Consider the following 288,358-nt stretch of genomic DNA (forward strand, 5'->3'; position numbering starts at 1 on the left):
ATGTACAACTGTCAGCAGCTTTAAGGACACAACAACCGCCCCCCCTTTTAATACAAGTACAGTCCTGTTATCTGTCCTGAATACAAGAGCCACTTACTCTACAGTGGAAAGGAGGCTCCTCACTAGCCTAGTGGTCTGAAGGTGGTTTGGCTCCTGACAGGAAAGGGAATCTCCAGCTGATTCATTTCCCCTCTCTTCCCCACTGGCCAGTCTTTTTTGGATCCTGGTCTAGTGCTCATTACTGCAGATTAACGGAGAAGAAAGACAATCTGGGAAACAAAACTCCCTCCTCCCGCATGGCCCAGAGTTCTTGAAGGGTTTAGGGGGCCTGTCTCCCAGCTCAGTTAATATGTGGAGACTTGTCCTATAGAAAACATGTCCATTGTGCCCACTGCTTTGTGACTAGTTTTCTATTACCTTCCTTTCCACCTACCTCAAGCCCTCCCCAACACACACAGTGACTGACAGTGAATACATTAATTCACGTACCCAGGTTTAAAAGTACATGCAGACAGATAGTGGCTTGGCCCCCTGCAGTATCCTACATCAGAGCTCTGCTAAGGGGTTATCTCCTATGTCCCAGTCCATATGATATACACCAGCTCGGGTCCCCGCATAGTAACAAGACAAACAATGACAGACAAAAATAATTAACGTCGGCAACTTATTGGCAGTCTCTTCTGATGCCTGATGTACAACAAGTTTCTCCTTTCATAAAGCTCCGTGAAGTCAGGCGTCCCCAATCAGCGCTGTCTGAGATACCAGGAAGGACCCTGGTATTCAGTCCTTGGGCTCCTCGAGATCCACGGGCCCACTGATCCAGGTCATCAGCTAATTAATCCTTTTCACAGAGCTGTATTTTCTTTCTGAATGACTTCTGGATGTTGTAGCCCATTCATAGCTTTTGAACAGTACTGATAACCTACAGCCACTCGGGTTCTTTTTACTTCAACTGTCCTTAGACTGACCAATAGCAGTACAAGCCTTGCATTCCTTTTGATAAGGTTAATTTTAACTTCGCCACAGGGCCTTACTACTTCAAGGTTTTGCTAAATTTACTAGGCCTTACTTTATACAAGGCCTTACTACATCTTAAACTTCAATTAGGCTCTTAGCAACAACATATAGCTTAATATCTAAACAAATACAGAAAAACACTTGGTCTAATCTTCACAGAGCCTTCAGCAAGCACTTTTATCACACAGGCATAATGTTCAGCTGTCATAGGAGGTTATTGGGCTCAAACAAGCTCAACAAGGTGCTTATCCAACCTCCTCTTGAGCACCTCTAAGGATAGCGTCTTAAGCACCACTGCTGCAGATTCTAGTTACCTTTATGGAAAAGAAGTTTTTTCTTATGTCCAGCTTAAATTTTCCCTCTATTAGCTTGTGCTCCCTTGAGGTACCTTCCTGAAGAGTTGCTCCCCTAGATCTTGGTGCTCACCCCGATGTACTTGTAGGAGTCTATCAAGTCACCTCTCAGTCTTCTCTTACTCAGACTGAACAGGCCCAGTTCCTGGAGTCTCTCCTCATAGGGCCTGAGGGCCTATATATGCAGGGCCTGTCCAGATGGATCTGTTCCATGTCCTTCTTCCCCTGCAGCTTCCAGTGGTCAGAAGCCTAGGGAGTCCTAATTTGTAGGTTGGACCCCCAGAATGAGATTGATCCCCTTGCTGTATATATTCCCAGTGTTAAACCCTTCTGAGAAGGCTGATGCATGGGATTAATAGAACTTGTTCATTGGAAAAGGTGTAGGCAGGGTAAAATGACTTACACTTTCTTGGGAAGCAATAAAAGACTAGATGATCTTAGAAATTGTTCCAGAGAAAGCATAAGGTCTCAAGAGCAACCAATTATTTTGAAGATGAGTAAACCATCATTAGTTTAGAATTATCCTCCAGGTAAAAAGGCAGATGAGTTACATTTGGAGTCAATTGTTATAACAATTTTTACAAGCCAGTCTAAATTTAATTAGATTTTATCTGTTTTATTCCTCAATAAATTATTACCCATTACTGGAAATTGGAGTGTGTCATCAGCGGTAGTCCTCATCAGAATGCTGCATGGAAACCATTTTACAATAAATGCCTGATTATTATAGTTTAAAATTTTCTGTTGCAATTATTTACCTGAAATTAGTCACCATACAGGTTAACTGTACTAGAGGAGCAGCCTTAGGACAGTCTCAAGGCTTTCATGGCTGATGTCACACCGGGGACACATCATGGGGATGCAGAGTTATTAGTGTGTGAGTCTTCACTGACCTGTACATTGTACCATCATTTACATTTGTCCCAAAAGGCTCTAAGAGGCTCTTTCATACACCATTTCTGGTAGCTAGAGCTGGTGTGTGAATACTGCCTACCCAAGATGCAAGAGAGAGGAGAATGCCCCCCCAGGGTTGTGCTTTGTTTCTATATTATGAATATACTTTTCTTTTGCTGTTAACCATGCATCTTTTTTTACCATTAACAACTGCACTTACCAAGTATATTATAACACCTTTCATTTTTAGGTCTCATAATGCTCCATAAAGCAGGGTATCATTATCTCCATTTAAATAGGCATGAAAGATGAAGTGTCCCCTGGGTTATGATGCAGTCTCAAACTAGAGTTGGGTGAACACTTGCAAAGGTGTTTTGTGACTTTCTGATCTGTTATTTTTAATGAATTGGTTCCACGTTGGCACATGTGCCCTTTATATTCACTTCTGCGCAGTCCATTTTTATTGTCACTGAGTTTTACAGAAAAGGAATGAAGAAGACTTGTGAGGGCACATTCAAGGAAATCAAACTAAATGCATATTCTGCCAGAAGTGCTTGCTTTTACATTCAGATAGAATCCTGGAAACTATACCATAAGATTTATCTGACAGATCCCAGATAACCAGCACAGCTTGCACAGTAAGTCCTTGATGATGGTCAAGCTTTTTAGAAATGCACTCAACAATTTTGACTATTCCCTGGCTGTTCCTGGGTATTCTGAACAACAGAGAGGGGGTAAATTCATTAACTAACATGTTTATTAGCAGCTGCTCATTCAACTGTAATAGCAACCAGTGTATTTAAACATCATTGGTACTAATAGGGGACTACTGCAGTCTCCCTGTGGAGTTTGTTTTGCTCAGGTACTGAGCACTTACTTTTTCTTTATATAATAATCAAGGGCTCAGAGTTTCAATTCGCATAGAGGATTTAAACTAGCAATTCCCATTTAAATAAACAGGTTTTTAATGTCTGCATATCCTAGTTCCTTGTGAGAAAAACAAATTTCAGCCCATATCTTTCTCTCTCCCTCAAGGGGCAAAATGTTCCCTTCACCTTCATCAAAGTAAGCCCTTTGTTTTGCAATTTTTTCACCAAGAAATGCTTCACAGTCATTCCTGAAGTAGGCCACTTGGCACCCCTGGCAGACTGGGATATAATATCCTCATTTAGTTCTCGCTCAGTGAGATGCTGACATGCAGACATTTGCCACCTCCCGAGTCATTCATGGTAGCTGAAACTAAATGAGAAGTCAATGCACAGGTTCCAGCACTTTTCATTTCCTTCCAGAGCCTGTGTCCCAGCCCCCCACAGAGCAACGTCCCAGTAAGCTGTTGATGCCAATATAAGGCCATAATGTTTGCCTTCAAAGCACTCAACAGATCCAGCCCTGCTATGTGAAAGCTTGAATTTTGACCTGTGAACCACTGCGACAGCCACGTTCCTCTACAAAGAACTTGAAGCTCAGGTTGAGTCATGTGAGAGCAGGAGACAAAGCGTTCTCTGTTGTCTCAGGGAGAATTCAGAGTCCAGCTGCCTTTTGCAAGCACGGCCTCCTCCAGAAAGCCTTATGACAAAAAAGAAAAAAAATAACCACACACATACACTGACACCCTTCTGGCCAAACGCCATTTCTCAGTAAAAACAACTAGTACTCCAGAACAGGCTGGTAGAGCACAGACTTGTGACTACCTTGGGGATGGTTTTTATGCTCGAAGGGGAGATGTGCCAAAGACCCCTTGATGTCCAGTAGGGTCTTTGCTGTTGCTGTCAGTTTTACATGAAAAGTGCAACAGTGAGCATTGTGATGGGCAGAATGGGACCTTAAGAAGGAAGAAGAGAGAGGTTTTTACTGTTGTGCTAGAGGCCTGGAAAGCCTCTGCCACTTGTTCAAGGTCAGACAATAGAGTCATTAATGCTTTCAGGCGAATGCGTTCTGTCTCCTGATTCCACTCCTAGGTTTTAAGTTTATCTTTTCTCTCTAAAATGAAATAAGACATTGTCCCCTTGGCGTTCTTAAGAAAAATGGAGGGTTACATGCATTTCAACATATTTTGGGCACTCATCTTCAGGGCCATGTTACTTGCCTGAGGAATCTTTTTTGCAGTGGGGTAGGTGGCTTTGTCACCCTCTATGAATCCGTTGGCCTCAAGACAGCCCATTAGTGGGGGTCCTTAAGTCTTGACATTCAACCTGCCTGCATCAAGATGCTGTCCAGGTGGGAGTTAATTATTCTGATGGGGAATTAGCTGAGATAATGACAGATGATTACATTGTGAAGACACTGCCATTCTGGACTGAGTCTATCAAATTCTGTTCAGTTAACAAAGGACTGAAGATTAACTGGGAGAAAGAAAGAAGGAAAGAGAATACCTCATTTAAAAACATTCAACTTAGCAAGGGCTGAATTTCTTGCACAGGGACTTTCACTTTTAGTTTGCTGGTTTGAAGGTACAGATTGAAAGTCCTTACCCTCCGGGGGCAGGTTGACTTAAGTTCAATAGTTTCAGTCAGGCTCCTAGCGGACAGACATCTACATCACATTGTTTATAGCTTCGCTGGCCTGCTCAGAAGAATACCTACTTCATCAGAGTTGTGAGCTGCACTGTTGTTGCCTACATCCCTGGGTAAAGAAGAGCTTTCCGTTCTTATGAAGTGCAAATCTTATGTAAGTCGTTGCACTTTTTTGGGGTCAAGATTCTCCAACATAACTGCTGAGTTTGGGGGCCTCGATTTTTTTGGTGTTCAACCCAAGATACTAGAAGGGTCCTGGGGTTTATCAGGCATTTCTGAGAATGAGGCCCTTTCAGGTAGTTTCAAAATGGACACCCAAAATCATTATTGCTCTGTACAATCATGGTCTAAATCTAGAGCTCCATGCCTGGGGCAACAGTGCCAACTACTAGGATGCTGATCATGGGGTGCAGCACCACAAAGATGGTACCTAGGGCTGCTGCCCTGGTCACTCCCCCTCAGTTACAGTACTGCTTAAATCTACAAATCCACCTGGGAGATCAGTCATCATGTGGTAAAAAAAAAAAAATCTTATTTTGTTTTAAAGAATATTTGCAAAAGCCCATTTTCAAGTACTGGAAGATCCTGGAGAGACCTGAAATCCTATTTCTTTTCAGGAATGAACAATAAGATATAGCTAGGTGTCAGCCTCTGAAAAAAATGGCTATTTTTCATATGAGGCAACAATTTTTGTGAGTGATATCTTTTACTAGACCAGCTACGTGGTTGGGATAGATTTAGACAAGCCTGCAAATGTAAAAACTATGCATTGCATTTGAAAGCTTAAGTCTATGCCAACCATACAGTTGGTCTAATAAAAGACATCACCTACAAAAATCCTTGCTTCTTGCAAATTTCTTGAACCATCATGGTTCAGCATCATTCCAACCCTGTTCTTCTTACATATTTTCCCCCAAAATGTCACCAGAATTTTGATGATATGTAGTAGGTAACTGTCAATCCTTCTGGATCACAGTGTATGCATGATAGCTCACCATGACCTTTGATATGTATGTCTAGGCAGGAGTATGGAGGAGTTGAGGCTGCCCAGACCTTCCACCCCCTGCTTTAGACCATTGAGACAGTATCCAAAGGCCAGACTCAGTCTAGACATTTGGTGCCTCAGTGGCTATAGTTAATGCATGTCCAGGAATCAAACTCAGACCTCCTGTGGGGTAGATAAGGAGTCTACCACCGAACCACAACAGCAGCTTTGACAAAATGATACACTTACTTAAACAACACCCTATTCATCTGTCGGTTCCTGAAAAGTATCTGCTGAGTTTGGCTTTAAACCCAGAGGATTCCCAGGCTATTAAGAGGGTACACCAGTACTACTCTATCTCTTTGAGGAATAGTGCTGCCCGGAGGGTTGTTACTGTGTTCTGTGTGCTAGGCCTGGGTGAGTCGGCAGCGATCCAATCCGGCTTTGGATCCAGCCACTTCAGGTGGCTATGGTCTGATCCAGAGCTCTGGACTGGGTTTCTACCTTGATCCAGCTGAAGCAGCTCCGAAGCTGCAGAGCCACCTCGGGGATCTGGCCAAAGGGTATAATGGGGAATCAAAGGAAGATCTATAATTTTGGTTTTTATCCAATTTGAATGAAACTTGCAGGGATGATAGCCCCTGTTGAGAGCATGAAACCTGCCAAGTTTCAGGAAGATTGGTACAGGGGTGTGGGGGGAACTGTACCCCAAATTCTTGAAAGCCAAACTCATGTCATGGCTATGTGTAACACCACAGGGGAGTCAAAACTGCAGGGATGGTAGCTCTTACTGAGGCCACAAAGCTTGCCAAGTTTCAATGAGATCGGTGCAGGGGCTTGGGGGGAACTGCACCCCAAGCTGCAGACAAGCAAAACTCATGCCATGGGTGACACTGCATGTGCTAAGGCGCAGCGGGGTGACAGCTGCAGGGATGGTGGCCCCTGCTGCAGCCATGACACCTGCCAGCTCTCGAGGAGATCGGTGCAGGGGGGTTCTGGGGCCCTGCACCCCTGGCTGCTGACAGACAAAACTCGCGCCAAGACTGTGTCTGTTTTGGGGCAGTTGACTGTCTCTGTTGATTCTTTCCTCTCCTTAGCCTGGTTTTGTAGGTGCTAATTGATGCTCATTAAGTCGTTATGTAGTAGCTAGGTCCTGTGTATTGAGCTGGTCCCTGAGTCCCTGGTCCCCAAGTGAATCATGATTGATTGATTGGTAACTGGGAACATAGCAGCTTAGCAGCCAGGCCTGCAGCAGTGTTTCTCCTCCCTGCCCCAAGACAGACAGTCAGTCCCACAATCACCCATGGCACGAGTTTTGCTTGCCTGCAGCTTGAGGGGCAGTTCCCCCCAAACTCCTGCACTGATTTTCTTGAAACTTGGCAGGCTTTGTGGCCTCAGTAAGATCTACCAGCCCTGCAGTTTTCACCCACTATGTTGTAACGCCTAGACGTGACATGAGTTTTGCTTTCAAGAATTTGGGGTGCCGTTTCCCCCAAGCCCCTGCTCCAATCTTCTTGAAGCTTGGCAGGCTTCATCCTCTCAGCAGAGTCTACCATCCCTGAAACTTTCATCCAAATCAGACAAAAACCAAAAAAGTTATAGATATTTTATTTTTCCCCATGATACCCTATGGCTGGATCTCCAAGGTGGCCCTGAGGCGGCTCTGAAGCTCTTTGGAAGCTCTGAACCACTTCGGGAAGCTAAACGAGGCCAGCACTTTGACCCAGATGTGCTGCTTCAGACCCCGAAGCACCTGAAGCTTCTCCTGATCCAAAGCTCTGTCCGAAGCCTTGCACAGCCCTACTGTGTGCTGGTTTGCAGTTTGCAAGTGATGATATGGGATTGCTAATAACATTTGCATTTCCAAAGTGTTTGAGAAATGTCCTTGAGGCAAGTTCTGGTTAGTACTGAGAAACAGGAATCCATTCTTGCTCCTGTTTAGCTCTTAAGAAGCTTTATGCTTGACCACGCTAAGAGGAGAGTTGGGCCTGAATTTCCTGACACCCTAAGCTACTATTGTTTACAGTAATGTAAGATGAAGCCCTTATGCTGTCCTAGTAATTAAACATGACGTTTTCATTTGATTACTTCAAGTAATGCAGGTAGCATTTCCAGGAATCAGGCAAACTATCACTGCAAGGGAGAGGCACCGTTATCAAACTTCACCATTGTGCAAACATGCATCCTGAGCCTTTTTTGAGCCTTATAAGCCAAAGTGCACATGTGATGAGGTGCAAGGTATTTTTGTGGTGATTAGATACATAACGCCTCTGGCACAATAAGCCTGTCCTTTTTTGCTTCCCATGTTATTGTGAGGGTTGTCTGCATGCCAAGGAAGCAGCTGTTTTTCATGTGAATAATTTAAAAAACAGAACAAAACAAAATTTCTCTTGAATTTACAGCCCATCACTTGGGCTGCAGTTATAGGCAGTCCTGAGCTCATCTGCTGTCTTGTCAAAGGGAACACAGACATCCTTGAAACACCTGGCAGGTTTCTCAGAGTATTGAGTAATTAAAGATTTTTTTTAAAGATTTTCCCCCTAATGTTAAAGATTCCTAATGCACATGGTTTCAACACAGCAGATCTAATTCTGCTGCCACTGAAAATAGCAGTGCCCTCCTTCCCCCCTACTGACTTCACTAGTCACCAATACACATGGGATTCAGGCAGCATTAGCCCATCAACAAATTACAATTTCTAGTGGATGTCAGAATGATGAGAGTCCAATCCTTTCCTCCCCACACCCCCTCCCCGCCACTCCTTTAATTTTTCTCATTGGCTCTGGAAGGCAACAATGGCCCTGAAGAATGAAACATGCTGGCCTCCTATGCTCTGAGTGCTGCCACAAACTAAAAGGGTCCGTGTTCATCCACATAAAATTTTTTCTCAGCATCCCTGCTCATTTCTGTCTGAAACTCCCTCTCCCCTCTATCCTGTTCCAGGAGCAGATGGTCTTCCATTAATGCAGTCTTAATAGACAGCGTGGGAGCTGTTTTCATTGCCTATTGATTTAAATTGCTCTTTATTTTTTGAGCCAAAACATGTAAACACAAAAAGGCAGCAGGTTAGAGCAAGTGCTCTCCCTAGCCCTGTAATTAGCTGAGACACAGAGCTGTGGATCACAGGGGAGCAGCATGCTGGAGACATTTCCAGCTGAACCAGAAGGACTGTGCTTGTCAATGCAAAGGGCTCTGAAAGGGATTGGGCGCAAAGGAAAAGACAGAGAGGCTAAGAATGGGAAAATGCTATTAAAAATGCTTTGAAAGGAAGGATTCTAGCCCTGAAAGCTAACTCGGACTCAGGTGGCCAGTTCTGGTTCTGTACTCAGAGGACCAAGGGATGCTGGTAACATGGAAGGGAAAAAAGCCATATATATAAACCACCCCTCTCCCCACTTCTTTGGGACTTCCTGGAGCCCCTCCTCACCTCACAGGTGGTCTGTGTGGAATTGGGTTCATGGGGTTTTAATCAGTAGTGTAACTACGGATGGACAAACAGGGCACCAGCCCCAAGCACCAACTTAGAGGTGGAACTAGATGTAAAGCTGCTGTCCAGGGGGTACAAATGGCTTATTAAGCCTCAGCTGGGTCTCGTGGTGGGGTCAAGCGTGTAGCATCAGCGGAGTAGTCGGGGTCCATAGAATCAGCTGCATCAAACCCATGTTAAACTCCTACTAAACCCCTTAGTGGTATTCCTGGATGGCTTTGGGAGCTCATCTAATGGCAGCATAGTTCTAGCAAAGGAACAGTAAAAGCATGATCAGCAGAGCAGTGCAAGTAAGTCATTTTTCTCTGCAAAGCTCTCTCAAAATTTCACCCTGCTCCTCCAGGCTCTGATGGTTGCATCCCATCCTCACTCTGTGCTCCAGAGATTCCCCTCTCCCATCCTGAAGTGACACCTGCAAGTTCATCCTTGCTGAGTTTGCTGAGCTGCTGCCTTGCATCAGAGTTGTACTATGACCAGGAACAATCTCTCCCTTGATTGCAAGACACCACAGTTTAGCAGTTATGGCAATAGCAAGGGAGGTGTATCTGTCCTTGCTGCTACACACAGCTGTGCTACATGCATGAGTACATTGAAAAGCACTTTGCTGGTCATTTGCTTATGTTAGGCTGTTTTGCAAAAGTTGATAATTACTACATCCTGGTCACAGTGATGGGAAAACTGAAGAACACGGAGGGTTATGTGACTTGCCTATACTTGTGTAACAAATTAGTGTCAAAGTTTGCCATTCCTAGCTGGACCCCAGCCCTAATTCACTAGATTATATTGCAAAATTAAATAAATGTTGGCATGCATTTTTTTCAGGGAACAAACCATCACTTTTCCAGGGAAGGACTGTCTGTGTTTCACATAGAGAAAGCACAATTAAGTTGTGCTGTGCTCAGGGCTGACATCAATAGTATCAGCCTCAACACTTTCAGGCTACAGGGGAATGAACATGCATGGTTTTAGAACTCAAAAGTGACCAGGCAGTGTTGAGGGAGGAAGGTAGGCATGTAGCTGGAGCACCAGGACTCATCAGACTCTGTCATGGCCTTACTGAGAGACTCTGGGCAAGTCTCATTTGCCACAACTTCCGTGTGTATAAAATGAGCATGAGGCCCATCCTGAGCATGGAAGCTGAACTGTGTGAGGTTGAGACCTGCAAGGGAAGGGGTGATAGGAGGGCAAAACTCTATTGCAATCAATGCCTTTCTCCTCCAGTTAACAGAACCTTTGCGTTTATGCTCACCTTGCCACGTGGCTTCACCAGTGCATTCTGGGAAACATTGGCAGGATTTTCATGGTACCTTGGCAGGAGATGCACACAAAGATACAGGTGCCCCAGTAGCTCCATCTGGGTACTGTTATTGTGTACAGAGTTAGACCAGGTATACAGACACAATCAGGGGGTCCTGTCCACAAGCTGTTTATAATAAGAAAGCCATGGCTTCTGGTAAAGTTGAAAAATGGCATGCATTCGCGATGCATAGGGGTGTATGTGGGTACGTGTGCACCCCCTGAGCGTGGCATTGCACCGCCTACGAAAAGGCGCCACCAACACTGCTGACAGTGCCTGGAGGCAGGTGTCACTTTCTCCCCCCTCTCCTGCCACCGGCGGACAGTCCGCAATTGCCGCTGGCTGCTGCCAATACTCCCAGCAGCATCTGCAGGTGGTTGCCAACCGCTGGTTGGCACTTGCCACCTGCTGCCAACAGTGCTGTGGCTACCTGTGGCAGCTCCACACTTACTGCCACCATGCTCCCACTGCCAACTGCGCCACTGCGTGCCAGAGCTTGTCGTGCTCCCCCAACCGCAGGGGGCATGCGGTGTTCATGTTGGCATGTAACCAAAGTGTCTAACTCAGGTTCCATTTGCGTATCCGGCTGGGCATGCACAGAAGTAAAAGAGCTGGGAGGAGCACCTTTCCATTGCTGGACTGTGTGCCACTGGCAGGCTGCTGCTTACACTGCTCCTGCCACACCGGAGGAGCAGCGGGTAGAGGGCAAATGCAGCCTGGTCTCTAGATCACCCACAATGCAATGGCTGTTGCAGCTGAGCCAGCATAGATGAGTAAGTAATCAGTGCTGGGGAAAAGGGCAGCAGTAGCTCACTTCCCTATGGAGCAGGAGGGAGACAGGGATCAAGCATCGTCTCTCAGAACAGTCACAGTTTGGCCCCTGCTCTGCTCGGGGGTCAGTGCCTGCAGGCCTCCAGTGCCCCCAGCTGAAGCTCAATTGCAAAGTTCCAATCCAGCCCTGGCTATGAGCCCTGGTGGGTACCTTCACTGAAAGAAGGGAAGAGACCCTCCCTTCCAGCATGGGAGCTTTAAAGGAAGACTCCTGGGAGTGGAAGAGACTGGGAAAAAGGCTCTTTTGGAAAAAGAAAAAGAGCTGTGATATGAGGGCTTTTTCCTACCTGCTGCCATTGAAGTCAAGGCAAAACTCCTAGGGACCCCTGTGAGAGAAGGTTCAGGCCCTCAGGGGAACATTTTGCCAAAGACAAAAAGGGCATTTGTAAACCCTTCATCTCTCTGCACAGAGAGAACTTGCACAATTGGTACTCATGCTGCTCAGAGTGCCCTGTTGCAGCCATCCCAGGGGGCCTGCTCTGCAATTTAGAGGCTTTAGGTAGCTAAGACAGCTGCCATGGAGATTCATGCTACACAGGTGCTCACAGATTAAAGTGAAGGTGGCTGACTTAGACCTGGAGGTTGATGCAAGAGACTATAACTGCAGCTGAGGTGCTCAGAAGGGACTGGTTGAAAATAGCAAACGCAAATACACCACCAGGCATTTTTTACCTAAGAGGAACCCAGCAGAATCCCTCCCTATGCCAGCTTCCCACAGCTTGCATTTGACAAACAGGCCTCTCCTAGCTAGTTAATCAAAGCAGAGTCCTCACTTCTGCACATGTGTGCCCTCACTCACAGAGGGGTCAGTAACAAAGCAGAAGGCTAGATCCCCATAGCCAGGCCCAGGATTCAGTGTATGATCTCCCCCTGCTGTGCCAGGTGGGAAGGGTCAGTGTAAGGGGAATTAGGAAACCTATGATGCATCCTAGCTAGGACAGTGATCAATAAGAAAGAAAATTGAGCTTTCTGGGGAATTGGGATATTTTTAGCCCACAGCTCCATTACTTCCAAAGGACAAGGCAGTGGAGCACGAGCAAGGAACTTGGTGGAAGCTTTTCAGTTTGTCCTAGACAGGGAGCTGACCTGTGGCTTTGGGATGACTGCAGTGGCATGAAGAGGCTCTGCAAAAGGGCAAAAAAGCTGCATGCAATCTGTGAGCCTGTATCTGGCCTCTCACCAATTCACCAGCTTCCAGCGGGGTTAGTCCCGGTGTCCCATCTTTGGTGTAATCAATGATGCCAGCTGATCAGCAGGCGGCTTTCTATTTTAAGTCATGTGGTGCATCTGATTCCCCACATGGGTCTTTCCCTTAAAGATAAGTGGGTTTGGATTGAGCCTGGGTTAAGTTTAGGCCTGGAGGCCCAAGATAACAACATCTTATATATTTATCAGCTGAAATTGTATCCCCAGGTGGTGGGAATCTTGTGAGAGCAGCCATTGTCATGAGATTTCCACCATGTGCAAGCTGGGGAAAAAAGCCACAGCTCCCAGCATGATAGGCTCAGGTGCTGTTGATGGAACTAGAATCCAAAGGGCTGGAAAGGACTTCAGTTGACATCTAGCCCAACCCTTGCACACATGCCGGGTGTGCTCTTCCTAGACCATCCCAGACAGATGCTTATTTGTTGTGAGTGAATGAGTAGAAGGCAGGGTAGATTTGTACCTTACAGACTAACCAAAAGTGTGTGTGTGTCCTGTTACGTGCTATGTATATAGCACTCTCTCATGAGATATAAAGGGCCATGGTAATACTGTGCTTAGTCACCATGGAAATCAGGACAGATGAATGCTAAAGTTCATGGTAAAGCATCACTGTCATTTTGGTTGTATGCACCATTAATGCTGCAAGTCTACAGAAGTCTCTATGTTTCTTATGCATCTGTCTATTTGCTGCTCCACACCCCTTTTCTTTGGATCACCCAAGTATGTTCATGGCCTCAGCTCCTGTTCTGCTCAGGTTCTCCACATCCTCTCTGACAGCCATCTGGGCTAAGGAAAGTCTCTAGCAGCTGTGGCAGTACATCCTCACTCATGTGGCTGTAGAGGTACAGGAGGTCCCAGCTTAAGCTGATGGCTAAAAGCAGCCTGGTTTAGTTCTGGGCCTCACAGTCTCTTTGCTCATTCTCTAAACTTTGGGCTGGTGCTGTTTTCTCTCCTGTCCCCCTACAACTAGACGTCATTTACCTACACTGTGGGCATGTCTACACGGGACATTTATTGCGGAGTTGCTTAATTAGTTCCATAGTAAACATCTTGGTGTATACTCACCACAGGGAACTAATAAACTCCACAGCAGGTTAGTACTTGGAAATAGAAGTACAATCCAAGGAGCCAAGTTAGACCTAGAATTCTCGAGACAGCTCTCAGAGGCAGTACGCTCAAAGGACCTAGTGGTCATGGGTGACCTAAGTTTCCCAGACACCTGCTGGGAGGAGCAGTCGGCCAGGCCTGCCCGTTTATGTAAGTTTCTAACCTGCTTACAGGACCTACACCTAACACAGGAGGTAAACGTTCCAACTGTGGGAAATGCCGTACTTGACTTGGTGCTGGCCCTGGGGGATGACCTGGTGGGGGATTTGCAGGTACAGGGTAACCTAGGGGATAGTGACCACCTATTGATAGAGTTCACTCTCTGGAACAAGGTGGGAAAGATAACTATTCCAGCTGAAATGCTAGACTTCAGGAAGGTCAACTTTAACAACTTCAGGAGATTAGTTAGGGAGGGACTGATGGGCAAAAGCATCGGAGAGATGGGAGTCCAGGAAGGGTGGGTGTTTCTCAAGGGGCTAATCCTGCAAGCACAGAAAGGGACCATCCCAGTACACATGGAAGGGGGCAAAAGAGCAAAGAAACCCTCTTGCTTGAGCAGGGAAATCCAGGAGAGCTGAGAGGGGAAAAGAGAGGCCTATAGGCTGTGGAGACAGGGGACAGTTGCAAAGGAGGTGTATAACTTATAAAGAAAGCGCAGGGTAACAGGGCCCCTTCAAGATAGACTAGGGCAACTAGTAACAGATAGGATGGCCAAAGCAGACCTCCTAAATGATTTCTTTGCATCTGTGTTCCTGGACATGGATACAAGCATGCATCCCATTTGAAATTTAGGTAAGCATGAAACAGATACCAACCCACCAACTATTAAAAGGGGCACTTGGAGGGGTTGGATGTATTTAAGTTGGCAGGCCCTGATGATCTTCACCCTAGGGTACTTAGGGAATTAGCTGGAGTCATAGGAGAACCACCAGTGTGACTGTTTGAGCACTTGTGGTGCTCAGAACAGGTCCCGGAGGACTGGAAAAGGGCCAGTGTGGTTCCTATTTTCAAGAAGGGGAGGAAGGAGGAACCAGGTAACTATAGGCCAGTTAGCTTCACCTCTATCCTTGGCAAGACCTTTGAGAAAATTGTTACGAATCACATTTGTGGGGGACCAGCGGGTAAAATAACGTTAAGGGACAATCAGCATGGGTTCATAGCAAGCAGATCCTGCCTGACTAACCTGGTTTCTTTTTACAACTGGATCACAAAATCTTTTGATGAAGGAACAGAGGTAGATGTTATTTACTTAGATTTCTAAAAGTCTTTGACACAGTGTCTCACCTAATTCTTATAAATAAACTAAACAGTTGCAATGTAGATTATTACACAGTCCAGTGGGTGGAAAATTGGCTTATGGGACGCACCCAGAGAGTGGTGGTGGATGGGTCAGTTTCTACCTGGAGAAATGTGGGCAGCAGAGCCCCCCAAGGCTCTGTCCTGGGACTGGTACTGTTCAATATCTTCATTAGTGACTTGGATGAGGGAGTAGAAAGCACTCTTTCCAAATTTGCAGATGACATCAAACTATGGGGGGGGAGGTAAACAAACTAGAGGGCAGGGAACGAATCCAGGCTGATTTGGACAGGCTGGAGAAGTAGGCGGAACAGAATAGGATGCAGTTTAACAAAGATAAGTGCCATGTGTTGCCCCTAGGGCAGAAGAATCATCAACACACCTATAGCCTGGGAGGGACCATTCTAAGTAGCACAACTGCGGAAAGGGATCTTGGAGTCATAGTCGACTCCAAAATGAACATGAGTCACCAATGTGATGAAGTAATAAGTAAAGTTAACTGCACTCTTTCTTGCATAAGCAGGTGCATCACAAACAGGTCCAGGGAGGTGATACCTCCTCTCTATGTGGCACTGGTTAGGCTGCAGCTGGAGTACTGCATCCAGTTTTGGGCGCTGCACTTCAGGAGGGATGTAGATAACCTGGAAAGAGTTCAGAGGAGGGCTACCCACCTGGTTAAAGGCCTACAGGAAAAACCCTATGAGGACCGATTGAGGGGCCTGAATCTCTTCAGCCTCCACAAGAGAAGGCTGAGAGGTGATCTTGTGGCTGTCTACAAATTCATTGTGGGGGACAGCAGGAAATAGGGGATATGATGTTTATCAGGGCACCCATCGGGGTAACTAAAAACAATGGCCACAAACTGAAGGAGACCAAATTTAGATTGGACATCAGGAAAAAATTCTTTACAGTGAGGGTTGCCAAAATATGAAATACGCTTCTGTATGGAAGTCTATTCTGGCCTGTAGAAAAAGTAGCAAAAGGGCTGGGAGACCCCCTTGGCTCAATAGGGAGCTTATGGACCTCCTGAATCTGAAAAGAGAAGCTTATAAGGGTTAGAAGTCAGGAACTACGACTAAGGAGGATTATGCAGCATTGGCCTTCACCTGGAGTGAGCAGACCAGAAAAGCCAAGGTGAAAACTGAACTCAAATTGGCTATGGGAATCAAGGACAATAAAAAGTCCTTCTTCAAATACGTGGAAAGTTGGGGAAAAAAACAAGGGCAACATCAGACCCTTGCTGAACCAAATAGGGCAGCTGACAACTGACACCCAGGAAAAAGCTAATCTCCTAACAATTACTTTGCACCAGTTTTCTACCAACCCAAGTCCTGCCTGCAATCCTGAATCTGTAGTTGAATAAGACCAGCCTCTTCACTCTTCTAGTTTAACGAAAAAACCCTGAAAAGCCTACATACAAAATGTTCCTTTACTATTTAATGCCCCCCACCCCCATTCTGTGGCTTGACAGCCATGTGGCACTTAGACTTGAAGAAATCCTGGGAAATCCCCTCCACAGATGTGCTCTCGGACAAAAGTACCTCTGCCACCCTTCTGGGAAACTTTAGTTTCTTTCCCCATGTGGCCAATTATATTGCACAGAAATGCAGCCAGCTTCCCGCAACTCATGACCCATGCCTAAGGTCACCATTAGCTAACCATTTTTTGTGCATGACATGATTATTTTTAGTGCTGGTTGGGGATTGTCCCTGGAGGGTATTTCTTCTGCATGGCAAACACTGTAGTGTCATGCCAGGCCCTGCCCATAAACACAGAACCAGGTGCTCCAAAAAGTCTTAGAAATGTTTGATAACATTTCTTTTTGTAACCGTCATGCAAAACCATTTTTCTCCTGGAATATGTCTTCCTCAGATCGTGACAGGTTACTGTCTCAGATGGCCGGAGCCGACTTGAGGAGGATTGCTGATTACTCGGCTGTCAGGCGGGCTGGTGGATGGAGAGGCAGGACACAGCGTATTGGTTGCAAAATAACTTTAACTTTACTTATGCTGCTGGTGGCCGCGACGCAGGTGGTAAGGTTGCTTACGTAGTTACAGGTAACGAGTTGCTTGCGTAGTTACAGGTAACTGGCAACAAAACGAGCCGGCGAGTTTGTAGACAGAAACGAGCATGCAGGATGAAGGATACGTCGGGAACAGACGGTGACGGGAAGATGTTGCAGGATGGCCAGTCCGCCAGCTTTTCTCTGCCACGTGGCAAAGTTCTCCGTACTCTACCACGTGCTCAGAGCTCTCTGACTTGGGCGGAAGCTGCACGGATTTTTATACATTTAGAGTAGCCAATAACAGACTGCCAGGTGGGAATAGCTAATGAGGCAGAACGTACCAAATTTGTGGTTATTCAGGGCAGTTCTATTGTGACAGGGGCACTCAACTCATTTGGTTATGACAGTTACATGCAAAGCTTTGGGGCCTTTTGAGTCCCAGGCCTATAGAATGCAGGACAAATGTGTGTTTCATTTTAATCAAACATGCAGGAATTTAAGAACATTCAGGGGGTTAATTTTTGTAACTGATTTCCACTTAAGATGTTACTTGAGGAACAGACAGATTGGTTTAAACCCTTTACTGCATCCTGAATTTTTACCCCACAACACTTATGCTTCAGTGCTCAATTGGGAGGAGAAGCAGAACAGTTTCAGATGCTGTGTAGTCCTGCCCAGCAGGTATTTCAGACGTGCGCATACATAGAAAGGGGAAATATTTAAAAATAGCTCATGGGATAAGGACTTACAGTATACTTCTATAGCCAATAGCAGACCCTTCTCTGCCAACATAGAATACCTGTCATGAAGGCTGCTTTACTTTTGGGTTGGGATTTTCAGTAGTGAGGGTATCAATTTCTGTTGAAATTCACTGATTGTTGGGTCACCTAACTGTTTAAAGCTGCCCTGAAAGCCTGACTGCTCTTTCTGTCACTAGCTAGCAGTTAGGAATATATACTATTATTTTCCTTTCCAAACAGAATCTCTTTAACATGTTAATTATAGTCTCACTTCTTATTAAACCTAAACTTGCTTAGCTCTATCAAAAGGCTTAAGTTAAAATCCTGGTTCTGAACAGCCGTGAAACCTGGAAAAGTTTAGATCCCATTATGGACCTCAGTGTGCTCAGTGGAATCATTATAATGATCAATCTGAAGCAAAAACCCCAAGCCTGATGAGGAAACTCTAACTTAACTGAGAAAATTCTAATCCCATCCTGGATCACAACCAAAATTTGGGGTCCACACTAGGAAAAGCCAGACAATGTATTAGTCCACTTAGTTTACTTCTTCCGTTTAATCTGTACCTATCTTAAACCTCTAATGGGTGACCTCATTACAGCTACAGGGAGATAGATGCTGCTCCTACTCCTTGTGCTCTGCAGAAGAATCACCCTTAAGTAGATGATACTTTCTAGAGGGTCAGGAGTCAAGGTAATCTAAGCTACCAATACAGAGGCAGATTGTCAAAATTCTTCTATTTCCACTGGTGTTAAATCATCTTTCCTTTATTACATGGAAACAGTCAAGAAGTACTCAGACTTCGCTGAGTGTGGAGAATCAAAACATCCATTTGTTTTCATCCCCCTGACAAGACAAATTACCCTGCCTCACCAAGCCAGTTTTAAAATAGCTCAACTAATGGATGTCCAACATTCCCTGTGAGAGTCAATTCCCCAGATCCCATCAACAGAAGATATACCCTGCTAAAAATTGGAAGATCTCTTCCGCTTAGTTTCATCCTGTTTTTCTTAGCTATATCCCAAGTGAAGCATCCTAAATTATTATCTTTCTTGGAGTTTGCAGTTGTCAAGTATCATATTTCTAACCAACAGTCAGAGCTGCATACCCCTTTTCTTTGCCTGCTTACATATTAAATCAAAAAATGTAAAGCACATATAAGTGGTGAAGTCAAGCTTGCAAAGGCTAGAATTAAGGAGCAGACGTAATTCCCCCCCTTCCCTTTGTGCAAGTGCAATAGGATACACTCTAATTACGTGATTGCTCACTGCTTTTTCCAGCAAAATTCCTGCTGATGTTTAATCTTTCCTTATCATGTTTCTACTCATTTAATCTTTTCTTAGAACTCAGTCTGTGCAGACCTCTAACCATTTCTGCTACTCCTCTCTGAATTTAGTTCAACTTTATCAACTTATTTCTTATACTAAAGTGCAAAGAAGTAACCTCAGCATTATCTCATCCAGGGTGTCAAGTGAAGAGCTCTTACTTCTCTGACACGATTCCATGCTTCTCCCCTAGCAGAGATGCGTTTTCCCGTCCTGTTGCATTCCATGTTAACACCTCAGCCTCTACCGGCATTACAGCTTTCTGGATATGAAATCTGATCCCTGATGAAGGCAAGATTTCAGCTTAAGTGTTTTCAGCTGCTAGATTTAATCTCAAATTCTATCTTCTTAAGACTCCTTTATATTACTTTTTTTCACTAGTGCTTGCAACACCTCCCAGTTTAATGAACTCTGCCGCTAGTTATGTTGTTTGCCTCTTTTGCAAAATCATTAATGAAAACCAAACCAAATGCCTCTCCCATTGCCACTTGACTAGCTGCCTCACAGTGACTCAGCATGGCAGTTACGAGTTCTCAGTGAAGTGGCACTGCACTGCTAGGCATTTTGCAGCCCTCTTGGCTAGGAACAGATTGAATTTTATTAGTAGATGTTTAGAATTATGAATTAAAAAAGATGACAAAGCCAGTAGGGAAATACAGATCGCCTGAGTGAGGGACTAACATAAGAGGGATGGGGGTGAGGAGGCGAACGCAACTAGGTTACAGAAAATAACAATGTTAGCCAACTAAGCCTGGGGGTGTGGGGGAAGGGGAGGGAGGGTGTTCGTGACGCTGAGAGAGAAAGAAGATAGATGCACACAAACCCGTACAATGGTCCATGATGGTGGAGGAAGTAGGTTGACGAAAGTTTCTCAGTCCATATAGACTCATTGTGGGGGTCCTCTTTGGGCAGTGTGGGGTGGTCCGTTGTTGAAGCTTCTTCTCAAAGTGAAGTCCATCAGGTGCAGAGGGGAGTTCAGACAGTCCCCTCTGGGTCCATTCCAGCGGCAGTTGGTCTGGTGGGGTTGGTGTACTGGTGGTGGCCCATGATGTGCTTCCATGTAGATGTCAGGGGATCGGTGGATTGTGTTGGACACCATGAGGCAGCGCATCAGCTTGGCATAGCGGCGGCATGCAGGATGCTCTCGTGGCTGGGGTCCCAGGCTCCGAGCGTTACACATAAACCGGTTTAAGTGATCAGAAACTGTTTTAAATCTGTAACAGAACATAAGTTCAGTGCACATAAACCAGTTTCAAAATGGCTGAAACTGGTTTAAGATAAACCTGGTTGAATGTAGTATCAGACTTAACTGATCCGAGTCAAACCGGTTTATGCAATGTCTGTCCCAGACTCCTTCCTGGTTTAAGTTAAACCAGAGTCTCCCAGAATCCCAGATGCTTTGCAGCAGTGGGCTAGGCTGGGCTGTCTGCTGGAGCAGAGCAGGGTTGGCCCCACCCCTCTCCTTCCTAGCCAGAGCATTGTCACTGCTCAAGCTGCCTGAAGAACTACAGCAGCTGCCAGGCTTTCCCCCAGTCCCTCTACCGCCCTGGCTGCTCAAGAAGGGATCCCCCCTCCCATCCCTCTCCCATGGCAGGGATCCCAGCGCAGGGACCTGACATCTGGCCATGTCCATCCCCCCACCCCATGCTAGCTACTGCCAAGAGGTGTCTGTGTGGGTCTCCAATTTCAGTGGAAAAAAGGGCAGACAGCTAGTGGCTTGTAAATGCAAATGTACCCTGGAGATAAGAAGAGCTTGAAACTAATGGGAGAGATCTTTTCTTTTGTAGGTTGTGATGGGATGATAAACTTTTTTTCTGACAAGCAACCAACTTGTTGCAATCGGTCAGTCTTCAAGAGGGATCAGAGAAAGGTGTTAGAAATGACCTGGTTTGCATGCAGTCTGAAGAAGCAGGGGGAGGAAATTGAAAAGCTCAGTATCATCAACAGCTGCAGGATCTAGCACAGTGATTCCCAACCTTTTTATGATGCGACCCTAAATTGGCCACCAACAGGACCTCCCAACCTGGCACTGTGGGGGCTGCTGGGAGTGGAGTGCAGTGGTGGCGGCAGGCCGAGGTTCGGGGAGCTGCCATTGCCCCCTTCATGCACAGCGGCCCGGCCATGCCTGCCTGCTTGCCGCTCCCAGGCTGCGTGCAAGTGTGCATGTGCATATGTGCGGGCCCTTCACTACCCTGCTGAGGACCCCTTGTGATCCTGATTGGGGTCGTGCCCCGAAGTTAGGAACCAATGATCTAGCAACAGTCTCTGCCCCTTGAGCAGCAAGTGGGGAAAAGCCTGGGACTGTAGGCAGGGTGAGAGGTTTACACCCCTCCCTAATCAGATCATTCTGCCAGGGCCTGGCCATACCCCACCTCAGCTCAGCCCTGTAGAAGGGAAGGGAGGGCTGCTCTAGTGCCCCTCAGCTTCTAGCCTGATCCACTGCAGGCATGTGCCTGCATTTCTGGAATGAAAAGGGAATGTCTATCTACCTCCAAATCAGTTCAAGTTTTGCAGGTTAGACTAACATGCAAAGATTGAATCAATTCAGGCTCAGACTTTTTGAATGTCTGTTCTTAGCCCTTGGGAACAGACATTTGTTCTATTTGGGGAAGGGGAGAGAAAGGAGGGGGAGGGGTGTGGAGATGCCCTTTGTTAAGCTTTATATTGGGTCATGACAGCTGCCCTAGGTCAGACGAACAGAGGCAGGCCTCTATCTGCCACCACAGTGCTCTTGCAAAGGATATTTGTTATGCAGTTGCCTATATTGCTGGAGCACAGGAAGGAATGACTAGTCCTGCCAACAGCACTTGGTGTTGTGCCCAGAGGCAAGGCTAGGCACAGCTTGCCCCTCCCTGATTATTATTTAGGTGCCAGGCTACTATAGGGGGAACATCCCTTACACCTGTTTTACAGGTTTTGCAACTGCTGGTGGGAAGCAGGTTGTAACCTAGGAGTTCACTCAACCCCAGGGTCTGCTGCAAGACACCTCCCTTCAGTATTGTTTAGGGATTTAGGGCCATGCCCTCTTCTCTCCAGTCCCTGCCCAGTCCAGCTCCTCTCCAAGGCAGTGAACCCTGTTGGTTTAGTGCAGTTATTCCTGTGGTGACTGTTTTTCCCTTTGCAGATGAAGGGTGCAGTGAATTCACACCCGATTCATTTGAAATCCTGCTTTTCTGGCTCAGATATGAAAGGCCACCTGGCCCAGCCTCCCTGGCCCTGCTGCGAGCATTCCCACCATTACTGCATCCCAGCACTGGGTGCATGTGCCTCTTTAGGAATCATTCATGCATTCATGCGTGTTTGTGAGTGCATGACTGATGCTGCGTACACTCTCCTGAGGTACTTGAAGGAGAAGAAATGGCTGCTTTCTACCAGCATGGCTTCATTATCTTGGCTGTCCTCAGGAAATGCAGCAAGTACAGAAAGATGCTGCACTACAAGCCCATTTTCATGGCCGTTAAGTCAGACACAGGTGAAAAGAATTCAGGCCTGTTCCCTTTGCTCATTGAGGGAGCGGCTAAGAAGCCACCTGTCTGAGGAGGACTTCCAGCTGAAATGACCCCCCTTCTGCTAGCTGCAGTGCTTGTTTTTGCCTTGCCTAATGTCTTTCTATGCTTCTCCCTTAGGGGCACCTCAGGAAGAGAGTGGATAAGTTGTTAGGGTCTTGAGCTGGAAAGCCTCTGCATCTCTTACTGTTCCATAAAAATAGTGACTGGAATTAATCCCCATCATTGCAATTAATATTAAATAGCCTTTTAAAATTCACTCATTCATTTCCTTTTTTAAGCATTAGATAAAAGTCTGAGTTATACCAGGAAAACTACAGCAGGTGAATGGGATTGTCTTCTCCTAGGCAACATACATGCACAGAGCTAGGTTCTCAGCTACTGTGAGTTAGTGCATCTCCCCTGACATCACCAGAGCTATGCTGATTTCCACCAGCTGGGAATCTGGCCCACAGTGGAGGCACTGTGCCAGAAACACCTGCAATGTCTGTGAGCTGGGCAGGAAAGTGACTCCTAACAAAACTATGATTCCAGGGGAGATCTTCATAAAATCAGGGGGTTGCATAAACAGTGGGTCTGCACAGTGCAGTGCAGACAGATGATTCCAACTAGCTGTAAATTTAGAGGAAATCTATGCCCTGAAGAGCTGAAGTTTTGCTCTGTGGTCTCTGTCCTGTGCATGTGTGAGCATGTTGCTATAGTTAATAATTAATTTCCATTTAAACTGATTTGCTGCTTAGGGCAAGGCTGCTCAGACACCACAGTGATGGGCAAAGAGTGAAAATGTAAACATTTGGCCGCATTCATTCTCAGTTAACCATCCTGTAAAGTGAGGCTTAAAAGAAAGACCAGCTGATGGGCTTACTGTGAAAAAGCACAGGATGGAGCATGGTTTAATGGACAGAGCACTGGGTGGGAACACAGGACCTCTGAATTCCACTCTTGGCTCAGTCACTGGTCTCTTGGGAAACACTGGATATGTCCCATCACACCTCTGTGCCCCAGTTTCTCCATCTATAAAACAGGGCTGATGATACCTTGTGCTGGGAAACTCTAGATAAGAACTCAGTGGTATTACATATTTGCAGCCAAAAATGTTAGGACTAGGAATGCTTCCCCATGATCAGCTGATGTGCTACATACAATTAGGCATTAGCGGTATTGCTGCAGCTCACACAGCCACGGCCTCTGCTGCATGAAAAAAGCTGCAAGTAAAAAAGTAGGCTCCTAGCTTGCACATTTGCAAATGAAAACTTGAAAACATGAGCTGTGTTAACTGATGTGGTCTGAGCCTACAGACAGCCTGAAGCACTGGGTGAGAGGGTGACCTGCCTCCCCCATCCCCTCTCCCCCCGTGTTTCTCTAGGGGGTAAGTCCATGGGTTTCCCCACTTGCACTGCTGTGAATGAAGGACAGTGAGCTAGCCCAGCTACTGCCCCTCTGCAGATACCTCCCAGCTGTTGGGATTGGGGGCTGAGGGGAGTCCCTTGACATTCCAGGGGGACAGAAGATTGCTGCTGTTCCTGGCATTGGAAGAAGACGACAGCCCCCTGCTACCTCCTGGAAGGGGATTCCTGCCATGACTACTCCAAGGGATGACTCAGAGTGCCTTAGACCAACCTTTACGGGGAATAAAATCCTAGCCTGTGATAAGAGATCAGGTATGTACTTCAGGGCCTATTCCTGCTCCTGATGAAGGTAACAGCAGCTGGAGCAGGCCCTCCAGGGCTTATCTCAGGTGGCACTTCACTATGGACACATGAACAAGCAAGTGGGGCACTGACCAAAGAACAAGGAACTGCAGTAAGAACACCCAGTACAAAAGAGCACATCTACTTTGTATTAGAAGTTGGTAAAGGGGATGGTGCCTCCAGCACATGGTAGAGGAAGTGCCAGAGGAAAATGGCAGTGCAATGAGTGAGTAGATGTCTTGGATGCACGAGCGTGAAAAATAAATGGGACAGCATAGAAGCTTGTCTAAGAGGCAGTGATTTACTTTTACATACATATTGTGGACAAGCAAGACACAGGAAAGAACCATGTTCCAGAGAGAAAGTTATGAAAGAGTTAAAATACTGGGTGGGGAAAAGCCACCATTGAGGACAGAATCCATCTCTGGGACCCAGAGCAGAAATGGTGACCCCCTCTCCCTCCACTTCAATGTGGAAATGCGGTGTGTAGGTCTCTGGGGGGAGCGCAGTCATACCATTCAGTAATAACAATACATAACTCCTGTCTCTCCATTTCTAGCTCTAGAGTTCAAGGCCCCTTACAGAAGAAGATAAGGAATGAGTCCTGGAGACATAAAGAGGTGATGTGGTATGCCTAGTGTCACTCAAGAAGCTGGTGGCACAGGCAGGAATAGACTCCTCTGGCCTAGGGTTTGGGGCCCCATCAGGAGACTGCACCTCAACCCTTACAGAAAACCAGAGAGCAGAAAAATATGCTTCAAAGCTTCATGTACACACAAAATGTTGAAACTGCACCCCGCTACCCCCCAAATCCAGGGAAACTGAGCATGTGGTCAGTACTGAGTGGGTGGGGCAGGGGAGATTTCCTATAAAGAAAAAGTAACGTTTATAGGATTGCTTCAAGAGTCACTTCACCGTCTACTCCTGGAGATGCAGAACACAGAGTATTGCTTGCAACAAGCCCAGGCAGTTCTAATGAAAAATAAGTCTCCAGTGCCTGGCACAGACTACAGCAGGGGGAAAGAGCAAGAGAGTGAATGGAAGATGAGAGGATAATGGAAATGCAGCCCTGAGTCTCAGGAGAGATGACAACCTATAAACATTGCAGTAAATCAGATAAGAAAGGAACAAAATACTCAGCTGAATGAGGAGAGAGAGAGACAATTGGAAATAATTAACAGTGATGCTGCCTGTACCTTATCCAGAATGCTGTAGCCATGGCTGTCTGAGGGATCTTGGTGCTGGAAAAGCACTGTATGTTACTTCTAGCAGAAAAGCAGCCTCAGAACAGAAAAATGACAAGTTTGGTGACAATCTGACCCACTCAGAGACAAACCTGTAGTGGAGACTGTATCCTCATGCTCAGCTAACACCAAACAGCCTCCATTCTAAATGCAACTGGATAACAATATGGTAACAATATGACATTCCTAAAACTAATGACTCGTGATGGTGGTAATAATCCCTGGCATGCCTGAAAAGTACCTTGAGTTGCCAAAAGATCAAGGATCCAACTTTGACTCCAATTTCTGCTTTATTTCAAGGAAAGGGGTGGCTGAGACATGAGGTAAAACTACCTGGAAGAGCTGAACTCGCTTTTTTGTTTTTCTTATGTGGCCTGTAAAGAGACTCATACCAAGTGAAGCTTTTGGCTCTAACCACTTCCTTTGGTAGGCTGTGCCCAATTTTTCTCATAGCACATGCACAGGCAGCATCTGTGGGTACTACAAAAAATACCTTCCCTTCTTGGGAAGGAAGTAGGTTTATTGTTTGTTTGTTTTTCTACAGGCAAGGTCAATTTTGTCCATCAAATGTCATGTGGATAATCACCTCCTAAGTCCTTGCTGAGTGCTATGGGTCATATACCCTTTCAATGAGTAATATGATTTTCAAAGGCTCAAGGGGGTCCAACTGCCTTTTATGTCTTTAAAAATCTCCACTTAGAATGGAGTTTGCACTGAAAGTTTTTACATTGCTGATTTCAACAGCAGTAAATAATCCCAGTTGGTTATGTGACTATTCAGTGAGGTCCTGCACATGATGGAAGGATCTGACACAAAGTAAAGACACATTTGTATATCCATGCCTAGGTATTATGCTGTCATTGTCCTGAAATTCAAGGGGTTGAAAGCACTGCTGAGAAAAATACCACATTGCTGCTCTTCTCAGTGGTCATGCCGGTTGCTAAGGATAGGGTTACAGTGCATTTTTCATTATGGACTGGGATTTATAAAACAGTGGAAGAGACCTTAGGTTCCCAATGCCATTTGAATGGGGTTCTGAATGCCTTTGAAAAGTTCAGCCTTGACACGCAGTAAAAGCAGACAGGATAAACATTTGGGCCATAAACTAGACCTGCCACAGGCAGTGCATGAGTAAATGTTGACTTTGATATATACTTTGCCCTCCATAAAGCAGTCAGTGACATACATTGGCTTTTTTTCTCTACAGCAGTCTCTCATCCTGATGGCTTTGACCATGGCAATCTAGTTATTCATGACTCCTTAAGTTGGGTAAGTGTAATGCTTGGCACCTAGGTTTTGAACTGCAAACCTTCTGGGAATGTCCAGACCAGTCCACATGTGCCTATTGTGGTGTCTCAAAGCAGTTTGAGATGCCGCAAGTGGCACGCTAAGAATTCTAATATAATAAAAGCCTTAGTCTGTCCATCTGTAATGCTCCGGGCCAATTGCACATGCACCCCTGAGAGAGCACAAACTGATTGGCTGTGAGGCCCCGGAGCGTTATGGACAGAGGGGGTGAAAGCCACTACGCTGCCTCCGGCCCCGCCAACAACAGCCAGCAGGGAGGGGGAAGCAGCAGGGAAGGGTGGAGGGAGGAAGGGAGGGAGGGGAGCAGGAAGGGGAAGCGGGGATTTACAGTGGCAGTGCCTCTCTGCTGTTGCTGCACCCCTTGCCACTGCCATGCCCCACCCCATTGCCCGGCCCCAAAAACAGCCAGCAGAGAGGAGGAGAAGAGGAAGCAGGGAGGATAATGCCTGCCACTGGGTGTTGGTGATTGCCGCCTTGTGCAAGCTCCCCTCCCCTCCTTCCTGGGAACCAGCAGCAGTGCAAGGTGGAGTGGCAGGGAGGTGCATGGGGCTGGACGGGGGGCATTTACCATGAAAGCGGGAGGCTGCCACAATCTTGGGGGCCCCCACTAGCTGAGCCAGGTTTCAAAATGCAGGTTCTCCTGCTTGGGCACTTGACATTTCACCCTGTGCCTGTGAGTGAGTGCTGGACACGTGGCCCTACCACCTGAGCTGGAAGGGTGGAGGGTCCAGGCCCTGCAGTGGAGGGTCCAGGCCCTGCAGCTGTGGGTTGCCCTGCAGTCACCTATGCATAGCTGCAATTTCCCTGCTGGGACACTGCATTGGTGGGGCTAGGGCCAGGGCCAGGCTGAGTGGGTGTGCTGGTTGGTGTGGCACACCTGGTCCCCTCTGGCACTGGTAATCTAGGCTTGGGGGCCAGGCCCTTGCCCTTCCCACCCCCAGCTGTGGAGGAGGCTGAAGAGGAGCCCTTCCTACTGCCCTTGCCCTTGGTCCCTGATGGTGGGGAAGGGGGCTTGGGAACCCCCCCCCCGGGAGGGGCCTGGCCAAGGGAGACCTCCCTGGCCCTGCTGGCTCCCTGCCAGTCTCTCCTGCCCCTGCAGCAGAGGTCTGAGGCTTCTCCACCCCTGGAGGAGGTTGTTTGGACTCTGCCTCCAGGGTGGGAGCTGCAGGGACGTGCATCCCCTTGGGGGCTTGGCTGGGATCCAACCCCATAGTGGGGGCTGCAGGAAGCTCTGTAGGGGCATCTACCCCCACCCCCAGAATGTTCCTGCCCTGCTATTGCTTCACATGAGGGAAATGAAGATAACCAAAATATACAGTGGCCTGGTGAATCTAATAGGGGCAAGCTGAAGTTGTGAGGGAAATGGGTGGGAGGGGAAAGGGGGCTGAAGCTCAGAGCTACAGCCCCACAGGAAAAAAAACCTGGGAGGACTATGCTTGGGGAATGGTGGGGGACCCACACACAAGGGCTGGGGAGACTGGAGCTGGCTTAGCCACACAACAAACACCAGGGCAGGGGGAGTGGACCACAGGACTTACCACACAAGGGCTAAAACACGCAGGGAAGGCTGCTGAGGCAGATGTAAAAGATGGCTGGAGCAATGGAGGGGCTTTGTTTGTTGAAGATCAGTCCAGGACCCCCTCAGGCCTCCCGCCAGGCACTCAGCAGCAGAACAATAGGCAGGAAAAACAAAGCAGGATCAGATGCAGTGAGGCAGCTGTGGGGGAGTGCAGGAGCAATCAGTCAGTTAGGGAGTAATCCAGTGCGGGTGTGGTGTTGAGTGGTGCAAAGTGGTGCGGCAGGCAATCTGCCTCTTTCCTGAGAGGGGGCGGCAGCAGAACAGACAGCAGCAGTAGCAGCAACAGCAGCAGCTGTGGTAGCAACCATCCAGTTCAGCCACTCAGGTGGTGCTTCAGGTGGAAGTGGAGGTGAAGGCAGGGTGGCCTGCCAAGGCAGCTGTGGTGGGTAGGCACCTTTAGGCTCTGGCAGTGATGTTGGAAAAGGGCTCCAGAGGCAGTGCAGGCTCCCTCCCCAGGCTGTCCCCCAACCATGACTTGGCAGTGGGCTGGAACAGGGTGCAGAAGCTGGGGTGTGGTAGTGGGGTGTGATGCAGTACAGTGGACCCCTCTCTGAGAGGGGGGGGGGGGGCGCAGTGGTGTGCAGCAGAGGACCCCCGCCATGGGGTGGGCAGCAACAGCAGCCCAAGGCAGGAGGGGGGCATGGCCAACTTCGTCCCAGAGGTTCCTCTCCCAGAAGCTCCTGAGTGCACATAGCCCTGAGCTGCTGGCCAGGGCAGCTGTTAATACTGCTAGGGCCAGCACAGGTGCTTGCCCCAGCCTTCAACTCCCTCTGGCTGGAGATCCAGGAGGAGCTGGGCAGGGTCAGTTTGCCCCAAGTAGCACACCAAAGTTCATGATCAGGCACACGTGCTGAGGCACAAATCTCCAGCACAGATTTGTACCACTGCTATTTGAGTTGCTGCAAGCACACATGCCTGCATGTGTGGACATGCCCTCTGGATCTGAATGTGGCCCATTCATGTGTAATGTAAGCCCAACACAAAGAGGATTTTAAAAAGAGCTGCTGATTGCATCTTTAGCTTAGGTTGGATTTATCTAATGCATCCTTTGTGAGTGATTATCAATTATTTAATCTTTTCCTTCCTTGAGTGGAGATACACTTATTGTCCCAGACTTGTGCATCGAATCAGAAAGTGCATGGAGACACAAAAGGAACCAGAACCTGTAGTAGAGGTGATATAATTTATTAGACCAACTAGATTTTTGCAAAAAAAAAAAAAATTTAATTGTAAGCACTTTTCTTCAGGCATAGGAGAAAAGAATGCAAGTTCTCCCAGATAGAAATGAAAGTTCGTATTTCATAGAAGAGTTAAATGTGTGGTAAAATCTCCTGTTTGGCACCGTTCATTTTATGCAGGTTAGGCTCAGAGAAAAGTTGGAATAGTCTTTTTACCTCGAAGTTGTTTGGTGGTGAGCAGGATGTAGTTACATTTCCTTCTGGTTATGACGTTTCATATTTCACAGAAGAGTAAAAAGTTAGAATGCTCTTCTGGGCAGAAAATTCTTATGTGTTGAGGAATTTCTGGGCAGGAATTTCTATGTTCCATCATTTTACTTTTCTGTGAAATATGAAACATCATAACGAGGAGAGACTAGAGAACCTGGACCTTTTCAGCCTCCGCAAGAGAAGGCTGAGAGGCGACCCTGTGGCTGCCTATAAGTTCATCACGGGGGCACAGAAGGGAACTGGTGAGGTTTTATTCACCGAGGCGCCCCCGGGGGTTACAAGAAACAATGGCCACAAGCTAGCAGAGAGCAGATTTAGATTGGACATTAGGAAGAGCTTCTTCACAGTTCGAGTGGCCAAGGTCTGGAACGGGCTCCCAAGGGAGGTGGTGCTCTCCCCTACCCTGGGGGTCTTCAAGAGGAGGTTGGATATGCATCTAGCTGGGGTCATCTAGACCCAGCACTCTTTCCTGCTTATGCAGGGGGTCGGACTCGATGATCTATTGAGGTCCCTTCCGACCCTAACATCTATGAATCTATGAATAACCAGAAGGAAATATGACTACATTCTGCTTGCCACCAAACAATTTCAAGGTAAATTGACTATTCCAACTTTTCTCTAGCCTAATCTGCATAAAATGAACTGTGCCAAACAGGAGATTTTATCACACCTTTAACTTTCCTATGAAATAAGAACTTTCATTTCTACCTGGGAGAACTTTTACAGTCTTTTCTCCTATGCCTGAAGAAGGGTGCTTGTGCCCAAACGCTTGCAATTAAAGACATTTTTTTGCAAAAATCTAGTTGGTCTAATAAAAGATACCACTTCTACCATGAGTTCTGATTCCTTTTGCCTCTAGACCAATACGGCTACAACCTGGATACCTAGAGACACAAAAAGCTTTTGAGCAGACATTAAGAAATGCATACAGTTCCACTTACAGGTGCAACTTTATTTACAGTGTAAAGTGCATCACACAGAAGATGTCTGAAATTCACAACAAGCAGTGACATAAATACAATACAATATTTGCAAAAAAAGGTTGCTCCTTTCTGACTACAATACTGTTTATATCAAAATATCATTAACAGCATTAACTAGAACAGCCTCTACTTTCAGCCACTCTGCCCTGCCAGCAGCTCTGCTTATCAAATGGTTTGTCTGGGCTGGTCCTTGAAGCTCATTTATTTGTTCTCCCATGTCAATCTGGAAGTGCATGAACTTCTAGAGCCAAAAGCAGGCCATGTGGCTGTAATGCTCTTTTTGAACAGTCTCCTGCCAACTCAAAGTGCCTTCCTAAGTACCACTGTTCTGCTCCAAAGAGAGTGCAAGGGCAAGACAGAGTCATGGCATCACAAGGAAAGAAAGTGAACACACTATATAAGCACAGTAGAAAAGGTACTGTTTGGTTTTAAGAGACAAGAACAATATATATATATTTATATTTATATATCTATAAGATGGTTTTGTTTTCTCTACCAACCCATCCCAGAACCTGAAAAGTTTCTGGGGAGCTTACTGCAAATGGGTGTTATGGAACATTAAGCCCTCATTTATGTATTGTGCGCAATAGCATAGACTATGGGGAATGTAACACCTATAGAGGGTAGTGTTTAATCCTAGTAAAATATATTGCTCGTGGAGAGCTGCTTCCCACTATCTAGTGAGAACAACTCACAGATTCAGGTTGCTGTACTGTTGTTTGACGACTACAGTTTAGTATAGTTTTAGTTCTGAAGTATCTGATAAATGATTAAATCAATGTTGTGAATGAGACCGATTGTCATAGGGTGGGCAGTCACAGTGCAGTTTTCACAGCCTAGCTAAGCTTGATCGTAGAAGACATTTTTTTAATTCTTCTGATTTCTTTTCACTGCATACAGCTTGCTACAATCTCAATGGAAATCTCTCACATGGCTGCTGCATGTGCGTGCTGAAGGTTCTGAGCAAGGCTACGATGTGCATTAAAATCAAAATTGGAAACATTGATTCCATTTTAGAAAAATGTCCTCCTGTACTTGCCCTGTTATTATATTTTCTAATTGATAGCTTGTACTTTTACAGGCTCCAACCATTATTTCTCCCTCTATAGTTGGCACCACAGTAATTAGATAATATTCAATATTTACTTTTCACTGGTACCTAGGATAGAAGCATGTATATGATTATCATCTCCTGAACATTTTTTATTTTGTTCCCCTGGGCATGCTCATGACAGGAACTTAAACAGAAAGGATGAGAAGGGTGCAAAGTGCCCACAGAGGGCTCAAAGGGTAAATAAGCACTAAGGTTGCAAGAGATAAACTACTGGCACCATCTTCAGTCCTAATGCTGACTCCTAATCATTTTATATCATTACATGAGTCTTTTGAGCCTGGAGAGGTGGCCTTTCAAGGACAGAGCATGAAGTCTCTAATGAAACTCTTATGTAGCAAATCCTTTCATACTTCAGACTTTTTCTAAGTAATGCTAACAGCAAACATTTTCACCCATGCACACATACAACTGTCCGTGTTTATTAGTTTACTACGACTTAATAGGGCCACACATGTAAACACAGACTTTACTGCAGAGCTAATTAGGCAAGTCTGCAGTAAAAGTCTCGTGTAGATGCACCCAGTGTGTTGGGTCCTCATCAGTTGCCAGGGGGACGATTACTGACACTGCCTGTCTCCTTCATTCTGAGCTACACCATGTTCTTTCACCTACCTTATGCTTTATACCATTTTCACCAGTGAACCTATGGTAAAATTAACAACTATACTCCCCCGTTAAAACATTTTCAAAGAAAGTGAATTCCAGGTGGTAAGAATTACAGGACCTGACCCTCTCCTTGCACATGACATGAGTCTGACACTGACATAACTCCAATGATTTTAGTGGAATTACTCCTTGTTTACATCAATGTGAGCAAGATCAGAATTAGGCCCAAAGGGATTATTATATTATGCTTCACAGCTCAGTTAGCTCATGGTAACTATTTTTTCCACTCTAATCTATGAATTACAGTACGGCTTTGGCAAATAGTACCTAGAACTGTAACATCCTCTTTACTCTTGATTAGAAGTGTATTTTCATTAACAATTTGTATTCAAGAAATTGGGATGCCCAAATTGTACGCAAGCCATTTCTGCAGTGGACAGAAGACGCTGTACTTATTGGGGGCGGGGCTTTATGTGTGTGTAGCAGCATATAAGTTTATATACTTTGGGATATGAAAAAATAAAAATGGTTTCTTAAAAAAATGGAAATGCATAAGAAAAATATATCACAAAATAAAATATAAAACGGGGAGACAAAGGAAGCACTGGATTTGATTTACAATGCATTGTGTTCCAAGGTCTAGTGGCTCTGGTGAAGACATTTTCTTCATGTAAATCAGCTGCTCTGCTGTTAAAAGGAATAGAATCCACCTTTTCTTTTCCTGTGGTGACAGAAAAACAAAATAAAATCAGGGCTGCATAATATAAAGGGGGAGCCCAACAGCATGAGGCATATCAAAAAGACCTCTGAAAGCAGATGCGATTAGAATTAGGTGGTGTGGCAGAAGCACATTGGGGACTGACATCTGGCACCAGGATGCAAATTGTAGCTTGTTGGTAAGTGGCTTGAAGAAAAATCCTGATAGTCCTGAACCCTGATAAAAGCTTCTGGGCCTGCCTGCACGTCCCTTTAGAATCACTGTTCCCAGCTGCCTTGCCACTACTAACCTCCTCTCCATTGCTTTCTACTCCTGCTTGCACATCTGACCACAGCCTTTTAAAACTTAACCAATGGTCCTGATCCTGCTATGAGCTACACAGTGGGCACATCTACACATGCATTAAGGCACTTTTCCTAATGTGCATTAAATTTAGTACCTCCAGTGTAATGTACTAAATAAATTTGCATTAGGCTGCCCTAATATGCAGTAGTGAAAGTGCATCCCTTTTTGGTGGCGCTTAATGTGCTGTAGCCTATTTTACTGAGCATTGGTGTAATACACAGGTTATTATGTGATGCTTAAATGCATAGTAAAATAGGCTACTGCATATTAAAGTGCACGTGTAGACACCCCCAGTGATGAACATGTGCATCTGCATGGAGCACAAGGCAGGGTAGAGGCCAAATTCTGGGACTAATGAGATGAGAGTCAAATAAAACAAATCCTGTTAAACTTTCCTCGTGCCTTTGTCTGTGATTATCACTTGTTGGGCTATATCTAATTAAAAACAAGTCTTTGTGCATAGAGCTCATGCTAGCATTGATGGAAGTTCCATGCACAAGTTCTGGAAGGCCTGGGCTATTAAGGCTATATAAGCTCACTGGGCCATGACCCTGTCTTCTCTGAAAGTGTTTGTAACCCTCAATAAATAAGAAGAGCAGTTCAGTTTGGTGACAAGTGAACCTTAAAAGGGTTAAAGTTCTGATCTGGCTCAGATAAATTCCACCATGTTTGTCCGTGAAAGCAAAGCTTATCCTTAATTTCTTTGGTTCTGCAAAACCAAGCTGAAACTATTGTGAGAAAATTGTGTCTTGGGATTTGTTTTGACTTTTCTGTTTCATGTCTTGAGTAGAAATGGGTCACAAGATCAGCCTCTTGTGAGGGTTTAGAATTTACAGCTCCGGACTGAGAAAGAAGCTGAGTGCAAAGGTGGGCGAAAACAGGGAATCGACACGAGAGAGAAAGGACAGCTAGTAATTCAATCATTTAAGACCTTCCAAAATGAGTCAAACGTGGTCATGATTCTAAAACAGCTATTTCTTGGAGGTGCACCAATATTTATGTTAGCTGAAGATTTGGCCTGGTATGTCCATGTTGGGAATAAAAACCTTTAACCTTGATCAATATACTTCTGGGGCTAACACCTTGGATGGAATTGGAGTGCATCTCCAAGACCAACAGTGATCGTTGCACAAGGATTTCCAGAGAGGACAGTCCTTAGCCATTTGTTGAGGGCAGGGGAGATGCTCATGTAATGGCAAAAGACTTACCATTTCTGGGAAAAATAGCCACTGATATACATTTTTAAAAATGGTTTAATTATTTACTGAAATAGTACAGTTTTATAATCGGGGGTTGGCAACGTTTTTGGTCTGTGTCAAAAACACCTGCAACCTTAATTTTGTAAGATGATGGCGTGCCATGTGCAGACAGTGGGGGAGCCATGAGGGGCTTGATCCTTGTTTTGTCAGTGTAGCTCCAGCCCCTTCCCCAAGCTGTGTGCGCCAAGCAGAATGCCTTCATGTGCCACACTGTGGCACCCATGCCAGGGTTTGCCTACCCCTGTTCTATATTTTGCCAACATACAGAATGAATATGAATCTGTTTATTAGGGGCCTGTATGGGCTCCAGTCTTGACATTTCTTCTATTTATGTTTTTTAATGGGCTTTGTTTATATTTCAAGAAACCATACATGAGAACACATGCAATGCATTTTCTCATGGGATTTTACTGCATGGACGATGACAATATCATCTGAAATCCAGCTAACATCTTGCTGCAGGCCCATAAATGGCTCTTTGATGGTAATGAGAAATAAAAATACCCTTGCCAAAATATTGGATTTTCTCCAACAGAATCCAAATGCACAGCTTCATTATTTATCTTTGAAGTGCCACACAGATATCTTACAGGGAACTGTGATGAAACTCCCTGATATGAAACTTTACACCATACTAAACGAGGCAGTGATCAGAACAAAAACAGTGCTAAAACCAGCCCTGGCAGCATGCTGTGCTGGTCCCTGAGAAAGTGGGCATAGGCATAACATCTGGTTCCATGGCCTCTGGGCTGATGGAAGTCAGCACCATGGTAGATCTGACACAAGCACCCCATTGTCACAGGATTCAAACACTAGGGACATTGGAACCAGCACAGGCTGTGTGCTGTGGATATACGTAAAAATACTGTTACTGTTATTATTTCAAATGCATAGCACCTCAGAGCCCAAATCATGAACCTGGATCCCACTGTGATATGCACTATTTAAATACAGAACAAAGCGATGGTTCTGGCTCCAGAAAAGCTTACAATCTAAACAAAATAGGCATTAAAGCCAGCCCAGAAAATGAAGAGGAGCAAATCCAAGCAACAGCCTTCATGTCAAATCTCGTGCCATGAACCCTGATTCTCCAACCCCTCTACATGACTCAGGATGGTGCTTTCTAACAACCTCAGGTTGGTGGAGAACATGCTGTTCACAGGTCTTGACTGACCTGACACCAAAAATGGGAAGGTTTTCATCTCAGAGAGGATCCTGATGTAGCTTCCCTTTCCATGTAGTGATTATTCCCTTTCCATTTATATAAACTGTAACTTGAGAGCCAAGCCTGGCATGGAGGACAGCTGAGCAGCACTTACCTGGAGCAGTCATGTCCAGTCCAGGATGAGGGGCAATGGCACCGGTTTGGTCGTATACATTTCCCACCATTCAAACATGGAAACTGGCAAATAGCTGCATTCAAATATACACATGTTGTTACTAATGGACCCATGATTCTCCAAGAAGATTACAACAGATTTCAGCTGGAAAATGAAGCTGTATTTGGATGAACCTGCATTTAGCCTTAGTTGTTTTTAAGCTCTGCCTGTATCATTTCCTTAAATTTCCTCTTCCCAAAACCACAACGTTAAAAAAAGCCAGATCTGAAAAAGGTTTCTACATATGGCAGCTGGGACAAAGTAAGCTCAGAAGCAGGTCTTTGCAAAATGGGAATCATGCTGTTTTACTATTTTGTTACCTAAGGAGGTGCAAGCAGCATGAATCATTGAATGCAATATTTCAGGTTGGCTTGGAAATCATGTGCTACTACTCCATGCTGTGGGAAGTGAAGTGGAATGCAAACAGAAGCAGTAGGAGGACTTAAAAGTAGAACATCCAGGAAATGAATACAAGGCCTCATCTTCTGAAAGAAATCCCACATGTCTGTTTGTGAGGAATGGCAAGCAAACAGTATCTGTACTGAGTTTAGAAATGCAGAGACCTGGTATCAGTGGAAGACTGGAAAAACAGATGAAAAGGAGAAAGCTAAGGCACAAGAAAGTATTTAGTAGCTCCCAGATGACAAGAAGCGATACTGGATAAAGCAGCCACTGAACACAGAGACTGAGAGGAAACTGAATGACAAGAACTCCTTGAAAAGCTCTGAGCAGCAAAACTGGATTACCTAGGGTAGGAATGACCAGCCTGCAGCACATGTGCTAGAAGTGGCATGTGCACTGTGTGTGTAGCATGTGGTAGACCAGGGTGGGGATAGACAGTACAGTTGCAGATAGAGCAGCAGACTTGGCAAGGGAAGGGGATCAGAACAGCATAACACTTGGGATGGTGCAGGGCTAATTTGTGGCACACCTGCCAAAAAGTTGGCCCTCAGTGACACTGGGTATTTCAAACAGCAAACCCCCCCCTAGTCTTGTTGGTAAAGAAGCAAAGGGACAGCACAAAACAGCTCTACTTGCTCTCCTGTGTCAGTCAAATAGACCTGAGGCATCCAAAGACAAAAAGAGACAGAGGCCCAAATCTTCCTGTCAGCACTGAGTGAGATACAATAAGGACAGTCTGGGAGACAAAACCCTATAAACTCTAACGAGCTTCATCAATTTGATGGCATAGGGCAGCTAAAAAATTGACATCTCCCAATCAGGCGATGCAGTCTCAAAAAGGAAAATTACCTCACAACAAACCAGATACCTGGTCATACTAATACACTGAGAGCATATGGTACTCATAACAGGTTATAAAGTCGAACTGCAAGAAATGCAAAGGGTAGCAGTTGGCAGGAATGGGAAAAAGTAGTTGGATGTGAACTTCTATGGCTCCTTTCCAAAGTTCAGGGATAGTTTGGGGCTGCTCCCAAACCATCTATTCTGCCTAACTGCCAGTCTCTGGTGAGTGGGTAAAGCTTATCTTGTTGGCAATGGCCCAGGGGAACCCAGAGAAAGGAGGTCTTAAAAATATTTTTAAACAATGAATTTGTGTAACAGTACACAATATGTACACACCGTTCTGAAAAATGAGCAAAATAAAAATAAAACCAGAAATACAATGGCCCACATTTACACAAATGTCTCAAAGCATTGGTCTACACAGTAAAAGGAAAGAGTAACTGTAGCAGGAGCTAGCATGCCTGCGCAAACTTAATCTTGCTAGCCTGGGTAATGATAGTGGTGACGATGGAGCAGCATGGAGTTCCTGCAGGGTTTGTACTCTGCTTGCGAGGGAATGCTAAAGCCCTTGTTCCTGCGTTTCCATATCAGTCATTTCTTGTGACAGCTAAACTACAACTTTGAGAGGTGTGCCCGTATGTACTCCTCTTCCCTCTTTATTCTAGAGTTGGGACATCCCCAAAGATAAAGATGCCGTGCCTTGGTGCTGTGAGGTGTGGAGCACTTCCAACTGCCTTTGAATTCAGGGTGACTTGTGGGTGCTTGGTAGCTCTTCATGTTGGGATGTGGATGAGATACATTCTCTCTGCCCCTCTACTGGAAGGGTGTTCTCTCTGAAAATCCTCTCTGCTGCCTACAGCTCCCTTGATTATGCTAATAATACTTTCAGGGGAGCAGGCTGCTTTGAAGACTGTAAGACTCATCAAGAGCAATAAGGCTGTTCTGAAAACAGCTTGCAGCAGGGCTAAGCAAACCCTCCAGCAATATTATTATGAAGTGGGTTTTTTTTCTGTATAATACAGTGGTTTCCATAGAGCCCTCTGTGATGTACCTGCAGGGCCTTTATTAGATGCTGATGAAAATAAGCCATGGAACATACAATATAGGAAGGTATAAGGAGTGTTACCTGTGTGACAGCGTGATCCGGTCCATCCAGCTGGGCAGTCACACTGATAAGGGGCCATGCAGCGACCTCCATTTAGACAGGGCAGGATGCATATTGCTAAGAAAAAATAGGGGAGGGGGAATATGGGACAAATAAGAAAACACATTAGCACTGTGGAAGCAAGTAATAAGTCTGGAAAAGACTAAAGCCTGTGCTTAACCAGGAGCTCAGCCCAAAAAAGTGTTTTGTGTGCACTATTACAAATGTTCTCTTAACCAGGACTCCCTATAGTTAAACTCCCTATAGATACTCTGTCTTTGACCTAACTTTGGGGAGTAAATGATCTGAGTCTAGAACATATCAGGTCTATGCATGCATTCCTTACCTCTCCCTGATGCAGGTTTCATTTATGTGATGTATATGGCAGCCCCAGCAACTATAATAGGATGCAGGGGGAAGATCAGAGAGAGATGGCACAGGCAAAAAAGGGGAAGGAAAAATACAATTACAGGTAGACAGGCCCAAGCAAGAGATAGAGAATCCTCCATGGAAAACCCCACGACCAGGAAAGCCCAAGTCTGCAGCTATGTGCCACAGTGACTAGAGAGAGAGAGAGAGAGAGAGAGATAGATAGATAGATAGATAGATAGAGAGAAAGAAAAGATGTGATGCATCTATCTATCTATCTATCTATCTATCTATCTATCTATCTATCTATCTATCTATCTATCTATCTATCCTTTATGTCTTCAAAGGAAATTGCTGAAAGTCAGCTGCTCTTGTAACTGTATCCATCTTAATAGGACACTCACAACACCCCTCTCCTTCCACTCTCCAGTGCACTCAGCTGACAGTGGGCATGCTGGGGATGGTAAGGGAGGAAGATGTTGAGTGTCCTTTTTGGAATCTTTGGAAATATGGTCACCCTACTTAAAGAAATCCAGTTTGGTCCAACAGGAGTTTCCTGAAACAGCTATTTTAAATTGTTTTCTTGCTGATAACAGGAGGGTCAATGATAGCTGAAGCAATGCAGGGTTGTAAATTTTAGGTATAACCTATAACATCTTTGTTGTTGTTTTGTAATTACAGTAACAAAGCATGATGCAGTTTGACAACCAGCCACCCCCATTTTGTGTGTGCATTAATGATACTGTAACAGACCTCTTGGCACCACTGGTCCCAGCAAGACTGCCATGGCACCTGTGGGCACCATGTTGGGAACTGCTGCTCTAGAGCATACAGGCATGTTAGCATGTGTATCTGGTTCGCGGGGTTGTCATGGGGAAAAGGAGAATCATGGGGATTGTGAAAGAAAAACCACGTAGATATGCAGACATCTGGAGTTTGTAAGACCAGAGAAGGCCAAATATCATTTTGCAGTGTTTTCTTCTTCTCACTCCTGCTGTTACTGCAAAAAAGCCTGTGTGCTGGAGCTGTATCACACTGAACTAGCAAGTAATTCAGTGCGGCACAGATGGAGCAGCTGCAGAAGCAAGTGGGTTTAATGGGCCATGTTTAAACACAGTGCACATGTCAAGGACAATGATAATAATACTGCAGCTGAAATCTCCTTTGTTAAACTTAAACGCTTTTGCCATTCTTTTCAACGGGTCTCCACTTACTGTGAGGTACCGTGGTAATGCAATCACCAGAGAGGGTCTTGAACAGCAAAACTCAGATCCTGATTTCAAAGTCACGGAGTTCAAAGTTGTTTGGACTGCTTCAGACCTTTCTCTAGTAATAACTATTGAAGGAGATATTTGCCTTCCTACCCATCTAGCTCTCTCTCTATATTCACATGTGCTATGGCAATACCAGCTTTAACTGATTTATCCTGTGAGGTAGGTAAGTGCTGTTATTACCATTTGACAGATAGGGAATTGAAAAGCAGAGTAGCTTGCCCTGACTCCTGAAGGCAGTCCCAAGATCCAAACCCAAGGTCTCCCCTGCCCCAGTTCTAGTCCATAATCACAAGAGCCTCTGTATGTGATGAAGAACACTGAGCCCCAGCTCCTACGTGCACAGAGCGCCCCACCACCCAAGTCACAGGCTGATGAAGATGGGGCAGATGCCAGAGGGATGTGGTTGACACTCACTGATTTATTACCTGAGCAATAGTATACACCAGCCTTGGCCAGCCACATCATTATAAAAGGAAAACAGATGTAAACACAACCAGCAGCCGCCCTTCAGTCTTTTACTACTGTAACTCTTGTTCTTCCCATGCCATACCCAGCACTCGTCACATTTACTGTCAGCCCCACGCTGGGTCATGTCAGAATTAGACTGGAAGCTCCGTGGGGCTGTGATCTGCCTGTTTTGTCCCTGCCGGAACCTTTGGCTACTAGCCCTGGCCCACCTCTGGGCCAGTCAGGACCCCAGGCACACAGCTCTTGGGCGTTCCTTGCGCTGGGCCCCCGGCCCTTCGACCCTTCTGGTCCTGACCCCAGCATGGGCCAGTCAGGGGAAGTCTGGACAGGCCCAAGTCCATGGCCCTTTTCTTTCTCTCCGAGGGTCCACCCTCCAGGCCCTCCAAACAAGGTGTAACCCACTCGGTCGTGGGGGCTAGGGGTTAAGGCACCCCAACTCGCCTTTCACCGGGGTGGTTACTGGTCTGGCATTTCCTGGGGGCTCCCGCGTCACTGGGAGCCCCACCAGGCCACCCACTCCCGGCAGGGTGCAGTTTTAGGTCGTACCCAGGACCAGGAGCCTCCTTACCATCCCCTACAGCTCCTCCCTTACCTCCAGATGACACCCGCAGCCCCCTGGCCAGGCGGTATTGTTGCCTGGCCTCCAGCAGCAGAACGGCCCTGTTTATATGGGCAGCCCTAGGCTCAAAATGATCGCCCTCATCAGGCACCTGCCAGCTGCCAGCTCCAGGCCCTTCAAGTGGCAGGCACCCGCAGTGCCCTGCCACAGTGGGGATGTCTTTTTAAGAGAGAAGGCATGCTTAACTGCTGGCTTTCTTTCAAGTAGCATCAGATTTGGATTGCCTATTGCAGAAAGAAAAATGGGCCCAACTCTCCACTGCCTTGCATATGTGTTGCCATTTATACCTGTGGAGAGTCCATACAAGCTGGGTTTAACCACAACCAAATCAGAATGGCCTTGGTTTACACTCCATATGAGACTACTATATCCACTGCAAAACAACTCAAGCAATAGGTCTGACACTTCTTCCAATGGGAATAAAATATCATGACATACGGTTTGAAACTGACTGCTGCTGAGCCCCTACGACATCCAAGGAGGTATGATGCAGTTGCGGAGCCCAGCATCATTCTGTATTGGGCATTATCTGCATGGAGAATTCCAGTGGCTTAACGCGAGTTGTGATTGGTACAAAGGTAGTTTGAGGTCACTCTTACGTTGGTTTGTTCTGGGTTAATTTCTTTTAGTTTAAATTAATTAGGAACAGATTTAAGCAATCCTGGAACCAGCCAATTTTAACTAATAGAAGACTGTCCCCATAGAAGTTTCACTGGCAAGTATTAAACAGGTGTGTATTTGACACAGGCTCTGAACCTCTCAGCTCCAGGTACTTTTCTCTCTGCAACACTAACCCTGCACCACTGAGCAAGGTAATTTTTGTTTCTATTGCAGCCCAGGTCTAGTTTGTTAAACAGTGAAACCCCTGCCTTTTCAGGCTCCTAAATGTGTAATTCTCCCAGCACATTCGTTACAGTATCCTTTAAATGAGCATATCTTATCTACAGCTTATTGTTAGATGATGTACGTACGTTCTTCACACAGACGTCCCATCCAGCCTTCTGGACAAGAGCATGCATTTGGTCGTTCGCAAACTCCACCATTCTGACAGGGGAATCGACAAACAGCTGGAGAATAACAACATCATTATGTTAAAACAGAAGTCAGTTAAGGACCTGGGATGGCACAGTTATCTGTATCTTGTATGTATTCTTGGCATTGTAAGATTTCAAGTAAGAAATATTAATGAAGTAGGAACAGTTATGTAATGCTTTGAGTATGTATGTATGTGTGTGAGACTGAGTATGAGTGTGCCTGTGAGACAGTGTAGGCAGGAGAGGGCAGACTGATCTGTTTAATTTATTCCAGAAAACTGAAGGGCTTAGATCAAAGAGCAGAATTTTACTCACTCATTTGTCTTGGGCTAATACGATTTTCACTATTTTTTCACTGCTTCATCATAAGTGTGGGTGAGTACAGTTTTTGTCTAATCTAGTAATTTACAATCAACCAACCAGGTCGAATCTCCTCAGTCCCCCAGATAATAAAAATATTAAATTCAAGAAAAGGATAAAAGATAAGATTAAGTTTCCTTTTCTTCAAGGTAAAGTTCCCAGGCGTAATCTACTCTCTGCCATTAACATAAGACACAACAGTAGAGCAGCCCCCCAAGAAGTGGTTTTTATTGCATTATTCTGATGAAAAAGAATGTATTGTGTCAATATCTGTGTGCCATGCACCTACTAACATACCTACACAAAACTACACACTCACTACAAAACTGTGATAAATTGATGTGAATTATTTCAATTGTACTATTTCTGGAGCAGAAATTGCCCTTGTCTTGGGTGTATATGGGACATACTAGAGATTTTATCAGACAGAGGCTTCTAATTCTCCCAGAGTACAAAAATAACTATAGTAAGGTCTAATTAGTTAAGAACAAAAGGTAACATTAGGAAACACACCAAACTGTTATATTTAGCCCATCTTCAATAATTATGTTGAATAAAATGCAGTTTTAGGGTTTAGAGACCTCAACATTTTATTCACTTTTAGGACTAAATATAAACACCCATTTTATATACTACAATACTGCCCAACTATTCTGAATTGAATCCAGAATTTCCGCAGGAACAGCTAAAAGTTTAATGAAGTCTTGTGATCAAACCACGCAAAGCTATAAATTTTATATAGTTCCTGCTTGAAATCAGAAACTGAATTCCCTTGAAATTGGCCAATTTTTGCTTAAAACTTTTTCAAGCCTTATGACAAACCTGAAGCTTGTGAAGAAACTTGAAACACCTTGAAAGTTTTTCATAGTTTGGGTTCATATAACAAACATTTTATACAGCTCTGGTTAGAGAGGAGTTAACAGCAACATGGGTCATTTATCACCACATGTACATCACTGTGAAATAATGGGCAACTTCAATTTTCCATGCACTGGTAAAATTTCAATGAGGAAGCTCATAAAATACAATTTAAAATAAAGATTCCTTTAGCGGGTCTAATATGTAAATCTGTGGAACTTCCTGTGATCCACACAACACCTGGGTGATATCCTACATTAACATTATGTACGCAGGTAAGTAAAATGGGATGGTATAAACAAAGCTGGTTTAATGAAATTTGAAGTCCCAAATTTCTAATAAGAATGGGCTCTGATATCTGCTCCTGTTAATTCTGTTGCTGAAGAAAGAAATAAAGTTGTTTGTACTACTACAGAGTTGTCACAGCTCTGTAATTCAGGGTCCCAAGTAAAGGCTTGCTTTCTCTTGAGTTTGTAGCCTGCACCGGTTCTGACATTTTGTATGAAAAAGATAGTATTATCCCTGTGTGCACATGTTATATATTCCACTAGGCTACTAAGTTAAAAGGTGGGGAGTTCCTCATCCTTCAGTATCAAACAAATGCTGGTTGTGGTTTTAATCCTGACCTGCCTCCTAACATGCCAGAGTGCAGCACAGGGTGAGAGTCTCTTATGTGAGAAAAAATGGAATCCGAAAGCTTCACAAGTGCCAAAAACTGTAGATAAATGATGATATAAGTCCCACTGTGTCATGTAAGGGTCAAACACGGTGTCTCTGTGCATCTCTGCTATGGACAGTACTCATGAGAGCAAGCAAGAGGAGAGAGAGGGGGGTATCTGTCCTGTTGAATAGCCTGCTGGTCTCTGAAAGGGCAGCTGCATATAATCAGACTTCCATTCTTATGCAGGTCATTCCCTAGGCTGTAGGTGTGCTGGACATTTTTCCTCCCTAGGTGCAGCACTTTGCATTTCTCCTTGTTGAATTGCATTCTGTTGTTTTCTGCCCACTTGTCCAATCTGTTCAGGTCTGCTTGCATGTCCACTTCTCCCCATAGCTTTGTGTCATCTGCAAACTTGGACAGAGTACATTTCACTCCCTCGTCCAAGTCGCTGATGAAGACATTAAAGAGTATCGGTCCAAGGACCGAGCCCTGCGGGATCCCACTGCCCACACCCTTCCAGGTCGAAACCGACCCATCCACCACGACTCTCTGGGTGCGACCCTCTAGCCAATTCGCCACCCACCGGACTGTGTAGTCATCCAAGTCACAGCCTCTTAACTTGTTCACCAGTATGGGGTGGGATACCGTATCGAAGGCCTTCCTGAAGTCTAAGTATATGACATCCACCCCTCCTCCTGTGTCCAGGCGTTTCGTAACCTGGTCATAAAAAGAGACTAGATTAGTCAGGCACGATCTGCCTGCCACAAACCCGTGCTGGTTTCCCCTCAGCATAATTTGTCCTGCTGGGCTCTCGCAAATGTGAGCCTTGATAATTTTTTCAAAGATTTTGCCAAGGATGGAGGTGAGACTGACTGGCCTATAGTTGCCCGGGTCCTCCTTCCTCCCCTTCTTGAAGATGGGGACCACATTGGCCCTTTTCCAGTCCTCCGGGACTTGGCCCGTGCGCCACGAGCGTTCAAATATTCCCGCCAGTGGCTCTGCAATGACGTCGGCCAGTGCCTTCAGCACCCTCGGATGGAGCTCATCCGGGCCTGCCGCCTTAAATGCATCCAGTTCTTCCAAGTGACTCTGCACCATCTCAGGGTCTACGCATGGAAGTCTGGTGCCTTGCTGCTGCCTCCCTACAACCCCAGTCAGAGACTTGTCGTGCCCCTCTCTTAGGAACACTGAGGCAAAGAACTCGTTGAGGAGTTCAGCCTTGTCCCCCCTGTCCATCACCAGTTGTTTCTGCCCATTTAGCAGGGGTCCTATTCTTCCCTGGGCCTTCCTTTTACTCCCTATATATCTAAAAAACAATTTCTTGTTGTCCTTTACTTGGGATGCCATCCGCAGCTCCATGGTAGCTTTGGCCTCTCTAACTGCCTCCCTACAAGCGCGAGCAGAGGGGGTATACTCCTCTTTGGTGATCTCTCCCTGTTTCCACTTTTTATGTGCTCCCCTTTTGGCCCGTAGGCTGCCCTGGATTTCTCTGGTCAGCCAAGGAAGCCTCCTGGCCCCTTTCCTTCTTCTTCCTCGCATCGGGATCGTCTCGCTTTGTGCCCGAAGGATCATTTCCTTAAGGCACAGCCACCCTTCTTGGGCTCCCATCACTTCAAAACTCCTACTCTGCAGTGCGTCCTTGACTAATCGACTGAGTTCATTGAAATCAGCTTTCCTAAAGTCTAGCACTTTCACCCTACTAGTTACCTTACCCACTCGATGTCTTATGGTGAATTCTATTATTAGGTGATCACTGTCCCCCAGATGGCTACCGATCTGTAGGTCCCCTACCATGTCATCCCCCGTTGCCAATACCAGATCCAGTATGGCATTCCCCCTAGTGGGACCGTGTACCTCCTGTGTCAGGTGGAGGTCAGCTTAGTTTCCTGGTTCCTAACTTGCCTGTTTCCTGCCTTCTGTTTGTTGACTTCCTGGCATCATCCTTTTTTGCTGGTTTCTGTCCATGTAAGAGCAGAATCTAAAACTAACTGCTCAGGCAGCCAGTTAAGCAAACCTACTGAAACTATTTGTAGCAATGCCATCTGGTGACTGTTAGTAACACTGCAATCTGTCAAGTGGGATAAATGCTGACCAGCAAAGCATAAGTTACAAACTGCTCATTTTGTATTCAGGAATTTCAAACGATGCCATTTCAAACATCTTGCACTGTTTTCCTTATGCCTCTCTGACTAGCTCTTTGTTTTCCACTTAGAATCATAGAAAATGAGGGTTGGAAGGGACCTCAGGAGGTCATCTTGTCAACCCTCTGCCCAAAGCAGGACAATTTCCCAACTAGATCATTCCAGCCAAGGCTTTGTCTATCTGGGTCTTAAAAACCTCTCTGGGTAATTTCTCTGGGTAACCTGTTTCACTGCTTTACTATCCTCTTTGTGAGAAAGTTCTTCCTAATATCCAACCTAAATTTCCTTTGCTGCAACTTGAGATCATTGCTCTTTGTTCTGCCATCGGTCACCACTGAGAACAGTCTAGCTCCATCCTAACCATCCTTATAAGCCCAGGTCCCTCAGCCTCTTCTCATAAATCACGTGCCCCAGCCCCCTCACCATTTTCGTTGCCTTCCTCTGGACTCTCCAATTTCTATATTTCTTTGGAGATGTTGGTGGCTGTGAACCAACTTGCTGGTTGGCAGGTTGTGAACTACAAAGATACTGGCCTGGTTCCCCAAATGAGAGCCTCACTCTGCTCTCACTCACTAGTTTTATACTGGTTTAATTCCACTGTGCTAAAAGGAGTTACCCGAGACTATCACTAAGATCGGAATCACGCACATAATCTTCAACTAGGAACAGTTCAGGCAAGTAACGATGTGGATTATCTCACTCCCAATCCCAAACAAAGACTGGGTTTTTTAATTAGATCCTTCAGATTAACTAACCTGTATAATTGGATTAGAACATCTCATGCAGGGTTGGGAGCCTAATGACTAACCAGAGGTGCCAACAGCAACACATGCCATGTGAGTCATTATGTAGGTTGCTTTCATGTTGTGTCTGATGTTGATCAAAACCTCAGACACTGTAGGCCTTTTGTTAGGCAAATATCCTGCATAATTTATACAGGCATTCTGAAAAATCACTTTGAAATGCATCTGGAAAACACTGGCCTTTTCTCTCACAACATCTATGGACCTTTTTAGTTTCTTCCTTTTACGTGGAAGGAGGAGGGAAACTATTATTATGTTGTATTAATTTGTTTAGGATTACTATGTGTAGACTATTATGTAATGGGACAGGAATTCACCCCTTCACCTCTCAAACATCATATACTTGGGGAAGGGAAGTATAGGGACAGAGGATTGTTAATCAGTATGCAGCAAACTTTTGGTTTTGTCAGGCTGTTTAAAATGTTAAAATGTGTATGTGCATTGACATATACATACACACACACACACTTCAAAACATAAAGCTAAGTGAAGGCGGAATCATGCCACTAACAAGATGCATGTCAACCAGCCACCTTTTTGTTTTTTTAAATTATCACACCCTTTCCATCTGTCTCTCATGCTCAAGTAAAGTTCAGCTCTTAAGTGCTAAAGCTGCCCTTAGAAATGAGTTTTAGGCTTCTTAGTCATAGAATCATAGAAAATGAGGGTTGGAAAGGACCTCAGGAGGTCATCTTGTCCAACCCCCTGCTCAAAGCAGAACCATCCCCAGTTAGATCATCCCAGCCAGGGCTTCGTGAAGCTGGGCCTTAAAAACCTCCACGGATGGAGGTTCCATCACCTCTCTAGGTAACCTGTTCCAGTGCTTCACCACCCTTCTAGTGAGAAAGTTTTTCCTAATATTCAACCTAAACCTCCCTTGCTGCAACTTGAGACCATTGCTCCTTGTTCTGTCATCTGCCACCACTGAGAAAAGTCTAGCTCCATTCTCTTAGGAACCCCCCTTCAGGGAGTTAAAGGATGCTATCAAATCCCCTCTCAGTCTTCTGTTCTGCAGACTAAATAAGCCCAGTTCTCTCAGCCTCTCCTCAGAAGTCCTGTGCCCCAGCCCCCGAAACCATTTTTGCTGCTCTTCTAGACTCGCTCCAACTTATCCACATCTTTTCTATAGAGGCGGGGCCCAAACTGGACACAGTACTCCAGATGTGGCTTCACCAGTGCAGAATAGAGGGGGATAATTACTTCTCTCAATCTGCTGTCAATGTTCCTACTAATGCAGCCCAGTATGCTAGTAGCTTTCTTGGCAACAAGGGCACACGGCTAATTCATATCTATCTTACTGTCTACTTTAACCCTCAGGTCCTTTTCTGCAGAGCTCCTGCTTAGTCAGTCAATCCTCAGGCTTTTGTGGTGCTTGGGATTCTTCTGTGCTAAGCACAGGACTTTGCACTTGTCCTTGTTGAACCTCATGAGATTTCTTTTTGGCCCAATCCTCCAATTTGTCTAGGTCACTCTGAATCCTAGCCCTACCCCACAGCATATCTACTACACCCCCTTGCTTGGTATCATCTGCAAACTACCTGAAGATATAATCCATCCCATCTATCAGATTGTTAATGAAGGTATTGAACAAAGTCATTTGGGCTTTGTAATTTTACCCTGCTTATTTATTACTATGAACAACTCCAGTGCCTGTAATGGAAATGCTTGTGGCAAGAAGTACCTCAGCCTGATTTAAATCTGTTGAGGCCAATGGAAATGCCTCCTGCTGACTTTAGTGGTCTTCTGGTCACTCCATGCTTTAGACAGTTAATCCTTGCAAGTGAGACCCGTGGACCGTAAAGCACTCTGTTGTTCTCCTATGCAGCACCGAGCCTACTTTGTGGCTGTCATTAAATAAATAGTATATAAGAATAAAAAGTGATAGTAACTTGCAGCACCACACTCTAATCAGCATGGTAAAGACAATGGAGACAGAATCTAAATCTTTTATCAGCTAAAACAAATTAGCTCCACAGATTAACACAAATGTCAGACTGATCCTAGGAATCATACAACATCACACCAAGGTAATTTTTAAAGCCTTGTGCCTATGACTTAGATGGTGTTCACATTCAGAAAGTGGGTAAAATTTTCAGAAATGTCTCAGTGACACTTAGACTAGTTTAAACGAAGTTTAAACCTGCAGCAGACACACATACAAGTTTGGAATGCTTCAAAATGTACTTGGAAAACATCAAGTACTCTTTTGAACCATTTCAGTGTGATCCAGTCCAATATTCCAAGTGGACATGAAGAATTCTGTGACTGTCCTTCAAGCATTCCACACTGCACTGCTCCTCACCCCCTGCTTTCCCCACTGCTGCAACTGGCCACTCTGGTACATGGTCAGAACTTTACTGTCCGCCCACCCCCAATCTCTTTTTTGTTGGTACAATGAGCTCCCATATACTACTTATCTAACAAAAGCTGTCTTTCCAACAACCAACTACATCCTTACTCCCTGCTTGACCCAGGTCCCTTTACTGTGGCCCATGAGTCCCTGGAACCACAAAAACTTGAGTCCAAGTTCTCTCCCATTCCTGGGTTCATGTTTAGGAAAGAAGGAAAAGCTGACCAGCCACAGATCACCAATCCCCTGGACCACCTAAGTGTGGGTGTAAGCATTCCCCCAACTTGCCTACTGCGAGGCATGCTGGGCTAGGTGCTCACTTCCATCTCCTGGTGTTGGAACCATAGCACACCTCAATGCCTAAAAGGTGACCGTTCTTCCTGGAATTCTAGGGTACTGCCCACGTGGACACTTGTGGCCTGCAATGAGTGCAAACTGGTTCTCAATCAGTGATATTTAAAAACAATTCAGTTGTTATGCGTGTCCACACTCTTAGGCGTTTAAATCTTTTAATGGCAATAGGTTCCTAGGTCACATAGGCACTTTAAAATAATTACCTATACTTTCCTTTGCTGCTGGGACCTCCACTCCACCTTTTCTGCATTTTGATAATGCTCCTTTGCAATCCCAAGGCAATAGTATGAAAGATGTGGAATCCCTGGTTTTCAGGAGTAACTTTTCCATTTGTGAAACATTCCTAAATTGCACACTCTTCTTTTAGCTGTGGACACCATCAAAACAACCCACTGCTTTCTAACCTAAAGGGTGGACTGCTGTCAACCACTGAATCTGAGGTTACTAAAGCAAACCTCCCTCAGAGTGCAGGTCTTGCAGCTGGACAACCTAACTTTACAAGGGATTTTGTTCAGAAAGTTCATTATCACTTGCAGAAGTATTTGTATGATAGAAGTGCACCAAATGGGAATTATTAGAGAGAGCCAAAAGAACTGAGGCCATTTTTGCTTAGTAGAACCTCTATCCCAAGGAGTTAACAATCTAAAGACAGGGTGGGGAGGAAGGAAGCATTATGTTCCACTTTCCAAATAGGGAACTGAGACCCAGAGAAGGGAATCGAGTTATTTATGGGAAGAGCTGGCAACTGAGCCCACAACTCTGGTCTCCAACACCAATACAGTAGCAACAAGCCTATCCTGCTTTGGACACAGCAGCTCTTGTGTCTCAAGAGCTTTGTCTGAGTGACAGCGGGCGTGCCTCAGGATTTCTGCTTTCAGTCTACACTTTCATAAATAACATGGCACTAGTTTATTTTAGGGAGGACATGTTGCTCTTAATGATCTGGGACAGGTGGGATTGGACTTTCTAACTGTCATGATAAGGGGACTGGTGTTAGGTCTCAGATATACTGGTGCATATCAGGAGCAACTGCATGGAAAGAAGCTGAGCTACCTTATTGTACAGCTGGGGGAAATTAGATTGCAATCAGGTCCAAAGACTGGAAACAGCCAGATGACTTGGGCTTGCTCTTTTTCAGGAGGTTCTACATTTCTGGAGATCACTGCTACCTCTCATTTTTGCATTCCTTAAATTACCACTAAAGATGTTTTTCTTTTATTTTAAATTATTTAATTTCTTGCTGCTTTTACCTTTTGTAGGTGTTCCCCTCCCCTTTCTGTTACAGATTTTTAGGTTTTTATTTGGGATTTTTTTTTCTGTGTTAATAATATCATAATATGGTACACATGGAAGCTTCTGAATAGGTGGTACTCCAAACCCACAAATGAACGCTATTTTGATGCACAGAACGTCAAGGATGCAGATGGTATGCTGCACTTGATGTACTGTATGAAATGCAAGGTAAACAACGCATATCAGATTTTCAGATTGACATTTGGAGTGCTGGCTTCCTGTGAGTCAGCAGGGGAGAAACAACAGCTGGAAGTTTTCTGGGGAGAGGAGTCAAGCCCTGAGAGCAAGAGTCCATTATGTCATGGGGCAGTGCTCTTGAGGGCTGCAGACAGAAGGGCTATATTTTCAAAATCTGGCACACTGATTGGTGTTCCAACTAATAAACCTGTACACACAGATAAATGCCTATTCCAGCTACGGGCAAATATATATATGAGTCCTTGTCTTGCCTTGCAGCTACCAGTTTGGGTGCATGGATGAGGTTGTGTACAAACAGATTTTGCAAATCAACTTGGGTACAAAGATTTGAAAAATCAGTCTTATCCATCAAGCAAAAATTATTTTGATCAAAACACCGTACCTTGCAGAAGTACATCATCATCTGTACCACTGCATCATCATATACACACAAAGAAAGATACACATTTAGAAAAGAAGATTGGAAGAGGCCTCCTGGGCCATCAGTTCCAGTCCCCTATGTACATGTACACATAACCACAGTGATACTAATGAAAAGGCATACCTTTTCTACAAGTCATCAATTTTTTTCTTATTCTACTGAAAGGGAAGAATTGTGACATCTTGCATACCACATTTTAGTAACTGTTGGTAAAAACTGAATACTCAGTGAAGAAATACTTTTTAATGCATGGTATACAGTATATACACATATCTAGCTATTGTAGGCACATATGTACACACAAATATGTATTTGCTGACAAAACTTCCAGGTGATAGCTCTTGGAGTGGACAGTTATGTCTTCATCTTCAAGAACATCATTTCTCAAATCTTTTGGACACATCAATTCTAGATTCCTATGCAAATATGCAACTTTGCAAGCAAACACGGGTATGGTCAATTACTGCTAATATAGTATAAATGGGAATGCGGGTATCTAACTACTGAATGCATGCAAGTACCTTACTTTACTATTTGCTACTATGTGGGTATTCTGGCACATAAGTGCACACACGAGAACACACACATTTGCCATGAAAGACTTGGCCTTAGCAAAAAGTCACCTGGTTCTTATACTTTTGTTTTTATACTGCTTGACATGATGTGACTAATGCTGTGATGATTCCTCAGTGCTCAGTGCATATTTTTTCTGTAAGTTGTATCAGTTTGTCCCTTCATGGCTCCCTGAAGACAGTATTCATAAACACTCAGAGCTCAGTAACAATGACAGAATAGGCACTATTTGAATCTGCCACCTTCCTTTTAAAGATGAAAAGCTAATTTTTCTGTAGGTGTAGTAATGTCACAGGCTGGCAGTGTTTGTCTGAAGAGCCCCACTCTTAGCAGGTGACTTCTCCCCTCTCTTGATTATAACAGAAGTGTATTTTACTCTTGGTGGAGAGGGAATCTAGTAATTGACTTGAGAGACAGAGGATACAGAATCACTGAGTAAAGAACTCCAGGAGGAACAACCAAGGCTGGAGAAAAGAACTTTTTTCCTAGGAAAGCAAAGCAGTACTCTAGAAAAGGGGTGAGTTTGCACTTATTACTGTGGGTGAATTTAGTGCACATTGAACCCAGTGAGGGTTTTGCTTTTGGCTTCTTGAAGTCAGGTTTTTTTCTGGGTAGCAAGAGATGGTCTGCACGCTCTGTAGCAACCTCTCTCTCTCCCCTTTTAAAGCAGCTAAACATTTTTGTTTGTCCATAGCCTACAGACTTGGACTGCAGTTCAAGACTGCCATGGCTGGGCACAGCTAATTAAAGAAATTTACCTTTGCAAGCAGGTGGTGTTGTCCAGGTTCCATTTTCTAAACAAACACTCCTCAGCGATCCCTCCAGCATATAGCCACTGTAGCATGAGTAGGTGATCATGTCTCCATACTGATAAAAAGTCCCAAGTGACAGTGCATTTTCTATGTGAGCAGGGGGGCCACAAGAAATCCCTAAAGAGAGATCATAAGTCACAACAGACAGAGGAGCTGTGATGTCTTTGAAATAGTTGCCAATACAGTGCCCAACATCCCCATTTAGTTAGGGTTCATGCTTGCAGTCAGCTCCAGGCTGCCAAGGGGAACACGGTGAGCAAAACTCAGCACCTGTGGAGCTAGGGTTCTGCCTGGTGTGGAAGATGTGCATGCAGTGCTCAGCAGTGCGAACAGACCTCTGCTCTTGCACCAGACAGAGCACTGGACATAGGAAACACAAAGAAGGTATAGCTAGGGGCTAGGGGTTCAGTAGCACCTAGTAGCAAACACAAAAGTTAAAGTATATAATGAGCACTGCAGCCATACCTCAGTGCTGTTTATCTGTCCCCAATAGTCAAACCAGCTTAAAAGCTGCCATTAGAAAATATATAAAATACTGGGCTTTGCCATCTGGGCTACCCACCAGCACAGGACTAAGTCAAAGGGTACTTAGGGAACAGTGCCTCAGCCCGGTCTTTATCAGACACTTACTTTCACATTTAGCTTTTGTTGGTGTCCAGGTCTCATCTGGGTTACAGGTGATCACAGCTTGTCCTCTAAGTTGGTAGCCCTCCCTGCATCTGATAGATACTTTCTGACCAACATAAAAATCCACCTCAGACAGGAGGGCATTCTCAGGGATTATGAAAGGTACAGGGCAAGGATTTGCTGTTCAAGTGGGAAAATAAAAATACATTTTTAAAGCATTTCTGCTTTAAAAAGTCAGCACAAGTATACTCTTTGCTCACATTTCATTTTATACAGCTATAAATTTAGGAGAGTTGTGAATTACTGCTAAAGGGCTCCATTCTCCATTATGATAACATCAGTTTATACCACACCTGAGTTGCTGGAAGAACTACCTTCAATTTGAATAGGGTAAGGATTTTACCTAGGCCATTATAAAGGATTCTACACTGCCAGAACAACATGCATGGGCCTTTGTATCAATGAAAACCAAATCGTTGTATTTTGTGGCACTGGAATAGTGCAAAGCATAGGACTGCAATAGTGAATCTGTCCTTTACTGTCTGTAAATGAAATATATACATATTCAAGACTTTGTTGTTCACCTGCAGTTCCCCTGTGTTTAATTTTTGGCTTATCTCTGCTAGCCTTCCACATAGGAGAAGGCCCACTCACCTCCAACAGGGCAACTCACAAGGAAGAACTGGTGTGTTATTTACAGCAGAGGCTGTTGCCTCTTCCATGAAACTTGTCACACTGGTCTTTTGTTAAAGACCAATGAAGTGACCCAGCCAGTGTCCTGCAAATACAGGAGATCTAAGACAAAGTATAGCCAGATGAGTTTATATGGAAGTCAGGCTGTCGGGGTGGATATCTTAAACCATTTAAAGCAGGAAGGCTCAACCTCCAGCCATGTCATCCAGCCTGCAGGGCTTGTCAAGGGTTGAAATTTGTCATTCTTTCATTTTCACAGGAACACTTGCAGGAGAATGCCAGTATTTTAACATGCATCAGAACTATTCAATTTCTCATCAAGGATGTTGGGATGCCCCCAAAAGACACGAGAAAGTACGTAGCTTGAGACATGCAAAATTTCACAGAAAACCATGCCGTACAATTTTTAACTTATAGGGACAAATTCTGCTCATGGCCCCATGAGAGTAATTCCAGGTGAACTTCCCTGACTTTAAGGGATTTATTTCTAGTTAGCATTGGGTTGAACGAAGAATTGAAACATGCTTAAATATAAGACAGAATCATCATTCTAAAACAAACACACACGTTTGCACAGAGGTATGGGATGACTCCAACTTCCATCCCCTGTGCACTCTGCCCTTGGCTCCCCTTCCAAGTTGAATCCTCTGTTGCAGTGATAAGCCACTGTGCTGCCCACAGTATTGTTTTCATACAAGGCCTTCCCATTTGCCAAGGAAACTGGTGCTTCACATCTGGTTTCTGGAAGGAAGCAAATTCATTATTATATTCTGATATCAGGCCTGAACTTTATTCATCAGTTACTCTGATACCATGCTCACGCTAGCAACTGCAAATTGTTAACAAGTGTTCACAGCAAAATCAACAGCGCTGGAAAGAAACTGGGTTGTGTTGGTGTATCTGCTCTTCCTATTGTGGAAAAGGCCCAGGATCAAATCCTATTTCACCTTTGCACTCCAAACTGGCACTCACATAGCCACATGGGGCACTGGTACAAATTCCTCAGTACGACCCCATTTTCTTTCTATGGTGTTGACAACCACACTCCACACACCTTCCTCCCCTGCTATAAGACAAACAAGCCATGATTGTAACTTTTTCTGGTTTGTTACAAGAATAAGAGGAGCACTCAAATGGACTAATGTGCAGAAAGGTATAGAGAGAGAAGTAATGTGTTTGCATATTAAAGTATGAACTCCTGGGACAGTTATTTTGAAACAAAAACAAACAACCTAGCCAACTCTTCAACAGGACCTTCTCAGTCCCTGGGAGAAAATTAATTTGTTCTCCCACAGGTTTTTTTAATGATCTGATTCAATGATATGCTAAAAACTTTCATCTTTCACTGGCATTTATATACTGTCTAACTACTATTTTGGCTTGATATTGGTTCTCTACACTGGGGCTGTTTGCTGCAATACATTTCACTAACTGCATGCCATATACATAATAATAAAAATATAATGAGTACAATTGATTTCTCCAAGGAAGAGCCTTTCCAGAAAGAGACTTGATTCCCAAGCAGCACAATGCCCACGTTAGCTTTCCAGTAAGAATGGCTTTTCTAGCACACAGAACGTAATGGTTACCTTCACAAGAAGGGAGTGGTTTACTCCAAGTTCCATTGGCAAGGCATGTGATATTCTGAGGCCCAACTAGATGGTATCCAAAATTGCACATAAAAGTTATGTTACTTCTGTATACACTTCCCGAGGAGACAGACAATGCATTTTCTACAGATGGATGTGGCTCACAAGTTATCCCTAGAACAGAAGAGAACTCTGATCTTACACAATCCTCAGCTTTTATATAAAGTCAATTGTTTTCAATGCTTTTCTGTACTGTTTCACATCCTGCTTCCCATAATAATTTATTAGGAAGAAATGCAGAAGATACAGGTTGAAAAAATTATAAAAGAGAAATGACACAATGTTTCCACAGGACAGATGTGGCAGCATAAAAAATGGACACTCACTTCCCCTGTTGTACAGAAATGAGGAAGAAATAGGATCAAGAAATTGGCCCAAACTAAGAGCAGAATGGGGGGTAAGGGAGTTTGAAATCAAAGAGGAAGGGTGAAGAGAGTTTGTTGGCAGAGGCTATAAAACCTTAATAATATAGTCATGGGCTGTGCATAGCATATATATAGGCCTGTCCCTGTAAATAACTCATATTCCATTGCTGTGGTATCAGAAATTCAGAGATATGGACTCAAGACATTAGAACAGCCAGGCTGTGTCAGTACTGACGCCGTGTAGACATCACTGCATTGTGATCGGCAAGACTCCATATCCCCAGTGCAATACATAGCACACATTACTGGCCAAGTTCTCTTCTCTTTATTCTGGTGGAATCCCACGCCATGGTGCAACCAAGAGGAGAGCTAGCCCAGCAGCTTTCAGAGCAAAGCCTTTCTGAGGGCCAAATTTTCCCATTGCTGCCCTATTGCTGGTGCATCTCTATCAAGACAGCGCTACTATATACCAAAGATGGCATTTTACCATTATGTAGTCTTTACCTGCTTTAGAAAGGCATTCATCTTACTCTGACATGTACTTACTCACACACGAAGGGACAGGGGGATTCCACTTTTTGTTAACATGGCAAATCCTTCGGGTTGGTCCCTGCAGTTCAAAGCCTGGATTACAGCCATAGAGAACATCGTCTTCAAATAGGAACGCCTTCCCTTGAACGAACCCGTTCTCAATTGGTTCTGGTGGCCCACAGGACATCTCTACACCAGAGAAAACATGTTTTAATCAGTTCCTTTTTACAAAAAGCCTCCCTAAAACCCAGCTCCTTCTGACTCTTGTTTCTGTGAAACAAGAAAGACCAGTGAAAATGGAAGAAATATAATTTGCATGTATACTGTATATGAGCCAATATCCCTAGGTTATTCAACTTGTCAACAAAAGAGGTGGTATAATAGCTGATAAGAGAGTAAGGCCTGGCACCTGTCAGGTACCTCTGAAAGACAAAATCTGATATAGGCTGCTTTTATTATTTATTAATTTTAGATTTATACTACATCCTACCCAAAAGACTCAGAGTGGCTTTTGGCAGAAGGCACCAGGAAAATCCTTCCAGGATCAGATGAATGATGATAAATGTGAAAAAAGAAAAAACAAATGCAAACTGTAGATTAGGGACTTAGCCAGTCAGGGTGTTAAACACCAATGACTCCAACTGCTTTAGAGGTCATTACCAGTCCAAAAAGCCTACCCCATAAAAGAAACAAGCAAGCAAATAAAAGTTTGTGAATCCTGGGTGTTCCCTTTAAAATCTGAAAAGTTTCTTGTTCTACCAGTACCACATGCATTGTGCAAGAACTCTGGCTTTCCTATTTATCATGGGAGTGTTTTCTCAGAATTGTAGAAAGGGATAATTATAAAAATAAAGGAAAGATGAAATTGTTTTAGTGTTACCAAAAAGACACACCCGTGTTGCACATACTAAACTGCTAAGAGGAAGCACTGAAGAACAATATGGTCCAATTCCTCAAACCATCCTATTTTGGTGACCAAAGCAGGGCACCTAGAAATTGAGGTTCTTAAAAACTCTGGTTACTGGTCATGTCTACACATGGGCATTTGATGTGCATGAGCCCAATTTAAGGAGCATTAAGGGCATGTGTCTACATGTGTGCTCCCTTATTGCACCTTAAAAAATGGCAATTTTAAGGTAATCGCACCTAAATTTGATACCTCCATAAAGCAAGTATCAAATTTAGGAGCCATTAGTTAAAGCACATTAATGCACATGTAGACGCATTAATGCAGGATCTTTAGTGCTGGGTCTGCCTAGCCACTAGGAAGCTGGCCAAAGCCAGCACCACAGCTCCTGGCTGGCTGCCTCTCCTCCAGAGCTGGGCTGCTCTCTGGCAGCCCCTAGTTGCAGGCTATAAAGGCCTCCAGCCATTTTGCGCCTTGAGGAACACAGCGCAGGGAGCCTAAAGGAGCCAGTGCACTCTGCAGGAGCTCATGAAGCCCCGTGTGCCCCTTGAACAGGAACCAGGCAGGCTCTGCCTGTCCTGTTCCCTAGCCAGAGGTGCTCCTTGGCCACAGGTGAGTGTTGCAAAGGGCTGCAGCCTGCTGTATCCCTTGCCCAACCCTGAAATTTCCCCCAGGGCTGCTGGCCCTGCTCTCTATGCCAGCAGGGCCAATACCTATTCCCTGCTGCTCCTCACCCCCAGTTTTGTTTCTCTGCAGGCACTATGATGAAGTGTCTCTGCCATGCGGCTCACAGTCCTGGGCCGTGCCCATGTCTTGGGTGCTGCTAGCAGCTCTCCAGAGCCAGCATCACAGGGACAGCCATATGGGGGCCCAGAGAGCTGGCGTGGGAAGCATGTCCAGCACATCACCCCTGTCGAGCCCTGGCTCCACCTGCATGCCCATGCTCATCTCAAGAACCCAGGCCCCCAACTGGACCTGCAAGGCGGCTCATGACCTTATGGCTCTCTGGGGTGAGGTGAGGCTGACATTCAGAGGCAAGGTGGGTGGGTGCTTGAGTGCCCACATTTATGAGGCTATTTCAATGAGGATGTGTGTACAAAACCACTCCTGGAAGGTGCAGAGTGCTGCCTGAAAGCCAAGCATTTGCGGACACAGTGGGTGGGTGTGACTGGCTTCAATTGTTGGTCCGGTCATGCCCAGAAGCCCATGCCCTTCCTTGGAGGTGTTCGAGATGAAGCTGGATAAATACCTTGCTGAGTTTCTTTTCAACCTGGAAAAATGCGGGTAGTGGCATTCCCCAGGGTTTGGTCTTTAGACCAGCACTATTCAATATCTTCATTGATGAGTTGGATGAGGCCATGGAAAGCACTCTGTCCAAATTTGCAGATGACACCAAATGATAAGGCAAAGTAAACATGATAGAGGGCAGGGAGCAGATTCAGGCAGATTTGGACAGGTTGGGAATGTAGGCAGAACAGAATAGGATGCATTTTAACAAGGATAAGTGTGAAGTGCTACATCTAGGGAGAACGAATCACCAACACACCTACAGGTGGGGAGGTGATTTTCTAAGCAGCACAGCAGCAGCTTATCATGGTCCCTGGGTACCTGTACATGGGCGACCTCCAATCTGAGGCCAGCCAGCTCAGGGCCCCTGGTGCAGAGCATCTATGTCTACAATTTTGCAAACTTGCACAAAAGGCTTCTGTGTCTTGCCTCTGCTGTGCCCTGCAGGAGTGCTGCATCAGGATTGCTGTCAGCTGCTGCTGGAGCCACCCGGATGTGCTGGCTGTGCCAGCAGTACACCACGGACTGGAACCTCCTGCTCCAGCAGCTGGTGGTGGTGGAGAACTGGGTAGTGCAGGACCAGGCATGGCAGCAGGTGCAGGAGGCAAGTGAGCTGGCCTGGTGGAAAATACTGCCCAAGAGAATGCCCGGGAGGAGGCACAGGACTGTGCACAGCAGGAGCACTGGGCCCGGTTGGATGCCCTGGAGCAGTGCCATGTGGAGCTGCTTCAGCATCAACTGGGCAGCCAGGGCCAGGCAGTGGAGCCCACATCCAGGTCCCCCCATGCCAGGCCCTGGCAGACATGGGGATTTTTATATATGCAAGTGCCGCAGTGCCAGGCACTTTGAAAAGCGCCCAGTGTTGTGATGCATGCAGTTGTATAAGTGACACAATGCGAGTCAGTGCAGAGAAAATGGCAGCAGTGAGCTTTTGAACTAAAACACATCAGAGGTGCTTTAGTTCAAAAGTGCACTGCCACCATTTTCTGTACGCTGATGTACATTTCAGAGCTTATACAACTACACACAGCACAGCTCAGTTCGCCTCAGCTTGTGTGTGGAGCAGACTCAATTAAGTGAGTCTGCTCAGAAGTGGTGGATCTCCAGTGCACTGTGGAACAAAAATGTATGTGTATAAACGCTCTTTTGTGTCCGGAGGCTGGAGCTTTTCCAGGTGGCCACAGAGGCACATGGCAGGGCTGAAGTGACTTGAGACTAAAGTTAGTCCAAGTCTCACCACATGTAGACACCTGCCAAAAAAGCTTAATGCGCATTGGCTTAATGTGCATTAAATTTAAGCACGCTTAAATTCACATGTAGACATGCCCACTTCGGAAAATCTTTGTGTAAAAGTGTTGTTTAAAAAAAAAAATGCATTTCTGTTTAGGTAATAATATTATCTTTGGATGCCAGCAGTTCTATAACTTTTCAAGGATATTTTCAATACAATCTTGGGCAGATGGTGATGATAGTATGAGTTACAGACAAAGCAAGTAAATGTTAGAATTTATCTGGCATAGAGAGCACTGCCAAACTGAACTTGCTGTATGATTAAGCTCAATGAGCACTTACTTCTGCACATAGGTGTTGCTCCACTCCACAGCTTGTTTCCTTGGCAGATCCGTTCAATGTCACCCTATCAGACAAAAGAAAAGGCTCACAAAACAGCATGAAATTATAGATTCATAGATGTTAGGGTCGGAAGGGACCTCAATAGATCATCGACTCCGACCCCCTGCATAGGCAGGAAAGAGTGTTGGGTCTAGATGACCCCAGCTAGATGCTTATCTAACCTCCTCTTGAAGACCCCCAGAGAGACCAACTGGCGGCTTTGGCAGTGGTGTCTTGAGGCAGGCTTCGGCTTCCTGGACAACGACCCGCACATTACGACGAGGGACATGCTCAGTTGGGATGGGCTTCACCTGTCCCCCAAAGGTAAGCGTGTGTTTTCTTCTAGGTTGGCGGATCTCCTCCGGCGGGCTTTAAACTAGGCTCGTTGGGGGGAGGGGAAGATGAGGGCGGGGGAAGCTGTGGACCACCAAACCATGTGGCACCCACAAGGACAGCCCAGCCTGAAGAAGGAGAACATTGGGAACCTGCAAGCCATGGGGCGGCCAGCACTACAGCACAGGTAAGCAATGAGAAGGTAAGAAATAAGGGGCCCCTTGGGACTCGGAGCGGGGGAGCAGCAAAGGCACCAGTCGCAGGGCTCAAGTGCCTATATACTAATGCTAGGAGCATGGGGAACAAGCAGGATGAACTAGCGCTCCTGCTTGCACAAAACACCTATGACTTAGTAGGGCTAACGGAAACCTGGTGGGATTCGTCCCACGACTGGGCGGTACATATTGAGGGTTATAGATTGTACAGAAAGGACAGGGTGGGGAAAAAAGGGGGAGGTGATTGCGCTCTATGTCACTGAGCAATATACATCGACCCTCATCAAGACGGAATCGAAGGATGAGGAAGTAGAAGGATTGTGGGTCAGGCTACATGGGGGGTAAGGAGAAAGGGATTTGGTGGTAGGGGTCTGCTACAGACCCCCACACCAAAGGGAAGAAATAGATTTGGGGCTCCTGAGGCAGCTCTCGGAGACCATAATAGCTAAAGAGGCGGAAGTTATGGGGGACCTAAACTACCCAGACATCTGCTGGGAGACGCAGACGGCAAAGTCCCACCGTTCACGCAGGTTTCTAACCTGTGTACAGGACCTCCACCTGACACAGGAGGTACACGGTCCCACTAGGGGGAATGCCATACTGGATCTGGTATTGGCAATGGGGGATGACATGGTAGGGGACCTACAGATCGGTAGCCATCTGGGGGACAGTGATCACCTAATAATAGAATTCACCATAAGACGTCGAGTGAGTAAGGTAACTAGTAGGGTGAAAATGCTAGACTTTAGGAAAGCTGATTTCAATGAACTCAGGCGATTAGTCAAGGACACACTGCAGAGTAGGAGTTTTGAAGTGATGGGAGCCCAAGAAGGGTGGCTGTGCCTTAAGGAAATGATCCTTCGGGCACAAAGCGAGACGATCCCGATGCGAGGAAAAAGAAGGAAAGGGGCCAGGAGGCTTCCTTGGCTGACCAGAGAAATCCAGGGCAGCCTACGGGCCAAAAGGGGAGCACATAAAAAGTGGAAACAGGGAGAGATCACCAAAGAGGAGTATACCCCCTCTGCTCGCGCTTGTAGGGAGGCAGTTAGAGAGGCCAAAGCTACCATGGAGCTGCGGATGGCATCCCAAGTAAAGGACAACAAGAAATTGTTTTTTAGATATATAGGGAGTAAAAGGAAGGCCCAGGGAGGAATAGGACCCCTGCTAAATGGGCAGAAACAACTGGTGACGGACAGGGGGGACAAGGCTGAACTCCTCAACGAGTTCTTTGCCTCAGTGTTCCTATGCGAGGGGCACGACAAGTCTCTCACTGGGGTTGTAGGGAGGCAGCAGCAAGGCACCAGACTACCATGTGTAGACCCTGAGATGGTGCAGAGTCACTTGGAAGAACTGGATGCCTTTAAATCGGCAGGCCCGGATGAGTTCCATCCAAGGGTGCTGAAGGCACTGGCCGACATCATTGCAGAGCCACTGGCCGGAATATTTGAATGCCCGTGGCGCACGGGCCAAGTCCCGGAGGACTGGAAAAGGGCCAATGTGGTCCCCATCTTCAAGAAGGGGAGGAAGGAGGACCTGGGCAACTATAGGCCAGTCTCACCTCCATCCTTGGCAAAATCTTTGAAAAAATTATCAAGGCTCACATTTGTGAGAGCCCAGCAGGACAAATTATGCTGAGGGGAAACCAGCACGGGTTCATGGCAGGCAGATCGCGCCTGACTAATCTAGTCTCTTTTTATGACCAGGTTACGAAACGCCTGGACACAGGAGGAGGGGTGGATGTCATATACTTAGACTTCAGGAAGGCCTTCGATACGGTATCCCACCCCATACTGGTGAACAAGTTAAGAGGCTGTGACTTGGATGACTACACAGTCCGGTGGGTGGCGAATTGGCTGGAGGGTCACACCCAGAGAGTCGTGGTGGATGGGTTGGTTTCGACCTGGAAGGGTGTGGGCAGTGGGGTCCCGCAGGGCTCGGTCCTTGGACCGATACTCTTTAATGTCTTCATCAGCGACTTGGACGAGGGAGTGAAATGTACTCTGTCCAAGTTTGCAGATGACACAAAGCTATGGGGGGAAGTAGACACGCTGGAGGGCAGGGAACAGCTGCAAGCAAACCTGAACAGGTTGGACAAGTGGGCAGAAAACAACAGAATGCAGTTCAACAAGGAGAAATGCAAAGTGCTGCACCTAGGGAGGAAAAATGTCCAGCACACCTACAGCCTAGGAAATGACCTGCTGGGTGGCACGGAAGTGGAAAGGGACCTTGGAGTCCTAGTGGACTCCAAGATGAACGTGAGTCAGCAGTGTGACGAAGCCATCAGAAAAGCCAATGGCACTTTATCGTGCATCAGCAGATGCATGACGAATAGATCCAAGGAGGTGATACTTCCCCTCTATAGGGCGCTGGGCAGACCGCAGTTGGAGTACTGCGTGCAATTCTGGGCGCCGCACTTCAAGAGGGATGCGGATAACCTGAAGAGAGTCTAGAGAAGTGCCACTCGTATGGTTAAGGGCCTGCAGACCAAGCCCTACGAGGAGAGACTAGAGAAACTGGACCTTTTCAGCCTCCGCAAGAGAAGGTTGAGAGGCGACCTTGTGGCTGCCTGTAAGTTCATCACGGGGGCACAGAAGGGAATTGGTGAGGTTTTATTCACCAAGGCGCCCCCGGGGGTTACAAGAAATAATGGCCACAAGCTAGCAGAGAGCAGATTTAGACTGGACATTAGGAAGAACTTCTTCACAGTTAGAGTGGCCAAGGTCTGGATCGGGCTCCCAAGGGAGGTGGTGCTCTAACACTACTGTGGAAGAGATTCAGAGCTGGTTTTATTTTTGCATGACTGATACAGAATCATAGAAAATTAGGGATGGAAAGGACCTCAGGAGGTCATCTAGTTCAACCCCCTGCTCAGAGCAGGACCATACTGACTCCAGTATTTTGGTCTCGTTGTTCATTTTCCCTCTGACTAAAATCTATGCAAGGAGGCAAGTGGAATGTTGAGATTAGGATCCACCAGGCACGTCTCAGTCAAATTCTTCCAGCTGTTCAGAAAAAAACACCTGAGGTAAATATAAGGGCTTGTGGGACATTCAGGAGAGGCACTGGGTGGGGAGAAAAGCAGCCTCTCTGAATATTGGTGGCTTTGCTTTAGTTTGTCTGGGCCCCCCGTGGGAGAAAATGAGTTAAAAGGGATGTGTGGAGACCTCTAATTAATACTGTGGTCAAGTACACATAAGAAGGAGCAGGTTAAATCCAAAAACAGAGGCATCCCTGGCATGTGCATGGGTTACACCTTGGTAAGTGAGAAGGAATAATATAAGGAGGAATAGAGATTTAGGTTTCTTAATGTCGCAGAAACTGCCTACTGATTGCAAAATTATACTTGTCACTTTAAATACACCACTGCTTTCAGATTATTTTAAAACTGTTGGCCAATTAGAAATAGGACAGCAAAATTAATGGTCAAGCTAGTGGCCCCGTTTCTCCTTTCATACTCAGCAATTTAACATTGCCACTACTGCCCAGCTGCCAAATTCCCAGACCCATAGAAATCCCTGCAGGCTGTCTTGGTCCTCCCTGCTTTAGAATATACTTGTATTTATGGTATCCTACCCCTGCTGTGCACTGCAGCGGAGTAGAAGGGACTTCTATTTTAGCTGCCAAGAGGCAGGCCTGTAGGTGGCGCAGATGGAATAATTTCTAAGTGAAATACCATTGTCTTGCCTTTTATATTGGTCCAGATTACAGTGTAACTGGCTCAAGAAGGGGTAGTAATCTTTTGAAGTGTTTTGCTAAACCTCATCATGCTTGCAGCATTCAATAAGTAACAACAGTAATAAAAGAGAAGTATAAAAGTTCAACAGGAAAACTAATAATAAGGAAGAATAGTTCATTCTAATAAACTTGGAAAACAGTACAATGGATAATGCAAAGGTTAATTTTAATGGCACTAGTAGGTATGAGGTGGAATCAGTTTACTTACCTGTAGTTCATAGCCAGCATTACATTTGTAATGGACTGCATCCCTGTAGCTGTATCCTGTTCCAAGCACAACCCCATGTTTTGGAGTTTCTGGTTTCCCACAAGACACAGGGACACAGATCTCATCTGAAAACAGTGGCACCCAGCTGCCATTGTCCTAAAAAATAAACATTCAAGATAACTAAAGCTTGTCTAATGTATCTCCCTACTACATAGCTGGCTCAATCAAGGATCTTACCAAAACGCCTGCATCAAGGAGAACTAAAAGAATTCATCTTCATAAATATATGAGAAATAAATATTAAATGAGAAAATTAAAAAAGCCACTGGGAGAGCCCTGACTACCAATATAGAGACAGGGAGTCATTTGCTGTAATTTGTATTGCAAGCTTCAACCCAGACTGGAGCCCAGCTGAGTTAGATACTGACCACTGGCATGGTGAGATGGAGAGATCCTTGGCTTGGGGATTATGGTCTAAAGAGAAAAGACAGGTAAAGGGCAAGAGTCCGATTTCTGAGTGACATGCAGGCTGTGCTGCATGCACTCCTTTCCGGTACCACCTCAGTGCCCACAGGCCCTGTATGTCATGCTTTGTGTATGTGGGTCCCTCCTGCTACACAGTGCAGCAGCTACCTTGCTGTACCAGGTTGGTGCCTTGTGCTGTGCAACATGGGGTTCCTGGGTCCTCCTGAGCTACCCAGCTGCAGAACCTCTCTGCCCTGACACCAGGGGTGGGTTCAGGAAGCAGAAGCTGGAAAAAGGAGGAAAAGCCTTGAGACTGGTGGTAGCAGCTACTGGAATGGTGGGGGGAGTTGTACTGTGACTGGAAGCCTGGTGGGGGAAGGCCACATGCTAACCCCTTTGGGGCCATAAGCAGTCTGCGGGCCATCAGGGCTATATTTTGGATAGCCCTGGTCCAAAATATCCCATTAAGAATAGGTCTGGGTGAATTAAAAGAACATTTGGTGAGTTACAGTGCAGTATTCTTTTGAAGAAGTAAGAGGAAACAGTTATTTCCCAAACCTGGAGGCCTTTGTATATACTGTTTGAGAAGTACTCACTTTTCTTTCAAAAAGGAGGAGTGCATTATTTTTAATTTATAGTGCCTTATCCCTGTACTGTGGACAATCAGGCTTATTTAATCAGCAATGAATGCATGCATTGTTTATTTCAACAGGAGAGGCATGTCAGCATCTTGGTACAGAATGGTGAGCTGACTGGTACTTTTGAAAAAAGAAAAGGAAGCAATCTTTACCTGGCACATTGATGTGCTTGCCCCCGTCAAAGTGTAGCCTTCTGCACATGACAATGTTACATTCTTATTCACAGTCAGTTCATCACCAGAAACAATTACATTGGTTAGATTTGTTGGCAGGGGACATTTTTTGAGGAAACAGGAAATACTTGTAGGAGACCACTGTCCATCCTCCTGACAAACGCACATATCTGCTTCTGTCTCCATCACGTAGCCCTCCAGGCACCTGCAATATATCACAAACATCTGACCACTGAATTGTGTCTGTGTATGATGTTTTACTCCTCAAGGTACAAAACTTTCAGTGTGGCTGGTTACTCAGTATTTGCTGTACCTTACTGGAGTCTATAGATTTCTCCATCTTTTCAGGGCAGATTCCTCTGACAAAGAAAGGTGAGTGTATATTTTTGTGGTATTTCCATGTCACCTGTAGCAAGAGTTCCAGCATTCTGGAGCTGCCTCTGCAGCATCCTCTGCCTGCTTTCTACTGCTGCAGCAGTGCAAAAGCAGTACAAATCTTTTGGATCTTGGCCCTTTCAGCTTCTTACTGCTCAGAAGAGACTCAGGTGATAGAACGCCCCAGCAGCAGCTCCTACATCAACTACTGTTTGGGCATCTGCCATATGACCCAGATTAAGGAGGTATGGGAAAGATGTCCTTATTTACTTGAGGATTCCCTGCTGCTTGATTGGTTTGTTTCAGGCAAGGGCAGCTCTTAAACTGATCTCATTTGCATCAGAGATGGGACAAATCTTGAGCTGGCACCAAGTTTAGGCATCAGTAAGTGACTTAAAGCAAGATATGCTGTACCCCATACAAGTCCAACACCAAGTACAATCCAAGTGGATGGGGAAAAATTTGGTGCTCTGTGGGTTTGTCAATATAAGCACACATATATATGCATGTACACACACTACCTCCCCTCCCTATTCCTTGCAGTTAAGAGAGCTTAAGTGAAAATCCATGCATGTAAACCCTTAAAGTCATGAAGTTCAGGTACTTTCATTCACAAGCTGTCCCTTTCATGCTTCACATTAACCACTCTCATTGCCTTTTCATTATGCCTCTGCCAAGAAATTCACTCTCCCATCACAGAAACACAGTCACAAAGCGAAAACATTCTGGAAACTGCCACATTAAACCTGGACCTGCACCTTAGTAAGTTTAACATGAGTGCATATCTATTCACTGTTTCAGTGCATGGTGCGCTATGTGCTTGCAGCATTAAGGCCATAAAGACATGCCACCCTTGGAGCAAGATCAGCTGTGCCAGGATGGGTCTGCATATGCGGGAGCCCCTGAAGCCCCAGGAGCACCTGCCCAGGTTCCTTTACTTTCAGAGGTGTGTCCTGGGAATCCCTTGGCAGGGGATTCCTCAGGCACATGTATTGTGCTGCTGTGCCCCAACTCAAGGCACGCCTTTGCAAATGGGGGAACCTCTGTAAATGGGGGAATACACCTTTTGTCGTGGCCACATGATAAGGAGCATGAATATTTGTTTCCTTGGATTTTGTGCTGCCATAAAAATGTTTATAGCAGCACAAAGGCCACATCTGTTTCTGGTCTAAAGTCTTCCACTACAGTGGAAGAAGAGGGTCACAAGAAGGCTATATGTGTCGTGTGTCAATGACTGTGAAGTTTTCTCCATCACTTTTCTATGTATTTTAAAAACTGTTTGTTAAACTATGTATATATTTGCTTTATATATACCATTTTTGTCCTCCAGTTATTAGATGGAAATATAATTTCAGCTTCATACCTGTATTGGACTTTGCTTCCATAGGTGTGTGCCTCTCCAACAGCTACAGCATTTGGAATGGATGGCGGGGGTCCACATGTCAGTAGCTCACACTGAGGATGCGGCTCTCTCCAAACACCATCCTCGGTACAAGTCAGCTCTGGATTCCCTTGCATGGTAAAGCCAGGTACACAGTTATAGGTGACTGTGTTCTCATGCGTAGAGCTGCTCCCATTGATGTAAGCATTGGGGATGGTGGGTGGGGAGCCACATGTGATCTGCCCACAGCGTGGAAAACCCGAGCTCCATTTGTCAGCTGCCTTGCAGGAGATCTCAGAAGGCCCAAGCAGCTTGAAGCCCTCTAGACACTGGAACTGTGCACTTTTCCCACAGCTGAAGTCTTTCCCAATAACAATCCCGTTCTGGATCTGTGGCATTGGGCATACACAGAGCTGGCAAGAAGGGAGGCTCCCACTCCAAGAGCCATTGGACAAACACTGCCGCTGTGAATCTCCATGTAACTGGTAACCTTTGAAGCACACATACTGTATGAATTCCCCATAGCTAAAGTCTGACCCATTCAGAAAGCCATGAGAGAGGTCCTCTGGAGGGCCGCAGTTGACTGGCTCACAGAATGGAGCCTCCCCATCCCAGGTGCCATCCAGTTGACAGGTGAAGATGGATGCTCCATGCAATATGTAGCCTTCATTGCAGTGATAATGAACCTCCTTCCCAAAGGCATATTCTGATCCAGTAATTGTCCCATTGGGAAGAGGTGGAGGCAGTGCACACCTGATAGCTTTACAAACTGGAGTAATTCCACTCCAGCTACCATTTGCAAGGCAAACTCTACTTCTGTCCCCATCCAGCAGGAACCCTTTGTGACACAGGTACTCAGTTCGCTTTTGAAATGTGTATTCTTCTCCAGTCACTCTGCCATTCTCTAAAGCTGGTGGCTGGCCACAGGAAATGGGAACACAAATAGGCTCATTCCCATCCCATGTCTGGTTTTCCTGGCATGTTCTTTTGGCTGAGCCGCTTAACTGGTATCCAGAATTGCATTCATAATGCACGGTGTGCCCATAAGTGTAGTTCTCTCCTTTTATACTTCCATTCATGAGTTTGTTAGGCATGCTACATGATATCGCTTCGCAAAATGGAGGAGCACTACTCCACCGTCTATTAGGCAAACACAGCCTTGTGTTGGAGCCAATAAGTTTATACCCTGGGTTACAGGTATAGTGCACTGTACTACCGAGCGTATTCTCTGTAAAATGCAAAAAGCCATTCTCTGGAGGGGACAGCAAGTGGCACTCTATGGATATGCACATTGGGGCAGTTCCATTCCAGGTCCCATCCTCCTGGCAAGTGAGAATGGAGTTTCCCAACAGCTCATAACCAGAGTAGCATGTGTACAAAATCATGGTTCCATATAAAAAGTTTGACGACTGTACTGAATTAGTTTCCTTCTGAGACATTCTTCTATTCTTCCAGGCACCTGCAGCTAATGTGTGGGCTAGAGGAGGGCTCTCAGTAAGGAGCATGTCTTCTTGGTTAAAATGTCTCTCCTTACTTCTAATCTGTGCATATTCCCCAAAGTCAATGTGGGGAGGTAGGCCGCAGTCTGTTGGCAGGCATGCCGGAGTAAAGCTAGACCATCCTGTCTCTTCACAGGTCTGCATGGCAAGACCAGCCAGCTGGAATCCTGGGATGCAGCTATAGATTACCATGGCACCATAGCTGTAATCTGCACCTTCCACAAAGCCATTCTCGATGGGCTGAGGGGGATGGCAGTTTATAGCTTTACAGGAAGGAATGTCAGCATCCCACTCTCCTGTCTCTAAACAGTGTAGTGCATTCGGCCCTTTGAGCTGGAATCCTCTGTCACACGAGTACGTAACAGTTTCCCCATAATGAAAGTTTGTGTATGAATACTTGCCATGGAATATCTCCTTAGGTGCTGGGCATTCAATAGGGTTGCAAGAAGGCTTTCCACCTAACCAACGACCATCTTCTCCACAGAGAATAGTTGTGTTTCCCAGTAGTTCAAAGCCTGGTTTACAAGTATACAGTGCTGTACTAAGATATGTAAGACCCTGCACATCCACAATGCCATTCTGGATTTCTTCAGGTTGGGGGCATTCCACTGGGATACATTCCGGGAATGGCATGCTCCAGGAGCCATTAGCTTGGCATCTGACTGTAGCTTCTCCTTTCAATAAAAAGCCATCTGTGCAGACATACTTCACAGTGCTACCAAAATGAAGGGGCGATGCCAAAGGTTCACCAAAGGGAATGTATGGAGGCCTACGGCATAGCACAACTTTGCAGACAGGAAACGAATCATTCCATTGTTGTGACTGCAAACATTTCAGCACAGAGGAACCATGCAGTTCATAGCCCTCCCTACAGGAAAACTGTACAACCCCTACTTGGTTAACCATCTCTTTCAAGACCAGCTGGTTTTCAAGCAATGGTGGTTCTGGACACTTTGCCAGCATGCACTTTGGGTTTTGCTTTTTGCTCCATTTCCCAGACTTCTGGCATGTCCAGGAGGTATCTCCAGACAGTTTGTAGCCCTCATCACAGAAAAACTCAACCTTGGATCCCACATCAAAACTTTCTCCGTTGGTGTGTCCATGCTGGATCGGTGGGGGTTTCCCACAACTAAGAGTAACGCAGGAAGGAAGTGATTCACTATACCACTGGCGATTGGATTGGCAGACAGCCACTGAGCTTCCAACTAACTTGTAGCCAGCATGGCACTGATAATTCACTTGATTTTCAAAGACATATCCAGTTGTGTCCTGCAAAACAGATGAGGCAAAGATACACGACAGAGATTTACAACCTTGGCATAACCCATTTGATTTTATTATTTTTGTCTCTGTATCTTATACTTGGTCAGATACAAGACAGACTGATGGATTCCAAAGAAATTAATGCCTGCTTTGGAAATATGTGAGCAAACTCTGCCTTTACTTGTACTCTGAAATCAGGCAGAAGGCACGGTAAAGTTACACCTTATAGATTAATTAATTTAGAGAGGCATAAGCTTTTATGAGCAACTGCTCACTTTGATAGATGCTATTATATTACAGTACATTACATCTGATGAAATAATTTGTAGCTCAAAAAAACTTTTGGATCTCTGAATTAGAGATATAATTCTACCCTGCCTTCTGCCTGGCTTCAGACTAGGACAGCTGACTACCTCTCTTTGAAGTCAGTGAATTTGTATTGAATGCAATGGTAAAACATTCAGTTCTAAAAAGTGTAAAGCTAGAAAATATTTTCCCTACTTTCCTCTCCCCATTCCACATAAATGAAAAAAGATCTGTACACAAGAAGAAAAAAGAGCAGCAAGAAGCTAGGAGTAGCTAGAGCAGGGGTGGCGACCAGTATACCAGAAATGGCACAGGCAGCCTCTTTTTGTGTGACTAGGCAGACTGGGGAAGGGACAGGCAGCACAGCAGCAGATAGGGCAGGGAGCAGAAACCTGAAAAGCAGACTAAGCAGGAAACACAAGGCAGGAAAGAGAAAGCAGAACAACAGACCAGGCAGGGGAAGGTGATCAGAGAAGTACTTGGATAGGGTGTGGGGCCAATTTGTGGCACACCTGCCAAAAAGATTGGCCTCCACTGTGCTACAGAACAGCTTGCAACTGATGTGGCTCTTTAGCTTAAAGCTTTATCTTGCACTAACATGAGATTGCAAGAAAGGACTACTTGGAGAATTTTATAAATAATGCCACTCTTACTTATATATTACTGTTTTTCAGTATGATGATAGTAACAGAACGAAAATGAAATGAGAGGTCACTAGAGAAAGAATTGAGTATTTTCAGCCCATTTAGCTGTCCCCTGCAGCAGGCTTGAAAACAACCAAGCATTTGTTACCTTTAGAGAAGCAGTTAAAATGGTTCTAGATACAATGTGTTCCCTGTCCTGTTCATAACAGAACTGTCTTGCCATTGTCAGACCAGTTTTTTCCATACATAAGTGTATAGTCCTGAGCACTGTTTTTATGATCTCTACATGATGGTTACTAAGCTACAGGGAAAGTAACACTGCAACCAGCATTTTCAGGTTGTGAGATTTTACTCTTGGAGTTTTGATGCATCCTTCCCACTCTTCCTGTAGCTAATTACTGAAGCCTCAACTGTGAAGAGAGATTTGTTCCCACTCCAGCCTAATTTCCATCCGTTTCAACAGATTTACAGAGATAAAAAATCATTTGCAGCACTTGTGTGTATTCTTCATATGTGTGTTTGCAAACTCCTCATCTGAGCAGATAAAAGACTATTTGTTATGCAGAAGTAGTACATGTACATGCAGCAACATGATGAATGCCATCACCCCTTTTTTCTGCTTCCTTAACTACTCTGGATGTACATTTACAGGTTCTTTGCTGCATTTGGGGCCCATGCAGATTTTGCAGGGTCAGCAACAACTTATGCATTGGAAAATGGGTCTCTAAATGGGAAAAAGTGTAAAAAGAGCAATATAAGCTGAAGACATCAGAGTAGTGCACAGATTGTGGGATATCTTTGCGTAGGATTCGTAGCACAAAAAGTTTATGTTACTGTTGGCAATTCCTGTAAGAATTAAGATGCAGTTAAAAATAATTCACAGCAGACAGAGTAATATGTAGTGAGAAATCTAGGAGGATGAGAAATCCTATACTCTCAAACAGTTCAGAGGAAAAAAAAACTTAAAAACAAATTTAAATCTTTACAGTAAAGATGAAGATTTTATCATGAAAGCAGTGCTGTACATCAGAGTACAACCGTACAATAAGCTGAGTACAGAGTATAATGACTATGTAAGGCAGTCATCATGCCTTTTGGCTGCGACGGTGATGTTAGGGTCTGGTGGCATCTTTTGTTTTAACTTAAAATTTAACTTAAAGGGCAAACTCAGCTCTCACTAGGAAACTGCATGTGCCTCTGTTCTCACTAGGAAACTGTGTGCACCTCCAGAAGGGTAATATTTTCTTGTTATAATTTATTGATTTAAAATCAGATCATTTTAGTAGCAGGCACAGAAACATCAAGGTATGTGAGCTAGCTCCAGCAGTTGATAAAGTACTAGGCAGCAGCAGGAAGCTGCTCATCTGCTGAGGAAAAGAAATGTTTGGCAAGACATTCAGGAAATCACAGAAGATGCTATGACAAGCAGTTATCAAACCCTTCTTCCTAAACAGAATCTCAATTAATCTGTTCCTCCTTCTAAGCAGCCTGATGTTGTTGCAAGGCTGTCTACTCCCACCCCATCTTGCTGCCTGGTGACCCTGGTTACATCCTTATTTAACTTTAATAGGATGGGGGTGGGGGGAACACTGGGTATCATTAAGACAGGTAAACCTTGCTCATGCAGAATGCGACTGGGAAAGCTCTTACTGTACCTTAATAAATCCGTTTTCAAGGTTGGGTGGTTCTCCACAAGATACCGGGTGGCAGGTGGGCAAGCTGCCGCTCCAGCTGCCTGTGGCTTCACATGTCCTTTTCTTCTCTCCTTTGATATAAAATCCTTTGTTGCAACTGTAAGCCACTACTGCCCCAAAACTGTAGTTGGTTCCACTTGCGTAGCCATTGCTAATGCCTGGTGGTTCTCCACAGCGAACCGGGATGCACTGGATACTCAAAGGAGAAGGATTCCACTGGCCACCTCGAATGCACTCGATCTTGGCAGAAGTGTTTAAGACAAAGCCTTCCATGCATTTGAAGCTCACGACTGAGCCAGCAGCAAATTTTGCTTTGTTAATGGATTCCAGGATGCTGTATGACACTGCAGGTGGCTTCTCACAAAAATCAGCTATGCAGTGAGGCATCTCCATGCCATCAGGTGGCACCCACTTCCCCTGTGCATTGCAAAGCAGCTGGGAATTGGCTGCCAAGCTGTAGCCATCTGCACAGTAGTAATAAGCGATATCTCCAAACAACCGGTGAGCACTTTCGGGTGAAGCGTGTTCCACATGGGGAGGTTCATCACAGGAAACAGCCAAACACTGTTGGTGACTCATGTTCCACTCACCGCTGGCTAAACATTCTACAGTTTCAGGGCCAACTAACGTGTAACTGTGGATCAGACAAAGGCCAACAATGTTCATAGTTAAGCTGATAACCAAAGTGTTAAAACACTAGAAATACAACTTCCCAGAACCCAGGGAAAGCAAGGGATAGAATCCTTAATAGAATCCATGCTAAGCACAGCCATGAAAATTAATGTGCTTGTTCATGGTTTAGATACTGCTGCATTTTGGGAGGAAATACAGCATCCTGAATAGTGGTTATCTATTGACAGATAGGTTAGATAATATGGCCATCAGCTCACATTGGCAGATCTCTCACTTTGGTGACACTTTCCACTACAAGCCAAATAACACTTCCACCAAAAATCACTCTTTCCTAGCTCCAAAAATAGAAGTCAACCAAACAAACAATCTCTACTGCCAAGCAGAGATTCTTATGCCTGGGGAAGGAAGGAGAACTGAAAACTCCACACAGACCCCTAGAGTTCTTATACTAATCACACTGATGTATGAATATGCCAGATATTATGGAAACGGGTACCAGTACAGACTCCTACATTAGTTAACTGGAAATACCAGTGTGGTTAATGGGCATTTGGTAATGCCTTCTCTCTAAGAAAATGCCAGTACCTATAAAATTAAATGTATTAACAAATACGAGTGAAATGTATTTCTAAACCTTCACAAACACACAAGCTTAATGTGTGGCAAGTGAACAGTATTACAGTTACATATAGCTAAGCAGTCTCTGGGATTTACTCACAACCAATAGTCCTGACGCCAACTGGCTCATTAAACCTCCAGCTGTTTAAATATATAACATGTTGTCCATGTTTTTATGTTTGTTTAAAAGTCTTAGTTTTTCTGTGGTGTGCTCATACAGAAAGAGGATAAAAATTCACCACTGGAATAGTCTCCAGTGAACCCTTGCAACTGTGGACTTGAAACTGAGTGTGCTGGCCACATCTGTAAAAGTACTTTCATTGATCTGTGGTATTTATTTTCAGAGGCTGTCGTTTGGGATTCCAGGAAAGCAGCATAAAAATTGCCAATCTGTAATATAGTCTCTCATTACCATACAGGTAGAGTATGATTTCTACTGACCTATTTAGAAGGCTTGCATACATTTCAGAAACAGGATTAAATTGAATCAGGTTACATGTAATGTTGAAGATTCCAGCTTGGACTGTTTATTTATTTAATTCTTTCCAATAAGTAGATAAATGCAGTGATTTGTAAACTTTGGCTCACAACTTGCAAAGACTTATATGCATGCTTAACTATATATGCACAAGATATCACTATTGTTTTGGTGGAACTGCTTGCAGTGTGCAAAGTTAAACATGTGCAAACACCTTTGTAGAATTGGGGTCTGGATAGGATCCACACTAGACTCCAATGAAGTGCAACCTGCTTTGTGTTGAAATGTAGTATAGAAACACACCACATTATTACCTAACAGTTTTAAGCCAGAAAGATGAGAGAATGTTTAATTAAACTACAGAAACACATTAAGGCAGGCAGAATCTAACACACTCATATTTGAATTTGGCCATTTTCATATGAGGATGAAAAGTGCTTTCAGGACCTTAACCTTGGCTCTATCACATGGCACCTTCAGCAGCATCCTGTGGTCCAACTCTCGCTTTACAGCAGTGGCTCTCAACCCTTTTAGACTCAAGGCACCCCTGGGCAAATGACAGCTTTTAGTTTTCTTTTTTTTTTTTTAAATTTTTTTTACAAGAATTACTAGAACAATTCTTCTGTTGCAAAGAACTCAGGAAGACCAAAGCAGATCTGAATGTTCTTAATGCTATGGTTTCCTATTTGAAATCTGAGTTTATCATGTTCATAGTGTTTGGATCAGCACCCTGATTGAAAATCACTGCTCTATAGTGACCCGTGTGGCATAGCACAACCATTCAGTACACGATATACCTGAAAACTGATGGCATATTAGCTATCTCAGAGACACATGGGGGACTTTATGCTCTCTGTTAGGTATGTTTATTGGCACACACCCAGTGCTGTTCTAAGGTGGCTATGGCCACGTATGGATATTTATTGCTACAGATAGTCCTGGGAAGGTTCCAAGCCTGTGAAATGCACCTACATCCTACCAATCCAGCTGACTGGTGGGATGGGCGGCGGGAAGGAAGGGGGACATTCTCCCACCTTGGGAACCTTCCCAATTTCTGCCACAAGAGAACAGCCCCTGCTCCTTACACTCCTCTGGGCTGACTTGGAGGAGTGTGGGCAGAGGGGAGAGCACTCAGCTGCATGGCAGTCTGCTTCAATCTGCACTGCTCCAGGCTGATCCAGGTCAGCCTGGACTGGTATGGGGTGAGGCAGGGGCATTCTGCCACAGCAGGAACCCATTCTGGAAGGGTTCCCCCTACAGAATTCCTCCCCTGTTGCCAATCAGCTAACTGGTGACAGAGAGAAGCCATTCTCCAGCCAGAGGAACCAAATCTCCCCTTGCAGGAGATTCCCTCTCTCCCACCACTTAACTGATGAGTGAGAGGTGGGGGTAATTTTTTCAGGGCAGGGTTCCCACAGGTTCCATGACAGATCACCCTAGGACAGGCCATCAAGGGGCCAGATGATTCTGGGATATTAGATGTCCTCCTCAACCAAGAGAAATGTACAGCAGTTCAGTTTATATTGGGAGGAGGAGAACCTTCCATATAGTTACCCCATCTAACTTCTTGCACAAGAGCCAGTTCCCTTCCATAAGAAATCTCTTGAATATTTGTACAGCTCTTTGTTTGTGCCAGGAAAAAGCCTTTTCCCCTGACAAATGGAATGCCTTTCCCCCTGGCCTATATTACACTCAATTCTAGGTTAGCGTGGGTGGGGTGAAAATGGCATGCTCCACCATGGAGGTCCCTAAAATGGTCTGCAAGCCATGGAGACATGCCCTCAGAGCAACAGTGTCTCCTGCTAAATCACCAATGTCCCTGTGTTCAGCAGCCTGCGGTTAATGGTAACTCTCCCATTCAAGTTCAGAGTCAGTCAAGATAACTCTAGGCCAGTTGTGGCATCTAACAAGAGTGCTGCCTGAATAAAAGGGGCTGGTTGTGCTATGTACACTTTTGCTAGTTCACAACAACCAACCATTACATTTAATTTCCAAAGAGTTACAAAGGAATCAACAGCTGATTAATAAGTGTTCATAAAACTGAGTCCATAAGAACTTACGTTCTTAAAAAGCAGGTGATACCAGCATGCAGCATCTGGGCAAACAACCTTACGAGTGAGAAAACTACTAGCCCCTGCTTAGCTTGACAACTTATCAGGGTATTGCTCTGGAAATGTTAATCTACATACCCTTCCTTACACGTATATGTGACTCTGTTGCCAAAAGTTAAGTTATTCCCATTGATGGTGGCATCTTTAATGGAAGGAGGGGATCTACAAGAGATGATATTGCAGATGGGAGGTGTGCTGTTCCAGCGCCCTGAAGCTTCACACACAAGTACTGAGGGACCCTGCAGACTAAGAAAAATGAAGGAAATTAGTAGGCTATAACTTTACCATGGATGTTGGCAAGCAGAAGCAAGGTGCTCTTTGCAGTTACTTTCTGTGTGAAATCCTGAACCCAGAGAAGTCAAGGGAAGTTTAGGGTATAAACAGATTTTCTTAAATGAAGCAAATCAGCTATGCTGGCATGTGTCCTGCCACTGCTGATCGGCTTTATTGGGCAAAACACAAGTTGCCTGTTGTCCTGCCCATTGATCCTATGAAACAATGGGCGACATGTTCCCTACTTACAGACACATCCTTGGGAATCTCTGGGGCGCGTCTCTGCAAGTGGGGAAAGCCAGCTCCAGTGCAGTCCCAAAACCACATCCCAGTGTTGAACCCCAGGGCTGGGAGACCAGGGCTGAGACCATCAGTCAGCTGATCATCGACTGCAATCCTTGAACTACACTGTAGCCTGGAACTGGCTCTGGGGCAGTCCTGGGGCTGAGACTGACAATGGATCCTGCAGCTGATCAGTAGTCCTTGCTGCAGGATTATGCTAGAGTGTCAGTGGGTACCTGGGAAATCCTAAATGGGGGAACTTGGGCAGGTACCCTTAGGGCTTGAGGAGCCCAATCCTGTGAGTCGGTGTAGGGGTGTGTAGGATCAGGCCCTTGAAGCCTAGAATTGCCTGCTCAGGGCAGCTGGAGAGAGTGGGCAGCTCTGGTATGACCATGTTCTCCTGCTATAAACCAAATAGACAACTGCTGCAGTTAAGTGGAATTTTGGGAATTTGGGTTTGTTTGCTTGGCCTTTGTGCCACTGTAAACATTTTCATAGCAGTGCAAAGCAACATTGTTTCCACCCTTAGCCAGTAACTTCAGCTAGGCCAGAATTCCACTTTTCTATTCACAAAAAACACTGCTAAACCCTACCAGCAATAAGGGGCAATCAGAAATATTTCAGGAGAAGCTTGACAGAATACATTTACTGTACCAAGGGATCTGTTTTGTAGCCATGTTGGTCTGAGACAAGAGGAATACAAAACTTTAAAACTTTTGGTTCAGAGGTGATACCTTTTATTAGACCAACTAGAAAACAGCAATTTTTAAAATTTCTTTGCAAGCTTTTGAGCACATGCGCCCTTCTTTTGGGTGAGGAGAAATCAAAGATTGTAAAAGTCCCCTTGGGTAGAAAATAAACTTCATTTTGCACAGGGAAAACTGAAGATGGACGTGTATTTCCCTGGGTCCCTGAGAGTTCCTTTGTGTAAGTTGCTCTTTGATATGCAGATAAAAGGTATAACCTCTCAACCAAGAGTTTTAGAGTTTTGTATTCCTTTTGTCTCAGATTAACATGGCAATGAAACAGATCCCTGAAACATGGAAGATACTGTATTTTAGCTGATTTGGGGGGAAAAAAACTTCATAATGGATTACTGGCTTGAGTGGTGGCCAGACAAGAGGATGGTGGATTTTACCTCTCAAACACCTAGTTTAGGCTTTATATAAAAATAATTAATTCCCCTACTCTACAAAAGCACCTTCAAAATACTTCCATGGTACCCATTTAAAATTGAACTGGCCTTTGTAACTGTAATGGCCTTTTTCATGGAATGGATTCTGTGTATGAGAGACACCACAATCTACACAACCTGTTTGGCCTGACTAAGCAGTCATAGACAAAACTTCCATTCACCCCAGTGAGGTTTATGTGTAACTTAGGAGTGGAAGACCAAACCTTTACTGTATGTGTATGGCATGGTTCTACCCTGCCCTGTAGCTTCACATTAAATGTGAACAGAAAGCTGTATTTAAGCTCTATCATCTTACACCACTGATGTCACTTGCACCTATTTGCACATATTTTACAAGATGTAAATGACTGCACCAGGGGGAACTGTGTAAGGGGAAAATCAGCCCTGAGTATCTATGTATGTAAGTGTACATGATATTTTGCATATGACTACAATAGACAGATATTAAGGATTGGAAATTATGCTTATGGCTATTTCTTTTTTTTCTATTTATTAATTTTAACTGATTCCCAAATATTCATTTATGCCATGCTTGAGCAATATAGTCAAGGAAAATAAAAACATCAGATGAGTCTTTACTGCACAGCTTTGTTCATTTATTAAAATGGCTTTGTAGGACACTTTAAGCCAGAGGTGACCAATTATGGCACATGTGCCACAAGTAGCACAGGCAGTCTGTGTGGCACGTGGCAGATCAGAGTGGGAACAGGCAACATGGTGCAGCTAGGGAAGGAAGCAGAAAGCAGAGCAGAAATGGGAAGGGCATCAGAATGGCACTCAGAGAGGATGTAGGCCTAATTTATAGCACTGCTGTCAAAAAGGTTGACCCCCACAATGCTTTAAATTATAGAAGCTCCTTCTGTCAGCAGCTTAAGAGCACAACAAAGATAATCTTGTGTGAGCAGTGAAATGTAATTAAGGACACAGCAACCAGTAAGGGTAAATAAAAACTCTGGGTCAATATCCATATGTCAGAAAAATGTGTTAGAGCTTGCTTATAGAGAGAACATAATAAATATTAATGAAACACCTGAGAAGTCTTTTCCAGACTGTTGGGATTTTGTATAAAACATGGAAAGTATCTCAAATCCTTAAGTATTTTGCTTTATTGAGAATTCATAAATTTCATCCCACATGTGATTTTGCAGTAACAATTTGTGTTTAACACACTCTCCTTTCTTAGAGTATAACTTGGTTATTTTGCCACTTTTACCTGTATCCACTGTGACATGTGTAGGATACAGTAGAAAGGTATGCTGTGCCAGCCAGCACGTATTTTCCATTGTTTATGTCCTGTGGACTGGGGCACGTTACTATTTTACAAGAGGGAGGAGAACGATTCCAAGCGCCGTGAGCCAGGCACAATGTTTCTTTTTCACCCACTAGATTATATCCTACATTACATCTGTAAGAAAAGAACAAAAAATCACTAACACATGCATACATTTTATTTGCTTAGGACTCTGCTTTACTAACCCTTTCCTTGCTCCATTGCCCACCCCCTGGCACTGAAAAATTCATAGGGGATAGAACTTTATTGGTCAAGAGTCAAATTTTCATCAGTTTTATGCAAACCAAAATGTATGGCTCCAACTTCAACTTTCTCAGAAATGTAAGGTGGAGTTCGTAGGCCCACGATTTGTTTATGCTGTAAGTACAGTAACTTCCCCATACTCCAGTGAACATCTAGATGGCTCCCTATGAGCCCCTTCTTAATACATTTTTAAAACTTAGACAGTTGGGAGTCAAAGTGACATAGATACTTAGGAGCCTCTTATTGAAAAACGAAGTCACTTTTGTAAAAGGGATTCAGGAGCTTATTTAATTTAGATACTTCTGAAAATTTTACCCCTTGTAGGCATTTTTCTGAATGACATGCAAAGGAAAAGAACACAGGGAAACCTAATGGCTTCAGCCTTTTAACTAGTGCGTTCTTTGCATATGTCCTCAAAACCCCACACCACTGATAGGATAGAATTATACCCTTATAGGCAGTAGGGACATAACAGTTCTTAACCTAATATGGTGATTTTCATTTGGTATTGCACAATGACCAACAAGAAGCATTCGTTGAAAAAATAACCCCATTGTGTCACTGGGAAAATGGAACACTTTACATTGACTCTAATTCAGACATTTTTCACAATTTGACAATATCTTCAGTTTTGGTACCCAAATCTACATGATTAGCATCCTGATTTTACAGTAGTAAGGTAGACACCCTTAACCATGCAGCATTTCCCACTTTACAGTGATTTCTGTATTATGATACCTTTTATTTTGTGAATTTGAATTCTTTTTCAAACTCCGTTTTTCCAGCGATGCCTATAAAATAGTTGGAAATCACTGGGCAGCTGATGCATTGAGACTGCTGCCTAACCTACTAACATATATGGTCTCCTTGTTTCTTGCGAGCTCCCTTTCTATGCTTGTCCATATCTCTCTCTTGCGTGTTGCCTTACATTATAAAGCTTTTGGGGCAGTGAACTTTCATATGCTGTATCTATAAACCATCCAGCAAAGTGAAATCCTGGTGTGGGAATAGGTTTACAAGACACTGACACATATAACTAAATAAATAAACATGAGGAAGACACTGAAACAACTTTATGTTGCTGAGATGTTGAGTATACAGCTTCTACACAGACCATGACAGTGCAATACCCATTTCCTAACTTTCATATTATTAAAAAAATGTGTTATTGAACACTTTTGTGAAATCCACAAAAGTGTGAATGGGAGAGTTTGTGAGTAGAGTCCGCTCTTTGTTCCTTTATTTTTTTCCCAACAGTGCAGTTCAATTTTTCTCCTATTCAATCCAGTTTTAAATCCAGTTTCTATTTTTTTCTCAATTATACTTTTTTCCATTATTTTTTTCTCATTTGCTGCGAGACTGCTAATTATTAGTGTATTGCTCCAAACACAGTTAAGTCTACCTACCTGTATAGAACTTTACTTCCATAAGTAAAATTTGAGCCCTCAATAGTACCATTCTTTGGAATAATGGGTCTCCCACAGGATATGGCTTGAAAGAGATAAAATCAAAGATATGTGTTTAGAGAGCACATCAAGGACCTTTTCAGACAAAAACATCCAATTTGCCACAAAAAATGGGCACACACATGTGTAGGTGCTTTCACTGAGGTCAGAGAAGGTTCTTGCCTGGGTAAAGAGAGTGCAAATTTCCTTTCAGTGGCAACTGACTTTGCTGTAGTGCTACTCATAAATTCTTGGACATATCATATTTTCTTTCAAGTTATGTCTTTATTGTAATATAAGAATCAATATATATGCATACATATAGATGCATACTCGCACAAGTGTGTGTACGTGCACACACATTTATATTTGGCATCAAATTTAATTGGTCAGTATCCTTTCAAATAAAAGCATTTCCAAACAATATTTAAAAAACGCTTAGCCTTAGGAGATGTTGAAGCAGAGGAGGACAAGGTTGCAGATACTTCCTGTCACTCAAGAGATGCCTTAGGTCATGGTGAAACACTGATAGAAAAACCTTGTACTGGAAGGCCACTGGGCCATAGAATTATCAGGGGTGCTATGGGGGCTTGGGTCAAAACAGGTGAAAAAGTGCTCAGGGCTCCGTTTTGGATAAGAAGGTCGATGCAGCTTTTCTGGGGACATGGGCCACTTTCAGCGCATCAAGAGTTTTGATTATTTTGAGGTGGACAACTGGGATTGTACTGCAATCCCTGGGCCTGGTGTGGAGGGGACTCCTCCCATAGTTAATCCTTCTCTATAAAGAAAACCATTTAGATCTCTTCTTTGCCTCCGCTATATTGTAATACCTATTGTCCAATTTGCTTTTTATATCTGGTGGGTATAATGATGCACACCACAATAAACATACAGCAGAAGGACACTACCTTCACAAGAGGGTATCATATGGCTCCACACTCCAGTTGCCAAACACCTGACTCTACTTAGTCCTCTCAGTTGGAAACCTTCCTCACAGGAGAAAGTAACTTCACCCCCAACACTGTAATCTTCTCCATAAGAATGACCATTTTCAGGATTTCCTGGATTCTTGCATTTTACTGGCTCTGAAGAGGCAGACATGAATTAATAGCAGGTTTCATGGCTTCACTGTCCATTAGTGCAGGAGTGTCAAACTGGTTTGGCCCCCTGGGCTAGATCTGAACTATTGGGCTTCTTGTGGGCTGGATCCAGATTGTAGGACTTCACAGCTGGATCCAGACTTATCTCTAGTGATGGGACAAATGGTGTCACCTCACTCATTCCACCACTGAAATGCGTCCCCAACAGGGTTCCATACCCCAGATTTTTTGGCAGTGGGCTCCACCCCAAATTCCTATCCCTTCTAGGAGCCCTGTAGGCCACATGTTTGACACCCCTGAGATCATGCTTACGAAGTTGTGTGTCATTTGTTCAGACATTTTGTGAAAATAGGAAAATAGGAAAGTGTGGGAAACATGCATCAGTATTTTAAGCCCCTCCTCAGTCATCTTTTTCTACTTTTGGTGAAGTGCTGAAGTGGTATCTCCTGCCAACTGCTGTGACTGAACTAAATTCAGTGCAGTTGGGTCTCTTAGAGTGGGGCTGCATTCATATTCTCTGCCAACTCCAAACACATTTTTCACTTGAGAGGCAGCAGTATAGTCCAGTATGTAAGGCAAGGGACTGCAAGTCAGGTGAGCTATTTCCAGCTCTGACAAAGTCTTACCATTTGTGCATGCATGTGTTAGGTCAAAATTTGGAAATTCAGCAAAGATTAGTTGTCTACACTGTCAGGTGCCTACATTGAAGTATTTTTTCTATGGACATTTCAAAGTGCAGTTCTTCTACCCTGAAGAACGATATTGTAAAAATAACAATGAGGGTTTTCAAGTTCCAGAGTCAATACACTCAACTGCGAGAAAAAGGGATCTCTTCCAACTGTCCTCACTGCATCCAAAGGAAGTGCTTATTCCTCAAAAAGCAAGTACATCTTGTTTCCCATCTCCAAGTAGATTAAAAGCTTATTCCCTTACCTTTGCACTTTTTACCATCTCCTGTATAGGGAGGGATGCAAGTACACACATAGGAGCCATTTGTATTAAGGCAAGAAGCATGCTCATCACAGTCTGAGCCAACAGCACATTCATCGACATCTGGAAAAATAAATGTTTCTACAATAAATAACTTCAATAAACATCGGCTCTAAATTTACATTGCTCTAAATATCTGGCCAAATCATTTAAAATGATATCAGTAAAAGCCTACCATTAGTGCTTCTTTGACAAACTATAACAACCAAGATAAACATAGAACAAAAAAAAAATGTAAGGCCTGTGGTTCAGAGCAAAATATTTTATTTAATATAAAATAAACTATAGTAAGTATGCTGGGAAAATAGAAAAGGTCCTTTACTCCATATGCAGCACATGCTCTGATCAGTCTTTTTATGCCAGTCATTTTGATTTCAGGAGGGCAAATGAACTGGAAATGTAATACATGCTGAGAAAGAAGAGTTTTGTAATAGTTCGGGCAAAGACTTTCCCTTTGTCTGGAAAGCTCCTTCTGTCTTAGCTGTCCTGTCTATCACAAGGATAGGACAGCTTAGCCTGGAGGGCAAAGTACAGAAAGTTACTACATTACAAGCTGGCTGAGATGTGTAGAGTTGTTACAGATTCGAATGAGATCAAAAGGCAATATTGAGGGTAATTATTTGTATGATGATAGTGGCTATGACCCTCAATCAGTGATCAAGACCCCACTGTGAGAGGTGTTGTACTAACACATATAGAGAAAAAAAAAAAGACAGTGCCTTGTCCAGCTTATTTCATTTCAAATTTTGGCTTTCTGCACTAGAGCAGGGGTTGTCAACCAGGGGTACGCATACCCATAGGGGTACTTGGAAAGGTGATAGGGGGTACACACAAGCAGGCAGAGATGGAGCAAGGCGGTGGGGGGGCAAGGGCAGTGGCATCCCTCTGTGGATGGATGTGGGGTGGGGAGGCTCACAAGCGGCAGCCAACAATGCCACCCACCACCCCATGGTGTCATCTACCACCCTATGCCACCACCACCAAGGAGCAGGGCGAGGGGAGCAAAGTCAGCAGCGCCCCTCTGCAGGCTATACAGGTGTTGCCCAGCCGGCGGTTCCATGGGCTGCTGCCGGGTGACACGCAATTGGCCGGGCATGAGGCCCATCAGCAGCCCGTGAAGCCGCAGTGCAACTAGCCATGGGAAAGTGGGGTCTGGTGGTGGTGCAGGGTGGTGGGTGGCAGTGGTAGCACGGGGTAGTGGGTGGCGGAGGCGGCAGCCACATGCGAGCCCCACCCCCCTGCATCCAGCTGCCACCACCAGAAGGGGAACACTTGTTAAAAAAGGTTGAAAACTCCTGCACTCGAGAAATGTGCTTGGGATGCAAAGGGAGTCCTAAGCTTTGGGAGGCAATTTGAGAAACCATCTCATTGAAAAATTCCCAGTATCAGGGATTATTCCTTATACATGCCAGATGGTCATAAGGCAGAACAATTCTTCATTAAAAACCCCATCAAATTGGGCAGATGTTGCAGGGAATCCAAGAAATGTGAACATGCAGCTAGGGGTTATTGTAAACAAAACACTTATCAATTGCTGTGCAAACAACGCAATGAAACAGGAGTATCTCAACAACAAACAAAAACAAATCCAGCCAATGAGTAGAGAGTTTCAACTGTTTAAACAGTCCACCGCAAAAAATAGTTCTAAAACGAAAGAAATTTCATACTGATACCCACAGAAGAGAAACATAGATAAAATAAACAAGGGCTCTGACTCTCCTATGTCTTGCACGCTATGCAGCCACTTAAATTTTCACAGATTTAAAACAGTACTAAATCATAAAGCCAGCACTGATTTTCCATTGCTCTGAAGTCATTTACATTAGGTCAGAGAGCACATAAAACATAATACCTATGACTGGGCTCACATTTTACAACCACTTTGTATTTTCTTTAAATTGGTACAAATGCCTGCACAGGTCACAGGGAAATCGGGCATGTAGTGTTTCCCATGCAACTTACAGATTCATTTTACACAGGTGAAAAAGTACAAAGCAGTGGAGGATTAGATCCCCTGTCCCTCTGGTGTGGAATTACAGGTCTTGAGATAGGTCAGGAAGGATACATGTTAGAGTATTGGGTATTGTCTGAGATAATTTCAGAGCTATTGGCTATTATTTTTCAGGGCTTGTTGATGTCAGGTAGAGTCTTAGATGATTGGAAAAGGGGAAATTCAGTGTTCAATTTTAAGAAAGGGAAGAAAGATCCAGGAAACTACAGAAAGGTCATGATTTGACTTTGATACTTAGAAGATCAGGGAGCAAAAGATTAGGAAGAAATTTCTGACTTTGACGGTGCTTAAGTCCTGGAGCAGCATTGGAATCTAGGAAGTTTGTGGAGTTTCCACCCTTAAACCCTTGGCTGGCATGGTTTTGTCAAGGTGTGTGTCGTGTTCCACCCCCCCGCAGCGGGGGGTAGAGGATTAGACTAGATCAGGGGTCGGCAACATTATGGCTCGTGGGCCAGATTTGGCTCACAGAACCACTGGATTCAGTCTGCTGAGCCCAAGGGCACCTGTGCTGGAACTGGGCAAGGAGGAGCTGCATCAAAGCTGAGCAGTTGGAAGCCACACCTGGGCTACTACTTTTCTCCCCTGCTTCCCCTCCTCCTGGTGGCAGCATGGGTGCAGGTTCCGACAGACAGAGAGCTGTGTCCAGGTCAGGAAGCTGGAAGCTGCACTTGTGCTGCATCTGGGAAGTAGGAAGAGAAGGCAGGGGAGCAGGAAGCAGCAGCAATGGCAGCACAGATGCAGCTCCCAGCTTTCTTGCCCCGGTGCAGGCAAAGCCACTTTCCTGTGTCAGAACAGAGCAGGGTTGTTCTGGCCTACAGCTTGAAAAGGTTCCTGACCTCCTGAGGTCCCTTCCAGCCCTGCTTTTCTATGATTTTATGACTTAGACAAGGGGTAGGCAATTATTTGGGCCTGACGGCCACATGGGGAGTTTTGATGAGCTGTCAAAGGCTAGGTCAGAGCACACCACCCCCACCCCTACAACAACTCATCGAAACTTCCTAAGGGGGTGTGGGTGGGCGGGGAGCAGTGTTTAGAAGTGGGAGGAATGGGTGAGGCTGGAATCAAGGGACCCAGTCATGGGACAGTGACAGCTCCAGGCCTGGGGTTTGGGCCTTCAGCTGGGCTTGCTCCCTACATGCCCTTACCCTCTGCAGGGGGTGGAGGGGGGAAGAGGATTGTGGAGGGGCACGTGCATGTGCATGTGTGTGTGAGAGAGGAGGGGGAGCTGCCCGGGCACTAGGTCCCAGGAGCCTGCTATAGGTAAAGGGTGGGGACAGGGAACATATGGAGGAGAGCTACCCTGGGCAGTGTGGTCCGTGTTCTCCCCACAGCACTCCTCATGGGGCTGATCCCCACCTTCTCCTGCAGAGGCAGAGGCCACACCACACTCCCACTGGTGCCCACCACCAGGCCAGGTGCTGCTGTGCTCCCCCTGCCTCCAGGGGCAGCTCCTGTTCCTGATGTTGCCCCTGCTGGACTGCGCCGTGCCAGGCAGGCAGGCAGCTTCAGCTGGGCGGCTCCTGCCCCAGTGTGCAGGGCTCTGGCTCCAACTCCTGGGAAGGCGGCCAGGAGCTGAAGCCAGAGCCCCATGTGCTGGGGCAGGAGCTTCCTGGCTGAAGCTACTCATCCGGAGCAGTGCAGTGCAGCGCAGCATGGGCAAGTTCAGGAGCAGGAGGCAGTGCTTGAGGTCGGGGGCAAAGAGCAACATCCAGCTGCACCCACACTGGTAACAGCCCGGCAAAAGCTGAGCATGCTGGTCGGGGCCAGGCTGTGGGCACCAGTGGGAGCCCAGTGCTGGCCGCCCTGATGCAAGTGGGTGGATTGGCCCCATGAAGAGCACTGCAGGGACAGCTGCAGACCAGTCCAGTCACCTGGTGGGTCAAGATCTGGACCGCAGGCCACATTTTGCCTATCCCTGACTTAGATCATGAGTCCTTGAGGAGCTGTGAGACAGTCCATATTCTTGAGAACTTGCCAAAAATGTACCTGTTACCCCAAGCTTTCTCTGTGAGGGAGGTGGTGGTGAGGGGAGAATTCGATATAGGGTGAATGCAGTTTTGAGGCTATGAAGGAGGCTGTGTTGTGCCAGAGAAATCCTACTGTAAAGGGAACTTTTGCTGGAATGAAAGATTTTCAGCTTGTTTTTAATACCTACTTCATTTTTTATAACAAGACCAGAGTGTGAGAAGAGCACTATGAAAACTTCAATAAAACAAACACTTCAGTTGCCCCAAAGTGGGGCCATATCTTGCAAGTCATTCCAACCTCCCATAAAGTTAGTGGGAGTTCTGAGAGAGGAAGAGCAGCAGGATTTAGCCCACAGCCATGAACAATACAACCACCTAGATGACATATCTCACCAAGACAAGATGGCGAAATGCCATTCCAACTTCCACTGTCAGTGCAGAACATCCTGGAATCTCCCAGTAAATAATATCCATTATTGCACTGGTAGGTAACTGTGCTGCCAGCAAAGAAGTCCTCAGAGGAATAAAATCCATGTTCTAAAGGTGGAGGCACTCCACAGCTGATCCCTGAAAGACAGGTGAGGAAGAAGGGCATGAATATGCTGGCCCATCAGACATTCCATGAAACACCTCTTAGTGCCAGAGCAACTAGCACAAGATTCAACTTCAGGAGAAATGTCAATGCCTGAAATCAAAGGAGCTACACCAGGGTGAACTTGGAGTGCAGACAGAAGTGCAGCTCCCTGCTGTAACTCACAGCGCTTTGCAGGAAGTGTTCTGAGTTACAACGATCCCGGGGGAGAGGAACGCTGGTTCCTGGGGGAGGGGAACCTAGCTGCTGGCTGGGAGCCTGCAGACAGTTTCCCCTAGGAATGGCCCCTCCTCCCTGCCAGTCCACACTGTTTTCAGAATGGGAGGGGGGAAAGGAAACAGAGGGAGTTAAACCTAGGGTTTTTTCAGCCCCCGCTGAACGGTGGGGCAGGTAAATTGAATTCACCCACCTCACCCTCTGGTGCCAGCTGGGGAACCCCTAGAACAAGCTCTTTCCCCCACTTCCATTCTGAAAAGGGCTCGTAAGCTGGCAGGCAGCGCAGACACAAATTACAGAAGACAGTTTGTTTTGAAACATCTTCATCTGAACCCTCATGCAATGAGGGGTCACATTTTCACCCGATTGGCCATTTTTGAAGTGGTCTGCAGCCATGCACTTGTGTTTGGTCACAGCTATAGCCCACTTTCTGTGGCCAGATTGGATGAAAATGGTCACTTCTTTCTGTGCCCTTGATTTGTGAGCTTTAGCTTTTACTGCCCCACTCAGGAAAGAACAAAAGAGAAACTGGAAAATAAACAAATTAAAGTAAGACTATCTGGGCTCTTGTGTGCACACATGTGTGTTGGAGATTGTACTATCAGCAAGCAGCAAGTTTCTAATTATGGCCTGGGAATAAAAAATGCACACTAAAGACTGGGGTGCAACAGCCTGTTGGGATTAATTCACTTTCTCCTCATCTGAAAATGTCAGTGTGTAAATAAAATACTCAAAAAAAAAAATCACACATCTACCAGCCATCAAGATTGAAAACTTCTGTTTCTCAACAGAACTACAACATTAATAGCATCAAAACAAGTGTTTCTGTACAGCCATGGCAAGTGTGTTTTAACTGTGATATAATGGGTTACTTCTCAAAGTAAGTTGGTAAATGAATAGCTTGCTCTTGCCACCGGCAATAAGTTAAGCTGGGGCTCTGCAGACCCACATGAAGCCTCCCAGCTGCTTACCACAGCTGGCTCGGGACCCTGCTGCAGCTGCTTGTGCATGGCCTGAAACTGTGGCTTAATTACCCCGATTAAACCCAAGGAAGTCATTAATCCATGCTTAATAAAGTGTGGATTAATGGCTTCCCCAGACTTAATCAGGGTAATTGAGCTGCAGTTTCAGGCCATCTAGGAATCTGTAGGGAGGGGTGGGATTGCTGCGGCTACTTGGCCAATCAGAGGCTTGGGGGGACTCCACCATGCTCAGCCTGTGAAAATGGCTGCCAGTCCTAGGATCTGCCCAAGAAATTGGCCAGTCACATCGAGTTCAATAGACCCTTATCTATATGGCACAATGCCAAGCAGAAATACCTGATCTAGCTCTTTCAGAACAGTTATCTTCCAAATGAAACTATTTGTAATAGTTCAGAGAATAGCTAAACTTCATTTTTCAGTGAATTTTTCCCAGTTCAAAGACACATGTATAATGTGCCTAACTCTTAGCCTATGAATAGTTGCAATTATAGCAATGTGAAATAACAAAGGCAAAAAGGAGCCTGGAGTTGGGAAAATGGGAACCAGAAGAGACAGACAGGGCACATTATGTTTTAACGGGTCTGATCTTTTAACAGAAGATCATTTAGGTACCTTCTGTGGCATTACTTTTATTCACATATAACCATTTCAATGTCATGACTCAGATGTAAAAGCAATCTGTTTCAGTGATATTTAAACATAATGCAGATGCTGTAGCTTTTCCTCAGAAGAGCTTATGTTCAGAAGCCTCCACTGAGTGGAGGTGTTCAGAATATGATGGCTTATGATGTACTAATTTCTGTCAGACTTGGCTATCAACAAACCTACCTTTCAATCTTTAAAAGGAAAAGGGGAGCTGCTGCTTCAGAGTATAAGCTAAGTGCTATGTCTGCAAGACCCTGTAGCAAGTTACTTAAATCACTTCAACTCTGAACCTAAATGAAACAGGGTTAATGATGCAATGGTTGTGCTACCCTTGTATTGCTACAGAATAATTTGACATATATACACAACTGTTACATCTGGCTACAATATCAGTCATCATTTTTAGGAATAAAGGGCAGCAGAATGAGGCTGTAGGTCATTATGAACCTGATAGAGTAAAATATTTAAGCATAAGCTTATCTTTAACAAGGTATGTACATATTTTAATAAGAATGGGCTTAAGCTTGTGCTTAACTTTTTTGCTGAATGAGGGCTGCTAAGACCCACACAGAGGCCAACATTTTTGAAGCCTGGTTTGTGACCGATGCTTTAACCTGCTATGCCTACAGTATGCTACGATGAACTACTTACTTTCACAGCGTGGAAGAGGTTGAGTCCACTGTCCCAAGTTTAGACAGTGCTGGACAGAGTTCCCCACTATCTGGAAGCCCGGGTCACAGAAAAGGCTCACTTTTGACCCTGGCTTTAAATCAGTTGATAAGGTCCGCAGATGAGGTATGGATCCTTCTAAGGATTGGCAGTCTGAGGAAAAAGATGCATGCATGCAGAGCTACTGATGTTGCCTTGAATAAAAACTTTTTACTCTTTGAACACTGGATACTGTGCGAGCTTATGTAGTGATGAAGAGTGGTATATTTAATATGCTATCTCGTACTCAGATTCAGAGGGCTTCACAGTACCTCAACACTTTAGAACTGAATACATTTCTGAGCAAAAGGAAGAGAAATCAGATACTAGAACAGATTCCAATTGCTTTTAGTATGAATGGCCAGAACAATCTTCTATCTGATTCACTATCAATTTTCACTCTTTCAACATCCCAATACAGGAAGCCATAAATCTCTGTATGAGATTCCAATGACCTTTTGTTACAAAACACTGGAATTTTAGGAATGAAGACTGGATGTTCCAGGCATTAAATTATCAAAATAAATCATTCCAGGACAGCAGGGCAGGGGTCACTATATAACACATTTAACCTTATAAACAGAATCATTACAATATTACATTGAACAAAAACAGTTCTAAGAGATAAAGTTCTAACCAGCACAAAATATACTGTTGTAATCTATCTTCACTCTTCCAACAACCCCAGGCAGGAAGTCGGGCCAAGCAAATACATTTCCTTTTTGGAGTTCCTCTGGACAGGAAGTAGCCAAGGATTTTACCTAAGGTTCAAAACAAGTGGTTAGATATAGCTGGCCAACTAATCAGCAAGCTTGGCAGGAAAAGAATTAAAGAAAAATTTTCCTCTTGTATCTGCATGGCAGTCCTGAACCTAGAGTTTTGATCCTAAGCCTGTTGAGCTGAAGAGAATCTTTTCATTGATTTGAGTAGGCTCATGGGTATTCTGCTTCATTTACATGTCTGCATTTTTTACCATCATCAATGCAAAGGTAGAATAGTGAAGTCATGTGCTGCTGGGTGGATCTATGTACTGTCCTAACATTTAAAAATAATACCTATTCCTTTTAAATGCAGCTGTCTATTTGGAAGAACAGCATATTTTCCTCACTAACAGGCAGATAAGGGGAAAAAAATCAGAATAGATGATCTCAAATATTTGAAGAAGAAAAATCTAACAATAAGAGGAAGCAGGAGCTGAATTTAGAAGAGCTACAGTCCTGAAATGCTTGTATTTCTTTACATCTAGTTTAAGGACAAGAAACATGACATGAGTTTTCTGAAATTCCTAACTAAAGCAACACTATGTGTTATGTGTGACTAAAGCAATCACTTGTGTGACACCACTGGTTAGACAGACAGACACATTCTAAAATAAATGGAAATCTTAACACTATTGTCAATAGGAGAACTAGATCCCATGTAACCAAGAACTGGATATAAAACTGGAGTGCCAGGAAAATGGCAAGAAGGCCATGTAGCAAAAGGAATGCCTCTGTTCCTAGAACAAACAGAGGTGTTTGCAAATATTATGACAGAACAGTCTTCCATTAAAAATGCATTTTGGCCAACCTACAAGAGGAATAGGACAACTTCAATAGGAAAGAGTTTTACTGAAGTATTAAAACTTTTTTGCTTCAATACCATAATGTCAAACTGTTCCTTTTTATCATGTAGTAAACTATTAATGTGCCAACATGCTGACTGCATAATCTTGGGGAAGGGGCTAGTTTTTGTTATATGTGCAGGAGGATTTTGTAAATCTTGAACCGAATGAGGAACTTGGTAAGAGAAGTGGCTCCCTGAATTAGTTTGCATTGCATTCACTCTTTCCACTGCAATTCGCAAGTTAAGGAATGAAATGGAATCTTTCAGTGGCAGTGCACAGTATAAGAGGTGTTATTATTTAGTGTAACAGCATAACTTTGCTGTAAAGGCACCATGCAGAATATCATAGCACTCCCTGGATGGCCTCCAGCAGAAACATTACTCTTAGCCAAGCAGCTGTTTAAAATGATGCATGATCTAAAGAAGACAAATATGCAGTAAAATTATAACTAGAGGCTTCCCGCCTTTCAATAAATATATTAAAGAGGTAAGTGCCTGCCTGCGAGAAGATGGTTATTTAATGAACAGAACGTGTTAATAATTGAACTACTGTGTCTGCTTCACATTCTGTGTTTGAGCAGAAGAGTGGTGGAGGAACGGTTCTGATCGCCATTCTAAAGAACAGATAAGAATTGTGAAGAATAGAAAGAGGAAACCACAGGGTAGGTGTGGCTTAACATATATAAATTTCATAGATTTTCATAGACATTAGGGCTGGAAGGGACCTCGGAAGATCATCGAGTCCAGCCCCCCGCCCAAAGGGCAGGAAGTCAGCTGGGGTCATAGGATCCCAGCAAGGTAAGCATCCAGTTTCATCTTGAAGGTGTTCGATGAAGGCGCTTGAACAACCTCCGGTGGCAGGCTGTTCCAGACCTCGGGGGCTCGGACAGTAAAGAAATTCTTCCTTATGTCCAGCCTGAAACGATCTTGTAGTAGTTTGTGACCATTCGACCTCGTCATCCCTTCGGGCGCTCTGGTGAACAAACGTTCCCCCAGATACTGTTGGTCACCCCTGATAAACTTGTAGGTGGCCATCAGATCACCCCTGAGCCTGCGCTTTTCCAGGCTAAAGAGCCCCAGGGCTCTCAGCCCGTCATCGTAGGGTCTGCTTCCCTGACCTCTGATCGTGCGCGTGGCTCTTCTCTGGACTCTCTCAAGCTTCTCCACATCCTTTTTGAATTGTGGAGCCCAAAACTGGACGCAGTACTCCAGCTGCGGCCTCACTAAGGCCGAGTACAGGGGGAGAATGACGTCCCGGGATTTGCTTGAGAAGCATCTATGGATGCAAGCCAGCGTTTTGGTCGCTTTACTAGCCGCAGCATCGCACTGCAGGCTCATGTTCATCTTGTGGTCAACGATGACCCCCAAGTCTCTTTCTTCCATAGTGCTAGCCAACATAGCACTGCCGAGCCTATAAGGATGCTGCAGGTTTTTCTTCCCAAGGTGGAGAACCTTGCATTTATCGGCATTGAACACCATCAGATTCTCGTCCGCCCACTTGCTGAGCCTGTCCAGGTCAGCCTGGATCATCCGCCTGTCTTCTGGTGTGGATGCTTTGCCCCAAAGTTTGGTGTCCTCTGCGAACTTGGCCAGTCTGCTTCTGACTGCAGTGTCCACATCATTAATGAAGATGTTGAACAGTATGGGTCCAAGGACAGAGCCCTGGGGGACCCCACTGGTCACAGGACACCACGATGAGTGACTTCCATCAATTACTACCCTCTGGGTCCGACCCCGGAGCCAATTTTCCAGCCAGTGGGTCGTGGAAGACCCAAGGCGACAATTGGCCAGTTTCTCCAAGAGACAATCATGGGACACCAGATCGAAGGCTTTTTTGAAGTCAAGATATATGACATCAATCTCATCTCCCTTGTCCAGGTGATAGGTCACCTGGTCGTAGAAGGAAATGAGATTGGTCAAGCAAGACCTACCCGCAACAAACCTGTGCTGGCTATCCCTTAAGACGTTGGCGTCGGCCAGTCCATTAAGGATGGCCTCTTTAATAAACTTTTCTAAGATCTTCCCCAGGATAGAAGTCAGGCAGATGGGCCTATAGTTAGCCAGATCCACTTTCCTCCCTTTCTTGAAGATAGGCACCACATTGGCCTTCTTCCAGTCTTCAGGCACTACACCAGAGTGCCAAGAGTTTTCAAAGATCCGCGCTAGAGGCTGGGCTATGATGGTCGCCAGCTCCTTGAGTACACTGGGGTGAAGATTGTCAGGGCCGGCTGACTTGAAGGTATCCAGCTTCTCAAGATGTTCCTTCACGAAGTCAGCATTAATGGAGGGCAGGGGATCACCCTCACCTGGACTTCCCGGCCCTGTAGCGGGCATGGGCGTCCCATGGGGCTGATGAAAGACCGACGCAAAGTACCTATTTAATAGGTTGGCTTTTTCCTGGGTGTCAGTTGTCAGTTGCCCCATCTGGTTCAGCAGGGGTCCAACATTGCCCCTGCTTTTCCTCCGGCTCCCCACGTATCTGAAAAAGGACTTTTTATTGTCCTTGATGCTCAAAGCTAGCTGGAGTTCAGTTGCAGCCTTGGCTTTCCTGGTCAGCTCCCTACAGGACCGGACCAGTGCAGAATAATCCTCCTTGGAGGTGACTCCCATCCTCCATCCTTTGTATGCCTTTCTTTTTAGCCTCAGGAGACAACACAACCACTCATCAGGGATAGCTGTAGGTCTGAAGTGGTTAGAAGAACAGGCATGCAGGCCCAGTGGCTTGCATGAAATAGGTGCCTGGCCTCATCCTGTTTCTGATGAATAAGGATACATAAAGATGTAAATGAAATTTTACCCTACAGTCAGACTAGTACAAACTGTGGGTTTTTTTGCCTTCCTCTGTAGTGGGGAGTGTGGCCCTCTCTCCTCACAGCAGCAGGACACAGTCTATGTTTATCCCTCTACTTTATCTGTTGCAGGTTATGTAGTGCAAACGGGTTCATTGTGTAGTTTTAGTAGCAGGCTAGAAAAGGATTTGTATAGGGTGGTTTGAATAGGGATAATCCTGCCTCAGGCAGGAAGTTGGACTAGATGACCTCCAGAGGTCCCTTCCAATCCTACTTTTCTATAATTTTATGCCTTAAACTCTAGCATACAAAATAACTGTGATATAAACAGAGACAGGGAAGATGATTTACTATTTGAAGCTCTAATAACAAAAAGAGGTAAAAAGTTTATGGGAAGTTTACTCAGCAAATTTCCCTGTCTTCATCTTACATCTGTCTTTTATCATTAAGACCCTGGATTTCTGTGCATACCCCAGTGAAGGATGAGATTTTTCAAAAGCACTCTTCACTGACCCCCCCTCTCTGTTTCTGCTCAACTCTATGGCCGTGTCCATATAAGCACGGGCATGTGGTTTGTGGCACCACAAACCTCTTTGTGGTGCTACAAACTGCACACGGCGAATGTTTAAATGTGCCCCACACTGCAAATTTGCAGCACGCAGCCAAAAGGAAAAAATTCCCCATTTGCTACTAGGAAATCCTGGTAGTATAACAAAGCACAGGGAAAAAATACAGTGCAGCACACGTGACGGGAACATGTGCCTGAAAACATGGAGGCATAATCCTCCAGGGAGACTAAGGAGTGTCTTCACTTCCAGTTGTGCCCTGGCTTCTCCAGCATGCTGGGAGCTGGGCATGGGTAGTTTGCCCAAAGCGGGACAATTTGTCCCTCCATAAAGCGCATGTACAGGTACATGTGGTACAGCAAAAAGTAGCAGCACAAATTTGTGCCGCTACTATTTTTGCCACTCTACGCGCATGCCCCTGCACATCTGGACTATAACACTCAGCAGAACACAAACTGGGGCAGAAATTCTGGGTTATTCTGAATGCCAGAAGGGTATAAACAGCAGAGGTGTAGTCAAATGGCAAAATTAAAGCTCTTTCCTTTTTTTCATTTCCTGTAACTATTAATAAATCCCCCAACAAATGGACTGATCTGATTCCCATCAACTTCTGCAGGAGTTGAATGTGACACTATAAGATACCAAAGCATTAACATTGATTTGTTCCTTTGCCCTCAGCTAGCCAAAATTCTGAACAAGCATTCACCTCCTCCGGGGACAGGACATGGTCCCAGATGTTGAGCTGGCTAATAGAGCCCACAAAAGACTCAGCTGGATTAAATCCTTCTCCTCTCTGGTCTTGATCCTGGCCAAGCACAAGTGCACCACCACCTAAAAAGGAAGAAAAATGGTCCTGAGAAGAAGTTGCTGTTGTTTAAAGGTGAAAAGTATTTTAAAGAAAAAGCTGTCTTGTACACAGGGACACCACAGCAGCTGATAATCAAGTTGCAAAGCAATCTTTATTAACTAAACCGTGTTGTCAACTGGAGATACTTTAAATAGATGTTTCAGAAGTGCATTTCCTTTTGAAAATTAATCTAGGATTTATCACAAAGCATGTGACAGTACAGCTAATAATGTAATTAGGAATTATTAACTGGCTTAACATAGTTCATGGTATCTAGGTATTTTATAATTTTCCTTACCAATGTATTAAAACTGTTAAAAGCCTTAAAAATATCACACAAAGTGAGGCAACCATATGTAAAGTACTATGCAAGTTAATTTACTTTTACCTCATTTAACCGGAGCACAGCAAACGGGAACATTTGGTGTCTATGGCCACGTGCATGATGGTATAAGTGTGTGCTCATTCTTTAGAATAACCACAATGCATTCGGAAATAAAAGGACAGGACAGAACTGCATACAAGGGCTATGATTAGACATGTGGCCCTACTTTTAAGAAGAGTTTTCTTAAATTCTGAAACACTGCACGATTCCTGCAGTTCATGAAGTTAAAGCATTTTAAATTATCAATTCTCTTCTCTGGACCAAAATGGATTTTTTGCTACTCTTTGGCTACTCTCTGAGATGATGTGTTGCATGTCCCCTTGTGACAGTTTACAACTGCAGCTGTTTTGAATGGTGCATTCTGCAATCATTGTATGCTTCACGGACTGTTAGCATCTTTAGTTTATATAAACAGGTGGTCGAGGGGTTTATCACCCTCCCCATTAAATCATTAGAAATTCCTCAAGGTCCTAAATGAACTGGCAAAATAATAATTTCTTTCCCTAGCACAGGAAATAATGAAAGAAGTGGACATAAGAATTCTGCCATTCATATTTAGGCTAACACACCAAAGTTTCCAAAACTGTCAGGACAAGATACTGTTGCAATTAAATTCTAAGGACAGTCATACAAATGATGGGGAAATATAATATGTTTATTGCTAATTATGTTTTTAAACCAAACTGATGATTGAGTTTAACACTGGCATCCAATTGTGAAATTTGTTTTCATTAAAATGTCCCAGGTCAGTTCAGCATGTTTCTTAAAAATATCTATGGGCAAGATTCTGGCACCCCTATTCAGGCCATGTGAGGTATTCCTTTGCAAATATGCACCTTGGTTACAGTGAAACTACATGTAGAATGAAGACTAGTCCCCCTGAAGAAGGATGCTATACCTGAATCCAACGTGGGATAAACAAATGCCAGCTCTGAAACACCACAAACGTGATGATATTAAGAATGAGGCAAAGGAATGAAGAAATGTGAAGTAAATATACCAGGGATTTTTGAACCAACTGAGAGACCACTGCCTCCATCAGATAACTTCCCATCAATATACACTTTCCAGGTTCCATCTGTGCATGTCCAGGTGACTGCAATGTGATGCCACTTGCCATCATTCATAGAAGGGCAATCTGTGATCTTTTCCTTCCCATTCACATAAAGAACCCACCTGCATGACGAAAAGACAGAAGGGGCATGTCACACATGTCTACTACTGCATATAATACCAGAAAGGGCTATTCACACCATACTTTTTAGAGAGGATCCTTAAAGTTAAGTTGTACATAGCATCTCAAAGACCATTGGTCATTCAGGGGGTCACAGCCAGTACTGGAACTAAAGTGGGGTAGGGAGGGGGGAAGACAATCAGGACAGTAGCCCTCAGCACGTACTTGTGGGGCGTGGGGAAGGGCTGCAAAAATAGCAGCCACTGAAGCTGTTGGGTGGCTACATGGCCATTACTGGCAGCCACTGCTGCCCTGCATGCTCCCATTGTACAGGATGCAGAGCTCCCTTGTTATAGCTCTGGTCACAGCAATAAATAGGTCCAATAGTAAGCTGCTTATTTTTGTAAATATTACTTTAAATATTTCTTTTATCCTCTGCAAAAATAGCCCATGGAGAAATATTTTACCTTCTGCATATTACCTTTTTCTTCTTACATCATTCTCTTTTATTAGCAAACAACTGGCAAAAAGTAGTTTTGCAATTCAGGTCAGGGAGAAATATCATTCAGAAGGACCAGCTACAAAGTTTTCACTTAGATGCATTTATGAACTTATCCAGGGAAAGGCACTGTTTGAGGATCCTCTCTATAAATAATTATAAACATTTATGATTTTGAAAGGTGACAGTACTACTACAGTTTTATTTACCCATTGTAATCTGTTAACAGAAATGCGTTGTCACTTCCATTCTCTACTGCATAAGAAATTGGAGTCCCATAATTAGTAGTGTCAGTGGATCTCATCCAGAAGGCACAGGTGATATTACCAAGTGATGGGAAAATATTGTCAAGTATGACATACCCGTAGATACCAGAAACTTCGAAATCCAGATTAAAACCAGAGGACTGTTCTGCAACAAACAAGTAGCATTTTCAGATCTGCAGTCTTACAAACAAAGGAACAAATTAAACTAAACCTTATCAAATGCAATAAAACTAAACCTCAACCAGTCTGCAAAATACTTGCTTTCCACTTCACTGAACTAGAAATTATATATTCTATTCTGAGGCCACTGTATTTTCCTCTTCTTAAAAAAGCACCAGTAGACACCTTGAGCCCTCAACAGCTACATAACATGCCAGATTCAAAGAAGCACAGTTAAAAAAAATATGTAGGTTTCTTGTAGATAATGATAATGAATCTTTCATAATCTTTTGCACGGCTTTCAGCCCTCTGCCAAACAACTAAGGTGCCAGTCTGCCAATTCTCTATTATTCCCCTCTATTCAGTACTGGTGAGGCCATATCTGGAGTACTGTGTTCAGTTTTGGGTCCCACACTACAGAAAGGATGTGGACAAATTGGAGAGAGGCTAGCAGAGGGCGACAAAAATGGTGAGGGGGCTGGGGGACATGACTTATGAGGAAAGAATGAGGGAACTGGGCTTATTTAGTCTACAGAAGAGAAGACAAAAAGGGGATTTAATAGCAGCCCTCAACTACCTGAAGTGGGGTTCAAAAGAGGATGGAGCTAGATTATTCTCAGTGGTGACAGATGACAGAACAAGGAGCAACAGTCTCAAGTTGCAGCAAGGGAAGTTTAGGTTAGATATTAGGGAAAATGTTCTCATTGGGAGGAACAGGTTAAACAGGTAAAACTGGAACAGGTTACTCAGAGAAGTGGTGGAATCTCCATCCTTGAAGGTTATTAAGACCTGGCTAGACAAAGCCTTGGCTGGGATGATATAGTTGGTGATGGTCCTGCTTTGAGCATGGGGTTGGACTAGAAGACCTCTTGAGGTCCCTTCCAACCCTAATTTTCTATGATTCTATATCCAGAAGTCCCAAGGCACATCCCCACAAGCAGGAATGCTTGTTTCACTGGGGACAAGTAGCAGCAGCACACCTTGTGCTGCTACTACTTATCCCTGGGGAACACCCAGGCCATGAATGCTCCGACGCGCAGCATGTTACCCCGGGTAGGGTAGGGCCAACTGTGCTGGCTCCAGCAGCTTTACCTGGGGGCCTCAGAGCTGCAGCCATGGGGCTCCTGCAGCAGGGAGCCTGGCAGGCAGCTGGAGTGTGGCTCCGACCCTCTAAGTTCCAGTTTTGGGCAGTGTGCCCTGCTGCCATGTACACCACCCTGCTTTTTTAGGTGTGGGTTTTTTGACCTTGGGATCTGCTGGGGTTTGTGAGAGAGGTTTGGTGGTGGTTTGTTTTGTTATTTCTGGTTCCCTAAAGTACATGGCATTGCTATGGAATAGCTCTATTCAAAGTATTGAAAAGTGCTCTAAGGTGATATTATGAGCAAAAGCAGTAACTATTATTCACTCATACATCAGTAGTACTCACAAAGTTTTTGGTTGGATAGAGGAGATGAAGGATATATGACTAGATGACTAGTACATCTCCTTCTCTTTTGTAAAATTGCCAGGGGCCCTTTTACTTTCATCTTAAGATCCACAACATACACATAAAATATCATCATTTTAAGGGCTTGTATAAAAGACAAAAGTTACCAAGCCAAACTGATCTCAGGTGTAACTCCAATGACATCAAAGAAGTTACTGCAGCTTTAAACCTGGACTATTATCTTTAAGCCTTGATGGTAGAAACTATGTTCTTTGCTACAACATCATCTCGGTTTCTGATACAGAGCACTACAAGCAATATATGAACTATAAAGAGCTAAGGGACAGATCCTCAAAAGGGATTAGGTGCTTAAAATGAGTTATATAACTAAATACTATGGACAATACTTTGGACAAATACTGGGCTTAAATAGCTGGGACATGTGAAGTAAATCCAAAAACTGAGCACACTGGGCTAGCTGCTGCATAGTAAGAGTCATATGGTATCAAGTGAGCCAGCATAATTCTTATCCAGAGGCTCTGTCAAGCCACCGTTTGCTGACACTTTAGTCCTGTGTACCTGTTTCACACCTGCTGCCTGTAAAGCCAGGGGGACATTTACAAACGTACGAGTTCAAGGCATCCACACAGGTTGCTTGGTTTAAGCAGGGGTTGGATTCACACTCATTGATGTTCACTTCACAATGCTGTCCCATGTACCCCGTCACACACAGACACCTGAGGAGGAAACCAAAATACTTTTCTATTTTGGCTGCTTTGATTACAGAAACACTGTCCTTAATATGAGGTTATGTTTGTTCAGAGACATCCTACCCAGTGCTTGTCATCCTTATATATATATATATATATATATATATATATATATATTACTTCTCTCATTGTAATAACACTAGACCTGATTCTGAAAAGTGCTGTATACTCTCAGCTCTCTCTTTAGAGAGAATCCCAATAAGCTCATTGTTTGCAGCTGTCTTCCATTACAGCCTAGGTCTGACATCAGCATACACAATTCTCACTGAAGTCAACAAGAGCTCAGACTGTGCTCCCAGGATCTGAGCCAGTATAGATAATTAAGCTGTTTTTCACTAAAAAGGAAAGACAAAAGCAATTCTGATGTCACATCTGATCATCTACTTTCTTCAGTTTGACACTGGCCATAATCTTTTTTCATACCAAAATATAGGAAGGCCCCACCAATGCCCATATCTGCTGCTGCCCTACAACCCCAGAAAACTTAATACAGGGTCTACACAAAATAATCTTCATTGTACAATGCTCTTGTGGAAGTCAATCATCAAGCTCCCTTGTTGGTAAAAAGAACCTGGAGGAAAACCAAGTATTTTCAGTAAAAGAGCATACTGAAATTCTGACCTACTCTAATGGGTGGAATCCCAACTACCCTTTCGTCTTCAACCTCCATGGATTCTCTTTACTACTTTTCATGCACTTTTACCAAAGTTTACCCCATCACATTTTCCGAAAATGCACACTTAGGGATGCACACTGATGATATATTTGGTGTATCAGCCCAACATGCTAACATCTTTGGAGAACATGCAGTAGATCTGGCTTTGCACATTACAGGAAATCAGTTACTGGTTCTTCACCTGAAGCTGTTGATACCATCTTTGCATGTAGCCCCATTCTTACATGGTCTGCTGAGACACTCATCAATGTTTTTTTCACACAAGGCACCGGTAAACCCAGAAGGGCACTTGCAATGAAAACTCCCAATCCTATCTTCACAAATAGCTTTGTTACGACATGGGTTTGAAAGGCATTCGTTCACTTCTGTTTCACAGTGAGAACCTGTGTAGAAAGAGGAAAGCCTACAGCTTTATTTTTAAGTAACAACATTACAAACTCTTATTAGGAAGAGCTATTATGCAGTTTTCAGTTTTTGGTGCCTCTGACAAATCCCAAGACAATAAAAATGACAAAGAATCCTTTGGAAAACAGCAAACAACAAATAGAAAACTACTGTGCTTTTTCCCTCATCTGGTTATACATATACCATCTGGTTATATATATCATCTGGTTGTTTGGGTGTATCTGTCAATGCGATTCCATGTACCTTCATTACATTTTGGAAATATAAGGATATATAACATACCTAGGTGCTATCAACTATTTAAGTTGGACACTTCCAATAATATTTAAAAATACTGTGATCCAATGAGATCACTGGTATCATGTTGCAAATGGCAAAATAACAGATGACACTACAAGGTAAGAATCTGACTGTTCGCTGTCCGAAACCCCATGAATCTATGCTATGCATTCCCAGGAGGGAGCCACTAAATGCATCTTAAAATAACATCAGTCAGGATCTGAGAGACTTTGAACAACTGATGAGCAATAAGGAGTTGGGAAACCTCCTACAGTAGAAGTTAAGTTGGATCCTTTTCATTAAAATGAAGTTGGAATAGGGGGCAGAGGGGAACCCTACATGACTATCCAGAAGTTGAGTTGTGCATAGAGTTCCAAGTTGATACTCAAGGCTGAAGCAACTGTAAAATGTCAAATCTTAGCTCTGCAGCCATCTGGCCTATCCAATAAAAATAGAGAAGCTCTGGAAAAAACATTCTTTTATTTGACAGAAAGCAAAAAGTACTTGCAGAGATGAATGGGATGGGAGTGGGGTTCATTTTAACAAAGAAAGGGACAATTTGGCCCACAGAGCTACTGTAAGGGATAAGTAACAGCAATACAGCTTAACACTTAGAGAACCACTCATATTTCTTTACCCCTTTGCTCCAAGTCATGCAGTAATTTAAATAGCAAACATGGGAAGAGAAACTAAAACTCCTGAGTCCTGCACCTGAAGCCCTTAAACCTCAATGTCTCATAGACAGTACAAATGTCCAAACCAATGTTTAAGCATATGAAGACATCCCTGACTTGCACTGTCAATTTCAGTGAGTGTAAAGTCTTTAGCTAGCATTAGCAAAGGCTGAACCAATCAAGAAACGCGGCTGACCTGTGTATCCTTTTGTACATGTGCAGCGATAAGCATTGATGTCATCAACACAAAGTGCTCCATTCTGGCAAGGGTTGGAGCTGCATTCGTTCACATCTTCTTCACACAGTGATCCTTCAAACAGTAATGGTTAAAAGACATGGTATATAGACTTTTGACAAATGAATGGGATGCACTCTGTGGTGCCTAGTTTCAAAACCTCAGAGGCAAAATATCACTCGTGTCATAAACTACTGAGATCAGGAGAAAAAATTGTACCTAACTGCCTCTTTGAGAACACCTGCAGAAACTTTCCATAGCCCTCACCGATGAGCCCTGGGAAACTGACCAGAGTTTTTCCCTGTATCATTTTAAACACATTAAGGATTTTTACTTAATTTTGATTTAAAAAGCTTAGAGGCATCATATGATGAGGGGAAGGAACTGCTCTGGTGGGAAGTATTACTGTGTTTACCCAAATGCAAGATGACTTATAGTTTAAGACAACCCCCTCCCCAATAATTAAATTCTATACAAGGAAAATTATAAATTTGTTATAATTTTCCATGTGTAAAATCTAATTAGCTGAAGGTCATCTTCAATTTGTCCCCCACACAGCTGTGGCAGGGAAAGCAATGGTGGGGGGTAAGGGACCAAACCCCTGCCCTTTGCCCCCCTGCTGCGCTTGTGCCTGCCCCCCTGCTGCCTGTCCTCCCTGCCATGTACAGTGCCTGCCCCCTGCCTTCTCATGTCTTGTCCCTCACATGCCTGTGCCTTCTCCCTTGCTGCCTGTCACCCCACTTTACCTGCCCTCCACCCCCTGGTGTCTGTTTCCGTCCTCCCCTGCCCCCCTTCACCTGCCAATTATCTTTGTATGGCTCTAGCACCAGCCCCAGCTCCAGGGGAGACATCAGTGACAGCCCTCATTTTGGTTCAGGCTGGCTAAGCAGAAATAGTGACAGCAGCTCCAGGCCTGGCTAGGTAAGGGCTGGAGCCACAGCCAGAGCTGGAGCTCCCAAGGCCGGGGGCAGGTAGGCTGCATGGTCTCTCCTGTGCACTCCCCACCTCACCATGGATCTCCCCCAAGCTTCCCCCACTGTGCACCCCTTTCCTCATCACATAAGCCACCCCAGCCCAGAGCAGGCAGTATATCAGCTGCTAACCAGTACTTCCCTGGCCCAGTACTCAAATCTAAGACAAGGCTTTTTTACCCCTGTGTTCATTGGGGAAAAAAAAACTTCCTTATCTTGGATTTGAGTAAATATGGTAGGTCTTTTTATACCTGCTTACAAGGCTTGGATGATAACATGTTCTCTATTTGATTATTCACTTTATCTTCAAAAATTGCTAATTAAAGCCACAACCTGACAAGGTGTGTAAACAGGTTTCAGCCCTGAAGCATGTGGGTAACCTCTCTGATTTCAGTGTTCGTGTATGTGGGAATTCAGCAGCAACACTTTTCTGAAAAAAGAATAAAGGTGAAAGAAATATTAAGCATCTAGTCCTAGGCTGAAAATTAGGTACCTGCCAACATACCTTGCTTATCAGCAGCCTTGTATTAGGCATTCTCCTCACAAGTACCTAGTTAATATTTCTTTCAGCTTCATTTTGTTTTCAGAATGGAAATATTACAGGATACCAACTAAAACATTTCATGCTTCTTGAATATTAATCCTTCTGTTTTACAAACTATTCACATACACCCAAGATTTTCTCTGCCTAATGGGCCTAATTCATCACTGCTACAATTCTACAGTCAGTGAAGAAATAAACATCAACTTAAGAGGTCTGTTTTACTTGTGCAACACAGAACTGATGCCCTTTTAAAGAGGTTTTACAAAGTAGTTAAATCATTCCAGTCACCTGTGTAGCCTGGCTGGCACTGGCAAATGAAGGCTGCAATGCCATCTTTGCAAACTCCGTTGTTGAGACAGGGAGAGGATTTGCACTCATCAATTTCTAGTTCACACTTTAAGCCTAAAATGGAAACAAGGTATGACTACATCTAAATCATAGGAGCAAAGAAATGGAATTAAATCACTGAAACACAGAGGTTGAGATTATTTAATGAGAAAAATACATCAGATTCATTAATAGTCTGGAAAACCAGACATTTCAGCCCATACGCTTTTCTATCCAATATAATGTTCCAAATGAACAAGTGAGAAAATGCTATCAGAAAGGTCGAGAACAGATCAGGCAGCATAATATTGCAGTATGATCAGCTCCACTACCTTAGTACTTCATATGTTATCACAGATAGCTGAAACAAGGATTCTTTTGATGATAGTGGAGTGACATAAAATATCTAGCTGCTTTGGAGATTCTGCCCCATGTTGCGACTGACCCTCTTCCTTCCCCCAATCCACTACATAATTTACCTGTATATCCAGATGGACAGATGCATATGTAACCACTTCCAAGCTGTTTACAAGTTCCATTATTATGACACGGTTCCAGGAAACACTCATGAAAAACCTGTCAAAGTACAGAAAAAAACTCATAAAAAACAATATGGCAAACAATGAGTCTAACGTACAAACATACACACTAAATAGGCCAGTATGTATCCCACTGACAAATAGAAGGCTATTTAATTATATCTAACAAGCTTCATGCAGCAATCTAGAACACTGACATCAATTTTCATCTCTCCATATCTCTTACTTTACTTGTCTTCATTCACTGACTTGTCTGTTACTGTCTCTATATAGAGTATGCATCTGTTTAATTTTCCATGATAATTCGTTAACATAAAACCTAAGTGACAGGCAGAACTGCAAGATGATCATTAGTTACAATCGTCCATATCATTATTGCAGCACTAGCTTTCTTCATGCTGACTCCTTTGTTAACAGCAATTGTTCTTTGCTCCAGAAGGGGAGAATAAGTCATATGCCCATGCAGCTGAAGTTGTACATCCAGTATTTTTTGAATGCTCTATTTAACATATATTCAATAGATGTTTGCAGTACTTCCTCTATAGCTCTTTATATCAATGATAGTCATGTGGTGGCACTTAAATAAGGTCTTCCTATCACAGTTCTTTACCAGTTCTATTTCAATCTTCCCCTTTCCACACAGACTAATCCTATCATCAGTCAATTGCAGTGAATGGCAGAGATGAGCTGGGGGGATTCTGTGGACTTCATGTGTCCTATAGATGCATTTTAGCCTCCTCTATTGACCACAGCAAACAAGACACAGGTGTTTAATGAACTGAGAAGGACTTTCAGAGTCAAGGACTTTTTTGATGGTATCTTTTATTGGACCAACTGTATAGCTGGGAGAGATTATTTTTAGATGTTGACATTCTAATTATTATTATACTATGATAAAAGGCTTTAATTCTGCAAAGCTGTTGAGCTTTTAACTTTAAGAAAAACAGTGTTGCAATTAAATTTAGTGTGCTTGCTGAATCAGGTGTTAGTTGTCTATCTACATATACTTTAGGTTAATGGCTCAGACCCAGCTTATCATTAATTATTCTTGTTCATGGGACATGGCATCTCACAATCAAATCATAAAAGACTGCTACGCTTGCAGCAATGAGGCTCTTTCCTCAAAACACATCCTCACGGGAGTTGTCTCTACTCACATAAGTAGTTCCATGCATTTCAGAGAGGCTAATCACAAGAAAAAGGGTTTGAAGAATTGGTTCTATAAGTCTCTTCTTATACCTCTTCTTAAATTTGTGTGCATAGAAATACATAAATAAAAAGAAATGCTTCACAATCAGGACCCTAGAACCTAATGGACTATTGTGAAAGATGGTGTTACAAAACAGATCAAATCAAAAGACCAACATGCTGACTGCTATCATAAGAGCTATATTTCAAATGTGGGGCAAGAAACTGGGTCCTTTTGTCTTAAAGTAATGGCTTGGTGACATTCTTTATGACAAGCTAAGATTGCCTTTGGCTACATCAAGTCCCTTTCTGCCCAAATCATTCTGTGATAGCAAAAGAGTTTGAAAGAATGCTGTAGAAAGCACTATTAAGTTACCATTTGGTACAAAAGGTTACTAGAAAATACAAATACAGTTTTTGTGAAGGAAGCCATTACTCAGGAATAAAACATATATCCTGCAAATTTTGCTAGCTAGTGAGTTGTACCTCACATTGCTTTAATCAAATAAAAGGGGGGCTCTCACAATAATTATTTCAGCGTGCTTCAGGAAATACACTCAGCAGCACAATTACGTTACAGAAATGCATTAGCCATTTAATATTTGTAGAAGATAGTATGTTTCTTCAGTTAAAGCCAACATTATTAAAAAATGTTGTGCTTGCCTGACTGCTGACTTTATACTGTTTGCTGATATTTTCTGGAGGGACTGGTACCATTACACTCTCCTCAGCTGCTGAGAAGGTAGAGCCAAAACCTGAACAGGGTATAAAGGAAAGCAACTGTTAATGCAATATTACAGGATCCTCACTGCATTGTAGTGATGTATTTAAAAATGCTATGGGGAAAGTGGATTTATGGGAATAAATCCCAAAACTTACAGTAACAACTTATTCAATTAAGCAACATCAGAATCAATAATAAATGAGGAGAACCAGGCACTGTAGCAAAGTCTTTTGTAAGATGCGTTTCCCAGACAGTCCTGATTTACAGCTTAGCTCATGAAATTAATCACTTTAGTTTCCACAGATCTACAGTAAAATTTTCACTGATTTCAAAGAAACTGGAATCTAGGCTCTGTTAGGGAGCCTAATGCATAGTACACGGTCCCCCATTTCTGATAACCCAGAAGTAACTCTGGAGATTCACAGAAGTTTAGGGTTGAAAGGGACCTCGTGAGATCATCGAGTCCAGCCCCCCTGCTCTGGGCAGGAATCAAAAGCAAGAGTGCAGCAGGCCAGGAGAAAATTACTTTGGAAGACGAGTGCAGTGAATGTTGCCAAAAGAGGTAGCTTATTCTTCCTTTGGATGGCTCCCAAACACATTAAGAGTCAGATCTGGCCACCTTTATGTCACATTCTTTGGAGAAAATGACTCAACTTACTTGAACAGTCTGTGATAGATCTGGCACCTATGATGGTAGTTGTTCCATAAAAGGGACAAGACAGGCAGTAGGACTTCCCTGGGTCTGGCTGGTAATAGTCTCTGGGGCAGGGGTGGCAAGGAAGTAAACCGCTGCGAGAGAATTCTCCTGCTGGACAAGGTACTGCAAAGAGCAAAACAAAGCTCTGATGATGACTGGTTTCCAGTTACTGCTTACTTTCCCCACAGATAGGCACCAATAAACCACAAGACATTTTCAACCAGAAGTTGTGCTTATTTCAACAAACGTTAGCAAGTTAAGCATGGCTCTTGAAAACAGCTGCCACACACTCCCTGAAGGCCGTGTAAGGCACAAACACAATAACACAGTGATGGGTGGGCAAGTGGAGTATAAGTCCCAGGCACTGCCTAAGGGAGTTGCCAGAATGGTGCTAGGAGGTACCTTACACTAACACCCCCCATCCATTCTCCTGCACTCTGCACCTTCCTTGTAGTGGCTCTGGCTCTAGCAGTACAGATGGCAGAGGAATGGCAACAGTGCACAGTTCAGGAGCCACCTGTAGTTTGCTGCTTCATGAGGAAATGTCACCTTTTCATTACCACCAAAAACACAGTATTTTTTTGGCCACTGACATTAGCAGAAAAAGAAAGTGATACCTCCCCCAGAAGCAGTTAACTTTTTGCCGCTGCGTCTGCAGCACGTCACTACCACCCAGAGTGCAGTTAGACTGCTGCATAAAAGTGTATTCAACAAGACCTAGGGACTACACTCACTTTGGCAACAAGAGTCTCTTCCTTCTTGCTACTGGACATGGACAAACGCTCACTGGAGCCTTTTCAACAAGGAAAGGTGAGCTGTACACAGGAATGTACAATAACTGTATGCTTTAATTACTCTGTGTGCATGGGCCTGTACAGGTGAGCTAAATCACCCCAAATTTAACCCTGGATGAAGAAGGGCTGAAGCTGAAGCCTTTTTAGAACATTTATATCACTATAGGCCTGGGAAAGATAGCAGTTCAAGCATAACAGGTGCTGCATGCTCCGGACTAGCAGCTCCCCTTCCCTTTTTGAAATGGCTCCCAGTGAACATTTGTGTATACCAGTGATTCTCAACCAAGATCTTTTTAAGGGTGATGTGAAGTTTAAGGAGACAAATGCAGTGTTAGGAAATAAGCAGATCAACTAAGCAGATAAGTGCTGGCTAAGGCTTGTCTGTCTGGACAAACACCCATCCCCACTATCAGGCACGTCTGCAAAGAAGTAAGCACTAATCTACAAATACGTTTTTGGAACTGGGTGCCACTCAATTCACAGAACTTATGTTCAGGTGCCTCAGATCCAATGAGGGGTGCCTTGATCCCAAAAAGGTTGAGTACCATTAGTCTATACCCTCTGTTGGTGCATCCAGACGAGCGCGCTTGTGCCTCTTGCCCCGTCTCAAACCCCTTTGAGATGGGGCAAGAGGCATGAGGGAACAAAAAAATGCTCCCCGCACTGCAAGTATGCAGTGTGGAGAGAAAATTAGACCCCTGGATACCGGGCTCAAAAAAACAAAACAAAAACAAAACAAAAACAAAACAAAAAAAATACTCCACAGAAGAGCAGAGCAAGGCACGGTCCCAGACCATGTCTGGAGCCAGCAGGGAGTCAGTCCTCCACAAGAGTTTGGTTTTGGCCAGAGCGTCTCTTTGGTGCTCCTGCTGCCCCCGGCCCCCGGCACTGTCCATGGTAAGTGAGGGAATGGGGGTAAGCGGGGTGTGAGGGATGGCAGGGGGATGTGGTGGGGTTTGGGGAGTGGCAGGGCTGCAGGGGGTGAGGACCTAGCCCAGACTGGTGCAGCTTGCTAGTCTGGCTTTGCACTGGAGTGGGTCACATGGCTCTGGGAGGCATGCACAGTAGCCATGCCTCCTGGAGCTGTGTGACCCGCTCCAGTGCAAAGCCGGACTAGTGAGCCAAACGGGGCTGGGCCAGGTCCCACCGTGGGCTACCTCCCTGCAGGCACAGTGGAGCAGAGGTGGGACCCAGTGCAGCACACGGGGACCACGTGCCGGGCCCAGCTGGGTCCTGCCAGCCCTGGGGCTGCTCGTGCTGCCTGGCCAGGCTGGTCCTGTGGCGCGCCGCCACAAGACCAGCTCAGCCAGACGGCAGAGGGGCCCCAGGGCCGGCAGGACCCGGCTGCGCTTGGCACGCGGTCCCTGAAATCTGGAAGCTGGTAGCAGCAGGCTCAGAGTGCCCCACTCCCGCTTCTGCGGCAGAAGCTAAATTATGGACCCGGGGGGGGGCGCGTGCTGTGGCCCTTCAGGGGAGAGCTAAGGCCCTGCAGAGGGGGGGCATTCCATGTGCTGTGGGGCGGGGGCTGCACCCACTCCTCCTGAGCAGCCCCCACACAAGGTCCCCCACACCCACATCCCCCCATCACACACCCATCATGTGTGAAGAAAACCAAAAGTACAAATCTATACATATAGATATTTAGAATTTATTTTAGCTTGATGCTAGAGAAACTGGTAGGCTTCCAAAATGCTTTATCATTGTACATATACCAATAAAGCATTGCCCAACTAATTGATCCCTCTCTCTCTATAGGGGGTGGGTGTGTGTGGGGGTGTGTGTGTAGAGTGGTTTTTTGTTTTAATTGTGCAAGAACATGGATTTTAGGGTATTTTTAAAAATGGATTTGGGATGCTGCTGCAGCAGTCTAGCTGGCACAAGGGGTAGTGTCCCCAGATACCAACTGGCCGGGCCCCAGGAGCTCCTGAGAGCGAGTAGCCCTGAGCTGCTTGCCAGGGCAGCTTTTTGTACTGCTGGGGACAGCACAGGTGCTGGCTCCAGGCTCTAGCTCCCCGTGGATGTAGATCCAAGAGGATCCAGGCAGGGTTATTTTGCCCCAAGTGGCACAATTTGCTCCACAACAAAGGGCATGTCTGAGCACATGCGCTGAGGCAAAATGCCCTGGCTCAAATTTGCACCACTTCTATCTGAGCTGCTGCAAGTGCATGTGCTTGCATGTGTGGATGCGCCCTGTGGGTCACTTCCCTTGCGTGTCTTTGGGAATAGAGCTGCACCAAAGAGAAGGCTCAGACAGGACCCACTGATGGTTTTTCTCCCTGCAAAAGGGCATGGCAGTGACTGATAAAAGATCTGAGTTTTGCCCCACAAGAATACTGCAGTTGCTTGGAGAATTGTTACAAAACATCTATTTCATGCTCCCCACTGAAAAAAAAGTGGAAAGACTTTATTTTCACGTAACTGTCTATATATTTGACCCAGGCCTTATTTTGTAATTCTATGAATCTGTACACAGCCTAATCTCTGAAATCTTTCAGGAAGTTTAGATAAGCAGAGTAGCAAAATATGATCAGCCCACTATCGTGCAACACAAATAACCTGCTCTTAGCCAAGAATGACAGTAAAATCTGAGGTTAGATATGGGGGGTTATAGTAGATGATATTTAGCAACACTTTGTTTTCAGGCATTTCACTGCCTTTGTTCTTACAAACCTCCACAGGCTAAAACATCCACAGCTCCTCTTTTTACGGTCGACATGTTTTCTGGGCAAGAGAGACAATTCTTAGATCCAATTACTGGCTGATATGTGCCAAAAGGACACGATTCACAGGTCTCAAGACCATTAGAAGAGTAGGTTCCCTGCTTGCACTGAGCTAAAAGGCCAAAAAATACACAAATGTTAAGTAATAACTAACATGGAATACATGTTTTAGCAAGTAATGATTTATTAGTTCATTGAGCAATGACACTTGAAACACAGTATTATGAGCACACTTTTAAATCCAGAGGATAGCAATTAGTGCAATGTTTTGCAAAGTCAACCAGGCACAGAGCATCAGCTCCCTCTGCACACACATTCATTTTATTCTGGAAATTTATTTCATTATGCGGGAGTAAAAAAAATGCAATTCTGCAATTGCTCATGAACAGTAAATTACTGAGAGCATGTTTACAAACTAAACTAGCTTACTACATTCCACTCTGCTGCACAGATTCCTTGTTGTTAGCATTTCAAATTTCAACCACTGAAGCCAGTTAAATTCACACGGGGGGAAAACAGTTCTTACTTCACAAGTTGCAAAGTGAAAACTCTGTTCTGCCTTGGAGAGCTTAATTCATGGAAGGTGGGACACAGCAGTGACAGTGTCCAAGGGTATTTGTCCATGAGAAAGGTGGAGGATGGTGGTAGAAGGAAGTGTTGAGATGTGGTACATAATGTACACCTCTCCTAATAGCAATGTGTGCTATCTCAGCACCAGACAATGGATATCAGTTAGGGAAAAAAGGCCCCTCATTCTCAACCTGTTTCACTATACCATGCACTTCTTGCCTTAATGGCCAGTTCCTCTTACCCTCAAACAAGCACACATATTGACACACTGAATACCTTCTGCATGCATGCCCATGTGAAATGGAAAATGCTTATGTATTCTCAGGTATCATCTATTCCTCAGTGTACCCACACAAGGACAGCCAGGATCTGACCAAGAGCCTTAAAATAACCTGATGATACATTTACATTTTGGGGGCAGTATTCTAATCTCATTTAAACATACAGTATTTCCAAACATTAGAAAGTAAAATGTAGCCATTACTAATTCAAAAGTGACTGTTGTGTGGATGCTGAGTTCCCACCTTTACATTCAGAGATACTCCTGGAATGAAGGTATTCAGTGTAGCTACCAGATGGACAACTTTTGCATTCCAACTGCCCTTCCTCATCCTGATATGACCCAGTCCAGCAGCTTTCACAGGTATGATGCTCCAGAGAGTAATAGGTGCCCAAAGGACAGTTAACTGATTACAAAGGAGAAAAAATAAGGTGTAGATTAATCATGGAATACCTGATACCATAGAATACCCACCACTGCAAATGTATATAGCCAAACACAATGCACTGGAATCCAAGCTCTGGGCTTGATGACTTCTGTACAGTCTCATTAGGAATGTCTAAATTGTGGTGACAGGGTACTCAGCTCTGCTGAAACAATAAACACCACCCACTGTTTTCACCCCATGGACATCAATGTCAGGAAGGAGGAGTGAGGATATCCTGGGGATGTCCTTGGCAGTGGAGTCATAACGTGGGTACCTGGCATACTCCAGAGTCATGGTTCTGGGTGCACCCAGACATCATTTCCAGAGATGATGCACATAGTAATAAAGATTGTGATTTCATGATGCCTGTGAAACGGCCCTACCCTACATAACATACCTCCCTAAAACATTAAAATCATAAATACAGGAGATGAGCACAAGGAGGCAATAAGCATTTGGCTTACCACACATTCGACCTCTCAGCACTGAACCTGGTCTGCAGAAGAGAAAGGCTTTCTCCGTTTCCAGAGAGTTGCTGTCAGCAACAACCAGTTCAGATGCAAACTGAAAAGAATACATGGGTTCCTTATTGAGAGTCCTTTTCAGCCTGTTTGTGATAGTCTCTAGAGTTTTAAGAAGTCGTTGCTGGTTTTCCCATTCCAGGGTATCGTTCCTTTCATCAGGCAATGGCACACTAGCTGGGGTTTAAAAAGAACACACATGCACACAAATTGTGTTACAGATTTTACTGTTGTATGTTCCAGCATACTTTGTAAGTGTGGACCCCAAAAAATGTAATGCTGCAGAACACAGGTGTTTTGCTGGTTGAAGGTTTGTGAAGGAACTGGTGCAATACACAGCAACAGTAAACCTCTGAGGAGCTCCAGTTGTTTACTACAGCTATAATTTCAAAGGGTGCCCCTTCTCACTCAGCTGTGCAGGACTGCTGATGAGCTCTAGTTGACTGGAGAAGCAGCACTTTTTAATGTGAAATCTTCAGCAAAGAGCTGAGTAGTTCATACTTTATTTCACAACCCACTGAGACCTTAAGAGGTCGTGAACCACGGGGGGGGTTTACTAATCTAGATTCTCCTGTACTCAAGAGGTCTAACGTCCATAGGCAGGGCCTAGTCAAACCCAATGTACCAAAATACAGAGGGTAAAATATAAAGTACTGCCCAAGGCAACCATGCTGTCAGGTGCTACAAAGAAGTAAGCTGGTGAGACAACACGGTAGCAAGATTAATTAGAAACCTGTGGTCTGCATTTCCTACTGGTTTCATGAACTGAAGACAGTGCTTCATTTTGTTATTGGTAGATTCTTAAACAGAAGAGGAAGGGGATGTTTTTTCCTCACCAGTAATGTTAAATATTAACTTAATTTTATGGTCTGTCATTGGAATGTTGAGTTTTTTGTGTCTTTTGACCCGGGAAGGTCTCGATTTCACAGTGTCAGAGCGTTGGTTGCGTAGTGGTTCTTCCTGCGTTACATCACGGAAGTCATCATAGGCATAATCCAGATGGTTTGCTGTGCCCCAGCCACCAGGTCCTGCCAGCCATTAAGAACAAGCAAAAGAAAAACACAGCATGAAAATAAGTGTCTATTTCTTCATATCAACATAACAAAAACTTCTTAATGCAAGAAGGATGATCTAAAGCCAGGCACCCCATATAGATCTTGTCTTCACTTATGTAGCTTTGCCAGCATAGTTGAGGCAACAAGCCCCTCTAATATAGGTACGGTTCTATTGAGGTAAGAGTATTTATACAGATATTTCCTCTTTTAGTTATAAAACATATTGTTTTACATGGTATATTGTTTTATATGGGTCTATTCTGAGGGTTTTACTGGCACATAATAATAGCAGTAAAGGGACAAGTCTTGTCCTTAACTAAGCCAGTTATCCGGGTCAAACTTTTAAATGGAGACCAAACCTACACACACACACTCTCTCTCTCTCTCTCTCTCTCTCTCTATCCCTATCTTCTTATTACCCTGCATCTAATACCATTTGGCAGAGTTATTTCATCAAAGCCCTACTGTATGCTGACCAGGCCACAGTCCCACTTCCAGCTCCCTGGAATTCTACCCATACCTGCTCTAACAACATGTTTTTCAGCTCAAGCATTCTCAAGTGAGAGGCTGCCTACAAGCTCATCAGGGGAGATCAACAGCAAATAGGCAGAGCTCTTTTCTCCCCAGCACCACCTGGGATGACAAGGAACAATGGTCATAAGCTGATGGAGAACAGGTTTAGGTTAGAGATCAGAAGGCAATATTTTACAGTTAGGGTGGCCAGAATCTGGAACCAACTTCCCAGGGAAGCAGTCCTCATCCCTACCTTGGGCAAATTCAAGAGGAGGTTGGATGGTCACCTGTCTGGGGTCTTGTGAACCCAGCATTCATTCCTGCCTGTGGCAGGGGGTCAGGCTAGATGAACTGTTCAGGTCCCTCCTGACCCTAGCTACTATGAAACTATGACCCTCCAGAAACCAACAGATCCTTCCTTTCATAGGAGTCCAGTTCTAGTTGCACCTCTAACTGATTTCAAGGGCAGAAATACACAATGGAGAGGGGTAATATCCAATGTTCCAGCTCATTTAGGGCTTTTTAGGTCAAAACCAACACCTTGTATTGCTATATAAATATGTGTCAGTTGTAACAGTGGACATCCATCAGACTTACCAGCACATTACACATAGAAGAATGAACTAGGCCTCAATCATACAACCACCTTCCAAGTGAAAGGCTCCATATTCAATTACTGTAAGTAACCAGCCCAAATTATGTATAATGGGCCTAATTCACGCCTAAGATAATACTTCTGAAAATATTAACTACACTGTGTATTCATTTGGCCCAAGCTGTTCAAATAAACATCTATGTACATAACGTTATCTTTTTATAATTATTGAAACTGAAGAATTTTTGCCGATTCTGTTAATCTCTTTTTAGAAATATGTGGAGGTATCAATAATCCCTGAGTATAATTATATGTCAATTATTTAGATTACATTTGATTAATGACAAAAATAAGGCAAGGGAACCCCAATAATACTTTGTAACTATTTCAGAACCAATCTTTTAAACTGCTGACTTTAAAAAACCTGGGCCTAATCGTGATCTTAGCTATACTGGAGTGTTTTTGGAGAAATTCCAGTGCTAGCAGGTAGAGATATTTTAAATTTAGGCTGGCATAAATAAGAACGTTTCCTCATCACTGCTTCATCCAAACTAATAATAAATTAATTCCAGCTTCACCTGATGTTAATATCAAACTGAAAATCACTGCATTTGATTGTAAACCAATGGAAAGGTTCTCATTCAATGGGAGTTAGATCAGGCCCTAAAAGAGCTGGAATATGAGTGAAATCTTTCATTTCACAGACCAGCCACACTGCAGAGGACAGCAGTGCAACTACCTTTCTAAGTATCCTGACAATGCATCCCAAACCTGAACTGCAGGGCCTCTGTTAACTAAGAGTGATAATAGTTCAATTTCCATCCTTCCTTGGTCTTCAGGCTCTTTGGCGTGAGAACTCAAGGACTGTCAGTGACAGGTGTGATTGCTTAGTAATGGATATACTTCTCTATTAGTAATTGGACTGAGAATGGCCAAGCATTTTACATATGCAGTGAAGTGGTCATTCAGACATCAACAGCTTTCAGTGACAGCAAAGGGAGGCCCTGATCCTGCAAATATTTAAGTACACGCTTATCCTTACAGGCTGTGAGCAGTCTCATGGCAAATGTGTAAACTCCTATGCTCATGTCTACAAGACTGGGATTAGACCTTGGATTTCAACTAATGACAAACATGAAAGGCTACCTGTTCCATTAACAAGCCCCAGAGGCATCTAATCTCCCTGTTCAATGATTTAATTTTAAATTGTATGCTTAAAAAAACCCACCAACTTTATTTGTAACACTACCCAAACAGTTTTTTAATTTTCTTATTTTTTTTACATGCTTTGAGGCACTTATTCTCCCTCCCACCCCCCACTAACAAGCACAGTACAGGAAACAACAATAAAAAGCTAATGTACTAATTTATCAAACTATTGTTTAATTGTTTAATGTCCTAAGTACTCTGTAATTATTTTCATAAAGTATTCCATAGAGTACATCTGACTCTACCAAAGTCGTATGTTCTTATATTAAACCACATTTAAACTCTTTAAGGTTGGCAAGCTACAGAATTATTACATTACCAATTGCAAATCCATTTTCGTAATCATAATTATATTCTAAGCAATGTTTTTGTAGCAAATCCTCCAACCTGCAGTCAATGTCATCGACATCATTACAGAATGATGGGACCTGCAAACAGAAATTAGAAAAACCATTAAAGAAACCAAACATATTTATAATCTAAGTGCAGTACAGACCACCCGGTACTCTCTATTTGACACCAGATTTCTTCCTTTATATTTATTATAATTCTATATTTTAAAATGGGCATTTGGAATTTGCCCCCCACCTCCCTACACACATGTACATATACACACCTACAGGAACTTGGGCAGCATCAGTGATCTTGCAGTTGAAAATAAAATAGGGAGAATCAGTTTAACAGAAGAAAATCTTGACACAGTGTCCAGCTGATATAATTCTATAGCAGAGGAGTTTATGGAAGAGAAGATGTGGCGGGTAGATGGATGAGAAGATGGAACACATGTGATATGATACAATTCTACTACGTGCATGTACCCCCTTCCTGCTTGGAGGAGTAGGACTCATTGTGGGTTCAATATGGAGGGGGTAGGCAGTTAAATTCACAAAAGAGTGAAGCCGTCTTGCAGCGTTTCCATGTTTCAACCACCTTGGCCTTTTCATGTCAGTTGCCTGTGTGTTCTGCTACAAGATATAAGTATCTATGGCATGGGAGGGCAAAATACGGGTCACAGGCCAGATCCAGCCCAAGCACTTCCCTCTGGGAAGGCACTTCAGGCTGTTTACTTGGGTTCTGGTCGCAAGGCAACCAACCATGACGTCAGCCCTGCCCCTGGCTCAGGCCACATTTGCAGATTGAGAGGGGCACGGGGGCTGGGCCAGATCCTGTGGTTCCAGTGAGGAGAAGGCATGCCTGGGCCGGCTTCTGCCTCCTGTGCAGGACTGGAAAGGATCTTGCCCTGCAGGTAAGCCCAGAAAAGCGGCTGGTGGTAGGCTTTTGCCATGCCATGTTGCTCAGGCAGGCACTGGGGAAGGGAAGCAGCAGCTGGGCCAGCTGTGCCACGTGCAGCCCTGGCCCAGTTGGCAGCAGGGAACAGAGGTGGTGGCTGAGCTGTGTGCCTCTTGGGACCAGTCGGGCGGGCCAGCTGAGGTAAGAGGAGGTTGTGGCTTTGCCTTGTGTGGCTTGGGCTGGGCTGGGCTGGCACCAGGGAGGGAAAGCCACTCCTGGGCCGGTCCTGAGCCAGGGACAGGCCCAGCCAAGTCGGCAACGGCCAGGAAAAGCGGCGTGCGTCTGAAGCCGGCTTCCCCATGTGCTGCTGGGGACAGGACGAGCCCGGCCAGAGTGGCAGGAGCTCAGTTGCACCTTCCCCCTACATGAGCCAGCTGGTAACAAGCAGCAGGAGGCTCTGCTGCCACTTTTCCTGGCCGGTGCCAACCTGGCTGGGCCCGCCCTGTCCAGAGTGGCATGTGGCTGAAGCCGGCTTCCCCACATGTTGCTGGGGACAGGACGAGCCTGGCAGGGTTAGCACCAGCTAGGAAAAATGGCAGCATAGCTGTACGCCATGTGGGATGGGACATGCCTGGCCGGAGCAACAGGAGCTCAGCTGCACTTTCCCTCTACCTGAGCCGGCTGGGCCTAAGAGGCAGGAAGCTCCGCCGTCGCTTTTCCTGGCTGGTGCCAACCCTTCTGGGTCCAGAGCGTCCCAAGCGGCACGTGGCCGAAGCTGTCCTAGCCGCGGCTTCCCTATGTGCTGCTGGGGACAGGATGAGCCCAGCCAGGTTGGCACCAGGCAGCAGAAGTGGCAGCAAAGCCGTGTGCCACTTGGGACTGGCCAGCACAGGTAGGGGTAAGGTGCAGCTGAGCCCCTGCTGCTCTGGCTGGGCTCATCCTGTCCCTAGCAGCACACGGGGAAGCCATGGCTGGGCCGGAGTTGGTCCCATACCACTTGGGAGGGGCCGGGCCGGGCCTGGATGGGCCGGCACCAGGGAGGGAAAGCTGCTGCTGAGCCCCCTGTGGCTTGGGATGGGATGGGTCCTGCAGCACTGGAGGGGGCTGCGCCAGTGAGGGGACCTGGGCCTGGGCTGGCTTCTGCTGTGTCACAGGGGGGAGGAGTGGGGCAGGCTGGGACAGGCCAGGTCATGCTGGTGCCAGTGAGGGGTGGAGGGGGGTTTGGCCAGCTTTTGCTGCATGGGGCCTGATGGGGTGGGCTGGGTCCTGGCTTGTGGGAGGGGTCTGGTGACCAGTGCTGGTGAGGGGAAGGGAGGCTGGGCTAGCTTTTGCTGGCCTGCAGTTAAGGAGGGGCTGAGCCGGGTCCTGGCCTGCAGGTGAGGGGAAGGGCAGGCTGGGCTGGCTTCTGCTGCATTGTGGGGTGCCAGCCCCTGCCTTGAAGCTAGGAACCCTTGCTGGGAGGGGATGGGCCTGGCCATGAGGTCCTGACCTTGGAGCTGGGAACCAGGTGGTGCCAGTCTGGCCCTGGCTGGCTCCTTGCCCCACATGGAGGTCCAGGCTTGCAGCTGGAAACCACCTGCTGCAGCCAGAACAGGACAGGCAGGGCTGGCTCATTGCTGTGCTATGCAGGTCTGGGCCTTGTAGTCAGGACCTGCTTGCCATTGGAGCCATGGGCAGCCTGGGGTGGGCTAGGCCCTGGTAGGTACTGGGCCCAGTGCTCCTAGTGCATGTACTGGCACACCTACCAAGTTCCCCCAATCACCTGGGCAGCTGTTATAACAAGGACATCTATGTGACTGTGTGATGAGGGCAGGGGATTCTGGGACAGATATGGTAAGTAGGGCAGTTTGGTGTTGGGTGGGTGGGTCTTATGACGCAGATCATGTGACAGGGTGTAACTTTCATTTCCAAGGTGACCTCCCCAAAAGGAGTACATCTGGGGCAAGGGGTGGGACTTCTGGTCCCAAGATGGTGACCAGGGGGCAGGGCAACTGTCAAGGGGTGGGGCTACCCATGTGGTCCTTGACAGCTCATCAAAACTTGTGAAGTGGCCCTCCGCCCAAAATAATTGCCCATCCCTGATCTATGAATCAACTGGGCTCTGTTCTGGTCCAGTGGTATCACAGCTTTCCATGCTGGTCCATGTAAAGTCCACAAGGAGTCCCTGTGTTCCTTGCATATGGAAGCAAAGGCATGACTAAAACAGCTGTTCCACCTTCATTGCCCTTGTGCAGCCCCTAAGCAGTACAGATGACTTTGCAGAGACCCTCCAGACTGCAAATGAACTGCTCTAGCAGTGACGACACTGCAGAACCCATCAGACAGGAAAGCAGTGGTAGCTCAGCTTTCTTTAACTCAGCCGTATTTGTTGCTTTCCAGGAGGCTTTCCAACAAAGTGAGGTCTAGAAAGTGCTTTTTATTTGCATCAACTTTCACCCTATCAACTTTTGCCTGGAGCTTCTCTATGCAACTCTTGTGTTTAGATGCTAGTGATTTAATTTTCTTGCATTTGGATCATTGCTAGCATTTCCAAGTCCTGGGGAAATGGACTTGACATATTTAGATTGTCTTCTGGACTTCTGTTATGCCAACATGCTGCACTTTGATGCAAGTGCTCAGGTGGGGGTCTTCAAGTGTTTTGTCCCATGACTTAGTGCTTGCAATTTCAGCTAGTATTTGCACTTTTAAGTTTTGTTCTCAGAGACAGGTGATAAATATGCTATCAAAGAAGAGGAATGGTAGGAAAATCAGCCAAGTTCTCCTGCAGAAAGAAAAAAAAGCTGGGACAATACAACAGACCAACAGATGTCTAGATCAGGAGTCAGCAACACTTCCGGGCAGAGTGCCAAAAACACTGGAAACCTCAACTTGTAAGATATTGGTCTGCCAGGAGTGGAGCCACAAGGGGCCTGATTCTTGTTGTGGCAGCACAGCCGTGGCACCTTCCCCAATGTCTGCTCCAAGGCAGATGTGCCAAACAAAATGCCTTTGTGTGCCACACTCTGGCACCTGTGCCAGGGGTCTAGACTCCAACATAAGAGAATGACAATGAAGTTGTGTCCACCACTGACAAACGGGCTGGTGGGCAATGCCGATGAATCAAATGCCTTTGGGCTCTGTAATCCATATAAGACTATATGGCCATGCAGGGTGCTGGGCAGATGATGTCTCTGCAGGGCTGGATGGTAGCTTTTGATGGTACTTTGCTCTTCTCCCCATTACTGCCATGACTTCTCCTGTATACCACTCCATTTGATGAGGTACTACCATATTAAGACAGGGGGTCTTTTTTGTCCCAATCACTGAGTTTCAAGAATAATACTTAATTTTGAGGGAGTAAAATGGGGTTTTTCAAAACAACTGATCTAGGGCCACAAGTCCTACTGAAAGTCAATAGACTCAGATTTCTAAGTTTCTGGTGCTTTTGGAAGCTTTATTAGTGTCATCTCCAAGACTAAGTTTGAAGCTACAGCACATCCTCAGCTACCCCAACCTTTGGTAAAGCACCTGTTGAAAAGTCTTTTGGATAACAGAATTCATTTAGGTAAGTGAAACTGCAGCATTTTGTGAGGAATTATGCATGATGTATAATTTAAAATCATGCCAAACATAAAAGAAGAGATGTTATATATAGCAAACCTTAAAAGAGAACAGTTTGTTATGCAATAATAATAGTTACAAATTACTGGTAGAGAAGGGGAGGGAACGAGAGGGGAGGAATGTTGCCATCTGGATACAGTATTGAAGATGTACTATAATTCCGAACTGTGGCTGCAACAACAATTTGCACATCACTCTTTACAGTAACAATCAACGTATGGGCACTTTCATTATAAGGGAGACGTTTTATCATTTGAATTGAAACAAAATCAACATCCAAGCTTCTAAGGAATGCAATATAAAGAACAGGTAAGGAGGAAAAGAAGCAATGTAAGGAAGTTATTAAACAAGTTGTATTACTAACCTACCATTTTACCAAGTGCACTCTGGAAAGCCTCAGCAAAGCTATCTAGAAGGTTGTTGTCATCACATCGGGTTGCTTTGTACAGCATCTCAAAGGATTTGAACCCATGATTGGCAAAACGATTTACTGAAAATGTGGGGAAAAGAAGCTTTTATTGGTTAATAGGTTTAGTATAACACAGGGGTGGGCAATTATTTTGGCTGGAGGGCTGCTTAACGACTTTGGGTAAGCTGTCAAAGGCCGCAAGGGTAGCCCTGCCCCATGACAGGTGCCCTGCCCCCGATTACCATCTTGGGACCAGAAGTCCCACCCCCTAATCCCTGGCCTTTGCCACTGGAAGTCCCCATCCTTGCCCTCCAAAGTACTTCTTTTGGGAAGGGGTTTTGCCATCTTGGAACCAGAAAAAAAACCAAATCATATGCTAAAAAAAACCTATCTGTTATAACATATTTTAATTTTATTTCAAAAAATTATTGTCCTGATTTATTTGAAAAATAAAGTCTTACTCTTGTATATTGTGTGTGGGGGAGTGTGGAGTGTGGTTGGGAGTGGGTATGGGGGGTCTGTGTGTGTGGAGGGGATTTATTGTGGGGGAAGTGTGTGAGTTTTGTGAAGGGGAGTAGGGGATGTGGGTGGATTTGTGGGTGGGTGTGGGATCTGTGGGGGAACCCTGGAGAGGGGTGGGTGTGAGGTTTGTGGGTGCATGTAGGTCTCACTACTACATGCCCCACCTATGGCACGCAGCCCATGCCGCCAGGGGCAGCAGCAGGCAGTGGGCCCTTGGGTCACTCTTGGCCCAAGGCAGGCAGAGCCCCTCAGCAGCATGTGGCTCTGGCTGAATCACAGGAGCTGCACATGGTGGCATGGAGCTGACCCAACTGAGCCCGCTGGCACACACGTTCAACCCAGACCATGCTCACTCCATGACGGTACATGGGGCTCCTGGCACTGCAGGCAGAAGCTGTGCACTACTGGGCCAGGCTGGGCTGGCTTCATGCCTCCACGTGGGGCTTCCAGCACCCCAGCAGGGAGTTGAAAGTGGAGGCACAGAGCCCACCCGGCCTGATGGCATGCAGACCAGGAGATGCAGGGAGTCATGCACCATCAGGCCAGGTGGGCTCCGTGCTGCCACGTGCGGTTCCCCACTGGAGTGGTGGAAGCCCCACGTGGAGCCATGGAGTTAGCCCAGCCTGGCCTGATGGTGTGTAACTCGCACCTGCAGTGCCACGAGCCTCATGTGCTGGCACTTAGCCAGCTTGGTTTCAGCTTGAAGGAATGTACCAGCAGGCCAGGCCAGGCTGGCTCCATGCTGCCATATGCAGCTCCCAGGATTCAGCCAGAGCCATCCGCCGCTGAGGGGCTGTCTACAGCAGGCCAGGAATGCCCCAAGGGCGTGCTGCTGCCAGTACCATGGCAGGGGACCTAGGAGGGAACCTACCTCAGTATAATAGCTTCAAAGACTGCTTTGGGCGGATTTATACTAAATTTTCTAAATTCAGCAGATTATCTTTGAGAAAGAGCCTAAAATCCAAAGAATTTTATAAATATGAAGGTAAAACAAAATGCTCTAGAACTTGAATATGGTAACAAGCTTTCCAGCACACACTGTGCTGAGCAGTGTGAAAGTTCCTAGCTGTCAAAGAAAAAAATGACTATCATTGACATATCACAACATTTTCTTAAAGGAAAGGAACCTGCGAGGTTCATGCCCATTTTTTTTTTCGTCATCAACTCCTTCAGCATGTATTTTATGATATGCCACAGAGGGAGACCAAGGCATATATCAATGCTCATTACTAATCTAGCTGGCCTAAAAGTACAGATTCCTGGTCCAGACTTCAAAATTCCCAAAGTTCAAGTGTTCAGATCAGGGATTTTGGGCTGGTCCATAATTCCAACACCCTGATATGTGTGTAAATCACTGGGGTCATATTGTCTGTTCATACTGTAGAAATAATACCATTAATTGTAATGGCAGCCTTTGTTTGCACTACTTGAATCTATCTCTTCACATTTGGATTACAAATAAATTCGGGTTCAAGCTGGGTTGAATAGCTGGGTTCAAGTTGGGCCCATCTCAAATGAAAAATTACTAATAAATTCTGGTTTGGTAACAGACGATTAATCAATTACTTTAGATTGTGGTATATTTCTTATATACAAACATTTTAAAATGCAGCAACATACACTTTCTAAGGCTATGCAAGAAACACAACATCATTCCCAGAGGACTGAACATCTACAGTCCTCTGACAACCACATAGAAATTGCTTCTGAGATATCAAATATGCTTCACAATTATGCAGGAGAACTTCACAAAAAAATTTAAAATCATCTCCTTCACACAGCCCACTCCAAAAGAAATCAGTTCAAGAAGGAAATCAACACATGCTACAATAACCTAAGAAAGATGAATCTGGATATCTTCCCAAACATTATGCAACATTATACAAAGAGACTACCAAAGATTTGTTACAACAACCATCCAACACAGAAAGAAGAAATGGACCCAATTACTACAGGAACAACTTTCCCAGCCACAAAACAACCCTCAGAGAAATGGCACCAATAAATACCTTATGACATTTCAGGCTCATACCTGATGAAACAGAAGGAATCAATTAACCTTCTAATATTATCAATCTCTCCACTCACACACGAATGCTGAAAAATCTGTCCTCTCCAAAGGCTTTAATTTTTAAGACACTACAATGTGGAGAACTAGAAGAATTTTTCTGACACCTTCATCTGAAGGAATATTTTCCCAACCAAAACAAATCCTCTTTCAACATGACTTCATCCTGTGACAACATCGATGAAAATATTAATGCCAAAAAATCCAAAAAGCCCTCAGATTGGACACCTTACAGTGGACAAAATTCAAACCTTGACTGCTATATTGACTGCTTCAGAGAAAGAATAATGAAATACTCAACAACAAAGAATAATGAATAATGAAATACTCAACAACAAACACCACTATAACAACCTCTCCCTCTCAGAGAGAAGGGCCATAGACTCTCTAAGATTCAACCACCAAATAGTAATAAAACCAGCAGATAAAGGAGGAGCTACAGTTATCCTTAACCATGAAGACTACATAAAAGAAGCCAGCAGACAACTCTCTGACACTACCTACTCTGAAAAACTAAAGAAAGATCCAACTCCCCTTTTCACCTCAAAACCACCATCACATTATTTCCATCTGAACTACAAGAAAGACTTCAGACCCTGATCCCTCCACTATCCAATCCAGGGACATTTTACATGCTCCCCAAAATCCAAACACCAGGGAACGCTGACAGACCTATCATTTCCAACCATGAAACCCTAACTGAGGAAATATTAGGTTTCATCAAATCCATCCTAAAGCCTCTTGTCACCCAAAGACCAAGTTTTATCCAAGACACAACAGACTTTCCGTGAAAACTAAAAGATACAGACCACCCTCCCAGCATTACCCTCTTAGCCACCATGGATGTCACCAGCTTATACACCACACCAGGATGGCATCCAAGCCTCATCTACAAGAGCAAGATTACAACTCAAAGTACAGACCTCAAGATATTACTGAATTCATACACTTCATCCTCACACACAACAACTTCAGTTTCAACAACCAACATTTCCTCCAGACCATTGGCACAGCTATGGGCACCAAAATGGCCCCATAACATGCCAAACTTTTCATGATCCACCTGAAAGAAGAACTCCTCAAGAACTGCACCATCAAACCCATGTTATACCTGAGATATATAGATGACATCTTCATCATCTGGAATGAAAACCTACAGTCTGACTGATTTCCATCACAAATTCAGGCAACTTGGGGTGGGCTGCGCTGCCCTGCTGTCCGCCCCTAGGTGCGCACGCAGGCACCACCAGCACGGAGCTGATGCCAGAGCTGTGGAGCCCGGTGCAGCTGTTTGCAGCCTGCCTGCTGCTTGTTACAGCTGCCCAGAGCCCGGGCTGGCTACAAACAGCTGCGCCAGGCTCTGGAAGCCTACTATCAACTCTGTGCTGGGAGTAGGGGTGAGACTGGGGCTGCACTGCCTTGGGCCCCGCCCCCACTGCCTGTTCCAAGGCATGGGTGCACGTGCCAGTACAGAGCTGATGTTGGACCCTGCACAGCTGTTTGGAGCCTCCTGGCTAAAGCCGGCCCTGGCTCTGGGTAGCTGCTGCCAGCCGGGAGCCTGGGCTGCTCCCAGCAGGCAGCTGGGATGCTGCAAGCCCTGCTGGGAGCAGCCCGGGCTCTGTTGCTGGCAGCAGCTACCCAGATCCAGGGCTGGCCATGGTATGCCAAGCAAAATGGCCTCACGTGCTGGGGGTTGCCAACCCCTGCCTTAGACCAACATGGCTGCAACCAGTGACCCTATATCTATCTCAGAATTAGACAGGTTTAGAAAGTATGGTTTGCTATAGTGGAAAAAAATTTCCTTGCAAACAGTTTCCTATAACCTTATTCTTCATTCCCACTCCAGTTGTGACAACATGGCTAGTCTACTCTGCAGACAAACTATTTTAATTTCTTATTTGAATCAAAATGTCATTGCACTGCCATCTTGTAAATCCCAAGGATTCAAAACATCATTATTTTTACATTTCTCCATTTCTGAAATAAGTTGTTGGTTCTAGAGGACTTACAGTGCAAGATTCTTTTAAGTTTGGAGGAAAGTACAATTGAAGGTTTTTATCAATAAAAATTGTCATAAGTCCTAGAACTATTTTAGTCACATTCCTCCTATATAGATTGCTCAATGTACCACTGGCTTATTTTACAGCACAAAAAAGGAGGATAATAATGAAAGTAAAACTTACAAGAACAGTCTGGCCATTCAGTAGAATATGGTGGCTTCCAGATCCCATCCTTATAAGCACAATGGTACTTTTCAGTTGCCCCTTCTGCAAAGCTGTAACCATCCATACAATGTAAGGTGCAGTTAACACCAATTTCATCTTCTGTGCATGTGAAATGACCATTCACAGGGGTGAAACGATTTTCACAGGGAGAACCTATATAAAACATATTCAGTTCACATACTGGTAACTTTTCAAGTAATACTCATTAGACAACCTTAGAATTAGGATTTTCAAAATCATCCAGCATCAGCATAACTCTGCCTTCACAGAAGCCAACAGAAATATTTCAGTTGATTTCAATGGGAGCACAGTTAGTGCTTTTGAAACGCTCAGGAGTTTAAAATTCAGAAACATTGGCCAAGTACAGACAGTCAAAAAGGCTGAAACGGAGCCAATCCAATCTATGCAGGTTTTTTTAAGCTGTGTAAACTGGACTGTTAGCAAATGAGACTCACGTTTGCCCTTCAGTGGGGAGAGGGAGGCAGATGCCTGCACTGGCCAAAGCAGAGGGTGCTCCTGCACAGCAACCAGCATGCCAGATATTACCAAGGGCACCTAAGTGCCTTTGAGTGAGGGCCACTCCTCACTGGATGTCAGGCACATGCCTCCCCCTGCTGCCCTGTAATGTGTCAAGCAGCTGACAGCTGCCTACAGGCAACAGAGGGAGGCATGCTCACCCTCCACTCAGTGGCACGGGGGTCCCTGGGCTTCGTCCGGGGTAGAGGGCATGGAGGCGCTCCCCAGGCAGGACAGAGGCAGGGGGGAGCAGGGCTCATGAGCTGCTGGCGGATGATGGTGCCAGCAGCGTACCCCACCTCCCCAGCTGGGTCGGTGTGGGCGAACGCACAGTGTCCCTTGCCCTGTCCTGAGCACCGAGACCTTGTGCTGCAGCGACTCTGGGAAGGGTTCAGAGAATTCTGCGCCATGCCAACCAAGTGCTGAGTTTTGGCTGAAACAGCTTTCTCCTGTGCAGCTGTGGGGCTCCAGTCCACTGGTGGGATTGGTGGGGAGGCGACACAGCTCAGCCTGGCACAGGAACCTGGTGCCCCACAGCTGCACAGGAGAAAGCTGTTTCAGCCAAAACTGGATGCTGGCTTAATGCAAGGGAAAATCCTCCTCTGAACCCTTCCCGGAGCTTCTGAAACCTTCTTAACTGCTGTCACTGTGTATCAATCCCTGCAGCACAGGGTCCCAGGCTCAGGATCGGGCAGGGACACTCTGTGCTCCTCCTGACCCGGCCTGGAATGCAGGTTCCTCCTAGGGGAGAAGGGCGGGGGAGGAATTTTCCGAGCCCATCCCCGAACCACTGTAGTGCAAGGCCCCAGGCCTCTGGGAACTCTGTGCTCCCCTGACCTGGGCCAGGAATGTGGGGTGTGCCACTGGCACTACCTGCCCCCAGAAGCTCACAGGCCCCACTTCTGTCCTGCCTCACTAGGTGCTTGGCTGTAGCAGCTATGCTGTGGCTCCCTGAGAGGGGGATGGTGGGGCTAGCGGGCCCTGTGAAACCCCCTGGGATACTGGCAGATAGCAACCTACCTTGAGTCACAAGTGGACCTGGCACTAACATTTGATAGGACCAGTCCAACCTAGCTCGAGTAAGTCTGATACTACCACATAGGATCCAGGTCTATCTTAGACCTGGATCTGTCATTTCGAAACCAATCTATGTGTCTCAAATTTTTGTTTTGTTACAGGTATGGACTAGTTTCCAACCACCTAAAAAAAGTGCGATGTCGGCACCTAGCCATTAGGTTTAAAAAACCCCCCAAAGCACTGTGAAGGCTAGAATTTAGAGGTTTGCTTTTGGGAATCAGCTTGTAGGTAAAGTAGATATTGCATTAAAACAATGGTCCAGGGCAACGGCAAGGGTTAATTGATTTCTAAAAGCCTGTTTGTGACAAAGCTTCCTTCCAGGCCCACTGTGTCTGACACAGGCAAGCAGCAAACAGACACACAGGCTGGGACACTGAAGACATGTACCGCACTGTTCCATAACAGAGATAAGGGACTCTGAAGCATTGGCACCAGGTCACAGTGCCCACTGCAGAGCCCTTGAGATTTCCGATTTTGGTAAACAGACCAAATTAGGAAGACACCAGAAAGAACTAAATTAAAATGTGTACATGTGATGGGTTTGTGAAACAAAGGAACATGCTGACAGGACAAGCGTGGACAGTATGATGACCACAGAGAGACCAGTCAACAGTGTTCAGAGATGAAAAGTCATCAGGGGAGGAAAAGAATACAAAAGAAGGGATTTCAGAGCAGCAAAGGGTCCCTGAGGGGGGAACCCAATGACACCATGGACAGAGGGCACACCACCAGCCTACCTCACCCACCCCACAGGGGGAGGCTGGGCTTCAGCCTTCAACCTCCAGGCTGCTGAAATCTGACATTTAAGAAAGAACCTTAGAGTGAAACTCATGTACTGGCCAGATGTATCTCGATTCTTTGAACCCTGGGACTAGTAGATATAGCATTGTTTGCATTATTCTTATCTGCTATCACTATCAATAAATTTGCCCTATTATTGAATGGAGAGGTCGTGGTCAGTTTGAGAGTTTTAGGTCTGCCTGGAACAAGGTATCTGGGTCATAAATCCAGTGCCAACACACTCAGAAATGTGGAAATGTGTGACTGAAAACCTATTATACTTTTGCCTAAAAACAAATATCTCTTTTTACATCCTTATTCTTTACCTGGTAAAACACTACATAAAATTAACTAGATTTTTAAATATAACCTTTATACAGTAAAGCTATGGTGCACAGCTTAATACACCTAGTTCTGACATCATTGTTATTGGTTTTACATTGATCTACTTCTGTTGACTCCAGTGGAGTTTCTTCTGGCATGTCAGAGATCAAAATCCAAACAGTAATTTTCAGATCTAGTCCAATTTAAAAACTCGGCATGATCTACTCAACAAGCCAAGTTTGAAGAAAAATGTGAATATTTGAAATGAAAAGGACTAAAGTTTGGGAGGCTATGATGCTTGAGGTCACCTAGAGCTTGAAATGATGCCAGGTCTGAGAATTGGAAAGCTTAATGTTCTAAATTACAATAACTTTGAATTTCATTAAGAAATTGACTATGTTGAGACACCACAGCAGTGGTTCTTGACCTTTTTTAGATTCAAGACATCCCTTGGAAAATGCCAAGGGAATGCAAGTTTTTCACTCCTTTTTTTACTACAAAAAATAGTAGCACAATTCTTCTGTTGAAAAGAACTTAGAAAGATCACAGGAGGTCAGAATGTTTTTAACACTATGGATTCCTGTTTGAAATCTTTGGGTTTATCTTGTGAATCATGTTTGCACACCTAACAGTGCTAATATTGTGGGACACTGTGTGGCACCTTGGTTGAGAGTCATTGCACTATAGTTTGCAATGCCTATTATATTTAAGCTACAGGACTTAATTATTGAACCTTGGCTTGTAAATATAAATACTAGTGAGACTTAAAAAAATCAGGCCAAATCAGAATATTGGTATGTATTCCTGATTTTTTCAAATTTACATGTGTATTTGTCAATTTAATTCTTCATTTTTCAAAAAGAATTTGGACCTGCTAGTGGTTTGGGGAGGAGAGGTTGTCTTTATAATATATATGTTATCCACATACATACATATATAACAGCACACAGACTAAAATCTAGAAAGTGTTCTGCTTCCTGCTAGCAAATTAGTAGTTAGTTTCAATAATTAAAAAAAAAAACTTGCCAAAGAAGTCTTCCATACCAGCTACAGGAAGTAAACCCAAAGGCAGATTTCTATTTTCTTTGTCAATATGTATTTTGCATTGACAAATGACTGAATTAATTTGAAGGAATTTTACTGCTTTGAAAATAAAACTTTGATAGCTTTTACATGTAATTTGAATGGGAAGGGCCTGATTCACTGCTACATTATTCCAATTGCATGCCATACAAGCCATTCAATAGTAGACCTAATTTCAGCAGCAGTAGAACAGTGGTGACTGAAATGTATAGAGCACCAGTCTGGTTTTACATTTCATGTATCTATGTATAACAAACACTTGTTACTTATACAAGTGACTGATTTACAACATCAACTACCTCATGGCGAATGATACAGATAAGTGCATTTTGACTAGTTGTAAATTGATTTGTTTCAGTGGCCCAAAAAAAGGAAAAAAAAAGAAAATAACAAACCTCTGATGACAAGGTGGATCTCACATGTCCTGTTATTTCCTGATGGGTCTGTGGCAATGTAATGAACTGTAGTTTCTCCTTTGGGAAAAAGATCTCCAGGTGAGTGACTTCTGGTGATAGTCAGTGCAGCCCCTGGAGTAGTTAAACAAAGCAAACAAAAGAAAAAAAAAAGCTCTCTCTGTTAACACCTTAATAGTTAAAAGCATACAGCAACCTTCCCTACTGGGGCTGAGTATACAATACACAACTTGGGGCTGTTAATATTCTCAGGAAAATAAATTCTAGCACAGTAAATTCTTGATAAAGCAGTAGCATCTCTTCAAAACAGTACACTGCTAAAATCCCTTGGTCTCAAAGGGTGACAGGAGAACCATTTGGATCACCCCAACCTTCAGCTGCTTTGTATATACCTGAGGTGCATTCTCTTACCTGAGTTGTCTGAAAACTGTGGCTCCTCCCACATTGCTCTGTACTCATTTGCGGATACCTGAATCGGAGGTGGAGATCTGCATCTATCAAGTGCAGGGGCTTCTACATCTAGAGGATTGCAAAATATGGTACGAAATTTGAACACAGGACAGCTGTCAAGACTAAATACAAGTATAGAAAGCAAACATGACTTGGTGACATGAAGACTGGGTGAAGTTCCACATCAGTATATGAGGATATATATGTGTGTGCAGTTTTGAAAGGAGGCTGCTGCAAATCTGCCAAAATAATGAAATGGCAGGATTGTAATGAAGGCACCAATGGGATGGAACAGTAAGCTGGGGAAGGATAAATCTTAAACCCTTCTGCTTACTGCTTTGTCTACCACAGACTTATTCTTGGGCCTTCTTCACATGTGTAAAATACCTTGCAACTTACTTAGTTCTTTATTTTGCCTCTGAGGTTGGCCCACTGTTAGTCATTTATAAATACCTTCCACAAGCAAAAGGCCCTTGGTTCAAGCTATATGAACAGCTATTTCAGAACCTGCAACAACTGAATTATGTTTCAAGGAATAAATGACCTAACTGACTTAACTCACAAATTCAACCCACACGTTTAGAAGAACAACTCTCACACGAGTCATGGACAAAGGAATTGGGCTTACTTGCATTCACTGGATTTGGGATCCCTAAAATACTACACTGGAACATATAACATCTGCTTTACACACAATAAAATGTCACTCAGGGCCCTGGCACACATTACATTTAGGATACAATTAAGGTATTCATTCAGCCATAAATAGTAACCCATCACAAGTCAGAGCAAATTTATGGCATGATGATATAGCAAATGCACCACAAAGGTATTCCAAATGTCATGTGTAACATCTTTGTGGCTTGTTAGTATCATGCCTGAAACACTGATGCTCAGCTGATCAGTGAGACTGGGCTGGAGGCAGCACCTAGTTCTGGACCAAGTGCCTCCATCCAGTTTCTGGAGGTAGATGGCAGGGGGAGAGGAGCACTGTGAGCCTGACATCAAGGCTGCACTCCTGTCCTTTAAAAAGTAGGCATGCAGCTGGGAGCCCCAGTTAGACACCTAAAAGCAAGTGTTTAAGTTCCTGGAAGTATCAGCTGAGGGGCTGAGGGCTCCCTGCCTCCCAATTGTAGGTGCTGCTTTATAGTGCAGAGCACAGGCAACTGAAGAGCCATGAGATCCTAGATCCCCAGTTGCCCATTCTCCACACTGAAGGCCCTCTTCAGATGGTCTGCAAATGTACTTTTTAAAATTTCCTGGGGTGTTTGGATCCAGACAGTGTGGACAGGCTACTGGGTCTCTGGCTCTCAGTGCCCAGGGAGCTTTATAAAGAGTGCTGAGGGACCTCTATAAAGCTCTTTATACAGAGAGCTCCCCCACTGGGATCTTTAAATCCTGTGCCAGGCAGCTGTGGCTGGGCTATGAAGTGTGGGGGACCAGAGGCTCCTGGCAAGGTTTAAAGCCCCCAGCAGGGGAAGACCTTTGGCTCCCCTCCCACCCCTACCAGAAGCCTCCTATCCCATTCAACTGGCAGTCTGGCCAGAGGGGCTAGTGCAAGGTTTTGGCAATCAGCTGATTGTCACCCAGTCCAGAAAGCCCCAGTCTCAAACTGGATCCAGGGCTATCCCACCCAGGGCCAGCAATCAGCTGACTGTCAGCTCACCACACTGGGAACTCAAACTGGTCCTGGTGTAGTCTGGGCCTGGGGCTGAAAATCATCTGATTATCAGCTCTGGCCTCAGTCTGCAGCAGAGCTGGTTCAAGTTCCCGGTGTGGTCCCGGGGGCAGAGGTGGACAATCAACTGATTGTTGGTCCCAGCTGTGGTTCTGGGCTCCCTCTGTGCCAGCAAGTAGTATTAGAATCTGATCCCTGATCCAAACAGTAGTGCCTCCTGCCATACATGGGTGGCATGGCAGGAAGCACAATTGTTGGGTTCAGAGATCAGATCCCACTTTTCTGTTAAATGAACATGTGCCTTAATTATCATTACATTATCACTGCTAAACTTATACCATTGAGTTCTAACTGCTTAACAACACTATCACCAACAAAATGAACACAAAACGCATCAGCCAGATAGCTAGTTAAATAAGGGATGAACTGTAATTCAGGAGAAACTTCACTTGAAATTAGTGGCATTGTTTTGGTGTTTATTTTGACTTAAAGGAGAATGAGGCTCAGTCAAACATTCTCTAGTAGACATCAATAAAGAAGGCATCACTACGTGCCCAACTTCATGCTTGTTTTTTCAAAACCATCATAACATTACATGCTTACTAATGTGTTTTAAACGCAATTATTTCTTTAAAATCCAGGCAGAAGGCAGTGTAGCTGGCGCTTCGGAAACTAAAATTTTCTGAGAGGCACGAGCTTTCATAGGCAGTAGCTTACTTTGTCAGATGCTATGAAAGGACTCATAGAAAGAAGGGATTTAAAAGAAAGGGTTTAAAGGACTCTGACAAGCATAATTTCCTCATATGAAACCAAGAAGTGAAAGTGTTCCATCATTGCTAAACTTCAACTAACAAAGCAGAAAACCATCTCTCTGCTTTATGCGGCAACAACACTGGCAAGGAATTAATAACCCAAAACAAGGATTCAAGAATATTTACTCAGATAATGCACATTTGCTTTAGTTCCTTCAGCTGTATTCATGATTCATTTCACTGTATGAACTTGCTAAAGAGTGAATTTTTGTTCTAAAGACTGTTCAATAAAAGATAGAGAATGTCAATACTTAAGCAAACCAGTATTTGCAAGTTTTATTTCTAAAGAAATGTGTGGGTGTCCTTAAAGCTCTCCGTGACATTGGCAGTCTTTCAGTCAGGAAAAAAATGCCAAGAAAATACAGCAATACAACTAGCTAGTGTTGTCCATGTTTTGTTATATTAAATTTACTTTTTTGCAACTTGAAGGGAAGCCCCCAATTCTGAACGAACAATGCCTCTATAACCAACCTGCATAAAATATTTAAAAGCAACAGCCACATGTTGGGCAGAGTATGGCCCCAATTCAGCAGGATTCACAAGCATGTGTCTCCCTTGAAGTGTGTGAACTGAACAAGACTATTCACATGTGCAAAATTAAGTGCATGCTTCAACGTCCTGTTGGAATGGAGCCTCTCTCTGCACAAATGAGATCATTTTATCATTGCTGGAATCCTTCCCATATGTCTCTGAATATCACTTACCAATAACTTTGACAATGAACGTACAGCTTGCCTCATTGCCAGATGTGTCGACTGCTGTGTACGTGATAGAAACCTCTCCAATTGTGAAAAGATATGGTGGTATAAAAGCTGGAGTAACATGAATGGAGAGCTGGTAAAGGAGAAGATACTATTACTTAAAATCAAGCCTGGTTAGTTGCAATGGTATTTATGTTTTAGGACATAGGCACATAAAACTAATCCTTTAAAATTAAGGCCTACAAATTCAGATGAATCTGATCCTCATTTACTCTAGGGATGCTGTATCACTGGCAGCTTACAGGAGCTCTGAAGTGGGAGCATGTTACATTTACACCCACCTTGAGGATGCTTTACATGGTCGGAACTGTGTAGAGGGACCTTGGCATAAATGAGAATTGAACTAAATCACTTGTATTCACATGACATGGGAAGCATTGTTTTCCCAAACCAGAGCTGTAAATTGGGGAGTATTACTCGTGGGAGCAAACTGTTATTGGAATCTTGCACAGACCTCCCACTGCCTTCTGTTGATATCGCTGGTCTGTATCTGAAACCTGAATGTAGTAAAAAATTGGATTCTATTTCTTTTAAAATGCTGGTGTGAATTTTTACTTATCACGGTGCACCCTCTTTAAGCCCCAAAGAGTTATGATTAGGTTTATTTCCTGCGGCTTAGGAGATCAAGCTTAATACGCTGCTTTATATTTCAAGAACTCCTTCTCAGAAATTAGCTGAACAAGAGTTTATGTACTTAAACACTGTACTGGGTATCCTGTGAGCAAATACACCTAACAAGCAGGAAAAGTCTGAATTCTGCAGATACTCAGCATTCAACAGATATTTTTATTGATGCTTATCAAGAAACAAGGAAATCCAATGGCTTTGAGGAAGACTAAAACAGCTAGCTAAGAAAGGATTGCATCAAATGAAGCACATAGATTTTAGCTTGCCTCATCTCCAGAGTTATCCTTGGCTGTTGGAATTTGCCAGCTAATATTAGCAGAGTTCTGATGTTCCAGAGTTGTGGCCTCTATATTGTCTGGACATATGATTTGAGGAGCTTCAGTATCTGACTCAGAAAAAGACATAAACCAGTCATGTAAGTGAGATAACAGCCATAAAAACTCTACGACAGGTAGGCAGCTTGCTGCAACCACTGTTCTTCATATCTAATAGTAACACCCTGTTATTTCCTTGTGCTCCTCTTGTTTGTTTGCTTTAATATCCATTTGTCCACATTCTTATACTTACACTGTAATCTCTCCAGGACAGGAACCCTCTTAGGTACATTTTGTACAGCACTTCTTAAACTGAGCCCTGGCTTCAAAGTGTTGCCATATGACAAATAATAAATAATAATAAATCAATGGTTTGTCTTCTCTTACAATAACACATTCATTTATGAATTAAAAGGCTACTGTATTCTTCTGTTCTTTGACCCAAGTGTAATCTATATACATTCATACCAAATATTTCTGTCCTTTAAAATATATTTTTTTCCTGTGATGGCATACTGACATTGAGCAACAGCACAGTGGGTCTAACACCATGTTGGGCCAGGGTCTATGACAGTCTCGTAAGTAAAGGAGCTCTGACTAAACTGCCAATGCAATTTTCCATAGCTGTTCCTTAAAGTAATTTCTGAGACTAAACAAAAGCATCACCTATGACAAATTGAGTCCTGTACTTATATAAGTGACAATAGCTGAGAGGCTTTAGTGAGCCACTGTGTAACTAACACTGAGTGCAACACACATGGCACAGCCAACAACAATTAAACCTTAAATTTCTTTGACAATGTAAGGCACTTTATTATTCCCTGACATGGAGCCTCTTCAAACATCATGGTAGGATTTTTTTTTATTACTGTAGTGCTGTTTGATAAATGGGCTCCAGTCTCACTAGACAAGGACAACAGAATTCAACTCGCAGCCCTTCTATGCCCAGGAGACTCCAAAGCAACATATGAACTGATTCTACTTACAAATTTATAGATATAGATCTACAGCAAAGACATAACTCTGGCAATTAAAACTCCATAATAACAACTGCAAAAACAATAACCACAATCTCCTTTGCCTTCCTCTGAACCCATGCTGATGACACATATATATAAAGTATGCTCTTTTAAACATATTCCAGTTGTGATTCATGCTCCCCAGACTACAGACTTTCTGTTGTAGCAAGTTCCAGTTAACAGTGAAAATCTGAAAAAGGGGTCATAACAACCAGAAAGAAAACTGATTATTTTAAATAGGTCAAATCTTTTGGCTGAAGAATAAACAATAAAGAGAACTAAAGCAGGGACATGTTTTCATAACATGTAGCTGATCGCAACTGCATTCATTATTACTAGAAGGCATAGCCTTTAAAGACTCTCGTTATTTTAGGCTCTTATATCACTGCTAGTCATGGCACCCTCCACATGCTTGGTCCCAGTGTACAGTGCTTCATCTTGATCCAACCAGCTTGGCCTGTAGCCTCATGAGGTGATCCTGTTAGATGTTACTAGCTCTGCCCAGCCCACATTTGCAGGGAAGACTTCTCAGAGGCAGACAAGCAGCTGCTGGTTCAGTAGGTAGCACTGTTCCTTCTGAGATAACATTGAATCAGACCATGGTGCAAGGAAGCATCGTGCTGTTAGCTGTGCTATGTTTAAAGAAAAAAGCAAAACTGAACTCCTAATCACTTTGCAGTCATTCAGGATCAAAGATCCCATGTTGATTTCTGTAGTGATGTAGCTGACATGATTTAGTTTTCTTTATTGTTTATCTTACAAGTGCAGCACAGAATATAAAAGAACCTTTGCCTGCCTGTATGTTGTGAGAGCCTCCATTTGGAGACCCTCAGTTCCAGCTGCAGACAGACATTGTTCCATGGGACAGACAGATATACATTGTGCTTTCTCAGAGACTTTACCTTTGCTTAATTTCAGATTAAGGAAGAAAGCAAAGTCATTCAATCTTAAACTTTGTACTGTATGTTTATTAAAGAAAAATCTAAAGTTTTTCAAAGAGCTAGGTGTTTATGTAGATCCTCGGCTGAAAACAAACTTAATGTAATCACATTCTGTCTGCCTAAACTCTCCATACAGTTTTGCCCAAATGTCACATGTTGCACTGTTAACTCTTAGCCTTGTGCAATATTGCTGTGTGATGTTAAATAGGGGTAGTGCTCAACCCCAGAGATAGCTCAGGAAATAAATAGCCCATGGCAGCTGGTAGAGCAATAGAAGTTTTCTTTCATAACACAGAATTGGTAGGAGATCTAGAAATCCATGACATTCCGTTGAGGATGAAACTCAATAAGATCAATTGATCAATATTTGATCTCCAATCTTAAATTTCCAATTTGTCTTCAGCTAAGGCTTTCAATCATCACAAACCCAAACAAAACAGGGACATCTAAGAAGGGTCTCAAGAGAGCTTACTGCCAGTGAGGAACATCATATATATGTACCTGAACAAGCTTTCGAAGACCGAAATTTTTGTTATAAACTATTAAATATTAAATTACATAATATTAAGTGCTAAAATTCTACAGTTAAGCAGTGATAATAGAACCAGTGACTTTTAAAGTCTGTTTTATTTGCTCTATCTGCCAGGTTCAAGCACACCTTTATATGATTATCTTGTATTCCTTTTCTTTTCAATCCCACAAATACTTGTAAATGGAAATTATTGTTCAGGTCTTTACCTTTACAAAAAGCCTTCTGGACATCTTCACTCCATGTCCCAGAAGAAATGCACCTTAGTTCTTCTCTAGCTCCAGACAAGACAAAGCCATGAGGACAGTTCAATTGGCACATGGTTCCATATTTAGCTGGTTCCTGTCCACAATTCGATGGATGCACCATCACATCCTTTGGTTTCTGGAAAACAGGGCAGTGCACCTCTAGAAGAAGAAAGTACACAAACATCACATGGCATACACACATAAAAATACATATCCCAAAACACCAGAAAATAACGACATATCAGAATGTAAAGGAAGGAAAAAAGAATATGAACATTATTCTAAAATTCACTAAAATACAGCCCAATTGATTATTGCCACTAATAAGATAACTTTCAATCAGCCTGCATGGAGAATAATGTGTTTCAGGTGGGCTAGAAAATCTTATTAAAGATATTCTCCTCTTTGTAGTGAGGTCCTACTATCAAAGACACAAAGCAGGCGTATCTACGTTGCCATACTTTAGTACTTCCTTTTCAAAGTACTAAAGCATGGCACAGTATGGGTGGTTACTGCACCGTGCACGCAGCTAGATTTCGCCACTACATCACCGTAGCAGCGCCGCTACAATGACATAGCTGGTGATCATGTGTAGACGCACATGATCACTAAGTCTCTGTAGCATGCCATATGGCAACGTAGCGTGTCACTGCATCACCAAAGGGCAATGTGTAAGATGCACCCATAAAACCCAGACTGAGATTTAAAATGGATTCTGTGTAGTTCAGGGGCCAGATCCATCTAAGTTCTTATAGTTACAGGAATTTGTTTTTCTTTTCCAGTAAATCACAACCTTTGGCAGGAGGTGAACTAGACTTGGCTCTTTTTCACAATACCACCACGGCTTGCTTGTGTCAAACCAAAGCTCTGTACACAAAATTATTTTTTGCTCTGTTGAGCAGTTTGCTTACTACTCACTACAAAGTACCTCTTATACAATTTCACTGAATGAGAACAACATATGAACAAACATGTCACAGATCTCATTATATGCTCAACAGTCACCTGGGGTTTATGAAATGGTTCATTACAGTTCATGAATTTATAAGTGAACTCCGACACAGATTCAAATGAAACTAGGCTGATATATCATCTTACTTAAACCTAGTGTGCAAACTAAGACTCAGAGACCCATACATGCTGAAAAGAAATACTTACTCATTCCTATGAAATGTTAAACATTGAGATTAGCAAGTACTAGCTATAGATTTGTACTGCTCTATAATTTACCTCCATGTCACGAAATATATATTATTAGGGATACTCAAAAATACTCATGTTTGAACACAATTTTCATCAAAATGTTAATATTCCCAAAAATATATAATAGGAGGAACTTTTTCATAAGCATTTTAATCTTGATTTTAACTAGCCACATTTCTGACTTGGAGAAATGCATATTATTTTTATTATACAGTTCTGGGAATAAAAAAGGAGGATAAAAGTAGGATAGCAAATTTATACAGTTCATGTACTTCTAATAATATACCTTGTAAAGCTAATATGCCTATAGGAGCCAGCATCTCAGGAAAATTCTGGGAATTATATAGACATTCCTTATAACAAATGCTAAGATCCATTAGAGATTACAAAAAAACTCTTAATTTCAAAGCTATTCAGAAAAGAAGATGGAAGTCTCCAGGAATCATGTTAAGACTGAAGCCAGAGTGACTACTATTTATTTGGTAGATGGAAGAACACAAATACTCAGTGACCAAAAGAATCCTCCTAGGGAACAGTATTCAGGAAAGGAAAGCTTATGAATATTAAATACAGAGGACACGCAGAGTGGCTAAGCAAATAAAAGGATGTCCAGGCTGTAAGAAAAGTCTGATGGCACAGGAAGGGTTCTGATTCAAAATCCAACAGTCAAACACATGCATTAGCAAAGTTGGGTCCTTGAAAAGCTCTGGCATTTCTACAAAAACATGTTTTCAATATATAATCAAAGCATTATAAACATTTCCTGCCCTTTAAACTCTTGATATGCAAAAACATGACTAGACTCTAAAATAATTAATATATCACTGCTTCCTATCTCACTGTCATTTCAACAGTCTGCAGAGCCTTTAAGTGCTTATATGTTTGCTTTAGACAGAGTAGTTTTCTGCCATGGAACTTAAAAATATCTCCATTAGTGAAAACTTAGTTCATGTCTGGATGCCTCATTATAGGAATGTTATCAGCAAAGTTCAGAGAGCTCAGGGAACAGCAACAAAAATGGTCAGGTAGAAGAGATTAGAAGACATGTTGGACAGAAGACAAAAAAAAAAAAAGAACACGACAGCAGTGTGATGAGGGCTGTAAACACAAAGATGACAAGAACTAGCTAGAGTGGTACAGGGGTAAACATAGGAATAATGAGAAGGAACTAAGAGAGTGGAAATTTAGGCTGAATCCCAAGGAAAAAAATGTGGAGGACATTTCCAGAGAAGTGATGATAGTCTCGCTACTTGGGACATTTACCGCTAGAGCGAATAGAAAGGGTAAACCACAATCCTGCAGTACCAGAGAATAGTATGGATGGCCTAACTGATCTTTTCATCATCAGTTTCAGTAATTCTATGCACCATCTTTTCTCAATAGACCTGATCCTCAGTTGTCATAGCTCCATTCAACTGAGCTACAATCATTCACACAGGTTGACAATCTGTCTTAGTAAGTCTGGGTATACAATAGTGTAACTGGGAGCAGAATTTAGTCTTCTGAGTCTACTTACAATAATGTGAAGAAATATAAAATAACCTTGCAGTGTATGGGTCAGAATTTGATGTCATTTATACCAGTTAGTAGAGATCCAGGGTTAAAATACTTCAGAGAGAGAGAGCAGAATCCCACCTCATTTGTAAAATAAAAAGGTAGCAAGTAAAGTTGATTGTGATCAATTAAGCACACTATACAATTCATAAACAAGGAAGTGAATTTCAAGAAAATGGACAAAAGACAACACTGCAGAATACATTATTAAACTTTCTCTCTCAACCCCCATCTTTTGCTTGCTAAACCCAATAACTTGAAGGATGAAACAAATTTTAAAAGGATACGCTGCTTCTTTCAACACTAGATGACATCAGTGCCCTTGGCATAAATGCCAACTAATCTGGCACTTGTCTTGTAAAGAGTAATTAGCCATGATAATCTGAATTCAGGTAAAAGGCAGGACAGATCTGCACCTTACAGACAAGTGATTCTCAACCAGGGTGCCACTGCACCCTGGGGTACTTGGGATCCTTTAAAAAGTCTGAGTGCCCCACTGTGCCTCACAATGTTAGCACTCTTAGGTGTTCAAACATGATTCGCAAAATAGTCTGAGATTTCAAATAGGAATTCACAGCATTAGGTACATTCTAACCTGTTGTAACCCAAGTTCTTTGCAACAGAATAATTGTTCTATTGTTTTTTCTGTAGTCAAAAATGAGTGAAGACTAAGAGCTGGCATTTTCCAAGGGGTGCTTCAACTCTAAGAAGGGGTGCTTCAAGTCTACAAAGGTTGAGAATCACTCTTATAGAATAAGTAAAGCAGAGATGAATACAGCGAGGAGGCTAACATTTGACAATATCCATTCAACCTAATATGCTGGCGATAAGCTATCCATCAGTGGAATACAATTAACACTTTTTTTTTTTTTTGCAAATGAGATAAATTCCAAAATCTCTCTCTCCCCTTGTAAAGTAATGTACTCCAAGGCAATTTTTACAAAGAGCATCTTCAACAAAAGTTACTTAACTAAAATACACATAACAAGTGCTTGCATGCACTTCTGCCTCATGCAAAAAGGCTAATGGATTCAACAGGTGATGTAATTTAGGGTAGAGCCGGATGTTCATTTGTAGCGATACAAAGTGTCTCAGCATCTTCTGGCACTAGGAAAACATGGCACTATGGAGGCATACAGACATTCATTCCCCTTGGCCAGAGAGCTATGAAGTCACCTCAGAGGCCCTCTCCAGCCAGGTGGTGACTTGGTGCTTCTCCTTTGTTCCCCCCTGCCCCCACAGAAACTTGTTAAGTGAGGCAACTGGGGCTGTCTTGCTGCTGCTTCTAGCTGGTATCATCCCCTGCATTGTCACTCACTGACCAGCTGTTGCTATCACTGGTAGCCTGGCAGGGTGGCAACAGCTGGTAAGGCTGCCTGCAAGGCCTCAGTAACACTGCTGCAGCTGCCACAGCATGCACTGTTGCTGGCAAGAGCCTGTGCTCTGCCAGCCACAGGGCCATTTTGGGGGAGCCCTACCCCCATGGCCAAAACACTGGTTCTTTCTGGGCTTCTCATGGTGGCTGTCACACCAAAACACTGCGTGGCTCTGCGGGACCCTCCCCCTACCTAGTCCAGCTGATCTCTGTTGGCCACAGTGACTGTGGCAGCAGCAGGGTCCCAAGCAGGGCTCCTTGACAGCTCACCACTGGGCAGGCTACCAAGGAGCTAACTGCTTTCCGTCCCGGCTTCCCCCTTGGAGGGGAAGAGAGAGAGCAGTGGATGGTGGATGCTGGGGGTCCTAGAGACCCCCGTAGTGCTATGTGTAAACTGTACAGGCGTTATGCATAGTGCTACAAAACCAGGAAGTTCCTCTTTGTAATCACTAGTATTTTGTAGAACTTTAAGCATCTTTGTAGTCCTATAAACAGCTTGAATGGCTATATGCTTGCTTTCGGTTGCGCTACCAAGGCATATTTAGCACTACCAACATAATACCTGTCCGTGGCCTTAGGGACCCTACAGAAGGTACCGTGAAGAGTTTAGGACACCCACGAATATCTAAGAATACCAAAGAATATCTGACGTCTGGAAAATCTGCCTTACAGTGAGAAAAGTGCAGCTTATTCCACTTCGTTTATTCAAGAGAAGGTTAAGAAATGCCTTGATCACAGGCTAAAAATACTGTCATGGAGAAGGATTTCTGGTTATATACAGCTCTTTGTTCTTGCAGGGAGAAAAAGCACAATAAGGGTTTATGCCTGAAAGCTAAGGTGATAAAATTCAGATTTTAGGTGCACTTTTTTAACAGAGAGGACAATTATTGTGACCAGTGTTAAGCAGCACAATAGTTTATGAACATGCCATCAGGGAGTTATCTGTCTCTACCTGGCTTGCATCTTCATGTCCCTGCAATAATCTCATGCATGGATTTCCACATCTCTACATTCTGTCAGTGGGAGCGAATGAAAGTTTGCTTTGATTGCAGCCTCGGCAGAAGTGAGCACATATTTTTTCAACTAACACTTGTTGCTATGGGACAATCAAAGATAACTCTTATACTGCATTTCTGGGAAGAACAGAAGTAAACTTTGTTGTTGTGTGGGCCGGGCCCCGATCCCGCCGCCAAGTGCGAGTCGGGGGGGGGCGATCCGTGGCCCATCTTTGTGCACGCGGGCTGTGGCCAGCAGCCCGGGCACGCGGGGTTGGAGAAAACCGGTGGCGAGCTAAAATTAGTCACAAACGCGTAGTGGTTGATTGAAAAGATTATTTACTTACACCCAAGATGGTCATGGTGCAGGCAGAAAACTTGCTTGAGTTACAGTTGCAGATAGAAAAGCAGAGAGGCGGACTAGAGTTCTTCTAGCCCATCTGGTTGGAGGCTCTAAACCGCGAGCCCGTCGGACCAACCGGAGAAAGTCCGTACGGTAAAGAGCTCTGAATACACTCACTCACACGAAGTTTGCTAGGCTCCGTGGATCCGAAAATTGGGTTTACAGGAATGGGATATGTCTTGGATTGCGCTCGGCGACGGGGAGAGGCTAGAAGCGGTTCGTTCTTTTTCCTTTTTCCCTCCGGAGTAGTTAGAGCTCCGTGGGTTCGATTATTAAGCCTCTATTGCCTGCTTCAGACGCGTTGGGTCCATGAGGATCCGCAGCGCTTAGAGATCTTCACACTGGGTGAAGTCTCCTCCTCCTGGTGTTTGTGGAGTCCTCCCACTTGGGCGGAAACCACTCAAGCCTTTTATACGGCTAGCAAGCCAATCACTAGCTGCCACGTGTGCATAATTTAGAACTAGCCAATGGTGGGGCACAAATTTGAATACGAATGGCAGGAACTCCTTGCAATGTGCATCTCTGTGCTGCAACAAAGAAATGCACCCTGCAAAGAAAGCTACAAAACGGCGGGAATTTCTTTTGCACCCGGGGTTCTCCTTTGCAGCAGAAAACTCCACCGTGCAAAGAAGCTGTGATTTGGCGGGAAATAATTCAGTGGTGCCAAAACACACACAAAACAAAAATCACAACTTTGGGTTGTGACAGTTGTCATTAACTTTGAAACTCTCACATAACTCACCTGATTAAGAAAAGTCAAATACATGAGGCAGCCTTTTGCTATGTAATGGCACAATCTTAATGATTAAAAAATTAAGCCAAGATTTTTAACTAATGAATATGGTAAATCCTCAAATAACAATCCTCCGATAGTATTTTGGGCCCAGTCCTAATCTTTTTAAAGTTAATTGAAGTTTTTGCATTGCATTCAATGGAAGCAAAATTGGGCACCCGATGTACCCAATTCAAATACATTTTGAATTAGTTTAATGATGTTTTAAAAGCATGTATTTATACCTAGGACCGATTTATATCTATTTCCTAGAACGGTCAAAATTTTGTGCCGGTTGTTCTTAAGTTATAAATAATTAAAGGCACAATATAAATCACTTCTATATCTAAGCACCTGACATGTTTAATGTGAGTGATATTAACTCCACCTTAAATTTCCAGGGGAATATATTTCCAGGGGCATATATTTCCAGCTTCTGAAATGTTGGGTTTTATGTTCACAATCTCTGAATTTCAATTTGTTGGAGCTAAACACACATATGCACACATGCATGCACACTTTATCAAATAACATTTTCTGTGAATTTACTCATACGAAGTGATGAACAGACACTCCTGGATTCAGAAGTCCTTTCTGATATACACAACAGATATGATGTAGCCACAGCAATGTAAACTTCCACACACCACTGCACCAAGTCTGCCAGGCTTCACTTGGCCAACAAGACTCAAACTTTAGCAGGTTGATTCTTCTCTAGCTTTGATAGCTCAATCAACCTGCTTATTTTACTCTTGTGCTCTCTTCTGTGTTAGCTTTCTCTACTGGAAACTGGGCTGTGATCACCAATTAATTTAGTATAGGGTGACTAACAGCTACCAGGCAGTAGCAAATTTGACTTGTTACCTGTTTGTGTTCGGTATCAACAAGCAACGTGGACATCAAAATTTCTTTATCTTTCTACCAATCTCTCCTCAATCTACCTTGCAAGATATATTATAAGGCACACGGGCACAGAGATCATTGTTCTTTCTTTAGCTCCATATTCATCAAAGAGAGTGGAAGAGGCAGAGTTGCTTACTATAAATTAAATATTCTGTCAATGAAGCATTCCAGGGCCCATAGCCCATGTTCATCTACAGATGCCATGGGATTTAATCCCCATCCCCAGCAGTCATGAATCCTGCCATGCCACATGTGTGTCACACAGGAGGCATGATTTTGGGATTGCGGATCAGATCCCAATTGTGCCAATGCAGTGAGAGCCTGGAATCATGGCCTCAACCTGCACCAGCAAATTGAAAGCTGGTTTCAGCCACAGGACTACACCTAGGTCTTGAACTGAACCTGGTTCGGCCCTGGGGCTCAATCAGTTGATTGATGGCCCTAGGGCAGAAGTAGACAATCAGCTGACTATCAGCCCTGGCCCTAGACTTGCCACATGTTCAATTTAAGGTGCCATTCAAACCAGCCATAAAAATCTTCATTATATGTACAACACATTAGTCATAGCATAAATGTAACACGTAGAGAAGACCTAGATGAACAGACATATAATGAAAACCCACCCTCAAAAAACCCCAAAACATACCCAGACACTTTGGCTCCTTCCAGTCCCACTGAGAGTTTCCTTGACAGGTGAGTTTGGCATTTCCTTCCAGTTCAAAGCCCTCGTTACAGGTCACAAAACACACAGTCTTGTAGGAGATATCACTCGATGAACAATTAATATGTCCATTATCAGGCCCATGAAGTTTTGGACATTTTCGTACTGCAAAGCATAAAACAAGTATATTTTAAGTTTTAAACTATCAACCAGAAGGATACCACAATGAGCTTAAACATCACTTTTAAAGGCCTTTTTCATGGAGTGTTTTCATGGAGTTAAAAACAACACACTGGCAATTCAGGTTAATACACATTTTCAAAAGTGACTAGTAAATTTAGCTGGTCAAGTTGGGGCAATTTTCAAAGGTCTGAGACAATTTGAAAAGGCCCGAGTTAGGCACCCAAAAATCACAGACCACTAGAAAATCCAGATTAATTTCTGTTCAGTAAGGTTCCCTGTTTAAGGCTATACAAGTAAGACAATGTGTTTAGTTTGCTGGGGGAGAAGTGGTTGAGTGATGCTAACTGGGGAGAATATGTTAGTTTTGGCTGAGTATAATACTTTTTGTTCTTGCTGAATTTCTAATTCTGTATCCTAACATAATTTACCTACATCAAGGGTGTCAAATTAACTTGATTCTGCAAGCTAGATGTGTGGCCTGGGAGCAGTCTACAGACTGGATGAACAGCATGGAGCCAGCCCCACAGATCAGATCAGGTGAAGGCATGACACCCCCAACACTCACCCTCCATACCAAATTCAGCACCCAGAGGAACCTACTCTGGCCAACTTGGGACATGAGCTGCATGCAGCGCCCGCACTGGCTGGATTGGGATGTGAACCACATGCAACACTCACAGCATATGGTCAGCGGTGGATGCTGCATGCACAACAGGTTCCAGATTGGCTGGAGCTGGTGCTTCATGAGGCACAGACCAGACAGAGAGGACGTCAGATCCAGCATGCAGGAGACTCACAGAGTCTGCCAGATCCACTGCCTGCTCTGGTCAGCTCAGGACAGCACTGCACGCAATTCCTCCCCTGTGAGCCGTGATCCCTGGACCAGCTGGAACAGGCACCACAGGCAGCTTGCATCCCAGATTGGCCAAAGCCACAGGCGCTGGATTTGGCACATCAGGCTGGGGAGGTCCCAGACTGTCACTGCATGGGGCTAGCACACAGGGCTGGTTGATGTGGCTCTCCAGGCTTGATTCAGCCTGCAGTCTGTACGTTTTCCTGCCTCCCCACCCCTCCCCCCGACCTAGATAGATTAAAATCAACTCTGTAAGAACTTGCATCTTTAATGTACTGTATCCGTCTTTTCTAACAAATGAAGTAGCAGTACAAGTAAACAGCAACAACTGGATAAAAATGATGGAGATTGTCATTCTCCAGAATGATGGAGACTGTTATCTTTTAATAGCCAGACCCTTTTCTGTGTCTTTCTGACTGCAATGGTGAAGGGTTGAGCCTTTAATGGAATATGACAGCAGAGGCTGGGGTGAGTTTTTATTCTGTGGTTAAGAATGTTGATTTCACCAGCTAACCCCCACCAGCGTAGGAGGCAAACCACTCACTTTCTCTCCAAATATATTTCAAACTTAAGCCAACTTGGCAGCAACCTTTTCTCTTCTCAGTAGTTGTTTATTACACATATTGATGAGAAAGTACATATATATAATTGCACATGTTGGCCCAACAGATTGCATGTCTTCTTAAAACCAATCAGTGAACAAAGTTCCTCAGTTATTAACCAAACGAAAACCAGATGTAAAAATCTTAAGGAATACAAATGCCATAAAGATAAATATAATAAAAAATTCTTTTTGAAAGAGACTGATATTAAAATGTTGGGGTGTGGGAAATAAAGCTATTTGCCAAAGGATAAGGAATGGTAACCCAGTACTGCCCACATTTTATGGATAGTGTTGAAAGTTCAGCTGCAGGATATTGCTTTCCTTCCCCCCACCACACACACACACACACGACAGTGTCAGAAAGATATGGAAACATACTAGTTCATTAGGTTTCCAGTAAATGAAAAAAAGGACTGCACTTCACATCCATTTTCTATTACTCCTTACCTTATTTCACTGAGAAGGGTACACTTACCACAATTCTGGTACAAACTGATGTAGTAGTATACTACAGTATAGTATTTTCATACTTGTAGGGCAGTCACTCTCAGCCTTTTGAGACTTGAGGCACCTCTCCACAATTTTTGTGAATTGTGTGGCACCCCATTTCAAAACCTAATTTATCACAGTGCTTCCCACCTTGCTCAGGAGCAAGGCAGTGTAGGAAGGGGAAGAGGAGGAGAGGCTGGGCAGGGATGAGCCTGTGTTTACCTGTTTGCACCTTGAGGCATCCTTCAAAGGATCTCACAGCACTCTGACATATTGCAACAGCTCAGCTGAGAATTAGTTATAGTGTATTGTGGTTTCTACTGTGGCCATTATGGCCGAAATTGTAGCACATGAGTTTTGGCAGAGTATTAGAATGAGGCATGGCTGATGGAGCCTAGGTAAATGTAGGAGCACCAGTGAAATGTTCATCAGGCAACCACTGCTACAAATCGTGTAGCATGCCATGTGTCCATTTCTACCTCTCATCAGGTCTGGTCATCAACTGGCATGAAAGAAGTATGTAGGCAGGGGAACTGGACACATGGCACATTTATTAATGTGCCTTGCCTCAGAAGAACATTCTTTTGTCAGGTCATTAATTAGGTATTTTTCACAAACATGAAATATCCCCATGAATTCAAGTAGAAATATTCTGTTGGCATCATAATTATAAATATATTTCCTGAATCCAACAGTCATTTTGCTATTTGGATACTGTCTAGTTTTTTATCAGCCACTACTAGTTACTGAAGGTGTTCTAATGAGTCTAAGCATCACTTATCACACACAACACATTTCAGCTAGCAAAGCAAAAGCACCAAAATGCTTGAATGTTTACTGCCAAAATGAGCAGCCTGTAAAGGGATTAGAATCCTTTCACTGTCCTTTCCTAATTTATATGATAAAATACTGCTGGGATTAACATGACAGCCATGAACTGAGCCCTTTGATCTTGTTCACTTTTATAGTGTGGTTTACTGTATGAATGGAGAAGAGCAGACACAGCATATGCTAAGGCTGGATCTTTTTTAATACAGAAACTTCAGCATGATTCACTGTAGCAGAAAAAAAAGTAAAAGGATATCCTTGGATGCTTCAAAGGAAATTAAGACAACATGATGATAACAGCTCAAGGCAGAGAACTAACTTTTTTGCCACTCTCTTGAAAAGTCAAATTATTCATTGAAAGGAAAACAATAAAATGTTGAAGAAAAAAATAAGGTGACCTCCCTCAGACAAACAATAGACAAAATATCCTTTCATTTACCCAAAAAGGATTTCTATGCTTTCCATGTGCTAGATTCCTTGACTTCTCTGCGTGAAATCTACAGCAGTGTAGATGGTTCAAGAGCAAATGGATTAGCCATTCCTCTACCTTTTCATGGCAAGCACATGCCAGATGTATCATTCTTCAGACTACTTTGTAAAAGAACTTCTATCATGAGCATATGATTTCCCAACACCCTAGTGCACACACAGCTGGATTTCCAAACTATTTCATCAGCACTCAGTTTGCTGGAAAGACATGGCCGTACTCCAGTCTCAAACTTACTTCCTCATCCTCCTTCTGGAGGTTACTGGAATTTGATTAAGTTCTGCAACCCTTGTGAAGCAATTTTCTAGGTAGGATAAGGTAGGTTACCAGGTGAGTATTGCCTCAGGAGTGTCTGCTCTCTAGCTCTGTCACTTACCCTTGGCTGTACCACTCACCTTGTCCCCAACCTTGTAACTGATGTGCATATACCAGCCACTATGGGGCAGCTGCCAACTACATGGAGACTGGGGAAACACTGTTAGTTTCCTTGTCCCTATTTAGGGAAGAAAGGCAGTCTCAGTACATGAGTAGACTGCCTGAAAGAGGTCAGATTCCACTTCCTTTCAAGAACTGCACAGTTCTCTAGGGTGCTCTGCATGTGCATTAATGCCACTGGAGTGGAGTTGGGTCACACCAAAAAGAAAGTACAATAGTCTTCTGTACATAATACAGACCTTCTAGAGCTGTTCTAGAGAAATGCCTTTATTCAGACCCCTCCACATTTCTGACTGTGCTTCCTGGGCCTGCTGTTTCTTTCCTTTCCGGTCACCGTTCCCTTGCCCACAGCCTCAGGGAAACTGTCAGTCTCTCCCCAGTGGAACTGCCCTCAAAATTCTTCTGGGACAATAAACAGGACCCAGAGTTTCCCCATCTTTTCTTTTCATTTCCATAATAAGCCCCAAACTACTAATCAGAAACTTGCAAGGTAGATTCGTCTTGCGTGTTTCTGCCACCAAATTCCAGTGTCAACATTCATCTGTGCCAACATGACTCCCACATGGAAGTTCTGACAAACCAACACTGCAAAGACCTCGCATCGTGTAGTACATGTGCTTGCAGGACTGGGGATGCAAGAGAGGACAGAATGGACTTTTTCCAAGCATTTGATTATAGAAAATATCACTCTGCATTTTTGTCCTGAGGGTTTTCTTCCTCCATTTTAGTCCACTGGAAAACAAAACGCAAATCATGGGGATCCCCTTTTAAATATTCTATCACTTGAAGTTTAGAGTGAACTGACCATAAACCAGCAAAAGAAAGACAAAAAGCAGCCCCAAACATCATAAAAAAGACAACTCATGTCAAAAGATATTTCTAAACAAATGTCATTCCTACCTCTGCAAGTGGCTTCTGAACCGGACCACAGGCCACTCGGCTGACAAAGTCGTATGCTGCTTCCCACTAGATCAAACCCTGCTTTGCATCGGATTCCACAGGCAGCATTGAAGTAGTTGTTGCAGACGTTCTGGATAAAGTAGCCATTTTCAGGGGGCTTCAGTTCAGTGCAGTGGACAACTAATCAATTACAGAAGCATAGGGTTAGAGGTGATGGGTGGAATCCAACTGCTAAATTAAGGAAAGCATCCTTGTTATTTCCAACTTGTATGGCTGCTTAGATCTGGATATTTTTTAAAATCACAGCATCCAGGCTTTTAAATGAATGTATAGTAAAACCCACCTATGCCTTGATATTTCATTCGCAGCGAAACAGACAATAACAATAAGAATTTCTGGGTCTAAGTGTCATTCTGCGCCTTCCATGGCTATTCATGATCTCTACTGGAAAGACTTACCTTCACAGGTTTGTCCTGCAGCACGATACCCCTCTCTGCAGACACAGTCCTCAATGGAGGTACTTCCAGGTGGAGAAGTATGGTTCTCATCAGGACATGAGATGCAAGTGTTAATTCCACCTGGTGAGCCTTCTGGCTTGTAAGTTCCTGATGGGCAAGCTATCCAAGAAAGGAGGAGACTTTCAGAAGAAAAGGATGAGACTCCAGAGTTTCTGAAAATACACTGGATTACCAATTTGCATAAGAATATTTTTAAATACATACTTCCATCTCAGAAAGTAAAGAGATCTGAATATGTCCATGTTCCATGGCTGGCATCACCTATCAATTGCTTTACTTTCTGCTTCTTCCTCCTAGGGATATATCATTCAAGGTAGGGACCTTGTCTCCTACATACATGTGTAAAGTTTTTAGGACATATCCAAAGCTTACTGGCTGAGGCACAAGGATGCTACAATTTCACAATTGTTTTATGTTTGTATAACTACACTGGCTTCAGAGTCATGCCTGATTTACACTTGTATAAATTATTTCATAATCATGCCTCATGTTTCCAAAAACATGTCAACATTATTCTCAGGCTCAATAAATGAGAATTATTGATATATTGATCAAGGAAAAACTTACATCTGCGATCCCGATTTATATTTCATTCTACGACATATAAAAGGTATATTATATAACTGGCTATAAATACAATACGAATCAGAGCCCATGGAGCAACTAATCAAAACAATTATTTCCCAAATCCTATAATGTAATTTATATCCTATTCAAGAGTTTTAACTATGTGCATATGTATGGGAGAGATTTACCAAAGACACCTTGAAGCAATAAGATCAGCAATAGGAGAATTCCAGCAATTAGGGCACTGGAGTTCAATTCCCAACACTGCCACCAATTTCCTGTGTGACCTTGTCAAATTACTAGGTCTCCTTGTGCCTTTGTTTCCAAACTGTAAGAAAATTATAGCACTTCCCTAGTTAATAGGTGGTGCTGAGGACAAATACATTAAAATATGAGCTGCTCAGAAACTACAGTAATGGAGAAACAAATAAACACTGTAGGTAGAATATGAAAATAATGATGCTTAAGACATTACTTAGGATCGTAGGAAAGTAGGCCAGGAAGGGTGCCTGTACATGAGAGCAGAGGTTGCTCTGACACATTATAATTACAGAGCATTGGAGCAGACTTGATTAATTGAGTCTGCTGGAGAGTGATAATTACTGCACTCCAGCAGCCTCCCACGGCTCATGTATCAGCATCCCCATGCTTCAAAATGGCAGCGGAGGAGCTTAAACTAAAGCTTGTGAAACGAGCTTTAGTTCAAGCATCCCCACCAGTATTTTGAAGCATGGGGACACTGATACAAAGATGCTGTAGTACTTTAATTTGCCCTAATTAAATTGCCACTCCCCTCACTTCTCTTGATTTGCAAGTGACACTGACATTAATACAACCCAGCGCACTGTTGTCCTTTTTTGCAACAAGAGCACACTGCTAGCTCCCATTCAGTTTAAGGTCCACTGTAAACCCCCTGTAATCTCATTGTACTCATTATCTGGTAGGTACCCCTATTTGTGAAGACTGAAGTAACTAAGACATTAAATATTTTAGGCTTTTCTGTCTAGTCTGGCTGGTCTCCTGTTGCACTTTCCATTCTTCCATCATATAAGGATAGCTTGCTCCTGCACCTTTAAGAGGTCCTTCTTAAAACAGCATTTCTCAACTGGTGGGTCGCAACCCAAAAGTGACTCTAGAATATTTGAAAGGGTCGCAAGCAGGTCCCCAGAAAAACCTATGAAAGCACAGATTTCCCCTTGCAGGCTGGCAGTGTTCTAATCCTTGCTCAAAGCAGGACCATCCTCAACTAGATCATCCCAGCCAAGGCTTTGTCTAGCCAGGTCTTAAAAATCTCCAAGAATGGAGAGACCTCAGCCTGTCTGGGTAATGTGTTCCAGTGCTTTACTACCTTCCTTGTGAGAAAGTTTTTCCTAATATCTAACCAAAGCTTCCCTTGCTGCAACTTGAAACCATTGCTCCTTGTTCTGTCATATGCTAACACTGAGAACAGTCTAGCTCCATCCTCTTTGGAATGGCACTTCATCTTATTAAGCTAAAGAGGTCCCTACTCTCCTTCCACGCAGCAAAAAAACCTTACTTTTAGATACAGCCATTCTTTGAATTTGCACTTAAAAAACAAAACCCTCCCAATTCCTGTAATCTCCAAACTACATATGAGAGCACCCAGTAGCAGCTGACCCAGAAGGTTAGGCCCAGGTGCCTGGTGGCAGTGTCAAGGGTGGGGCTGGGGCAGGAGGGGCAACCCCTCCCCCCCACTGTAACACCCTTGTGCCCCAGCCAGCCCCAGACACAGTCAACACGTGCATTTGAGTGCAAGTAAGTACTCTGCTGAAGGGTAGTAATTGTCAGCCAGTAATATCCTGCGGCAGACTTAATTAGTTTACTGTGCATGTGTAGACTGTGATGCTTTACTGAGAAGCTAATTGGTCAACTCTGCAGTAAATTGCAACTGTATATGTGCCCAGAACGTGTATGTACAAATCTCAGGTCAGTTTAGTATAAATTCTTCTGTGCTGACTGCATACAGTAATTACTATGTGTGGCAGGGCACTGTTGGTACCTGCCACTTTAAAGGCTGGGTCAGGTATCCAGCAGGTGTCTGATGGTAGCAGCCATTTCAAGAACTTAGTACATAAAGGCTGCAGTCTGTTGATGCCAGTCAGGCAGAAACATTGCCTAGCTGAGCTGCAGCAGGAACAACCCTGGAGGTAAGGGCAAGAGCTTAAGGGGATGGATAGGAGGCTCTTGGTCCTGGGTGTCATATTGAATGAAATAGTTTGAATGTTTGTAAAGGTTGCCCATTAGCCAGTTTCAGGAAGAAGATAAGATTTATCTCCTTATCTAGTTCATTGTTTTGGGGACTACGTGCAAAAGGTCCTGACTTTGCTTAAAGTCTTAATTTAAATTTCATCTTTTAGAAGTCTTTTACAAAGAGAGCAAATATCCTGAATTCCGAGAGATCAAACCCTAAGGCCTTTTGACCAGATTGGTAAGAAAAGGGCATTTGCAGTGATATGGAAGTTTCCCAAAGGTAATTTAAAATGCTCAACAAAGGCAAAAGAATCTGAGTAAGATCCGAGCCCAAATTTGGGGGTAATGACAGATTGAGTAGGAGGAGCCCACTGATGGCAGCTCACTCAATAAAAACTGTAACTTATTGTCCCAATTTGGAGGTGACTATACTTGCAGAACAACGAAGGAAAAATCGCAAGTATAGCCCGGGTCAGACTGATCACCTGAAACACCCTCTCCGTGAACACGAATCTCTTAGTTCATGCTGAAGCTGCAGAGTGCCTGAAAGGGACTGAAGGAAGGGGACTTAGTCCTATCAGTATTGAGGCCAGCTCATTGAATTGTATTGCTGAGGCGAGCCCATTGAACCGTACTACTGAGGCCAACCCATTAAATCGTACTACTGAGGAATAAAACCATATTTTGGTATTTGGCTTCTCAGAATTCTAGGATTGTAAGTATAATATGAAAAATAATAGTATTGATTCAAATTTAACTTTTAGTTGTAATTGTAGTTGTTTTTGTAACACTAATTCTTATAGTATTGTTTGGGAAGGAAGTGCATTCGGAGCATTGTTTCTGATATATGTAATTATTGTGTTCTTAATGTTTGTGGTGTTTCTTAAAGCTAAGCAGTGTTATATGCGTAGCAAAGAGTTTTAAAATAAAATTGTGTTGTATGAATTAAGTGTGTAATCATTGTGAAATCGTGCAATCAGTTAACTACTCCCCCAGCCAGTGCATCAAAACGAATCAGTAAATTGTGTGGGATTTTCTCTATTCCATAACCCACTAGAGACACTGGGCATGACCTAAAACTGCACTCTGCCAGGGATGGATGGCCGGGTGGGGCTCCAAGTGGTGTGACAGCCCCCTTGAAATGCCAGGCCAGTTACCTCCCCAGTGAAAGCCGGTTCAGGGCACTTTAACCCCAGCCCCCACATCCTAGTGGGTAACCTGGCAAGGAGGTTGGCAAGACCCAAGAGGGTCCAGAGGAGGGAAAGGTGCCCAGGGTAAATGAGGGGCAAGGAGCCCAGAGTTTGGGAAGGGGCGTGGAGCCTAGCAAGGGGAGTCGAGCCTAGTGAGAGGCAAGGAGCCCAGAGTGTGTGAGGGGCACAGAGCCTAGCAAGAGGCAAGGAGCCCAGAGGCTAGGAGCCCTGACTGTGTATGTGTGGGGCACAGAACTCATTGTAAGTGAAGGGCATGGAGCCCAATGAGAGAGGTCAGAGTTAGGGGCCAGGTATGGTTACAACACGTGGATACCATCTGCTAGACTTGGGCTGCCGTGTAGGGGAGGAACAGAGCTGCAGATACTGCCCCCTGGCATCGGGGCAGTCTCCTGCATCATACCAACAGTTTACGGAAACAACAAAGTTATGGCAGGAGAGACTGGGCAGATTGCCCATAGAAACAGGTGGGCGGGCCAGCAGAAGAGCTGTCCCCGAGCTTGCCCCCTGTTACACTATACCAGTATTTTAATCTTCTAGAAGGAAACCTTTCTGCACTATAAAAATGCAAACTTAAAACTACAGAAATTTCACTGAACATTTAGAGTAGAATCTATTGCACCTGGTTGACAACCAAAGTGCAGCTTGAGATGAACTCTGTTCATTAGGTAAAAAAGAATTCTACCCTCAGAGTGCAGAATATAGACTTTTTAAATGGAAAATAAAGTTAGTGACAAATTAAAATCAAACCAGTAAGACACAACATTCCAGAAAATCAGGAATGTGGAGCACAGTGCACAAGTTCCAGTGGATTTTAATGTCTGAGACACAGCAAAGGATCCTTCTCTACAGCATGAGGCCAATGTTTTTCATTTGAATGTATGAATATAAATTTGATGGATGGGTAATTTTGCTGTAAAAAATTAAAATCTACAGAACGACTGAGAGAACCCAGATCTGATTTCCTTCTAATTACACCAGTGCAGTCTAGTGCCATCAATGGAGCTGTTTCTGATTTATCCCAGAGTAAGGGAGAGAGGAGAAGCTTAATATACTTAAGAGATCAATTTAATAGATTGTGTCTTTTTAAAAATGCATAATTTCTTCAACTAAACTAAATTACAATTAGAAAGTAATCCCTGCCACCAACTGTACTTCCCATACTTTATGCTAATAAAGATTCAGATTAAGGGTCTATCCTTTGCCAGGTTGACAGCAGTTTGCTTTGTACTGTCCTGTAGGAATACAGATACCTCCTGATATAGTCACGCTTCTGTCCAAATTGAGCCCTTGTTCTATTCAATATAAGTAACTGAGATGAAGATAGTTATCTATATATAATTTCAACTCATTCTTGCATTCTAAATAAAATGCTATTGTTATTATTGTTCTTATACCAAGGGGTGATGAGGTTGAACGGTTATAAACTACTGCAAGACCGTTTCAGGCTGGACATAAGGAAGAATTTCTTTACTGTCCAAGCCCCCAAGGTCTGGAATAGCCTGCCATCGGAGGTGGTTCAAGCACCTACATTGAACACCTTCAAGAGTAAATTGGATGCTTATCTTGCTGGGATCCTATGACCCCTGCTGACTTCCTGCCTTCAGGCAGGGGGCTGGACTCGATGATCTTCTGAGGTCCCTTCCAGCCCAAATGTCTATGAAATCTATGAAATACATTAATGTGTTAAATGTCAAATCCTGCTCTCACATACACTGACAAAGCTCTCTAAATGCTTCTTCACTATAGCCCCACATTTATGCCAGTGTAACTAATAACAAAATGGGTTACATCAGCTATCAGGCACTGTATAGAAACAAAGAATCTGGCTCAGAATAGACATTCCTTATCTATTCGTTAACAGCTGTGTGAACTACTTGCAGAATTTTAAATAACGATAACCAATTTTAGACTTTGTTTACTTTTTTTTTTAAAAGAACCCACTGCATATTAGACAACTGCACACTGTCAAAGTTGACAGCTACTGTAACTTTTTTTTTCTTTAGGGTTTGAACTGCTGATAATGTTTAAAGGCCCCTATATATCTTTTTGTACTATGGTACCCCAAGATTCTCCTTGTGCCTTAGGAAATGCAAAAAAAAAAAGGCAAAACCTTCTAGAACAATAAATGTTACTGTGTCGTTAATGCAAGCGAGCTGGCAAGTGCTGTAGCAGGCTTATTCATCTTAACTCCTCTGCTTTGAAGTCATTCACATTTTAAATTGCATTTTGACATCACTGGATGGGCCCGACTTTTTACATTAAGCTTAGAGATTGTACTAAGTAGAAGTCATAACTTCCGTAAGAAAGAGGATATTAATTGGTTACAGTGAATTGTAATTTGCTAGCATTTCTATACTTTTATTTGCATTCCTAGCTGTGACAAGGTAGTATAGCTTTATAATTTTATCATCCAAGCCCTCAACACATTCAACACAGACAAGAGCAAAGGCAATGTATTCCCGTGGGGCTGTACTCATACTGGCAATGGGTCCGCATATGATATATTGCCTGTCACACAAAATGCACTTGTTGAGGGCATAAATAATCTGTTCAAGTTCAGGACAACCAGATCATGGGACACATGCCAGCTTCTCAGACATTTTTAGAGGCCTATCCTATTGGTCCTCATTAATTGCCCTGAAATTTTTAATCGACTGCAGTCTGGCTCCTTTAAAGAAGTAATAGCTAGATAGGGCAGTGAAACTGATAACAGACTGCCTGAGCATGCATGCGTTGAGGGGCACTTCTTATGTGCCTTATCTCATGTTGCCACCCTACCTTTCCTTCCCCACCATCTGTCCTATTTTCTGTTTCTTCATTTATGGTTTCTGTGTTTTATCTCACAAAAGGCAGTTAGCTGGAATGTATATAATGTCCCTTTCGAGTATTTTTAAAAAATTATAATGGAAAAAAAATCATTGTCAGAGTTTGTAATCTGCCTTTCTGCACTCTGGAAGATATAGTCCTGTAAAGAACAACCCAGCTAGAAGCATGCTAGAATTACAAGAAATATGCAAGAGGAGTAGATTTGTTTAAACAATTAATATATGGGACTTGTAGTAAGATTGCAAAGGAAAATATATGGCATGTCTATAAGTCCAAGGATCAGAAAAGGATTTGTACTAAATCTCAGCATGTTCTGTAGCTCTTTAATATTTCCTGTTATACTCCACATGTGCTCTGCATTAATTTCAGACACAGATGAATCATTTCACCAGTTCGTCCTTTAGGGCAGTGTTTCTCAACCCATGGGTCATGACCCAAAAGTGGGTCACAAGAATATATGAAAGGGTTGTGAACAAACTCTAAAAATGGATTCTCCTTTAAAAGAGAAAAACATGAAAAACTGGGTTTTCCTTTGCAGGTCAGAGGAGTTCCAGCCTGCAAGGGACTGCTTGGGGCCCTCATGCCCCACACATACCCCCCCACCCCACACACCCACCCCTAGCCCCACACACTGGGAGAGTGGGGCCCAGGGGCAGCAGGTTGGGAACGAGGGTCATCAGCAGGGCCAGAGGGCTGTTTTCTACTTAAACTATTTACTGGGTTGGGAGTGGCCATCAATGTTTACAAATGGGTCCTAGTACAAAAAGGGTTCTCAGCCACTGCTTTAGGGCTACATACAGACATTCAAAAAACCCCAAGGTGGAATCAATCTAAGTTGCACAGTTTTCTGTAAGCAGCGTAGTTTAGATCAGTAGTGAACAGAACACATATTTGCCCTTTGGTGGGGTGGGAAATCTTAGACCAGGTTCTGCCATTTTAAAATCAGTCTATGCATGCTGAACTTCTCTTCTGTTACAGGTATAGACTGGTTTCTAATCACTTATGGTAAAAACATAATGTCTGTACCTGGCCTATAAGATTTCTGCGCAGCAACATTATAAACCACTTTGGGAGTATTTTACAGTGATATTTATGACATTTACCCACTGGAAGGACTGGGCTGAACTGGAAAATGAGTTTACATACCTCCATACATGGAAGTCCCCAGGTATGCACCCATGGAGCACAAATGCACCTCAATCAGCTATCTATTGCTAGCTAACACACAAGCTAGGGTGAAGCACCTCATTGGAAGAACTAACTAGTTCTCATACTTCTTAGTGCCCTTCAAACGGTAAAAATATATTTTCAACAGATTTTAATCATTCATTGTCAAAGTGTGAGTTCAGATCATGTTTGTACCACTCCCATGACAAAAGGAGCTGAAAAGTTCCCTCGAATGAGAGAAAATCCCCAAATGGTTACCACACCTCACTTTAGCACAAGGGTTGTCAACCAGCGGTACTTGAGAAGGCCCTAGGGCAGAAGTTCTCAAACTGTGGCCTGTGGACCACCACTGGTCCGTGAGCTCCATTCAGGTGGTCCGCAGAAAGGTGACCTAGGGCTAAAGCTGACAAACATTACACCCGACTTCCCAGAACTTTGCGAAAAAAAGACAGGCACTTCCATCGCATTAGAAATGTAAGACTACTGATGTTAAAATATGAGTTGTGTGCTTTGATTTGTAGAACAAAAAAAGTTAAGTGGCCCATCGAGACCCTCAGTAATTTTCAAGTGGTCTGTGAAAAAAAGATTGAGAACCACTGAGCTAGGGTGTATGTGAGGGCGGGTGGGGACGGAGTGCTGTCACGCACCATCCTGCGCTGCCACGTAGGTGCCACCCGCCTGGCCAGACACGAGGGAAGCCCGCACGCAGTGGCTGCTGCCCCTCTGCGTTCGGCTGCATGCCACACCTTCTCCCCTGCTCCGCGTCCAGCCATGTGCCTCCCACCCCCACATCTGGCTGCTGGGGGTACACTGCTCCATGTCCGGCCAGCAGTGGCACACCAATCCAAAAAGTTTGAAAACCCCTGCTTTAGCACATCAGGTGTGGGTGTAGCTCTTTTCCTTCCGGAATCATGAAGGAAGAGGGCCACTGGCAGAATGGCCTCAGGGGCTGTTAGAGCTTGGGAGTTTTAGGGCTGCTGTAGCTTATGCCAAGGACCAAATTAATTAGATCAAGGGAGGTGGCGGCAAGCCATCAATTTGGGATCTAATCCGTGCATAGTTACCACTAATGCTATTCAAAAAGCAATACTTTTGCTGAAAATTGGAATCATTAGGAATACTAACAGTTCTAGGAATATCACAAAAAGCCATGTATGCCCTGTCTCAAAATTCATTTAAAAAGCAGAATAGTATTCCATATTTAAGGACATAACATATGGTCTAAATGTATTCGTTGTGGGGATAGGGGATTTTTAAAAGAATCACATAAAAGTGTTTTACAAACATTCAAACCAGACTCATATTCCCTCTCTGTGAAGAAAACAAACATGACTGCAGTCTTACAAATAGATAGCATCTCTGTGTCTCTCTGTATGCAACTTGCCCATGGTAACAAAGCTAGAAATGGAAAACAGAAATCCTGATTCTGGGTACTTTGAAGTAACTGCTGGACAACACAGGAACAAACCAAAAAGTTATCATTCACAAAATTATCCTATACATATTTCACTTCATTATTTGAACTGTCCTAAATACCTTCTAATTCTGCCAAAGGCATGTATTATATATAGTGCCATTTGTTTTACTTTGTGCAACATTCTATGTTATCTACTGTCAGAATTAAGTGAAGATTTCAGCTCATTTTGAAAACAGACAGTGGGTAGGGGCGAAGAAGGAAGATTATTTGAAATGAAAATACAGGTATTTGTACACAGAAGTTCAGTAACACAAGTATGTAGCTGTGACTTTGGTGCATACACAAGTTTGACAAAGAAGAATCCTTACTACATTGAAGAAAGATTATTAGTTTGGTCCTAAAATAAGGGTTAAGTAATTGGAGTGCAATCCTGACCCTAGTAAAATTAATGGCAAAACTCCTGTTGTTTTCAGGGTAGCCAAAATTTTAGACCCATATAATGTCCAGCAGTGATATTTTAGGTATTAAAACACAACACAGCTGGCACATATTGTGATAGTTTCATTGACTTTGTTGCAACAATGCTGATTTATAGCTGTTGAACATCCAACTCCTGTTTTTTCTCTTCATGTACCAGTTTGGTTTCAAGAGCTATTTATGTCCTAATTCCAATAAGTGTTTCCCACACATTCTTATGTCCTGGAAATTGTGCATAGCAAATTCAAAGTTTACTGAACAGTCACACTGGGACATGACACCATTTTGGTCTATGAAGTCTTTGCTTTGGCATAAATTCTGCTATTTTGCTTTCTTTTTTTAATGTTAGGCATTTGCATTCAAATCCTTGCTGCTATATCCTTTGCTAAAAGTGGTGAATGGAAGCAATGCCGCATTTACTTCAGTAGATGTATAGCTGTTAGAGAAGGATTTTTGGATATGGTCTTTACATAATTACACAAATAAATTCCTTAGTAAATCTTGCATCATCTATGGTATGACAGCACTTGGCACTAAGCACTAATAATAATAATCTTATTCTAAGTGTGCTGGATCTTAGGTTTGCTTCCAACAATTTAAGTACATAAACATTCAAAAGGAACATCACTCTGTCCCCTGTGTGCATTCATTTACCACTTTACTATTTTTGTAGTCCAAGTAATTTTTTCTTCTTTGGATGGATAATCTGTACAATTTAAAAAAACCCAGATTCAATACATGAAATTATGCCATGTATTACTGATTATACAAAGATGAGCTGATATTTAATTTCTGGTGTCTTAAGTTTCTGTTCAAGTCTAAAGGCGTGGGAGGCTGAGTTCTTTTTGGCAGTGGCCTAAGAGAGGTACAGGGCATCAACCAACTCCATTTTTATTTTTCTTTAAGAAAAGTTCCATCGGTGGGAGTAAATACATAGGTTCAGGAGGCGGTCTTGACTGCAAAGGTGATAGAGAGCAAATTCACTAACTCTTGCTCTTTATTAGTAACCTATGTCTTTCTATCTTTTATAGCCATCTATAAAGGAACCTATCAATGAGTATTCTAATAGGATATACATAAATATAACTACTAGCCTATCAATCAGTAGTTATCCCTAAACTATCCCCATTTCATTCCCATTGCATTTCATGGAGTTAAACCATGGATACATTTGGTTAAAAAATCCTAAATGTATCACTTCTGGATGCATGAGTTGAGCAAGCAACTCCTTTATTGAAATAAATGAAGACACAGTAATTTTGGGAAGCTCTGACAAAGGCACCAGCTACATTAGGGGTGGCCTGTGGGCCGGATTTGGCACAACAAGGGATTTTGTCCAGCTCGCAGCACGTCCCTCAGCCCCAGCTGGCCCAGGCATGAGGGATAGCCTGGGCTGTGGCATGCACAGCCAGTCCAGCTGCCCCCAGGCATGCAGCAGGGCTGGGACAGGGTGGCACAGCAGCCAGATTCGCTTCCCGGCTTCTTCCAGCTGCTGCTGCCAGTCTTTGCCGCCACTACCAGACCCAGCCCTAATGCCCCGGCACTCACCCACCCTACCCCATCTGCCCTGTTGCGTGCCCACTCCATGCTGGTCTTGTCCAGTCTCTATGGAGACTCCATGATCACAGGACAGTGACAGTATGAGGCCAGAGCTTGGGGCAGAGATTTGATCTGCTTTTGGCATGCCCCCCTGCCCAAGGAATTGGTGTCCACCACGGGGGAGGCAAGGAGCAGATCACAGCTGTTCTCCGGGCCTCAGCCCCGTGCTATCACCACTCCACAATCCTGATCTCTGCCCTGGCCCCACCCTTCCCACTCCCAAATACCACTCCCCACCCACCCATGGTCCCATCCCACCTGGCAGGCCACTTAGGGAGTTTTGCAGGTGTGGGGGGTGGGCAGAGGAGGGAGTATGCTGACCTGGCCCATGACAGCTCACCCAAAACTCCTTAAGTAGCCTTCCAGCCCAAGTAACTGCACACCCTGAGCACAGTACACCCACACTAGACCCACAGTGACTCAAGAGACTGCTGATTCTTGGGTTTTCTCTTTACCAGGCAAAAGTTCCGACAAGGCCAATGAGAATTTTACATGAATAAGAACCACAAGGCTGTAGACCTGCATCAGTCTCCTCTTCTGAGATGTTTCTCCTTTCTGCTTGCTTCTGTGACTCCCCCTGACCACAAAGAGAGTTAAACACCACAATGAAACTCCTTTGGTTTGCAGATCAGAGCAGGTCCAATTGCTGAATCACAGCTTGGGAATGCTGCAAGTCAAACTGTTGTTAGAACAAATAGAAAAGTTAAGTAGTCCTTGGAGGCCACCTCAAGAAGGTGTCACTACTGCAGACGGCACCAGATCTGGCCTCTCCGTGGTGCCTTTTTATTTTTCTTTTATCACTTAAATATACTTGTCAACAGTTTTGTTTGTATCCCTGTTAAGCAACATTTCCAAGCACCAGAGACCTGTCGCATGACTGCAGATTGAGAACATATGCCATTATTTCCATGTTTACTTACTTAGCAGCCACAGGCAGGAGTGAGACAGTTTTTGGTTAACTGAACAGTGCTGAGGCACATGCAATAGCTCAAGCTAAAAACTGGAAAATAAAAGGGGAGCCTTTGCCAACTGCTTTTGACATATTATGAAACTATTCTTTCTCTGTGCATAGGTCAATAAACTGCTGTAAATCTGGTGTTATCATTTTCACTAGGTTTTTTGGAATTGTTACTGCTGCCCATTTTTATGGTGACTATCTACCGTATTTCCCATTCTCTGCCCTGGTACAACTGGGGATTCTTGACCTCATGGATGAGGGGCACAGGGTCAGTCTGCAGGGTGGACTAGACCCACACACCAGCCCTGTGCACCAGAGCCAATGAGAATTGGTTCTGCACAAAGCCAGGTGCAGGCACCTCATGCAGCGCTTGCCCCAGATCAGTCACGTACATTGTATGCACTGCGTACCTGCCCCAATTCGGAGATTAGGCACCGAGTCAGCATGGTGTGTATAATGCATGAGGTGCCTGCATTGGACCGGCCGTGGCGTGTGGGGCTGGACTGTGGGTCTGATCTAAACCAGCCCCCTGTGCTGTGTTCAGTGTCCAGCCCCACGTGCCACAAGCAGAGTGCGCACACTGGTTTCAGAAGCATGCAGGGCGGGGGCAAGCATGTACTGTATGCAGTGTTCACAGTTAGTCCAAAACCCATGGGTCAGATCCTAGGGCTACACAAGCTGGATCCAGCCAGTGGACCTATCTTAGGCACCCCTGTTTTAGAGTGATCGAAACAATGTATTTTAAAATGCGACATCATTTTTTAAAGAAAGGGCTTTGTGGCAATAGCTGAATCACACAGCCCCAAGCCATAGCATCTTAATTAAAAAACGGTTAAGAAGCAACCATCCTCCCAGAGCCAAAAGAAGTCTTTGCTTTGCGTATAGGTTTATTTCCACTGGCCTGGGTTTTTTCCTTAATCTTTGGTAACACACGCCTGACTCACCAGAGCTGCACAAATCACAGGACATCAAGGCTAATGGCTGAGCGGGGCTTAGAACCTAACAGCCCTGCTCCTAGGACAAAGTCTTGTGCTAAACTGGTAGATTACACTGACATCATGACAGCAAGGCTAAATGGAGTTAAATCAGTTTTTGGATAAAACTGTATGGATCTGACAGCTGGTTGGGCCAAAATCAGCCCAAGATCTGTAGAGAGCCTGAGGCAATGCAAAAGTCACTTGGCATGATCTTTCCAACCTCAGCCTTGATTCTGGTAGCAACTCTAAACAGGGTTGGTAGCACAGATCATTATAGCAGTAGTTCAGTAATTCCCCATTGCTGGACACTCCCTTGAGAACCTCTCCCTTGCAATAGCCATACACCACACACGGGCTCCCTTGAAAGGCAGGCTTGTGGGGAGGGAGGAGACTCTTCAGCTGGCCAATTAAAAGGATTTAAGGCTTCTTAGTGCTGCCAGCACAGACCAGCTATGTGCTGCTAAACTGTATCTCAATGCAGTTTGTAATATCCACTTGGTAAAGGTCGCTTGTGTAATGAAGCACAAGGTCTTAAAATCATAGGCCACGGAACAGGGTGGACCATGGCCCAACCCACTTTTAACACGTTAATTTTAACATGTTAATTTAGGTAGCTATGCTGTTAAAAAAATAGCTATACAGTTTTAACCGGAATGACAATTGTGCATTTGTGGGTTACATAAATTAATATGCTAAAAGTTGGTCGGGCCATAGCCGGGGTGGCCCACCCTGTTCTGCTGCTCAGTGCACTCAAAACAGAGAACAGTAAAGATTTACAAGCCCGGAAGTGTCCTGAAGGCATGAACACCACATACTCCAGTGGCTGGGGCAGGTGGCAGCGTGGTCAACAGCAGGAGTGTGGTGGCAGTAAGTGTGGAGTTGCTGCAGGCAGCCACGGTACTGTCGACAGTGGCAAGTGCCGACCAGTGGTCGGTGACCACCCGCAGATGCTGCCAGCAATGTTGGCAGCGATCACGGACCACATGCAGACATTGCTGGCGGTGTCAGCGGCAGGGGTGGTGAGTAGCGACTGCCCGCAGGCACCACTGGCAGTGTCGGGGGTGCCTTTTTGCAGGGGGTGCACCGTCACGCTCAGGGGGTGCACGTGCACCTGCGTGCACCCCCTACATGTCAGCAGTGCCTGAAGGGCTGAAGGTTATACTGTCTCCTTAACCCCAATCTCACCCTGTGGCTTCAAAGAGAGTTTTGCACCTGTTCATAAAGTTTCCAGGATCTGGCCTTTTTTACTTGTTCTCTTTTAAAGAGTGAAGTTGTTTTGTAAACTTCTGGAAGCTGCACATTTGTCACAGTTCTGCTCATGTCTGTACACCTGAAAGAATGCCTTTTTTATGGAGATTTTTCCCTGACAAATGAGGCCATCTATACCTACAACAATGAAGAATAGAGGGTAAGAACATTCATGTGTGGCCTGTAGTGCACACCCAAAGAGTGTCAATCATGATTAGACATTAATTTAACTGATTTACCAGGGCTTAGCATTATTTGGCCATTGATTCTTAGCCAAAATGTCTGTTACTAAACTACACTTGCTTCCAATTAGTTAGGTTCATAAAGTAATTAATTAATGCTGTCCAAAAATTCCTTATGGGCTGGAAGTGTGCCACTGTTATTCTTGAACGCAGTCCAAATACTTCTACACTAATGTTTTGCACTGCTGTGAACCGCAAACTAGAAAAGGATGTAGGTAAAACTTGTAAAACTGTTTGGTGACCTACAGTTATATAAGGCAGCACGTGCTGTGTACGATGTCTTTCTAATGCAATAGCAGAATCTGTAAAACTATTCAAGAAGAAACTTAAGAATCTTCAGATGGGCTTATGAAAGAACAATACTTGCAGAGGTGGAACTTGCTATCTTGGATACACTTGTGTGCACTGTGGACTAGGCCATAACAGGTTATTAACAATACAATATCTTCAAGCCACAGTCTGAGCTAGGGAAAAGGGCCCTCAGGGTACAGTGGGCATCAGCCAAAGGCACTAAAGGTACAAACAGCAGTGCCTGAAAAATCTTTTAACTGGTTAACAAGTCCACAAACCCTGTGAGCTACTGCAGAGAGGACAGGTGGATGTGACTATACCTTGCGGCCCCTGTGAGAGGCCCAGTGTTGCTAGTTCTAACCCATCCTGGGAATGCAAGGACAAGAGATGTGATTGGCTTTAACAAAATATTGAAAATACCACAGCTGTGTTCAGTCCTACAGAGGACCCTAATGGCATTATAAAATTTGGCCATTCAATGCCTGGTTACTGAAACAGACCTTTCTTTGGCTTGGTGTACTCTTGCTGCACCTATTTTATGAGACACTCTAGTAGCGTTACAATATTTCCTATACCCTTTGCATGCTGGGATAGACATTTAAAGGAGGCACTATATAGTTTCATAGTAGCTAGGGTCAGGAGGAACCTGAACAGATCATCTAGCCTGACCCCCTGCCACAGGCAGGAATGAATGCTGGGTTCACAAGACCCCAGACAGGTGATCATCCAATCTCCTCTTGAATTTGCCCTAGGTAGGGGTGAGGACCACTTCCCTGGAAAGTTGGTTCCAGATTCTGGCCACCCTAACTGTAAAATATTGCCTTCTGATCTCTAACCTAAACCTATTCTCCATCAGCTTATTACCATTATTCCTCATCACACCAGGTGGTGCTGGGGAGAAAAGAGCTCTGCCTATTTGCTGTTGATCTCCCCTCATGAGTTTGTAGGCAGCCACCAGGTCCCCCCTCAGCCTCCTCTTGCTGAAGATGAACAGGTTCAGGTCCTTCAGTTCAGTCTCTCCTCATAGGGCCTGTCCTGCTGCCCTCTCACCAAGCAGGTGGCCCTCCTCTGAACCCTCTCCAGGCTGGCCACATCCCTTTTGAAGTGCTGCACCCTGTACTGGACGCAGTACTCCAACTGCAGCCTGACCAAAGTTGCATAGAGGGGGAGGATCATCTCTCTGGACTGGTTTAAGATGCACCTTTGGATGCACGACAAGGTATGGCTGGTCTTGCTGGCTGCGGTCTGGCATTGGCAGCTCATGTTCATCTTGGAGTCAATAACAAGATCCCTTTCCGCCTCTGTGCTTTCAAGAAGGGAACTCCCCAGCCTGTACGTATGCTGTGGATTCCTTCTCCCAAGGTGCAGCACCCTGCATTTGTCTACGTTGAACCCCATCCTATTCTCATCTGCCCACTTTTGTAGTCTGTCTAAATCTATTTGCAGCCTCTATCTCCCTTCAAGTGTGTCCACCTCGCCCCACATCTTAGTGTCATCAGCAAACTTGGACAGCGTGCTTTCCACCCCCTTGTCCAAGTTGCTGATGAAGATGTTAAACAGTGTGAGCCCGAGGACCGAGCCCTGGGGTACCCCACTGCTCACATCTTGCCAGGTTGAGTACAACCCATCCACCACTACTCTCTGGGTGCGCCCCATCAGCCAATTTTTTACCCATCAAACTGTGTAGGCATCAATGCCACAGTTGCTTAATTTATTGATGAGGATGGAGTGAGAGACAGTGTCAAAGGCCTTCTTAAAGTCTAGAAAAACTATGTCCACAGTAACACCATCATCCAAGGATTTAGTTACTTGGTCATAAAAGGCAATCAGGTTGGTCAGGCAGGACCTGCCTTTGATGAACCCATGCTGATTACCCCTGAGCATGATCTTCCCTGCAGGCCCCCCACATATGCACTCCTTGATGATTCTCTCCAAGATCTTCCCGAACACCAAGGTGAGGCTTACAGGCCTATAGTTATGTGGGTCCTCCTTCCTCCCCTTCTTGAAAATTGGGACCACATTAGCCAGTTTCCAATCCCCCGGTACCTGGCCAGATGGCCATGAACGCTCATACAGCCGGGCCAAGGGCTCCGTGATGACCCCTGCCAGCTCGCTCAACACCCTTGGGTGGAGGGCATCTGGACCTGCAGATTTAAAAATGTCTAGTCCTCCCAGAAGATCCCTAACTACATCTGCGCTGACTGAAGGCCTGACAGAGCTATCCCCAAGATTGTCTCTACCTCTAGTAGGTGGGATGTCCTGGTCCCTGTTCAAGAAAAGAGAGGCAAAGAAAATGTTAAAAATATCAGCTTTGTCTGGCGTAGGCACAAGATTACCGTTTGCGTCTTGCAGCGGCACTACATTGCCTGGTGCCCTCTTCTTGCTCCCAATGTACTTGAAAAAGGACTTTTTGTTGTCCTTAATCCTGGACGCTAGCCTGAGTTACATCTCTACCTTGGCCTTCCTAATAGCCCTCCTACGCTCACAGGCCGAGGAGGAGTACTCCTCCTTGGTGATATCTCCTCCCTTTCACTGGTTGTATGCCCCCCTTTTAGTCTTCAGGCATTGCTGATTGCCCTTGCTGAGCCAAGGGGGTTTCTGAGCACTCTTACCCGCCCTGCTTCTCTCAGGGACTGTTATCCTTTGGGCCTGGAGGATCGCCCCCTTAAGGTATGGCCATCCCTCGTGGACTCCCATCTCCTCTACCTTCTGGGTCCTCAGTGCCTCCCCCACTAGTCTCCTAAGCTCATTATGTTAAAATGCATTGTACCTCAAATCCCCACTGAACAATGAGATATAGGGCTAGAACTAGGAACTAGGGCTGGCGACCAGAATTAAGGATAACAAAAAGTCCTTTTTCAAATACATAGGGAGTAAGAAGAAGGCACCAGATAACGTGGGGCCCCTACAGGACAGACTTGGCAATCTGGTGATGGCAACAAAGGAAAAAGCTGATCTCTTCAACAAATTCTTTGCCTTCATATTTCTGAGCAGGGACTGGGACAACTCCCCCACTAGGATTACGGACAGGCTCAGGGGACACGACGCTACGCCTAGGGTCAGGGACGATCTAGCTAGGGAACTTTTGGAGGGGCTGGATGTGTTTAAATTAAAAGGTCCGGGTGCTCTTTATCCGAGGGTACTGAGAAAATTGTTAGGTCATAGCAGGGCCCCTGGCACGGCTGTATGAGCGCTCACGGTGCTCTAGCCAGGTCCCAGAGGACTGGAAAAGGGCCAATGTGGTCCTCCCATTTACAAGAAGGGGAGAAAGGAGGACCCGGGTAACTATGGGCCAGTTAGCCTCACCTCGGTCCTTGGGAAGACCTTTGAGAAAATTATCAAGGAACACATCTGCAAGGGCCCAGCATGGGAGGTAATGCTCAGGGGCAACCAACACGGGTTCACTGCGGGCAGATCTTGCTTGACTTTGTTTCCTTTTACGACCAGGTCACAAAGTCCTTGGATGTGGGTGCTGAGGTAGATGTAGTCTACCTGGACTTCAAGAAGACCTTTGACACTGTTTCTCACCCCATTCTCATAAAAAAAACTAGACGACTGTGACACAGATACCTACACAGTCAGAGGGGTGGCAAATTGGTTCGATGGTCGCACCCAGAGAGTGGTGGTGGATGGGTTGTTTTTGACCTGGAGGGATGTGGGCAGTGGAGTTTCCCAGGGCTTGGTCCTCAGGCCTGTGTTATTCAACATGTTTATCAGCAAGTTGGAGATGGGCATGGAAAGTACGCTTTCCACATTTGCTGATGACACAAAGATGGGGGGGGAGAAGTGGGCACACTGGAAGGGAAGGAGAGCATCCAGCTAGACCTAGACAGGTTACAGAGGTGGGTGGATGAGAACAGAACAGAATTCAACGCAGACAAGTGCAAGGTGCTGCATCTAAGAAGGAACCTGCAACATACCTATAGGCTGGTGAGCACCCTTCTCAACAACACAGTGACTGAAAGGGAACTTGGATTCATTGCTGACTCTCGCACAGACATGAGCCGCCAACATGAGGAAGCAGTCAGTAAGGCTAACTGCACTTTGTCATGCATCTACAGACGCATCACAAGCAGGTCCAGGGAGGCAATTCCTGCTATCTTGCTATCCCCTCTATGCAGCACTGGTCAGGCCGCAGTTGGAGTATTGCATCCAGTTCTGGGCACTGCACTTCAAGAGTGATGTGGCTAACCTTGAGAGGGTCCAGAGGAGGGCCACTCACATGGTCAGGGGGCAGCAGGCCAGGCCCAAGACGACAGACTAAAGGGCCTGAATCTATTCAGCCTCCACAAGAGAAGACTGAGAGGGGATCTGGTGGCTGTCTATAAACTCACTGGGGGGGACCAGCAGAAAATAAGCGAGGCTCTGTTCCCCCAGGCACCAACCGGGATAACAAGGAATAACGGCCACAAATTGATTGAAGTTCAGGCTTGGTATCAGGAAATATTACTTTATGGTTAGGGTTGCCAGGCTCTGGAATGGGCTCCCAAGGGAGGTGGTGCTCTCCCCTACCTTAGGGATCTTCAAGAGGAGGTTGGATAGATATCTGGCTGCAGTTTTATGATCCCAGCACTCATTCCTGCCCAGGGCATGATCTGTTCAGGTCCCTTCTGACCCTAGAAACTATAAAACTCAAGCAAAACCATCCATGTTATCTTTTACTAGTTTAAGGTCTGCTCCAGGCTGGACCTGGGGTTGGGGCCACAGATACAACAGCTGCCTGCCCCTGCACTGCCTTGTACTAAACAAGAGATTTTTTTCTCCCATGTTTAATAGGGGGTAAAAACCTAGTCTTGGAATCACGTAAATATAATGTTTCACTATTAAGTTGGTGATGCTTAAAGAATGACTCTTTCAGAACTTTCCACATGGAAGTTTCCTGCATGGGTAATGCTTTGTCCCCATCAGCAGTGGTGTCAATGTGGCTGAGCACCCAGGGCACTAGTTATAGTTGCTGCAGTGCCACCAGTGAGATCATACAGCTGCTGGCAACAGCCATTCCCCTCACCTCCCACCCCAAGTCAGTGCCCAGAGTGGTTGTCCTGGTCACCATGCTCAAGTTACACCACTTTTCACAGTCTTGATGAGTTAGAAAAAGGGTGTGTAGCAGGGCAGCAATTAGAGTGAAATTATGGATGAGAAAAGAAGAAATAAATAGTAAATAACCAATTATGTTTTCCTGTAAAGCTGTGTGGCTTCTATTTGGAAATTTAAAAATAAAATGTATGCATGTGTCTTTGAGTTAACAGGACAGCCATGAATTTTTATGGTGACTTCATGCTGTAGGTATAAATGTTTGTGCTCTCTCCAAACCTGTAAATTCTCCTGCTTTTATTGTTGCCACTGAACTTTTCTTTCCATTCAGTTCCGCTGAGTGAGCACACCCAAACATGGCAATCACTAAAAGATAAATCAGAAAATATGCCCTGCTGTTACTGTCTACACAGAAGGCAACCTGACAAGAGGTCTGACAATATGATATAACGATGCATGTCACTTTGTAATAACCAAATCTATCTGTCAACTACATATGTAAAAACATTAGTCTGAAAATGGAGACATACATAAAATGAAGAGTCAGAGAGAATATTTTTTTTTATGTTCTCAATTTTTTTTGGTGAAGAAGCAAACTACACCCTAAATTAAGATGGAAAACTTTCATGAGTGATGACTGGCATTTCCAAGGCAACACGCTTTGTTTGAACATTACAGGCCTTATATTAATTTATTTTGGGGTTATTCTCAATTGGTTTCTTTTATGCTCATAGAACAATATTGGAGCTGCCTAGCTGTTAACCTTTAGCTGCTGTAAATGCATGCAACTCGATTTATATTAACAGAGCTGCATTCGTTTACAGCAGCTGAAGACTGGGTCTAATGCTTGGTTACCCAAGTCATTGACCTGGTGGTAAAAGATTTTGTCGTCCGTTTTAAAGGTGACAAATTGAAGTTTAACCTGGTTATTCATACTTCTGTAAAAGTATTTATTCTTAACTTTTGCCATCAGCATCAAGAGAGCAACACACTGAAACAAAGCAAAACCAATTCATATTTGATAAATGTCATGTGTGCATGAGACAGACGCATACAAAAACCCATCTTCATGAAAGAAGAGGTGGCCTTTTCAGTGGTCTAGCTTTGTTCTCTGAGTGACAAGCCAAACCCAGTAGATTCATTTGGCAGAGACTCACATCCTACAAAGTGTGTCTGAAGTTTCAAAACATGCCCTTTGAAATAAAAAAGCTGCAGCAAACAGCTGGAGCTTCTCAGCAGTTCTGTACAGCTGTTGGCTGTGACTTTGTATATCTCTCTACCTAGTTTGCAAGCCCTCATCTTCACTGTGAAGTAAGGAACCTAATCCTGCAACATACCTGGGTTCTACTATACTTTTGGAGTGCTGTATTCAAAACTGATTAAATTATCTCAATCCTAAAATGTTTCTTGTGTAACATCAGTGATGCTAAGGACTCCAAAACTGCTGATCTGAACTGATGTCACTCAGCAACTCATACGCCTGAAGACTTTAGGTAGCTGAACCAGCAAAGCACTTAAATATTCACTTAACTCTGAGTATGAGCTGACACATTACTGACTTCAGTGTGGGAACTCTTATATACTCAGAATTTACCCTACATTTAAGCACTTTGCTGGTTCACAACCTTGGGGGGTCATAACAGAAAAGGCAGTAAATTAAAACATGTTTGTTAAGTTTTTTGACCTTTCCCCCTCACTGCACTTGACCACATATGAGCGATTGCTTTGTTATTTTACTCCCAGCGCCCTCCTTTCATAGCACTAGTTTTTCTTCACTTAAGATAAAATCTACTTAATACTTGAAAGACTATCAAAATACTTGTTTTCAATTTGAGATACCAGCATCAGTTCAGGTCCACCTTTAAAACAAACAAACAAAAACTACCAGCAACATATTTATGGTTCTAATGTGTAAAAAATACTTGAAGTTACACAAGGTTGTCCTAATTAAAGTCACAATTCCGCAAAGAAGTCTGATACAGATCCTCTGGCAGAAACAAAACCCATTAAAAAAAACAAACAAAAAAAAACCAGGAAAAAAACAACTGTAAAGCACTGGATTAAGAATGTAAGACTAAAAATGGTACCACCAGTAATGCAAAGGGACTGGAATCCTGCCATAGCTGGGAAGCTGAAGGTAAAGGAAGCCCTGGGTGGTAGAGGGCTGGCATAATTCCTTCCAAGTCTGTCTTTACTGAAAAATACAGGCATTTCTTACATCAAAAAATACAAAAGACAATGCATTACATCTTTTATCCTAACACATGCAATTGAAGTAAACCCCAGGTGAGGTATATAGTATGCCTCAACAAGCTACAACTGCATATGCCTCATTTTCTATACTAGGATCACACAGAGATCATTAGTTGAATGTGAAAACACAAGTAAATGGTGAGGTGGTACAATCACCTACCCTGGAAATCTTCAAGAGGAGATTAGACAGTCACCCTGCTGGGGTCACCTGACTCTGTTATCCTTCCTGCTTGGTGCAGGCAGCTAAACCCGATGATCTTCCAAGGTTGCTTCCAGCCCTACTATCTATGAATCTATAAGTAAAAACTTATTTACAAGTTGAGTACCGAGGGTTTGAAACAGTTTCTCGCCTGTTCCAAACCCTTGAGAAAGGCTGGAAGTCTTACTCATTTTGAAGGTCCAAGACCCATGTAATACTCTCTTTAAAGTCCAAAGTCATCAGTAAAGCCAGACATGCCTATTAGCATTAACACAATAAGCAAAACCATGGGTCATGTATTCTGCCGCTTCCCCCGAAATCTCTAACCACAGCAAATGGAGACAATGAAAAATTCTCTATAACAAAAGCTTTCTCTTCACAGTAATGCAAACCAAGCACTAAGCTTTGTGTTTAAAACATCATATTTACAGTATATAGTGTTAAATTAATTGTCTGGTTCCAGAGGTTGTTATTGTAGTATGTCTAAAGTCATGTCTGGATAAAAGTTCTGTCTTGAAGATGATGGGATCCACATGTGCTTCTCTTATGAATGAATGTGTGTGGTCTCCTACCTCTGAGCTGTGGTAATCTAATCATTAATAACACACCTAAACAAAAACAAATCAAAAAACCCTCCAATTCCTTATTACATTTTTGTTCATGTAAAGCATTGGATTTGCTATTCATTTTTTTTTTTTTTAATAAGGCTTTATTTGGGGAGATCTGATCAGATGAGTTTGTGATAAATAACACTTCCCAGCAATTTATGAAATCTTTCCTTTTACCACTTCACATATACAATGCTATATACTACATGTATTCCTTCTGTGTTACCATTAAATACAAAAATAACAGTTTTGAAAAGTATAAAATCAAGCAAATAATAATAATAATTTAAAAAAAAAGTCAGCATTTACCATATAAAATGTCTTATTTTTCTTCAATGAAGTTAGTTGCAGGGTACATAAATTATTTTGGTGCCAAGAACCATTTGCAGGGTATGAAAAACCACTTCAATGTGGCAAAAATATTACCCCATCAAATGTAATAATCTTAGTCAGAGCCATTTCTACCAAATCAAAGCACATACTAATGATATATGAGCTTTGAACTGATATTCCCATAAAAGAGCTGCTGAAATGGATGATTTACTAGGGGACAATTTTTTACTGGAAATACTCTTTTGGTCTGGCAATACCTGCTCAATTACAGCAAAACCCACAGCATCTTATCCATACTCTACTTATTTTTTTTTACTTTACATCTTAGGCACACCAGCATTATGGAGAACCAGTAAATGAGTTTCCAAGGCAAAACACAAAAGTTGGGCTCTTGCATCCATGTGTATATTTGCAAAGAAACATCCTCTGCCCTCCACCCCCACAAATCCAATATAAATAAGAACAAACAATGCCCCCATCCAAAAAACAACCAAAATAAAAACCCTAGGAAATATTGTAATTTTTACCTTTAATCTTTTTAAGACAAAATGCCAATAAGGATGGTTTTCACTTAAAGACATGAATAAAGATCATGATTTTTACAAATGTTTGTTAAATGGAAATTAACTTAGCACCTATGCATCTCCTTGTCTGCATTGCTTGTCAGCTTTTACACATCTTCCCATCAATTTATCCCATCAGTTTTTTCATTCTGCACTTTAACCTTCAATATCCCCACCATAAGACATTCCTTCTGCTCTTTTCAATCATAATGTCACGTTCAGATTGTTGTCTGGAAAACATCAGACAGCCTCAAGGAACAAAAAATGGTAATGACGAATGAACTCTGTAGTGGTAGAGAGCAGACACCAATTCTCATCTTTTAATTGCTAAAATCCTAAATCTAAGTTGTCAATTCAGGTCAGTGTTTTCTCCATTTTTTATACTTTCCTTCTGTTATCATTGATCATTTTAGTACAGCTCGGTAACATAAAAGCCTCTGTGAACAGTCATAACATATACAGAATAAATCTATTGAAAATAATCCCACAGCCTGAGACAATTCCAATCAAGAGAACCAATTTAAAAATAATACATTAGTATTTAACTCCGAGATGCTGATAGCACATGTTCAGTTGTTTTGGTAAAATATGATACAAAAAGACGTGCAATGTAACTGCAGTAGTAGCCACGTGTTATAACTGGTCCAATCTGCTCTACAGCTACATTATGATCTAATTTTCAAATACAGAAATCTTATTAGACTCCCCATGTTCCTGTGAACTGACTCTCAAACCTTCACTCAGCCAGACAATTCAGCCTGAATATTTACTGAGGTAAAGGTGGAGCTTTTTATAATCCTTTCTCCAATCTCCTCATCCTGCCAGCCTTCTTTCCCCCTTTTTTTACTGGTGAGATCTCAGCCAGTTACTCAGGGTTCTTCTCGGATTTCCCTGTCACAAATCCAGGTACACAGAGCTCCTTAAAAGTCTGCAAATCCTAACCATGCTTACATTTTCCAGGTATTCCATGTACTCTGGGCATTTTTTACCCAGAGCATGACAAATTCATAATGAACACCTGCTGGTACAACTCCACCATTTGCTATCGCTGCAGACAGAGTTACAGAATTACCTGAAAATGACAACAAAAGGCTACCCAATATCCAAAAATAAGCAGAAGCCTCTTATCAAGAGAAGTAAGGAAGGGAGGGCGGTAGATGCCAGAGCAGATTCCTTGCATTCTTTGGCTAGCCTATTTCAACTCCTGAGCGGTATTAAGGCTCTTCCTGTCCTACCAAATAAAGAACTTGTAGTAGTACATAAGCACTGAACTTCATAAAAGTCACCAGGAACTCAAACAGAAATATGCTCACAACCTTGAGGAGCCAAAAATTTTGCATGCAGTCTATGCAAAACAATAGTTTTGCTCAAGTTCTCTCAAGCTGGATCTAGATTTCATAGTCTTACAGATCATTGGGTTCAGCTCCCCTGCACTTGGGCAGGAAAGACTGCTGGGATCAGATGATCCCAGCAAGATGGACATCAAGATGCTTTTTGAAGATCGCCAGGGTGGATGACTGTAGCACCTCTGTGGGGACCCTGTTCCAAAACTCTCAGCACTTAACTTGTAAAGAAGTTTTTCCTTAAGTCTAGCCTGAAGCGATCTTCAATCAGTTTGTGACTATTATTCTTTGTCCTTGAGACTTTTAACAGATCTATCAGTGATGTTGATCTGGGTGTTAAGCTTGGCATAGAGTCAAAATGTCATGTGATTTCAGATTTTATTGGGAATGCTTCATACAGGTCTAATTAACAAAAACTATTTTGCTTACAAAACCACTGATTTGTTACATATTCAGATTGCAATTATGAAGTTGTGTTCTTGCTAAAAAATGTAGCTGAAGTCTAAACAGCTTCTTGGATTGTCCATCCATAGGGTATTATTTAAATTCTTCACTTCAGTAATTATTTATACATTACTCTTCAGCAGTGGAAGAAAAAAAAAAAAGAAAAACTATTAAATTGGCATATGCTATAAATCTTGTTTACTACTCTGTGCCTTGTCAATCATACATCTTCAAGAATGTCTTGTGCAGTAGAAAGTATGCTATAAGAAAAACAAAACACACACACAAAAGAAGATTCTGATTTAAAACATGGCAATCTTTCCCCATACCCAAGTCCACCCAAATTGAATGTCAGCATGGTATCATCATCTGAGAGATGAACCAGTGCGATCAAATCCTATTTGCCCTGAGGGCCTCTCTGGAAAGAACACTATTTATTGTAGGTGTGTAACAGGGGGCCTACTCAGGGCCGATCTCCATGGCCCGCCCACCTGTTCTTGGGCCAACTGCCTGCCTTCTCACCCGCCACGCCTTGATGTTAATTGATTCATTAATGGATGTCAATTAAGCAGGAGGCTGCCCATTTTAGTGCCCCAATGCCAGGGGGCACTCTCTGCGGCTCCGTTTCCTCCCCTACACCGCAGTCCCCACCTCGCCGATGTAATCACCTTTGTCTTAATTCTATCACTGTTTAGCCCCTTCCTGTTCTCCCTGGGCCTTCCTTCTCCGTGCTCTCACTTGGGCTTCCTAATAATGCTGCCCCCCTTTCTGGGGCTTGCCGTGTCCAACTTGGGCTTCTCAGTAGTGCTGCCCCCTATCTGGGGCTCGCTGTGCCCAACTTGGGCTTCCTAATAATGCTGCCCCCTTTCTGGGGCTCGCTGTGCCCCCTTTCTGGGGCTCACCATGCCCACACTTGGGCTTCCTAATAATGTTGCCCCTTTTGATAATGCCGCCCCCTTCTCTGGGGCTCCTCAGTACGGCTGCCCTGTCTTCGAGCCTTCTCAAGTGCTGCCCCCTTCTCTAGAGCCTTCTCAGCACTACTGCCCCCTTCTCCAGGGCTCGCCGCACCCGCACTAGGACTTCTCAATAGTGCCCCCTCTCTGGGGCTCACCACACCCACACTGGGGCTTCTCAGTAGTGCCCCTCCTGGGGCTGGGGTCTATGCACCGCGTACGCCGCTCCCTTACTGGCGCTGGGGTCCCCCTATGAGGCCTCCTCCAACCCCTAATAGCCTCACCCAAACCACCGGTGATACAACAACAAAGCAAAATGCAAGCCCCTAGGCTACGACATAACTTAAAGCCGCCCGGCTAAATCACATGGCTCAGACATCCTAGAGCTGCCATCCTTTACCCCTGGGGTCTTCTCCGTAGTGCTGCCCTCTCTCAGGGATCCTCTGCAGCGCCGCTCTCTCTCTGGGGCCTTCGCAATAACGCCGCCCTTCTCTCCAGGGCCTTCTCCACAATGCTGCCCCAGTATGAGCCAGTCGAGGGTACTCTCCCATTCGGGTCGGGTCTCTAGCCCCTCACTCTCTCCCAGGGTCTGCTCTCTGGGCCCTTCACAAACACAGGGGTTACCCACCCGGTGGTGGGGGCTAGGGGTTAAGGCGCCCTGACCTGCCTTTCACCGGGGTGGTAACTGGCCTGGCATTTCCTGGGGGCTCCCGCGCCACTGAGAGCCCCACCAGGCCACCCACTCCCGGCAGGGTGCAGTTTTAAGTCATGCCCAGGACCAGAAGCCTCCTGACCATCCCCCTACAGCTCCTCCCTTACCTCCAGTTGATCTCAGCAGCCCTCTGGCCAGGCAATGTTGTTGCCTGGCCTCCAGCAGCCAAACTGCCCTGTTTATATAGGCAGCCTTTGACTCCAAAATGGCTGCCCTCATCAGGCACCTGGTGGCTGCCAGCTCCAGGCCCTTAAAGTGGCAGGCACACACAGTGCCCTGCCACAAGGTGGAAGAAAAGTCAGCAAGGTATATTCCCTAACCTCATGAGAAAGAGAAGAGGAAGTAGGCAAAGAAATACAACATACTCTGGCATTTTGTGTGTCACTGCATAGGAGGAGTTATCTACTTTATAGCTTAAAAAGGGTGGGATGGCAGTAGCCATCTCTGGTGTACGTGTGTGCATGTGTGTGTGTACACATACATATATGCTATCTATGCATGTGTGTATATATACAAACATGATCAGGCCCTGGCTTTGAAATCAGGGCTTTAGCCTTCCCATCATAGCCATTCCTCCCAGTCTGCAGTCTTATCAGCTCAGCATCTATGTGGGACACAGCTGGTCAAAACTTTCCATAGGGTCCTAGCCACCCACCCATTATCTGCCACTGGAATGGGCAGCCAGGGTCAGCTGACCCTTCACCCTGTCCTATAAAAATCCCTGACCCAGAAGAGGTGTCCAGGAAAAAGGGTTCATCTTGTACTCACGTTGTTTTGCTCTCGGTTCTTAGAATCATAGAATGATAGAAAATGAGGATTGGAAGGGACCTCAGGTCATCTAGTCCAACCGCCTGCTCAGAGCAGGACCATCCCCAACTAGATTACTCCAGCCAAGTCTTTGTCATGTCAGGCCTTCAAAACCTCCATGGATGGAGATTCCACCACCTCTCTACATCACTTGTTCCAGTGCTTCACCACCTTCCTAGGGAGAAAGTTTTTCCTAATATTCAACCTAATCCTCCCTTGCTGCAACTTGAACCCATTGCTTCTTGTTCTGTCATCTGCCACCACTGAGAACAGTCCAGCTCCATCCTTTTTGGAACCACCTTCAGGGAGTTGAAGGCTGCTATCAAATCCCCTCAGTCTTTTCCTCTGCAGACTAAAACCCAGTTCCCTCAGTCTCTCCTCGCAAGTCATGTGCCCCAGTCCCCGAATCATTTTCATTGCTCTTTGCTGGACTCTCTCCAGCTTGACCACATCCTTTCTATAGTGACCCAAAACTGGACACAGTACTCTAGATGTGGCCTCAGCAGTGCAGAAGAGAGAGGAAAAATCACTTCCCTTGATCTGCTGGCAATGCTCCTACTAATGCAGCCCAATCTGCTGTTAGCCTTCTTGGCAACAAGGGCACACTGCTGACTCACATGCATCGCATTGTTCATTGTAACCCCAGATTCATTTCTGCAGAGCCACTGCTTAGCCACTCAGTACATGCAATTCTTCTGTCCTAAGTGCAGGACTTTGCACTTGTCCTTCTTGAACTTCATGAGAATTTTGGCCCAATTCTCTAATTTGTCTAGGTCACTCGAAAACCTAGCCCTATCTTCCAGCATATACACTACAGCCCCCAACTTTGTGTCACCCGCAAACTTGCTGAGGGTGCAATACAACCCATTTTCCAAATCATTAATGTAGATATTCAACAAAACCAGCCCCAGGACTGACCCCTGGGGTACTCTACTCGATACTGGCTGCCAGCTAGACACTGAGCCATTGATTACTACCCATTGAGCCCAACAATTCAGCCAGCTTCCTATCCACCTTACAGTCCATTCATCCAACCCTTACTTCTTCAGCTTGCTTGCGAGAATACTGTGGGAGACGGTATCAAAAGCCTTGCTAAGTCAAGGTATATTAAGTCCACGGCTTTTCCTGCATCCATACAGCCAGCGCGCGCGCGCGTGTGTGCGTGCGTGCGCACACAACACACATACACCCCTCTTAAGTATAATTCAGCACTGGCATTCTCAGACCGTCCCTACCTCACTTTCTTTCCCCCATCATCTTCTCTATATTTTGTATGCCAAAAGCTTTATTTTCCACAGTTGTCATGGAAATTTACGGGTGGCGTGGGATTCTGTGTGAAGCAGGACTCACCCAGCCTCATTAGGTTTAGTAAACCAAAGAACACTCCGTCTGTTCTGTTTTAGATGGCACACCATCAACGGTACTATAAAGAACAGAAGGACATTTAGGGCCAATTTCTACTCTTTCAAATTGAACATGTGGGTCCCATTTTATTTTATGGAGACTTTCTACAGGATATTTTCAGGTAATTAGGAAAGCAAATACTATGTGTATTATTTCACATAGCTATTTTAGTGCTTCACAGCTAATACTTTAAACTACGCTTCTAAACCACAGAATACCATAAGGCGCACACAAATTATTGTAATAAGTAAGATTAGATATGTTACAGGCACAGAATCATTTCCTATATTGATGAAAACTCTATGCACACAACACTGTATTAAGTATGATCATAATCAAGCTTAAACAATTAAAAACAAAAAGTAGCACAATAAATCACAGTTGATCACTAAGTCCTATCAATGTAAACTTCCAGCAGCATTCCCGTGCATGATACTGTGAAGGAGAGGAGCTAGCATGCATTCTGTGGATTCCTCATACTTTACAAACCCACAGTTATGCTCAGCTGGGGACTGTTAAAAAATGCTGGAATGTGTATCAGAACAAGATTTCAAAATATACTGTTTTTGCTTTAGCCCATGTGGCCTTTTGTCTCTTTTTCCTAATAAGTGATATAAAACAGAATAAGTGACTGTAACAAAGCAAGTCACATTCATAAGAGAGAACCTAATTCTCATCTTAGACACGTGCAGATTTCACCAACTTTGCTGGATGAGGCACACACATGGCTGATGGCAGAATTTGGCACATTACTTGTATTACATAGAACACAGGAAACTTTTTTTATACATCTGTTTTACAGATAATTGTTGATATGCTTACTGAAATGACACTTCCCTTGGCAGTCACTAATAATGCATTTAAACAAGTTACAGGCTTTTACTGCTTTTGTTCAGTAATGCCCAAAACATATGTTCACATTTCAGAAGACACTTTTATGAACAAAGGATAAAGCAAAGGATTTTAATTTTAATGAAAAAGGACCTTAATTCTAATAGCCAATTCTAAGAACCTTATTTGACTTTTGGAGTACTTAGAAACAATGTTTTACTTTCTGGATTATTAATAAAGTGTTGGAAGGGGTTTGTCCTATTTTATTTGGGTGACAGGAGAGCACTTGCAAAGCTGAATCAAAGAAATCAAGATAAACAAACACACACACACACACACACACATACTTACCTGTGCATTCATGCTGTAGTCCTTTACCGTAGTAGCCTTTTTCACAGATGCATTCAAACTGGCCAGTGTGAGTGCCACACTTGCAGCTAGCCATGATATCGCAGCAGTTTTCATTTGCCTCACAAAGATATGAACAATGGGATATGTCTTCTTGAATGTAACTGCCAGAGGGAAGATCTGAAAGCAAACCAATTATAACACACATGCACAGTTAGTAATTAATTAATGTTGCTGAACATCTTGTCAATCCTGTATTCACTAGGGGTAACAAAAACATGAAGAAATATTTCAGTTCTTACAAACGTACAAGCCAAAGTCTCGAGGGGTGTTAGTTGTAGCCGTGTTGGTCTAAGGGCATAGGCAAACAAGGTTCTTTGTGTAGATGTAATATCTTTTATTAGACTAACCAAACAGCTGAAAAAATTATTCTTTGCAAGCTTTCGGGTACAACCACCCTTTTTTTGATTGATAAGATATTCAACAACATTAATTAATTATTAACTCTGCATGTGTGTTATAATTGGGTGGTTGTACCCAAAAGCTTGCAAAGAACTTTTTTTCCAACTATGTAGTTGGTCTAATAAAAGATATCACATCTACCCAAAGAACCTGGTCTGCCCAAGCCAAAGTCTGAATCTTTTAGTCAGGCAGAATGCTCACTGGAGACTATATATTAAGCAAAAATCCCCAAGTCCTTGGTGTCTTTTTTCCCTTACTAAGACTAAGCTATTGGCTTCCACGCAGGAAGTAAAAAGATACGGGCCTGATACATACAGCTTTGGCTTAAATGATTGGAAAGATTTCTGCCGACTCTGATAGGTACTGCCTTGGGCCCCAAGAGAGCAATTTGTCCATGGGTCACTGTTTAACTGTAAAAAAATAATCCTCCTTTATTCCCTCCCCACCAACAAAAAAAGAATCATCTAAAAGCCTACCTGCATCCCAGAACAACCTGGCAGTACTATAACTTTTTCCATGTTAAATTAATCAATAAAAAATAAATAAAATACAAAGGGCTGGATCTTCAGCTGATATACTTTGCATAATTCCATTTAAGACAATAATATACTGGATTTATAATAGGAAAACAACTAGCCCTACATTTGTAGTTCCTATTCTAACCCTTTTGTCCAGGGAGAATTATTTTTAAGGTAAACATCAGAAAAAAGATATGTTGCATTTTCATACCTAAAAAATGAATCACATTTACATGGGGGGAGGGGAAGAGAAAGAGATTAATTTTATGTATTATACAGTAAAAGCTTACAGATAGATGGATACTTAAGCAAATTCTGAATTCTTACCAGATACCAATTTGTATCTTTAGGCGGCACAGTATCTTAGTAAGTCTGGCCCTCAATCCTTAAATCAGGCAAAACACTTCCGCTAACACAAACTTTGACACTTACTCAGGCAAAATGGAAAGTTGAATCTGATCTAATGGAAACTGCAAATGCATATCAAAGAAAATTTGGCTCAGAGTATTAATTTTGTCTTAATACCTGAGATATGTCTGTTTTTGTTGGACATAGGCAATATGACAAAACAAGGAGAGAGGAAAAAATCTATGCAAATCATTTCATGAGACCTGTGCTGTACCTCTTGAAAGGTTTTCCCACTTGCACCCCATGCTCTGTATAGAGCCTGAAATGATACTGTCATTGTGACAAGATGCCATACCTTCATGAAGAGCTCTGCGAGCTAATGCTTCAAACTCTGCAAAACTGTGAAGCAAGTAGCAGTGTTCCTCCTTGGGATACGAAGCCATGTCATTCAGCTCTCGGATGTTGCCTTGCCATATCCCAAACGTGAAGATCTCCACTCCCAGTTCACGCAAGGACGCTGCGATTGGTCTCGGGTCACCCCCATTGGAATACCCATCAGTAATGAGGAAGATTGCCTTCGTGGCGTTCCCACGAGAATGACGCAGTATTTGCTGTAAGAGTATAAAACAGTACATCTCAGGCAGAAGGTTAGTGACAGGTGGCCTGTACCTGGTACTGTATTGTAGGGTGCAGCTTCTTTTATATTGACAGCTATCTGATTCAATCTAGTCTTTGCTAGACCACCCACTATTGTTAAAGATCAATCTGTGAGCAAAGATTGTGGTTAAAAAGTCAAAAACTAACTCGTAGTTTGCATGCCTAGGGACCAGCTATGATGTAGACATCATGAATTTGTGCCACTGGCCCAGTCAACCACTTTTCACAGAGATGAATTATATTTTCTGTTCTGGTAGAGAGCAAAAAGAAACATTCAGTTCAGGCACAAGCTCCTCATGCTGGGAAGATTTCAGCAATACGGACTAGCTTAGAAGTAGGATGGATAAAATAAACGTTGCAGCCACATTAGATCCACTGGGCCAGATTCATAGCTGGTGGACATCAGCCTAACTGTACCACACACACATCATCTCTATAGATACGTGAAAAATTTGAAAAACTAAGTTAGTTACAATTTTTACAGCCGGAGACCTTGGTCACAAAAAACGTGCCTTTAGCATTCTACCTTATTTTTTTAGTAAATTACTTGCCCTACTAGGTAAATTCTACTGAATTCCCATAAAAATGTATAAACACCATCGTTTTGTTCCTATAGGATGAGATAAAACAGAATGGTTATTAACCTGCAGCAGATATTTACAGAAAATGTCTGTCTGATGGACAGAGAATGTCTTCCTCTGAGGAGGGGGAATGAACCTGAGTGGAATCAGGCTCTCTTATGATCAGGGATCCTGGTTTTCTGTTTAAAAATCCCCAAATACTCTAATTAAAATCACAAATTCTCTGATTAAAAACCCCCAAATATACATTTTTCTGCGATTAAAATGAAACACCACTCATATACATCTCTCTCTCTCATATGAGAGAGAGAGAGATATCAGCTGAACACACGGTTTTCTTGATACTTTTACCATTTTAAAGTAATGTGGATGCCTAACAGTGCCTCAATTGTTATAATAAAATAAATTCTAAATACCTATATATTTTGGCATTTGATTTTGGTTTTTTTATCATGGAAAATCAGAGCTCCCCCTGACCCCTCCACTCACCAGGACGCAAGTCCAGCTGCAGCTGTCCTGTCCTCCCCACGCATTGCTTTGTGGTGCCGAGCAGCCCTGCCCCTTCCCATCATGTTGCCCCTCACTCCCAAGCCACAGCCCTCCCAGTGCCCCTCACCCCAACCTGCAGCCCCCTGACCCTGCCAGTGCTGATCGCTCCCAAGGCACAGTCTCCCGGCCCTGCTGGTGCCCCTCACTCCGAACCCACAGCGCTCCCACCCCCAAATCCCCTCACTCCCAACCTGCAACCACCTGCCCCCCCACCAGCCCTGCTCAACAACAGGCTCCAACTATCACTCAACATACATGTCTTAAATGGCATAGGAGGATATAAATTAATTAAAATATATCTAATCTACCCTTCCTGTTTTGCCAACAGGCCTAAAAGCTATTGTAATATATGCAAAGCTAAGGAAACCAGAGCACATAGATGAAGTGGACTCCGCAGGGGTTCCATCTCGCAACAAGGAACTAGGAGCCAGTTGGGACAGCTCCACCCTTCCAGTCCTTGACTCGAGAACATGAGGGCACATGAGACAGGAGCAGCCCTAGCAGAGAAAGATGGCCAAAAGAATCTGATCTCATGTATCCCAGGAGCCCACCATGACTAGAATCAGCACACCATCACTGGCACATTAATTTAAGATTATAAATCTGTAATTCAGATGGAGCAGTATGTGCTGCCAATCAAGATTTCTAGGCATCTTGTAGCTAGCTCTTTGAACTGACAAAAGGATAATGCTGGACTTGCGAGGGATACCGCTACAATGGGGACTCCTGCTGTTTGGGGAGTACTCCTTTTCCAGGTGAGACATCATCCAGAGCAAGTGACAGTGTTGAGTTAAGACTAAACTACAGGATTCAGTCCTACAAACATACTGTCTTCTTTATACTAAATGTTCTGAATCTTTCAACTACACATTGAGAGATATTCTTTGTCCACTGGCATTTGAGCCAATTGCATAGGTTCTTTGCACCTGGTCAGCCATTTAAATGTACATACAGTATTTTACAATACATTTTGAAGGACAGTACATACATAACTTTGCAAAACTTGCTTTATGTCTATACATGTGCAAGTTGCTACATTAGAATTTGCATAACTTAAACCAGATAAAATATTTGCAAACAAGGAACAAAAAATTGTAACAAAATTGTTTCAAAAGACATATGCACCATTATATCTCAGGATAAAAAGTCTTTTTATGCAAACTACAAGTATCTCTGGATTTTACATACCATAACTGAACTGTGTATAACAACATAGTTACTGATAAGTACAACTTCACTGGAAGAGTTTGGGAAGCTATACTTGGACGTGGAGAAAAGGAGGTCTTTAAATATTAAGTGTAAAAAAAATAAAATTAATTGTCCTATTACCACTAAAGCTACTGTTTTAAATTTAATTGTGTTGCTGTTCAACAGCTGTGTATCAAGTCAGCCAATACACAGGTGTAAAATCTAACAAGGCTGCCAAAATAATCCAGAGAAACATGGGACAATAAGACCTTTCAGTTTTCATTATTGCTTCTTAAAAAGTCATCTCACAACAGACCCATTCTAAAAAGAAAAACTTCTCTTCTCTGGTACCTTCAAGTTCTATCCTAATATATATGGTAGATTATTAACACACGCAACTCTATTTGAGAGACAGCAATTATTCATGAGCCCATAAATACAGTATAAACTGTGCTTCTGTAAGATACTATGGCTGATATTAAAGGAAACGGTACAAATATTCTCCACTCAATTTCATTTTCCACTCAATTTTTAATTCCTAGTTCAATGAACTATTCTCAGTGAAGGCATGTCTGCTTTACACCAGCTGAGAATGCTGCTGTAAGAGTTTAAGATCAGGAGCTTGGAATGAAATCTTGACAGCATCTAATTGACTTGAGTTCTGCCACTGGCTTCAGCGCAGTCAGGTTTTCACCTTGCAATCTGTGAAACCACGGATATAGAAGGTGACGTGGAAGTGAAGGGCAAAGAAGGACACAATAACAGTGGCAGTACTTCAAGGGATATTGCCTGTTAAAAATACTGTAATGTTTCCGTTTTCAAGCATGCTGAGTAAATATGGGGGGCCCAGCCCATCTTCTGGGGATGTGTAGTGTTGCGAGAGTGGGACTCTGAATGTACCATTCCTTGTCCTCTCTATGCAGATCTGCACATAAGAAACCAGAAGTCTTTGCCTTCACTTGCTAGAGCAGAAATACTCTGGTATTAGGTACACTTTAAATCACAGGAAAAATCACAGTAAAATGAATATATGCTACGTGTTCTGAGAAACTAAACAACAAAATATTTTCTTGAACTCCTTCCATCTTGTAGTAATAATCCTAGTTAAGAAACTCTTATGTAGCAAAAAAAGGAAGTGATGAGTAAAGCTGTATAAAAAGACATCAAACACATGAAAGTAGTTGAAGCTTAGCTTTTTTTCTCCTTTATCATTGCTTCAAAACACGGACCAGTGCCAATAGCCCACAAAGGTTTGTGAACATTTTAGACAACATGGCCACGTCCACATGAACAGGAGCATCTGTGGTGCCTTGAAGCCTTTTGAGGCACCACAAAATGAACGCAGCATGTATGAATCCATTTGCCACTCTACATATTTGCATATTATGCATATTTGCAGTGCAGCGGCAAAATTAGATACCCGAAAACCCTGGTATCTTAAAAAAAAAAATTTAAAAAGCCATGCAGTGCACGTGGCTGCAGTGTGAGCTGCCTGAAAACTGGAGCCTAGCCGGCTAGAGCCATGCTCCACCTGCTGGCGAGGCTCTGCACACCTGGATCACCACCACTGCAGTCCAAGGAGAGTCCAAGGACCTCAGTAAAGTCCACTGGGGCCAGACCAGGTGCTGGCCCCAGCCTTCCCTACACCACCTGGAGTAATTTGCCACATACCAGAGCTTGCGTAGGGTCATGCCTGGGGACAAGTAGCAGTGGCACAAATATGTGCTGCTACTGCTATTTGTCCCCAGGGAAACACATTCCTGCTTGTGGGGACATGCCCCCTGAGTCAAAATTTTGTACAAACTGTAGCTAATGTTGAGAGTGCTCAGACCAAAGCATGGTTCCAAATGTCCACCAAGCAAAAATAAACACATGCATGTGCATACTCCCACACACATACATGTACACCACAAAGAAATGAAATCCTTAAAGCATAACTCAGTAGCACTGAGTAGTTTTGAAGCAGATCCAAATCAAAGCTTGGCAGTTGTTGCTTTTCTTCACTCAGATATATTTGGAGCCTCATAATAAAACTCAAGGGGCCTCAAAACTTATAGGAGCTGAATGAAAAGCTTCAAAGCACCCTGGAAAAAACAAACCCATTCCTTTTTACACTGCTATAGTAACCATCAAAAAACTAGTATGCAGCAATGCTAAAAAATAAAGCTAAGACAAAAGACACTAATAAAATAAATATTTACAGCAGAAAATGTCTCTCATCTCCAATACATCGAAAAATGAATGCCATACCCTATTTTCAAAGGGATTGCAGGCAGAACTGAAACTCCTATGGTTAGTTTCGCAACATTTCTATTATAAGATCTTGTTTTCAATAGCTTAAAAGTTTACCAGATTTTAACCATAAGGATTGAGTTTCTGTTTTCTTTTAGAAAATTTTAGCAAAAAAAAAGTTTTTTTAAGAAAAAAAGTTTTGTCCATGTGAAATGTTTTCTGTAAAGGTGCACTGATACATCAGTCCCATATCAGATCTGCACTGATACAAGGAAAATTTACAGTATTGGCAATCGGCATTTTTTGGCTGATGTGGCCAATAATGTGGCTGATAAATGTCCCGTGCATGTGCACAGCCACAGTGCAGCACGCAGATGACTAGGAGTGCAGCCTGGCAGCGTGGAGAGCAGTCAGGTCCAGCTAGTAAGTATGTTGTGGGGGGGGAGGGAAGCAGGGGCATATTGAGGCCCCTGAGTTGAGGGAGTGGGGCTGGGACTAGGGCTAGGGTTGGGGCAGGCGCTGCCCAGCTGGGATGGGGTGAATTGTGGGACAGAGCCATGAGCAGCTCATCCAGGGGGCATGGAGGAGGGGCAGCTCCTGCTGCTGCAGGCACCCTGTGAGGGCATGGGGCCAGATCTGAGTGCGAGGAGAGGGTGGGCTGCCACTGTGGACTGGGGCTGGAGTGGCACCAAGTTCCTCCTGGCGGGGGGCTGGACTGTGCTCAGGGTGGGTGGCAGCAATGCTGGGAGGGACAGTTGGGGGGCTATGGCAAGTTTTGGGGTGGCTGCAGCATCCCCTTGCAGCCGCACTCCCAGCACCCCCTGCCCTCCCTCCACCACAACAGATTTACCAGCTGGATGCTGCTCTCCACGCTGCCTGGCTGCATATCGGCAATCCAATCAGTATCAGCCTATATGGTTCATTAAAAATCAGTCATCGGTATCGGCCCAAAATACTCTATCAGCGCATCCCTAGTTTTCTAGCAACTCGTTTGCTGAGAAACTTTAGCACCTCCATGCTTTGAAGGGGGAACCTGGCATTTAATGGCAGTGGAAAACAAAGAAAGGAGGGCAACCTTAACAGAGACATTTCTTAAACTGTTCAGGTCCTGATTTTTGCAACCTTAATGTTCTTTTAGCCCACTTTTTTCCATGCAAAACCTTGCTACATACTTGGTGCAGCTTAAGATATAGGATGGTACTACATAATTTGACATCCTGTTCTTTCAATACAACACAATGTGGTCAGCTGTTCCACAGGCATGACACAGGTTGAGGGCTGGGATAAGCACCATTCTCTTGTTTCCCCTCTGCAACTCTGCCAAGCACCAGGACTGCTCCCCCTCTGTGCTCTAAAGTGAACAAGGAAAGGTGGGAAGTGGCCCTGACCCCAGCTTCCATAAGCCCTTGCCACCAGAGGGCACATCTACATGTGCAATTAATGTGACTGAATATATTCCGGCTCAATTAGGGCATTTTTACACATGTTCTGGGAGGCGTGGAAGGGTGCTTTAATTAGCAAGGGCTTTTACCCAAGTGTCATGGGCATCAGCATCTCCCATGCTGAAAAATGGCAGTGGGGCGCTTTGAACTAAAGCTTGTTTGAGAGCTTTAGTTCAAAGCGCCCTGCTGCCATTTTTTGGCACAGAGATGCTAATACACGTGATGCAAGAGTCTGCTGGAGCACATTTATTTTTGTGCTCCAGCAGACTCAATTCATTTCCAGCACATCAGAGCTGGCTCCCCGCACAGATATAAAAGCCCTTAGAGTTGGAGTAAACTAATCCTGATGTCACCATCTACATGTGCATTTAAGTGCAGTAATTTACTGCGTTGCCAGATACCACTTGAATTGGATGGGACTATCCTGCAGCACAGTAAGTTAGTCTACTGTGCCCTAATTGCTGCACACCTGTAGACAGCATCGCATTACTGCACAGCAAAGTAGTCTGCTATGCAGTAAAGCGTCTTGTGTAGACACGCCCAGAACCACCTAAACACCTAAGTAGAACCATGGGGCAGCTCTGGAGTCCTGAAGGATCATAGCACAGATGAAAATTTTGGAAGGAACTTCCAGGGTCAGAACATAGGTCTTGGATGTATGAGCCTGAGACATGCCAGGTAGCTAGTGGCCCTCCTTTGTTCTTGAACAGCACCAGGGATCACACCCTCTTTCTAGGCTCTTCTGTTCTTTAGTGCTCCTGTCAGACATCACCACCAATATAACAATGCATAAGAGAGCAGGGGTTGTTTCACAGCTGCTTGATGTGGTTTTAGTAGGTTCCACTGCTACCAGCACATCTAAGGAAACAATCAGGCATACAGATACTTCTTGCTCTCAGAAAAAAGAAAGTATATGTTTATATTTAATAGCTTGGCCCTTGAATCTTTCAGCTGTAACCTTAGACATGAAATCCCTGCTGTATAAGCCAGACGAGGGAAAGAACAAAAAAGGAGAGACTTTGAGTGCCTGAGTGAAAGAAAGCAGATACAAATCTATTTTTAAATTACATGCATATGGTTGATCGTCCTTTTAACTGCTTTGGGTTTTTTGGGGATTTTTTTTTTTTTGTAAACTTATCATGGCATAAAGAACAGGCTCTGTGAAGGAATGCTTGATATTCCAGTGCTGGCCTGTTGTTGTTTCGTTTTCTGGTAAATTTTACTTTTACCTACAGCCACTAGTGGAGCTGGGGCCAAATGCGTTACTTTTTTCCCTAAAAATATTTGTCTGACATCAGTTTTGTTTTATTGACTTCTGCAGCACCTTCCTCTATCCCCAGCATTTCTCCTCCCAGAATCCCCCCAAAAACCCTTAAAAAGGCATTTTTGTTCAGAAAACTGGGAACAGGAAAAGCGACTTGAAAATCAGATCCTACAAACAGATATGAGAACCAATATAACCAATCTCCACGGTCTTGGTAGGACTGGTTTTTCATGATCTGATTATGAATTTTTATGGATTGAACACAAGGACCCATGAGGACTTTTTGGGGAGAGGGATGCTAATAGGGCTCTGAGGATTCATTTCTCAAAAACACTGAATACTCAGAACTGCCACCAAAGTCAGCTGAAGTTTAGAATTGTGCAGCATTACTGAAAAATAGGTCCTGGATGACACTCTTAAGTGAAAATATGGCCAATACGATAATTACAGTAAACAGTAAGAGACCAATAAAAAGTACAATTAAATGGAAATGATGCTGGTGAAATATTGTACCAAGCCAGTAGCAAGATTTTCTCTTTCTAACTTCATCTGTTCATTCTTCTTTCAAGTTTTAACATGGGCTAGATATAATTTCTACAGACAATCCTTTTTACTCCTACGACAAAATTCAACATTCTTTGCACATTAACAAGGAGTTATTACCATCTGTATTGTATTCAGTCTCTTCTTAGTGTGTACAAATATCTGGCAAACTAACCACCTCCTCAATGCCAGTAACAGTCCTTAGAATTATAAAAATGCAGTCTTGTGTAATAGTTGGTATACAAAATCCATTTCTAACAATTCACTGCTGAAAGAAGGTCTTAAGAGTGCTTAGGGCTGGCTTCCTAGGTTTTAAACATTAATTTAAGGTTTCATGAAGGTCTGGGGACTGGCAGCATTTGAGAGAGAACACTGAGCAGGTACAGCACAGGTGGCGGCAATTTTCTTCCCCATGCCCCATTTGTGTGACCCAAAGGAATTGACACCCAGTGTGAAAATAGCTACATCTCTGTGCTCATTCAATATCTGGCCTTTGTAACTAAAAAGCTGTTTGTTATTCATATACCTATCTACTAGGAAATGTATAGAGAAGCACTAATCCAGCTCGTTTACAGAGCAATCATCAGATAATATATGGTTGGTTGCTACTTGCATTTGGGATGGAATCTTGCCAGTAGAGTAGCTGTCTGAAAGGTTTCCATTTTACTTTAGATACCAATTGTATGTCTTTAGTGTGCAAACAAGAGTTCACTGCAGTAGACTTCAAGCTACCTAGACCTACACTGGGGAGTGGCACATGCAGCAGTTCACTGCTGCCAGGAGTAGCATGTACAGCTGTTCACTGCTCCCAGGAGATGGGGAAGGGCCTGATATAAGTAACTCAGAGATGTGGGGAAGAGCAAGCACAATTGGGAGGGGACTGGTGGGTCTGTGCGGGAGAAGGGATGCCCAGTTAGTGGAGAGTTGGAGGTGGATGATTAGCACAGCCCCGGGGCTGGGGTTGGCCTTTCACAGCCCCAGGGCTACACTGCAAACACGTACAAATATTCAGGAGATTGGGTTAACCTTTCCTAGACTGGGTTGACCAGATCTTGACTGTGCCCCTCCTGCGGTGAACTAACTTAGATTGAGTGCACTATTTTTGGCTGAATTAAACCTCCTGAACGCCTGCATGCGAGGCATTTAGACTGACCTAACCCTGGTTAGGGCTGTCTAAAAGTAACATCTGTACTTCCCCGTAGTATTTATAGTTTTCTTATATTCCTGGTTTCTCGTCTCATAGCATTTGCAGTGCTCCCTATATATAACTAAGGAAATACCTACTTAGGAAGTACGGAGGAAATTCTATCAATCATAACCAAATATTTTATTTATAAATAAATAAATAGATTTAAAAGTTTAAACATACTAGGGGAGGGGAAGAGGGTTATTATTTATGAGAGATCACTAACTTAGAAGTGAAAGGTTTTATATACTGCATTACCAATGTACAAAGATATCAATCCCTTCACTACCAAAACATTGTATCTATTTACTTGATTTTCCCCCCTCTAAATCACAGGAAACACTGAAAACTGTCAATCTAATTCAGAGTAGAGCTGGGCAACATTTTCTTAGTGAAATAATTTGTTTGCTAAAAAATTTCAACTCCAGGGTGACTAAAACTATTTGTGAATGTAGATCAAAATTGGCGAATACTTTTAGACAAGGAATTAGATACGTCTAAAACAGGACACCTGGACTCCTCAGGGCTGGTTTCACAGGGGTACTTCAAACATTATTCACAAAACTGAAAGTGAGGTGGTGTTTCTCTGCAATGCTCCCCAGTACACACAATTGGAACATGGGAAATTCTCAGTTGAAATCCTATCTCTGCCTTAATTGCAGCAAGGATCTTCACTAGTGGGTTTCCCCACCTCCCAGATACCACGCTAAGACCCTGGTAAATCAAGCAGCCTGGGTCTCTCAGTCTTCTGCTGAAGGTTTCTACTTTACAGGAAGAATTAAGTACCCAATGGCACATGCCAGAGTGAGCACAAAAGCGTGAAAATGATTCCATAGCTTTGCGGTTAGAGTGCTTACTGGTGGGGGTGGGAGAGAAGGGAACAGCTGGGTTTTAGTCCCTACTCTTTTGTGGAAGACCCCTTGAAATCTAACCTGAAATTCACATTTCCCTTGCTTTCACTAAGCAAAACAAAAGCAAATAGTTAAAATGCCCCAAACTGCCCTGTGTAAGGAGTAGCCTAACTTCCCTGAGCCTTAGATACTCATCTATACATTGGAAATTATGCTTCTGGACTTCACGAGGCTCAAAAGAATGCTCAAGCAATCCAGGACTGTCAGACAGAAGGCACAATGAAAGTTCAAACTATTTTTCTCAATCCCACCATCTTTTCATTTCACTGATGACCACTGTGTTCCATTCAGGTGAGCTCTATATTCTTTGAGGTTTCCCCTTTTCCCATTTCCCGACGGGGGCTAATAGCAATAGGTGGTGGTTTTGGTCTCCATTTTTTTAGAGACCTTGGACTACTTCCAAGTCCGCCGCTGAGCGCGCGGGGGACCCCTTACACTCCTGTAGGATGCTTCATCCACCCCACCATCTCAGCATTCACTAATATTCTTCATCCATGTGAAAAGGGACAGAGTCAGTAAATGAAATGGAGAAGGTCTATTTTATTTTGGTTTTCTTGGGCTTCTTTTTTCTTTTTTATTCAGCTAGAGCAGGCTTGTCCAACATGCAGCCTGCCAAGCCATTTTTTCTGGCCTGAGGCAGCAGTGCTGCCACCACCACTGCCGTGGAGCGTGGAACTGCTGGCACTGCCGCGGAGTGCAGAGCTGTGGTGAGGTGAGGGGGGGGCAGGGCCGGCCCACGGGCCCCAGCCGGCAGCAAGGGGAGGGGAGCTGCTTACCCCCGTGGGGCCAGGCTCATCAGTGAGCCGGGTCCTGCTGCCATTGCCCTGAGGAGAGACATCAGTGATAGACTGCAAGGGTGGAAAGAAGCCGTCAGTGAAAAATGAGTAAGTAGGAGACAGGAAAAGAGCAAACAGGGACACAGAAAGAGTGACAGGAAGTCATGGAAAAGAAAATAGGTCAAAATTAGAAAAAACAAAAAGTAAAACAGGGAAGAAAGGGGGAGGAAAGCAGGGGGAAAAAGGCCTAAGGGAAACAGGACAGTGATAATAGTATAAGGTGAGAGAGGTGCTCAAACAAAAAGGAAAAAGGAGGAAATTAGGAAGAGAAAAGGCAGAACAAATAGGGGGGAAGAGAGGAAGGTTGGGGAAAAAGAAGAACGCAAGAGGTGGGGTCAGGCAGGTGCCTGGTGATGAATCAGAGCAGAGCTGGCCTGTAATGCAGTCATGGGGTGGAGAGATTGGTTCGTGCATTTGCATCTTCTTTTCCCATCCTGGTGGTATGTTTTGAATAAATAAAAACAACAAACAAACCTAAACAGACAAAAGTGCTTATTTGCATCTTTGCCTGTCAAGCAGGTTGTAATGTGTCATAAATCCAATGTCTATGTTAAGTCCGTGAAATATTGAGTCTGTGAAAATAAAAATAAACATCTTTGTCTGTTTAGGTTTGTTTGTTGTTTTTATTTATTCAAAACATACCACCAGGATGGGAAGAGAAGATGCAAATGCAGGAACCAATCTCTCCACCCCACGACTGCATTACAGGCCAGCTCTGCTCTGCGGAGCCTGCAAGGGAAGCCTTGCACTGGGAAGAAGGGAAGGGAAGGGAACCCCCCCCGAGACCCCACATGGCTGTGGCAGGGTCCCAAGCAGGCTTGGGGGAGCAGGTAAAACCCAAAGGGCAGCAGGAATTCACCTGCAGCCCCCCTGCCCCAACACTGCAGGGAGAGCTGACACTCTGGGTTAGGGGGGTCATCCCAGAGACCCCCAAAAGTCCCACCCAGGGGCCCGTGCACACTGAGGAGTGGGTAAAACAACCCCCTCCTCCCCCCCGCACATAGAGCTTATACTGAGTGCGGGGGGGAAACCCTCCATAAGACCTCCCAGAAGCCCCCCAGACCCTGGGCAGCATGTGGATTGCAAGGTGGGCACTGCCCCCCATATCTGCTCCAGCGGTGTGGCCCATGCCACCGCCACTCTCCCAGCACCAGAGCTGGGGCTGGGGCTGCAGCTGGTACCCCTGCCAACCCCGGAGACTCCCAGCAACCTCCATAGGTGGTTTTCTTGCTGCTTTTCACCTGACTACCTCTTATGGATTTCCTGCCCCCACCCACTGCCATTTTTACTGGGGGGGTTGGGGGTGGAGGATCTCAATTATACAAGGTTGGGGGAACTCTTGGGACACTCTTCCCTGCCTAGAAATTGCAGCTGAGAATGTGACAAGTTAGAAGACACTCGAGTGATTTCTCTCCCCGCCCCGACCCGCCCAGCCCAAGTGAGACTGTTCAGTTTAGGTCACCGGCCCACTGGGTGATAAAAAGTTTGTGATCCGGCCCCACATTCAAAAAGGTTGGACACCCCTGATCTAAAGTCTTACTCTAATCAATGACATTCCTACTCATACACAATTGCAGAGGCACCCAAGCCTTCTCCCACATATTCACTAGTGAGAGTTGCAGACACAAATTAAGGACAGCACCATGATCTTAAATGTCACTGGAGAAGATGGCCAATACAAGTAATGGATTTTTGCTAGCCAATAAAAGCCAAACACAAACTAAAACCATTATTCAAAGTGCTGCTGCAAGAGTTTGTTAATGATTTCGCTTCAGTTAAACCAAACAACGTAGGAAGATACCATCGCTATTTTTTCCTGATGGCAATTACAGTAACTTAGAATGACTGTAATCTCAGAAATATGTGCTTAACCTAAACATGTATGTCTCCTTTTATATCATCCTATTTTCATCTTTTTTGCCTTCTTATATTTACCTCTCTTCATTAAAATCTTATTCTGAACTAGACTTCTGCGTCGTTTTGAGCCTGTACTTTCCAATCTATAGGAAACTGACAGAACAAGCATGTGAAATGTACTCCCATCTTTATTTCAGAATGTAAGCACTTTGGGGGCAGAAACTAGGGGTGTGTGAAGAGGGCAGTATTCAATTCAGATTTGGCCTGACTCGGGGGACAGTGATTTGATTTGCTGATCGGATCACTGTCCCGATTCGATTCCTCTGAATCTGAAGATTTGATTCTGATTTGGAGAATCAGTAATTCGGCCATAGACACAGCTTTGTTTTTTCTACGTACCTCAAGGTACCAGGCAAAGCTTGTGAATGCCGAGAATGTCCCCTGCACTCAACAGTGGACCCAGAAGTCATCGTCCCCTCCTCTGGCTCAGCAATCGGCTGCAGGGGGACCCCAGGTGCCCCCCCAAGACCCAGCAGGCACCATTCGCTGAGCTGGGGGCGGGGCTGGCCCCTTGCATACTCCACAGCAGGCCCACAAGTCAGAAGTGGACCGGAAGTACTTCTGGTCTACTTCCAAGTCTGCCGCTGAGCTCGTGGGGGACCCCCCCACCACTCCCATGGGATGCTTCATCTGCCCCACCATCTCAGCGCTCACGAGCCGTGCCTGGTACCTTGAGGTACGTAGAAAAAACATATAAAGCTGTGTCTATGGCCAAATGGCAGCAGAACGATGCTAGCCAAATTTGCTATGACATAAGGTGGTGCTCCAACTGACTCTAATGGGAGAGTCATCAGTATAATGCTACAGTTTCTTAGCAGGAAAACAAGAATGTTTAAGTTCTATAACTAAAATCGAGCCAAATGGCATGTTCATATAGCCTCTGGAGTGACTACTGCTGAGAAATAAGCTCCACCTACTTGTGTCCAAGCCTACAAATTAAAAAGCAGTGATGGCTCAGGAACAGCCTTGAACATAGTGCTGAATGCATACACAGGCATGCTACAAGCTGTGTCCAAGGTATCTAACCTGCCTTATTTATGGGTTTACACTCCTGGAATAGGCTCGAGTAAACAGAAGTTATGTCTCAGCAACAATCCCAGGCGCACACTGGCAACTGTACAGATCTGTCCCAAAAGCTTTTGAGGATAAAAACTAGTCTGGAATGTCTGTAAAAAGTAGGTTGCAGATGCAATTAATAGTGGGAAATGAGAAAGGAACTGATGGAGAAGAGAGCCTGAAAAAAAGGCTGAAAAGCAATTTTTTTTTTTTTATATAAGCAGGCTTTTTACACTCAGACAACTGCAACTCATAAAACACAGGATATTGTTAAACATGAGCGTTGAAGACATGTAAAAGCCTGCAAATTTAATTATTTTCTGGGTAAATTAATGTATTGTGGAAGAAGCCTATAGTTCCAATTTCCAGAGTTTTGAGCAGCTATGAATGAAATTAATCAGTATTGTAGATTTTCAGACCCTACAATTAGGGAGACATGCATTATGCTGAAGAAGCTGCTCATAAATCAAGGAAGCAGGTTAAAAAATATATATATATTCCCAGGCAGCAGATTTGTTAAGGTTTTTTCTTACTCTAATATTAAAATTCTTTTGATGTTTCTGGGGCAGGGCACCTAGAAGACTCACATTTCTATGCATGCATTTATGTCCATAGATGGGTAGTCATCCCATCTGTATTTGGAGTCTGACATCTCCCTCAAAACCTCTCACTAGAAAAAGAGAAGTGGAAACACAGGCTTCTAGGACAGGCTATTCTACATGAAAGAGTTATGAAAATGGCACCTAGCTATCACAAGAGACAGATACTTTAGAAAAGTTCCTTATACAATACTAGCTCTAGAACAGAGTCAAAAGACCTACCATAATTCCTGCAGCAGCTTTGGGAAAGATAGGAAAGGTGACGACACACTATTGTATGGCTGCCTCTATTTGGCTTTTGTGGCTTAGTGCAGAGGTGGCCAACAGTTTTGGCAGGAGTGCCACAAATTAAGTCCCACCTCCTCACCAAGTGCTGCTTTAATCCCCATCCCCATAGGTGTGCCAAACACTGGCCACTCCTGGTTTAGTGTGAACACAACTCCATAAAACCCAAGGAAATCCACTGGTTTGTTGCAGGGGAATAAGGGACACACATCAAGTCAGTCTGTTCCATTCTGTAGCAGGGCATTTGATGTGCCTGCCACTAAGAGGTCAGGCAGCCTACTGAGCCACTGGCAGGTGGGGTCAGGGCTAATTGCAGAGTCAACTGTCCCAGGGGGCTGGCAGGAGGCTAGACCGGAACAACGGAGCCACCTGATTGGAAGAGAGCTGGGTGTAGACAAAGCATAAACCCAGACCCTAAGAGTAGGGCTGACCATAACATCTTGGGAGCTGGTGTAGGAATACCATCCAGCAGGAAGGCTGCCACTCCTGAATGCCAACAAGAAGAATAACATCTGGAGGTTTGGGTAGGGACTTAGGCAATGGAGGAGTTCCTGGGTATCCAGTGTGGGGGTAGAGAGCCCTGAGAAGGGGGCTGAGAGTCTGTGGGCCTGTTGAGGGGCCAGGTGAGCCCCAAGAGAGGGGCCGAATGTCTGAGAGACCTGGTGAAGGGTCTGGGTGAACCCAGTGAGTGGGGCAGAATACAGGGCCTTATAAAGGGGTCCAGCTGTGGCCAGAGAAGGAAGCGGCTGCATAAGAAGACCAATGAAGGGCTCTTAGCCTGCAGAGAGTGATCTATGGAGGGGCCCGAGACCAGACTTGCAGAGACAAGAGGGCTGATAGCTCAAGGACTGACCCCGGGAATTTCAACTGGCCTCTGTGGGGCCAAGGCCCAGGAGGGGCCAAAGGGTGAAACAGACCACGGTAGAGAGTGCCAGAGCCGGGAGCACCTGGAGTGCTTGACTGGCCTGAGGTGGAGCCAGGGCCTAGGAGAGGCCAAAGGTCCTTGTGTGGCCACAGTCAAGGCAGGAAGGAGTCAAGAGGCGTGCAGCCCAGGATGACTATGGCTGTTGGGTACAAGAGTGAGCTGGAGCCAGAGATGGAGGACTTGGATACAAGATGGAACCAGGGCTAGGGGGCCCAGTGGTTAGCAGCCAAGGAGGAGCAATGGACATCTAGACGGAGCCCAGAGAGGGACAAGAAGGATCAGGTAAACTTGAAGACCAATCCTGGGTAAGACCTAAAACTGCACCCTACTGGGGCGGGTTAGCATGGTGGAGCTGCCTGTGGCGGGGCAGCTTCCATAAAATGCCACACGTGGGCCATTAGAAAGCCTCAGCTCCCACTACCTTGTGGGTGACCCCATGGAGAGGGAAGGCTAGGGGAGTACACCCCGAGAGAGAAGCATTTGGCTGGTGGCCTATGTGGGTCCAGAGGCCCAGTAAGGGACCAGGGAAGCTTGGGACCATGTGGGTCCAGCAGCCCAGAGAAGGGCCAGGGAATAGAGGGTAAGACCAGAAGGGTCCAAGTCCTAGAGCTGTGAAGCCCAGCAAGGGGCCTGAGGCCTATAGTGAGGGCTAGAGTGCATAGTGGGACAGAAGGGTCCAGCAGCTCAGTAGGGGCCAGAAACAGAGTATGGGGCTGGACAAGTCCAAGGGCCTAGAAAGCAACCAAGAAAGGGAAGAATAAAAAGGATCTAGGGCAAGGGACCTAGAAAGGAGCTGACAGCCTGGAGAGGGGCGGGGAGAGAGACTGAGTGGCCTAGTAGCCCAAGAAGTGGTTGGGTGAGACTGAGGGGTCTGTGGACCCAGAAGAGAGACCAAAGGATCTGGCAACCTAAGTGAGCCTGAGAGAGAACTGAGGGGTCTGGCAGCCCAGGAAGAAGCTATGCGGAGAGACTGAGGGGTCTGAGGCCTGGAGTTGGACTGAAAGAAGCCAAGGGGCCGGAAGGCCCAGAGAGGGGCTGCATCAGCAATTGGTTGTAGGATGCCATCTGCGAGGCATGGGGCATGGTGTAGCTGAGGCATGGAGCCATGCAACTAGCCCACAAGTCCATGACCACAATCTGGGTAGTCATTATAGTAAGACCAGGACAACCTCCCTATTTATCATTATATTTCCATCAAGGCATGAAAGGCATGTGCCCATGCAGACATCTCCCCCCCCAACCCCCCCTGCTCCCCCAAACACACACACTGGTCACTCCGCCACTACAGCAATGCAGACCCTCCCAATGCTACACTGTGCACCCACATGGGAACCCCCCAGCCCTGCATCAGGCACGCTCCCCCCGCCCCCAACTGGGTTCACACTCCTCCCCTCACGGCTGGACCCCCAGCACTGCAGTGAATGGGAGCGTGCCTGATGTAGGGCTGTGGCCATGTGGGCATACAGTGAAAAAGTTCCCCATGCAGTGCACTGAACTGCTCCACTCCCTGGGGCAAGAGCAGGAAACAGCAGCCAGAGGAGGGAAGGGGAACCTAGAGACTTTGATTGCTGTTGCAGGTAAAGTAATGAGGAGGATAAGTGTCCTGGGAGGAGCCTAGGGACTATAACCTAACCCTTCACGGGCCACATGCAGCCCAGGTCACCATCTAGACAGCCCTGGACTAACTAATCACAACAGTCTCTTCCACTATTAAAAATCTATGATGCTCATCTAGAATGTAGTAAGAACACTGTCAGCAAGAGTCTGAGAAAATGAACATAGCTTGATAAACGGTATTAAAAATTCAAGAGAAGGTTTAATAGACTAGGGTTTAGACCAGGTCTAACATGGCTTCAAAGACTACGACTTCATCATCTATAATCACAACTACAAATATTATTTACTGATAAATAAAACTGTAGTTATTTATTACACTGTCAGGCAGCAATAAGCAACCATAGAAGTTGCATATTTTGAAACTGTACACCAAACAACAACCTCCTTTTGTTATTTTTATAGTCAAATTTGCCACTCTCAGAACTGGTACCACGTAGGAGCAGATTGCTAAACAAGAAATAACATAAGGAATTCAAGACAAACGATGAGATAAGTGTTTATGCAAGTTTTAAGGAGCTGCCGACATTTCATGAAATACACTGCAAGCCCACCTGCTCTGAAATTATTCTTCTTGTAGACTGCATTTTACATTTTTTGTGTTTCTCTTCCCTTATTGCCAATAAGACATGTATAGATATACTGGGAAGATATTAAAAAGGAGAAAGTTTTGGTTAGAGATTACATCTGTTCCGATAAGGAATTAGCTAATGAATTTGCCAAACTGCAAGGAAATATTTTTTAACAATGGAAAATGAAGACTCCAGATAACCTCTGTGTTAACTTAAAATGATTTGCCCACCTGACAGACCCAGTAAGCAAGAGCATGTCTGGCCTAAGATTGGACATGGAAAAATGAGCTATGCACCTATCAGTTTCAGGTTTGCACATGCAGAGCGTAAAACTGCTGATCATCTGGCTGGCTCTCCAATGTACATAAAGTATGTGGATTTGCAAATATTGATCACTTGTTATGTTACTCATAAAGCAAAAAGAAACTTCAATAAAAATGGACTACATACTAAATAAATCAGGGCCAAAAAGCATGATGTATTTTATGGATGCTAACAGACCGATTCCAAAGAAACAGAAATCCATAGTACAAAATCTGGCCTCACAGCTGATACTACACAGCTTGTTTGTTGCCAGTTTCAGCAACAAGAACAAAGGTTTGACTGGGCATGAGAAGTGAACTACATTTTCACATCCAGGGTGGCCCCTGGAGGGGGCCTCGGGAAGTATAGTCTGCCACTGACCACGCTGTAGTGATTCTGAGAATAAATACCATTAAGGACTTAATTAAGATTAAATAATTAAATGGTTCTATTCACAAAAAGTGTCTATAATAATGGGACTGGGAAGTTCCATGTTTATGGTCTCTCAATTATTCCATACATAATTTACTCATCTTACAAGCAGGGGGGAAAAGCTTCTTTTTAAACTGCTGCTCCTGCAAACTCAATTTGACCTTTTAAAAGTTCGTCTGGATTATTACCAGATTTTTCATCATAGACATCATTAGAAGTTCCATAGGACGCTGTTGGGCCTTCAAGGATACCTGTGCAACTCTACTGCCTTCCATGAGTCCACAAATGCAATTAATTGGAGCTTTCAGTGACATTCGGTTGGTGATGAACAAGATAGAATAGAGTCCAAACTTTAGTCTGTGTTACCTACTTTGATTCTTCAGGGGTAATAGACATACAAACCCATGGCTATTTTTTTTCTTTCATGAAGTCAGCTCATCTATCTTTAAATACAGCACGAGAACAGAACTGATACGATGAAAGAGGGTACCAATTTTATCTAATCACTTTTCAAACCAGAACCACAACACAAAACTGTTACCAAAAACAGTTTAGAAAAATTAAGCTGGAAAATAATTATCTTAAAATGTACTGAAATTAAAATATGATAGTCAAAGATATCCCAAAGGATAATAATTATGTATACTGCAAGCTCACTTTTGAGACAAAGAAGAAACAAAGCCACCATTACTTGTTTAAACAAGCACTAAATAAGCATTAAGGTTGTTTATTCTAATGAGATATGTGCTTACATTCTTCAGTAAGCCAGTTTTGTCATGTTTCTTAATTGGAGGATAACAGAGCACTGATTTTAACATGTTGGCGTGTCATTTTGTCATACTCTACTGAGATCATGTTAGAATACAAAAGCCAGATTTACATAAGAAATGCTTTAGAAGTGCAGAGTGTGTAATCTAATTCTGTAGGTACTGACTCAGACTTTTAACTAGGCTAATTAATAAACTTCAGGGAAGCTATGCTCAAGTGCATAAGCTGTTAACTGGTGTTAGAGGTTTAGTTTAATATTTAGTAGTTCTGAAAGATTCACTTAACTCTTACTAGACTACATCCTTGTAATAATTTAACCTAGGATGGTCCAACTGGTGGCCCATGGGCTGGCCACACATTTATAAGTGCTATAAATGTTAATGAAAAGAAACCACCTCTTACACTTTCGTTTTTTGTTTTGTTGGTTTTTTTGTTTTGTTGGTTTTTTGTTTTTGTTTTTGTTTTTTTTTTTTTACACATTTCTATTGTAGTCTTAACCACAGGAGTACCTGAGCAGCCATCACTCTATTGCAGGGGTTGGCAACGTTTTTGGGCAGACTGCCAAAAACACCCAAAACCTTGCCTTGTAAGATGTTGGCAGGCAGGGGGCAGGGTGGGTGGGGAGCAGAGAGAGAGCTGCGAGAGGACAAATCCTTGTTGGGGCAGCACAGCCCCAGCCACTTCCCTACCATCCGCCCCAAGGTTTGCATGCCAAGCAAAAGGCTTCGCATGCCACACTGGCACATGTACTAGGGATTGCCTACCTCTCCTTTATTGGACTTCAGAGGAAGCTGTGATTGTTCTTTGCCTCCCAGTAGCAGAGGACTCATTAGAAAATACCTTAATTGCACCATCCTATGAAGTGTTGGACCCACTGCTGTGGTAGAATCCATCTGCCATGTGAGAGACTCAAGCTCAATTCCTGGACGTGCCTATAACTACAGCCATCAAGGCATCAAACATCTGGACTCGGTCTGGCCTTTGGATACTGTCTCAATGGTCTAAAGGGAGGAAAGGTCTGGGCAGCCTCCACTCTTCCATACTCCTGTCAAGGCATACGTGTTGAAGGTCTTGGTAACCTTTCAACCGTACACCATAATCCAGAAGGATTGATGGCCTCCTACAACAAAGTGTTGGGAGCACTAAACTTCTTGTGCAATTAGTAATGAGCGATCTGTACATTCAGATAGGGACTTGGCATGTCACAGTACTGAGCTCTCCATGTTTCTTTTAAATAATTCCTCACAATAATAACGTTAAGCAAAAAGATGTTTTGCCAAAGGGATCAGAACTTGTCTATTATGGGGAACAAATGCTAATGAAAAATCCTATGGAAGTTTTGATGTTTTAAATTACAGATCTTCCACATACAGAATCTAATTGCTGGGGGGGTCATCTTAAATGCAGGGATGTCTGAGATTCAAATAAATATGGTGCATTCTTTCTTTTCTGTTCTATTTTCACGTGGTCTTCACCAATGTACCTTCTGAATTTTTTCGAGGAGTGCATTAAACAATGTGACCAGCATCTGACACATGGGATTCACGTTCTCTCATCACCTTCTTACCATAAGAATTGTGTTTAAAGTATAGCAATTTGTAATGTGGATAAACATGGTCTATTCATAGATTCATAGATGTTAGGGTCGAAAAGGACCTATTAGATCATCGAGTCTGATCCCCTGCCCTGGGCAGGAACAAGTGCTAGGGTGAGATGACCCCAGCCAGGTGTCTGTTCAATCTCCTTTTAAATTCCTCCAAGGAAAGGGACAGTACCTCCTCCCTTGGAAGCTTATTCCATATTTTGGCAACCCTCACTGTAAAGAATTTCTTCCTGATATTCAATCTGAATTTGCCATCTTCCAGTTCGTGGCCATTATTTCTAGTTCATAGATTCTTAGATTCATAGATAGTAGAGTCAGAAGGACCCCGAAGGATCACTGGGTCCGACCCCCTGGCTCAGGCAGAAAAATGACTGAGGTCAGATGCCCCAGCCAGGTGCCTATCTAGCCTTCTCTTAAAGACCTCCAATTTAGGTGATAGTACCATGTCTCTTGGCAGCCCATTCCAAATTCTGGCCACCCTCACTGTGAAAATTTTTTTCCTAATGTCTAACCTGAATCTACTCCCCACTAATTTGTACCCATTATTCCTAGTTACTCCTAGGGGTGCCCTGGTAAATAGCGCATCTCCAACTCTCTGTTGTCCTCCCTTAATAAACTTATAGGCTGCTACAAGGTCTCCCCTCAGACGTCCCTTGTCTTTAAATAATATTTCCATGCTTGGGTATACATTTCTCTAGACACAGGATTATTAGATTATAAACAACACCTTTTGATACCTCTAACAAGCACAATTAGATATGTTTTATGTCCAGTATGTTATATATAACTTAACATCAAAGAATATAAGACACCCACCCTAAACTCTCACGTACAACACAGCCACATAGCATCCATAAAACAAAACCAAAAAACACTCTATAGCCAACCACTGTTAAAAAGTGAGGGGAAATGAAAAGCACCACCAGTGCCCTGACAAAGCAACAGCATAGTGATTGCAGAAGGTTAATATATGCTCAAAGGGACCTAGGGAAATAGCCATGCCACACAGGAAGACAACCCCAGTCTTTGCCAGTATGACCAGGAGAAAAATTCTTCCTTGACCCTAAATCTGGCAATCAGTTGGACTCTGAGAAAAAGAACAAGACTCTCTGGACAGGTTCATCAAAGGTTTTTAAGTACCAGCAGGGACACTGGTGCACCCCACTCTAAACCTCTGGCTGTGACTAAAATCCAGCACTAGAGAAGCAGAGTGGGGAAAAAACCCTAAGTCAATAAAGCATCAGGTGGAGAAAGAGGGCAGGAATTCTACCTGGATCTCCCAGACCAGCAAATAACATGAAGCACTATTTCTAACCTAAGGAGGGTAACACAGTGGGTTTTTTTTACAGTCATTAGAGAAGTGTGGGGAATTCAAGGAACAGGAAAAATGTTTGCAACAAGGCAGTGGCTTACCTCAACTTCACAGTAACTAGAGCTCATAAGGAGGTAGCACATGATACAAAATGTTATACTCTGCCAAGCAACACAAGGTTGAATGGTTGACTGGCACACTGTATTTCCCTAGGTCCAAGACTTCTGGCACCCAGTTTTCTGACACACTGTGTCCTTCACCTTTTGCTGACCAGAGAAGTCAATATTTGATCTTGCCTATGAAATATAAATAGCACACTACATGCAGCAGAACAGGAAACGGGGAGAGAAGGTGAGAGGTTAGGTTGGAGGCTCTAAGCAGACCAGTGGTAATCAACCTATCTGGCTCTATGGGCTGGATAAGTGGCGCAGAGCCCATCCACAGACCAGATCCGGCATGTGGTGAGTCCATGGTTGCAATCACCAGCTAGTAAGCCAGTGTCTCTACCCAGACTATTTGAGTCTTAACATATGTAAACATTATATTAATAGTAGCAATGAGAAATTATAAGAATTATTATATATTGTTTCCTTTGTAAATACATCATAATGCCAGTCCCATGCAATTTCTGTGTATTTACTCCAGTGTTGGAGATCTGTTTGTTTGCCTGAATATAAAAAAAAAGGGGGGTAAAAAAAAAAAAAAAAAAGTTTCTGGCACACAAGGTTGCAAAAGAATACTGTCAGCAAATGACAACAGAGCAAAACAACGCTATTATCCTCCCGAGTCTGCATTCACAGTCCAGCAGCTCCAGTCTCTGGATACTCATAGCTTTCTCAGATCAAATTAGCAAGAATGTGGTCATGTCTATTACATGCTAGATTCGCCTCCGTTTTACAGAGGCTGATTAGCAAAGCTGCAAAAGGCAGACTATGGAGTTGTTTGAGGGGAAGGAAGAGTCTGGGGGAGAGACAAAGAAATAGGCAGCATGATACTCTGAGTCTAAGGAACAGAGTAACAGAAACACTCTCCCTTTCCAGAAATCTTGGGTCCTTTCCTTTTCAGCAGCTAGGAGGTTTGCATTTTTAAATACAGAAAACTACTGAAAAAGTGTGGGACAGAGCAAAGGAAGAGCAGCTTGGTGGAAGTTCAGCAGCTAACAGGGGTGATGGTCACTGACTCTTCTTATCAAGGTGTTGTCCCCAGCTGCTGCTAGTGGCTCACAACTGGGAGATCTCTATTTGTTTGACAGGTTAAGCTTTCATCCCTCAAATGCATAGTAAATGTTGCAAGTCCAGAGAAAGGTAAGGTGGCTGTTAGTCTGAAATCGGGCCAAAAGCAGAGAGCAATGAAAATGGTTAGGAGGCTAGGGCACACAACTTATGAGGACAGGCTGAGGGAACTGGATTTATTTAGTTTAGAGAAGAGAAGACAGAGAGGATTTAATAGCAGCCCTCAACTATCTGAAGGGGGGTTCAAAAGAGGATGGAGCTAAACCAGTCTCCATGGTGTCAGATGACAGAACAAGGAGCAATGGTCTCAGGTTGCAGCAAGAGAAGTTTAGGTTGGATATAAGGAAAACTGTCTCACTAGAAGGGTAATTAAGCAGTTACCCAGAGAGCAGTGGTGACATGTAAGGGGTGCATGGGGGTGCACATGCACCCCCTGAGAGCCCCAATGCACCCCCTGACCAGCCACGCTCCCCGAATAGGCGATGGGCAGGGGGGGCAGGCAGGAGCACCAGTGCCCCCCCTGCGAGCACTGGCCAGGGAGTGGGAGGTGCTGAATGAAGCTCTGTGGCCACTTCCTGGTCAGTGTGATCAGCAGCGGGGGACCTCCCGCAGTCGGTGAGATTGGCCACGCAGGGACCCCCCTGCTTGCTGACTGGTTGCTGGGGGGGCATATGGCCCCCTGGACTAAGGTGGCACCAGCCTCCGATGCCAGAGAGGTGGTGAAATCTTCATCCTTGGAGGTTTTTAAGACCCGGCTATTCAAAGCCTTGGCTGGGATGATCCAGCTGGGGATGGTCCTGATTTGAGCTGGGGGTTGGACTAGATGATCTCCTGAGGTCCCTTCCAACCCTCATTTTCTATGATTCTATGAAAGCACAGTAGAGTTGCACCTTGTGGGAAACTGAATGAGAGATGCAGGAGCTTTTGTAAGCAGAAGCTCACTTCATCTGTTGCTCACAGAAGTTCATGCATCTCAAGTCCAGGTTAAAGCGGATGCAGCCAAAGTGGACACACCAAAACTGCAATAAACATCTTCCAAAAATGGAGCAAATTACTGAACAGCTGAAGACAACCCTTTTGCTTTTTACCTGAGGAAGAGGCAGCACAGCATTACAAGGCAAAAAGTATTAAAAGGTGTAATGCTATGAGGAAGGATGCAGAAGCAATGTTCCAGTTACTGTATTGGTTAAGCAAAGTTAAGTGCTAATTATGTCGTCTTAGTTTATTTACTGGGTTCTGTTCCCAGCTCTACCAGTAGCTACCATACCTAAATGGCCCCGAACAAGCTACTTTCTGTTCCTCAGTTTCCCCATATGTGAAATGGGTATAATAAGTTGCACCTCACATGTAAAGCACTTGAAAATCTAGTGATGAAAAGTTTCATAGCATTATTATTTACTTCAGAAAGCTAGGTATTTTCCAATACTAATACTATAATACACTGCTTGTTAATGTAACGGGTATCCTGTAGAGTAAGCCAGGACACACAGATTACTTCAAAGTTTTGCTTTTGGTAAATACACTCTGTAAATTGGGGGGGGGGGGGGGAGTTGAAAATTCTGGATTTTTTTTAATTTATGGAAACAGAAAAAAACTCCAAAAAGGGGCCAACAAAAAATGATATTTTAGGAAAATGAAGCAAAAAGGATTTGATTCCTGTTAAAAATAGAGAACAGCAACATGATAGTCCACAGAAAAAAAGGAAAAGTTGATTATTATACAGAAGTGTACTTTTCTAAATTCATTTTAGCAGTGGTATTTTAACCAAAATAAGTCTTCTTTTAAGAGACCCTAGCCTAGTAAGACAAGTTTCCTCCAAAGATGTAATTTCTCTGACAGGAAGAAATTATAAATGAAGAATCACAGCAGAGTCTTTTTAACTTAGACAGAAGGGAAGCAGACAGTTCACAGACACTTAGTCCATCACAATATACCGTGTCATAATATGAGCTTGATTCTTCCCAAGTTATTAACAAACCACAATGTAATAGACAGCAACAGTATTGTACCCGTGGGACACATTATTTAGCTCTGCCTCTACAACTAAATACTATATATCTAAACCAAAATTTGTGTGCGCCTGTTTTTTAAAGAACATTTAGCCAAGATAAGTCAAAGAAAACAGGCTGCATCAAAGATATAGTTACAAAGTATAGAAATTCTGTTCAATAGCACAGCTTTTTCATAAAGGTCTGATAATACTGAACTTCTGTCTGATCTTAAATCACAGAGTTAAAGAATCACTGTACAGAGATGTATTCTCAAAATGATTTTCAAACTAAAACTATTCTGGAAACCAATCATCATTTTCTGTTATCAAAAATATGGAGAAGGATAAAAGAAAAATTCTGAATCCCACAGACTCGCATCCTAACATCCCACCAAAATTACACACGACCTATTAGAGAAATTCATCAAATACAGAGGTACAGGAAAACTTAGAAAGGCCATTAATTAAGCCTTTAGTAATTAAGACACAGAATATGTGATATGCTTATAATTCCTTTGTATGTGGACAGTCACTAATACTAGAACATTTTTACTCAAATTCCATTTTCAATGGTCACTTAAAGCCAGCTTGGCTCTGAAGTATCCAAAAGTCACCTTTAAAAATACAGGAATGTGAGCTTAGCAGCGTACACTGGGGGTGGATGAGTGCACATGTACCTAAGGCACGGGTTTGTGCACTAACTAGGTGGGTGTAGGTGTGTCCAGAGCAAAGACATGTGTACTTTCTTGCATGCACTGGAGAGGGAGATGTGCATGTACCCAGTCCAGAAGTGTGCACCCCCAGATCAGTGCACTGGGGAGGTAGGTGTCCAGTGCAGTGGTGTGTGCTCAGATCCATGCACTGGAGCTAGGGTAGGTGTGTGTGTGTGTGTGTGTGTGTGTGTCCATCCAGTGTAGAGGTGTGTGCTTCCAGGTGTGTATACTGAGCAGGTGGGTGTGCACCCAGCTCCATGTGCTGGGGTGGAGGGAAGGGGAGAGGAGAGGTTTGCAAGTATCTAATGCAGACGTGTTTGATCGCAGATGTGTGCACTGAGCAAAGGGGAGGTAGGGGTGTGTGCACCCAATGGAGGCATGTGCATCTAGATTCATGTACCAGGGGAGAAGGCTACATGTGTACCCTGAGCAGAGCTGTGTGCACCAAGATCCATGGGTGGGGAGCAGGGAAAGAGGTGCATGTGTAGCGAGCCCAGGTATATGTGCCGAGCAGGTGGGTCCATGGATACTGGAGAAGTGGAGGGGAAAGGTGTGTGTGTATCTAGTGCAGAGGCATGTAAGCACAGGTGTGTGCACTGAGCACTGGGGCAGGTAGGCGTGTGTGTGCACCCAGTGGAGGCATGTGCACCTAGATGGCAGGCACCAGGGAGAAGGCTGCATGTGTACCCAGTGCAGAGGCATGTGTGCACTGAGAAGCGGGGTGAGTGTGCCTGTAGCTAGGGCAGAGGCATGCATTCCCAGGTGTGTACAGGGAGTAGGTGGGCACATGCCTCCCCAGTGCAGATGGGGGAAAGGGGGCAGGTGTGCGCACTCGGGGGGCCAGCATGCAGGTGTGCCCAGCCCAGAGCCATGCACGGGGGAGGCAGGCAGGTGCACGCATCCCAGGTGCTTGTGACAAGGCGGTGTGGTGAGGTGTGCTGCGTGCCCCGCGCGCCCTGCCCTGCCGTCCGCAACCCGGGCAGGGCCCGCGCTTACCGCCGCCTGCTGGAAGGCGCCCTTGGTGTAGGTGCCGCCGCCGCGGTAGGCGATAGCGGGGATCTCGTGGCCGAGTAGGGCGCACTTGTGCTGGCGCGGCCGGCGGCGGGAGATGTAGTCCACGCGCGCCGCCACGTTGGCGCGGGACGAGAAGGGCACGATAGCGACGCGCGTGGCGGCCGGCACGACGGGGAAGGCGGACAGCAGCTTGCGCACGAAACGCAGCTCGGCCTGGAAGTTGGCGGCGCCCACGCTGGACGACTCGTCCACCAGGAAGAGCAGCTCCAGCCGCCCGCTGCGCTCCCGCAGCCGCCGCACCTGGCGCCGGAAGGCGCGGCCCAGCTGCTCCACGCGCCCGCCGCCCGTGCCGTCCGGGGGCAGCGCCGCCGCCCAGGGGCCCGCCGCCTGCGCCCCGGCCCCCGCCAGGGCCAGCGCCCCGCACCCGCACAGCGCCAGCAGCGCCCACATGCTCCCGCTCGCCTCGCTTCGCCTCGGAAGTGCTGCCGGCGCAGGCTAAGAGCGCGCCTCGCCCTGCCCCGGGCCGCGCTGAGTGGATGGCGGGGCCGCCCCTGCCCCTGCCCCGGGAACCGCCCCGGGAGCCCCTGATGGATCCCAGATGTCTGGCGGCGGCGGCGGCGGCGGGAGGGAGGGAGGGAGGGAGGAGGCGTGTGCGCGGGGCGAGGGGTCCGGATACCAGGCGTGCCGGGATAATTGGAAACACGTCGTGGAGGGATCAGCGCCCGCGGGGGGCGGGACTGCGTGTGTGTCTGGGTCGGGGAAGCAGCTCACCACCCCCTCCTCCAGCTCTGGTCAGTAATGCTCCCCCGACCCTTCCAGCATCAGCAGCGGGGGGTGAGTGTACCTGTGTGGTGTGGATACGTGTGTGTAGGGGAAGGAGTTCACCCCCCCCCCCCATTCTTGTCAGAAATGCTCCCCTCTCCCCTTCCAGAACCAGCAACTCTGTGTGTGTGTGTGTGTGTGTGTGTGTGTGTGTGTGTGTGTGTGTGTGTAGAAATGCCCCCTGCCCCCCCCCCCCCCAGTTTGGTCAGAAATGCTTCCCCTTCCCCTCCAGATCAGCAAGTGTGTGTGTGTGTGTACCTGGTGGTGTATACGTGTGTGTAGGGGAAGGTGTTCACCCTTCCCCCCAATTCTGGTCAGAAATGCTTCCCTTTCCCCTTCCAGGTGTGCATGTGTGTGAGTTCACCCCTGCCCGCATTCATCGGAAATGCTCCCCCTCCCCTTCCAGAATCCACAAGCAGCGCAAGCCCTGCTGTTACTTCCAGCAAGGAAGCCACCTCTTGCCTGTATTTTGAGATGTGTTAAACAACTTGGGATTCATTTCCTCTTTTTGTTTGGAAAGAAGCGTGTGCCCCAGGCTAGACGCTGCTCTGGGATCTTTCCCCAGTGCCTGGCTCTGCCGCAGACTCTCCCAGTGACCTGAAGCAAAGTTGGTTCACTTCTCTGTGCCTCGGCTTCCCCAGCCTCCAGTATGGAACCAGTTCCGATCCCACTAGTGGTTGAGGTGTACTCTGCCAGTCAGTGGGCATGTCTACATGTTCACTAATGTGCTTTTGATACAGTGCATTTAGTTTAGTACTTCCTTAATAAAGCACTAACTAAATGCACAGTACCTGAAGTTACTGCTCAGTAGTGCCAACACACAGTTACTTAGGGACGCTTGCTGCACATTAGCCTAACAGTATTGCACAGTAGGCTATTAGCACGGTTTTTGCTGTGACATGCTACTACACGTCTTGTGTAGATGCACCTAATGTTCCCAAAGATACATTAACATAATGGGCCAGATCCTCACTGGAAAAGGATGTGGTTATTTATTGGGAGAGTTGGTTGGCAACTCAGAATTGGAAGTGTGTAATGAGATTCAGACAAACAGACTGGGAAAATGTATCAATACCTAGACAGCAGAAGTATAAGATATCTTTTGTTAATCCGTTTAAGTCAACACAGAGGACCAAGGGACCAGTATAAAGCCACTAGTTGTGTTCAGTTCTCCACCTTGGTCTTTCTCTAGAACGGGTTGTGAGAAAGATACTCCCTGTCTGGAGCTCCTGTCTCCATCCAAGCCCTTCTCTGTTTCCTTCTGTTTTATGCTTTGGATCACTTCTTGGCAAAAGATGATATTTTTCATCTTACTGACACAGTATCATCCCTCCCTTCCCATCTAATCATTTTCCAGTTCAACCAGAACCTTACTCAACTCAAAACAACTGCTGAACTCTTCCCCTGCAGGAAGGAGCTCAGACCCTTCATTTATTTCACAGCTAAGTTGCCTTCAACAGGGCTTACGTTTGACTTTTCTGGTCCCTTGCTTCAGCTCCTGCTTTCTCATACCATTCAGTTCTCAGCAATCAGTTCTCCTGGGGCAAGTTTAAAGGATGATGAACTATTTGGTGGTCTCTATCAAAGGCAGCACTCTACATTCTAGCCTTCCTCCCTGGCATCTCTACTTATGGATAATTGATGCCAACAACACTCCCAGTTACAGTCAGAAAACAAACTCAATTGCAAATAGCCAGAGTTACTATAATGACAGAGGTTATCACTTGATTAGGCAAAAAACAAACTGTGTTGGGAATGAAAGGGATACAAACATGTATCTATCTATTATTTTCACATCTATACAATCATTTTCAGCCCAGAATGGTTCACAAATGTATAGCTTTGTTACAGAAAGGCAGCCACTTCTGGAGCCAATTGTCAAGTGGTACACTATACCATCATGAAGAGAAGCATTGTTTTTGTTTGGAAATATAAGTTGCAGATCTACTGCATTGGTTAAGCTGTGATGATAAAGTAATGTAGGTATACAGCATTGTATAGGCTCCATCCACAGACCCTAAGCAGCCATGTCAGGCTTACAGAAAGCTGCTTTAGAGGGGCAGCTAAGGATTGCTTCTGACATAATTTCTCAAGTGACAGAGCTGATTCTATATTACCTAAACCCAGCTCCACTCCAAAGGGGCAGCAAAAGACCATGGTTTATACCAGCCTAACTGAACTTGTATTTGGCCCAGGTGTCCTGTTGGCACAGCAGTCAGCATAACTTAGTTTTAGAGCATCCTTAGGGCTGTTCTGGAACAGGGACCTTGGGCAACTATGAATTGGAAGAACAGGGAAAAAAGCAGTTGAGGAGATCTCTGGGTGCATCTACATATGCAAATGCTGCTGGATGGGTTTACTCCAAAGTAATTTACCTCCAGAGTAAACCCACCCCAGGCAGGCATCTACACATGCACACATTTGGGAGCAGATTTGCTCCCACCCTGCTCTGCCCCCCTGCAGCAGCAGCTGCGGGGCGGGGAGGAGAGCTCCAAGCTCCCCCTGGGTGCTAGCCCAGTGGCTGGCAGGAAGCGCAGGGCCAAGAGACAGCTGTCTCCTGGCAGGGGCTGACAGATTGCTCCCTGACCCACCCCAGAGCTGCCTGCTGCCAGGGCAGGCTCCAGTGGTGGAGCCCAGGCAGGGGCAATACCCCCTGCCCTGGCAGCAGGGGCCTCCTAGCCCCAGATCCCAGACTGGGAGGAGACTTGGAAAGCTGTCAGGGAGGCTGACATGGTCCCCACCTGGGCTCTGGTGGGGGAACCTGCCCCAGCAGCAGACAGCTCCCAGGGGCAGGAAGCAAATTTCCCAGGCCTTGCACCATGATTGCAGAGGCAGGACGAGGAGCTCCCAACTGGTGGAGCATGGGGACATTGTCCCCACCCTGGCTCCGGTAGCAGAGCCCGCCCCAGCAGCAGGTAGCTCCTGAGTGCAGGGAGCAATCTCCCACCCCCTGTTACCCAGCTGACAAAGAGCGAATTTGCTCCTGGTTGGCTGACTTATGACTTACATATGACATATGGCTGCATCTACACAGGACACTGACTGCGCATTTGTTACTGCACAGTCATATAGTACTTGCATATACAAATTACAAAATGACTGCACAGTAACCAGAGTTACTATGCAGAAATATTGCTGAATGGCCTTTTGGTGATGCTGACTGTTCATTTCTACTGCACAGCAGCATCGCAGCACAGTTCGTGCCATGCAGTGCTACTGCAGAGTAATAATGAGCTACTGAGCAGTCAGCCTCATGTAGATGTGGCCACTGTGCAGAAATTACTTGGCATTTAATTTGTTACGTGCATCTGCAGGGAGCAAATTAACTGCCAAGTAGAGGAAATTACTGTGCACTAAGGGTCTGCATGCATAAAGGGTGAATCTTACTATACAGTAATTTGCTCTATTGTGCAGTAAAGCATCTCGTGTAGACACGTCCTCAGCAGAGCTGAGGAAGCATCTCTTTTGACTATCATAGTTCTCAATTTATTCCCTGCAGAATAAGGAATTATTTAAGAAGATAATTTCATGTTCTTGGATGAGTTTACAGGTTTAGAGTTAAAAAAAACTACAGTATTTTACAAGGACCATCCTTGCTCTCAGTACCTAAGAAAATCTGCTACATATGTTTCAGTGAAGAGGAAAAAACGATAGATATTGGTTCAGTTACTGTTGGGCAGTTATAATATTTTTTTGCTGCCCCTGTCAGAGTGGGAGTCAGCAATACAAGATTTTAACTCTGGAAACACAGCAGTTTAGTTTAATCTCAGTTCTGATGAAGTTGTTGAGAAGCTGAAATTCTAAAAGACAGTTATATATTAGATTCCCTGGACATATGGTATTTGTGAAAAATCATATTCTGCTTCATGGCCAACTGAACAAACAGTCTAGTCCTATGGTCATTATATCTTGAAAGTGGTTATCAGACAAGGTCAAAACCCAGGAGTATGTAACACTGAGAAGAATGAAGGTAGGTCCAAGAAAATTAGGACAGTTTGGAAGGGTTATTTTTTAAATGGTAGATAATATAAAAGATGATGAAAAGCAGGAATGATCTGTAACCACTTACATTAAAAAAGGGAATTAGGCACATCATACACACAAAGAATAGATTAACTCCCATTAATGTCAGTGGGGGTTATGTGGATTTATCCAAAGAACAGAAACATCAAAAAAAAAGAAGAAAGAAATAGTACAACAGTACAGTCAACCACTACACTAAACAGCAACCCATTACCTAATAAATTAATCTCAAACTTAATATCATGTATTAATGAAACCAGAATATCAGAGAGTCATAACAGCCATATGTGTTCTCATAAAATTGATACTATCATACATATGTACAGTCCCTTTTATCATGCAGGGTCCCAAGGCATTTTAGAGAAGTACTTTACAAAGAAATGCAGCCATGCTTGCATTCACACTTGGCACCTTTTTAACAATGCACCACAACACTACACGACACTTATGTCCATGTAATAAAGAAGAATATTGATCCTTGAATAGGAGGAGGAGGAAGGAAGAGAACTGAGGTATGTAGAATATAATTATTCAAAATTCAGAATAAGGGGATTAAACAGCTCTATTCTCACCAGAAGTGTTGTGGGAATATTAGGACATTAAGCAGCCCAAACACTGGTTTTAGCTCTCTTCTTAAAAAACAGCCTTCAGCAGTGCAATGCTCCCTACACCACAAAGGGCATTAGTTTAGTTCTAAATTAAGAATAGGGGTGCTCAATCCCCGGCCCATGGGGCTCCCCACAAGTCCAAAAACAGGCAGCAGGGGGAGCAGTGGTAGCATTACTTACTGCTCCCTTGTTACCAAGTTACCAGCAAAAGAGAGAGGGAGCCTGGTGGGCTGGATAGTGTGGCCCTGTATACAGATCAAGTGCTCAGGGTCAATTTAGGCACACAGAACCTGATCCCAGCATTTGAGAACAGGTTGAGGGGACACAGGACCCAATCCGAGTACACAGGGCTGGGTGGGGGTAGCATGGAGTCAGATCCAGGTGTACAGGGTTGGGCAGGGTGTGGCACAGGTCTAGGGGCCCAGTTGGACCTGCTGAGGCCATTGGGGCCCAATCTGGACACCCAGTACTGGGCAGAGGCACTGCAAAACTCAATCCTGGCGCACAGGGCCAATCTGGCCTGAGGACCAGGACCAGCCCCATACCACTTATCTTGGCCTGCGTCTCCAAAAAGTTGAGCACTACTGGAATAGAATGACACCTACAAGGAATCACTGGCCCCTCTTGCCTATCTCATGTTCCTTCAACTAGTCCTTTCCAGCTAGACCCACTCAGCTTAGTTTACTTCTATCTACTCATGGCTAAAAGCAGTATGGCTATACAATTACATTTTTGAATGGTAGAAACTGAAAAGGTTTGGATTTAGCAAATGACATCCTTTAGGCTAACAGTCTCTCTTCACTAGCCTAAAGAGAAAAATCATATTGCAGTCAATTGCATCAGTGCAAGAGGCAGGGATGTAGTTCAACATGTAAATAGAGCTGGTTGGAAAACAATTTTTGAGCCTGAAAAGAAAAATATAAAAACTCCAAGATTTTTAGTTTTCATTAAAACCAGACTTTTCTCATGGAAGTTTCTATTTTGATGGCAAACCTCTTCTTCTCCCCCCCCAAAACAAAAAAAATCATTCAGCATGACGTCTGTATTTGTAAATCTTCCCCCTGTCAGGTGCATAGGCTCTCCACTTTCAATTATCTCCTCCCTGCCGTTTTCATGAGTTTGAGGTCTGGGGTTACACTGACCAGGAGAAGAAGGGGAAGTGGAAAGCATACTGAGGCTGCCCCTCTGGGAGCACCCACACAGGTCAAAATGGGGCTCTGCCTTGCGTGATGGGATTGCTCATATTTAGTGTTGCTGCTGGTAACAGACTCCCCAGAGGAATTTGCATCATTCCCACCCACTCTACTCCAGCTAGTGTGCAACAATAGAAACTAGAGTCAGTAGACACCAGCCTCTGCCTTGTGGCAGGAGAATAGCATTTTGTAATTCTGACCCAGGTCAGGAAGTTAAAAGCAGGACTCTCAGCATTTGTACTATTGCATAGCTGCACTTCTGACTGCCTAATATAATCCAACTTTGCAGGTCGATCAGTTCACTGCCACCTCAAAGTCATATGTTAATTTAGTATTACTTAGTCTCTCTTGCTTATTAAATAAAGGGGAATCTCCACCCAAAATTGAGATCTATTCTACAAGATAAGCAAGCCAAACAGTATCACCCTTTAACCAAATAATTCAGATTTAAAACTGGTGAATAAAATGTGGTTTAGCACTCTTCTACAAACTTCTACCACAAGACTTGGGCATCTAGAATCTGGAACACACTTCCAGCAGAGGTGCTGCAGTCACCATCCCTAGCCGTGTTCAAGAGGAGGCTGGACAAGCACCTTGTTGAGCTCCTTCAAGCCCAATTACCTCCTGCCCATGGCAGGGGATCAGACTCGATGATCTTACAGGTCCCTTCTGCTCCTTCTTTCTATGATTGTATGATTTTACTGCTATAATTTCAGCCTTCATAGTTATTCTCTATTTGGAATATGACCTTCTAGAGAATTTGTGGTGAATTTGTGGCCCCAGAGGAAGAAAAAAAAATCCATATAGAGCACTAGAGGACTTATCCTGCAGTCTGCGAAGGAATGTAGATAATTTAAACTTTTGATATAGTATTACAGCACCACATGGAAATTGAAATCTTTGATCACGTGCGTAAACTCAGTCCCAAGTATTATGCCGAGATTTTATTCAAACTAAAGATAAGCAACATCAGGCTTAAAATATCATTTGGCTTAACTCTAAGCCCTGCTGGGTGTATCTAACACATGATATTAATGCAACACAATAGCTCCTGGGTGCTGCATTGGCACATGTGCCCAGGACCACAGCACATCGAGCTGAAGTAGTGCAGCCCTGGCTGGCAGAGAGGCCAGGGGGTCAGCCTGCCAGCCCAGAGATCCAGCCTGCCAGCTGTTCCCTTCTGGCTCAACATGCTGCAGAGGGGCTAGTTGGCAGACAGCCCCCACACTGTAGCACCTTTGTGGCCCAACCAGCCCCAATCACGGTCTGCACATGCATTGGGGTGGAGTAAATAACTCTGCTGTAGGATAGTACTTGCATTGGACAGTACTTTCCTATGGCAGAGTTAATTCGTTTACTTCTGCCTAATAGGGGTGCACATATAAATGGTGAGGCTTTACTGCGGAGCTCAGTCAACTCCACAGTAAAGCATCTCGTGTAGACGCACCTGCTGTGACCCACTTCCCCCACACTAGTGGCACAGAAGAGCTGATTTAAAGAGCCAGCTGGGAATACCCCAGAAAGCAGGAAGTCAGGGTAGCCAGATCACTCTCTTCCAGTCACAGCCTGGTCAAATGTTACACTTAGGGCATGTTTTATTTAGAGCATAGTAAACATTACTAGAAGTTAGAAAGTATTCTAAGCTGTTGCATGATAAAGCTTACTACAATTTAAATAAAACATGTCCTAGGTGCCAGAGCCCTTGAAGATTGGTGTGCTGTGGTGTGCAACAGGGGTTGGGAGCAACAAAACAGCTGTTTTTCAGCTTCAGCCCTCCCCAGCCCACTGCACAGGAACCAAAGCAGCTATTACTCATTTCTTGAGTTTGGAAAAATAGAGCAATTCATCTGTTGCAAAAAACTCAGAAAGACCACATCTGGTCAGAATGTTTTTGATACTATGGATTCCTAGTGGAAATCTCTGGGTTTATCTTGTCAATCATGTGTAGGTGTTTACACATCTAACAGTGCCAATATGGTGTTGAACCCTGTGGTACCCCTGAAAGTATCTCACAGAAACCCAGACTACCACAGAACCCTGGGTGAGAATCACTGACCTAGCAGATGACTCTTGGGAAGCCAGTGGAGCTGGAATATAAAATATAAAGAAGCTCTAAGGTACCCACAATAGAGCACCTAAAACCTGGGGCATTAAAAATATAGTGATCATTTCTGATCTCAGTTACTTGCCCATAAACCTCTCTAATTAATTATGCTACTCATAAATTTATTTTAGAAAATATGTGGGATGGAAAAATGTGTGAAGGAGAAGTGAAGGAGTTTGGGTTTTTTTTTCTTTTTACACGCAACATAGGAGGAAGATTCATATTTCAGCATTTAATTGAATATCAGTCTTTTAAAAACAAAGTGAATTATCTCTTGGTATATAGACAAAAAATGAGGGAACAAGATACTTCAGTGTGAATGGATTGAAAGTGAGTCATTGGTGGCACCCCAAAATAATTTTTTCTCTTCCTGAGAACTTGAAGGCAGGTCTAAACAGATAAGAAAACAAATGAACAAGTTTAAAGACAATGTATTTGACTTATAGATGCAAATATCATCAATATCAATGGGAGGTCTGCTATGGACTGCAGAAAGTACCTCACCTTTAAAAATGGGCAAAGTCAATCTTCAGAAAAAGAGGTATACTTGAAAGGAAGCAGACCTCTGTCAAAAGTTTCTACTTTCAGGCACAGCTTGGTAAAGGGGCAGAATTTGTAAACCTTCAACAGAGCAAGCATTTGAATAAAGCAAGTTATGGGTCATTATTCAAGAAACAACCCCCCCCCCAAAAAAACCCAAACAAACCCCAAAACCAACAACTTTTCACAGTACAAGATTTGTATTGCTAACTTTGTATTCAATACAATAAAATAAAAAGTCATTTTAGGCTAAAAAGTATGTTTCATCCTCATTTAGGTTCCAGCTTAATATACAATAAAAATAGTGTACTTCTGGCTTCTGTGACACAAAGGTAGAAGAAACCAAAGCAGCTTGTCCTATTGGTGACACACAGGGGGTGCACATGGGTGCATGTGCACCCCTTGAAATTGGCCATGCTCCCCCTGAAATTGGCTGTTGCCACCACTGCTGGCAGTGTCTGCAGGTGGTCGCCACTCACCACCCTCTCTCTCTTCCTCCCACTGCCAATACCACTGTGGCCGCCCGTGGGCGGTCCCCGCTTGGCCTGCCCTCACCGCCAGTGTCACTGTGACTGCCTGTGGGCAGTTCCTGCTCACCGCCACCATGCCCCTGCCACTGACACTGCTGCCTGAAGGCAGCCACTGTGCCCCACCAGCCTCAGGAGGGACAAGGCGTTTATGAGACAACCCTTCAAAAAACTGAGCAAGCAGCAAGACAAAACAAAATAAAAGAAAGCAAAAGACCAGCTGTCTGAGTGAAGAGTAGGCCAGGGACACAACTAGGCATCAGAAAAAGAAAAAAAAAACACAAGAAGAAACACAGGAGACACCATACAGATTGTTCAGCACTTTCTGCAGCTGCAATAGGATGGGCAGTGGTAGTGACATGGAGATTATAATATGAGAAACTGTGTAACATAACAGTACTGTCTCCTGGACAACCACAACTCAATTAAATGAGAAAAAAATGAGTCTCCATCTCCTCCCCTGGGCACATGACATTGTAAGGACTTGTGTGCAGCGGGAAGAAAAACTGCAATATTGAAGCAAAGATTGCAGTACAGGCAGTCTTTGGACTTAGGACACAACCACATCTTACATTGAAACATAACTTGGAACTGATTTTCCCACAGGAAACAATATTATAAATGGGGTATTGGTTCCTGAACCAAGGCTGGATACCCTATTTTCACCAAAAATAACCCATAATTTTGTATTCAATCAATTATAGATGAGTAATATAGCTACTTCAATGTATTTATATTGTAAATAGCAATCATATTGATTTAGAAAGACTTCTTTGAGGTGACTTTGCTGGACTTTTTGAAGGGCTCTTGGTTGGACTTTTTGAAGGGTCATTGGCTGGAGTCGTCTCAGGAGCCTTGGCTGCAGGTTTTTCTGGAGTCTTGTCTGCTTTCTTAAAGGCAGTGTCCAAGGAAGTTTGGACAGATGTTCTCCAGGGAGATGGGTGGCACAGCAAACTTGTTCACTGGAATGGCGTGGTGTCAGATCAAGCGTTGTAAAGTCGAAACTGACGTCAGAAAGTTGAAACAGGGTGTCAATTTACAAATGTTTAAGTGATAAATGTTGCAACTCGAAACATTGTAAGTCAAGGATTGCCTACCACCAGGGGAGCTGGGGTGAGTACATCGGAAATGTACATGTCCAGCTACAGGAAATATCAAATAAGCAGACTCTTGTAGTGGCAGATAGTAGCAGTAGAAGCCTTTTATGTTTTGTTCAGGTTCCCAGTGACTAAAGACTTGATCTGTCCCTGCAAGGCACTGTCTACTTACATTTTTGGGGTAATTTCTAGTTGTGCTCCTGCTCACTGTTTGATCTTGCTCTTAAACATTCATTACATTAAGTTAATCAGCATTTCATTACTATGACTGTCAGGACTTGGGACCTACTTTCATGAGTCTCAAATGTATTATAGGTCATATACAGGGGTATAGGTTGTAGCCACATTGATTTAAGGACATCGTCAGAGAAGCGTCTTTGGGTAACTCTGATATCTTTTATTACACCAACTCATATAGTTGGAAAAATTTTTCTTAGCAAGCTTTTGGGTATAAATACCCTTCATCAGGCTGAGGAGGTATCTGCAGTTGGTGTGTGCTCTTCCTGGATGTTATGAATAGTAAAGAAGCCAGAGACTGGTATGCAGGCGAGAAAGGCGGTGGTGCTTGGAGAAGCAAGTGCTTAACTTCTTGTGCAGGGGCTCCTGCAGTGGTGGTGCAGGCTGCTGCTACTGCCTAAGCACAAGCTCCCTGAGCACAGGCTGCTGCTGTGCCAGTGGTACAGGTTCCTAGGGGGCTGCCGTTTGGAACTAGACACCTCTCCAGGGCTGGTGTCTAGGTCATCCCCCACCCTCCCCCAACATCTCTTCCAGCTCTTATATGATTGCATCCTCCGCAAAGTGTTTTTTTTACTGCAGTGCAGTATGCAGCTTCCTGATGCCCCCTGATGTGAGTTGTACAAGTTCAGGGACTTGGAGCTGCCTTGACATTTGCCTTTGTATTTGTTCCTCAGCACCCTTCCCTGGACATTGCTCAGTGAAAAGGATTTTCTAAACATGCCTGTTTTAGAGCAAACTTGTGTGAAGTTGGAAGAAATATCTTCCCTAATGAGACGGTTTTGTAATTTGCCATTTTTTCTTGGTGATTCATATTTACAGTAAGTTTGGCTCTGAGGAAACTTCTCAGCATTGATATTCTGCATGGGATGCTCAAACAGATCTCCCATGCACATGCTCTCCCTGCTCAAACTAGAAATCTTGTTAGCCTGATGAGGAGGTACCGCTGCTGGTTCGGCCTCTGGAAGATTTTCTTCCCCAAACTCTCTACCTAGAGGCAGTGATCTGCTTCTTGGTGGAGAAAGGCCAGGTGACTGTTGGGGAAACAGTGGGGCTGGTTCTCCTCTACTCCCTCCCTGCGCACATCCTGGTGATCTGCTGGCTGTTCTCACTGTGTCTGTGAAGACAAACTTTGTGGCTTTGGCCTCTTCATCTCTCATGTTTCCCTCAGCTATTTTTCTCTCTTCATATTGTATTTTTGCTGGATATGTGATGTCTGTTACCTCAGTCACATGCCACGTCATTATATTCGTAATTTCATCAGTCATATCTTGGGTCTTGTTTTTCTGTAGCAGAAACAAATGAGGAAGGACAATAAATGTGTTAATTCCTTCATTCTCCCTTCTTTACATGGCAACACCTGTCTACTGGGTGTGATTCCAACTTATAGGATAAACACTAACAGCCACCTATGAAAAGTGGCATGTATCACCAGAGCCTTTTGGATACGGTGGGATATAAACTGAACAGAATAAATATAGGAAATCAAAAAACAGCCAGTTCAGGAAAGGTCAGCGAAGGACAAATGAGGATTAGTTTGTTTCTGAAGGGCTGATATGCAGTCTGAAGACCATGGAAGACAATTTTGACCATCTTGAAGGCCAGGGGAGGTTTGTCACTGATTTCAGCAGGGCCAGGATTCCCCCACGTGAGCCTAGATATGACCTGATTTTCCCAGTTTACGATATTACAAGTGTCAGGGGGACTAGGAGTTGCATACAGCTCTGGACACACTCTGTGCAATGGGCCCTGTGTCCAGAGTCTCTGCCACATGCAGAGTGAGAAATGACAGCTAATCTTACTTCCATGGTCCATATTTGAATAGGTGCTGAGGCCAGGCATTGGGACCATCTCTAACACCCCCTCCCCACACTTCTCAACTAGCTTGCCTCCCCTTATGGAAAAGAATGAATTTTACACTAGTCATTCACCAATTACCTTGTTAAGGTATAAATGATATATATACATATATCTATAAATTCTACTGTGGCTTTGTTTCTAACCTTTATTGCTTTATGAAGCAGATGTTTCTTTTTGCTCTGTCACTTTCTCGTTCCATCCATCCGATGTTTTTCTTTTAAGAAGCTTTTGAGTTTTTCATAGTCCATCTAAACCCTGGCTAAATCTCCTGAAAAACATGTAATATAGTTTCTGCTGCAATTAATTTCTGCTCCACCCCCTCCTATACCTGTTTCTTTTTGCGAAAGCAATTGTAGCATTCTTTAACAGATTCCAAGAAGTTTCTACTACCATTTGTGAGCTATAGCTTGGAGGTTTCCAAACTGTTTCAGTGGAGCGTATTGCTGATGAATTAACACAGGCCACATCCTGTCTTTTCAAACGCACAATGAGAATGGAAGGATGCACCTTTCCCTTATGAGCCAGGAAGGGGACCATGCTCCATATCTCTCTTTTCTATGAGATGTTCTAAGTCACCTTCTCCATGCATTTTATAGTAGGGTCTTGCAGTGATATGTTAGATAGCCAATTGAGTGCTTGGATGCTTGGCAAGGGGACAAGAATGAGGAATAATGGAAATAGGACAAGGCCAAGTTGGAGGGGACCCAAAAGCAGAGGTCAGGCTTGTTGGGGAGAGAGAGTCAGCACAGGGCCCTGGGGTCACTAGAGTGTACACCTGTCCAAATCCTGGGGTAGACCTGAAGATCCATGTGTCTCCCTGCTCCTCTGCTGTCAGCATATTTCTGTGAGCCTTACCCTTAAAGTGTCCCCCCCACTTTTCCCCTTTCTCCCTAGACTGGTGGAAAACCCATTACTGCTGTCAGCTCCTGAGTCAACTCAGATGGCAGAACCCAGTCCAGTGTATTTAAAGGTCACACTGTGCCGACAGTCCAACTGGATGCCATTTGGTGCCACATGAGTTAGTTTATTTTCCCAGGTGATATTTTAAAAACCTGGATAGTTGCATACACAAAGATGTTACAGTAGTAGTAAGTTTGTAAAGACAAGTGCCCCAAACTGGGCAAGGCCAGGATGAATGTTGCTTGTGGTTCTTAGTGTTTGGTCCCTGTGTGTGCATGGGCTCTGACACAGTCGCCACCACTGCCAGTATAGCTGCTGCAGCTAGCCCAGCCCCTGCTGGTGTCCCTGCCTCCCAAGATGCAGACTTTGGTTGTGATGCCTCCGGTGTGTGGCCTAGGCTTTACTGGGTGTGTCTACATGAGATGCTATGTTGCCATAGCTCATTGCTATGGTGACAAAGCATTGGCGGGCTTGTTTGCTACTGCACAGTAACATCAGAAATGACCCGTGCAGCATTGGGACTGCTCAGGAACGTCGGTTACTTGCTTAAGCAAATACTAAATGACTGCACAGTAACAACTGTACAGTCCGGTGCACGTGTAGATGCGCCAACTAACTGTACAGGATTAAACTCTACTCCAAATAGAACATGATATCCTTCCTTGTGGGCTTTCCTGGGGAGTGGGACCAAAGTGGAATTCCTAGCCTTTACAGTACATCATCACTGACTTCCTGTGCCACTGTGCATGCATAGTGGATTGTGTGTTGGTTCAGCAGAGGAGATGCAGCCAGGATTTCAGGAAGAGATGAACTTGACTATATTCTAAACCAAGGAGGACTCCTTTGTTCCCAGCATCCTTACTGATTGCCCTTAGCCCTAGGAGTCGTGGAGTTATCCCTCATGTTGCCCCTTCCTTTTTTCTTGCCCATGTTCTGCCCTTTATCCTCCTAATTTCTACCAAGTGCCATTTATTGCCTCCTTTTCTCCTTGCCATGTACTGCTGCTTGATCCTTATTTGCTGCCTTCCCTTTCCTGCTGAATGCAGAGGGGCTTAGAGCCAAAGCTTTCTCTTTCTTGAATGTGCAGTCATGGCGCTTTGGCCAGATGATGAACTATCCTCTACGAGTCTCCACTTCCATTTGTATTTTTTTTGTAATGTTTTCCTCCTATCAGTTGTATTCCTCATTATCTTCAACTTGGAGTGGGGGGATTAGATTATTAGAAACACTGATCATATGATGTGATATCATGATTGGATCACAATCACCTTGCACTAAGCAACCACCTAGCCTTTGTCTGCTAGCATCAAATGCTTTGCGCCATGATTGGATATGTCTGTCTCATTTGAATAAAAGCCATATCCTTCCTCCCAGTAGGGTTGGAGTACTGTTGTAGCCATGATGATCTGGGCAATATGCAAGGATCAAGGTGATTTTAGGGACATTTTTTCTTGGACCAACTGTATAGCTGGGAAAGAATTTCCCACTTCAGTTTCTACTTTTTCTATCATGTTTGTCTTCCAGTCCCAGTCTTTTTGCTTTGTTAGATAAGTTTCTGGGCACCAGGTGCCCTTCTTCTGTGTCCTTGGCTAACATCGCTCCCAAATTTTACACCTGGTCCAATAAAAGACACCTCCAAAATTCCCCCCACATTTTTTCTCACTTTCACAGCCTTTGTCATGCACAGAGACACAGAGCCCTAAGTCCCATTCTTGACTTCCTCAAACCCCTCCTCCTCCTGCCCCACCCTTCTCCTTCCTGACCGGGAGTCTCTGCCACCCACTGGAGCCCTCCCTGGAAGGAACTCAAGGAGAATCCCAGTCCTTTGCTGCCTCCCCCAGATCCTGTCAGGCACAGCTCAGCTGCTCTGCAGAAACAGGTGTAGGAACAGGGAAATGGCAGGAGGAAATGGGTAGGGAGAAATAGAAGAGGGAGGAAAGGCCCCTGTGGAAGTCAGAGGAGTGGTGGGAGCTCTTGTTGGGTCTGCAGCAATCTGGGCTTGACCTCCAGTGGCTGAGACTTGGAGCACCCGAGTCAGAGTGACAGACAGCTGGACAGACAGACAGAGCTGCAGGGGATCAAAACTCCCCCCCCCAAAGGGCACAACTGGGTATTTTGTCCTTAGTCCAAACATTGTAGAGGGCCTGAACTGGCTGAGATTTGGCAGATCTCACAACTGGCTTTTCTACCAAACTTACTACCATGTTGTTGAATGCTCGGGCATTGTGGCTTGGGCCTGAATTACAGGCTGTGACTGAAAAGGGCCACAACCCTGAACTCATTAACCATGAGGAAGGGTTGGGGACCATTCAGAGGGGGGCCAAGTTCACCACTTGGCACAAACCCGAGGTGACACCTGTGGGGCAGGAGGGATGGACAGATAATAGAGAGGTGGCCCTGGGACCAGAAATAGGAATCAGATCCTCCCTCACCTGTATGAGCTTCAGCCAGAGAGACCTGCCACCATGAAGGTCTGTTCAGGGCTGAGCCTCTGGCCTGGGGTTCTGGAACTGGCCCTACAGGCTGATGTCAGCCCTCTATGAGGTCACTGCCTCTCTCGCCCAATGCCTGATATCCTACCAACGCATCTCTAGGAGGTCACTGTCTGCCTCACCCTCCCCACCCAGCTGGGCTCATCCCCTACCCATAGCAGCCCCTTCACTGTATAGCCTGGCATATCCTGTATCCCATCCCTGACAGTGCCCAGTGCCAGAGGCTGGAGAGAACAGTACAGGAGAAGCCCATCCTGGACAGTGGGGGGACTAGTCTGGCCAGAGAGGGGACGGTTCTGCCAAAGTCCATGTGGGTGCAGTGTGTGTGACAAAACCAAGGGTGGTTATACACGTGCTCTGGGAGTGTGGGCAGCAGTGCTTTAGTTAGAGTGGCTCTCAGAGCTGCTTTAATTAAATTCCTGGATCATCACATGGATCAGTGTCCCTGCACTGAAAAATGGTAGTGGGAACACTTTAACTACAGCTTGTTGAAAAAGCTTTACTTAAAGTGCCCCCTGCTGCCATTTTTCAGTGCAGGGACACTGATACACATGACACTGGAGTCTACTGGAGTGTGGTAATTACCGTGCTCCAGCAGACTCAAGTCTGCTCCCACACATTGTAATCACAGTGTGTTGGAGGTGACTGTCAGAACCCATTAGTAGCTGGATGCCTATGGCACAGTGGAATCTCCCGCCACAGTGGAATCTCCCGCTGTCAATCATTCTGAATACTATGGCACAGTGGAAAATTCCACTAGTGGCAGTAACTAGGTCACGGTGGGAAAATTCCGCTATGTCAGAACCCAATAACTATATGCCACTGTAATGGAAAATTACAGTTTAGAAAAAAGTTCCTGCCAACTTTATGCAAACACGCACACCACCATTGGCCGGTTCCAAATTATTCATATTTGGCGACTAGTGATTGGCTTACTAGCCATATAAAAGTTAAAGCAGTTTCCGCCCAAGTTGGAGAACTCCACCTGGTGGACTGATCACCCACCAGTGACTCCCTGTCAATGACCTACCTGACGTATCCCACGCTCTGTATGCCCAATAAGCCGTTCACGTCATCTCATCTTATTCGAAGAGCTCACGTTTGCAACTGTAATCTAAGTCAGTTCTTCTTCCTGCGCTGTATACATCGACGGCGTAAGTAAATAATCTCTTTGTTCAACCAATACGCTTCAGTGCCTAATTCCGCTCCATCGGTCAAAAGTACCCGCCTGCCGTTTCGGGCTACTGGCCACAGCCCGGCCTGCCACTCGACCGCCACAGTGACCAAGTGACAGAACCAAGTGGCAGACACGGGACTTTGGGGAACAGCCTCTGAATTAGAACTACCTAGATCTTAAATGCTGGAGGCTGTAAGTGAGAGAGGAACAGTGGAAAAAACCATGGTCATACTCTGTTCACTCTCCCTTTCAGCAGCCACTCACTGGGCGCATCTACATGAGACACTATGTCACCGTAGCAATGAGCTATGGCAACATAGCATAAGCAGACACTAACCATGATGCTACTGCACAGTAACTCATTTCTATTGTGCAGTAGGGTCAGAAATGACCTGTGCACCACTGGGACTGTACAGCACCCCAACTGCGCAGTGGGGCGCACATATAGATGCACCCCCTGCCACTTGGGTGACACTGGTATGTTCTTCATCTTTTAACACTAAAGTACATTTATTTTTTACAGAAGGACTTGAGACGATGTTAAACAAAATGCATTTTTCTCTCCTGCAGCATCAATTATAAGACAGAATTTTTAGCCTGAAGACTTTAAAAAGTCCATTTCTTTTCCAATTTGTGCTATAATGGGTCCTTAAAGTAATGGTGAGGCTACACTCAGAAACAGAATAATAAAACTTCAGTAAAGGGATTTGAGAGAGTTGGGATTCTTCTTTGGAAAAAATAAAGGAAGGAGAAGTTGAATCATTTCACTTTGAACACAGTTGTAGTCAGTAGTGCCCTGGGGCGCTTGTCCACATTACACCTTTCCTGTTACAACGTTACACTTTTCCTGTGCCCATATGACAAAAATGGCCATTAGGCTCAGTAAAATCACATCTGTGTATCCAGGTTATCAGCTGTTTTATTGTTTTAGTGGGGTCTTTGTGGTTATTTAAAACGCCTCCAACATCTTTTATTTTTAGCTCCTAAATTTCTTCCATGAGGTTTATTTTTATCATTTTAAACTAGCCAATTGCCTGTCAAGAATTAAGGGGGGGGGAGCTGATGGGGATGGAACCCCGTGCCCCCCATCCAGGCCCTCTCCCCGCTTCTCTCCTGCTGCTTGGGGTCCCGGCCTTTTCCCCACCTCCCCACCGCAGCGGTGGGGGGAGGAGAGGAGAGGAGCGGGCCCGGCCCAGGTGCAATGAGAACCAGGCCTGAGGAAGGGGAAGCTGGGCCACTGGGGGGGAGGGGGAAGCAGCGGGCCCAGGCCAAAACCAGCAGTGGTGGGGAGATGGAAGGAGCGGGGGAGGAGCCGAGAGAGGGGAGAGCGGGGGATGAGGGAAGAGTGGGATGGGGTCCAATGTGGGGGAGGAGGCCCACTCCTCCCCTCCCCCTGCCACATTGGCCTGTGATGGACCAGGCCTGCTGCCCCATGTGGCAGTGGAAGTGGGGGAAAGGGAGGAGTGGGCCCAGGCCCAATGTGGGGGAGGACCGGGCGGCAGGAGAAGCAGTGGGCTCATGCCGTCCCGGCAGCAGCAGGGGCGACAGGTGGAGCGGGCTTGGGACCAATGCAGGGCAGAGCGGGCTGGTGGGGATGTAGTGGGACTGAGCCCAAGGTGGGAAGCAGCCCCACTCCTCCCCTCCCCCAGCTGCTGCTGTGTCAGGTTGGGCCCACTGCTCCCCCCACACCGCCTTGGCGGACCGGCTTTTCCCTCGGCTTAGGCTTGGTCCTCCTCCCCTGCTCAGGCCTTGGTCCCACTCCTCCCCCACCTAGTCCTCCCCCATGTCAGCTCAGAACCCGCTCCTCCCGTACCTCCTGTCATCATTGGGTCAGCCCAGGTCCACTGCTCCCCCTGCCACAGTGGCCTGGCTTCTTCCCACCCTCAGGCCCGGTCCTCCCCTGCATCAGGGCTGGGCCCACTCCTCACCTCCCCCTACTGCCACCACTGTGGTGTGCCTGCTAGTCCCCCAACCCAGCTGCTGTGCCCACCCCACACCAAAAATCAGCTACCTCTGTAGGTGGCTGTGGCAGCCAGCCCCTGCTGCAGTGGCCCTGCTGGGGGTGAGAGCTCTGCTCCACCTGGAAGCAGCCTTCATCTTACTGCAACACTGTTCCCAGTTGCATTTGATGCCAAGTTGCTCTAATTGTTCAGAAATAGAGATATAAACAGGTTTATTCCTATGGCTTCCCAGTTGTGTCATGATCATAGAATCATAGAAGTAGGGTGGGAAGGGACCTTGTAGATCTTCAAGTCCAACCCCCTGCCTGGGCAGGAGGGAAACTGGGCTCAAATGACCCCAGTCAGGTAGGCATCGAGTCGCTTCTTAAAGACCCCCAGTGTAAGAGCCAGCATCACTTCCCTTGGAAGTTGGTTCCAGATCCTAGCCGCCCCGACTGTGAAGTAGTTCCTACAGATGTCTAATCTAAACCTACTCTCCAACAATCTGTGGCTGTTATTCCTTGTTATCCCGGGGGTCACTAGGGGAAACAAGGTCTCCCCCAAACCCTTCTGGTCCCCCCTAGTGAGTTTATAGACAGTCACCAGGTCCCCCCTCAGCCTTCTCTTGTGAAGGCTGAACAGGTTCAGGGCTTGTAGCCTTTCACTGTAGGGTCTGCCCTGCTGTCCCTGGATTATGCGGGTGGCCCTCCTCTGGACCCTCTCAATGTTGTCCACATCCCTCTTGAAGTGGGGTGCCCAGAACTGGACACAGTACTCCAGCTATGGCCTGACCAGTGTCTCATAGAGGGGGAGGATCGCCTCCTTGGCCCTACTCGAGATGCACCTGTGGATGCACGATAGGGTCTGGTTAGCCCTGCCGACCATGACCTTGCATTGTTGGCCCATGTTCATCTTGGAGTCAATGATGACTCCAAGATCCCTTTCTGCCTCCATGCTCTCAAGAAGGGAGTTTCCCATCTTATAAGTGTGCTGCCGGTTACTACTGCCCAAGTGCAGCACCCTGCACTTGTCCGTATTGAAACGCATCCTGTTTTTGTTAGCCCACCCCTGCAACCTATCCAGGTCTTTCTGCAGTCTTTCCCTCCCTGCTAGCGTGCCCACCTCACCCCAAAATTTTGGTATCATCAGCAAATTTGAACAGGTTGCTTTTCACCCCATCGTCCAAATCGCTGATAAAGAAATTGAACAACGCGGGCCCAAGGACCGAGCCCTGTGGGACTCCGCTGCCCACTTCCCTCCAGGTCGAATATGACCCGTCCACCACCACCCTCTGAGTATGACCCTTCAGCCAATTAGCAATCCATCTGACTACGTAGGCATCAATGCCACAGTCGTCTAGTTTTTTAATGAGGATGGGGTGGGAGACAGTGTCAAGGGCCTTGCTGAAGTCCAGAAAGACTACATCCATGGCGACACCTGCATCCAATGCTTTTGTGACCTGATCGTAAAAGGCAATCAGGTTGTTCTGACATGATCTGCCCCTAATGAAACTGTGCTGGTTGCCCTTGAGCATCATCCCCGATGCCGGCCCATCACAGATGTGCTCCTTGATGATCTTCTCAAAGAGTTTCCCCAGGATTGAGGTAAGACTGATGGGCCTATAGTTGCCTGGGTCCTCCCTCCTCCCTTTCTTTAAGATGGGGACCACATTGGCTATCTTCCAATCATCTGGCACCTGGCCCAAGCACCACGAGCGCTCATAAAGCCGTACCAAGGGCCCAGCAATAACCCCTGCTAGCTCCCTCAACACCCTGGGGTGGAGAGCATCTGGACCTGCTGACTTGAACACGTCCAGCCCCTCCAGAAGCACTCTAACCCGGTCCTCCTCAACCTTAGGTCTTGAGGCGTTCCCTTCACTCCAAATGTCAATCAGGGCCTCAACTTCTGCATACGTCCAATTTGGTCCCCATCCTTGTAAAGGATCCATCATGTCTTCCAAAATTTGACTTTTCTTGCTCCTCTCCATGGCCAACAACACGTAAAGCAGAGCAGATGATACGCACTACAACCTGTGCCTGCTGTTAGGACCTGTTCTGGGACATGTGAAATTTTTATCAAGAGAAGCATAAGAGAAGTGTGATTTGTCCAATCTCCAGACATTTGAGGCAATTCTTTGCTTTTGGTAGTCTAGCCCATGGCATTCAGAAGCATACTCACACTACTATTGTTCTGGAAATTCTTGAAAATGTTGGGTGATCACTTCAGGCGAGAAACCGTGAAACTGTTTGAATGGTTCAATGACACTTATTTCTTGTAGATATGTGGACCAAACAAATCCTTTTTGAGCATTTTCCACAAGGGTGATCAGGGCTCACTCTTATAGTGTGTGGTGCGGGGGTGGGGAGTGGAAGAACAAGGGTGGTGGTCCAGAAGATCTCTCTCATGTATGGGACATATATGGTTTGCTCAAGAGTGTTCAAGCACACAAGCTACCATTTTTGGTACATAGTAACATCTCAGCTCTTTTCAAGAAATACAAGCAGCTTTCAGTTGCAGAGAGCACATGGTTTCAGTAGCTATTGACATGTAAATGACAGGAGTGGTTTCATGCTAATCTAGGAGAGTGACTTTTTGCAGGCATTTGAGACAGAAGTCACTCCACAGGTCAAAATCTTGCTAAAGACAATGTCTTCCTTGAATCCTGAGGGACTAACAAGAAATCAGAGGTTAATCTTGAAGGCTGTTGAACATTCATTTTGCAGACGTATGGTTCTACTGATGGGATTCAGCAACTTGATGTACCTCTGGTCTGGTATTTTAAAACTCATGAAGAGCCAACTTTGCAGGTTTGCCATGAAGAGGATGCTGTTATTTGAAGTGGGGAAGCTGGTCTCTCATTGCAACAAACAGAAAGCGTGATTGCCAAAGACTATAGCCGATTCCTGGCCATACATCCAGGACAAGCCTTGTCAGATATGGGCACACGAAAGCAGCTCAGACTGGTGGGAAAGAATAGTCATGTCAACATGATGACCAGTGGCTGGAAACATTCAGAATGAGCAAAGAGATGTTCTTCCACATTGTTAGCTTGCTGAACCCACATATCCAGTGTCAGAGGACTGTCATATGGAAGCCCATCAGCCTAGAGAAGCGTGTTGCTATGGCTATCATGAAACTGGCCACTCCAAGAAGTCTGTGCCATGTTGTGAACCATTCGGCTTGGCTCCCTGCACTACTGGGAGGGCCATCAGTGAGGTTTACCAACTGCTACAGGACCTAGCAGCAAACAAATCCATATGCCTAAGTAACGCCTGCAAAGTGGTGGAAGAATATCACAAAATGGGCTTCCTTAACTGCGTGGGAGCACTTGACAGCATGCACATTCCCATCCTAAACTGGTCCCAGGACAACCGTTCATTCATAAACAGAAAGGGGTTTCCTTCTGTGATTCTGCAAGCCATCATGGACCACAGAGGCAGATTTACAAACATTTACATAGAATGGGCAGGAAGTGCCCATGATGCTTGTGTGTTTTGAAACTTTCCACTGCCTGAGATAATGGACAAGAGCCAACATGCCCCAGAACTGGAAGAGGTTGCCATCCGAGGTGTTTCAGTGCCTGCCCTGATACTAGCTCTCACAGCCTACCCGGTTCTGCCCTGGCTCATGAAGCCATATGTGGGGCAAGTGAGTGACCCACAGAAATTGCTGTTTAACAAGCAGCTAAGCAAGTGTGAGTGTGCATTTCAGCACTTGAAAGCCTGTTGGAGATCACTCAACTACAGGCTAGAAGTTGATGCTGATAACATTACCCCTTATGTAGTGGCAGCATGTGTCCTGCATAATAGCTGTGAAACCAGGGGCGAGGTCTTCAGTGACACTTGGAGAGATCAATTAAGAGAACTGACACAAGCCATGACCTTCACTAGCAGAGAAGCAGTTGATTGTGGGGGGCTAGAGATACAGGCAAATAGCAGGAGGGGTGCTGTGATCAGAAATTGTCTGGTGGCACACACAGGTGCTGCTCTGAGTGGGGAATGTACTCTGTAATTATGTGAATTAATCCTTTTTACCATTAACGTTCCATTTCATATTAATTTCTCATTGAATAAAGTCTGTCTTATAAAAAGTTGTCTTGCATAATGGGTTCATAACGGGATCTCAGAGAGGTGTTTGTATGGGATGCAGGATGAAGGGGAGGGGGTGCATTGCGTGGGTGGCAGAGGGGATGGGTTTGTGCTGGCAGGCAACTTCAGAAGACAGGCAGGTCTAAAACCAGTTTGGGGACACGACTGCAAACGGTAATAGGATTCACATGCAAATAGATTAATTGATTCAACAATAGCCTGGTAACCACCACTTCCTTCCCCCACAGCACAGCCTCTCGATTCTGGCCACTGTGTATGTGGCGATTGGTGGTGGGGAAATCATTGTGCCTGGGCAGTTTTTTCTTTCTTCACCTTGGTGGGGTTGTTAGGTCATGCTGGCCATTTGTGTTGATTGCAGGGGGAGGGGGAAATGGAGTAGGCTGATCGCAGCCCCCTGTGGTGCCCCCAGCTGGCGCTGTGAGTATGTTCCCGGGCTGCGGTCTGGACCCCCAACTCACCTACCATGACTTGATGGAATTGTAGAAGGAGGGGTTCAGTGGTGTTCCTTCCCCTGACCCGAAGACGGGATACTCACAGGTTCGCTGCAGTTGTTCTCGGGGCTCTGCCTCCCTTACGCCCCATCTATTCAGCACGTGTACCCCCTGAGAGCACTGGTGCACCCCAACAGGCTGTGCTCCCCACTTAGGCAATGGGCAGGGGGAGCCGACGGGAGTGCCGGTGCCCACCCTGTGAGCACCAGCCAGGGAGTGGGAGTGCTGTGGCCACTTTTGGAAGCCGGTGAGTGAGATCAGCTGCGGGGGGGTTCCCACCCCCAGTCAGGGAGATTCATCGCAGGGGGATCCCCCCTCCAGTCGCTGACTGGTTGCTGGGGGGGCATGTGCCTCCCCCCCCCCCCCGAGTAAGGTGGCACCAGTTGCCCATGGCTTGTCCTGATCTGTACAACAATGTTGGTTATGTTTTTAGAGAGTTAATGCAGGACAGCACATCCTTAACTGCAAATAACTTAATCCATTGTCTGGTACTTTAATAGCTATAATTTTTTTTTGTCTTTGTACTACCACCCACTGGCGGCAATACCCTTAAGATTATGCCATCTACTTCCAATAGAGGAATTACTTTTTTAGTATCTCTTTACTGTTGGAAAAGAGTTGTCAGGTGCTGAAGTGACTGACAGGCTCAAAGCATTGGTAGTGGCACTGAGATATCAGATATCAACTCTATAGCCATTTTTCTCGGTTTGAATCCAGATTGGGTTAGCTATGACTAAAAGTGCTTGGTTCCAAACAGCTGTTTGACAACTTCTCAAAGGCAAAAATTGGTACCATTTCATTCTTAGTGGACAGTGGTCTAGATCTCAGATCCCACATGCCCCTAGGGATCAAGGCCTTGATTCAAAGAATGTAAACAGTATTTATCCAAGAGCTTGTCTACATGGAGGCAGTTTGTTCTCAGTTACCTAGGATGTAACTTTATAGCACAGTAACTACTCCCTACTAACTTCTGTGTCAACACTATGCACCTACTACAAGTACCTTTCTGTGAAATCTCTTACTGCACTTTGAGGCCAGATACAGACTTTACACTTTTACCAGTATAAGTGATTGGAAACTGGTCTATACCCATAACAGAACAGAAGTTTGGCACACTAGTTTAAAAATGGCAGGACTCAGTCTAAGATTTGCCCACCCCCACCAAATGGCAAATGTATATTCTCTTCGTTACTGGTCTCAACTACACCACTTACAGAAAACTGTGCAACTTAGATCAATTCTGCCTTAGGCTTTTTGAATGTCTGTACCTAGTCTGAAATTTGAGTGAACTATTTTGTACTCATCATACATGGAGATTGTCCACAGTGAGTGTTGGTACAGAGGAGCTTATGGAATGGAAAGTCACATGCTAGATCACGGCACAGGAACTTTACCATTAGACTAGTGTCGCAGGGAAGCCGGGATGCCGGAAGGCCCCCGGGGCAGCAAAGGGTCCTGCTTACCTCCTGCAGGGCCGGAAGAGCCGAGGGAAGCCCACACACTGAGAACGCTGGCGCGGGTCATCAGCCGGGCCTTTATCCAGCTGCGACAAAGCAACGGGGGCGGGGGACGCCTTCCAGGGGAAATAAAAGGCGGCCCCGCCTAGGCAACAGGGTAGCTGGACAGAGGAGGCTGGAGAGAGAAGGCCCAGCAAGTGGGGAGTCAGCTGCCACCCGTGGAGTGCGGGAGCAAAGGAGGCGGAGCCAGACTCGGCTCCGAGAAGCGGAGCAGAGCAGCTGGCAGCAAGGCTGGTAGGAAGGCCAGCACGGAGACTATCAGCATAGCCAGCGGGGAAACCAGCGGCGGCGCCGGTAACAGAACTGGAGGAGGAGCTCGCTGGATCCCAGGCAGCAGAGCAGAGAGTGAAGGCAGCTGCAGTAAGACAGAGGGCATCGGTGAGGTAACCAGGTTCCCCATACAGAGGAGAGCCGGCAGGAGGTACAGCGCCCCCGCGGACCCCTGGGGGAGCGTAGGTACGAGGACGGAGGGACCGGGCTGGCGTCCCTATAGGCAGTACGCCCAGTCTGAAGACCGTTGCTGACGGACGACGTGTTGAGGCGAGGGGGTGGCAAGCCAGGGGCGACGTAGAGGCCCGCAAGAGGAAAAGCCTACAGTGGTGAGTGTACGGGGTGTAGGGGAGGACGGAGCCCTGAAGTTACCCGACGAGGAATGCGCCAACACCGGTGGATACCCCAAGGGTGGGCCCCACACTGAAGGTATCATCAAAGTCATGGCAGGCGAGTTCAGGGGTCCCCCCTGATACCAGCCGGGGTAACCTCCAGGGTGCATCTCCGGAGCCAGGTTATACGAAGCCTTGGGCTCGGGCAAAGGCGGCGCGGGAACACCTGGTACAGCGGAGGCGGGTACAGCTAGTCTCTAATGCATTTAGGGTCTTAAATATTTTCCTGAATAGGGATGGACTATTAAAAAAGTTTAATAGTTATGAAATATTTTAAAAGAAATGGTTTCTCCAAAGCAGGGCCCAATTGCTGAAATTCTCAGTGGAGGTTCGAATGCCTTCAATAGGCACGGAGAGCAAGTATGTTGAGCACCATCTGGTAGGTAGTATGGAAGTAGTTCAGATCACGTGTAGTCTAGATCATGAGGTATGTCAATAGTACATTATATCTGTTGTTTGCAGTTAAATAGAGGACTCATTTCCAGAGCTGTAACTTTGAAACTACAATTTTAAGATAAATAAATATCTGAGATATTTATTTGAGATTATAGAAAATGACAACTACCAAATATGTTAAGTGCATTTGGGAAAGCACAATATTCTTGTAAAAGCTCAATGCCCCGTATATGTGGATTATGCCATATATTTGTTTTGGAAACAAGGCAAATGCAACAAAAGAAGTGGTGGGTTGTAAGTAGACATGCTTCCACAGTTACTTGGACAGTTCTGTGACAGAGCTAATAAAAATGCGGAAGCAAAGTAAAATATAGAGTTAAAAGGAAAAACGTTAGCCAGAATATGCTTCCGCTGAAGAGAGTTTTGCAATTGACTTCAAGGATAGTAGGATTTGGTCCAGTATGTTGAAATAGAGAAGAAGGGAACATTTTTTAAAAATTAGCACAAAAAGATGGCAATACAATACTACTTCCTCCATTCCTTATTTATGAGGAATGTACACAGCAGCATGTCCCTCAGATGACAGAAAGGTCATAGTTTTGACAGTTCTGAAACAATTTCAAATTAATTCTGGACCTTGCTGAGGAGATAAGGAGAAGTGTTTCCTAGTATTGTATCCACCCTGCCCTCAGATTCTGCCAACACCTCCCTCTAATTTAGAGTTTGGAAACATCCCGAGATTAAATCAGTTCACACTCCAGAAAATAAAAATAGCCAACTCCATAATCTCCCACTGTGGCAATCTCTGCCACATGGTTATACCCATTAGGTCTTGTCCTCATATTCTTCTTTGTGGCACCAGATATGATATGAATTCCTATTTTGTTTAAAAGCCAGTGTTAATCTTATCATTAGCGTGGGGAAAACAGAATTTGTTAAGATTTACAGAGAACATGGCCACATACTCTTATTTTGGTTTTGATCCCCTCTGCCCATCTGTCAGTGTGGTTACTCATATTTGAAATCAATCTAAATGTATTTTTGATTTTAATAGTAAAGCTGGAAAGTTATTTGAAATAGATTTATTTGAAGTTAGGTGATCCATCAACTGAGGTAATCTCATTATGCACATTTTCTCTCGTTTCCTTCTGAATTGACATTGGCTTGTCACAGAAAACCAACCGTACATAAATGATGTTAACATGACAACAAAGAGAATCAGAAAATTCTAACTCTAAACTGAACATCCCGGCCATGCATATTAAAGGAAAATTCCCATTTCATCATCAAAGAGAATTGTTCCCAGAGTCCTGGGAACAATTAAAGGCCTGCAAAAGACCTTTAAAAAAAAAAAAAAAAGGAAAAAAAAAGAGAGAATATTTGGGACTTGGGGTAGAAGAAAAAAAAAATCAATGATGCAAATAGAACTATGTCATTTTTACACCATCTATGGATCTGGTCTTCAAGTTCTACTCCATAAATTATGCTTACTTTCAGTAGAGGAAATAGTCACCCCCCCCTCCCCACACACACACTCACCCACACTTCTCACTCCAAATTTCTCCAGGTCCAGATTCCTTAGGGCTGCCACATGTGTATGTATTATCTTCTTGCTGTTCTATATTAGAATTCTCCCACCATGGGCTGTTCTTTGTGCTCTCTTTGCAATCTTGCATTTTGTACACCTACCCCAATGATTCACTAAAACCATTTTCAGCAGATCAGTATTGTGGTCTGACTATTTCATTCATCTGAAAATCCTGGCTGAGCACAACTGTTTTACGTTCTGTTTGCATTTGCAACAGGATTAAGACAATATTTAGAATTCAACAAGTTAAGTAAAAATCACTTTTTTATTCCTCCTCAGCAAAAAGGGCTCCCAGCAGCGGGCATCGGCTTCTTGCCAATGTAGGGGGAGCCCAGGATCGGGCTCTGCCTATACTGGCTATAAGATGCGACTGGATCCAATGCTCGATACCATGATTGCGCCTCCTCTGCCATGCATGCGTGCGGATCACATATTAGATCCAATTATGCCATGACCTGCATGTGTAGAGGGGGCCTAGGATATGCTACCACCATGGGATATAGAATCCCTTAATGAAGTTTTTTTTAGGAACAACATTTTCTATTTTGGACTGAGTCCTGAGTTCTCACTACCACCTGGAAAAGTTTACACGCTGGCTTCTGTGTACTTTGGTAGCTTAATCAACTAAGACAGAGAGGCAGAGTCCAGAAACTAGAATACAATTTACTGAGTAATAGTAACAGACATCCTTTTACTACGATGGGGTACTGCTGGCTGCCCCAGCTAGTGCCCATACTCTGTACCCTCCAGACCAGGGAAATGTAACAATTTTCAGAGCTCTAACAGCTATCTGTACAATTTCCACAGAAGCAAAAGCAGATTCTGTTTAAAGTAGATTCAGTTTGAACATTACAGTCCTACCTAGCTCAATGTAGCACATCTCATTTATGGATCTCTAGTCACTTTTGGAAAAAAGACCAGTATCATGATCTACCTTTGACAGAGAAGGGAGAGAAGCAATAGGCTCAAGGTCACCCAGCAGTGTGCTGGCAGAGCCAGAAATAGGATCTGGGTCTCTGATAATCCTCTCCTATGCTTTGCCCCTAGACCGGGGTGAATAAAATGCAGCCCACGGGCCAGATCCGGCCTGCCAGGCCATTCTATCTGGCCTGCAGGACCCCTAAAAAAGGTAGAAAATTAATATTTATCTTCCCCTGGTTGCCTGTCAGGTGGCCCTCGATGGCTTGCCAAAACTCAGTAAAAGGCCCTCTGCCCAAAATAATTGCCTGCCCCTGCCCTAGACCATTCCCTTTTTTAGTAGCTACTGTGAGGTTGATGTTATGTCACTTAACCTAGACCTAAATTGATTTCATCTAGCACTCTATGACACATGAGATTATTAAGGTTTATACAACCCCAACCCCATATATAACAAGATGCATCTTCAACGGTGAGGAACACCTGCGACAGAGCTTACTGAAGTGTTCAGAGTGACAGTTACATGCATGCCTCTACCAGAACCCCAAGGTAGGATCAGAGCCTGTCAGTAATGTGTTTGCTATAAGAGATATGATTTAATAAATCTGCCCATATCTTGGAGGAAGGTAGCGAGGGTTGTCAATAGTAGCAGTTCCATGGTAGAGCCTAGGAGATCCAGTCACAGGCAAAGTCCAAGATATGGACATGGTAGTCATAGCATACCAAATTAGAAGGTACTGCTCTGAACCTTGACTGGAAGTCAAAAGAAGTACAAACATATTGTGGGAGACTATGACTCAGGTTTAAAATATCTGTTTTTAAAAACAGAAGAGAACATTTCTTTTCACCCTGATTTAAACTGCATTACACAGCCCTCTACATTTATGAACTGTAGGTTTCTTGTCCATTTCTCCAAGATTTATTTTATGCATCTGAAAATTACTTAGCAAGGAACATTTCTCCCCTGCATCTCCCCCCAGTTATGTGCAGCTGTTATTTCTCTTTTCTTTGTTGCTATGTTGTCTGTTGTGTGTATAGTTTGTGCCAGAGCACACGTTTTCTTTGTTCAGCACTACTTGATGATTAAGATATTTGCATGGTGAGTCACTTAGTATAGCAGCATTTCAGCTGTGGATGGTGGATTCAAGTTATAATCTTTATTATTTAAACTTTATACTGCAGTGGCACCTATAGGCTTCCCTTAAATCATAATCCCTTTGGTTTGGCAAAGCAAGCGATGATCCCTACCTGCAAAAGCTAACTATAAGAGAGATGCAAGCTTTAGCCACTCATTTCTGTTTAGTTAATAAACACTCTAGCATGTCTCCAACTTCAGGTCACATGCTTCAGTGAGACCTAAAGATAAGTGTGTGCTTAACTGTTTTGCTGAATTGGAGCTCCATATTATACAGCTCTTTATTTTTACTTTCTGGAATATGGTTAGCCCCCGGCAATGACTTGCTTTCTTTCTTTCTCTACACTCTGGAGACCCACAGAAGTCCAGCTGGGGAGCTCAGGAGTCAGTAAGTTTGTGGGAATTTTTTTACTTCCTGTGTTTAAATTTAGATCCCAAAGCTCACAGATCAAGAAACAGAACGAGAATGCACAGCCAGGTTTTAGTTTATTAGTTTTGTGAGAGGCAAGGACTCTTTCAGTGATATATTTAATTGAACCAAATGCACAGTTGGGATAAAGTTAGACAAGCATTCTTCTTCAGGTCTCCCTTGTCTAACTTCATCCCAGTTATTAGTTAGTTCACTAAACAATATCATGCCCCCAAAATCCTTGCCTCTCTCATACTTGCTGGACCATCATGACTATGTCACACTAGCACTGCCACTTAATTATGAGAGAAAGGTTCCTAGTTTCAAACACAGGGGACACTCAGAAACATTTCCAGGGAGTGAAGCAAGTTACTTAAAAGAAATGAGCCTTTTAGAGAAGAAAGAACTGTCAGCAGTCTAGAGATGGAGATTGTGCCTGGCTTGACTTTTCCCATCACTCCTCCACAGATCTGCAAACTCCCATCCCCCATTTGGGACAGCTTTCCATAATTTATGACCAGGAACTTGGGGCACAGAGTGAAGTGACAATTTTTACCTGATCTGGCCACAGGAAGCAGTCTATAGCCATGATCAAACCCAAGTGCATGGGTGCAGACAGCTTAAAAAATGGCTGATAAAGCAAAAATCTGGACCCTCATTGCATGAAGGTTCAAATGAAGATGTTTCATGACATAGTGCCTTCTGTAACTTCTGTCTGCCAGCCTCCAAGCTGTTTTCTGATTAGAAGGGGGAGGGAAAAGGGAGCGGAGGGAGTTTGGCCTGGGTTTTTTTCAGCCCCCACTGGAAGATGGGAAGGTATACTGGAGTTCTCCCCCCACCCCCAAGTGTGGGGCGGGGATCTTCCACTTTACCCACCCCACCTTCCAGCACTGTCTGGGGAATCCCTAGAATGAGCTCCCTCTGCTCCTTTTCCCCCTCCCATTCTGAAAATGGGGCTAGGCTGGGAGGGAGAAGGGGCTGTTACTAAGGGAAATTGGCTGCAGGCTCCTAGCCAGCAGCTAGATTCCCCTCCCCCCTGGACCCAACAGTGAACTTCTGTTTGGTCTGGGGGATTTCTGCAACTCAGAATACTTTCTGCAAGATGTCCTCAGTTACAGCAGGGAGCTGCACTTCTGCTTGCACCCTTGGATGTGCTTCTCAGCCTTAATGTAGGAATAACTCAATTAAATCTGAGGGACTAAAGCAAACTGTGAAAGAATTGAGTTGGAAAACATATGTATTACAAGTGTACAAGTTAGCCAAATTGGCATTGCTTGAGGAAATTTAAGCTTTTGCATACTTAAAATGTCAACATTGCTTTCATAGGTTTGCATGTTTGTTTCTCAAGTCTTTTTCTAGATGAAAAAAAAAGTGTGGGGGGGAGGAGTATGTGTGAAGCAGGAGATGGTTTAGCACTGAGTATGTGCCTATGCTGCATACTGAGAACAGTCTTAGTAGTGTTGGAATAAGCTTGTGCTAAACTACGGTGATTGGGTAGCCCTCATGGAGCTCCCTGCTATTGACTATACCAGTGGGCGGCAGCATTTTTGACAGGCAACCCACAAATTAGCCCTGCAACCTCCCCAAGTGCCACTCAGATCACCTTCCCCTTCCCAATCTGCTATTCTGCTTAGCTGCTGCTGTGTTGTCTGCCCCTGTCAAATATGCTGTATTCCACACACATACCACAACTTAGCCATCGCTGCACTGAACTGCTTCCAGCAGCTGAGGTAGTCTGGAACTAACTTGTGTATCTCTTCACTATATAGTAAACAGTGCATATATACCCATAGTTAGCTTTAGAAAGTAAATTGTACCTTGAAACAATAAGAAAAATGCTGCTGTGAGGTTTTTCTTAACCCTTCACAGTTTATTAGATATTATACTATTTTTTTAAATTCACTGTACTTCTTTTATGAGGGCTTCAAATCATGGTAGGTCTCAGTTAATAGCTTCAGGGTTTTCTTTCTTATACAAAGGGACAAAAGAGTTGTGAAGAATGTACATGTACTACATACATTATCTTAAGGGTCTGAGTCAGATAAAGCTTCTTTATTCAGAGAGCACTAAAACATGTGTTTAGCTTTAAACAGATGACTAAATGTTCTCCTGAATCAGGGCCCAATTCATTGACATTTTTGGACTTGGCCTTGGGATGGAAGTGTTCCATTCTTGTCCATAACTTTGAGCAACTTTAATAGGGAGGTTATAATGGAAACTGCTTTTCATCCTTAACAAAAGCATTAGATAATTCAATGTAATAGACTAATGCACCATTAAACAAATTAACCATCAAGTCATTACTTTAAAGTGCATCAAGTTATGAAAACATATCTGAATGTGTATCAGCTGCAATCTAAACAAAGTACTAAGCAACAGCTTTTTAAAATTAAAAAAAAGTTCAGTTTGACACACACTTGGCTCTACTACAAGCTTTAGTATCTTCTTTCTTTTATTCTTTGCTTTTATTTCTTCTTTTGGTCTCTTTACCAGTAAGAAAACTGAAATCGAGAGACACCAGCTGCTAGCTGACAAAGTACCAAGCAATATATTTATAAAGTTAAAACTTCAGGGAATATTATATATTATTATATATTCCTATTTATATGACTATATAATATTATATAATCCTATTCCTCAAAAGGAAAGCATGAAAAAAATAAAAGGAGACCTGATTACATTCTTGAAAAAAGTCCCAAAATAGCAAAAATGGTAAACAGCTGTCTGGGGGCATTTTAGATGACAAAAGTATGGATGTTGGCCTTGGATTTTAGGAGCTAGAGTTAGATACACTTTCTTATACCATGTGGTACCATTATGTGGTGAAGTTGATAAGGCTAATTATGATCTATGTGAGAGCTTCCATAAAAAACATTTACTGCCCAGTAGACTCATTAACTGTGTAGTAAGTGTTTCACGTCTACATGTATGCCCCTATTAGGCAAGAGTAAACTGATTAACTCCCTAGCAGGATAGTACTTGTAAATACAAGTACTATCATGCTGCAGAGTTTTTTTTACTCTGCAGCAGATCTTGTGTAGACGCTGACCTGGGTGGCCAAAGCACAAGGGTGCTTCAGTGCAAAGGCTGCCTGCCAGCTAGCCCTGTATTGCAGCACCCTTGTGCCCCAGCTATCCCCTCTGTAGCATGCTGGGCCGGGGGGAGAACAGCCCTGGATTAGCAGGCTGACCCCCTGCCACCCAGGGCTGCTCTGACCTGGCTCAATGTGCTGCAGTTCTGGGTGCACATAAAGTCATGGCACCCAGGAGCAGTAAGTTCCAGACCAATAGCTCCGGAGATTATTTATATGCATTTGCACATGTGGGCGTGCCCTGTGAGAAGAAAGCAGGGACCTGACAGACTTGAAGTATCTCTTAAAACTATTTTCTTGCCTTTTCACTGCCAAGACTCAAACACAGTTGTGTGCTGGATTAAAACGTGCTGTGCAATACTGAAGCCCATGACAAATGGTACCATCTCTTTGCAGCTTCGGTGGCCCCACAACTGATATCCTTCAACCTTCTGGGTGGAAAATAGCATTAGCAGAGAGCCTGACTAACCTCACTGGAATAACTAGGCACATCTACATGAAACATTTATTGCGCAGTTGACTAATTAGCTGCACAGTAAACATCTGCATTTATACATGCACAGCTATTAGGTTTCAGTATACTAATTTACTCTGCAGTATGCTAATTTACTTGTATTTACTAGTAAATACAAGTACTATCCTGCTGCAAAATAAGTAAACACAACACACAACAAAAATTCTTCAGCAGAACACATGTAGACACTGGAGGCACATGTAGATACTGCCAGCTAGCCCCACACTGAAGCTCACTCATGCCCCAGCCAGCCCCTCCACAACACATGGAGCTGGAGAGAGCAGCCCCAAGTTGCCAGGCTGACCCCTTGGGCCCTCCGCCAGCCAGGACTGCTCCAACTCAGCTCCACGTGCTGTGCTTAGAGGTGCACCGATACTTCAGTCCGATGTCAGATTTGTACCAATATAAAGAAAATTGTCTATATCAGATATCAGCTTGATGGGGCCAATAATTTGGCCAATAAATGCCCATGCTGCATGCAGCTGCTGCCCAAAGCAGAGCCAGCAGCATGGACAGCTTCCTCCAGCTGGTAAGACAGAAGGGGAGGGGGGAGGGAAGGGGCATGGTGAGGCAGATCAATGCCTCCTGTGGTGAGGGAGGGGGCAGGGAGGTGGGGTGAGTGGGATGGAGGCGCACTTTGTGGGGTGGGGCAGCTACCGCCGCTGCTTAAACCCTGGGAGGGCGGTGGAGAGGGGCATGTGCCCCCAGATCTGTGCGGGCCAGCTGCAGCTGTGGGGTGGAGCCAGAGCCATCACTGCACAGGGCTTTTCTTCCCAGGGGCTTGTCTCAGAGCAGGCTCCGGTGGCACTGGAAGGAGGCTGCAGCCACCCTAAATTTCACCGCAGCTCTGCTCCCAGCCCTGTGCCATCACCCAACGCACCCCTGGCTTTTCCTGGTGCTTGGGTGGAGGTGAGGTGTTCAGCCATGTGCTGGGCGGCGGTGCAAGACTGGGTAGAGCTGCGGCGAAATTTGGGGTGGCTGCAGCCTTCTCCCAGTGCCACTGCAGCCTGCTTTGAGTCCAGCCCTGGGCAAGAAAATCCCCATGCTGGCTCTGGCTTCACCCCACAGCTATATGCCATGCAGATCTGGGGGCACATGCCACCCCCACCCTTCTGGGGTGCAAGCAGCAGCAGGAACTGCTTCCACCCCACAAACTGTGCCTCTGTCCCATGCCCTCCCCCCCAAACTGGGCAGCGCCTGCTCCCTCCTTCACCACAGGGGGCATTGATCTTCCTCTCCACACCCCTTCCCTCCCCTTTCACCATGCTGGATTACCACCTGATGGCAGCTGTATCAGATCAGTATCGGCCAATATTCCTCCTTAAATCTCTATCAGTGCGCCCCTAGAGCCTGTGCTTGGATAAACCCTGGAGCTGATTGCTCCAGAGTTAGTTGCTCCCAGGTGCATGTTCAAATGGTGTGCCCAGGACCAAAAAAACTTCAGAGCAATAAGCTCCAGAGTTTATTCATGTGCACTAATTGCACATGGAGACAAGCCCACTGAGAAACAATAAACATAGAAGCTTATAATGTAAGCTTATAATGTAGCTTTGATAGTGCTACCTCACTGTAGGTTCTCCAACAAAGTTAAGATACTGTATACAGTGAGAAGATACCTGTGAAACAAAAGAAGTGAATTTAACCCATAGTCAGACAGGAAAAATGAAAACAGTTATGTTAATTAAGTAAACAGAATAGCTACACTATAAGATTAGAGAAGCAAGCCCCCTATGATGTGGAGCAATTAAATCAACTATATGTGGATAAAGCAGTGGGGGGGCCAAACTTTTTGGCATGTGTACCACAAATTAGTCCTGCACCGTCCCTGGGCATGTCTACAGGTGTAATTATGGCTCCTGAATAAGTTGCGGAGCTTATTGTTCCAGAGGTTTTTTTGCTTCTGGGAGCAACTGACTCTGGAGCAATCAGCTCCACAGTTTATTCATGTGCAACCTGCCCGGGGCTGCTCCTCCCAGCTCTACATGCTGTGAAGGGACTGACTGGGGCATGAGAGAGCTTCAGCATGGGGCTAGCTAACAAGCAGCTTACACACTGAAGCACCCTCATACCTCAGCCAGCCCCTCCAGCATCTACACATGTGCTGCTGCAGAGTTTTTTACTCCGCTGCAGGATAGGACTTGAAAATACTAAATAGTATTTGTACAAGCAAATACTAACCATCCATGGAGTAAATTAGTTTACCCCAGCCTAATTAGTTTACCCCAGCCTAACAGCATTGCACATGTAGACACCAAGATGTTTACTGCTCAATAATTGGTCAACTATGCAGTAAACATCTTGTGCAGACACGCCCATGTGCCACTCTGACCCTCTTCCTCTGCCAGATCTGGTGCTCTGCTTTCTGCTTCCTTCCTTGCACTCCTGCCCCTGCTTCCTGCCATACCTGCCCATGCTGCCTGTTGCCTTTTTGATCTGCTGCATGCCACACACAGAGGTTGCCTGTGACCATTGTGGCACTTGTGCTCCAAGTTGGCAACCCCTGGGACACAGAATGCTTTGGATGAGAGAGGTTTTACTAAGGCATATCCTGGTCTAAGAAAGAAAACACCAAACTTTCATAGCTCTGCCACTAAAATGAGATCTTTGGGGCTGAGACTGTATCTAAATGTGTGTTTGTACAATTCTTCCCAAGAATCAGACTCTACTCTTGGTTGAGCCTTTAGACACTACTAGTAAATAAATTATCCTCATGCAGTCAAGAATCTTAAGTATTCACATAGAACACATTGGAAAGATGCATTAAACTTTAGATGTCTATGATTCAAGGGAACTATAGATTTTTCATAAGTATTCGTCAATTTTCTATAGGGAGAATGAAGAAGGCCCCAGGTAATGTGGGGCCCCTGCAAGATATGCTTGGCAATCTGGTGGTTACACCAGAGGAGAAAGCAGACGTCTTTAACAATTTCTTCGCCTCTATTTTCTTGTGCAGGGACCGGAACTCCCCTACCGAGATTCAGGACAGACTCGGGAGAAACTCCGCCAAGCCTAGGGTCAGGGAGGACTGGGTTAGAGAACTTCTGGAGGGGCTGGATGTGTTAAAATCAGCAGGTCCAGATGCTCTCCACCCCAGGGTGTTGAGGGAATTGGTAGGGGTTATCACGGGGCCCCTGACATGGCTTTACAAGCACTTGTGGTGCTTTGACCAGGTGCTGGACAACTGGAAGAGGGCCCCATCTTTAAAAAAGGGAAGAGGGAGGACCCAGGCAACTATAGGCCCATTAGTCTTACTTCAATCCCAGGGAAGCTCTTTCAGAAGATTATCAAGGCTCACATCTGTGATTGGCCAGCAGCGGGGATGATGCTCAAGGGCAACCAGCATGGTTTCATTAGGGGCAGGTCCTGTCAGATGAACCCCATTGCCTTCTACGATCAGGTCACAAAATCACTGGACGCAGGTGTCGCAGTGGATGTAGTCTTTCTGGACTTCAGGAAGGCCTTTGACACTGTCTCCTACCCCATTCTCATTAAAAAACTAGGTGACTGTGGCATTGATGCCTACACAGTCAGATGGATTGCAAATTGGCTGAGGGGTCATACTCAGAGTGGTGGTGGACAGGTCATTTTCGACCTGGAGGGAAGCGGGCAATGGAGTCTCCCAGGGCTCAGTCCTTGGGCTCACACTGTTCAGTTTCTTTATTAGCAACTTGGACGACAGGGTGAAGAACACCCTGTTTAAATTTGCTGACGACACCAAGATTTGGGGTGAGGTGGGCATGCTAGAAGGGAAGGACAGATTACAGCAGGACCTGGATAGGTTACAGGGATGGGCAAATGAAAATAGGATGGGATTCAATACTGACAAGTGCAGGGTGCTGCACTTGGGCAGTAGGAACCAGCAGCATACCTATAGGCTGGGGAACTCCCTTCTCAAAAGCATGGTGGCAGAAAGAGATCTTGGAGTCATTATTGACTCCAAGATGAACATGGGCCGACAATGCGAGAACAGGGTCAGTAGGGCTAAACGTACCTTGTCCTGCATCCACGGATGCATCACAAGCAGGGCCAAGGAAGTGATCCTCCCCCTCTATGTGACACTGGTCAGGCCACAGCTGGAGTGCTGCCTCCAGTTCTGGGAGCCGCACTTCAGGAGGGATGTGGACAGCATTGAGAGGGTCCAAAGGAGGGCCACTCGCATGATCTGGGGACAGCAGGGCAGACCCTATGAGGAGAGGCTACGAGACCTGAACCTGTTCAGCCTTCACAAGAGAAGGCTGAGTAGGGACCTGGTGGCTGTCTATAAACTTACTAGGGGGGACCATTGGGGTTTCGAAGAGACCTCGTTCACCCGAGCGCCTCCCAGAGTAACAAGGAATAACAGCCATAGGTTGCTAGAGAGTAGGTTTAGACTAGACATTAGAAGGCACTACTTCACTGTCAGGGCGGCTAGGATCTGGAACCAACTTCCAAGGGAAGTGGTGATGGCTCCTACCTTGGGGGTCTTTAAGAGGAGGCTCAACATTTACCTGGCTGGGGTCATTTGAGCCCAGTTCTCTCCTGCCCAGGGCAGGGGGTCGGACTAGAAGATCTATAAGGTCCCTTCTGACCCTACATCTATAAATCTATCTGTGCGATGAATGTAAGTGGCATATGCCCTGGAAGACAATGGGATATCATATGAGATAATCCTGCCAAAAAAAACAAAACCAAAAAACAAAAGGAGGCCAAGCGATTTATACTAGCTGAGGATCTGGTGCAGCATGTAGCTACATATTGAAACACACTTCTCACAGTTGTATACAACCATTCTGTTTACAGATATAAGTGCAGTATGAAGAAAAGTGTTCCTGGAAACAATTCTGACATATTTCCATACAATAATCTATTGCTTTTATGGCACATACATTTTTCTACATGTTCTAGCTGCGAACTATTCATTTTTAAGGAACCAGTGCTATATGCTCTGTAATCCACAGCCCAGAAGAGTTGATGCGAGGCTGACCCCAGTCTTTAGATTTAGCCCTATGTAAGATGGAACATATAGGATATTCTGAAGTCACTGGAATTACAGCAGTTGATACAAACTCTGGTGTGTTTTGTTAATAAAATTAGTATTTAAAGAATGAATAAATTCATCTCCCCCTCCCCCAGCACAAGTCAAAGAATCAGCAGGATTTGGTGCATTATTTAGGGATGTATGATTGCCTTTAGTTGCATGGGACTTTCACAGTTTCAAGGTCTCAGATGCAGATTTCCTCTCCTACTAGTTATTGAATGGGGCCCTCATTTACAAACATATCCTGTACAGAAGGCAAGGCAAAAGGATGGATTTATAGCACAGTTTAGAAACCCAACTATTATTTATTAAAACCACCAGTGCTAAAATTTCAGAAGCCAAAGAATTTGCAGAAACTTATGTAGCTTTGCTAACATGCACAGTCCATCATAAGGTGCTGCTATCTTAACAGGATGCCAAAACCCAAGAACTGGATTTGAAATTGGATTGGATGGGACATTTCATACTGACAGCATTCCTGAATAGCTAAAAGTTGTGAGCTTATAGCCTAGCAAAGATGTAGACCAATCATTTAATTTTGATTTGTATTTTTCTACTGGACTGGATTCCTACCTCATTTATAGTGGTGAACCAGGAAAGACTTAGCAGAAAAAAGAAAGACAGTCAGTGAAGGGCCATGACCACAAGACCAGTGTAAATGAGATGAAAACTGCTTCTATTATGTATTGTACATATGGGTACTCTTACACTCTGAGAGTTTTGAGACACTATTATTTTCTTCAGGAAGTGGGGAGGGGGGTGTGTGACTACACAAATTACAATGTTCCCCTCCTCCCCATCACATATTTATATATTATATTCATGACCCACAGTTTAGAGGAAAGAACTGTTACAGCAAGGTGGAAAAAAAATGTATGTCACCAGGAAGTCTGAACTAAGTAGGAAGAAGGGCACCCCATGTTTTATAACCCAGAATTTTGAAGCATTAGACAGAGCAACCTTCAAGTAGGTCTTAAAGGAAAAAGTCACTGCTCTGGCAGGAGATAGCCTGTTTTAAGCCTTATCCAGCTGGTCGCCATGGGAGTCATGTCCTTTGTCCCACCCAGGAGGATGCACAAATATGCCAGATGAGCAAGAACAAAAGGTAAAAAGTGTTCGAGATCTGACCTTCTGTGTTTCTCACATGTCCCCAGAGAAGGAGAGAAGGTCAGAGAAAACTCTCTAAAAATGTTTTTTATTAATACTGGCATTTGCTCAGCCAAAACCTTTGGGTAATAAATAGGCCCACAGAAAGAACCGGAGCAGGGTTATTAAACTTATATATCCCTGCGGGCCAGATGAGTGGGGTGGAACTGGTCCATAGGCCAGATCCAGAGCATGGGGCTGTGTCATTTGGCCTGCAGGGTTGTCCAGAGGGCTGAAACTTTGGTGGGAGTAGTGTTATTGCAGCAGTTCCTAGAGCAATGGCAGTCATCACTTTCAATCCATGGGCAGCCCTATGGACAAGATGACAGGGTTCCACATTCCTAATCCAGCCTGTGTGGGTCCTTACAGTTCCAGAAATTTGACTGAGTGGGAGCAATTAGCACTGTCGCCACTCACCCTGCTGCCAAATTTCCAGACATCTGGTAGCCCCATAGGCCAATTGCCACAGCTCCCTGGGCTACATCTTTGTCACTCTTGCACTAGAGCAGTGTTTTTCAAACTTCCTAAAATCATGGAACCCTTTTATATCACATATTCTGCCACAGAACTGCTGCCCCTGTGTTAAAGGCTAATATGGAGTCAGATGATCCAGACAGGCCATGGCAGTGCAGTGCCTCCTGGCCCACTCTGCCATTACCCCCAGTCTCTTTGTGGTACCCTAGTGACCCATCACAGAACCCCAGCATCCCATGGAGCACAGTTTGAAAGCTGCTGTACTAGAGAAATGGGACATCACAAGTGCTGTTTACCCAGGCATCTGATATAAAAGATTCAAAAGGGGAAGTGGGGAAACTAAACTCCCAAACACACCTCTGTACAGTCAATTTCTGTATTTAAATCATACTATTATTTACAATTTCATGTTAGTTATACAGTGGCAGGCTGCCGCCTGCTTAGCCAGAGCTGCTGTGGGGGAAGAGAGACCCCCAGAGCTCATCTCTCCTCTGCAACCTGCCCCCCCGTTCAGGCTGCAGTGCCAGGTTGCATGTGGGGTTGGGATCAGAAGCTGTCACTTACTCGGGTATTTGTATTGCCTCTTTATATACTGTTTGGAAATTAGGTTGGAGGGGAGAAAGGTATTTACAGTTGGATGTCAGTAATAAATTATGATCCTTTTGACTAGACTGAGGACTGAACAGATGCCCATCACAGCTAAGCTGTTCTGGGTGGATGTAGATTTTCCATTCCAAGGGCTAAAAGATGTTGCCCAGGCTGTCTAGGAGTTTTGAAAAACACTATCCACTATATTTTAAAATGTTCTTTATATAATGACATAAGGAGAACCTATTTCTTGCCATTTTTGCAGAAATTGATACATTTTTCAAACAGAGAGAAATTAATCTGGCTTGTACAGCAAACAGATCCAAATGTAGTAAACTGTCTTGCAATTTTTACTTACAAGGCTGAGGCGATTACAGTTAAATATCCTTTATTACTGATATGAGTGATATATTTTAACATTAGATTTGATTTTATGGTCTCAATTGTGGATCCACTTACAACAATATTATAGATTCATGTCTTGATTTACTTCTATATTTATATTAATAATGTTTCTATGTTGGTAGGCTCTATTTTTAGTGTAATATTTGTAGTTTGGTTACTGTGTTCAAACTTATTTATATTATGGTCGTATATGTGTTATGTTGTCTTCGAGAGCATGGCATTTAGCCAGAATCCTTAATAGATTGAATTAATTAATTACTTTGGTCAGTAACAGCTGAGGGAATGGTGGGGGGAGTCCTTGGAGCCCTTTCCCCACAGCCCCCCCTGCCAGGCAGCAGTGAACCACTGCCTGGCCAAAGCTGCTGGGGGGTGGTGCCGAAGGTGACCCTGGACCCCAACCCCCCTCCACCAAGCTGCAGTGGCTGCAGGGAAAGAAATCCCCTTTCTCCCACCCCACTCGCTGTACCCAGGCTACAGGTGGGGCTGGGATCAGACTGAAGTGACAATTTTGCCCTATCTGACCTCTGAAAATGCACTACAGCTGTGACCAGACAAGTGTATCGCTGCAGAGTGCTTTAAAAGGGTCCAATCCCATGAAAAATCTGAACCCTCAATATGCTCCAGAACTGAGCACCGTCACTAACTTGTGCCTATGAATACTGGGAGCAGGGCTGGGCTGGCACAGCTCAGCTCTGCTCCTGGCACTGTTTTCAGAATGGGAGGGCAGATGGGAGCAGAGGGAGCTCCAGGGTTTTTCCAGCTGACGCTGGAGGGGGGAGCGGGTGGACAGGAGCCCCTACCCCTGCTTCCCACCTGAGGTGGGGTGGCTCCAATTCACCTACCTCACCCTCCAGCACCAGCTGAAAAAAACCCAGGACAGAACTCCTTGAGCTCCCTTTCCCACTCCCATTCTGAAGACAGCACCAGGGCCAAGTTGAGGGAGAGGCAAGGCTAGGGGAGAACAGCTGGAGACCCACAGCCATTCCAGTCTCCCAACCCCTGGGACCCAACAGTGAGAGTCTGTCGGGTCCGGCTAATCACTGTAATGCATAGCACGTCCTGTAACGTTCTAGGAGTTACAGCATGGGGCTGCACTTCATTCTGTGCATTTCATATATATTCTTATCTAGTAAAACACGTACTTCACCTTAAGTACATGACAAGTTCCATTTAAACCAACTCACATGCTTAAAAATTCTAAGTACACACTTAAATGGCTTGCTGGATTGGAGCCATAATGGGTTACTTGGAGATACTGGAAAACTCATATTTTCTCCCCAGGTATTCAAAATGCTTAAAGGTGAGGTAGGGTCTTTACACACTGTAAGTCTTGTTCAGGCTAGCAAAGTACACTGCAGTACTGAAGTAAATGGCTGAGTTAATTTCATAGCCATTGGCTATCTTTTTCTGAGAACACATGGAAGTCAGGTAGGGTCCCAGATGATTGGAAAAGGTCCAATATAATGCCCATCTATAAGAAAGGGAAGAAGGAGGATCCAGGAAATTACAGGTCATTTGGAGCTTGATACCTGGAAAGATCATGGAGGAAAAATTAGGTAACCAATAATCTTCAGCATTGTTCATGTGGGAAGGTCATGCAAAATCATATGCCCTTTTCCAATCTGATTCGATTCTGCAAATTTACTCTCCAAGTGTAAGTCACCAGGCTCCTGTCTACTATGTGGTGTTTGTTGTTACTTTCTTCTGCAGCCTGAGGCAACCACATCCTTTCATTCCAACAAAAGAGTCCCAAGAGTCATTCCAGCTGTTTGGGGCACAGCTGCTTTTGATTAATTGTGCCCATACTGTCTTTCAAGCAGTTATTTTAGTCAGATTTTTCCTAGTGACAGCATAGGTTGAATCTCATAGAGTAGGGAGATCAAGCCATCTTGAAAATGTACATTTCAGTGGTGTTTCATGGCCTTTCCTTGCCCAAATGAATACTCTAAGACAAGGCCTGGATCTCACCTCAGAATTATGACTCATGCACTGTCTGTATTTTGCTTTTCTTATACCCATGTCTCACTGATATCAGCACTCAGCAGCTTTATAGATCAAATGTAGGAGGCCAACTACAAACATTCATTGCTCTGGCTTTCATAGTAGGCTGTGGATGACACAAAGATCTTATAGATGACCGGAGAGCCATAAGATTTAGGGGAATACTGCTTTTTATTTCCCTGTTTCTCATGCAGTGTTTAGCACCAACAATCTTCCTATAGATCTGTCTAGCTTTCAGAGTATAATGAGGACCGTCTTTAGTTTTGACCCATAAGGCATGTCTATGTGTGCATATTAATGTGAAGCAAACTTTGGAATTTACTGTTCCCAGCACACTGTTTGCACATGTGCCTAAGACTGCAGCATGTTGAGCCAGGTCAGAGCAGCCCCAACTAACAAGGGGCCCCAGGTATCAGCCAGCTTGCCCGGGGCTCCTCCCCCCCAGCTCAATATGCTGCAGACAGGTGGGCTGGGGCACAAAAGTGCTTCAGTGCAGGGGTAGCTGGCAGGCAGCCCCTGTACTGAAGCCCCCTCATGCCCCCTGGGGCAGCATCTACATGTGTGCTGCTGTGGAATAAAGTAACTCTGCAGTAGGATAGTGCTATCCTGCTGCGGAGTAAATTACTTTACTCCAGCCTAATAGGGGCTCATGTGTAGATGCACACGTTTACTGCACAGCTAATTAGTCTGCTGTGCAGTAAACATCCCATGTATATGCGCCTGTACATACGTAGTTAACACCAGAACACTAAACTGATATAAAGCATCTGGTTTCCACTTAAATTCTTCATGTTGCTCACTTTAATTTGCTGAACTAAAGAACAGAGGTCAAGTGATTTATTCCGGGTCTCAGTGAATCAGTGGTTTATCAGGGTGGCAAGCCAGAAGCTTCATTTCTTCCAGCACTTTTGTTTTAGTAACAGGACCACACAGTCTCCTGCATAAAGTAGTTAGGGTAGGAATTTCAAAAGCACCAAAGTCTTGGCCTATCTCTGCTCCTAGTGACATCATTGGGAATTTTAGGCCAAAGTAGTCAGCTTTTAGAAAACACACCCTTAATGTAAATGCACAATTAAGCTCAGCATCAAGTATTTTGAGGGACAAGATTGAAAGAGATAAAAACTGGAATAGATAAGATTGAAAAAATGTATTCAGTTACAGCGATACATTTTTCACATGTATTATTTCATTCAGTCTTGGTCAAGTCAAAATGATTGCTTATTATTTAACTGGTCTCTCCATTAAGCTGGTGGTCTCTGGGTCTGTTTAAGGAGAATTTAAAAGAGACAGTAGATGACCAGTTAAGGAATAGAAATGCTATTATAGAACCCCAGCCCTTCACAGCAACATTCTTTCACAGGAGTGTACTGCAAGCAAAAAAAGAAATCACAAATGAACTTGAGAGCAACTGTAGTAAGAGGCTGCAGTTCATTTTTCTGGGACTTTCTGGTGAACATACAGCTCCAGAAAACTTAACATTTAACCACCAAACTGGCTAACGTGAACACATGCTTGATTTCATTTGATTACTTCACTGGGGTCCAGGAGGCTACTGTAATGGGGTCCATGATGCCCCTGGAGCCTCTGCAACACTTGCCCAAAGACAACCAGGAGGGCAATCTCCTCTTCAGTTTCCTGCCTTACCTTGATGTTATCTTTTAGAAAAAGGGAGGCTGTCCTAGGGCTTCCCAAGCCTGATCTCAGGCTCCTGAGCAAAAGTGTCTCTGTTCTCAGCCTCAAGGACTAATTACATGGCTCTGATCACCCCTTACATCATGCTCATGCCTCACAGGAGTTATCAATCAATTGCTTCAGTGGACATTTGGCCACAACCCAGTATCAGGCCACCTCAGGCCTCTATACCCTTGTGGTCTCAGCCCCTTTCATCTCATAGATTTCATAGACATTAGAGCTGGAAGGGACCTGGCAAGATCATTGGGTCCAGACCCTTGCCCAAGGGGCAGGAAGTCAGCTAGGGTTGGATGACCCCAGCAAGATAAGCATCCAAACGCAACTTGAACATCTCCAGAGTAGGTGCTTCTGGGGGGAGTCTGTTCTCCCAGGTCCTGATGTACACCCCTGATGTACTTATAGGCTGCCACCAAGTCCCCTCTGAGCCCACGCTTTTCTAAGCTGAAGAGTCCCATGTCTCTCAGCCTCTCCTCATAAGGCCTGCTCTCTTGACCTCTTATCATGCATGTGGCTCTCCTCTGGACTCTCTCCAACTTTTCCACATCCTTTTTGAAGTGTGGAGCCCAAAATGGGATGCAGTACTCCAGCTGCGCCCTCACCAAAGCCGAGTACAGCAGGAGAATGACATCTTGGGTCTTGTTTGAGATGTATCGGTAGATGCAAGCCAGGGTGTTATTTGCTTCACCGGCTGCAGCATTGCATTGGCGGCTCATATTCATTTTGTGGTCAATAATGACCCCCAAGTCTTTTTCGGACATACTACTAGCGAGTGAAGCACTACCAAGCTTATAGGCATGGTGTGGGTTTTCTCCCAGGTGGAGCACCTTGCGTTTCTCTATGTTGAAGGCCATTAGGTTTTCATCTGCCTACTTTGTGAGCCTGTCTAAGTCAGCTTGACTCCTCAGTCTATCCTCCAGTGTAACCGCACTTCCCCACAGTTTGGTGTCAACTGCAAACTTAGCCAGTTTCTTGCTAGTTTCCTTAGCCTACATCCACTATGCCTGACCTGGCTTCTGGGTTCCAGCCCATAACTGCCTAAATCCAGCTTTGTCCTTTCCCCGTCCTGGGCAATATACTCAACCATCCTGCTTCAGCTCACAGGCCCCCTAGCCCTTGCCTCTATCCTATTCATGTACAGGGCCCCCTGACCCTGGCTCTGCCCTTCCTGGGTACTGGGCCCCAGGGCTCTTGCCCAAGCTAGATTTCAGTCTTTCTTTCTTCTTCCTGGGCTTTAAACTTCCCCCTAGGCATAAGCCTATGGCATGCCCCAAATCAAGGCCCCTAGGTGGGCTCTAAACACTAGCACACCCCTGGCACCTCACTGTGAGTTAAGCCACCAATACACTCCTCAGATGCCACACTGAAGGTTAAACCCCTGGGCACTGCCCCGTGGCCTCTACTCACTCCCCTTTCAGGCACTCCCAAACCATTGGTTGTAAGCTGTAACAATGGGAACAAGCACATTAGCTATAACAAACATAACCTGCTCTAGGTATAGAAAATGATAACAATAGCTCACTGTCTGCAGCAAGGCTTCCCCTCACTCAGGACTGTGTTCCTCTCTAAGACACCAGTGTTCAGGTTGCAGTCCTTAGGGCAGCTCTAAAGTCAGCCTAACAACCATCTGCAGTCTTCCTGGCCTGGAGCTCTTCAGCCAGCAGCTTGCAGGCCTAGACTGCCTGGCCAGCTCAAGTCCTGGGCTTATATGCTTCAAGCCCACCCCCCCCCCCTTCTGATCAGGTGACTCTTTAACCACCTACAGGGGTTCCTGCTCAGTGCCCAATGACTGGTTGCTATGCTGATTTAGAATTACTGTCCTAGCAGCTTCCTGCTGCTTGAATCAGGCTTTGCCCTGTGGTAAGCAGTAGTAGCCACCGGTCTCCAGCTGCCTATTCCCTTGCAGCCAGCTCGCCCTAGGTAGAGATCTCTTAACACCAGGTGCAACCATGTTCTTATGTTTCCACTAGATTGCAAATCAAGCAGATATGTACAAAGGGCTAAACTAATCCCAAATTGAACAATTACTATTTTGAAGAGACAGGAGGTTGGAGAGAAAGCATCATAGTACAAGGTGAGGTTTTAGCAGTTGGATGGGGAGGAAGCAGCAGATTTTTAGAAATATTTTTTTAGAATAGTGAAACAGTTCGATTCAGGGAAGAAAAGTAGTGAGAAGAAGATGAAGACACTGACTATATGAATTTAGTTAAGACTACAGTTAGGTGGGACTGCAGAAGCATCAGAAATATAGAGATTTAGGTTTGTAAAGCAGAACAAGTGATACAGCTAGAGTTGGAGGGAAATGTGTAGATACAAGTAGTGTAATTAGTGGAGGGTAAGCGGGGCACCAGTTCTGGGTGCTTACTTAGAGGGGATACCAGAATGGCACTCCCCACACCTGCCAGTCTTTGCTGCAGCAACCTTGCGCTGCCTGGCCAGAGAAGCTAGGCTGAAGTAGATCTGCATCACCTGGCTATAGGAGCTAACTGCTGGGATATCCTAGGCAGGTAAGACCATCCTACTTCTTCCCTCTCTCTCCAGCTCTCCTATGCTTGGCAAAACCCCCTATCTTCTCCCCTCCTGCCATCACGGCTACAGGGGAGTTTCCCCTGGGGTACAGAACTCATTAATTATGCCTCTGGTAGATATCAACCCCCTAGATCAGTGCCCCATGCAATAATCTAGTTAGTTACCAGATTTGCCCATTACTTTGGGGTGTGCTCATTTATTAGGGATACGTTTCTAGGGTCTTGGTAATTCTGTCAATGTGCTGCTTGTGTTACTTGTGTTTCTATACGGAGCTGTATCTCTCCCTTCTGCAAGTCCTCACCCCCAATGGAGCTATCTTGCAGGACTCAGTTTCAATGGGGCTGGGCTCTTCCAGTCACCAAATCAGTCATACACACACAAATTAATGTGACACGCCTGACCCAGCCGGGTTGATCAGCATGGAGAGGCTGACACCCTCATATGCCAAGAATCAGTTCATCAGAGCAACAATAAACTGCAGTCAGACACAAGCACACAGGTAAACAGAATCCCTCTGAATCCGGCTGGGTGTCCAGATGACACCCTCATGGGCCAGTATTCAGTTCATAAGGGCACGTCTGAGTCAAACTGGGTCAATCAGCCTGTACAAGCTGATCCCCTTATGTGTCTCAAACTCAGCACATCCCAATCTTTGGTCTCTTGATGAGCAGAACCCACAGTATTTTTGGGCTTCACAGGGATCTTTAGCTTAGGTAAAAGAAGCGTTGCTGCAGAGCACGGGAGGAAAAAGAAGCAGAGAAGGAAAAATATACCCAGTTACTACCAGTTTGACTATAAAAGTTATTTATTGCTAAGCATATGAAATATATAATGGTACTAGTAGTAATAAACATACAAAAGGAAAAAAAAACAAACACAAGCAATTACAATACTACCCTGGTTTCACTAAGTATTTGGGGAAACTTAGCTCAAGCTTAACTAATATAGTTCAGGTTCAGAAATGTATGCCTAGAGTGAAAAGAGAGAGAGAGGGAGAGTGCTGGGATCTCACCAGTCCAAGGTACCTGGGCTGCAAAGGTGACAGGCAAAGTCCGTAGCACAATCCTTGAAGACAGAGATGATCTGTTCTTCCAGTGTCCCAAGAACAACAGGGGATGGTGTCAGCACAGGAGTTTTCTTCTTCTTGAAGCACACACACTGCTGCTTTTTACAGATTTTTATACCCTCAGTTCAGCTGCTTTGAAGCATCCTCAATAATGTAAATCATTGTCTTTTCTCTTGACAAGGGGTTATCTGGTTTGGAACATCACAAGAAACTGATTGATAATCAAGAAACGCATAAGGTCAGGGAGTAACCAGGTACTTGGGAGTCGGCTTGAAATTCCTATGGATAGCAGATATACTGATGGGGTATCTCATGGTTTCTTCAGAAACAATAGATAGCTTGCAGCATCAGGATTTTGGATTTTCACTTGTTGTGAACAAGCCTCAGCTTAGCATGACTTTTCCAGATCTTACTATAGTCTTTTAACAGACTTAAGACAATTATTGGGGTCCTCATAACCTTTTGTGGAGAGGACTTCCACCAGTCGTCTCGGGAAAAGTATGGCAACACCTGGGATTAGGGCTCCAACGGGCTGGACACTGTGATGAACCCCTTTACCATGGTTCAAATGTTGCCCATACCCCCTCTGACTCGGTCTCTTGCCTCAGCATTCCCTAACCCGGCAACCAAGTTTTAGTCAATCAAGTTTAAATAGGCCTCCCATAGTGGGACCGGGGAATGTACAGCCCAAGATGCCTATTAAACTTAGAGGTGTGTGTGTGTCTGGGGTGGGGGAAAAGTCCTTTGTAAATCCAGATTAGAACTGGTCTGATAAATGCTGAGCTGGGTGTGTGTGAACATGGGTTGATTAACATTTGGAGCACAGATTCCCCATCATGCAGTACTCCCCTGCTTCTCTGGTCCCAGAATTCTTTGCAGTCTCTGCTTCAGGCTTTCTGTTCTCCATCTCTCATGTAAATGAATGGTCAGCTGGTTCCATCTCGGATGCAAATGAGACCTAGGGCAGTTGTTTCACTCTGGTCACCCTTATCTGGAGGGTCTTAGGTGTGTCTCTCACTGCATCTTAATCAGTTTCGTTTATGTAGAGGAGGGGAGGAAAGGAGGGGGAATTCCTTGTGAGTCAGACAGACTGCATCCTGTGTCAGGGTTGCCCGAGAACACAGAGCTGAGACGTAACAAGTATCATCTGTATCATTCCTCTTGGGTGTTCAAGAGGAGGGCAGTTTCCTGTCATTTCAATAATAAAAAGAAGCTCTCTTCCAATGCTGTGAGGGTGTGTACTGCATCTTCATGTATCAGGCTTGCCTTTTGGAGCTTGGTTAAGTCCCAGGCTTGAAATCTTGCAATTTTGATTGGTGGAGCCCATCCACCAATCAGGAGGCAGCAAGAGGAATTAAGTCCTGTTCTGAAGGGAGGGGGATAGGAGTTCACCCCCACCCCTGGACCTGATTGTACACTGCAATGCTCAGGTCCAGAAGACTTCAGAGGCGGAGCCCTGGAGAGTATAAAAGGAGCTGCGTGCTCAGCACGAGGAAACACATCTGGGAGAGAGAAGAGAGAAGAGCGGGGCTTAGAACAGCTGAGGAGAGCTGCTCAGCAGGGCAAAGCAGTAGCCCAGAAGCACCCCTGAAGACTTCCATCAGCGAGGAACGGTGGATGGCTCTCAGTGTGCAGCATGGCACACAGCATCCAGACCCTGGGATCTGTGTGAGGTGGCTCAGGTCTGCAACCTCTGGTGTGCAGCCAGAGACACAGTGCACAGGCCGGTGCATGGAGTAGGACCTTTGGAGAGCTTGGGCAGCTCAGGTCCTCAACCCCTGGAACAAGGCTGGGAGCTCAGTGCAGGAGGCGCTGCACAGAGGGTCCGGGAGCGGACCAAGCCTGGTGCTGCATGAGGCAGCCCAGGCCTCCAACCCATAGCAAAAGGTTGAGTCTAGGGAGCCAGACAGTGATCGGGCTACTAAGCCAGCAGACAGGTCCGAGCCACAGGTCCCAGAAGCCCTGCATAGAAGAACCCTGTTCCAGGGGACAGCGACCCCCCTGAAGCCCACTGCAGGCGAGAGAGCAGCCTGGCACAGAGGACGAGGGTCACCTTCCAGGCCTGGGAGCCGTGAGTTACAGGGAAAAGAGGATTCCCACAGGGGAGGGGGAGTCCCCCCTGGTTAGTTAAGAGCTCCTGAAAGTGGAGGTTCCACTGGGAGGGCCCCCCTAAAGTTACCAGCTTCTTTGTAGGGCTTAGCAAAAGTCCAAGGGCATTGGGGTTTCCCCTTGGGATTGAGTTTATCTTTGGGGTTTATCTGTTTCAGATCAAATACTTACGTGTGACTTACCTGTATCTGGAGCACTGGTCTAAGGTTTTATGTTATTTACCCAGAAAGTATTGTTTATGTTGCTTGTTTAGATGTCTTATAAATATATATATATATTGTACATATGTTTACATCCATATTCCTTTCCCTTGTGATAAGTTAATGTAAATAAATGTGTATATAGTTCAGTCCCCTGACTGTCCTGGCCTGGTTCTATAGGGACGGAGGGAAACTGAGCGGTCTGCATTTCCCCACCCCCCACCCACAGCACACCTGCCAGCTAACAATCCCTTTCAATTGTAGAAGGGGAGTATATACCCAAACCACGTGGGCTACATTCAAAAGAATATAAGTAACCTGTACACGCTTCTCTGCCATTCATCCCAACCCCAACCCCTCCAACAGGTATGGTACCAAGTGAATTTGTACATGAGTAATTCATTTTGAAATCAAGACTTCTCTCTCTGATCTCATAAATATATACGTGAAAAATTTTTAGCAAGCTGATTTAAAAGTTAAGTTTTATATTCCTTTCCAAGTCACATGGGGTTCTTCTTCCTCTTCATTTTAGCTTCTACCCCTCACATGTGTCTTGTCCAGTCTCTGCCATTCCTGTCCACATCCCCTGCTTCCCCCCACCCCCGCCCTTGCTCCTTCCTTGAACAGCCTCATTAAGAAAGCTCTTAGCTCTTACTTAAGGACAGTCTACTGGACCATTTCCCACTCAAAGATGTAGGGGATGTCTTCACAACAGAGTTAGACCAGGCTAGCTTAACATGGGCAGAACATCTGATCTTGTGCCTACCAGGTCCATGAAATGGCATGATGCTTTACTAAACCATGTGCTGGGATGGATATCTGGCATGATATTGCATGGTGCTTTGTGGTGCATTGAACCCTCTCTCATTTAACACTGGGCTGCTGACTGTGGCAGTGACATGAAAACAATGCTTTTGAGTCCCTCTGGAATGAAGGAAATGGGAATGTTACTAAAGAATTCAGTTAGTGAAGAACAAAGCGATTCACAGCATACCCAACCAACCTCTATGCCCATTCCTTTCCTGACAACTAAGCATAAATATATCATATGGGGTACCTTTCCCCATGTTCTGACCTTTACTGACATAACAGCACTGCTTTATAAGAAGAGTGATATCAGCTTTTAGCTAACCAACAGCAGTGGAGGAGGGTTTCTTAGACAGCATCTTTCTTCAACTGCTGCAGAAATGCAACAGAGACTAAGCAGGTAATGTGTAGTGTTAAAATACAAAGGAGTGCAAGTGTAAGGAAGGAGATATAAGAAGGTATGGCCCAGGTGAAGTTTTGGAATAGTAAGCCTGTATGCTTAATGCTAACAACCAATTTATCAGGTCAGGCTGAAACCCAACCCATCATTCATGTGTGTTAGCCTGGGCTCCAAGCACCCTTAAGACCATTTGTCAGGGGAGAGGGTTTCATTTATGGATAAGAAGGGTTAGGGGCAATGCTTAAGCTAAAGTTGCAATGAAGGTATACCTTTTTTCTTACTTGCTCTTTTCTCAGGCATGGCTGCAGCATCAGCTAGTGGCTGCTGTTCAGATGTTTGTGTTCAAATGCCTCAAATATTAGTGAGTTAATTCTCACAACCCTTCACAAGGAACCATTACTTTTGCACCTTAAAGAAAGGAAGAGGATGTAGACCTTCTAGGAAGCATTTCAATTTGTTTTCCCCACAAGTCAAGGAATCAGGTTTGGATGGATTGAACTTGGGCACAATGAAGACAATCCCCTCAAACCACAGTGGATCAGAATGCTGAATCCTGCTACCCTCCAGTGGTGCTGTGATACAACTGCAGGTTTTGCCATTCAAATATCTGGGTCCCAATTAGGAACTCAACTAAATACCAAAAAAAGAAAAACAAAATACTAAAACAAAGCAAAACTCCACAAGCACCTTCTAATAATGAAGAGTCTTCAGTGTTAAATTATTTTTTCTAATGCTTGTAATTGCAAGCTAATGGTCCAAGTCACTGTGAGGTCTAGTCTCCATCCTTCCTTATCAAGTGAGGAGCTATTCATTATAAGCACGCAGTAGCTAAATTCTGTAGTAGTACAAGTAAACCATAAAATCATACATTGTTTACACTGCTGTAGTGATCAGAGAACCCCAATCAGGACCAGGGGCCAGTTTTACTGAGCAGTATATAGAAAGTTAGCCGCTGCCTCCAGATCATTTGTAGCCTGATCTGAAACGAGGTACTACATAAGAGAATGAGGGAATATAAGGAAAGGGTGAGGGCACAACAATCAGTCAGGCAGTTAAATGTAAGCCTACGTGCACACCTCGATGGCTCCAAGTCATTTGACAAGCCTGTATATATGAGAAAAAAGAAACAGGAACACACATCACTTACTCCTAATTAGAGCTGGTTGGAAATGTTATGATGCACCTGTTCTTCTGTGAAGGCACTGATCTGTTGAAACCTAAAGTACTCTAAAAAATGATTGATTTCAATGAATCTCCCAATTTAAACTGAAACAAAAATGCAGCATGTCCCATTTCAATATTTTGAACCGAAGTTTCATTTTAGTTTTTTTATTTTGGAAAGTTAAAGAACAAATTCAAAGTATTCAAGTCCTTATCATGATTGCATCTCAAATGTTTGACATCTCGATTTTTCAACACTGAGATGCTTAAAAAAGTGTGAAAGCTGTGAAAATCCATAGGGTGAGAAAAAACAGTTCCTATTCAAGTTTGCTACTTGCTCCTTCTCAGTCTGGCCATTATAAGCATTATTGGTCACTTGCATCAAGTGAGCCTTAAGTCAAAGCTTGAAGGAATGGGTAGTGTCTTTATGAATCAGTTTTAAAACAGAAGAGTGTGTTAGGAGACGTGTGTGTGTTAAGATACACACACAAGCAACTACTCAAGGTTAGCAGCACTGTTAGTGTCAAGAGGGCTGGACAGTGCAGTAAGCAATAAGGCTAGATAAGCAGAAAGGGCACAGTTGTGAGGCATATGGAAGAAGAGGACAGTATACCAAATACTAGCCTGTGCCTACTTCAGTTGCCCTGGCAGTTCCTTACCCTAGAATAAACACTTTGTGTGTGGTCAAAAGCTTATTAAAACATTTGGGAAGCACACTAAAAAACAAAGATGTCGATGGTGGAATTCTGACAACCAAAACCCATAAAAAATATATCAGTAGGATTTAGCATCCACATTCTGTACCTAGCTTTAAGATGCTAAGTCATGACATGTGTTAGTGGTATCCCTTGAGCCTTAACTTTGAATGCCTTTCCTTTTGGCAGCTAAAGCTAATTCCATATGTTTATATGTTCTACAAGTTTGTTTTTAAAGGGCACTTGAAAAGAATCAAAATATTGAAGTGTGACAACTATACAGAAGCTTCTGATTGTTTCTTAAGTGCTATGTTGACCTGCCACACAGAACACTGAATAGATTTAAAATACATGTGTTAGAGCTTTGCTCTTGTATCAGACTTTGTATTGTGTGACAGAGAGACTTTCTCATGTAGACAAGACATAGATAATACCCTGTATTGGTTAAAAGAGTGGCAGAACTCCTATTAAGGATGCTGTTATCATTAAAGAAAAAAAGAAAAAAACCCACTGAATTACTATGGCAGTTCTACATACTGATGCAGGGCACAGTGCACTTGTAGCTACTTAGAGTGGTTGATAAAAGGTCTGAATTGTGCTATGAAGTTCAGCCGGTGACAGGAAGGAGAAGTGCAGCTATAGAAATGTGACACTGCAATTTGCTGCAACGTGCAATCCACCAATATTTGGGTGAAGTGCACAAGTTCTATAGGAATGATCAAGGTTTGTAGTAATTGCTCAGCTGTAGGAAAACTCATAAGAATCTGGGTCATCCCCACCTTTAGGAGAGTCAGGGACCTGGATTGCTAATGGGGTTCTGTTAGGAGTGGCATCACTCTTACACCAAACTTCCTGTGTGTGCAGACTATCCTGTCCATGCAGCAGCTTTCAACCTTGATCTAGCATAAGTTGTTCTGCACCATGGTGGTTTCTCTAGACAAGAAACTTAGCTCTTTGCAGCTTTATCAAACCTCTCCCCTTGGCTGAGCTGACCCTAGGGATGTGCAGGGAGCAACTCTTAAATCCATATTTATGCATATAGGTAAATATTGATTTTCAAACTATCAAACTATCAAGCACCTAGTGGTATTTATTTATTTCATTAGGAAGTAATGGGTGCTACTGGATGCTCAGTTCTTCTAGAAATAAGGTCACTTAATCTCCTAAATCCTGAAATTATGGGTCCATTTTTACAAATTTTGGCCAGAGCACATAGACCCACTGTATCCAAAAAACAATTTTAGTTCTTCAAATCATTTAAAAACAGCATTAAAACTACAGTTTCCCCCAGTATAATTTTTTTATAACTGTAACAGGGTGTTGATGGAAACCCTGTTACTTGGGAAAGTCATGGGACTCAGGTTGCCAAAGGGGACAGGGTCACGAAATGGACAAGGTTGGTTGCTGACCGGACCCAGCAGACGAGGATTGGCACACCAGATGGAGATAAGGGAGATAAAAGCGGCTGCTATGCTTAAAAAGCAGACAGTGAGGGACAGGACTTTGCCCTCTGGGAGAGAGAAAGGAGTCCACAGTGGATGATGGGCAAAACAGGAACACGTAAACCCAAGGGACTGCAATTCACCAGCTGACTGGTGAGTGGCAGGCTACTTACCCGAGGGGTCACAGGCAGTGAGGGCGGCCGAAGACAGGTCCAGGGAACCTGGAAGGCAAGCATTAGAGAAGGGAATCAGGGCAAGAAGGTCATGGGAGACTCAGCAAAGCAGTGAGGGAACCGCAGCCCTATTAAAGAGCAACAAGCACCACTCAGCAGGACGGTGAGGAAACCACTTCCCTGTTAATGAGCAATAAACGCAGCTCGTTAATACTTTGTAACTATCACTCAATAAATGGGACATCTTGTTAAATTCTATCTGGGTGGTCAATGGTATCTCACCTCACTCAGGAAATAACTCTTATTATTTATTCTATCTCAAGTCATGGCAGGCGAACTCTGAGTGAGGCTGGGGAGACATATCCACCCTTCCACACTAACGTTTGCATTTTTTGGGTAGAATCTCTAGGAAAGCAACACCCAAACAATATAAATGAAAAAATTCAAGTAATTTGAACCTATATCTTTGAGCTTTATCTTTCCTACACTACAGAGATTGATTTGTGAATTAGATCACAGCAAATCTATTATAATCCAGCAGTTAAAGACAGCTTTTTGAAAAACACTTTGATCGGACCTTTTCCTGACAAAAAATGCAGTTTCATCAAAATCCAAACACATTGTGAAATAATGTAGAAATTTTAGTTTCTGAGTAAAACTAGGAAATAATGTCCTAACAGTGTCAAATGTCATGTTTCAACATCTATAAAATGATTTTAATTTTGAAAACACAGTTTTTGTTTTATATTACATATTATAATAGAAAAAAACTAAAGCCAAACTGGAATATTTCTATCAATCCCAAATGATAATTTTCAATTTTTTTTGGAGAATGTATTTATTTATCTATTTATTTATTTAATGTATTTATAGCTTGTTTCAGTGAAGTGATATTTTGAAATCTTAAGCCTTTGCAACATAGAATTGCTGTCCTCCATCTAACTGATGCTAGGCTCATTGTGGCATGTTTCATATAAATGCACTATGGAATGACCATGTTTTTCTGGAGACACTCTTTACTACAGTACAAGTTACTTGGGTTCAATACAGGGATAACGGGGGAAAAGTCTATGAATTGCAATGTAGGAACATAGGACTTCTGAGCCACTAAGTCCAATCTCTTGTGTTCCAGGGACTTGTTAACCAAAGGAATTCCCAAAATTGCCATTTCAATGCCTCACGTACAATTACAAGGGACAAACACCTAGAGCATCTTATCATTTTAAGGAACCAGATTTGATCACTGACTCCCCAAACCTTATTGGTTGGTTGTCTTACAATCTTCTTGAAAGTGTGTTGCCAAGTGAATGTATGGAATGTCAAGGTATAACACCAACTAGTGGAACATGACACAATTTTGAACCTTGGCATGATACACAGAATGGGCCCCTCTAGCTTTTATATCTGTGACCCATTTTGGAAAAAGATAGAAAATAAAATGAACCATGTGATTCAAGGCATCAGTTTCTTTACCACAAAGCTCCACTTTCCTGGAATAACCCAGGATACTGGAAAATTGAGTCGAAAATCACAGTTTCAATTATTCTTAAAAGTTCTACCACTTCGGCACTGCCTTTTCCAATTCTCTGTAGCACAGTTTCATATCTGACCAGAAGATGTCAGTATTTACACAAAGAATAAGGTGCTAGAGAGAGATTAAAAAAAAAAAAAGTAGAGTAAAATATATGCTAGAGGAACGTGTAGAGCTTTACCTTAGAGGCTAATACATTAGATGATCCCACAAATACATATTAGATGGCTTAGCAGAAAGGAAGTCTTGGTGAAGATTTTAAAATGTTCAGTATACCCTGAGGGAAACTCAGAATTCCTGCATCTGTTTTTTGCTCATGGATAAATGATTATCCAAATACTTCCAAAATAAACAGTTCAGCTTTATAGTTCACATCTATCCACGCATGGAAATATCTAAAAAATAAAGCCCAAATAGGTTTGGAATGGATGAATGGATCTACAATAAAATATAATGCTTGCCACCTCTAGGTCACTGGTTCTCAACTGTCCCAAGTTTTATTGATTGAAAGTTGTTAACTTTTGACAGCTGTTTGGTGGCTTTTATGAGCTATGGATGTCAGTGCAGTTGCTGGAGGACAGGTGTCCCTATCACATAAACCAGATCTGCACGCGGAACCCATATTGACAGCTTTTCCAGAGACACCATTGACTGTTGAAGTCAGTCTTCAGACATGATAACGTGGCAGCATGGGAAATCTTGCACAGGCTGTTTTTTAGGTTTCAGGGTTGTTGATCCAACATATCTTACAAGTGCCGGCATTTTTGGTAATGATGAGACTTGAGTTAAGCAGCCCAGGCTTGGAGATTGCAAAACCTTGGCTTGAATGGAGAAGGATAAACCCCTAAGGCTGCTTCGCCTACTCAATTCAAAGAATACTTTTGTGATTTAACATGAAAGCATCCAAGTGGGAGGTGAAGTGAAGCCTCTAGAAAAGGGAAGTTTCAAGAGGCACTCAGAGATATGTAGGACTGAAGGACTCTAAAATCCTGTTTTGTGTCTGTATTTACAACATAGTTCCTGTGGGCCTGGAGGAAGTAAGAAGTACAGTGTGTCTGATTTGTGCTCCTTAGTGGTAAATCCTCCCTGTTAGACACGCCCTTCAGTTCACAGACAAGTCAGAGGCAGTCGTATGCCAATCCGAGTACAGAAACTCTGTTTGCTTAAATCCATCCAGCTATCCATGGAGACGCTTCCATGGCTTTGATCACTTCAGCATTTGAGTACAAACCTGTAAGATATCCAGGTGCTAATACAGTACCCATTTCATTCGTTTTAGTTGCCTCCTATATTTTCATACAAACAAATATAACAAGTGTGCATATAATGATGGGTCCTCCAAAACTGGGAGATTCACAAATTCAGAAATATGTCCTGGAGTCTGCTAGGATGGTTATGGATCAATAAGCTAAAGGCCTAAGGGAAAAATACTTCCTCAAATTTACTATTAACTGATCATCTAATTCTGTAGGCCAGAAAGGACTGCAGGGAATCTCATGTGTTGTGGCTATACTAGCTGCTGTGGACAATACTCTGACAGGGAAATCATGGACCTGTCCTCCTGATCAGTGAGCAGGGGAGTGATTTTTCAGCACATCTTCTGCTGCTTTAGCCCATCTCTGCTAAAATTGCCTATTCTGGTGAGAAAGAAAACTGTATTGTTCTACTCAGTTAAATATTCTTAATGGAGTGTAGTACCTTAAAGGGTCTTAAATAGGCATTTATATTACAGTGGTGCGTAAAGCCAGACTTTTACAATGTAGTATGAAAAATGGTGCAACTTAAAAAAAATTATGAGGGAGATACTGTATTGTTTCAAAAGAAACAATTTATGGAATATGCATCTGGCTCAGATGAAGCCCTTGCACATGGTCGTACAATTGGATATAATTTCAAGAGCTGAAATTTCACCTACAAAACGACGTTTGCAGAGATGTGCAATCCACTCTAATTTCCTCTGCACATGTGCTTTGACAGCGTGTTACATCCTGGGATAAGGAAACATATGCACACTAAATCATATGTTCTGAACAATGAAAATAAGCCTTTGAGCTGGTCATCTCAGATGCAATCCAGCCACTGACCCAAATGGCTAGATGTCCAGGTGAAGGGATCAGATAAGACAGTGTACTAGGGCCTCATTCCTACTCCCATTGGCTTCTTAGGTGTAGACCTATTTGTTGCCTTCAGGGCTGTGGGCTACATCTACCACATCACAAAGTGCTGCCACTTAGCGGGGCAGCAAGAGAAGAAAGCAACAACTGAATGCAGGGGACAAAAAAATGACAAAAGGGATGTGCAAGTGGACTAAAGGTTCAAAAGAAGTGCACCACTGGGCAACACCGAGCAGAGCCCCCCAGACAGCGCCCACCAACTCTCAAAGGCCTTCTGAGGTGTAGGACTCAGCCATAGAAAAACCGGACATTGAAAATGGTATGAATTAGACTCTTGTACACATGGTGTCTGTCTCCCCCAGCACTGAGTCAGAACTCTTTACAACTCTTACAACTGAAGCTTGTTGATATTTTTTGAATGAAAGGTTTTTAGTTGTTGAAAAAGGGCTTTTCCCCAAAATGAACCCCCCCCCCCCCCCAAAAAAAAATCCATTGGCTTTTTAGAAATTTTTCCCCAGTTTCTGAGACTGCCACAGGCTACTGAAATACTATTCCTGAAATACAATCAAAAGGTATTTTCTTTAGGCAAAATCTGAGTTTCAGTGACTGAAAAGTGCTGATAACCATTTCAATCGGGGTTTTGATAAGTTTGTATTTAAAAAAGTGATTTCATAAATGGGGAAAGGATTCATTTTGAATCCAGCACAAAAGGAAAATAAGTTGACACTTAAAACTTTTTAAAATTGAGATCAGCCCTATTTCTTATTTCCATTCTGAAAGAAGATGTAAACAAGTCTCTCAACCCAGAGAAGGAAATTATCATGACATAGCAGGCAAATTTGGGGCACAATGACTAATGTGCACCACTGAAAAAAGCAGATCCCCCAGCTGTCTGAGGACTAGCAATGGTACTACCAACTGAGGCAGGAACCGATGGATGCCTGCAGAACACAATGAGGCCATTCACAGCCATGGTGAAATACTAATTTAAGCAATAAATGGTAGCTATAGTAGCCTGGAACCATACAACAAACTAAATTCTGCCTTCATCTACCCTTATATCAGTTTCCCATAAGGAAAAAAATTAAGGAAAATTCCCAGACAAAAACTTTTAAGGTGAAGCTAAAGGTTGAAACATATGAGCAGTTAAAGAACAAACATCTTTAGAAGTTGAACTGGTTGGTAATTTGTATGAAATATCTTTGGTTCAATTAACTTTATTAAATCCAACCTAGGGAATCCTCTTTCAATTCAGTTCCTGGCAGTTTCAATTCCTATAACAAGAACTTTCATATTTATATTAATCTGACTTCACCAGAAAAAGAACCTCAATATGATTTCATCTGGAGATCACCCTTGTGTATAGGAAGCAATAGATGGTTTATGCACTGTGAGATCCTCACAGGTACATACCACTCTGAGTACTGTACCAGCAGCCTTTTTCAACACCTATCTACCAGAGTTTTGTCACTGAGGCCTCTGGATCAGGCCCTCATTTTCACTATTATGATCTGAATTACCTCTGACCAGTACATCCAAAATGTGATTGCCACAGAAAAAGAGGAACGTAGCATGATTTTCAAATATGTTTTTGGTTTATTAGTCCCGCTCGTGATACTTGAAGAGATAAATGTAGGAGTGGAAACTGGATTATATTAAGAAAACAGGACCTACAACAGAGACAAAATAATTTCCATCCTGTCATTATGACTCACGAGATAACGTAATCATAAATTTGTACAAGAATGTCAGTTATAGTATCAGTAATTATTTTCATTGCTAGGGATTACTTTGGCTGAACAACATTTAAGGGTTGTGGAAAATTGTCATAAAATAAACGCAGTTGATTTACCAGTAAAATGTGACCTATTTTACTTCCATTAAAAAAAATGGATTTTTTCTGGTCTTAGCACCAGAGACATATGAAGGAGGTCAGAGATGTGGGGGGACAGTCAAATACATTTGCAAAAAATTATTGCATAAGTTCTTGCTCTGATGCCCAGGGTTGCCACCCAAAGACAGTTTTTTTGTTTTAGTTTTTTACTGACAATTGGAATTTATTTATTTTTTTACTGACAACCAAGCTTTGTACTGACCTATGTTTTTCATAATGTAAATATAAGCTTCCTTCTAGGCCCTGGACAAAGACAAGGTTCTAATATAGGGATTTAACACCAACAATAGCAAAAAAGTGTGTATGTCAGTAAAAAATTTGCAGATTGACAATTAAAAAAAAGTGTCTCAGGTTGGCAACCCTGCTTGACTGCAGCAATGGTTTTATACTGGGTTGCTCCTCTCAGGGGTCTCCTCCCTCACCCCCCACACCCTGATACCCCTACTGCACCCTGCATTGTGCTGCCCCTCCAGCCTTATCCCCACTGGCCTTGTTCTCTCCATCACAGCACAGACCCCAAAGAACAACTACTGTCTGCCTACTTGCAAGGCGAGTAGTGTTATTAGATGCAGTAGTAGCAATATGGGTGCCTGTAGACATGCTGCAAGGCTGCTCCAACACACTGTAATTACAGTGCGTCAGAGCAGACTTGATTAATCGAGTCTGCTGGACAGTGGTAATTACCACTCTCTAGCCAGCCTCACATTGTTTTGTTGATCAGTGTTCCCATGGTTCAAGATGGCAGTGAGGTGCTTAAACTAAAGCTCAGCTAACAAACTTTTGTTCAAGCATCCCCGCCACCATTTCGAAGCATGGGGATGCTGGTACATGAGATGCCGTGGTGCTTTAGAACAGCTCTTGGAATCCATCTAATTAAAGTGTCTCTCTTCCACTCCCAGAGCATGCATAAAAGTGCCCTATGTGTCCAGGGACAAGCAGGGAGCTCAGATCACAAAGCCCTGAAAAAGAGCAGAGCCCTGCACTCTCACTCAGACACAAGGTGGCGATGCTCTGCTCTGTCTGTTCACCAAGGCTTATCTCTAGTCTTATTCTGACAAGCTTCATTCAAACTTAGGGCTTCTTTCAGATGGCTCCAGTTTTAATGGACTTTATGGACAGACAATTTTAGGCTTGTTACTTATGGACTGTCTATAAATTTACAGATAGTTGGCAACCCTGATAGGGCCTCAGGAATCATCATCATCATCCTCCAGAAGTATTTGAAGACCCAAGAACCTACTATTGTGACTGTACTATGCCTACTATTGTGGTAGACACAGTATAAATATAAGCTAAAAAAGTGTCTTTGCCCCTGTGAGGCAGATCTTGTAACTGGTATAAGTTAACCTAACTCAGGCTTGTGCAACATGCGGCCCGCCAAGTCATTTTCTGAGGCCTGCAGTGCTGCAACAGGAAATGAAAGTAAACACTGTTTACTTTTGTTCCCACCCCTTGTCCCTTCCCCAGCCCCTTAGCAGCTTCCTAATGGCTGCTGAAGGGCTAGGGAAGGGACAAGGTTCCCACACGCACTGCATCAGCTTGACGTTGCCGACGCGGTGTGTGTGGGAAGAGGAGCAACCATGTGCCGCTCGGGATGGGATGAGCCCAGCCGGAGCAGCAGGGGTTCAGCTGCACTTTCCCCCTACCTGCACTGGTCAGTCCCGAGAGGCACACGGCTCTGCCACTGCTTCTGCTGGCTGGTGCCGACCCGGGTGGGTCTGTCCCATCCGGAGCAGCATGCAGCTGAAGCCGGATTCCTACATGGTGCTGGGGACGGGAAAAGCCTAGATGGGTCAGCACTGGCCAGGAGAAGCGGCGGTGGAGCTGTGTGCCGCTCGGGACTGACCGGCACAGGTAGGGGGAAAATGCAGCTCAGCCCCTGCTGCTCCGGCTAGGCTTGTCCTATCCCAAGCGGCACACAGCTCTGCTGCTACTTCTGCTGGCTGGTGTAGACCCGGCCGGGCTCCTCCAGTCCCCAGCAGCTCATGGGAAGCTGGCTTCAGCCGCATGCTACTCTGGATGGGACAGACCCAGCTGGGTCAGCACTGGCCAGGAAAAGTGGCATGCAGCTGAAGCTGGCTTCCCACATGCTGATGGGGATGGGAGGAGCTCGGCCGGGTCTGCACCCGCCAGCAGATTGGTATAACGTGACAAGCCTATGGCTGGGGAGGGGTCAGGCTCCCTAGATCTGAGACCTGATGTAGGCTATGGCACAGAGACTCACTCTGGAACAACATGCTAATAAACTTGTGTCTGTACCAGGAACCCAAGTAGCAGGTGGTTGATACCTGGTATGCTCATGTGAGTAAAGACTGCTTATTGCTTTCTGTGTGGCCTTCAAAATGCTTTTATCCTACTAAAATATGCCATACCTTGTGAGAGTCATTGCCTCTGTATGAGAAAGCAGAATCATAGCCACTGAACTAAATTCATGCCCCATGGGAATAATCACAATTCAGCAAAATGGGTGGGAAGGAAAAGCCAGAGTTCTAAGTGTGCACCCTAAAAGAGGCCATGAAAGAGTCAGAAGCACAACCTTAGAACCAGGACAGCTATCCGGTGATGGCAGTCCAAGAGGCATGATGGGAATCCTCTACTCTCATGAGATTTAGGAAAGCAAGAGGACATGAGAGCAACATGTAGGCAGAGACAGTGCAGGGCCATGGATCCATGTTAATAAGTGAGGACAACTGTGTTCCCACTCTGGTCAGTGACTAATTGTGGGTACATCTTCACTAGTTTCAAGCCACTCAAACCTGCTGCCAAAAAATAATCCCTTCCTACCCACTTACACTTTACCTGCTCTGAACTGGAAATGAGGCAGTGAGGGCCCTTCTAGGGTGGTCCAAGGACAGTAGAAGCAGATCGCACACAGAGAGTGAGAGATGTTCCCAGAATGCCCTCACCACCACAGTTCTTCTGAAAAGCAGGGATATCCTGAGGTTCATTTAATGTTTGTAAAATGCTTGGAGAGCCCCACATAGATGCACTGCATAGAAATGCAAAATATATTTTGACTTATTTGGTTGGCACCCTGGGCTGAGATTTTCAAAGCTGAGTCAGAAGGCCAACTTCCATTAAAATGAATGGGATTTAGAGGGCTCCAAATCTTTTATGACAACTTTGTAACATGCCTATCTACCCCTTTTTGCAAATCTCAGCTATAGTTTGGAAGCTCAGCCAAAGAACATAAGAGCATAAAAAGTGCCAGGCTTGGTCAGCCCAATGGTCCATCTAACTCAGTATCCTGTCCTGAACAGTGGCAGAGGTGGATGCTATAGAGGGAGAGTTTGAACTGGTTAGACCCATTTCATTGTCACTTCCTGCAACTTCACTGGTGTCAAAGGTCATGTGACATCACTTCCTGATGTGATACTGCTTCCTGTGAGGTCTTTGAATATGGCTTGCCGGCCCACTGGGTGATAAAAAGTTCATGATCCGGCCCCTCGTTCAAAAAGTTTGGACACCCCTGACCTAACTCAATTGCAATTAATATTACCAGATGAAGATCTGCCATTGCAATTTGCAGAAAGATGCAGTATCCTTTAGCTTTTGCAGATGGAATGTGGGAAGGCAGGCGTGTCAGGAGGAATGAGCTGTCTCAGCACTTGATTATATTTTTACTTCTAATTCTTGCTTTAGAGTTGTATCCACAGTAAATTCTTCTGTAAATCACTGGTGTTTTCTCCTTTCACCTCAAGAATTTCTTGTAGTTAGCAGATAGGTTTCTTTGTTAGTTCAAATTAGACTCATTCAGTGAGTAAATGAAAACAGAACATAACCTGACAAAAAAAGTTCTCTCAGACAAACTGAGAATTTTGATGAGGTTTTATACTGGTAATAATTAGCTCTCAAGAAAAAAAAAATCCTGAAAACCTTCATTGCAGTAATTCAGCATTCAATAAAAAATATATACCATGTACATAATGCATTATCTTGTTAGCAACACTTAAATCATATAAATTAGAAAGCTCTTTTAAACAACCTCCAGACTGATCAGTAATTACGGGCTGTATTATGGCATAGCTTTTTGTTATGAGGATGGCAATGTTGCCTTAAGAACAGATGCAGACAATAAAATGCGACTCTGAAGGTCACAACTGCAGTAGACAGATACTTAGTTGAACTGCATAGGACCTCTTCATATATGTGAAATGTTCATCTTTGTGAAACATCGATAATATAAAATAGCACCATAAAGGGAGAAGAACAAAAAAACAAAACCCACAGAAAACAATCCAGAAACACCATAATGATATTATTACAAAACTTAGTACAAAAAAGAAGAGAAACCCCCCAACCCCTCAAAACTATATGTGCACAGGTTGTTTGGATTTCTGTTGACCATGTGGGGAGGTCATATAATCCAAGTGTTTATATAAAAGGGGTTCAGATAAGTGAGGTTCTTTTGTAATTCTGTTCTTCCCCTTTGTCTCCTGAGAGAACATGTGCTACTGATCTATACAAGTAGCAGATTACTTGCCCATCTTCATCAGCTCATCTGTACAGGCCAGTGCACTGAAGGGACAGAAAAGGAGCACTCATGAACCAAGAGTCTACCCATTACCTTCCTACTCTCTGCTTATCTTGGGAGGAAAATCTAGTAGCAACTTCTCAGGTATTTCTTTTGCATACTGTGGTCTTGTCTGAGATAAAAAACATGGTCAAATTATAACTCAATTCTTACTTCTACTATAAGTCCCATCCACCCAAACATTCTTATTCCACATGGGATAAGTCTTTTTTATTCATTTTGCCAGCCCATCACAAGAGTTAGCAGAATTAGCACAACCTGTTGACTGCAAATATGACTTCTGTTTATTGTGGTTACAAGTTAGCTTCACTCAAATGCCCGCAGTCCTTCAGTGCCTTCTCACAATTCACAATGAATACAAAAGGCACAGAAAAATGTTCCCACAATTCACTGTGAAATAATTAACTTACCTTACAGCAATGCAAAGAACAATGGGATACCCACTCAGAAGTCTCTGCCTGATATGAGTGACTGCAGTGCCAGTAGAGACAAAGCAGCTGAAGGCTAGGGACAGACATTCAAAAAGCCTGAGCCTGAATTGGTTCAACCTTTGCAGGTTAGTCTAACCTGGCTAGGCTGAACTGGTTTCCAACCATACAGACAATCCCTCTGGACTGAGGAAATCCAGGCACATGCCTAAAGTGGCTCAGGCTGGAAGCCGGGGAGGGGGTGGGGGGGCAGGCGCTAGAGCAGCCTTCCCTGCCCTTTCACAGAGCTAAACTGAGGGGGGTGTGGCCAGGCCCCAGTAGGGCTCTGATTAGGGAGGGGTGTGAACCCCTACCTTGCCTGCATCCCCAGATCTCCGTTGTTCAAGGGGCAGGGGTGTTGCCAGCCTGCAGCCCCAGACCAGCACTCTGAGGAAAGGGGGTGTGCACAGTGCATGCATCTGTTGATGATACAGAGCTTTTCACTCTCCCCCCTGCTTCTGTATACTGTCTGCAGCAAACTGACAGGCAAGCAAACTTTGGGGGGGGGGGAAGGGGGAGCTGATAACAGTGTTTATCACCCTCATTTCAGTGTTTATTGCCCCATTAAGAAAACTAACAGAAAGACATTATCAGCTACCTGTCGATTCAGCACAGACCCATCATGTGTTCTGCTGGCTAATACACAGACACTTTAGCAAAGGCAGAGGGGAGGGGGGATTTGTGCTTAACAGACAGTGGTGAGGGGGAAGGAAGGGGAGCAAACAGCTCTTTTCAAATGTTTCCAAGGAAGGACATTAAGCTACCTGTTGATTAGCTCCAAAAAGCCTGTCTGCCTTTGTCTCTTCCACAGCATGGGCTGCAGCCAGCATGTGGTCTGCTAGCTAATCTGGAGGTGTCTGCTAGGGCAGAGGGGCAGGAGGAGGGGGGTGGGAATAATCCCTGTTTAGCATGGAAAAGTCAGGCAGACACAGAGGGGAGAGACCAGCCCTGATGTGGAGCAGAGAGCCCTGCCCAGCCCAGAGAGGATGCTGGGGGTGTCTGGTTTATATTAAACCAGCAAGGGGTCTAGAACAGACATTGCATAAACCAGTTTGAGCCAAATCAGTTAACTCTGATACTACATTCAACCAGGTTTGCCTCAAATGCGTTTCAGCCATTTTCAAACTGGTTTATGTGCACTGAACATCCATTCTGTTACAGGTTTAAACCCGTTTCTGATCACTTAAACAGGTTCATGTGTAATGTCTGTCCCTAGCACAAATGTCTTTGTTTGATGGCTGCTCTTGCATGCTGTAGGTGAACTTAAGAGAAGTAATTTACATATAGATAACTTGAGTCAACTCTACTGCAAAGACAAACCCTGTGCTGTCATACGTGCTGGCACTCTCCCACACCAAAGAATAAGAGGTAATCTTCCCAATCTGGCATTGTGTGGATAGGACACAGTAATGACCCTACCAATAAGATGTAGATAAATCATACTTAGATCATTTTCCTATAGGCTTTTCTCTGGCATGCATCACAAAAGTATCTCAGTATGTCTCAGATCTATTCTACCTTCCTAATTTGTTAGACATGTATGCCTAGATCTAGTGTGAGAAAGCGGAGCTCTGCAGAATCAATATCACCAGAATGTGTTAGGTTTTGCTGAAACCTTATTAGAGAAAATAAGAAAAACATTTAAGTGCTGTATTATAAAGAAAAGGGTGAGATCATAATTCTGAGAGTCTTGCCAAAAATGAAGTCAACAACAATTGGTGAAGTATTTACAGGAATGGAAACAAGTGATCAGAAATAAATATGAACATTTGAGTTGCAAAACATTGCCTAATGCTTTATAGGAAAACTGTATTAAAGGCATCAGGCACCTCCAAGTGCCTATGAATGTGAAATGCCTTCAGTTTCACATTTGTCTCTGTCAGGACTGAGCCTGGTTAGGTCTACATGCTCAGCTGCCCAGTACTTTCCCTACCTGGCCCATGGTTCTCTCAATCACTTGCCTGTTATTTGCTGCCGTGAGTCTCGACTCTCTCCTGCCAAGTCTTGGTGTTTTTGTGGAGTTAACAATCGGGAGATGTTTGTTTGCACCACAGCTGGTCAATGGCAAACCTGCTAGGACTTTCTTCTGAGAGTCCAACCTCCCCTATACCCCATACTAGCACCATCCAGATGTTATACGCCACTGAATACACTTGTAGGTCTTCCTGGGTGATCTGTTTTGTTTCTTTCTTTTCTCTTATATGCTCGCGACCTTCACTACTGACTACCTTGACAGAACAGAATGGTGCGGACTACCAGGCTTTCTTTCAACCACAGGTAAATCCCACGTGTGTTCTGGTAATTTGGTGCCCACTCTCTCTCTCAGAGCGTTTGCATGCCCTTAGTGGGGTAAAACCAAATATCAAGGAAACAAAAGAAAAGAACCCCTCTTGGGCTCTTGCCCCTTCTTGCCCTGGGTTATTTGACTGGACTGGCTTATCTTCCTCTTGTTTCTTTCTGGGGAGAGACTTCTGCCAGTCTGGCCCACTTCCCCCTTCTGCCCCAATCAGGGCTAAAATAAAATCCACAGATAAAAAAACCTAAAAGTGCTGAGTCACTAATTAGGCCCCGGCAGCTTGTTTTGGGGCTGACCCATCTCCGGCGGAGTTCCCTGCCGCTTGCGCCGCTTCGTTCTGCGACGTCCTCATTGCTGAGGTCTCCCCTCTAGAGAGAGCTCTCTAAGCTCTATTGCTGGCTCCCTGCCAGCTCCTCGGGGCCAGAGTCCCACCCAGTGTCTCAGGTCCCGGGATGCAGTTCCTCACTCCCCGACTCTCTGCTCCCTCTTGCATCCGGTCCGTGTTCCCTTCCTGTTCTCCAGGGCCACTCTAGCCAAATGGAGCAGCTGCTCCAAAACTGTGGCTAATGGGGTACTCTCCTGTTTTTCAGCAGTGCTGTCTCTCCCCTTGCTGGCTCTTCCCTACCTGCAGTGAGTCTTCTCTTGTTTTCCTGTTCTCCTTCACAGTCTCTTTTGAGGAAGCGATGCTCCAATATTTGGGAATCGGTTTGTTTACCAAGTGATTACTAATAATGTAATCAGCAAGTCCTAAGTTTGCCCTTTTGAAGAAGGATATGTACACGAGAAACATTTTCTAGTGAATTGTAAGGGTGGAGATGGTTTGTATTGTACAATGACCTTTATTAGACATGTTTCTACATGATACATCTGGGGAAAGATTTATTTCCTGGGTATTCTTGTGCAATGTACCCATCATATCTAATATTCTCACCTACTTTTGCCTTTTTATACTATCTTTGCCTACCTCACCCCTTTTCTGCTTTTCTTTAAGTACTTTTTATATGATATATCCTTTACCTCAGTAATTTACTGCCATGAATTCATTCTTTTCTGCCTCACACACTTCTACTAACCAACTTGAATCACCATTGTCTGAAGCACAAGATCCCAGATGAAAAAGTAGGGTCTCAGTGGGATAATTCTGAGGCAGTACTCAAAACACATGGCCAACATGTCTCAAGTCACAGTGAAACTAATGAAGAAACTTCTGCGTTCAGCTCTTTTGAGTCATACTTACCACCTCCAAGTTTCATAACCAAACCACAAGAGAGGTAGCATTTTGTGGCATGTACTGGTAGCATTCCTATCTGCAAAGTGAAAGATATGTCATGGAATTCTATTGTTCACAATACTCATTCTGGGCAGAATTTTGTTTCACTTAGCAGGTGACCAAAGTGAAGCTTATGGTCAACTGAGTTACCCAACTAAAGTGCAGGAACAATTCTCTTACTCCCTCTGCGTATATAGATATCTTTCTGCCAGTTGCGGGGGCTCAGATGATGGACATATGACCCGGCAGGTGGGGAATGGGGTGGGTGTGTGGGCATAGGTGATGTGTGGGAGGCGTTAGGGGACACAGGTGACACAGTGAGGGGTGGGGGGCATGTCTCCCGAGATTTCTGTGCCCAAAGCAAGGATACAGCTGGGCTGGATCAGCTCCAGGCAAGACCCACGTCTGTGGCCCAGGGGAAAAGACCCAGTGTGGGAGGGAACACCTTGCTGCCATGGCTGCCAAGCTGCCCACACCTTCTTGGCAGCAACTCTCTGCTCACCTGGCAACAGTGGGGGCAAAACTCCATGCTGCTGCTACTGCCACACCTCACCTTGGTGGTCATGGCAGAGCAGTGCTTCCTTCTGCACCAGGTCTTGCCTGCTGGGCCATGAAGGCAGCTCCTGCTCAGAGCTGGTTCAGCCCGGCTGCAGCCCTGCACTCTATGCCCCACAGTGGGAGCAGAAATCTTGGGGGCACATGCCTCTCCCACCATGTTGCCTAATCCCCCGCACCCCTTGCCACCAGGAGAGCTGTTCGAAGCTTTGGGTGGTGATTTGATTCGGAGAAGATTTGGCCCAATTCAGCTGCCAAATCTCTGAATCCAAATCAAATCAGGAGACCAATTTAAAGGTCCAAATCGATTCAAAGCTCTCCGAATCTTCAGAAAAGATTCGGAGACCTTTGATAATTTGGACAGTCCCTGGTGGCTGCAGCAGGAAGCTGTAGCCACCCTGAGCTGGTAAGTACTGGGGCGGGGGACAATGGGGTGACCCCTGCCAGCTGCCCCGGACCCCCCCCCCCCGCTCCCCCAGCCCCTCCTGACCCCCCATGGCTGTCCTGCCCGCCCCAGCTCGGTACTTTAAAGAAAAGCCCCAGTGTTCACTGGGTGCTGCCAGGCCAGGCCCTGCTGCGCCCCACTGCCCACACTGCATGGGGAGCTCTGCCACGAGCCCCCCAACTGCCCCCCTGCTCCTCCAGCCCCCTCACGGGTGTCTCCGGCCCTTTAAGAAAAAAAAAAAAGCTGAGAAGAGCCCAGGACTCACCGCACCTGGTGCAGCCTTGGGGCTACAGAGCCCCCCATGTGGCATGAGGCAACGGGAAGGAGCAGTGAGTCCTGGGGTTTGGGGGGGGTTCTTAAAGGGCCAGAGCTGGCTCAGGCAGGGCACCTGTGGGGGGGGCTGGGGGAGCGAGAGGGGTGGCAGGGGGCTCATGTAGAGCCCCCCCATGCAACGTGGGGCAGTGGAGGGCAGCAGGGATCTCCCCGCCCCCCCACCCAGCAGCACCTGGTGACACGAGGCTTTTTTTTTATATATATTTTTTAACAAGTGCCAGGAGCTGCTCTCCACTGTTGCTTAGCTGCCACTCCCTGCTCTCCTCAGCCCCAAGCAGCCCCTTGCCAGACTGCAAGGGGAAACCCATGGTTTCCTTCATTTTTCTCCTTTAAAAGAGAAAATCTGCATTTTCCCATTTTTTTCATAGCAAATGGAAAACCCGGATGCCTGCTAGCAGCTCAGGGCCTTAGTCATCATTCCTAAGCACATCACCTTACATCCAGCATGCTCAATATAACTTAAGGCATCTTTTACAACATAAAATAATCTAGAAATATCACATAATTTTCTTCACGTTTGATCCCTGACAGCCCTGTTTCTGAGGGGAGCCACAGCCCTCAGGGCCCCACATACTCGGTGCCTATGAATCTCACTGACTTTGAAGGGAAACTCTTTGTATCTACTCTGCACTGAACCCTTGAAGGGGTCAGTCACAACATGGCCTCCATGTGTAACATAGTCTTTCACTTTTAGTCTGCCCATTTTAATCCATCCCAGATTGGTAGTGACCAAAAGCTATTCATTTTACAATGTCTATCCAGTGCCCTAAATCCAAAGAACTGGTTGTCTCTGACTCAAATCAGTTGAAGTTGGAGGAATACCTACTATTATTTTTGTATACATTTGAAGTGTGAAATGCAGAGATGCTGGAATTAATTAGGGCCTGACCCAAAGCCCCTTGAATTTCATAGAAGGCAACTTACTCTGATTTGCGTGCACTTCCTGTGATCCTTCTCATTGGTCTTTTGATTTCTATTGCCATAGTCAAGAAGTATTTTAAATGTGTACTCTTTGAGCATTAATCTATATTAGTTTCTATCCATCAGTAACCACCTGCAACTTTCAAGAAATACTGGGACCAGGCAATAAGAAAATGATTGAATCTTGCAAGATGACCCAATCATGCATGAACTTTATATTTATTCGCTGACATCCCATAAGTTTTGCAGCAAGGATATTTGGGTGAGATGGATGGAGAACACACCATAAAAAATACTATCAAACCAAACTAGAACATATGAGACATCATTTGTGTAATTACATCTTCGTGTAATTTTGCAACATGGTGATGCAAGACGTGCTGCGAGTAGGGAGATATTAACCTATGAACTGCACCGCTCAATATCAAGGACAAAAGAAAAAGGGAGGGAACATTCAACAGCTCAAAGATCTAGTGCACTCAGAGTCAAGCTCTTAAATCTCTTTGGCATTTTTTAAAAACTACAGTTTGTGATGCTCTTTGCAGAGTATTTGCTTTGCACTGGGATTAACTTCAACTACAAGCTCATACTTGTGAGAGCACAGGGACTACTTCCATCAGGTGCCTCAAAGGAAAAATGTAGGGCCAAATCTCAACCCACCTCTGTACCAGCCCTTCAGGGCAGGGAACACGCAGGGAACGTTGTACTTCCTCCTTCCTTGTTGAGTGGCATGGTCCTTCTTGCACTAGACCCAACAGGTCAGTGCTTGTCTGGCACATTCCAGCACTCCAGGCCTTGAGGCATTACACCCTAATACCTTGCTGTCCCAATGCACAGAGCTAATACATTTCCTTGTATGTGCTAAGAGTGAGGCATTACCAATATCTTATTAACTGTTGTGCTAGCCACTGTCTGTGACAGATCCCCCTCTTTCTCAGGAGTGCATGTCCTCATGAAAGCAATAAGAAAGCAAGGGAGCCTGGAATCTATTCACTCTCTCATCATATAGCTAAGACCAGACACACCGTCACTTGGCAAAGGAATTAATATGAAATGCAGTTTCTGGAAATGTTGATACTTGCTTTCTGGGAAACACATGGTAGATACTGACAGCATGGTGTAGTGGGTGGCTGGCTGCTGCTTACAAAAGCTTGTGCTATGTGTCTCTGACTTAGTGTACAAGGTGCACATCTACCCTGCCTGCTACCTGACTTCAGACGAATGTATTTAACTACCTCTCTCTGCCTTTTGTTGTTTGACACAATGACATGAAAGAGAGATCATGTAGGAAAAATGGATCTCTCTCCTTCTGAGCTGAAGCAGCACATTTTGCTTATTCAAAACTACTTCCATGAAAAGAATATTTCAGGTTGCAAAATGAAGCATTTGAATATTAGGGAATGCTGGAAGTAAAGGAATTAAATTAATTCATGGTGGAATTATGGGCTCCTATGGCCAGACTGTGGCAAACCAGACTATGGAGAGATGGTATGTGGAACTAGGAACCCTCTTCCTCCCACCAGGTGAAAAACCTGCATCTTGATTTGAGACCTCAGTGAACCTGTCTTATGTTATTGTCCTACCAGCAGCAATTTTTTTATGCAGGAATGGTCTACCTGCCAACCACAAGTTTCTCCAGTGTGATCGTTGTTCCAAGTTATTTGCCAAATGGCTCTGCTGATCATCTCTGGGAGAGCAGATTGACCATGAGCAGCTTCCTGTGAATGCTCCAAACTTGAGCCATGCCGGCCAGTTGTCACTGGAGTCAGGGGTTTCATGGGGTATTGTTGTTCTTCAGCTAGATAAGTATGTCTTTTGGGATGCAGCTCCCACTGAGAGTGCTCTTGGTTCAGAATCCCTTATGGGAAATATCAGCCAGTGTTTGCTTCAAGTCTGCAGTGCTCACACAACCCAACCAGCAAACTCCAGAAACTGGGACAAAGACAACACACACATACTAGGAGTATGTGCACAAGCACAACAAAACCTATTTGTTCAAAAACCCAAACGCCCTCAGCTTCCCCTCCTTAGGCCTGGGCTAAACTATGAAGGTTTGCTGACCAAAGTCTGTTAGCATCCCTGTACAAGGTGCCCTTAAGCTGACAACCCCAGCTTTGTGTCAGCTGAGTAATCCCCAAAGTGACAGAACCCTTAGCCAACACACGGCAGCTGTTGAAACAAGAGTAGATGCTCCTTTACACCTGTTGATGACAGCAATTCTCCAGAGCAACTCCAAAGTGCCTTTTGCTGACAACCTTGGCCAGGTTTGAACTTTGTCGATCAAATTCCAAGTGATGAGGAGTCTATGCCTACACTTTAAACCCCCTGCTGTTTTTGACCCCTCCTCATCCCTGTTCTTTTTAGCCCAGTTGTACAAGCAGGCAGATGAGGCTTGTTGATGCCCTGGCTCCTGCTAGGAGCAAGAGGGCGGCTCTCCTCAGCCTGTAGCCAAAAGCTGCTGCACAAGCCCAACTCCATGGGAACCTCACATAGAAACATTCATAGAGAAAACAAATGTGGAAGCTGAGGGATACAAGTGGGATGAGAAATGGTAGAGGTCCAAGACAAAACCTCTCTGCCAGATGTATCGCAGGGCAGTTCTCTTGAACTAACTCAGTGGAGCTGCCCCAGTGCCTTTCTTCTCTCAAGCAGCTCCACCTGACTTTTTCCAGGCGCTTTTCAATTACACACAGAAAATGGGCTGTATGCACTCTAACAATATCTATTTATTTAAATATTTAAGTACTAGAATTAGCTGCCCATGCCCAAAAAAGGCTTGGGGCAGCTTACAATAAAAGCTTACAAGATATTACAAAATAGTATGGAAACACAATATCTCATTCAACACACCAAATGCCCCAAT

General features: G+C 44.5%; 2 protein-coding genes and 1 long non-coding RNA gene across 6 annotated transcripts; all 3 read right to left on the minus strand.

Annotated features, from left to right (window-relative positions):
- Positions 1–30,763: 30,763 nt before the first annotated feature.
- On the minus strand, positions 30,764–213,457 carry SVEP1 (sushi, von Willebrand factor type A, EGF and pentraxin domain containing 1). Of its 4 annotated transcripts, none has more exons than XM_059724628.1 (50): positions 212,869–213,457; positions 185,518–185,773; positions 183,838–184,014; positions 152,752–152,910; positions 152,294–152,473; positions 147,500–147,679; positions 139,610–139,807; positions 136,864–136,982; positions 135,914–136,043; positions 132,681–132,788; positions 132,252–132,383; positions 128,035–128,229; positions 123,221–123,342; positions 118,342–118,450; positions 115,487–115,678; positions 114,594–114,827; positions 113,947–114,108; positions 112,803–112,964; positions 109,300–109,461; positions 108,581–108,672; positions 106,670–106,766; positions 106,152–106,265; positions 104,310–104,423; positions 102,937–103,138; positions 101,889–102,046; positions 99,668–99,869; positions 98,786–98,961; positions 97,260–97,384; positions 92,231–92,354; positions 91,537–91,707; positions 88,843–89,016; positions 84,415–84,534; positions 83,290–83,466; positions 82,343–82,427; positions 80,616–80,807; positions 77,731–77,898; positions 73,774–74,446; positions 68,389–71,174; positions 66,630–66,855; positions 65,375–65,530; positions 60,845–60,908; positions 57,094–57,267; positions 56,123–56,188; positions 55,101–55,274; positions 53,844–54,020; positions 53,160–53,330; positions 42,327–42,422; positions 38,608–38,703; positions 36,177–36,270; positions 30,764–33,256 (listed from the first exon to the last, which is right to left on the minus strand). In XM_059724628.1, the coding sequence occupies exons 1-50, from the start codon at positions 213,334–213,336 to the stop codon at positions 33,226–33,228; spliced, it is 10,920 nt and encodes a 3,639-aa protein (XP_059580611.1). In that variant the 5' UTR covers positions 213,337–213,457; the 3' UTR covers positions 30,764–33,225. The 4 variants fall into 4 exon arrangements, with proteins under 4 accessions (XP_059580611.1, XP_019346204.2, XP_059580613.1 ...); XM_019490659.2 differs by having other exon boundaries at positions 56,123–56,296; positions 212,869–213,456; XM_059724630.1 differs by lacking the exon at positions 91,537–91,707 and having other exon boundaries at positions 56,123–56,296; positions 212,869–213,456.
- On the minus strand, positions 175,434–181,848 carry LOC132249457 (uncharacterized). Its single transcript, XR_009460931.1, has 3 exons — positions 180,552–181,848; positions 180,133–180,335; positions 175,434–179,039 (listed from the first exon to the last, which is right to left on the minus strand). It is a non-coding gene; the product is annotated as an uncharacterized LOC132249457 (long non-coding RNA).
- Positions 213,458–221,853: 8,396 nt separating the features above from the next.
- On the minus strand, positions 221,854–232,192 carry LOC109283961 (uncharacterized). The gene is made up of 2 exons (XM_019490777.2): positions 226,038–232,192; positions 221,854–225,320 (listed from the first exon to the last, which is right to left on the minus strand). Exon 2 carries the CDS (start codon positions 225,300–225,302, stop codon positions 224,382–224,384), a length of 921 nt encoding a protein of 306 aa, XP_019346322.1. The 5' UTR covers positions 225,303–225,320; positions 226,038–232,192; the 3' UTR covers positions 221,854–224,381.
- Positions 232,193–288,358: the final 56,166 nt, after the last annotated feature.

The sequence above is a fragment of the Alligator mississippiensis genome, chromosome 3 (genome assembly GCF_030867095.1).
Source record: "Alligator mississippiensis isolate rAllMis1 chromosome 3, rAllMis1, whole genome shotgun sequence".
Taxonomy (NCBI): domain Eukaryota; kingdom Metazoa; phylum Chordata; order Crocodylia; family Alligatoridae; genus Alligator; species Alligator mississippiensis.

Coding starts and splice junctions, on each gene's coding strand:
- SVEP1 (XM_019490659.2), bottom strand. CDS start 213,336: ATGTGGGCGCTGCTGGCGCTGTGCGGGTGCGGGGCGCTGGCCCTGGCG. Junction 83,467..84,414: donor AGATGGTAAAAAGTGCAAAG/GTAAGGGAATAA, acceptor CTGCCTCTTCAG/AGCCAGTAAAATGCAAGAAT. Junction 36,271..38,607: donor CGGATCACGCTGTCACACAG/GTAACACTCCTT, acceptor ATTTGAATGCAG/CTATTTGCCAGTTTCCATGT.
- LOC109283961 (XM_019490777.2), bottom strand. CDS start 225,302: ATGACTGATGAAATTACGAATATAATGACGTGGCATGTGACTGAGGTA.